Here is a 227,090-nt window from a genome sequence, read left to right as displayed (position 1 = left end):
TGACGCCTTGTATAAGTGTCATGTGCAAATTTCTAGTTGATTACATTGTTGGTGTACATTACTTTGGGATACAGTCTCTTCTGCACCCCTATAGGGGGTGCACTTGGTTGATCAATATTTAATAATAGGGGGGGTAGGGCCAAACTTTTTACGCAGTTAATTTCGAACCGTACAACGGCACGAGAATATTTTTGGCTGACTTAGTCTATATAAAAAAGGCGTTTTTTAAGGGATTTTTTTGATTTTTTTAAGCACCACTGAACTGTAGAAGCAGCAGAGTTGCGCAAACGCGTGTGCCGGTCGGTGTGGCCAACTACTATCTAGAAAGTGAAGCGACTAAATGATCTAAGTATTAATGGAAGGAAAGCATTTTATTAAGTTAAATCAAGTTAATGTTTCATTGATAGTCTGTTTTACCAATGTCCTGCCTTACATGATTGACAAACTAAAAAGATTGTTTTTTAAAAGTCCGAAGCCAAAAACAAACTTAAGATTTTTTTTTTCAAAGTCCAAAACACAAGTCGGAAAGGATTCTGTTGCCCGTTAAAATGTTTGATGAATCTGTATCAAGTGTACCATCGGACGTCTCCCCCTGTTCGGGCAAACACGTCGCTAAGTTCTTGGAGTAAAGTTTCAAGTTTGAATTTTGGTTGAAGTGTAAAAGGACGCTCCCACTCCGTCACCGATTGAGTCCTGTACCATCAGAATAACAAAGACTTCAACCCAGATGATGATGCGCTGATCAGAGAAACAAGATTCCAACATGGCGGCTGAACTTGAACAATTTTGTGAATTTTTGTGACAAGCACAAAAAACAGAACTAAAATACGCATGTTCTTTTCAAAATTAACAGCATACTCAGGAATGTATTGGTTTCACTTGCATTAGAAGTACTACAATTTGTTTTGGATTTGTTAAAACATCGCAACATTTTAACAGTGTGTGTGATTACACGTTCAAATGAAGTCAAATTTCAAAGTCAAAAATGAGGTTATACGCAAACATCAGATTTGCATCTTCATTGCATCGAGTATCATTACAGGAGATATTGTAGATGACATTGGGTTTATGGAGGATAACTAAACTCTTAAAAAAAACTAACCTATCTCTAAACAAATTCTAAACTCCTAAGTACAACAAAGTTTCAAATCCTAATTGCTAATGAAGTCCCAATAAAGTATTGAACATCTAAGATCAACAACTACTCCTACTGATTAACTTCATGTAAGCCTGCAAACCAACAACTGCACGCTAATGGTTTTTGCATAAAAATGAGGTCGATGTCGGAAAATTAAGGTTTTATCAGTGACGATAAGATCCTAAGTACAACAAAGTTTCAAATCCTATGGAACTACAAATTGCTGATGAGGTCCCAATAAAGTATTGAACATCTAGGATCAACAACTACTCCTACTGATTAACTTCATGTCAATCTGCAAACCAACCACTGCGTACTAATGATTTCGTAACAATTATAAACTACAATGTTTTTGCATAAAAATGAGTGTGACGTCGATGTCGGAAAATTAAGGTTTTGTCAGTGACGATAAGATTGCTGATAACTTGGTGTATTTTCCATCGAGAAAGACACCTGTGATTCTGCAAACAGTGCATGACTAAAGTAACAAAGTGATGTCTTATTTAGATTACCTATTCCTGCTGTGTCTTTTTGGCATAATATTCATAACAAAATCAATCTAACCAGCAAATTGAGAAATAACTAATTTAGTTATTTGTTTAATAATTCTACACTAATACTGGACTAGTGTTTATGCTTCCTATAACTACCTAGCCATGTGACAAATTACTATGTTTGTTCTGAGTAACTGAATAAGTCTACACTAATACGCTGTTGTACATGTTGAGACATGTTGATGGACATCGCACAAAATTTGTCTCGTTTCAAAGAGATCTTAAAAAATAAAAAAAATACAGTTGTTGTACTGACAAAAAACTAGTAGGTTGCATTTGTTCCCAACAGTTCTACGGGTAACATGTCTTAAACTTGCCAACTCTTTTTAGAACCTGTCAAAATATCAATGACCAAGTGTCTGATCAGAGAAACAAGACTCCAACATTGCGGCTGAACAAATTTTGTGAGTTTTTGTAAACCGCCTGAGTGTCGTCACCATGTTCAGCTGGAAAAAGGTTAACCAGTTGTAAAAACTGTTCACGATTATCAATAATTAATACCCTGAAGGATTGAAAACACCTACTGCAGCTAAATGTACATACAACCTACTGTGGCTGAGAATTGAACCAGTTACAATTACCTAATGCACAACGGCATCTATCTAAGCGACGATGTTTCTTCTATAAAGGACCCTGTTAACTTCCTACACAATCCCAATGTCATCTTTGATATCTCCTTTTGATACAGTCAAAACTTCTTAACACAAGTGAAACCAATGTAAAAGCCTGAGTACCTGATTGAAATGTGAATAGCCATGTTCAGAATCTCGTTTCTCCGACCCTCGCACCAACATCTGGGTAGAAGTCTCCGTCATCCGTCAAGTTCAGAGGCTCCCTCAGATCAGAAGAGGATGTCCAGTGTAGAGAAGTTGCTCAAAAAGTAGACCCGTTTACACAGGAACAGTATAGAGAGACGGGTACCAACTTAGGATAACAAAATGATCAGGTAAAAAATGTGCAAAAAAGTGCAATGGTCCTCAGTCCTTGACACTTTTGATACAGGCCCCCAGAGACTTCAACAGGCAACCAAATCCTTTCTTTCTTAGGTTTCGTTTTTTTTGTCGGAGATCGAGAAAGTTGAAATAGTTTGTCAATCGTGTAAGGTAGGACACCGGTAAGACAGACTACCAGCGCCACATTAACAAGATTTCACTTAATAAAATGCTTACCCAACCATTAACTCTTGGATCATTAGGTCGTCACACTTTCCAGATAGTAGTTGGCCACACCGACCGGCACACACGTTTGCACAACTCTGCTACTTCTACAGTTCAGTGGTGCTTTCTACAGCATTTAATGAATTGTAACCAATTAATTTACAACATAATTTTTCAAATTATAAAAACAGCCAAGTACAACATTTACAATCCTTGAGTTGAAATAAAGTTATCTCTGAAATTAGATTTTTTTTTTGTATCAGCTGATGCAAAAAAAAACTCAATAAAATTTAGAACTGTTAATTTTTACTGCCGCAGCAATGCAAAGAAGGAAAAAACAACATTTTCAAATGAAGTTTGTGACTGTTTCGTAAAACATTTTGTACTTTTTAATCAATTTTATTTTGAATTTGGACAGGTGTGCACCACACTCATCCAAACATGTCATGCCTAAAATGAATAAATTTGGTTAAATTGATGACGTACTCGTATTTCATTTTGAGTTTGGACAGGTGTGCATGACACTTATCCAAACATGTCGTGCCAAAAAGGAATAAATTTAGTTAAAATGATGACGGACTTGTATGTCATGAAGATTGGTCCCAAGAATACAACTTTAGGATGTGTTCCGCTTGCATTAATCGTATTGAGTGCAAGTTGTACTTGGCTTCACAATCATCAAAGTATCAATATAGAACCAGAGACACTTCCCACAATTTGAGTCACAAGCAAATTTTACAGAAAGTTTTGTTTTCTTAAACAGGAAAACAAAAATTTCTGTAAAATTTGCTTAGATATTCCAACTCTGGAAAAAATCTAGAAAAGAAGAGTTTTTAAAGTGAGCAAAGTTTTAAAAGTAGTAGGGGAAAAAAAATTGCCAAGAGAGTAAAAAAAAAGAAGAAAGAATTTGAAATTCTGTATTTTGGGAAGTAAAGACGAACGTTCTACATGAAAAATGTACGCATTTTGTATATAAAGTAATGTGAACTCATTTCGTGGGAATGTCTCCATAAAGTATTTAGTTAATTTATGTAAAATACACAAATATTTTGCAGTTGTGACCCAAATTACCAAAAAGGACAAATCTTTTTGCATTGTCGTATTTCCTGTTCCAACAATTTATTTTGCATGTGTGGCCAACACAAAGAATGATAAGCGAAATGTTTCACGTAATGATATGTCTTCTTCTTTTTGTCAAGTTGGATCACAGATGCAGTCAAATGCACAATCATGAATAAATCCAGGCCTGATACTTCACGGAGGCAACGAAGGCGATAGCCTCGATGCCCCTGGTCATTGCCTTGGTGCCCTTGAAATGATCCAGTACAGATTTATAATTTCCTCATAGGGTGCGTTTTACCAAGGAGAAAATGCTCTGGTGCCCTTGCAAAAACAGAAGGATACAGGCCTGTTAGTCTATAGAAACAATTCAGAACACTGAATTATCACTGTGTTATTGCAACAAATACCCCAGGTGGAACGGGGGGGGCAGAGGTAAAATGGCAAGTGGCCATTTCTGACATACATCCGCTAAAGGTTTACAGTAACCTTACCCCACAGAAGAAGGGTCAGAGGTCACACGGCAGGTGGATTAATATAAAGTACCAGTCATTTCCCCCAGGTAGGAAGGGGAAAAGATCATGTATGTACATATCAACCTCAACATTTAGTTTGCTGCGACACAATCCCTAGCAGAAAGGGATGAAAGTCACGTGTGATGGTAGTGGTACAACAGTAAGCCACTAATGTAAAATGTTACTAAGTTTGCTGCGACACAATCCCTAGCAGAAAGGGATGAAAGTCATGTGTGATGGTAGTGGTGCAACAGTAAGCCACTAATGTAAAACGTTACTAAGTTTGCTGCGACACAATCCCTAGCAGAAAGGGATGAAAGTCATGTGTGATGGTAGTGGTACAACAGTAAGCCACTAATGTAAAACGTTACTAAGTTTGCTGTGACCCAATCCCTAGCAGAAAGGGATGAAAGTCATGTGTAATGGTAGTGGTACAACAGTACGCCACTAAACTAAAACTTTACTAAGTTTGCTGTGACCCAATCCCTAGCAGAAAGGGATGAAAGTCACGTGTGATGGTAGTGGTACAACAGTAAGCCACTAATGTTATTCTTTTTTAAGTTTGCTGTGACCCAATCCCTTGCAGAAAGGGATGAAAGTCATGTGTGATGGTAGTGGTACAATAGTAAGCCACTAAGCCACTAAACTAAAACTTTACTAAGTTTGCTGTGACACAATCCCTAGCAGAAAGGGATGAAAGTCATGTGTGATGGTAGTGGTACAACAGTAAGCCACTAATGTAAAACGTTACTAAGTTTGCTGTGACCCAATCCCTAGCAGAAAGGGATGAAAGTCATGTGTAATGGTAGTGGTACAACAGTAAGCCACTAAACTAAAACTTTACTAAGTTTGCTGTGACCCAATCCCTAGCAGAAAGGGATGAAAGTCATGTGTGATGGTAGTGGTACAACAGTAAGCCACTAATGTAAAACTTTTTTAAGTTTGCTGTGACCCAATCCCTTGCAGAAAGGGATGAAAGTCATGTGTGATGGTAGTGGTACAACAGTAAGCCACTAATGTAAAACTTTTTTAAGTTTGCTGTGACCCAATCCCTTGCAGAAAGGGATGAAAGTCATGCACTATGGTAGTGGTACAACAGTAAGCCACTGCTAGAGAACACGTTCATAGGTTCCTAGTTTGCTATGACGCAAACCCCTAGCAGAAAAGGACAGCTCAGTCATTTAAACAGGGCAAGTGCACCAAGGTGGTTTTTCTTGGTAAAGGGCACCTCTATGGAACAATTGCAAGAACATTTCAAGGGGCACCGAGGCAATGACCAGTGGCAATGTTGCCTCCGTAATGCATCAGGCGTTTCGTAGTAACAGTATCGAGGATGACATTTGTGCAATGACCGACTCTCAGGAAAAAGGGAGTTTTAGTCTTGTCATGACCCATAAGTTACTAAGTATGCCATAATCCTAACCAGAGCTAGAAGGCTTTTATCATAAAAGGTGTGCACTCAAGTTTCTTGTTCGTTATTTCAATCGATCAACCCACCCCAGGGGTTAGGGGAGGATCGACCAACAACAACAACAATTCACAACGGTTAACAATTCAATTTCAGATACTCATTTTTTGAAACAAGCTATAAAGCACGAGTTATCGCAAACTAATGTAAGCAACACTGACAGTTTAAAAACACCTTTATCACAGTTCGGCCATTTTGTCTGGTTCCCGTGTACCGATCAAAACCTGCTCGAAACGCTCAAAGTTTAACAAAAAGGAACCAGACTTAATTTTGTTGTCAAGCCTCATTTTGTTTCTTGAGACAATCTTGATGGCACTGTCAGTGATAAAGGATCCTTATCTTATTTAAGTACCCATACTGGGATGGATCCTTGGCCTCCTCATCAGTAAGACATCTCTCTGGCATCAGGTGGTGGTCGTCGTTGTCGTCGTCGTCGGTGGTGATTTCATCTCCCTGTTCCAGTGAGCTCTTGATCCGAAGATGTTGATCCTCTTCAGGAGTACTCAATATCTTGATGCCTGTAAATAAAAAAATAAAAAAATAAAAAATTACTTTTACATCAAAATTGAACGTTTGACCCTAACCATCTTGGGGCCGATTTCACAAATGGTTAGAAAGATGAAATAAAACAGTGAAAGTTTCAGCAAAATAGGTTAATTGGTTCTATTTGCTGAGAAAAAAGAAAGAAGCAAAACCCTGTCACAGTAGCGATAAATCCATCCGAGGTTAAGATTTTGATACATCAACAAACTATGTTTGCTTTTTTTCCAAAACATTTAAAATTAATTGGCCAGGGATTTCCTTACAGACTGTCACTGATTTTTTCTCCTCAGTTTTCACAGGTAAAATATAAAACCTCTGAAACAAAAGGAACCTATTTGTATATCAAAATATTTGGAGAGGTTTACGCTATTTTTCAAAATTTAAATGTCAACTTTTACATTGAAGTGGCGCAATTTTCAATCAAACACAGTTAAAAAATCGGCCAGGGGTTTCCTTACGGGTGGCGAACCCTTTGTCACTGAATTTTTACTCCTCTGTTTTCAGAGTTATAAATATAAAACCAAATAGTTGGGGGCTTGTTTTTCAAAACTTATAAATCACCTTATGTGAAGTGGCGCATTTTTCAATGAATAAATCAGTCAAAAAATCGGCCTCCACATCAGTAAGACATCTCTGTGGCATCAGGTCGTCATCGTTGTCCTCGTCGCCGGTGGTAATTTCATCTCCTTGTTCCAGTGAGCTCTTGTCTTGAGATCTCTAAATGTAGACTGATGCGAAGATGTTGATTCTCTTCAGGAGTACTCAATCTCTTGATGCCTGTAAGTATAAAAAAATATATAAAAAAACTACTTTTACATAAAAAATGGACCTTTGACCCTAACCATCCTGGGGTCGATTTCACAAATGGTTAGAAAGATGAAAAAAAAGCAGTGAAAGTTTCAGCAAAATAGGTTAATTGGTTCTACTTGCTGAGAAAACAGAATGTAGCAAACCCTGTCACAGTAGCCGAGGTAAAGATTTCAATACAGCAACAAATTATGTTTGCTTTTTTCCCCAAAACATTTTAAAAAAATATTGGCCAAGGGTTTCCATACGGACACGAACCCTTTGTCACTGATTTTTGCTCCTCTGTTTTTACAGGTAAAATATAAAACCTCTGAAATAAAACAAAAGGAACCTATTTGTATATCAAAATATTTGGCGGGGTTTACGTTATTTTTCAAAGTTTAAATGTCAACTTTCAATTTGAAGTGGCGCAATTTTCAATCAAACACAGTTAAAAAATCGGCCAGGGGTTTCCTTACGGGTGGCGAACCCTTTGTCACTGAATTTTTGCTCTTCTGTTTTCAGAGTTCAAAATATAAAACCAAATAGTTGGGGGCTTGTTTTTCAAAACTTATAAATCACCTTATATGAAGTGGCGCATTTTTCAATGAATAAACCAGTCCAAAAATCGGCCTCCTCATCAGTAAGACATCTCTGTGGCATCAGGTCGTCATCGTTGTCGTCGTCGCCGGTGGTGATTTCATCTCCTTGTTCCAGTGAGCTCTTGTCTTGAGATATATAAGTGTAGACTGATCCGAAGATGTTGATTCTCTTCAGGAGTACTCAATCTCTTGATGCCTGTAAATATAAAAAAATATATAAAAAAATTACTTTTACATTAAAATATGAACCTTTCACCCTAACCATCCTAGGGTCTCTTTAACAATTGGTTAGAAAGATGAAATAAAACGGTGAAAGTTTCAGCAAAAAAGGTTTATTGGTTCTACTTGCTTAGAAAACAGAAAGAAGCAAAACCCTGTCACAGAAGCGATGAATCCATCCAAGGTAAAGATTTTGATACATCAACAAACTATGTTTGCTTTTTTCCCAAACATTTTAAAAATAATTTGGGGGTTTCCTTACAGACTGTCACTGATTTTTGCTCTCTGTTTTCACAGGTAAAATATAAAACCTCTGAAATAAAACGAACCTATTTGTATATCAAAATATTTGGCGGGGTTTACGTTATTTTTCAAAGTTTAAATGTCAACTTTCAATTTGAAGTGGCGCAATTTTCAATCAAACACAGTTAAAAAATCGGCCAGGGGTTTCCTTACGGGTGGCGAACCCTTTGTCACTGAATTTTTACTCCTCTGTTTTCAGAGTTCAAAATGTAAAACCAAATAGTGGGGGGCTTGTTTTTCAAAACTTAAAAATCACCTTATATGAAGTGGCGCATTTTTCAATAAATAAACCAGTCAAAAAATCGGCCTCCTCATCAGTAAGACATCTTTGAGGCATCAGGTTGTCATCGTTGTCGTCGTCGCCGGTGGTGATTTCATCTCCTTGTTCCAGTGAGCTCTTGTCTTGAGATCTATAAGTGTAGACTGATCCAAAGATGTTGATCCTCTTCAGGAGTACTCAATCTGTTGATGCCTGTAAATATAAAAAAATATATAAACAAATTACTCTTACATTAAAATATGAACCTTTCACCCTAACCATCCTGGGGTCTCTTTCACAAATGGTTAGAAAGATGAAATAAAACAGTAAAAGTTTCAGTAAAACAGGTTTATTGGTTCTACTTGCTTAGAAAACAGAAAGAAGCAAACCCTGTCACAGTAGCGATGAATCCATCCAAGGTAAAGATTTTGATACATCAACAAACTATGTTTGCTTTTTTTCCCAAACATTATAAAAATAATTGGCCAGGGGTTTCCTTACAGACTGTCACTGATTTTTGCTCTCTGTTTTCACAGGTAAAATATAAAACCTCTGAAATAAAACGAACCTATTTGTATATCAAAACATTTGGAGGGGTTTCCTGTTATTTTTCAAAATTTACCAAATGTCAACTTTCAATTTGAAGTGGTGCAATTTTCAATCAAACACAGTTAAAAAATCGGCCAGCGGTTTCCTTACAGGTGGCGAACCCTTTGTCACTGAATTTTTGCTCTTCTGTTTTCAGAGTTCAAAATATAAAACCAAATAGTAGGGGGCTTGTTTTTCAAAACTTAAAAATCACCTTATATGAAGTGGCGCATTTTTCAATAAATAAACCAGTCAAAAAATCGGCCTCCTCATCAGAAGACATCTTTGAGGCATCAGGTTGTCATCGTTGTCGTTGTCGCCGGTGGTGATTTCATCTCCTTGTTCCAGTGAGCTCTTGTCTTGAGATCTATAAGTGTAGACTGATCCGAAGATGTTGATTCTCTTCAGGAGTACTCAATCTCTTGATGCCTGTAAATATAAAAAAATATATAAAAAAATTACTTTTACATTAAAATATGAACCTTTCACCCTAACCATCCTGGGGTCTCTTTCACAAATGGTTAGAAAGATGAAATAAAACAGTAAAAGTTTCAGTAAAACAGGTTTATTGGTTCTACTTGCTTAGAAAACAGAAAGAAGCAAACCCTGTCACAGTAGCGATGAATCCATCCAAGGTAAAGATTTTGATACATCAACAAACTATGTTTGCTTTTTTTCCCAAACATTATAAAAATAATTGGCCAGGAGTTTCCTTACAGACTGTCACTGATTTTTGCTCTCTGTTTTCACAGGTAAAATATAAAACCTCTGAAATAAAACGAACCGATTTGTGTATCAAAACATTTAGAGGGGTTTCCTGTTATTTTTCAAAATTTACCTAATGTCAACTTTCAATTTGAAGTGGTGCAATTTTCAATCAAACACAGTTAAAAAATCGGCCAGGGGTTTCCTTACGGGTGGCGAACCCTTTGTCACTGAATTTTTGCTCTTCTGTTTTCAGAGTTCAAAATATAAAACCAAATAGTTGGGGGCTTGTTTTTCAAAACTTATAAATCACCTTATATGAAGTGGCGCATTTTTCAATGAATAAACCAGTCCAAAAATCGGCCTCCTCATCAGTAAGACATCTCTGTGGCATCAGGTCGTCATCGTTGTCAACGTCGCCGGTGGTGATTTCATCTCCTTGTTCCAGTGAGCTCTTGTCTTGAGATATATAAGTGTAGACTGATCCGAAGATGTTGATTCTCTTCAGGAGTACTCAATCTCTTGATGCCTGTAAATATAAAAAAATATATAAAAAAATTACTTTTACATTAAAATATGAACCTTTCACCCTAACCATCCTAGGGTCTCTTTAACAATTGGTTAGAAAGATGAAATAAAACGGTGAAAGTTTCAGCAAAAAAGGTTTATTGGTTCTACTTGCTTAGAAAACAGAAAGAAGCAAAACCCTGTCACAGAAGCGATGAATCCATCCAAGGTAAAGATTTTGATACATCAACAAACTATGTTTGCTTTTTTCCCAAACATTTTAAAAATAATTTGGGGGTTTCCTTACAGACTGTCACTGATTTTTGCTCTCTGTTTTCACAGGTAAAATATAAAACCTCTGAAATAAAACGAACCTATTTGTATATCAAAATATTTGGCGGGGTTTACGTTATTTTTCAAAGTTTAAATGTCAACTTTCAATTTGAAGTGGCGCAATTTTCAATCAAACAGAGTTAAAAAATCGGCCAGGGGTTTCCTTACGGGTGGCGAACCCTTTGTCACTGAATTTTTACTCCTCTGTTTTCAGAGTTCAAAATGTAAAACCAAATAGTGGGGGGCTTGTTTTTCAAAACTTAAAAATCACCTTATATGAAGTGGCGCATTTTTCAATAAATAAACCAGTCAAAAAATCGGCCTCCTCATCAGTAAGACATCTTTGAGGCATCAGGTTGTCATCGTTGTCGTCGTCGCCGGTGGTGATTTCATCTCCTTGTTCCAGTGAGCTCTTGTCTTGAGATCTATAAGTGTAGACTGATCCAAAGATGTTGATCCTCTTCAGGAGTACTCAATCTGTTGATGCCTGTAAATATAAAAAAATATATAAACAAATTACTCTTACATTAAAATATGAACCTTTCACCCTAACCATCCTGGGGTCTCTTTCACAAATGGTTAGAAAGATGAAATAAAACAGTAAAAGTTTCAGTAAAACAGGTTTATTGGTTCTACTTGCTTAGAAAACAGAAAGAAGCAAACCCTGTCACAGTAGCGATGAATCCATCCAAGGTAAAGATTTTGATACATCAACAAACTATGTTTGCTTTTTTTCCCAAACATTATAAAAATAATTGGCCAGGGGTTTCCTTACAGACTGTCACTGATTTTTGCTCTCTGTTTTCACAGGTAAAATATAAAACCTCTGAAATAAAACGAACCTATTTGTATATCAAAACATTTGGAGGGGTTTCCTGTTATTTTTCAAAATTTACCAAATGTCAACTTTCAATTTGAAGTGGTGCAATTTTCAATCAAACACAGTTAAAAAATCGGCCAGCGGTTTCCTTACAGGTGGCGAACCCTTTGTCACTGAATTTTTGCTCTTCTGTTTTCAGAGTTCAAAATATAAAACCAAATAGTAGGGGGCTTGTTTTTCAAAACTTAAAAATCACCTTATATGAAGTGGCGCATTTTTCAATAAATAAACCAGTCAAAAAATCGGCCTCCTCATCAGAAGACATCTTTGAGGCATCAGGTTGTCATCGTTGTCGTTGTCGCCGGTGGTGATTTCATCTCCTTGTTCCAGTGAGCTCTTGTCTTGAGATCTATAAGTGTAGACTGATCCGAAGATGTTGATTCTCTTCAGGAGTACTCAATCTCTTGATGCCTGTAAATATAAAAAAATATATAAAAAAATTACTTTTACATTAAAATATGAACCTTTCACCCTAACCATCCTGGGGTCTCTTTCACAAATGGTTAGAAAGATGAAATAAAACAGTAAAAGTTTCAGTAAAACAGGTTTATTGGTTCTACTTGCTTAGAAAACAGAAAGAAGCAAACCCTGTCACAGTAGCGATGAATCCATCCAAGGTAAAGATTTTGATACATCAACAAACTATGTTTGCTTTTTTTCCCAAACATTATAAAAATAATTGGCCAGGAGTTTCCTTACAGACTGTCACTGATTTTTGCTCTCTGTTTTCACAGGTAAAATATAAAACCTCTGAAATAAAACGAACCGATTTGTGTATCAAAACATTTAGAGGGGTTTCCTGTTATTTTTCAAAATTTACCTAATGTCAACTTTCAATTTGAAGTGGTGCAATTTTCAATCAAACACAGTTAAAAAATCGGCCAGGGGTTTCCTTACGGGTGGCGAACCCTTTGTCACTGAATTTTTGCTCTTCTGTTTTCAGAGTTCAAAATATAAAACCAAATAGTTGGGGGCTTGTTTTTCAAAACTTATAAATCACCTTATATGAAGTGGCGCATTTTTCAATGAATAAACCAGTCCAAAAATCGGCCTCCTCATCAGTAAGACATCTCTGTGGCATCAGGTCGTCATCGTTGTCAACGTCGCCGGTGGTGATTTCATCTCCTTGTTCCAGTGAGCTCTTGTCTTGAGATATATAAGTGTAGACTGATCCGAAGATGTTGATTCTCTTCAGGAGTACTCAATCTCTTGATGCCTGTAAATATAAAAAAATATATAAAAAAATTACTTTTACATTAAAATATGAACCTTTCACCCTAACCATCCTAGGGTCTCTTTAACAATTGGTTAGAAAGATGAAATAAAACGGTGAAAGTTTCAGCAAAAAGGTTTATTGGTTCTACTTGCTTAGAAAACAGAAAGAAGCAAAACCCTGTCACAGAAGCGATGAATCCATCCAAGGTAAAGATTTTGATACATCAACAAACTATGTTTGCTTTTTTCCCAAACATTTTAAAAATAATTTGGGGGTTTCCTTACAGACTGTCACTGATTTTTGCTCTCTGTTTTCACAGGTAAAATATAAAACCTCTGAAATAAAACGAACCTATTTGTATATCAAAATATTTGGCGGGGTTTACGTTATTTTTCAAAGTTTAAATGTCAACTTTCAATTTGAAGTGGCGCAATTTTCAATCAAACACAGTTAAAAAATCGGCCAGGGGTTTCCTTACGGGTGGCGAACCCTTTGTCACTGAATTTTTACTCCTCTGTTTTCAGAGTTCAAAATGTAAAACCAAATAGTGGGGGGCTTGTTTTTCAAAACTTAAAAATCACCTTATATGAAGTGGCGCATTTTTCAATAAATAAACCAGTCAAAAAATCGGCCTCCTCATCAGTAAGACATCTTTGAGGCATCAGGTTGTCATCGTTGTCGTCGTCGCCGGTGGTGATTTCATCTCCTTGTTCCAGTGAGCTCTTGTCTTGAGATCTATAAGTGTAGACTGATCCAAAGATGTTGATCCTCTTCAGGAGTACTCAATCTGTTGATGCCTGTAAATATAAAAAATATATAAACAAATTACTCTTACATTAAAATATGAACCTTTCACCCTAACCATCCTGGGGTCTCTTTCACAAATGGTTAGAAAGATGAAATAAAACAGTAAAAGTTTCAGTAAAACAGGTTTATTGGTTCTACTTGCTTAGAAAACAGAAAGAAGCAAACCCTGTCACAGTAGCGATGAATCCATCCAAGGTAAAGATTTTGATACATCAACAAACTATGTTTGCTTTTTTTCCCAAACATTATAAAAATAATTGGCCAGGGGTTTCCTTACAGACTGTCACTGATTTTTGCTCTCTGTTTTCACAGGTAAAATATAAAACCTCTGAAATAAAACGAACCTATTTGTATATCAAAACATTTGGAGGGGTTTCCTGTTATTTTTCAAAATTTACCAAATGTCAACTTTCAATTTGAAGTGGTGCAATTTTCAATCAAACACAGTTAAAAAATCGGCCAGCGGTTTCCTTACAGGTGGCGAACCCTTTGTCACTGAATTTTTGCTCTTCTGTTTTCAGAGTTCAAAATATAAAACCAAATAGTAGGGGGCTTGTTTTTCAAAACTTAAAAATCACCTTATATGAAGTGGCGCATTTTTCAATAAATAAACCAGTCAAAAAATCGGCCTCCTCATCAGTAAGACATCTTTGAGGCATCAGGTTGTCATCGTTGTCGTCGTCGCCGGTGGTGATTTCATCTCCTTGTTCCAGTGAGCTCTTGTCTTGAGATCTATAAGTGTAGACTGATCCGAAGATGTTGATTCTCTTCAGGAGTACTCAATCTCTTGATGCCTGTAAATATAAAAAAATATATAAAAAAATTACTTTTACATTAAAATATGAACCTTTCACCCTAACCATCCTGGGGTCTCTTTCACAAATGGTTAGAAAGATGAAATAAAACAGTAAAAGTTTCAGTAAAACAGGTTTATTGGTTCTACTTGCTTAGAAAACAGAAAGAAGCAAACCCTGTCACAGTAGCGATGAATCCATCCAAGGTAAAGATTTTGATACATCAACAAACTATGTTTGCTTTTTTTCCCAAACATTATAAAAATAATTGGCCAGGAGTTTCCTTACAGACTGTCACTGATTTTTGCTCTCTGTTTTCACAGGTAAAATATAAAACCTCTGAAATAAAACGAACCGATTTGTGTATCAAAACATTTAGAGGGGTTTCCTGTTATTTTTCAAAATTTACCTAATGTCAACTTTCAATTTGAAGTGGTGCAATTTTCAATCAAACACAGTTAAAAAATCGGCCAGGGGTTTCCTTACGGGTGGCGAACCCTTTGTCACTGAATTTTTGCTCTTCTGTTTTCAGATTTCAAAATATAAAACCAAATAGTAGGGGGCTTGTTTTTCAAAACTTAAAAATCACCTTATATGAAGTGGCGCATTTTTCAATAAATAAACCAGTCAAAAAATCGGCCTCCTCATCAGTAAGACATCTTTGAGGCATCAGGTTGTCATCGTTGTCGTCGTCGCCGGTGGTGATTTCATCTCCTTGTTCCAGTGAGCTCTTGTCTTGAGATCTATAAGTGTAGACTGATCCGAAGATGTTGATTCTCTTCAGGAGTACTCAATCTCTTGATGCCTGTAAATATAAAAAAATATATAAAAAAATTACTTTTACATTAAAAAATGAACCTTTCACCCTAACCATCCTGGGGTCTTTCACAAATGGTTAGAAAGATGAAATAAAACAGTTGAAAAATCGGCCAGGGGTTTCCTTACGGGTGGCGAACCCTTTGTCACTGAATTTTTGCTCTTCTGTTTTCAGAGTTCAAAATATAAAAACAAATAGTAGGGGGCTTTTTTTTTCAAAATTTATAAATCACCTTATATGAAGTGGCGCATTTTTCAATGAATAACCCAGTCCAAAAATCGGCCTCCTCATCAGTAAGACATCTCTGTGGCATCAGATCGTCATTGTTGTCCTCGTCGCCGGTGATTTCATCTCCTTGTTCCAGTGAGCTCTTGTTATGAGATCTATAAGTGTAGACTGATCCGAAGATGTTGATTCTCTTCAGGAGTACTCAATCTCTTGATGCCTGTAAATATAAAAAAAAATATAAAAAAATTACTTAACCATCCTGGGGTCGATTTCACAAAGAGTTAGGACTGGTCCTAATTTAAGGCTAGTCGTAAGTTAGACGAGTAACTTGTCCTAACAAGATAAGACTAGTCTTAACTCTTTGTAAAGTTCACCGCAGATCCTTCGCAAGATCCAATTGCATGTTTTGTTGGGGCTGTTTTGCTGATGGATGCACTTGCAGGCCTCAAATTTCCCGGCGGCCACGACGGCCATGGCCGCCGGTGCCCTGCTTACTGGCCGTGGTGCCCCGAGAAAATCGGACATTTTCGCGGCCAAAAAGGCCGTGCCCTTTTTCTCCGATGGCCGCCGTGCCCTTTTTGAGATCAAAATTTATGTTTTGATACACCACCATCCGTCTGTGTGCACATAAAATCAAACACTTACATGTACATTCTATATTAATACACGCACACAGAGCGCGGTCGGTTGAATGCTCATCACACGGAATTTAAACGGACGGCAGCATATCCATGCAGTGCATGTGTGTGTGCACGATGCAGAACGAACGACAGACGTGCATCCATAGACATTGTGTACTCGAAGTTTATACACGGGCCGGATGTACTTGCAACGACCATTTGAGAACAATCGCACTGGTACTCATCTTGCAACACGCGTACCCACGCAAGGGTGTCCATGATGGGTACCAGCTAATCACAATTTCGGTTCCATTCGAGGTTGGGCGTCCGCCTATTCCACTGGTATTGTGCTTGTTCACTGGTAGTCGTACATGTTTGTGCACGTGGGCCATGTTACGTAAATCACGCATCATGTACATGTACATGAAAGGTACATGTACATGTATGGTACATGTACATGTATGTCCGTTGAATAAATCTCCGCTCTGCACACAGTCAAGTGACAGCTCATTGTTTACGTCCGGCCGTCGCAACAAAATCTCCGCTGCACACAGTTAAGTGACAGTTCATTGTTTACGTCTGGCCATCGCAACAAAAAATGGATGCATACTTTTACTTCCCATTAATCAATAAAATTAAATACATTTAAAAATACTTGATGTTTTTTTGTTAAAGGAAAGCAAAAGTAATGAAATGGTTCATTAAAATAGCCTTCATGGACCTGAACAGAAATTGTTTCATGATCTTTATTTTTTATGGCCTTGATGCCCTTTTTGAAATTTTAAGTTGGCCTTGGTGCCCTACCCCATGGCCTTGGTGCCCTTTCAAAATTTGACAAATTCAAGGCCAAAGTGGCCTTGCCCTAAAAATTGGGAAATTTGAGGCCTGGTGAGTTATTTCAAAATAGTACCATTGAAAGCTGACAAAATTCTACATTATGTACTTTGGTTTCTCACATATCTGGAAAGAAAGAGCACCCTCCAGTTTCTTGAAAATATACTTCTTGTGGCGGTCGACAAAATGGACGTTCAGAAATTTAGATGCGTCAATATCTGGTCCCAAAAACGCAAAAGTAAACTTAATTTTTCACAATTTTACTGCAGCTTTTTCCATGGATTTATTTATCTTTATTCTTCTGGAAAACTGAATCCTTGTTTGATTGGACAAGGTTAACGTTATCAATTGGCACGTTATTCACAGCTACTTTGCACACACAAACAGATACGTTTTACAAAACTGCCATTCTGACAGACTCGCTAATCCTATCTATATTATTTAAAACTTTATTTAATATTAAAAAAAGAAAGTCAATATATTTTTTGTTAACTACAAATTATCAGTCACAGGTCATTTACATCATCAGAGTCAAAGTCATTAAGCTGAATTTGCGTTAATGTATTTAATATTCAAAATTTGAGTGCTGCGATCATGCATCAGCCTCCTCCCCCACCGCCTCCTTGGCCACGTCCCGACCCCGCCTAACCCTTTTATAAATAACGCGCAAGTCAAGGGGTCCATCACACACAACTTTACAAACTCCAGTTTCCACAATAAATACATATATTCCAAACTTACTTTTTGCATTTACTTTGTGAGGGCATGTCTTGCACTTCATAACTACCGTTTCTTTTTCAGAAATCGGTAAAATGGAGCCAAATTGCGGGCAAAATTCTCTCGAAAAGGCAAGTGGGTCCTCTCCGTCCATGTTTTTGAGACGTTCTGATACCGCATGCGTTTCTGAATGGGACACACGTGATTTATCAAGCTTGACTTCATCCATACGTTCAGCGTTGAATTTGGTTTGGGGTATCTGACTAGGTATTTAAGTAGGAATCGCGCCCTCAGTTGATGGATTGTAGAGTCTCCCGCGCAAAGTTAATGAGTTGTATTAATTAATTGATGCACTTTCTGGAAGATTTTGATTAATTCTGGCTAAAAATACCAATCGCAACAGGAAAAAAATGACATTAAATAAACATAATCCCTAAATACGAACCACACTGCACCACTATCTAAGAGAGAAATCCATTCCAAATACTCCTAAACCGTTACACAAGTTGTCACTCACAAAAATATGCAAAAAAACACAGAAATAATATTATTATATGATTGTGTATAAACATGATAATGCTGGAAAAAAATTATTGCCCCTTGCTATGTTGATGTTGAAATTGTCTTTTCATGACTGTGTGCCTCAAATGCATTTTTGTTATTTTTAAACACAGGGGTAAGTTAATACCGGGAGGGGCGTACAGAGTTATATTTTAGTTGCTGCTGAGGGATTAGCGATTTGTTTTTGGTTTGAAGTTTCTAATTCTAGATTCGCTTGAATCTTTTGGATATTTTAACTGGCGTTTGGCGAGAGCAGACAAGTGAAGGAGACCGTTGCAAATACGCCTAAAATCAAGCAATAATGTCAAACTTTCATCCCGCCTGCGCCTTTTGAATTTCACAGACTGTGCAAAGCAAATTTTCCCCAAATTTGAAAGGTAGTGGACACTATTGGTAATTACTCAAAATAATTATTGTCATAAAACCTTACTTGGTAACGAGTAATGGGGAGAGGTTGATAGTACAAATCATTGGGAGAAACGGCTCCCTCTGAAATGACGTAGTTTTGGAGAAAGGAAGTAATTTTCCACGAATTTGATTTCGAGAACTCAAGTTCACCGTTAACCGATAAACTAATAAATTCAGTTATTCTCTCATAATAACCTCGAGAAAGTGTACGCGATTAAAAATTAACGCAAATCCGTTGCCATAGTTAATAATCATTACCTGTTTCTCTCGTCACCTTTAAATAATTAAGGCCAGGGCCCACTTTTCTTGTGTTATTTATTTCTTTATAATTATTATTTGTTGTCATGCAAGTCGCCAGACACACTTTGTAGACTACAATCAGCTAGTATTCCAAAGACTGTCGTCACCTACTTCGGGGCTGAAACAGAGTTACCTCTTCAAAGTCCATAAAACGGAAGTGACTTGGGTATAATCCATCAGAAGTCTCGAGTGTTGAGCAGAAAGCACAAAATACGAATAATTAGTGCAAATGAATAAGCAAATGCCTGTAGTGATAACTTACTGGTTTGACAGTTGCGTCGTTATAAGAATGATGCAGCACTCCTTGAAAGTTGTCACAGACATGCTCAGCATTGGCGTTGTTCATCTGACAGACTTGATTGATGTGATCGTAGTTGAAAGAGAAGCATCCATGATGGCTGAGACACCGAACTGAACACCTGACGGCAGAGATGCCCGAGATATTCATGAAGGACTGGCCTAGTAGGGCGTAGTGCTCTACCGGCTGGTACCAAACCCCTCGGTAAAGACCACTCACACTATAAGACGCTGAAACCTCAAGAAACATCTCAAGCAAGAGGAAAATCAAACCACTCAAGACGGCCATTGTCTCACTCTGGCTTATCGTCGTAGAGTTTCACAGTTAACCGATAACGTAAAAAAAATCTATTATTCAAACGCGGCTACCTCCACATTTTAAACATTTATGCGAGTCCGTGGCCTTGATGAATTACCTATTAATTATTGCGAAGCAGAAATGAGCAGGATACCAGTAAATGTTCGAGTGGCGTTTTGTAGGTTGACTGGTAAAAATTGTTGCGATGAGCTACTTATGACAACTGTTTTTTGACAGTATAAGTTTCTGATTTTGACCCATTGTATTACCGTATATTTAAAGGAACACGTTGCCTTGGATCGGACGAGTTGGTCTATAAAAAGCGTTTGAAACCGTTTGTTATGAAAATACATATGGTTAGAAAGATGTTTTGAAAGTAGAATATAAAGATCCACACAAATATGCCTCGAAATTGCGTGGTTTTCCTTTTACTTTGCGAACTAACACGGTCGGCCATTTATGGGAGTCAAAAAATTGACTCCCATAAATGGCCGACCGTGTTTGTCGACGAGGTAAAAGGAAAACCACGCAATTTCGAGAGATACTTGTGTGGATCATTTTATTCTACTTTTAAAATACCTTTCTAATCATATGCATTTTGGTTTTACCCATACACCGATGTGTGTTTGCACTGTATACTCAGTACTTTCCCGAGTCCTGTGAAAAAATATCACATGCATATTACTCGGGTGGAATTCGAACCCACGACCCTTGCAATTCTAGAGCAGTGTCTTACCAACTAGACTACCGAGGTTGCCCGGCAGCTAGAGTGGGTTCGAATCCCACCCGAGTAACATGCCTGTGATATATTTTTTTTCACAGGACTCGGGAAAGTACTGAGTATACAGTGCTAACACACATCGGTGTATGGGTAAAAACCAAAATTAATATTCTTTATCCCCGATGCAAATTTAACATCTATTATCATATGCATTTTATAACAAATGAATACAAACGCTTTTCAAAGACCAACTCGACCGATCCAAGGCAACGTGTTCCTTTAAAGGCAGTGGACACTATTGGTAATTACCAATCTCTCAAAATGTTGCAATTTGAAATTGCTCGTTGTTTGAGATGTTATGCACTAAAACACCAACACTAAAGGCCTGTCCCTATAAATTATAGAAATGGGTTATGAATAAATAGTTTCTATACGCTATAACTTGAACGTCCATTAGGCACTTACCAGTATAAGTGGTTTTGGTAAAGTGCAATATATTACACAAATGTTAGAAGTAGCTCTTTTTCCTGGTAAATTATTGCGCATTTCTCAGTCAAGAAAAGGTTTCTCAAAACAATAACACTCTTTTTAGGTCAAACAATGACAAGAAGGATGTAAATTCTTCAATTTTTAAATTGAGTTTTAAAATAATATATCCCGTGATGTTCTGGTATATCTATTGACGTTTATGGGTTTGTCAAACTCCCAACAATTATCATTGCTACAAATGTATGCCTTATTTCGTACTCTAGCAATGACCACCGGGGCGCAATTGATATAGAGTTGTTTAAAGGAAGATTACAGAATTTGTTTTTGCTAACAAAACAGTTGCTGGCAGTGTAAGCACTTTATGTAATCTACCCTGAACATAAACTGACAACCTGTTTTATACTATCAACAGCTCTCCATTGCTTGTTACCAATTAAGTTTTTTATGCTCACAATTATTTTGAGTAATTACCAATAGTGTCAAGCGGATTTAAGCAGACAACTTTGATATCTGAATATACAAATGCGATTTATTGAAAAACTACATGTATTTGAAAATAAATTATATAAAATCATAGCTAAAGTGCTAATCTTGAGTAAATTTTTCTAAGTAAATTAATGTAATAAATTATTACAACTTAAAGAATTTGGGTACCTTTTCAAAATGTCCATAGATTTACATTAAACTTACAGGGTTTGAAGATAATGATAGTGGAAAGCTTCCCTTCAAATGTTATCTACTGAAGTGCTGTAGTTTTTGAGAAATGAGTAAAACAATGTCATGAAAATACGTTTGTAAATGATTAAAATAATTTTCGTCTCATGAGACGAAAATTATTTTCATAACATTGTTTTACTCGTTTTCCCCAAACTAAAGCATAGTATAAAACATTGTGAGAAACAGCTCCCTCTGAAGTGACGTAGTTTTCAAGTATAAGAAGTAATTTTCCACGAATTTGATTTCGAGACCTAATATTTAGAATTTGAGGTCTCGAAATCAACCATCTAAAAGCACAAAACTTCGTGTGACAAGTGTATTTTTCTTTCATTATTATCTCGCAACTTCAACGACCGATTTAGCTAAAATGTTCACAGGTTTGTTATTTTATGCATATGTTGAGATACACCAACTGTGAAGACTAGTCTTTGACAATTATTAACAATAGTGTCCACTATCTTTAAAAGAGATGGGTTTGCTCTTACTTATACTTATAGACACTTAATATAATACATGCAAATGAAATTATTAAGAACATCAAATCAGTTAAAACACATTCTGTCGTTCGCAAATTGGTTGTAATAATTTGGATTTATTTTAAAACAAAGATAATATGCTGTGGCAGGAGATTCTGTCCCCCGGGGATTCTTTGCCCACCCCCACGGCGAACTGTGTACGCCCTCTTTTGAAACATCGTTCTTCAGCTTACAATAATTTTCAATGTTGAAAACTATTCTGCCCCCCCCCCCCCATATGTATTGGGTACAAAGTCCCCGGCGGACAGAATTCCCTGGTACACGGGTATGAATGCACATTGAAAACTAAACTGTGTGTTGAACACTAGATATCAAGGTTGGTGTCACATTATGGTCAGTTAAACCTAAATTTTGATTAGATTTTTATTAGTTTTTATGTCAAACCAATAAACCAAGTTGAATTAAACATTTAAATGAATTGAAGTTTCCTCCATCGCTTAAAGTATGTCGTCTACTGCATGTTACTTATTTACAGCCAAGCAGCTCAAAACGCAGCGCGATGAACCACACCCACTCAACGGGCACGATGCGAATCTTGACCGCCAAGACGGGCTTGAAGAAGCGCCTCTCCACGATGCTGTTTCTGTCGGTGTTGCCATTGAATATCTAGAAGGAGGACAAATAACATCTTATTATAAGTTGTTTATCAGGGGTTTCCATTCTAAAATGGGTGAAATCAAAGGAGGCTCTTTAGTATATCAACATACCTGAGTTTGACCAAGTTGGTCCTTCACATCAACAAGGCCTGCCGGTGAGGGCGGTTCGAACTGCACCTTGTACTTTGTCACCCACTGGGCAGTTTCCGGGACAGCTCCACCGTTACGCCCTTGTGTGAGTACCCCAGTGACGTAGGTCGGGTTGCCTAAATCCACCTGTATCCACTGGTTGGTGTCCTCTACCATAGGACACCATGCTCCCATGGTAGTACCGTCAGGTGCTATCTTGTTGAGACGGCCACCAGCCGGTGTGCTGACCTCCTTGCTATCCCAGCTGTTTGATGCGGAGAGGCTCTCATCGGGGATCGAACCATCTTCAAGACCGAGTTTCTCTGGATCGGGAATAGAAAGATACAAGATTTATGTACACATAATGCCCACAATGTGGTTTTGAGTTTTATTAAAGGTGGCTTGGATAAAAAAGATCTACTTGAACTGGGTCATGATGTCTAAATCTTCCACAGTTTCTTGCATGTTCTTAAAGCGTTGGACACCTTTTGGTTATGTTCAGTGTCTTTAAACGCTCCAACGGAATTAAAACAAACAATTATCTGATTACTCACCAAAACCCACAGAGACCTTCACAGGAGCGCACTTTGCATTGCCAGAAATAATACTCTGTAAAACAAGGTAGGAACGAACACATTTTGAAATTTATACAAAAATATTGTGCAACTTTTAAAGACCTGCTTGAACGAAAATGTCAAGTTGTGAACTTGGCTGAATTTCATTTTAAATGTTTTCAATGAATAAGGAAATCGAGTCATATGGTTATAAATAGATTTTAATTGTGTAAAAAAAAAACCCATTTCGAATACCCTTATCCAGCGCTTTTCTGAGAGATTTGCGAAAAGCCCTGTTACGTAATCACTCTCAACGTCATAGTTGGGAGCTCCAATTTGTACTGCCGCTTTGTTGCAGCGTGGAGGTATAACAAAGTAAACTTTAACAGACGTCAGCGGCATTGTCTTATGACCCGCGCCGTCAACGGCAGAAGTGTTTTTAGTTTTTCAAAACATTAAGCGGCGGTCCCAACCCGCCGTACGTGCAAGTGCGTGCTGTCTACTTGCAAAAACGTGGGCAAATTTGGGGATCCGTACGTGGTCAGTACCGCCTCAGTACGGATTTGGGAGCACACAGACACGAGGTAGCACTTTTAGTGCATGAGGAACTTTCTCTGCGTCACCCGTACGGATTCACCCCCAGTACGGGCGACGTACGGGTGACGTGACGCGCGTGCCCTCTACAGTCAACGAGCGCACAACGCACTGACTCCGTGAGTTCTTTTAATTTTTTTCCAACGGTCACTTGCTCCACGACCGGCGCACTTAGCACGTGCGTGCTGCGCATGTGATAAGTGCGTGGTCCGTGCTTACTCGGCACTTCCCCAGTTCAACTGTCCAATGAGCACGCAGAACTCACGTGGACCGTACCGAGTAAGCACATGCTCCGCAGTTACAACACACGTTGTGCGCACTGATTTCTGCAGTATAAAAAACCGACGGAAGAGGGCCATCATTTCGTCTCCAAGATGCCGAAGAAGACACAAAAAAGGGGTCGCTGCATCTGCAGCCCAAAAGGCAACATTTTATTATTTGTTTGACACAATAAACTTCTACATGTTTATTGACACATGAAAACATTAAATTAAATCATGAGTTCAGGGAAAGTATCTCCATCCCCAGAGTTCATAAAACTAAATCCTGAGTATCATGAGTTCATGTGCTCAAACCACCCGATATTGCCACTGTAGGCGACCAAGCGGAGAACGGTAATGGTCTGCCAATAGTGTCTAAATACACAATTTTTACATTCTACATGTTATGGTACAAGTATCTTATCATTCATTTTTAAATTTCGAACATGTGAATTGAAGAAAGTAAACTTATTGATGTGTAAAACTTTCAGCTTTCATCATAATACCTTTTCGTCATAATAGTGAGTAAGGACACCGTACGTGACAAGCACGTGTAAGTACGTCCTCCGTACGATAGCGTGGCGATCGCAATATGGTCATACGTTGTAAGCACGTTGTAAGCATGTACAACTCACTTACCACGTGCGAAACGTACGTTGCACGCAACCACTTACGGTCAGGCGTGGCGTGCGGGCCACGTACTTACACCTTGCGCAAACCGTGCGAGTGACGTGCGTTGACGTACTTCCTCCCTGCTCTTGCCACTCCCTCCCCACGTTTTCAGAAAAACGTGGCGGCCGTGGCCTCCCAAAAAAACGTACGGGCAAAAAACACGCACGGTGGGTTGTGACCGAGGCTTTAAGGTAGGGGCCTGATTTTTTATTCGATAATAATATTACGAAAAATTCAGAAGTGTACACATATCAAAATTACATTAAAATGGTGAACAAGTTAAATACATTTCCGTTGAAAACATTCCCCACAGGTAGCTGTTTAAAATAAGAATCATTTGGTTTAATCCTTAAGAAATACACATAAACGAATTTTACAACTACCTTGCAGGTGATTGGTTTTGCGGTTGCGTCGTAATACGAAACATACGGCATTCCTTGAAAGTTGTCACAGACGTGCTCAGCACTGGCGTTGTTCATCTGACAGACTTGATTGATGTGATCGTAGTTGAAAGAAAAACATCCATGATGGCTGAGACACCGAACTGAACATCTGACGGCAGAGATGCCTGAGATATTCATAAAGGACCGGCCTAGCAGGGCGTAGTGCTCTACCGGCTGGTACCAGACCCCTCGGTAAAGACCACTCACACTATAAGACGCTGAAACCTCAAGAAACATCTCAAGCAAGAGGAAAATCAAACCACTCAAGACGGCCATTGTCTCACTCTGGCTTATCGTCGTAGAGTTTCACAGTTTACCGATAATTATCAAACGCGGCGACCTCCAGATTTAAAACATTTATGCGAGTCCGTGGCCTTGATGAATTACTTATTTATTATGAGCAGGATACCATTAAAATGTTCGTGTGGCGTTTTGTAGGTTGACTGGTAACAATTGTTGCGATGAGCTACTTATGACAATTGATGTTTTGACAGTATATGTTTCTGATTTTGACCCATTGTATTACCGTATATTTAAAGGCAGTGGACACTATTGGTAATTACCAATCTCTCAAAATGTTGCGATTTGAAATTGCTCGTTGTTTGAGATGTTATGCACTAAAACACCAACACTAAAGGCCTGTCCCTATAAATTATAGAAATGGGTTATGAATAAATAGTTTCTATACGCTATAACTTGAACGTCCATTAGGCACTTACCAGTATAAGTGGTTTTGGTAAAGTGCAATATATTATACAAATGTTAGAAGTAGCTCTTTTTCCTGGTAAATTATTGCGCATTTCTCAGTCAAGAAAAGGTTTCTCAAAACAATAACACTCTTTTTAGGTCAAACAATGACAAGAAGGATATAAATTCTTAAATTTTTAAATTGAGTTTTAAAATAATATATCCCGTGATGTTCTGGCTTATCTATTGACGTTTATGGGTTTGTCAAACTCTCAACAGTTATCATTGCAATCAATCAATCAATCAATCAATATACATTTATTTCAATGCTGTCCTTGGACATATAATATACAATGATTGTAAGAGGTTAAATTACAACATTACTTGTATACATTAAGTATAGTTTATTATAATTATTTAAGGGACAACATTAAGGTTTGCTACAAATTTATGCCTTATTTCCTACTCTAGCAATGACCACCGGGGCACAGTTGATATAGAGTTGTTTAAAGGAAGATTACAGAATTTGTTTTTGCTAACAAAACAGTTGCTGGCAGTGTAAGCACTTTATGTAATCTACCCTGAACATAAACTGACAAACCTGTCGAAGTTTGAGATCAATCGGACATCTTGGTCACGAGAGAATAGTGAAAACCGATTACAAATTTTGCATTGCATCGATGCCAACACAAAAATGAATAAAACGCTCACTGAGCGATAAACTAGACTGAGCGAAATTAGATAATTTATTTGTCATCAAATATGACATTTCAGACTGAAATATTTCAAGGGGTGTTTTCTACTATCATCATCATTAGACTGTGTAAGTTTTATGTAAATCTGTGATCATCACGATTTTTGTTTCTTACCAATTATGTAACCTTCCTTTAAAGCAGACAACTTTGCTGCACCTTTGGTAATAGTCAAAGACCAGTCTGTTCACTTGGTGTATCTCAACACATATGCATAAAATATTAATCCTGCAAAAAATTGAACTCAATTAGTCGTCGAAGTTGCGAAAGAATATTGGAAGAAAAAACATCCTTGTCGCACAAGGTGTGTGCTTTCAGATGCTTGAATTCGAGACCTCAGTTTAGGTCTCGAATTCAATTCAAATATTTTAATGAAGACTACTTCTTTAACAACGTTCCTTTACTTCAGAGTTTCTCACAATGTTTTATACTATCAACAGCTGTCCATTGCTTGTTACCAATTAAGTTTTTTATGCTCACAATTATTTTGAGTAATTACCAATAGTGTCAAGCGGCTTTAAGCAGACAACTTTGATATCTGAATATACAAATGCGATTTATTGAAAAACTACATATATTTGAAAATAAATTATATAAAATCATAGCTAAAGTGCTCATCTTGAGTAAATTTTTCTAAGTAAATTATATAATATTACAACTTAAAGGATTTGGGTTCCTTTTCAAAATGTCCATAGATTTACATTATACTTACATGGTTTGAAGATAATGATAGTGGAAAACTTCCTTTCAAATGTTATCTACTGAAGTGCTGTAGTTTTTGAGAAATGAGTAAAACAATGTCATGAAAATACGTTTGTAAATGATTAAAATAATTTTCGTCTCATGAGACGAAAATTATTTTCATAACATTGTTTTACTCGTTTTCCCCAAACTAAAGCATAGTATAAAACATTGTGAGAAACAGCTCCCTCTGAAGTGACGTAGTTTTCAAGTAAGAAGTAATTTTCCACGAATTTGATTTCGAGACCTAATATTTAGAATTTGAGGTCTCGAAATCAACCATCTAAAAGCACAAAACTTCGTGTGACAAGGGTATTTTTCTTTCATTATTATCTCGCAACTTCAACGACCGATTTAGCTAAAATGTTCACAGGTTTGTTATTTTATGCATATGTTGAGATACACCAACTGTGAAGACTAGTCTTTGACAATTATTAACAATGTGTCCACTATCTTTAAAAGAGATGGGTTTGCTCTTACTTATACTTATAGACACCTAATATAATACATGCAAATGAAATTATTAAGAACATCAAATCAGTTAAAACACATTCTGTCGTTCGCAAATTGGTTGTAATAATTTGGATTTGTTTTAAAACAAAGATAATAAGCTGTGGCAGGAGATTCTGTCCCCCGGGGATTCTTTGCCCACTCCCACGGCGAACTGTGTACGCCCTCTTTTGAAACATCCTTCTTCAGCTTACAATAATTTTCAATGTTGAAAATTATTCTGTCCCCCCCATATGTATTGGGTACAAAGTCCCCGACGGACAGAATTCCCTGGAACACGGGTATGAATGCACATTGAAAACTAAACTGTGTGTTGAACACTAGATATCAAGGTTGGTGTCACATTATGGTCAGTTACACCTAAATTTTGATTAGATTTTTTTATGTTTTTTGTCAAACCAATAAACCAAGTTGAATTAAACATTTAAATGAATTGAAGTTTCCTCCATCGCTTAAAGTATGTCGTCTACTGCATGTTACTTATTTACAGCCAAGCAGCTCAAAACGCAGGGCGATGAACCACACCCACTCAACGGGCACGATGCGAATCTTGACCGCCAAGACGGGCTTGAAGAAGCGCCTCTCCACGATGCTGTTTCTGTCGGTGTTGCCATTGAATATCTAGAAGGAGGACAAATAACATCTTATTATTAGTTGTCTATCAGGGGTTTTCATTCTAAAAAGGGTGAAATCAAAGGAGGCTCTTTAATATATAAACATACCTGAGTTTGACCAAGTTGGTCCTTCACATCAACAAGACCTGCCGGTGAGGGCGGTTCGAACTGCACCTTGTACTTTGTCACCCACTGGGCAGTTTCCGGGACAGCTCCACCGTTACGCCCTTGTGTGAGTACCCCAGTGACGTAGGTCGGGTTGCCTAAATCCACCTGTATCCACTGGTTGGTGTCCTCTACCATAGGACACCATGCTCCCATGGTAGTACCGTCAGGTGCTATCTTGTTGAGACGGCCACCAGCCGGTGTGCTGACCTCCTTGCTATCCCAGCTGTTTGATGCGGAGAGGCTCTCATCGGGGATCGAACCGTCTTCAACACCGAGTTTCTCTGGATCGGGAATAGAAAGATACAAGATTTATGTTCACATAATGCCCACAATGTGGTTTTGAGTTTTATTAAAGGTGGCTTGGATAAAAAAGATCTACTTGAACTGGGTCATGATGTCTAAATCTTCCACAGTTTCTTGCATGTTCGTAAAGGCACTGGACACCTTTTGGTTATGTTCAGTGTCGTTGAACGCTCAAACGGAATTAAAACAAACAATTATCTGATTACTCACCAAAACCCACAGAGACCTTCACAGGAGCGCACTTTTCATTGCCAGAAATAATACTCTGTAAAACAAGGTAGGAACGAACACATTTTGAAATTTATACAAAAATATTGTGCAACTTTTAAAGACCTGCTTGAACGAAAATGTCAAGTCGTGAACTTTGCTGAATTTCATTTTAAATGTTTTCAATGAATAAGGAAATCGAGTCATATGATAATGAATAGATTTTAATTGTGTAAAAAAAAAAAACAATTCGAATACCCTTATCCAGCGCTTTTCTGAGAGATTTGCGAAAAGCCCTGTTACGTAATCACTCTCAAAACGTCATAGTTGGGAGCTCCAATTTGTACTGCCGCTTTGTTGCAGCGTGGAGGTATAACAAAGTAAACTTTCACAGACGTCAGCGGCATTGTCTTATGACCCGCGCCGTCAACGGCAGAAGTGTTTTTAGTTTTTCAAAACCTTAAGCGGTGGTCTCAACCCGCCGTACGTGCAAGTGCGTGCTGTCTACTTGCAAAAACGTGGGCAAGATTTGGGGATCCGTACGTGGTGAATACCGCCTCAGTACGGATTTGGGAGCACGCAGACACGAGGTAGCACTTTTAGTGCATGAGGAACTTTCTCTGCGTCACCCGTACGGATTCACCCCCAGTACGGGCGACGTGCGGGTGACGCGCGTGCCCTCTACAGTCAACGAGCGCACAACGCACTGACTCCGTGAGTCCTTTTAATTTTTTTCCAACGGTCACTTGCTCCACGAACGGCGCACTTAGCACGTGCGTGCTGCGCATGTGATAAGTGCGTGGTCCGTGCTTACTCGGCACTTCCCCAGTTCAGCTGTCCAATGAGCACGCAGAACTCACGTGGACCGTACCGAGTAAGCACATGCTCCGCACTTACAACACACGTTGTGCGCACTGATTTCTGCAGTATAAACAACCAACGGAAGAGGGCCATCATTTCGTCTCCAAGATGCCGAAGAAGACACAAAAAAGGGGTCGCTGCATCTGCAGCCCAAAAGGCAACATTTTATTATTTGTTTGACACAATAAACTTCTACATGTTTATTGACACATGAAAACATAAAATTAAATCATGAGTTCAGGGAAAGTCTCCCCATCCCCAGAGTTCATAAAACTAAATCCTGAGTATCATGAGTTAATGTGCTCAAACCACCCGATATTGCCACTGTAGGCGACCAAGCGGAGAACGGTATGGTCTGCCAATAGTGTCTAAATACACAATTTGTACATTTTACATGTTATGGTACAAGTATCTTATCATTCATTTTTAAATTTCGAACATGTGAATTGAAGAAAGTAAACTTATTGAAGTGTAAAACTTTCAGCTTTCGTCATAATACCTGCCCCCCCCCCCCAACCCCGACGTCGGGCGAAAAACTCACGTTTATCGCACTTGCACGCACTTACAACATGCGAGTGAGTAAGGACACCGTACGTGACAAGCACGTGTAAGTACGTCCTCCGTACGATAACGTGGCGATCGCAATATGGTCATACGTTGTAAGCACGTTGTAAGCATGTACAACTCACTTACCACGTGCGAAACGTACGTTGCACGCAACCACTTACGGTCAGGCGTGGCGTGCGGGCCACGTACTTACACCTTGCGCAAACCGTGCGAGTGACGTGCGTTGACGTACTTCCTCCCTGCTCTTGCCACTCCCTCCCCACGTTTTCAGAAAAACGTGGCGGCCGTGGCCTCCCCAAAAAACGTACGGGCAAAAAACACGCACGGTGGGTTGTGACCGAGGCTTTAAGGTAGGGGCCTGGTTTTTTATTCGATAATAATATTACGAAAAATTCAGAAGTGTACACATATCAAAATTACATTAAAATGGTGAACAAGTTAAATACATTTCCGTTGAAAACACTCCCCACAGGTAGCTGTTTAAAATAAGAATCATTTAGTTTAATCCTTAAGAAATACACATAAACGAATTTTACAACTACCTTGCAGGTGATTGGTTTTGCGGTTGCGTCGTAATACGAAACATACGGCATTCCTTGAAAGTTGTCACAGACGTGCTCAGCACTGGCGTTGTTCATCTGACAGACTTGATTGATGTGATCGTAGTTGAAAGAAAAACATCCATGATGGCTGAGACACCGAACTGAACATCTGATGGCAGAGATGCCTGAGATATTCATGAAGGACTGGCCTAGTAGGGCGTAGTGCTCTACCGGCTGGCACCAAACCCCTCGGTAAAGACCACTCACACTATAAGACGCTGAAACCTCAAGAAACATCTCAAGCAAGAGGAAAATCAAACCACTCAAGACGGCCATTGTCTCACTCTGGCTTATCGTCGTAGAGTTTCACAGTTTACCGATAATTATCAAACGCGGCGACCTCCAGATTTAAAACATTTATGCGAGTCCGCGGCCTTGATGAATTACTTATTTATTATGAGCAGGATACCATTAAAATGTTCGTGTGGCGTTTTGTAGGTTGACTGGTAACAATTGTTGCGATGAGCTACTTATGACAATTGATGTTTTGACAGTATATGTTTCTGATTTTGACCCATTGTATTACCGTATATTTAAAGGCAGTGGACACTATTGGTAATTACAAATCTCTCAAAATGTTGCGATTTGAAATTGCTCCTTGTTTGAGATGTTATGCACTAAAACACCAACACTAAAGGCCTGTCCCTATAAATTATAGAAATGGGTTATGAATAAATAGTTTCTATACGCTATAACTTGAACGTCCATTAGGCACTTACCAGTATAAGTGGTTTTGGTAAAGTGCAATATATTATACAAATGTTAGAAGTAGCTCTTTTTCCTGGTAAATTATTGCGCATTCCTCAGTCAAGAAAAGGTTTCTCAAAACAATAACACTCTGTTTAGGTCAAACATTGACAAGAAGGATATAAATTCTTCAATTTTTAAATTGAGTTTTAAAATAATATATCCCGTGATGTTCTGGCTTATCTATTGACGTTTACGGGTGTGTCAAACTCCCAACAGTTATCATTGCTACAAATGTATGCCTTATTTCCTACTGTAGCGCTGTCCACCGGGGCACAATTGATATAGAGTTGTTTAAAGGAAGATTACATAATTTGTTTTTGCTAACAAAACAGTTGCTGGCAGTGTAAGCACGTTATGTAATCTACCCTGAACATAAACTGACAAACCTGTCGAAGTTTGAGATCAATCGGACATCTTGGTCACGAGAGAATAGTGAAAACCGATTACAAATTTTGCATTGCATCGATGCCAACACAAAAATGAATAAAACGCTCACTGAGCGATAAACTAGACTGAGCGAAATTAGATAATTTATTTGTCATCAAATATGACATTTCAGACTGAAATATTTCAAGGGGTGTTTTCTACTATCATCATCATTAGACTGTGTAAGTTTTATGTAAATCTGTGATCATCACGATTTTTGTTTCTTACCAATTATGTAACCTTCCTTTAAAGCAGACAACTTTGCTGCACCTTTGGTAATAGTCAAAGACCAGTCTGTTCACTTGGTGTATCTCAACACATATGCATAAAATATTAATCCTGCAAAAAATTGAACTCAATTAGTCGTCGAAGTTGCGAAAGAATATTGGAAGAAAAAACATCCTTGTCGCACAAGGTGTGTGCTTTCAGATGCTTGAATTCGAGACCTCAGTTTAGGTCTCGAATTCAATTCAAATATTTTAATGAAGACTACTTCTTTAACAACGTTCCTTTACTTCAGAGTTTCTCACAATGTTTTATACTATCAACAGCTGTCCATTGCTTGTTACCAATTAAGTTTGTTATGCTCACAATTATTTTGAGTAATTACCAATAGTGTCAAGCGGCTTTAAGCAGACAACTTTGATATCTGAATATACAAATGCGATTTATTGAAAAACTACATATATTTGAAAATAAATTATATAAAATCATAGCTAAAGTGCTCATCTTGAGTAAATTTTTCTAAGTAAATTATATAATATTACAACTTAAAGGATTTGGGTTCCTTTTCAAAATGTCCATAGATTTACATTATACTTACATGGTTTGAAGATAATGATAGTGGAAAACTTCCTTTCAAATGTTATCTACTGAAGTGCTGTAGTTTTTGAGAAATGAGTAAAACAATGTCATGAAAATACGTTTGTAAATGATTAAAATAATTTTCGTCTCATGAGACGAAAATTATTTTCATAACATTGTTTTACTCGTTTTCCCCAAACTAAAGCATAGTATAAAACATTGTGAGAAACAGCTCCCTCTGAAGTGACGTAGTTTTCAAGTAAGAAGTAATTTTCCACGAATTTGATTTCGAGACCTAATATTTAGAATTTGAGGTCTCGAAATCAACCATCTAAAAGCACAAAACTTCGTGTGACAAGGGTATTTTTCTTTCATTATTATCTCGCAACTTCAACGACCGATTTAGCTAAAATGTTCACAGGTTTGTTATTTTATGCATATGTTGAGATACACCAACTGTGAAGACTAGTCTTTGACAATTATTAACAATGTGTCCACTATCTTTAAAAGAGATGGGTTTGCTCTTACTTATACTTATAGACACCTAATATAATACATGCAAATGAAATTATTAAGAACATCAAATCAGTTAAAACACATTCTGTCGTTCGCAAATTGGTTGTAATAATTTGGATTTGTTTTAAAACAAAGATAATAAGCTGTGGCAGGAGATTCTGTCCCCCGGGGATTCTTTGCCCACTCCCACGGCGAACTGTGTACGCCCTCTTTTGAAACATCCTTCTTCAGCTTACAATAATTTTCAATGTTGAAAATTATTCTGTCCCCCCCATATGTATTGGGTACAAAGTCCCCGACGGACAGAATTCCCTGGAACACGGGTATGAATGCACATTGAAAACTAAACTGTGTGTTGAACACTAGATATCAAGGTTGGTGTCACATTATGGTCAGTTACACCTAAATTTTGATTAGATTTTTTTATGTTTTTTGTCAAACCAATAAACCAAGTTGAATTAAACATTTAAATGAATTGAAGTTTCCTCCATCGCTTAAAGTATGTCGTCTACTGCATGTTACTTATTTACAGCCAAGCAGCTCAAAACGCAGGGCGATGAACCACACCCACTCAACGGGCACGATGCGAATCTTGACCGCCAAGACGGGCTTGAAGAAGCGCCTCTCCACGATGCTGTTTCTGTCGGTGTTGCCATTGAATATCTAGAAGGAGGACAAATAACATCTTATTATTAGTTGTCTATCAGGGGTTTTCATTCTAAAAAGGGTGAAATCAAAGGAGGCTCTTTAATATATAAACATACCTGAGTTTGACCAAGTTGGTCCTTCACATCAACAAGACCTGCCGGTGAGGGCGGTTCGAACTGCACCTTGTACTTTGTCACCCACTGGGCAGTTTCCGGGACAGCTCCACCGTTACGCCCTTGTGTGAGTACCCCAGTGACGTAGGTCGGGTTGCCTAAATCCACCTGTATCCACTGGTTGGTGTCCTCTACCATAGGACACCATGCTCCCATGGTAGTACCGTCAGGTGCTATCTTGTTGAGACGGCCACCAGCCGGTGTGCTGAGCTCCTTGCTATCCCAGCTGTTTGATGCGGAGAGGCTCTCATCGGGGATCGAACCGTCTTCAACACCGAGTTTCTCTGGATCGGGAATAGAAAGATACAAGATTTATGTTCACATAATGCCCACAATGTGGTTTTGAGTTTTATTAAAGGTGGCTTGGATAAAAAAGATCTACTTGAACTGGGTCATGATGTCTAAATCTTCCACAGTTTCTTGCATGTTCGTAAAGGCACTGGACACCTTTTGGTTATGTTCAGTGTCGTTGAACGCTCAAACGGAATTAAAACAAACAATTATCTGATTACTCACCAAAACCCACAGAGACCTTCACAGGAGCGCACTTTTCATTGCCAGAAATAATACTCTGTAAAACAAGGTAGGAACGAACACATTTTGAAATTTATACAAAAATATTGTGCAACTTTTAAAGACCTGCTTGAACGAAAATGTCAAGTCGTGAACTTTGCTGAATTTCATTTTAAATGTTTTGAATGAATAAGGAAATCGAGTCATATGATAATGAATAGATTTTAATTGTGTAAAAAAAAAAACCATTTCGAATACCCTTATCCAGCGCTTTTCTGAGAGATTTGCGAAAAGCCCTGTTACGTAATCACTCTCAAAACGTCATAGTTGGGAGCTCCAATTTGTACTGCCGCTTTGTTGCAGCGTGGAGGTATAACAAAGTAAACTTTCACAGACGTCAGCGGCATTGTCTTATGACCCGCGCCGTCAACGGCAGAAGTGTTTTTAGTTTTTCAAAACCTTAAGCGGCGGTCTCAACCCGCCGTACGTGCAAGTGCGTGCTGTCTACTTGCAAAAACGTGGGCAAGATTTGGGGATCCGTACGTGGTGAATACCGCCTCAGTACGGATTTGGGAGCACGCAGACACGAGGTAGCACTTTTAGTGCATGAGGAACTTTCTCTGCGTCACCCGTACGGATTCACCCCCAGTACGGGCGACGTGCGGGTGACGCGCGTGCCCTCTACAGTCAACGAGCGCACAACGCACTGACTCCGTGAGTCCTTTTAATTTTTTTCCAACGGTCACTTGCTCCACGAACGGCGCACTTAGCACGTGCGTGCTGCGCATGTGATAAGTGCGTGGTCCGTGCTTACTCGGCACTTCCCCAGTTCAGCTGTCCAATGAGCACGCAGAACTCACGTGGACCGTACCGAGTAAGCACATGCTCCGCACTTACAACACACGTTGTGCGCACTGATTTCTGCAGTATAAACAACCAACGGAAGAGGGCCATCATTTCGTCTCCAAGATGCCGAAGAAGACACAAAAAAGGGGTCGCTGCATCTGCAGCCCAAAAGGCAACATTTTATTATTTGTTTGACACAATAAACTTCTACATGTTTATTGACACATGAAAACATAAAATTAAATTATGAGTTCAGGGAAAGTCTCCCCATCCCCAGAGTTCATAAAACTAAATCCTGAGTATCATGAGTTCATGTGCTCAAACCACCCGATATTGCCACTGTAGGCGACCAAGCGGAGAACGGTATGGTCTGCCAATAGTGTCTAAATACACAATTTGTACATTTTACATGTTATGGTACAAGTATCTTATCATTCATTTTTAAATTTCGAACATGTGAATTGAAGAAAGTAAACTTATTGAAGTGTAAAACTTTCAGCTTTCGTCATAATACCCGCCCCCCCCCCCCAACCCCGACGTCGGGCGAAAAACTCACGTTTATCGCACTTGCACGCACTTACAACATGCGAGTGAGTAAGGACACCGTACGTGACAAGCACGTGTAAGTACGTCCTCCGTACGATAACGTGGCGATCGCAATATGGTCATACGTTGTAAGCACGTTGTAAGCATGTACAACTCACTTACCACGTGCGAAACGTACGTTGCACGCAACCACTTACGGTCAGGCGTGGCGTGCGGGCCACGTACTTACACCTTGCGCAAACCGTGCGAGTGACGTGCGTTGACGTACTTCCTCCCTGCTCTTGCCACTCCCTCCCCACGTTTTCAGAAAAACGTGGCGGCCGTGGCCTCCCCAAAAAACGTACGGGCAAAAAACACGCACGGTGGGTTGTGACCGAGGCTTTAAGGTAGGGGCCTGGTTTTTTATTCGATAATAATATTACGAAAAATTCAGAAGTGTACACATATCAAAATTACATTAAAATGGTGAACAAGTTAAATACATTTCCGTTGAAAACATTCCCCACAGGTAGCTGTTTAAAATAAGAATCATTTAGTTTAATCCTTAAGAAATACACATAAACGAATTTTACAACTACCTTGCAGGTGATTGGTTTTGCGGTTGCGTCGTAATACGAAACATACGGCATTCCTTGAAAGTTGTCACAGACGTGCTCAGCACTGGCGTTGTTCATCTGACAGACTTGATTGATGTGATCGTAGTTGAAAGAAAAACATCCATGATGGCTGAGACACCGAACTGAACATCTGATGGCAGAGATGCCTGAGATATTCATGAAGGACTGGCCTAGTAGGGCGTAGTGCTCTACCGGCTGGCACCAAACCCCTCGGTAAAGACCACTCACACTATAAGACGCTGAAACCTCAAGAAACATCTCAAGCAAGAGGAAAATCAAACCACTCAAGACGGCCATTGTCTCACTCTGGCTTATCGTCGTAGAGTTTCACAGTTTACCGATAATTATCAAACGCGGCGACCTCCAGATTTAAAACATTTATGCGAGTCCGCGGCCTTGATGAATTACTTATTTATTATGAGCAGGATACCATTAAAATGTTCGTGTGGCGTTTTGTAGGTTGACTGGTAACAATTGTTGCGATGAGCTACTTATGACAATTGATGTTTTGACAGTATAAGTTTCTGATTTTGACCCATTGTTTTACCGTATATTTAAAGGAACACGTTGCCTTGGATCGGACGAGTTGGTCTATAAAAAGCGTTTGAAACCGTTTGTTATGAAAATACATATGGTTAGAAAAATGTTTTGAAAGTAGAATATAAAGATCCACACAAATTAATATGCTTCGAAATTGCGTGGTTTTCCTTTTACTTTGCGAACTAACACGGTCGGCCATTTATGGGAGTCAAAAAATTGACTCCCATAAATGGCCGACCGTGTTTGTCGAATAAATAGTTTGTTGAATAAATAGTTTCTATACGCTATAACTTGAACGTCCATTAGGCACTTACCAGTATAAGTGGTTTTGGTAAAGTGCAATATATTATACAAATGTTAGAAGTAGCTCTTTTTCCTGGTAAATTGTTGCGCATTTCTCAGTCAAGAAAAGGTTTCTCAAAACAATAACACTCTTTTTAGGTCAAACAGTGACAAGAAGGATATAAATTGAGTTTTAAAATAATATATCCCGTGATGTTCTGGCTTATCTATTGACGTTTACGGGTGTGTCAAACTCCCAACAGTTATCATTGCTACAAATGTATGCCTTATTTCCTACTCTAGCAATGACCACCGGGGCGCAATTGATATAGAGTTGTTTAAAGGAAGATTACAGAATTTGTTTTTGCTAACAAAACAGTTGCTGGCAGTGTAAGCACTTTATGTAATCTACCCTGAACATAAACTGACAACCCTGTTTTATACTATCAACAGCTCTCCATTGCTTGTTATCAATTAAGTTTTTTATGCTCACAATTATTTTGAGTAATTACCAATAGTGTCAAGCGGCTTTAAGCAGACAACTTTGATATCTGAATAATTATACAAATGCGATTTATTGAAAAACTACATGTATTTGAAAATAAATTATATAAAATCATAGCTAAAGTGCTCATCTTGAGTAAATTTTTTTAAGTAAATTATATAATATTACAACTTAAAGGATTTGGGTACCTTTTTCAAAATGTCCATAGATTTACATTATACTTACATGGTTTGAAGATAATGATAGTGGAAAGCTTCCTTTCAAATGTTATCTACTGAAGTGCTGTAGTTTTTGAGAAATGAGTAAAACAATGTCATGAAAATACGTTTGTAAATGATTAAAATAATTTTCGTCTCATGAGACGAAAATTATTTTCATAACATTGTTTTACTCGTTTTCCCCAAACTAAAGCATAGTATAAAACATTGTGAGAAACAGCTCCCTCTGAAGTGACGTAGTTTTCAAGTAAGAAGTAATTTTCCACGAATTTGATTTCGAGACCTAATATTTAGAATTTGAGGTCTCGAAATCAACCATCTAAAAGCACAAAACTTCGTGTGACAAGGGTATTTTTCTTTCATTATTATCTCGCAACTTCAACGACCGATTTAGCTAAAATGTTCACAGGTTTGTTATTTTATGCATATGTTGAGATACACCAACTGTGAAGACTAGTCTTTGACAATTATTAACAATAGTGTCCACTATCTTTAAAAGAGATGGGTTTGCTCTTACTTATACTTATAGACACTTAATATAATACATGCAAATGAAATTATTAAGAACATCAAATCAGTTAAAACACATTCTGTCGTTCGCAAATTGGTTGTAATAATTTGGATTTATTTTAAAACAAAGATAATATGCTGTGGCAGGAGATTCTGTCCCCCGGGGATTCTTTGCCCACCCCCACGGCGAACTGTGTACGCCCTCTTTTGAAACATCGTTCTTCAGCTTACAATAATTTTCAATGTTGAAAACTATTCTGCCCCCCCCCCATATGTATTGGGTACAAAGTCCCCGGCGGACAGAATTCCCTGGTACACGGGTATGAATGCACATTGAAAACTAAACTGTGTGTTGAACACTAGATATCAAGGTTGGTGTCACATTATGGTCAGTTAAACCTAAATTTTGATTAGATTTTTATTAGTTTTTATGTCAAACCAATAAACCAAGTTGAATTAAACATTTAAATGAATTGAAGTTTCCTCCATCGCTTAAAGTATGTCGTCTACTGCATGTTACTTATTTACAGCCAAGCAGCTCAAAACGCAGCGCGATGAACCACACCCACTCAACGGGCACGATGCGAATCTTGACCGCCAAGACGGGCTTGAAGAAGCGCCTCTCCACGATGCTGTTTCTGTCGGTGTTGCCATTGAATATCTAGAAGGAGGACACATAACATCTTATTATTAGCTGTTTATCAGGGGTTTTCATTCTAAAAAGGGTGAAATCAAAGGAGGCTCTTTAATATATCAACATACCTGAGTTTGACCAAGTTGGTCCTTCACATCAACAAGACCTGCCGGTGAGGGCGGTTCGAACTGCACCTTGTACTTTGTCACCCACTGGGCAGTTTCCGGGACAGCTCCACCGTTACGCCCTTGTGTGAGTACCCCAGTGACGTAGGTCGGGTTGCCTAAATCCACCTGTATCCACTGGTTGGTGTCCTCTACCATAGGACACCATGCTCCCATGGTAGTACCGTCAGGTGCTATCTTGTTGAGACGGCCACCAGCCGGTGTGCTGACCTCCTTGCTATCCCAGCTGTTTGATGCGGAGAGGCTCTCATCGGGGATCGAACCATCTTCAAGACCGAGTTTCTCTGGATCGGGAATAGAAAGATACAAGATTTATGTACACATAATGCCCACAATGTGGTTTTGAGTTTTATTAAAGGTGGCTTGGATAAAAAAGATCTACTTGAACTGGGTCATGATGTCTAAATCTTCCACAGTTTCTTGCATGTTCGTAAAGGCACTGGACACCTTTTGGTTATGTTCAGTGTCTTTAAACGCTCCAACGGAATTAAAACAAACAATTATCTGATTACTCACCAAAACCCACAGAGACCTTCACAGGAGCGCACTTTGCATTGCCAGAAATAATACTCTGTAAAACAAGGTAGGAACGAACACATTTTGAAATTTATACAAAAATATTGTGCAACTTTTAAAGACCTGCTTGAACGAAAATGTCAAGTTGTGAACTTGGCTGAATTTCATTTTAAATGTTTTCAATGAATAAGGAAATCGAGTCATATGATTATAAATAGATTTTAATTGTGTAAAAAAAAAACATTTCGAATACCCTTATCCAGCGCTTTTCTGAGAGATTTGCGAAAAGCCCTGTTACGTAATCACTCTCAAAACGTCATAGTTGGGAGCTCCAATTTGTACTGCCGCTTTGTTGCAGCGTGGAGGTATAACAAAGTAAACTTTAACAGACGTCAGCGGCATTGTCTTATGACCCGCGCCGTCAACGGCAGAAGTGTTTTTAGTTTTTCAAAACCTTAAGCGGCGGTCCCAACCCGCCGTACGTGCAAGTGCGTGCTGTCTACTTGCAAAAACGTGGGCAAGATTTGGGGATCCGTACGTGGTGAGTACCGCCTCAGTACGGATTTGGGAGCACACAGACACGAGGTAGCACTTTTAGTGCATGAGGAACTTTCTCTGCGTCACCCGTACGGATTCACCCCCAGTACGGGCGACGTACGGGTGACGCGCGTGCCCTCTACAGTCAACGAGCGCACAACGCACTGACTCCGTGAGTTCTTTTAATTTTTTTCCAACGGTCACTTGCTCCACGACCGGCGCACTTAGCACGTGCGTGCTGCGCATGTGATAAGTGCGTGGTCCGTGCTTACTCGGCACTTCCCCAGTTCAACTGTCCAATGAGCACGCAGAACTCACGTGGACCGTACCGAGTAAGCACATGCTCCGCACTTACAACACACGCTGTGCGCACTGATTTCTGCAGTATAAAAAACCGACGGAAGAGGGCCATCATTTCGTCTCCAAGATGCCGAAGAAGACACAAAAAGGGGTCGCTGCATCTGCAGCCCAAAAGGCAACATTTTATTATTTGTTTGACACAATAAACTTCTACATGTTTATTGACACATGAAAACATTAAATTAAATCATGAGTTCAGGGAAAGTCTCCCCATCCCCAGAGTTCATAAAACTAAATCCTGAGTATCATGAGTTCATGTGCTCAAACCACCCGATATTGCCACTGTAGGCGACCAAGCGGAGAACGGTAATGGTCTGCCAATAGTGTCTAAATACACAATTTGTACATTCTACATGTTGTGGTACAAGTATCTTATCATTCATTTTTAAATTTCGAACATGTGAATTGAAGAAAGTAAACTTATTGATGTGTAAAACTTTCAGCTTTCATCATAATACCTTTTCGTCATAATAGTGAGTAAGGACACCGTACGTGACAAGCACGTGTAAGTACGTCCTCCGTACGATAACGTGGCGATCGCAATAATATGGTCATACGTTGTAAGCACGTTGTAAGCATGTACAACTCACTTACCACGTGCGAAACGTACGTTGCACGCAACCACTTACGGTCAGGCGTGGCGTGCGGGCCACGTACTTACACCTTGCGCAAACCGTGCGTTGACGTACTTCCTCCCTGCTCTTGCCACTCCCTCCCCACGTTTTCAGAAAAACGTGGCGGCCGTGGCCTCCCAAAAAAACGTACGGGCAAAAAACACGCACGGTGGGTTGTGACCGAGGCTTTAAGGTAGGGGCCTGATTTTTTATTCGATAATAATATTACGAAAAATTCAGAAGTGTACACATATCAAAATTACATTAAAATGGTGAACAAGTTAAATACATTTCCGTTGAAAACATTCCCCACAGGTAGCTGTTTAAAATAAGAATCATTTGGTTTAATCCTTAAGAAATACACATAAACGAATTTTACAACTACCTTGCAGGTGATTGGTTTTGCGGTTGCGTCGTAATACGAAACATACGGCATTCCTTGAAAGTTGTCACAGACGTGCTCAGCACTGGCGTTGTTCATCTGACAGAGTTGATTGATGTTATCGTAGTTGAAAGAAAAACATTCATGATGGCTGAGACACCGAACTGAACATCTGACGGCAGAGATGCCTGAGATATTCATGAAGGAATGGCCTAGCAGGGCGTAGTGCTCTACCGGCTGGTACCAGACCCCTCGGTAAAGACCACTCACACTATAAGACGCTGAAACCTCAAGAAACATCTCAAGCAAGAGGAAAATCCAACCACTGAAGATGGCCATTGTCTCACTCTGGCTTATCGTCGTAGAGTTTCACAGTTTACCGATAATTATCACGTTAAAAAAATTAATTATTCAAACGCGGCGACCTCCAGATTTAAAACATTTATGCGAGTCCGTGGCCTTGATGAATTACTTATTTATTATGAGCAGGATACCATTAAAATGTTCGTGTGGCGTTTTGTAGGTTGACTGGTAACAATTGTTGCGATGAGCTACTTATGACAATTGATGTTTTGACAGTATAAGTTTCTGATTTTGACCCATTGTATTACCGTATATTTAAAGGCAGGTGACACTATTGGTAATTACCAATCTCTCAAAATGTTGCGATTTGAAATTGCTCGTTGTTTGCGATGTTATGCACTAAAACACCAACACTAAAGGCCTGTCCCTATAAATTATAGAAATGGGTTATGAATAAATAGTTTCTATACGCTATAACTTGAACGTCCATTAGGCACTTACCAGTATAAGTGGTTTTGGTAAAGTACAATATATTATACAAATGTTAGAAGTAGCTCTTTTTCCTGGTAAATTATTGCGCATTTCTCAGTCAAGAAAAGGTTTCTCAAAACAATAACACTCTTTTAAGGTCAAATAGTGACAAGAAGGATATAAATTCTTTAATTTTTAAATTGAGTTTTAAAATAATATATCCCGTGATGTTCTGGCTTATCTATTGACGTTTATGGGTTTGTCAAACTCCCAACAGTTATCATTGCTACAAATGTATGCCTTATTTCCTACTCTAGCAATGACCACCGGGGCACAATTAATATAGAGTTGTTTAAAGGAAGATTACAGAATTTGTTTTTGCTAACAAAACAGTTGCTGGCAGTGTAAGCACTTTATGTAATCTACCCTGAACATAAACTGACAAACCTGTCGAAGTTTGAGATCAATCGGACATCTTGGTCACGAGAGAATAGTGAAAAACCGATTACAAATTTTGCATTGCATCGATGCCAAAACAAAAATGAATAAAACGCTCACTGAGCGATAAACTAGACTGAGCGAAATTAGATAATTTATTTCTCATCAAATATGACATTTCAGACTGAAATATTTCAAGGGGTGTTTTCTACCATCATCATCATTAGACTGTGTAAGTTTTATGCAAATCTATGATCATCACGATTTTTGTTTCTTACCAATTCTGTAACCTTCCTTTAAAGCAGACAACTTTGCTGAACCTTTGGTAATAGTCAAAGACCAGTCTGCTCACTTGGTGTATCTCAACACATATGCATAAAATAATAATCCTGTAAAGATTTGAACTCAATTAGTCGTCGAGGTTGCGAGAGAATATTGGAAGAAAAAATATCCTTGTCGCACAAGTTGTGTGCTTTCAGATGCTTGAATTCGAGACCTCAGTTTAGGTCTCGAATTCAATTCAAATATTTTAATGAAGACTACTTCTTTAACAACGTTCCTTTACTTCAGAGTTTCTCACAATGTTTTATACTATCAACAGCTCTCCATTGCTTGTTACCAATTAAGTTTTTTTGCTCACAATTATTTTGAGTAATATACCAATAGTGTCAAGCGGCTTTAAGCAGACAACTTTGATATCTGAATATACAAATGCGATTTATTGAAAAACTACATGTATTTGAAAATAAATTATATAAAATCATTGCTAAAGTGCTCATCTTGAGTAAATTTTTCTAAGTAAATTAATGTAATATTACAACTTAAAGGATTTGGGTTCCTTTTCAAAATGTCCATAGATTTACATTAAACTTACAGGGTTTGAAGAAAATGATAGTGGAAAGCTTCCCTTCAAATAGTACTTACTGAGGTGCTGTAGTTTTTGAGAAATGAGTAAAACAATGTCATGAAAATACGTTTGTAAATGATTAAAATAATTTTCGTCTCATGAGACGAAAATTATTTTCATAACATTGTTTTACTCGTTTCCCCAAAACTACAGCACCTCAGCACGTAATATTTTCAGGAAAGCTTTCTACTATCATTATCTTCAAACTGTGTAAGTTTAGTGTAAATCTGTGGACATTGTGTGTTTTTTGTCCTACAAAAGTTACATAGACCCTTTAATTCCTATTTATAATGGGTTTCCTGAGTAGACATTAAACTGTGTTAATTCCTCTTAAGTTCCACTCTGACTTCCTTATAACTGAAAAGAAAACGCCCATGAGCAACAATAATAAACAACATTAGTAGACTTGTGGACAAGTCGTTACATGCCTGTCGAGGTGATAGCGAGACGGCTATGTCGCAACTACCTTGAAAGACTGCTGCTAGCTCTGCGCGAGACGGCTGCTCTCACGACTAAGCTCTCATTTTTTAAAGGGATTGACACGTTCGGTAATTACTCAAAACAAATATTATCATAAACACTTACTTGGTAACGAGTAATGGAGAGATGTTGATAGTATAAAACATTGTGAGAAACGGCTCCCTCTGAAGTAGCGTAGATTTTGAGAAAGAGGTAATTTCTCTCTCAAATAATTAAAGACTAGAAGTCTTTTATTCCAATTGAAATGCACGCAAAATCGTTTTCAACAAGGGTGTTTTTTCTTTCATCATTTTCTCGCAACTTCGACGACCGATTGAGCTCAAATTTTCACAGGTTTGTTATGTTATGCGTATGTTGAGATACACCAACTGTAAAGACTAGTCTTACTTACCAATAGTGTTCATTGTCTTTAAATGAGAGCAGTAATCATAGAGCAGCAGTCGGCGTGAGATAATGCGAGAGAGCCGTTTCGCTATCATCACCGCGACAGACATTTAAAGGGTTTATTGTGTTGGACAAACAAAAACACAATGTCCACAGATTTACACTAAACTTACACAGTTTGAAGATAATGAAAGTAGAAAGCTTCCCTGAAAATAAATAACTTGCTGAGGTGCCTGTACCAAAACTTAAAGTTTTCTAATACAGTTTCTTTCTGGTGTTAACATTTTTACAGTCTACCTTGTAACCTAATTTTAGTATGTTTCCACCGGCATGTAGCACTAATTTAATTCATCTGAATTATGATACTCAAAACAATTCTGCTACGAGCCTTTAAAGGGTCTAGGTATTTTTTTAGGACAATAAAACAAAATGTCTATTTACACTAAAACTTACACCGTTTGAAGATAATGATAGTAGAAAGCTTCCTGGAACCATTACTTGCTGGGGTGCTGTGGTTTTTGAGAAATTAGTAAAAGAATGTCATGGAAATAATTTTCGTCTCACTGATCATGAGACGAAATTTATTTTAGCATGTGAAAACGTATTTTCATAACATTGTTTACTCATTTCTCAAAAACTACAGCATCTCAGGAGATAATTATTTTCACAGAAGCTTTCCAGCATCATTATCTTCAAACTGTGTAAGTTTACTGTAAACCTGTGGACAATGTGTTTTGTGTTACAAAATGTACCCAAATCCTTTAACGGCTCCCACAAGTCTCTATATTATTTTGTTATAGAGGCTTACTGTCAGGAATCTTTAAACTACATGGAAAGGAGCTCAGGGGTTGATAGCGTTGGATCTTGTACACGCAAATGAAGAATTAGGAGACAAAGCATGAATTGTTGAGAACATTTGAACAGCCTATCATTGTCATCGAAGGCAACATACAACATCAGTAGACTTTGAAGTACAATAAGTAAACCTGATGTTGTTTTTAGAGAGAGACTGGAAAAGAACGTGTGATAACTGCTTTTCTACCATCTCTTTCTCTGATTTCATTTCACTTTATCATCCTTTTAAGGGCGTGTACCCCCTCCCCCATCCTACTCACAGTCTAATTCTTGTTTCCAATGTCAGCATAAAGCGTCTCCTCCTCTGTATTGATGATTCTTGCTGATCCTCGCGATAGATTCAAGTCAGCGTAGATCAGACCTTCCACATTCCTCTGTCTTGGGTCATCCTTGACGAGACCGTCCTCACCACGGTCTGCCGTCTGCTCTAGCCCGGCCTGGGCTTGGGTCATGGTGCTGGCTCGGTGTTTGGAGAGATGGTACGGAATGACGCGAGGGGGTTTCTGACCGGACGCGACGCGTCCTGGTACCGGCAAAGCCTTCACAGCGACGGTTGGTTTCTGACGCTCAGGCGGACTTTCATGTTTGGAATAACTACTCGCGGTCTGAGCGGTGTCTGTTCCATGATTCAGCTTCTTCGATCCATCCTTCCCACCTCTTGAGTTTTTCTGAGATGCATCCTCAGTGGAAATGGCGCCAAATGTTTTACTTTTGGCGCCACTTTTATCCACCACAGCATACATGGACTCAAGATGAATCTTTTTGTCGATACGTTTCTCCACATCCTTGCCTGGTCCACCAGTTTCAGTGGACAGAGGTTTGTCTACATTGTCTTGATCCTGTTTTGTCTCTGCCTGCTGGTGTAAGTCCGGTGTCACTACTACAGCAACTGTTTCTCTCGGAGACTCAACTGACCTCTCGCCTGCAGAGCTAGTGTGCTCATTTTCTTGATCACACCTCGGAGTGTCTCCGTGAAGTTGGGTTTCTGATATCCCGTCTGCATCACTTTCTCCTCCATCATCTTGAGGTGTAGATGCAGAACGTGTGATGTGTGTCGCTTTGGGTTTTCTTTTGATGACGAGACAGTAGATAAGAAATGAGATGACCAGCATCAAGAAGACAGCAGCGACAACTCCTCCTACTATGATGAATGTAGAATTATCAACCGAGGATGAGTCTTGGAGTTTAGGATCAGGACTCTTGGTAGAAGGATGGATGGATGGTGACTGATGTGCTCCCTCTACGGTCACACTTGGTCTGTTTCTCTCTGTTGGTGTTGTTGAGTGTGAAGGCACCATGTTGTGGGAATTTGTGCTGCCAGAGTTGGGCTGAGACTCGTCAGTCTCAGGTATTTGAGTAGCGGAAGGTTCATCAGTGTCGGGGGGGGGGGGAAACTCAGTAGGGTTGACGGTGAGAGACTCTTCAGTCTCATGTACTTGAGTAGTGGAAGGCTCATCAGTGTCGGGGGGAAACTCAGTAGGGTTGACAGTGAGAGACTCTTCAGTCTCAGGTATTTGAGTAGCAGATGGCTCATCAGTGTCGGGGGGAAACTCAATAGGGTTGACGGTGAGAGACTCTTTAGTCTCAGGTACTTGAGTAGTGGATATTATCGGTTTCTTCCGAGGATGAATGAGTATCAAATATGTATCACTTCTTTTCCCAAATTTAGTTCCAATGAATGCCTTACAATACACGTTAGTGTGATTAACACTTATTTCTAGAAATTTTAAGGTGTATTCATTGTTACAAAATTCATAAAGTGGTGGATCTTGAATTCTCCTGACATTGGTTCCATTCACAAACCATTCCACTTTGAGGGTTGATAGAACTTCACTCTGTGGCTGAACGTTACAGTGAAATTCAGCATTATCTCCCGCTGTTATTTCTCGACGAGGCGGCTCAACAATTATGTCGATTAGTGATGGTATGATGAGGGTCACTAGGGGAGAAAACGCCCAGGGGTCACTTGTTCCTTTTGAGTACATCTTGCATCGATACTGTCTCATATCACTTGACTGGACTCCTTTAATAGTCAAAGACCAGTAAGGACCAGAAGACACTGAATATTTGTCTATCCAAGAAGAACCACACGTTGAAAGTACTTTAAATTCGTTGGTTGTCTTACGCTCCCAATGCATCGTACAACCTTGACAGCTAGTAAAGTCAGTGGTACACGTCAGCGTGGCATTCTCTCCTACCTCGGCTACGGTATCCTCTGGATGTCCCGTGATGACACACGCTCTGCATCCATAAGACAATACAAGAACAACCACAACAACTGATGGATACATCTTTGCACGATGGATGAAAACAGCACACAACGAAATATAGATTTAAATGCCGGACAGATGTTAGAATAAAAGTTACTGTCTTCTACCTCATGACAACGACGTCCGCTTATCAGGAGAGCCAAAGTGTTCTGATGGGAAAAATTCATACAGTTTTGTTTAAGCACAACAACTCGCTAAGCACGGAAATATATTGCTTAACAGAAACAGGTTACCAGCCACAACTACATTAAGTTTACATTGTAGGGACTGGTGCCCCACTCAGTTTTTGTTTAGCAAATGAATCTTTATAAACATGGACCCTCGTTGTAAAGATTGTTATCCCGTAATGGGACGCTGCATTTAATAATATTTATGTCTGATTAATATTTCCAACTTCCTCTTAGATCAAAATAACATGGTCCAGTTTTTGCAAAAGTGATTATATTCAATGAATGTTATTTTCTCTTTACTAACGAAAAACGTACATGAAGTTCAGGTAGACCATGGGCATTGCACAACATACATGTAACATGCATTAGTGTTTGAACACAATCGCTAACGATTGGCAGATTGTTCCTAAAATAATTATATTTAATGGGTTTTATTTTCACTGTGAAATAAAAAACATACAGTCGTGAGCGTTTGGCAAACGGGCAATGCACAAAATGAGGTAGCATGTTGTCTGGCCACTGATGTACGTGCGGTATGTAGTGCTCCATTATAAATAACTCATGTTTAGTTTTGTAACCCTACTCGTTATTTGTGGCAGTTTTTTCTTCTTTTCGTGTAATACTATTATTAAAATGTTATCCTTTTTTCTCGAATCCAAGTATATTATTTTAAATTTAATTCCAAACACTCGGGTAAAATCAGCCACAACTCGGCAATAAATCTTTTGCAGTCTCGGGGCATGTTAAACGATTTCCTTTTTTGTTTTTAACCTCTTTGTTTGGTGGTTTGTCTTTTAAAACCGTTGAAAGGGCGTGGCAACCCTTTGCTGACGCCCTATGCAGTAATGGGGCAAGTTAAACGATTTCCTTTTATTTTATTTTTAACCTCTGTTTGGTGGTTGGTCTTTTAAAACCCTTGAAGGGGCGTGGCTACCCTATGCTGACTCTCAAAGGTTTAAATATTGACATCCAATAGCTCTCTATTGCTCGTTGTTATGCTAACAATTATTTTGAGTAACTACCAATAGTTTATTCTTAATTAGTACACAAAGACACGAACACACAAAATTATCAATTACCAATCTCAACTTTATTTCAAAAGTATAATTATTCTCTTCAACTCTTCAGAAGTGGGCAAGGTCTTACAGTTCCTGTCAGCATAACACTAAACATTGATTGATTTATCTATAGGGTAAAAGGACAAATAATTTTAATAAATTAAATTGATTGTGATTTAGAGTTTTGATAAATAGCACAACAGTACAAAAACAGATAAATTACAGTTTTGCATTGAGGATTTGTGATCGAGTCTGTGTTTTTTAATTTCCATGAATGGTTCGAATTCAAATCAGGATTAAAAAATAATACAACAAAAACCCATATTATTTCACTTGAAGTGCAGACCAATTACTTTTAAATCCTAAGCAGGAGCAATTACTTAAGTTGAGGAAACGGTGTTTTTAGTTTTGAATAAGGAAGTGATATTTGAATATTTTAGCTGAACTAACAAAACTGAGGATTTGCGGAAGAATTTTCTGTGGCCTTTGTCAGGAGACAAAGAATGCACTTTGGAAAATGTTCAAGAGATCTTTTGATATACTAAATTATCTTGATGTTTAAAAGGGAAGCTATAATAGTTTGTTCACACATCGTTGTCTACGATCAGAACTCCATAAATTTAGTTTCCTTCCTCCATGTTTGTTAAAGGCACTGGACACATTCAGTAATTGTCAAAGACCAGTATTCTCACTTAGTGTATCTCAACATGCATACAATAACAAACCTGAGAAAACTTCGACTCAATTGGTTGTCAAAGTTGCGAGAGAATAATGGAAGACAAAAACACCCTTGTCGCACAAGTTGTGTGCTTTTAATTAGATGCTTGAATTTGAGACCTCGAATTCAATTCAAATATCTTAGTGAGAAATTACTTCTTTCTCAAATAAGTTACTTCAGAGGGAGCAGTTTCACAATGTTTTATAATCTCAATAGCTCTACATTGCTCGATACCAAGTAAGTTTTTATGCCAACAATTATGTTGAGTAATTACCAATAGTGTCAAGTGCATTCTCCTTGCTTTAAACAAAGGGAAACAATAGATGTTATTGTTGTTTGTAAGAGCAGTGTCATATATTGATTATTGTCAGAGTCATGCTGATTTTTTTGGCAACTTTGTATCAAGAAAGATAACAAAACATTTTGTGAAAGTTCCTGGATCAATGACTTGCTTTGAGGAAACGAATGCTTAAAGGCACTGGACACATTTGGTAATCAGATTATATATTAGCTAAACAACTTATTTGGTTATGAGCAATGGATAGATGTTGATAGTATGACACTTTGTGAGAAACGACTCCATCTGAAGTAAAGTAGTTTTTGAGAAAGAGGTTATTTCTCACTTATGTATTTGAATCTGAGAAAGACTTCAGGCCTGATGAAGCCTTCCTCAGACATCTGAAAGCAACAATTTCATTTGTGCAACGAGTCTGTTCAACAAAGGTGTTCCTATTACTTTCTTGCTACTTCGATGACCAATTGAGACAAACTTTTCACAATTATTTTATTGTATGCATATGTTGGGATACACCAAGTGAGAATACTGATCTTTGACAATTGCCAAATGTGTCCAGCGCCTTTAATTCCAATGAAAGTTGTTTATTTTAGCTGAGTTGGCATACAATTATCTGGGCCCTTTATCCAACAAAAGGAATTGACCCTTGTTATTGTTATTTTTAAAGGCAGTGGACACTGTTGGTAATTACTCAAAATAATCATTAGCATAAAACCTTACTTGGTAACAAGTAATGGGAGAGGTTGATAGTATAAAACATTGTGAGAAACAGCTCCCACTGAAGTGAAGTAGTTTTCGAGAAAGAAGTATTTTTCCATGAATTTGATTTTGAGTTTAGAATTTGAGGTCTCGAAATAAAGCATCTGAAAGCACACAACTTCGTGTGACAAGGGTGTTTTTTTCTTTTATAGTTATCTCGCAACTTCAACGACCAAACTTGAGCTCAAATTTTCACAGGTTTGTTATTTTATGCATAATGTTGAGTTACACCAAGTGAGAAGAATGGTCTTTGACACTTATCAATAGTGTCCGCTGTCGTTAAACAGGATATGTAACCCGGTTTGAGGAACTTGATTCATCTGATGGTAAGACAAGCACAAATTGTGTCTGGTTTTTATAATTTTGTTATCTGCCCCCAAATCCATACAAATGTTCTCCAACTGTCTCAATAAAAGAGGGCTCTTAGGTTGAGTTGAGTTTGAGTCACATTGTGGACTACTTATTTCTCCCTTCGGAGAAGGCTTTCCTTCTTTGAAGAAACTTTGAAGGCTCTCTTTCCTTTGAGATTTATTCAGATTTTATTCCGTGATTTCATCTAACTATCAAAAGTAAGATCATACCCACTGCCATTTCCAGCAACTTCAACCTCCAACAATTCCTAACTATCAAAATGAAATGGAAAACTGCTTCGTAGAAAAATCACAGACTCCAGAAGAATTTTATGAAAAAAAAAAACACAAACAACTTTTATGGAATGAAACTTAGAAAAGTAAAATGAAAATATGTCAGCACCAAAAGGGAACCAACGGTAAACGTGGAGTGAAACCCGGCATTGAATTGTGTGGAAAAGTACTCAAGTAGAAACGTTATCTCAGTATCTGATAAATGGTTTGCATTTGCCAAGTCAGTGGAAAAACACTTCATCACCAAAAATAGCCTTTTTAAGGACGCATATTTGAAATTGAACCAACCTGCCTAAATATGACCTACAATCCCGACCAAAATGTTGCTCTACCTCCGCGGTCACGTTGGGACAGAAACCCAATCTAGGTAGTGGCCCCGATGGGACTCCAACCAGGGTCCTAGAGGTGGAAGGCGAGGAAAGATACCACTAAGCCAAACCGGACCACTTGAATATTGGATCTCATTGCAGTTTTTGTTTCAACTTGAGATATCAACATCATTTGCAGGCCTGGTACTTCACGGAGGTACCAAAGGTGATGGCCTCCATGCCCCCTGGTCATTGCCTTGGTGCCCTTGAAATGCTCCAGTAGAAATTAACATATTCCTCACGGGGTGCCCTTTAACAAGGAGAAAATGCCTTGGTGCCCTTCAACTGCTTCAGTAGAAATTTACAATTTCCTCAAAGGGCGCCCTCTACCAAGGTGAAAATGCCTTGGTGCCCTTGCCCTTTCAAAAGTGCAGCATACAGGCCTGCAATTGGGTGAGGGCCGGAAGGAGTGAGTGGTGATGCGGAGGGTGACGGTTATTATCAGGAATGCAGATCTATTCTCCCATAATGCTTAATCTCGCTCGTTGAGTCAACCGTCGCACTCTCCCTCGACTCGACACCGTCGTCGCGACATCCTCCTCCGCATCGTCTGAGACCTCCTCGCTGTCGTACGACTGATTCTCGCTCTCCTCGTCCAGGTCCCTATAAATCACAGTCTGCTTTCCCTGATTACGAGTCTTAGGCTTGCGGCTCGAGCTCGTCACCGCGACAGTCTCTGTTTCAAAATCACTGGAGTTAAAGCGTCCTCTCGTTCTCGTGTTTACTCGGTTAGATCGTCGACTTATCGCCTCCGGACTTGACGTACTCCTCCTGCTCTTCCGCTTTGATGTGGACCTCGCTCTTGATCGGTCAGACCGCGTTCGATGGTTACGCGCATCGTCTGACATGTAATTGTCCGTGTCACTATCCCTCGACTTCTCGTCGGAGCTATTGTCTGAGTTTGAGACGTCTTCGGTGGCTGAGGACGAGTCGTTGCTCGAGTCGGAGTTCTTCTCGCTGCCATCTTCGCTGTCCGAACCCTCTTCCTCCTCATTTTCATCTTCTTCGTTGTTGCTTACTACTGGCTGATTTCTTGTGGAGTACCGCTTCATGTGACCGTTGCTCAAGTTAGAACCTGCGGAGTCAAATTCACATTTACAGTTTTCAAATTAATTCAATCAACATTAATACATATTGGTGAAAAAGACGAGGATAATTATTTAAATCGAAGCAGTCAAGAGCTGGACAAGAAAAAGATACAATGAAAATTAAATGAAAAATAATACAATGTAATGGATAAAAAACATAGGTTTAATTTCCCTTTGATAACCATTTACCTGAATTCCTTATTGAAGACTAAGAGAAGAACACTAAACCCTTAATCTTATTAATTTTGTTCACATACACCGATGCATGTTAGCACTGCATACTCAGTACTTTCCCGAGCTCTGTGAAAACAAATCACAGGCATGTTAGTCAATCTTCCAAAAACAAATAATTAACTTTCCTTACCAGAATTTCTTGTAGCAATGCTGCTTCTCATCCCGTTTCGTTTTGGTCTTAATGGTTTAATTTCTTCTTCTTCTTCTTCTTCTTCATTTTCTTCATCATCTTCATCATCTTCATCTTTCTTTTCTTGCTCCACGTCTGTTTCCTCCCCCTCCTCCTCCTCATTTTCTTCTTCCTCCTCCTCCTCCTCCTCTTCTTCACTGTTCTCATCTTGGTCTTCACTTTCTTGTCCCGAATCATCTTTCCTCGTGTTGCTGGATTTCGTTTGCCTCTTTACTCTTTCTGCAACGCTTTTTGAAAATGTCGTTGATTTCCCTGAAATGAATTTAAACGATGGGTTTGTGAATGAGACATTCTTGGCGACAAACAACTCTTAACAGTTCATCAATGAACTGCCGAGTGTTTATTTCTGCTTTTAACAATGCACCCTGGGATTCGCAAAATTTATCCAATTACTTGTTTTATTATACCTGAAGTTGTCACTCAACAATGTCAACATTTGATCATTATTATATTGTATGATTTTTGGGGTTGAACAAAGATTTGACTTGAGTGGGATTAAAACCAACGACCTACGGATTAACATGCCGGCGCTCTACCAACTGAGCTATCTAGCCCTATGTTGGAGGTGTCCCTATTTTGTCAATATCTTTGTTCAGGGGTGCCATTATATTTTATGTTAAAGTTGTTACACAATTAATAATAATAATAATAATAATAATAATAATATTAAGCATTTATGTAGCGCTCTACGGAGAACAGAGCGCTTTACATGAGACTATGACAACAAAACAAAAGAAAAACAAACAAACTAGGATGGGTGGGGAAAAAGAAATGTCTTGAGGAGGCTTTTGAATACAGGCAATGAGATCGCCTCTCTCAGACCCGCGGGGAGCTCATTCCATAGGCGAGGGGCAGCTATGGAGAATGAGCTATCCCCAGCTTTCCGTCTAGTTCTAGGAACAGAAAGCCGGGTCTGATCAGCTGATGAGCGGAGTCGTTGCCTGTATTCATCAGCAGTATTGGAGTTTTGGGAATGAACAAGTTCAACCAGATATGATGGAGATTGGGTGTGGAGGATTTTGTAAACATGAGTGAAAATTTTGAAGTTGATACGTTCTTTAACAGGGAGCCAATGCAGCGATGCAATCAGGCCGGCAGAAGGCTGGTCACGGCCACACGCAAACACTAGCCGAGCGGCCTTGTTTTGTAGACGCTGGAGTCGAGCGAGGTCTTTTTCGCGGGCACCTACCAAAAGAGAGTTGGCATAGACAAGACCAGACTTCTGACGGCATGATGGCAAGCGCTTTGTGTAATAAACCGGCGAATACGCCATAGATTACGTATGTGGAAATTGACAGTTTTACATACAGAGCTAATATGATGAGACATATTCAGAGAACCATCGAGCGAGACTCCTAGGTTCTTAACAGATGTGGAAGCAGGAATTGTAAAGTCGCCCAATATTAGTTCAAGATTAGGGAGAGTGGATAAAACATGACTGTTCGCAAACACAATAAACTCCGTCTTTCCCTGGTTCAGCTGAAGCATGTTTTGAGCCATCCATTTGTTGATGGCAAGCACACATGATGATAAATTGCTGAGTACACGCTGACGATCACCTTTGGGGTTGAACAAAGACAAATCTACAAAAGACAGACTTGGGCCTTTGACCTGAGCCATCTTGGTTTTATTTCTTAAGTAAGTTTTCAACACCGTGAGGTATTATTATTAAATCGAAAAAGACAAGTCATATCTGGGTCTGAGTTTACTGGCCCATCGCTAAATAACACTGGCCTCAGACCTGTGGTTAAGTGTCAATATTAAGCATAGGGATCTTGTACAACTTGTCCCTCCTTAAAGGCACTGGACAGTATTGGTAATTACTCAAAATAACTGTTAGCATAAAACCTTACTTGGTAACGAGTAATGGGGAGAGGTTGATAATATAAAACATTGTGAGAAACAGCTCCCTCTGAAGTGAAGCAGTTTTCGAGAAAGTAATTTTCCACGAATTTGATTTCGAGACCTCAGAATTAGATTTTGAGGTCTCGAAATCAAGCATCTGAAAGCACACAACTTTGTGTGACAAGGGTGTTTTTTTCTTCCGTTATTATCTCGCAACTTCGACGACCAATTGAGCTCAAATTTTCACAGGTTTGTTATTTTATACATATATTGAGATACAGCAAGTGAGAAGACTGGTCTTCCAGTGTCTTTACCTCTCTTATACTGACCTGAGTTTTTACTCTTGGACGGAATGTTCTTGGCACTTAGTCTGGTACTAGTTGGACTTTCTTTGGCATTTAACTGTCTTGAAGTACTAGGTCTGGCGACGCTGGCTGAGTTCTCTCTGGATGGCCCCACCCTAGATGACCCCGCCCTGGATGACCCTGCCCTGGATGGCCCCACCCTGGATGGCCCCACCCTGGATGGCCCCGCCCGAGGAGGGCTCTCTGTCTCCTCGTCTTCTTCGCTGTGAGATGACGAGGCTTCGCTGTTAGAGGACGAGGCTTCGGTGGATGGGCGACGTGATTTCCTGCGCGATTTCAAGCTTTTATTTCTGTAATTTTCAAAAGGAACTCGTTAAAAACTGGATATTTGGTCCTCGGAAAAAAAGTAGGAATATTTATCATAAAGTGCAAGGGCTAACATCCATGCATACATGGTGTTGGCTTTAATTGAATTTTTCAGGCTATCTAATGATAAGTTTTTACAATTTTCCCAAGGGCAAAACAAAATTTGAAATCAGACTACGATAGGAAAAATGTCATGCCTGTCGCTATTTGACCTCCACTCAAACTTTAAAATAAATTCTTATTAGAATTATTCAATAACATTTGGAAATATTAATTTAGGCAAGATATTCATAACTTAAAATAAAAATTGAAAATTGTAGAAACATTTCAAGCCAGCAATGCGCTAGATCAGTGTTAACCTAACTTTCTTGGCAAGTATAACAAAACTAGTTTTATTTAAATTTTGGAATAAGCAAAGGAGAATTTACTAGAGCGGGACTTCAATGTGCGACCTGCGGATTAACGTGCTGGCCCTCTACCAACCAAGCTATCTAGGCCTAATGTTTGCGGTCTACATACATAGGGAGACCGCCAACACAGCTATTTAGACCTAATGTAATTTTTGACTCAAGAAATAACTGAGAACCCTGTTTGCCATGCTTTGGAAATCTTTGTTCAACCCAAAATATAACATTTTTGGACTAGTTTTTTTTACAAAAAGTAATAAAGCAATAAAATCAATTATTGCACAAACTAGAAAACAGCAAGCAATATAAAATAGATGAGTCCTGAATGTGTGCACATACAAACAATCTGAAAGCTTCCAGTACAACAGATGTATAAATGGAAAGGAAATGTACATGTAAACATAGTAGTAAAAAGTCATGGATATTAATTTTTTTTTGAAAACTGAAAAAACAATTAAAAGCATAATCATTGCCAGTATCGAGACACACATAAAAGACTTGTTAAGACACAAAAACAATCAATAGTATACAAACATAGAATCAAGCAATGAAAACACACAAATGAAATGCTAAAATATTTATCAATAAATGATGAAAACAGTGCAAACCCAGAGTGACTGGCATGCCAATGGATAAAACGTCTAATCATTTAAACATAATGCTACTTCTGTTATTATTGTAGAAGATCAAGACAAAACTACAGATACAAAACAAAGGAATACAAGTTTACGATAACAGCAAACAATTGCAGCATGCATCAATTTAAGGACAATGAGAGGACAAGTGCAAACCAATATAACAATCTAGTTCACTTGTCTTCATTGTAGAGAACTTATTAAAACCATCGCTGCTTATGCTGGCTTTTTGTCAGAGAACAACTGTACAGGGAAAACACAATAGCGTGATTGACTAGAAAGCTAGCATGCCCTGCGCTGTGAAGCTGTGGGGGCTCACCCATATTGTGTCCAAACCTAAGTAAAAGCCTTTATGTTTTTTTAGGGTTTACCTCTTGAGTCCTGAAGGGACTTGCCTCTTATACTTCAGAGCTGATTTGTAGTCGCTTACAATAGGTCTGAATTGCTCCTCGAAGAGTGCTGATAAACGTAACGTCATGGAATAGATCTGAAATGGTTAGAAAGAATGAAAAGGTAAGGTCACTTATTAAAGATTTTCTAAACTTATTTAGCGGTAATAATTTTATAAGTAGGATTTGAAACATTTTGCATGGTGAAGATACAATCAAGTAAGGTTTGCGCAAACACCATGTAGGGCTATGGTGGTTCTGAGATAACCAATAATGGTATAACAACTGAGACATTTCTATCAGTATGCTCCATCAACATGCTTGAATCGCCTTCTTCTGAAGATGATCGGAGCATACTGATCAAAAGTTAAGATGTTAAATCATCGGTTCTTCTCAGAACTATCACAGCTCATACGAGAGTGGTAACATTAATATAACATTATTTATTTTGGTTTTTACCCAAATACACCGATGTGTGTAAGCACTGTATATACTCAGTACTTTCTTTAGCTCTGTGAAAAAAAAAACACAGGCATATTACTCGAGTGGGATTCAAACCCACGACAATTGCAATTCTAGAGCAGTGTCATTCTAACTAGACCACCGAGATTGCCCGATAGCTAGAGGCAGTTCCAATCATATGTTTTAGCAGGTACTGCTGCTTATCTACGTGGTGTGTGTGATTGATTGTTAATAAGTACGCCCATTTTGAGCCTTATGCTGCATACTCCTCAGGTTCAACATGTTCAACTTATTAAATAGTATGTCAAAACAGCTTAGGGGAAACATTTACCTTAGATTTTTTGTTTGGGGTGTAACTTTTTGAGTTGGTGAAGACGAGGCGTACGTCTTTACAGAATTCCATAGGGTCTTGGTAGATCATTCCTACAAGTTGCTCTCGGACTGTGTTCAAGTCCATAGGGGTGTCTATGATGGTACGATAATCCTACAGAGAAAAGATAACAAAGAACGATGACTAGAGCAAGCTAGTGGAAAGGTTTGGACCAATTATGAACTCACTCAGCATAGGACTCACTCCGCAATAGTGAAGGTACTACTGAGAAGACTCCCAAAATCTAATAATAATAATAATAACGAAGTCTTATATAGCGCACGTATCTACCAAACAAGGTACTCAAGGCGCTGAGTATATACAAACGTTCAGAAAGATTATTGCAGTGATGAATTTTGAGACCCAATTAGTTAGCACCTTATAATGGTTTACAAGGTGCTACGGCGCACACAGCAGCCACAGCCAGGAACACCGGGGCGAACCCCTTCTCTTTTCGATAAGTGCACTGGGTTCTTTTACATGCGTTACACAACACACGGGACCAACGGCTTTACGTCCCATCCGAAGGACGAAGCAATGGTAAAGTGTCTTGCTTAAGGAGACAAGTGTCACGGCTTGGGATTCAAACCCACACTCTGCTGATCCTGAAGTTTAGTCTCTGTATTTTGTTCAGGGGCGCCAGGCAGAACCCGTTCAACCTGTGCCAAACAAACAGGGATCACACCCCAGTTAAGATACAACCTGGGAAGCGGCAAGATCACCCTGAGGGAATGTGTCTTTTTGATTCAAATATCAATCGAAAAATTAAAACCATGAGGGAAACTGACTTGGTAAATTTGTAGTAACTTAAGGTTAATTAAGAATCCAGTCTTGTTTCTCTTAAAGTGAAGGTACACGTTTGGTAATTACTCAAAACAAATATTAATTTAAAAACTGACTTGGTAACAAGCACTGGAGAGCTGCTGATAGTATAAAACATTGTGGGAAACGACTCCCTCTGAAGTAACGTAGATTTTGAGAAAGAGGTAATTTCTCACTAAAATAGTAAAAGACTTCTAGCTAGAAGTATTTTAGTCTTATCTGAAAGCACACAGTTTCGTCCAATTTTTCTTTCATCATTTTCTTGAAACTTCGATGACCAATTGAGCCCTAATTTTCACAGGCTTGTTATTTTATGGTTATGATGGGATACACCAAGTGAGAAGACTGGTCTTTGACAATTACCAATAGTGTACCGTCCCTTTAATTTGCAAAAAGGAAGAATGAGTCAAAACAGGGGTAAACGAAAATAAAATAAAAATAATAATTACTTACCGGATAAAGCATTTCATCGACTGAGTAACGGAACGGCTCAGAGTCTTGACAATTCCACAGCATTTGAGTAAGTTCTTTACATTGATTGATCCAAGCTTTGGTGTTGTAGCTAGCGAGGCTTCGAATCCGCTTAGCAGGAGGTGATCCAAACTCCTATAGAAAGTAGAATGAAATAGTTAAGATAGTATAAAATGCTGTAAGCAAGAACTGTAAGGTATTGCTTTAAACATATTTTTCATAACCTGATATTAATACACCCAGGGATGCGTGGAAGGCGACCATCAGTGTTTCTCGAGAAGGCGTCGGCCGAAGACAACCTCTTGGTCAAGTGACTGACTGACTGACACCCAGGGAAGAGAGTCATTATTGACAACAAAGCCTGAAACTTAAATCCAGGGCGGATTGCAATCAAACGGTCTAAGTCAGCAGTCTAAGACCAGTCAGTTATAGCAGGCTATCTGCCTTAGACGGTCTTAGCTTAGTCAGTCATTAAGCCTGTTGCAATAAGCCGGTCTTAGATAAGTCGGTGAAAAGTAATGAAATACGAACACATGTCCCATAATACTTAGCACTCTGCAGGCACTGGCAGTACGACATTGTTCTTATTGCTTTGGTTTAAATCATCGGATATCAAATCTGTGAGTTGTATCATTTTTACTTTTGGGAACATACATTTACGATACAGTCACCTTGATCATCATCATAATGCCTCCCATGGGTGTAATCTATTTCTAAAATCAAATCTCATCCTAGAGCCCTTTGTATCAAAAATCTACAACTAAAAAATGCAGTGCCATCTTTAAAAACAAAAACAAAGACCGATTATAGCCATCTCAGAGCAGGCTTAAGATTTTAAGACTGGCTATAATTATAGACCGCGCTATTGCAATCGGTCTATAATTAAAGGCTGTCTAAGCGCGTCTCAAGTTAGCCGGCTATAGCGCACAGACTGGTTTAAGACCGCTTGGTGCAATCCGCCCCAGATCTTAGGAGCTACATTTGAATGATAGAAACTCAACCTGTGTTAACCCCTGGAGTTATAGATTCTAAGGAGCTTTTTGGAACAGTATCCTCAATACTAGAAAATTAGATCGATGGGCCCGACTTAATTTAATTTGGAGAAAAATACCAGGTAGCCTTACCAGGTAGACTTTAAAAAGTCTAAATTCAGATAAAAGTCTGAACTATTTTCATCCCTGACACCAGTCATAAATCCTTGTCATTTGATTGGTGGAACCTGTGTCACGTGTCATAATTTTTGGTGCCATGTACTTACTGCTATGATGTGCGACACTCAAGATTTAATATAGGAGTCCTATATGGATTAATATAGGATACATGATTTTGTTTCACTCCAACCGAAACTTACCGCTGTCCGCTTTCTACTCGTTGACGGTCGGTCTTCATCCTCACTTGAGGAGGTATCTTCAATCTTGACCAGTTCGTCTGCGTCCATCGCCCCCGTCTGCTTTTTGTAGACGACCATTGCATCCGTGCACTTTGGATTCCTGGCAAAGAAAAAAAAATATCAAAGTTTAATTCCTAAGAGCACTGTATCCCATTAAAGAAAGATGGCGAATAACACAGTTTTCACAATGTTAAAATAAAACAGAATCTTGCAAAACTTTTGTCTTCATCCAAGACCTAAAAAGACAAAATTGCAAATCAAACTTAAAAAAATGACAAAATCCAGGTACATGAAACACTCTTTTCTTTGAGACAATTTTCACCTTGTAAACCACTACACGGTTCTATGTAAGGGAATTGAAGGTGCTATGTAAGAGATGAGGTCACATACTTCAAAACGTAGCTCCACATACCTTGCAGGAACAAAATACTGAGCCCTTTGATGCGTCCCTAAGAACGTGATAAAGAGCTACATAAGAACCTATTATTATTATTATTATTATAAGAGTTACTTCAACATAGATCTGTTCAAAGTTCACTTAAATCATATCTTATTAGCAAGTGACTTTCAAATACTTCTCCTGCCAGATTTTTCAAAGACCAGTCTTCTCACTAGGTGTATCCTAACATAAGCATAAAATAACAAGCCTCTGAAAATTTGGGCGCTCAATTGATCATCGAAGTTGCGAGAAAATGATGAAAGGAAAAACACCCTTGTTGAACGAATTTGTGTGCTTTCTGGCTAGAAGTCTTTTATTATTTGAGTGAGAAATCACCTCTTTCTCAAAATCTACGCTACTTCAGAGGGAGCCGTTTCTCACAATGTTAATCGTTACCAAGTAAGTTTTAATGATAGTATTTGTTTTGAGTAATTACCAAACGTGTACCTTCCCTTCAAGAATTGTTCGTATTCATTAAGTAAGTTTCATGCCTGTACAGTACATTTAGGTCTTTTCATACTGGACTGGCTTTACAAGACTGATTGATTATTATACACATAATGAATGTTTATGAGTGCAATGGTGCGAATATGTTCATGAGTTGAAAGATGGAATGTTCTATTCAACGAGGCGGAGCCGAGTTGAATGGAACATTCCAGCTTTCAACGAATGAACATATTCGCACCATTGCACGAATGAAAAACATTCATTATTTGTTTTATATAACATCCAAGTAGAACTTTGTAATTTTGATTGAAAGATACAACTTTCAAAACAAACAATTTCAACTGTAGAAGCCGAATGCTAGTAATTTTACTATGCCTTCTTGCAGAACACCTGCTGCGTTACCAAAGACACGCGCACGCAGTGATGTTTTTACTCAGCTTTTTCGTTCCATCCGAAAAGTACCATTGCACGCTGGCAGCGTGCCAGCGTGCAATGGTACTTTTCGGATGGAACGAAAAAGCACGGTGAGTGACTCAGCGTGCAATGGTACTTTTATTTGCTATCACGTGACGGACAATCCTCCAATCAAATGGCAAGGATCTGCTTGGGTGTTATATAATATTACTTATATGGTCCCTGAACCCTCACCTAATAATCTCCAGAAGTATCTTAGTGATGGTCTCCGCCAACTTGACAATCTTACTGTCCTTCTCGTTGAAGAGTACCGCGTTCTGCTCGATGAGTCTTATCTCCCACATCAAAGCCGACAGCCGGCGGTAGAATCTAAACTCCAGTCTGGTCTTGATCTTATTCAGATCGGTCGGGTACGCAACGATCTGCGCGTACATCGGAAAGACGCCGAGATCCACGGTGGCGTTGAAATGCTTGGCGATGCTGAGCGCCATCAGCTGATCAATACAGGTGATGATGCGTTCACATTCCACGACGTGATCCCTGTCGCCCCATTCGGCGTCTTCCGGGGTGTAGAGGGAACGCATGCGTTCGTCTTGACTGACTGGTACACTGCCGCCTGTCTCGTCTGGTAATTCTAGAATGAGTCAAAGAAAGGAAAATGAGAATCTATTCTTGAAGACGATCAATAGCAGACTTACCAGATAAATCTGTATGTGCAATTGTTCTCAGCAATGTGGGCATAATAATAATAATAACTAGAGGTTAAGTATTCGTAAAAACGAACACAGACGGGTTTCGGCTGGTGGAACAAAATAGAATATAAACCCACTGATGGGCTACCTAATGTTAGATTTGTAAGATGTGCGATTAGACAGTTGGGAAGCCATTGGATACAATTTGAGGGTGTCACAAACAGGTAGGCGCTATACATGATAAAAGGTGACGATGCCTCTATCTATCATGAAGAGTTTTTTTGTTTAAAATTTGTTTTTATAAAACGCCAAATGTGTTATGCCTTGTGGCACAAAGAATATGACTTGATGACACGTGGATCAGGAAATATACGAGATATACGGGGTATAAACGAGACTGGGAAAGAACCACTATAGCGCGTAGCGCGGCATCCCGCTAGTGTACACACCGGGATGCTGGAATGGATAACTCGCCATGTAACCGAAAGTCAGACGACCAGAAAACCTTAAATATCGTCAACACAAGGGGGAAAACATGAAACAAACACTATTTATTGGGAAATGGTGAAGCTATAGACTGATTTCCGTGTTTGGGTTTTCATTAATCAGTCGATTTGTTCGGAATTTACGTGAATTCCGTGCCACGTCACAGGCTATTTAACGTGTACTTAAGGCATAGTATGGCAAAGTCGGCACCGGAAAATGAAGAGTTTAACATTTTAGTGCTTACTCGTAATTTTTAAGAAATAAAATTCTTTTTTTAACAATTAATATTAAAAACTGACCTCTATCATGGAGAGTTTTTGTTTAAATTTGTTTTTATAAAATTCAACTTCCTGTTTGAACTGGAAGGAAATGTCACAGTGTGTTTATACTTTTGAATAAAATGCCAAATGTGTTATAAGCCTTGTGGCACGAAGAATATGACTTCATGACACGTGGATTAGGAGATAATTTTATATTGTTGGATTTTGTTTTTCGAGCTTCCTGTTTGAACCAGAAGTAAAGGTCAAAATTGGATCACATTTTCAAAATAAAATAGATTGTGGGGTGAGAAAACGGTGAAAATGTTCATGGTAAACTTTTATAGCGCCCTCTTGTGTTTAAATATTTTCCTCAGGCCGAAAATCGACACGGAATGTGGGAATGGATAACTCGACCTGTAACCGAGAGACGACCAGAAAAACTTAAATATCGTCAACACAAGGGGGAAAAACATAAAACAAACACTATTTATTGGTAAATGGTGCAGCTACAGACTGATTTCCGTTTTTGGGTTTTCATTAATCTGTTGATTTGTTCGGAATTTACGTGAATTCCGTGCCGCGTCACAGGCTATTTAACGTGTACTTAAGGAATAGTATGGCAACTCAGCACTGAAAACGATGAGTCGTCCGCTCGCAACAAATTTTAAAACATCTATAAAACAGGTAAGAATGACGCAATGGTGACGTCAAGTATTGGAATAACTAAGTTAAGTTATAAGCTACAATTTGGAGTGTAATGTGGAACAATGGGACATTGTTTACTACAAGATTATTTCATAACCAAATTTGTGTACAAACCGTATGGGAATAGGGCCGTAAAGAAAAATAATAATAAGAATAAGAATAATAATAATAAAAAATAAAAAAATCTCTACGATTACAATAGGCGTTTCGGCTGTTAGGCCGAAACCCCTAATAATAAGAATAATAATACAAAGCGTTTATATAGCGCTCTACTGAGAACAGAGCGCTTTACAGGACACGAGGAAAAAAATAAAAATAAATGAACTACAATGGGTTGGGGAACAGAAATATATTCAGGAGGCTTTTGAAAACAGGCAACGAGGTTGCCTCTCGCAGACTGGCGAGAAGCTCATTCCATAGACGCGAGGCAGCCATGGTGAATGAGCTATCCCCAGCTTTCCGTCTAGCTCTAGCAACAGAAAGCCGGGTCTGATCAGCTGATGAGCGCGGTCGTTGCCTGTATGCATCAGCAGTATTAGAGCTGTGGGAATGCATGATCAGAACTATATTTAAAACAGGCAAGTCTGTTGCCATCAGGCCACGTACTTTGAAAGTCGTAGGTTAATGTTATGTTTTTTAGTGTTCATGTAAAATTAGTTTTGTTTTGTAGTAACGACAGCAGAAATTATCCAGAACTTACGGTCTTCATCGACTGGCTCTAAATCCCAAGGACTCATTTTCTCTGCCTCACTGTTGTCCCATCTGAAGAGGGTAAACAAAAATCACAATTCAATTATAATTTCTGGCATTGTTTATATATCATTCAAAAGCACAGTGGATACTATTCCATGGTAACAGTAGGACATTAGGAGGGTTGACTTTGAACTGTACTACTGTGCAGATGCATTCTGCTCTACCAGGCAGTTTTTTTTTTTTTTCCTTGTCCTTTTTTACGCAAGTCGCCAGACACACAAGGCCTGAAAGCCAACTGCTTCAAGATAAGTAGATATAATACATATGTTTAACTGGTATCGATTTCAAAAAATGTTTCAATTGATCGCGGGGTCAACCGGGGTCAAGACGGGCGGGGTCTTTTTGACCTTTTTCTGGCTGGAACCTACTTTGGGCCCATGGTACTTCTGAATGAATGCATTGGTGAGCTTATAATTGCTTATGGGTAAAGACATGCACCCATAGATAATAACTAGGGAATATAGGTTTCATTTGACCCCAATTATCACAAAAAAAAATTTTCGGCTGATTAAAGTGCCTACTTTGAGTGACCATAACTAGAAAATTAAAGGAGATACATTTAAATTGAGTGCAAATTCACAAAATTTGGCAAAAAGTTAGATGGTACACAAAGATTGAGCTCTCTACCTGGTACAATAACTAAATTATGAGCTTTCAAAGTCGGAAATTATCACCAAAATCACTTTTCACGTCTCGCGCGAGCACAAATCGGCCACCTTGACCAAATTTCAATGGGTCATATCTCGAAAACTACATGGAGTATGACTTAGCTTTTTTGTATGTGTTCATTTGAGCCACGTTCAATCATTCTGATGAAGTTTCATCAAAATCTGAGGGAGTCACCTGATGGGGATCACTGGTTGATTTGACATGGAATGACCCAACTATTCTCCCAATTGGGTGATACAAAAAAAAAACACTATAGAACTGGAAAAACTTACGCAACGTTGTAACACTGAAAGAAGCTATCTGGACACTCCACTTGGAATGGCTCTTGGTTCATGATGGTACCCAGCCACCATGCATCGTCTATCATGGCTCGAAACCGGTCCCCTGCCTTCCAGTTCTGAGCGATTGAGTTGTCGTAATGTTGGCGCAACACCAAGAAATCTATAACATCTGACATGTCGTGGTACCTAGCATGATAATAATAAGACCCGAATGGATTATATCGTTGCGGTACCCGCTGCCAGAACATAGGATTCGAACTGCCTCTAGCTGGCGGGCAACCTCGGTAGTCTAGTTGGTAAGACACTGCTTTTGCTTTTGTAAATTGTTTTTTTTTTTCAGAGCCAACTCTCACTCAAAAGAAAACTACTACATGGTTGCAAGGGTCGTGGGTTCGAATCCCACCCGAATAACACGTCTGTGATATTTTTTCACAGGACTCAGGAAAGTACTGAGTATACAGTGCTAACACACATCGGTGTATGGGTAAAAACCAAAATTAATATTAACAAAAGTAAATAAATAATTAATTAATTAAAGATGTACGTTTCTAGCATAGATTTGAAAATGTTTATAATTATATGGAGCAGTTTTGATAAGGTTTGACAAATTCTTCCACAGTGACGGTGAAGAATGCGAGATTGAGTGATGGCCATTATGATTTAGTCAGATTGATGTATGGGACAAGTCGAGACGTACAGCTTGAATTATGATTTAGTCAGAGTGATGTATGGACAAGTCGAGACGTAGAGCTTGAATTATGATTTAGTCAGATTGATGTATGGGACAAGTCGAGACGTACAGCTTGAATTATGATTTAGTCAGAGTGATGTATGGACAAGTCGAGACGTACAGCTTGAATTATGATTTAGTCAGATTGATGTATGGGACAAGTCGATACGTAGAGCTTGAATTATGATTTAGTCAGATTGATGTATGGGACAAGTCGAGACGTACAGCTTGAATTATGATTTAGTCAGAGTGATGTATGGACAAGTCGAGACGTACAGCTTGAATTATGATTTAGTCAGATTGATGTATGGGACAAGTCGAGACGTACAGCTTGAATTATGATTTAGTCACAGTGATGTATGGACAAGTCGAGACGTACAGCTTGAATTATGATTTAGTCAGATTGATGTATGGGACAAGTCGAGACGTACAGCTTGAATTATGATTTAGTCAGAGTGATGTATGGGACAAGTCGAGACGTACAGCTTGAATTATGATTTAGTCAGATTGATGTATGGACAAGTCGAGACGTACAGCTTGAATTATGATTTAGTCAGATTGATGTATGGGACAAGTCGAGACGTACAGCTTGAATTATGATTTAGTCAGATTGATGTATGGACAAGTCGAGACGTACAGCTTGAACAGAGGGTATGACAAGGTTGGTACGGATGAAGGAGCTCTTGGAGGTGAATTTGTGGTGCATTTTGGACAAAATTTGCACATGTATCAGCACGCAAATCTCGCGTATTGGACCAATAAGCTAGCTTGTGTAGACATACTAATTAGGTCGCGCAACAACCAATCTTATGTTTTCCTCATGACAAAATTTGCATCCAAGCAAAGCAAACTGAAGACTTACTTGATAGAGAAACTTGATCCAGTCTGCTTGCGAGTTTCTGGATCTATGAAGGCAAGTTTCAGTCCGCAAAGCGTCGGAGGTCCAATCTGGTACTTAATACCAACAACTTTTACCAGCTCTTGGTCCTAGAAAAAAAAGAAAAAAAGACCCAAACAATTTCAATCCCAATTATTGTTAAATATTTTTAATGCAATTAATACTTCAGGGGGTGTCAGGGATGAGATTTGACGAATGTAGAAGATTTCTCGAAAACGGCTTTCATGCCTCAGTTTTCTCAATTCTCAGCCCACTGGCGAGATGCCAGTTCAAATGATTTAAAATCTAGAGCCGTGGTTTAACAATCAAAAATGTACCCCCTCATATTTATTGTTTCATGTCGCGAACAAGAACAAAAAGTACACTTTTATTTATTCTCATGAGTTCTATTGAAAATGGAAGAAAAGTCAGGATATTTGACCTTTGATCTCTTACTCACCCTTAATTTCCTCTTGTGCCACGGTTGTTTCTTCAAGTCAATTTTATAGAGTTTCATCCTCTTGACAGCCTCGAAATAACACTCATGCCCCTGGCGTAGGTAGACCACCTCGTCACCCATCTGGGGGATGTACGGGCAGCGACGCGGCGTGGAGTCCGTCACCCAGCGAGGGGGTTTCATTTCCTCTGGAAGTTCTTTTATCAATTCTTGGTCCTCGATGACGGTCGCTGGGGGCTGAGGAAACAAAAACAAAAACACAAGGGATCATAGAGTGGAGCAACAACTGTTAACGGGTAGGGTCATACTTCAGTTTTTAAAATCAGCATAATGCTTATTTAAAGGGGTTTGATACCTTTTGTAGATCAAGCTTTTGGCAATGACATAAATGCCTACTGACTGTGAACGAAGATGTCCGTAATATAATTAAATTAAAGCATGTTAAATACATTGGTACAACAATAATAACTATCCCTATACAACTATAAAACACACAAAAAGATGCATTAAGACTCAGTTAAATTAGAGAACTTATTGTCAGCTTCAATAATTGTTAATAATAAGTTTTTGAGGAAAAAAAAGTAAAAATTGTGGAGTAATGCTTTCGGGAGAGTCCTGTAAGTTTGCTGTAAAGCTTAAATAGTTTTCATCCCACAGAGGCCAAATTAATTGTACGAATTTGTTTTAAAGGCAGTGGACACTATTGGTAATTACTCAAAATAATTATTATCATAAAACCTTTCTTTATTACGAGTATTGTGGAGAGGTTGCTAGTATAAAACATTGTGAGAAACGGCTCCCTCTGAAGACACGTAGTTTTTGAGAAAGAAGTAATTTTCCACGAATTTGATTTCGAGACCTCAGATTTAGAATTTGAGGTCTCGAAATCGCGCATCTGAAAGCACACAACTTCGTGTGAACATGGTGCGACAAGGGTATTTTTTCTTTCATTAATATCTCGCAGCTTCGACCACCGATTGAGCTCAAATTTTCACAGGTTTGTTATTTTATGCACATGTTGAGAAGACTGGTCTTTGACCATTACCAATAGTGTCCAGTGTCTTTAATTATATCTAAAAAACTACAACACCTCAGCAAGTAATATTTCAAGGGGAGCTTTTGAACAATCATTTGCCTTGAACTGTTTAAGTTCAATGCCAATCTGAGAACATTTGTGTTTTGTGTCGTACAAAGAGTACCTAAACCGTTTAAACGTTTGAAGCTATTTTGATTATCGTCTTACTTTTTTCTTCCTTGGTTTGGACTCCTTTCTGCTCGTCTTCCTTGGGCTTGACGATTCCTCCTCGTCCTCGGAGCCACCGCTGTTAAACCTCCTCCTAGTGACCTGCCTCTGACTCCTCTTGGGTGGTTCAAGATTGATGCCAACATCGGCCGTCCAATCAGAGTACTCGCTTGTTTCACTGAAATAAATTAATTTACTAGGGAATAAAATAACTATAATAAAAAGATTTGTATAGCGCTGGTATCTAGAAAACTATCCATTGCGCTGAAACCTCTGGAGAGTTTATGGTATGCCTGATTAAAAAGGTATGTTTTAAGATGTGATCAAAAACAAGGGATGTCAGTTTGTGTTCTAAGAGCCATTGGCAAATTGCTTCATACGAACGGAGACATCCCATTCTTACAAAAAAAGTTTCCAAAATCATAGAATATTGTAACAATGAATACTCTTGCTCTGTTTTAATAATAATAATAATAACAATAATAAGAACAGGTTGTTATATAGCACATTTCACAATAACATCTCACTGCGCTACACTAGTGCCCTGGTCATTGGGCCAATATTTATAGTAAAGCATCTTGTTCAAGGACATAAGTATCAGTACTAGGATTCGAACCACACTCCGTTACCTTAACCACCAGAACTTAAAAACTTTAACTCTAAACCACTTGGCCATGACACCCTAGTAACATCCTGTCGTAACAACTCACCTTCCGCTATCACTACTGCTGTTCCATTCCACTTCATCCTCCGTGGTGTCTCCCCCACTCATCACTAACGTCTCCTCACCCTGGATACAGACAGAAGAAGAAACTGGGTTCAGCCAAATAACTAATCATTCAAGTTTACAATATGAAAAGGAGGTAATTGAAAAGTTATAATTGGGACACTGACATTGTCAACAAGGGTGCGTTTTGGCGGCGGTAACCTAAAACTGTTACGGTTGTTGGTCGTTGGTTCTGCTGTTCAGACTGAACGATAACCAAGTTGTGAGCTCAGTTATCGTTTTGGTTATGACGTCAGAAACAGTTATTGGTTACAGCTGCCAAAAACACATCCCTTGTCTCAAAGGTTTAGTGTAAACTATATGTACAAATGAAGAAACATGCAAACGAGAATTCAAGTAAATTGGGTGAGTTTAAAGCAAAAAGCAGAATGAAAATATATGCTTGAGAACCTAATCTTCGATCCATAGTAAACAAATTGCAAAAAAAAATAAAAAATATGATCAAACACGAAAAAGGGATAAAAGAAAAAAGAGTGTAAAAGTAAGGATAAAAAAGAGGAAGTAGTTCAAAAGAATTGGTAAAATTTGACATAAACATTTTTTGTTTACACTTTGTACGTTTTTTTCCTGTTTTTTTTCTGAGAGTGAACAAATAAGAATCATAATGTTGTGCCGGTCCTGAATCAGGAAGTACATGTAGGCATGGTGGGTCAAAGGTCAATCAATTAAATGATCTTTATTTCCTTAAAACGTACGGTAAAAGAACCTTTGCTTTCAGCGCACCCACACTTTGGAACTCTCTTCCTGCTACTCTCCGTTCCCAGATAAACCCGGACCTCTTCAAATCCCATCTCAAAACTCACTTATTCACTAAATCTTTTTTGTAATATTGTATTGTTTAGTTAAATTGTTGCTTTCTCTTGTATAAATTTGTTTATTTGTTTTGTAAAGCGCATTGAGAGTACTTGCAGTACTGAATTGCGCTATATAAGCATTTCTTATTATTATTATTAATGTAGGTAAATTTATGTATAAATACAACCATAATGCATTACCCTCTTGTTTCAACTCTTTCTTTACCTTAACTTCAAATATTCATTCGTATGATACGCGAAGTACTCGTAAGACAAATCTTTATGTCCGTTTCAACAGAACATCTTTATTTAGAAATAGTCTTGTCCAACGTGGTACTACATATTGGAATAGTCTCAGTGATTCATTAAAATCTGCACCGACTTTGTCAACATTTGCAAAAAAAAAATTAAAAGCAGTCCTTAATTCTTAGTTAAGAATGAAAAGTTATGATATTATTTTCCAGATGATGTTTTGTCTTTGTGCCCATACATGTACATAGTTTTTATGTAAGTCAGTGTTGTGATAGTCTGTTGGTGTGTTTGTTTGTTTTGTTCGTTTTTTGTCTGTCCGTACATGTAGGTACGGGAACAAAAGCCTTGCTTCACCCTAGGCCTAGTTGTTGTCCTGTCTGTCATTATTTACTCAACTTCCGTGTAAATTGTTATTGTCTTTACTACATCTGTGGTTTGCCATTATTTATTAATTTTTTTTTTTTTATTTTTTTTTTATCCCCGATGCAAATTTAACATCTATTCAAACATAATTTATTCATTATCATGTATATTAACTTTAATGATGTACACAAATGTAACTTTATGGCAACATTGAAATAAATGGATTGGAATCATACTCTTATACCTCGTCTTCGGTGTTGATCTCATCCCGGTCTTGCTCCCGCTGTTCTCTTTCTCGTTGCACCCTTCTTTGCTTCCTGAGGGTCTCTCTACTGGAGCGGGTACCATACCCATGGTTGGCCCTCTTCCTTTTCCTGAGTCGTTCCTGAGAGTCACCAGAGTCCTCCTGTACATTGTACATGACAAAAAGATCGGGTTATCATGGCACCAGACTATACCAGCAGCAGTGGGCTGATTAGGAATGCACTGCCCAAATTGGATTCATCACACAAATTTTTTATTTTGAAACAGTTTTCAACACCTAAAAAGTTAAAAAGGGCACCAGAATATACCAAAAGTAGTTGGCCGATTAGGAATGCACTGCCCAAATTGGATTCATCACACAAATTGTATATTTCAAAACCGTTTTCAACACCTACCAAAAAGTTCTGAGGGCACCAGAATATACCAGAAGTAGTTGGCCAAATATGAATGCACTGCCCAAATTCTATATTTTGGAAAAAAATTCAAGATGTATTAAAATGACCTTATGTCACTAAAGGCTTTAAAAAAAAAAAAAACAGAAGGGTGGAGTCCAACCCACAAGAGTGGAGTAGTTCTTAAGACGTACCCTTTGAAGGAATGCCACCGATGGTTTCCTCCTTTTCTCCATCTTGAAGTGACACTGTTCCTCTTCTAGGAGCAAATGCCTTCTTTTCTCCAAACTCCTGCAAGGTAAAGAGTTCAAAATTAAATTGATAGTCAGATTTAACTGTAAATGCATAAATGTTTATCTCTAAATTTACATCACTTATCACTTTTTGTAAACTCAACTGAATACAAGAGATGTTAAATTTGCATCAGGGATAAAGAATATTAATTTATTTATTTTTTATTTATCCCCGATGCAAATTTAACATCTATTATATCGTTGCGGTACCCGCTGCCAAAACATAGGATTTGACCTGCCTCTAGCTGCCGGGCAACCTCGGTAGTCTAGTTGGTAAGACACTGCTCTAGAATTGCAAGGGTAGTGGGTTTGAATCCCACCCGAGTAACATGCCTGTGATATTTTCTTCACAGGACTCGGGAAAGTACTGAGTAAACAATGCTTACACACATCGGTGTATGGGTGAAAACCCCCAAAAATTAATATTCAACTGAACACGTTTCAGGCCTGTGAGCGGGTCATGACAAAAAAAAAACGGAAAATTGTTGTCCCGATTTTGGGCCACAATTACGAACATAATAAAAGGCTTTAATTAAAAACTGAAGCGTAGACAACACATTCACAGAAACAGTAGGCCACAATTCTTACATGTAACAATGTGTTGTGCATCCTCATTTTCAATATATTTTTGTAGCATTCCTTTAGAAATAAATCCACAAGCGCGATGAGTCGCTGTCGTCGACTGCCATATTGTGCATTACTTGTTGGGAAAAAAAAAAAAATGTACACACAACGTACAATTAACAACAACGGCTCCAATGAAAGACCAAGACGGAGCATTTTACTGGGTCTAGCCCCCGACTCATTATATCAAAATCAAATCAAATCGCAATTAAAGTGCTTCCCGATTCCAGATACGTGCTGCTTGACGATCTATTTTGGATGTAAAATAAGAAGATAAAAACGGAACGGGAAAAAGCGGAGCTCACAAGAAAAACAAGGAACGGAAAAAAAGCGGAACCCACAAAAAATGCGGACTGGGAAAATTAAAAAGAGCGGAAAATTTCACAGGGCTTACGTTTAGTCTTTAGTTGTTTGGTATTATTAATAAAACCGAAATGAATAAATGAAAGAATGAAACTCTGACTTAGAGTCATGTTTCTGCTACATGGACTCCACCTCACCTTAGCAACGAGGCAGGAAGTTCAGGGACCACCACCCTCTCACTCCAGGCCAAGAGGTCAGCCTGGGATGCCTGCTGACTGATTGGAACATTCCCCGTAGCTTGCCGTACTCCCTCGATCTCACCGCTACGTCTTACACCTCTAGGAGACACAGCCGAGGGGCTAAGGGGACCATTGAGACTACCTGAAAAGAACAACGAGAGATCGCGTTATAGAGACCACTGCAGTGTGTGGTCTGGGCCTAATTTCTAAGAGAACCTTTGGCACAAAAAGTAGCTGAGCACAAACAGTTTCACTTAACAGAACAAGCCAACATACTATTTTATTTACACACTTAACAAAGTCAAATTAAGACTTTCTGTAACTTTCTCAGATTGTGTATTCCTATTATTAATTGTTCGTCCTGCGTGGACATATTTGCTCCGGATTGTTGGCAATATCTCAAAAACACGACCACCTTTTGAAATGAAATGTTAGTTTTAATGAACACTTCTACATTTATATTATTATTTAAAACATTCAAACGGTTGCTTTTAAGAAGTACAGAGCAAATGACTTACCCCTGCTTGGAGTGGCCGGCCTTGGGCCCGGGATACCAACAGGCGGTGGCATAGCTGCTGCAGCAGCAACATCAGCAGCGCTCGGACCATCCTCATGCCCGTCTTGCTCCCTCTGCATCTGCTCGATCATCTCATCTAAGATACTAGACGCTTGGTGAGACTCGTTTAGGTCCATCTCTTCTTGGGGTAGCATCGGCTCTTCTTGAGAGGGCTCTGGGGGTACCGGTCGAGGTGGACCTCCTTGGGCCGGTCTCGCCGGCCTGACTGGCTCGCTGATGACTTCATGTTCACCTTGAGAAATAAGCAAAATTTGACATAATCAAGACACATTGAAAAAGGGACTTACCAGAAATTATTAATCATGAGACTTTTTTTTATAATAACGGTGGCTTCTTATATAGCGCTCATCCGTCACTCAGTGACGCTCAAGGTGCTTTAACGTTCAGTATTTTCTTATAAGGTAGCAACATTTACATACTGTAGCATGTAAGGGATTACAAGGTGCTGTGGCGCATTATGCAGCCAATCAAAAACAACCACAAGAAAATAGAATTAGCTGTCGCAAACTGCTTAACAACCAATATGGTATAAATGCACAAAAATGTTGATCGCCTGACATTTCGACCCTGAGTCTTTCTCAAAAGGTACAATGCTGGAGAAAGACTCTGCATCAAATTTAAAAATGAAAATTGTATCCCATTTCTGACACCGAATTTAGAAAGCATGAAAATACACACCATTAGGAGCTACACCAATCTGAGGCACCAAGGCGCTTGAGGTACAGTTCTCTCTGCCCGGGACGAGTTTCTGGTACTGGATGGGGTGAGGGTTACCGTCCATGTCCACTAAAAATGGCGGAGGCATGAGGTGAGGGGCCTGCTGCGTCTGCTCGTCTAAAACAAAATTGTTTGCATCACGCATCAGTGGCCGGTAGTCGGTATGGAAGAACTGCTCAAAAGGCACCTGTGGAAAGATGTCATTGTGATGATAATGAAACTATGGCAGCACAATATTCATGGATGTAATAATGACAATTATGCGTTTTTACTCAAAGGTGCCGCGACGCTTTATAAAAAATACTGTATCAATTCATCAATAAGAAGTCCCAATATAACAGAAGAAGAAAACAATAAACAAAGCACAAAAACAAGTCTGGAAAATAGAATGAATGATTTCATAAATAAGCTTATAGAGTATTCCAAAGGTCTGAAGGTTTTGAACAGCTGCAAGAAAACTTTTACAGAACAAAGAAAACCTGCTTTAGGGATTGCATTTTTGTTTATGCAGTTTAAGGAATGCATCAAGCAGAATGTCAAGATTACAACATTTTAAAGACATTAAAATGTCAGTCAAATTTTTTGACTCCCATAAATGGCCGACCGTGTTGGTTCGCAAAGTAAAAGGAAAACCAAGCAATTTCGAGGTAAATGTGTGTGGATCATTGTCTTCTATTTTAACAACATCTTTCTAACCATATGCATTTTATAACAAACGGTTTCAAACGCTTTCCAAAGACCAACTCGACCGATCCAAGGCAACATGTTCCTTTAAAGTATAACAATCAAAGTACAATAATATATCACAAGCACTACAAATATCATACGCTAAAAGACAGAAAATTATTGCAAAAGTATAGAATAATACCTTGAATTTATAGAAATGGCAGTGCTACAAACATACGGTATACAGTTTTTTATAAAAAGTATATTTATGCCAATGTAATAAGTACAAGCAAATGCAAAATATTAAACGAAAGTTATTCCATATAAAACAAGGAAAATATATATATTCCAAAATACCTTTGAATATCTCTCGCTTGACCCCCATCCAAATATGGCAAGATGACCGTGAGAGTCTGTAGCTGCAATGTACTGACCATCAGGCGAGAACTTACAGTCAAACATAGCACCATGACCTTGACCCTCAATCTAAAGATAAAAAAGATTTTCAGAGATGATTTTCAGCTCAGGTTATTTACCAATAGACCTATCCAGTAGGCTCCGCCCACGACGCATTAGTGAGCAAGAACACGTGGGGGCTCTCCAATGCCTTTCTACACAGCTCTGCCGCGCGCGCCAAGATACGCGCACGCATGTCGGACCTTATTTGTCGGACCTTCATTGCGTTGTGATTGGTCAATACGCAATGGGGCGGAGCTTAATTGATTGGTCTATTTGTCCTTTGGTGAGAATAAACCTCACAATGAGTCGGATTTAGAAAAATAATAATAATAATACTGGATTCTTGTAACGCGCTTTATCACAACCCTATGCATGTCATGGCCGAGCGGTTAAGAGCACCGGATTCAAGCTCTGGTGTTTGATCAGCAGAGTGTGGGTTTGAATCCCGGTCGTGACACTTGCTACATAAAATTGGGGAGGTAGTGCTTTCTGCTCTACCGGCCAGGCTTCGGACTGATGATACCCAAGCCTACATCCGAATGGACTGTAAATGGGGTAACCCCGTTTCAGCCCTAGGAGTAGGTGGCAACGGCCTCTGGACAAAAACAATTGTAGCCCACACCTTGAAGTGGCCTTCAGGCCTTGTGTGTCTGGCGACTTGCATAAAAAAAAATATAAAAAAATAAAAGCGCTCAATATTATTTCCTGAAAGGTATTAAGGAGCAAAATTTGAAGTATGAGACTTGTTTCTTTATAGCAGCATAGCCTTTTTTACCAAGGCGTAATATGCTGCAAATCAGACCCCCTCTCTTTTTGAAAAGTAGATTAGATTAATCCTAACTCGAGTTAGGCAGAGCAACCCGTCCTAACTTAGGATGGGTTCAATTCGTCCTAATGTACGTACTTGGAAACGGAACTGAACCCGTCCTAAGTCCTAAGATGATTCCTAAGTTAGGAAGAGTTTGGTGAAATTGACGGCTGTGTTCTTTTTGCATGCGTTACACAACAAACATGACAGACGGTTTTACGTCACATATGAAGGATGCGGCATTTTTGGTCGAGTGTCTCGCTAAAGGACACAAGTGTCAGGACCAAGACTCAAACCCACACTCCGCTGATCAGAAACACCAGAGCTTGAGTCCGGTGTTCTTATCTGCTCGGCCATGCTGCTGCATCCCAATTAAGCAGTGTTTGAAAGGGCAAAGGGCACCAAGGCATTTTCTTCTTGGTAAAGGGCACCCTATGATGGACTGGAGCATTTCAAGGGCACCAAGGCAATGACCAGGGGACACGGAGGCAATCGCCTTCGTTGCCCCCGTGAAGTATCAGGACTGAGTGTTGACAAAATACTGTTTAAAATTTATAGAGGAAAGGTGTGAATTACATCAACTAATGGGAGGGCAATTCAAAATTCACTTGGCCCAACCAGTCTCAAAGAAGACCACTAGGGTCGGCTAATGAGCTAAGACAAACAGCTCTCCACACAAATGCTAAAAATAGAAGCCTAGTTAGTACCCACATCTTAGACAAACCTGTCAAAGTTCACTAATACAAAGCATGTGTACATGTCCAAGTTTCATGTTTATTTGAATCAATATAGTGAATACTAGTGGAGTTTTTCGCAATTCAAATACTTCATCCCCTACCTAGGTGCATAAGGTGTGGATTTGTTTCTGTTCTTGGACCATGTTCAAAGTAGCACCTAAAATTACAGCTAAAGATTTCCGGATCATGATCATGCATTAAAGGCAGTGGACACTATTGGTAATTACTCAAAATAATCATTAGCACAAAACCTTACTTGGTAACGATTAATGGGTAGAGTTTGCTGGTATAAAACATTGTGAGAAACGGCTCCCTCTGAAGTAATGTAGTTTTCAGAAAAAGAAGTAATTATCATCGAGTTTGATTTCAAGACCTCAGATTTAGAATTTGAGGTCTCGAAATCAAGCATCTGAAAGCGCACAACTCTGTGTGACAAGGGTGTTTTTCTTTCATTATTATCTCCCAACTTTGATGACCGATTGAGCCCAAATTTTCACAGGTTTGTCATTTTATGCATATTTTGAGGTACAGCAAGTGTGAAGACTATTGACATTTACCAATAGTGTCCATGTTATTTAACTGAAAGTTCTAGTTTGTTCTATAAGACTGAATTGAAAGATCAAAAAGAACTAACAAATAGTTCTAGAAGACCTTAACTTAAAGGCAGTGGACACTATTGGTAATTACTCAAAATAATTATTATCATAAAAACCTTTCTTGATTACAAGTAATGGGGAGAGGATGATGGTATAAAATACTGTGAGAAACGGCTCCCACTGAAGAGAAGTAGTTTTCGAGAAAGAAGTATTTTTTCCACGAATTTGATTTTGAGTTTAGAATATACACGACCTTAGCAACACCCTAAGCAGTAGTCATAGCCATGGCTGTAGCCGTCTATTCAGATACGGTTTTCACTTACATTGTTGTAGTAGCTGAAGATTTTGTTGCCAGTATCGAGATCCCAGAGGATGATTAAACCATCGTGTCCTGCACTCAGGAATATCCTGGTATCTATCGGATGACCCTCAAGCACAAACACCTCATCCGTGTGTGACTGGAAACGGAAAAATCAAATAAATGGCATTATAATAATAATAATAACAACAACAAAAAAGTATCTGGAGGACCATTTAAAGGCGCCGGTCAATCATTGTGGCTTAAAGCCATTGGACCCTTTCGGTAAACAGAATTGTCCAAGGCCCACACTTCGTGTATCACAACTTCTATATAAAATAACAAACCTGTGAAAATTTAGGCTCAATCCGACGTCGGAGTCGGGAGAAAATAACGGGAAAACCCACCCTTGTATCTGCACGTTTCGCCGTGTCATGACATGTGTTTAAAATAAATCCGTAATTCTCGATATCGAGAATTTATATTGTTTTACTGTTTTCTCAAAAAGTAAAGTATTTCATGGAATAATATTTCAAGAGAAGTCTTTCACCACTACCTATTTGTAAATCAATGAACTGTGTACCAAAAGGGTCCAATGGCTTTAATAAAAAAAAAATTGAAAAAAAAAATACGTTTATAAGACGGCGTTTGAATAATGACAGATCAGCTTTATAAAATTAGGCCCTGCAGCCGATTTCACAAAGCGCTAGGATTAATCCTAACTCCTGTTAGGACAAGTAACCCGTACTAAGTTAGGATGGGTTCAATGCTTCCTACGTATTTAGATATGGAACTGAACCTGTCATAAGTACTAAGATTAATCCTAAGTTAGGAAGAGTTTGGTGAAATCGACAGCTGGTCTCATCTAACTTGTCCAAAGGCCCAAAATGTTAATGAGGAAAACTTACATAAAGTTCTTGTAGTAGTTTCCCGCTACGAGAATCCCACACTCTGAGTGAATGATCGTTGACAGCCGTAACTACTCGCTGATCGTGAAGATCCCAGCCAACCATCGTTACTCTGTGTTTCATTATCTTATTGGAGTCATCGATACCTGGCGTCTTCGCTCTATATCAAAACAAAGTATGGATTTATCATCAGAACACCCGATCGGCGATCGGAGTGGCATAACTCATAGTTGCTTGTTGTGGCCTAGCGGTTTAGAGCACTTAACCATGATGCTTCGCCATTCGGATGGGACGTTAGCAAGACACTTTACCATGATGCTTCGTCCTTTGAATTGGACGTAAAGCCGTTGGTTCTGTGTGTTGTGTAACGCACATAAAAGAACCCAGTGCACTTATTGTAAAGAGAAGGGGTTCGCCCCGGTATTCCTGGTCTGATCGGCAGCATTGCACCACAGCATTTTGTAAACCATTACATGGTGCTTTAAAGGAATAGGTCTCACACTTTGTAGCTCCACATACCTTGCAGGAAAAAATACTAAGCGCTTTGATACACCCCTAAGGGGAGTGATAAAGCTATATAGGAACCTAAAACTATAGGTTTTCTCGGTCGAATTCGGTAAATGAGCGGTTAATTTCATTTTCATGCATTTGAATTAAAGCTGTATTGCCTATACAGTTGTTACTGCGTTTCAAATTCAGAATTTGGCCATTCAATTTCGTTTTGAGTCGAGTCAAATTCCTTAGCACTCTGTTCAATTTAGCGTATCGTCATTCTTTTTCGTGACACACATGTCTCAGAAGCATCTGCGAACTTGAATGCTGCTTTGATGAAATGTTCAATAGAATGATTATTTCGTGAAATCGAATGACGCAACATTACCTTTGACTAATCAAAACGAAATCGAATGACCCTTTTCAGTAGCATTCGATTTCGCACGAAATAGAATAGCTTTGTGGTTAAATTGGCTGCTCATTTTCCGAAATTGACCGCGAAAACCTATATTATTATTATTATAGTGGGTGCCATTGTAAATAAAGCAAGCAAGGGACGTCTAGTATGCGTGGACAAGCATAGTTGTTGCAGAGTGTGTCTGCCGTAGGTACGGAATAACCCTATGCTTAACCACGCACTGTGAGCTACAATGATTTAAATTTTGAGGTGTCCTTGGTTTCTCTACCAGAAATATATAATATTAAAACACACCTCTTACTTGTTCTGTATTCGCGCGCGTGTGTTTTTGCGGGAAGTAGTGCCTCGAGCACTAGTCTTTGAAAATAGTGCCCGGTTACAGCGCCCTCTCTTGACTTGAACCATGAACTGTAACTAAAAAACCTCCCTTTCTTTTCCAGATTTCTGTTCTTATTTGACATTTAAGACCGAGCTGTGTTATAAAACACATAATGACTGACATAATTCTGTAACTAGTGTACGTCTATTCCCCCTCGTGCCTGTGAGTGACCAGAAGAGGGGCCTATTTCCCTCGGCCTTCGGCCAGTCAATATGTGTATAACAATTATATTTTCCACAACTCCATTTGACTTACCCTGGAATGCGTACATCCATGTTGAGGAGAACACTTCTCCATTCCTGACGTTCGTATCTCCAGATTCTCGCCGTTCCGTCTTTACTCCCACTAACAAAATGAACGCTCGAGTGACAAAAGTCAATACTGTCCACGCGATCCTTTCAAATAAACAAAACAAATCAAATATTACAATCAATTCTACCCAGTCAGTTATAGGATTGTTTCGTTGACGACAACGATTTGTTTAAGCATGAAGACAATATTGGTAGTTGTGAAAGACCTGTATCCAGTATCTTCGTGAACTTATCTCCACCAAAACAAGCAGTCGTGCTACGAGGTCTGCAGGGTCTCAATTTTTCGTACAACTAAGATCAAACTTATCAAACATGGGATGCGAGCAAAATCAAACGGTCCTCATCAAGATTTAAGCCCAAGACCCCTGACACTCAGTGTAGATGCTCTACCGACTGAGCTATATGTATGAAGCACAGTGGTATACTCCTTCAAGAAATACCCAAGCATGGGTCGAGAGAAAAATCAAATGGTCATCATTGGGATTTGAACCCAAGACCCCTGACACTCCGGGCAGAAACATGCTCTACCAACTGAGCTATGAGGCACAGCGGTTTACTCCCTCAGGTTTTCCTTAAGACGGACATTTTTCTCACACTGTGTAGCATGGATCCACAAACTGGGCAAGTATTTGGTATGGTGCGTAGTCACCCTTATCATCCCATGTTTGATTACTCTCACCATTTAAAGTTTCAAATCCTTTTATGTTCTACCTTTGGTGGCATGGTTGGCTTGTGCGTAAAGCGCTCGCCTCTCACCAAGGTGAGCCCGGTTCGACTCCTGGCCTGGGCTATATGTGAGTTTAGTTGTGCGTTGTTTCTCTGCTGTGTCACGAGGGTTTTCCAGACCATCCAGTTTTACTCCCTCGGGATAAAAAAAACCAAACACTTTCGATCTTTGGCTGTGCGCCGTGGTCATAATGGGTTGATGTGGCTGGCAGCAAAAGGCGCCCTTGTAGTCTGCGAATAAGGATGATTAGCCCCCCAAAATTATTGATATGTTTGTATTTCTACTTACAGTGTGGGCTTCCAGTTCACACATCTTCTCTGGACCACTGCTGGTGAACAGGTAAACTCGGATGGTAGCATCGGAGCTACCAGCGACTAAAAACGTACCTCCTACACAGAAAAAAAAACGTGAAAACAAATGGTAAAGAAGGGTACGAATATTTTATAACATCCAGTGGCGTAACTCAAGTGGTAAGAAATCTGCTTTAGCAAAGCAAAGGTCATGGGTTTGAAACCCACCCGAGTGATTTGCCCGTGAGTTTTTCAAGGAACTCGCAAAAGCACCGCGTATAAAACTTCTAATACAGATCATTGTGTAGTGGTAACAATAAACCATATATTCGTTATTCCCGTTAAAAAACTAACATCTATGAAACAAATTATTTACAAATGCCTATGTTGTTGTTAAATGTGCCAAATAAATTGACCACTTCAAATGCAAGTACACTTAAGTGTGCGTACCGCAAAAATCAAATTGATATGTAATATTGTATGCAGGGATGGATTTCACAAAGAATTAAGACTAGTCTTATCTTGAGTTAGGACAAGTTACTCGTTTTAACTTAGGACTAGCCATAAAAGGCAGTGGACACTATTGGTAGTTACTCAAAATAATTATCAGCATAAAACCCCACTTGGTAACGAGTATTGGGGAGAGGTTGATAGTATAAAACATTGTGAGAAACGGCTCCCTCTGAAGTGACGTAGTTTTCCAGAAAGAAGTAATTTTCCAAGAATTTGATTTCTTGAAATCAAGCATCTGAAAGCACACAACTTCATGTGACCATGGTGCGACAAGAGTGTTTTTTTCTTTCATTAATATCTCGCAACTTCGACAACTGATTGAGCTCAAATTTTCACAGGTTTTTTTTTTTATGCGTATGTTGAGATACACCAACTGTGAAGACTAGTCTTTGACAATTACCAATAGTGTCCACTGTCTTTAAGTTTTTAATATCTCCTGAAGGGTCCTAGGACTAATCCTAACTTAGGACTATCTTTGTGAGATAGACCCTGGGGCTCAGATGAAAGACTTCTAACAGTTAGGACATACCCTGGATATAGAAGTGTAATATTCAATAAAGAAACAAGAAAATGAAAGTATACGAACCTGGACTGAATGAAAGACATAACATCTGGCTACCAGCTCTTGATCTTTCCGTGAATCTGATTGGTCGGGTACTACAGGCCAAAGGTCAATGGTCAAAAATAAGAAACTGTTAGGATTTATCAGTCTTAGAGGGTTTGGGTATTTTTGGTACGACACAAAACACAAACATACACTAAACTTACACAGCTTGAAGATAATAAGGGAAGGAAGCTTTGCTTAAAATATTTCCTGCTGAGGTGCTGTAGTTTATGAGAAATCAGTAAAACAATTTCACAAAAATGATTTTAGCCTCGCTGCAGTAGCATGTACACCGGATTAACGCAACTCTTATGAAAACATTGCTCTTTTTGGGGTTGAACAAAGAATTGACAAGAGTGGGATTCGAACCAACGACCTCCGGATTAACGTGCCAGCGCTCTACCAACTGAGCTACACTAGCCCTATATTGGCGGTGTCCCTGTTTTGTCAATATCTTTGTTCGGGGGTGCCAGTCGAAGCCATACAACCGTTAACTGCCGTGTAGCCAGGGATCACACCCAAGTTACGATACAACCTGGGAAGCGGCAGCAAGGGGATCACCTTAAGGGGATGCGTCTTTTTGTTTCAGATATCAAACATTGCTCAGCGATTTTCACTTTATTCGATGAAGGTCAAAGAAAGTATTGGTGACAGATTGACAAATTTAGAACTGCTTTAATCATATATATACAAGGTTTAATGCAGAACTTACTTGAATAAAAGATTATTTGCGTTCCAGGTCCATATACACAGTGTACCATCAGAACCAGTCGTTGCCATGTAGCGATTGTTACCACGGTTATATGGAGAAAACTGAAGAAAAAAAATGGAAACGTCGCCAATTAAAGGGAAGGTACACGTTTGGTAATTGTCAAAGATCAGTCTTCTCACTTGGTGTATCCAAACATAAGCATAAAACAACAAGCCTGTGAATATTTGAGCTCAATTGGTCATCGAAGTTGCGAGAAAATGATGAGAGAAAAAACACCCTTGTCGGACGAATTTGTGTGCTTTCAGATAGGAATAAAAGACTTCTAGCTTGAAGTCTTTTAATATTTTAGTGAGAAATTAACTCTTTCTCAAAAACTATGTTACTTCAGAGGGAGTCGTTTCCCACAATGTTTTATACTATCAACAGCTCTCCAATGCTCGTTACCCAGTAAGTTTTTAAGTTAATATTTGTTTTGAGTAATTACCAAACGCGTACCTTCCCTTTAAGGCACAATTAACAAAGTAGTTAAAAAATGGTGGTCTCGATTCGACTAAGTAATCAATAGTCGCAACTACAACACAAGTTGCACTGGTTGCCACGGCTTAACTTATTATTATTATTATTAAAAACTAAACTAACCTCTAATGATGTAATCATTGCAGTGTGACCATTCAACACCACGACCGGTGCCAGCGTCTGCGTATTCCAGACCCGAACCACCTTGTCAATACTCGCTGCAGCAATCAGAGTGTTCTCATAGTTGAGGTGCATATCAACGATCTCGGAGGCGTGGCCGCGGAGGGTGCCGAGAAGGCGGCCATCGAGGGTACTCCAGATCTTGACGAGGTGGTCATCCGCACCCTGTTAGAGTAAAAAAAAAAAATATTAAAACCTCATTTTTGGGAATGGTGTTCCCTCTGTTCAATTGTACTGCTATAGTCGACTTGTAAATAAAACAAGACCAGACCCGTATAATTATTTCCAGTCTTATCTATATTCATTAAAGACTACACTACATGCCGCTCTCTTTTGCTCATATCCATTAACCAGAGTACAATCATCATCATTTAAATCGAAACGTTTTGCATTTATACCATAGGTCATTTTGGTTAGTAAGCAGTTTGCAAAAGATAATTCCATTTTCTCATTCATAAAAAAATTCATATCTTGAGTAGTTTTCTTGGACCCCATACTTACAGTGAATATCCGAATCCCTCTGCGGTCGAACGCAGCACAGTAGACTGAGGAGAGGTGACCAAGTGTGCGTAGGTGAGTGGCTATCTTACCGTATTGCGAGGTAGGTAACAGGTGGTTGTGGCGTGCCACGCCCGTTCTGACACGCCCTTGGAGAACATGATCTGTTGGGAAAAAGTATTTTGTATGAAACTCAACCTGCATATCACGGACTCCTTTCGTTTGCTCCTTCCCCTCCTGGAAGAGGCCAAGAGACCGACCTCGCAGCACCTGGGTGGGCCAACTGGAAGCGGACTCCGAGTCCTTGGCCGAGCAGCTGTGGCAATCAGCAGCAGAGCGCATTGGTTGTGGGGCCACTGATTTTCCGCGATCGCGGAAAACGGACGGAATTCGCGGAATCCGCCCTTTGAAACGGAAAACGGGATTTCAGAAAATTCAATTTTTTTTTTTCTTGACGCCAAAACTATTGAAATTGCATTCTTTATTAAGATTCTTTTTGTTAAACTAAAAAAGCATCAGAAATCAGACCATTAAAAAGTACGGGATCGTAACCGTGGATCATTCTATTCTACTTCACACCATCATCCATGTTTACACACACCATGTACACACATTGTTAACATGGTTCAGCGAAAGGCATTATTCGCGGCACGTTTTTAACATTTTTTGTTCACCCAAATTGCATTTTTTCCCTCTCTTTTACCAACAATAATACACAAACTAGCTTACCTATGATCTATAAGTACACATACAATGTTTTTTCATCTCGGAAAGGTCTAAAATAAAACCGTAAACTGTCAACATTCTGTCGCCAAAGCGAAAACAAAATGGCTGACATTTTGTTTGTGGATGGAGAACGGTCACGTCCATAGACTTGTTCCCAAGTCTTTGATCATGCTGAAACAGCGCCCTCTTGTGGATACACTCCTGTCATTAGCCTACGATGTGGCTGATGCAGAGAATCAACTGCAGTTTTAGACTTGGAATCAAGTCTATCACATCATGTGCATTGATACTGCAGTCACAGTGCAACCTTTTTACCCTGACTGCATGTTTTTGTTTCATCGAACAGCAGTATACAAAATAATCCACAATTAAAAAAAAAAAAAATTTAAGTATTTTTTTGAAATTTGTCAGTTCAAATGAACATTTTACGAAGTCAGCAGTGTAACTTATCTCAAATTGATTTGTATAAGTGTGTCCCTGGGTATTAAATAACCTTTTATCTAATTAAAAAAAAATGAAACAGAATTTTTTGTGCCTGAAACAGAATTCATGTTTTTGCCAAACGGAATTTGCACTTTTCTGAAACGGAAAATCAGTGGCCCTATGGTTGGGCGGCTCTATATACGTCCCCCATGATGAATCAAGAGCCGATGATGATGACCATTTTGTTTGCACACTACATGCGTCCTAACGGAGACATCCATTTCTCCCCCGTATTTTCATAGGTTTTCACAGGAAATCCCACCACGCCCCACTGACAATCTGCTTACTCTTCTAAACATTTTTATACGCCATCTATGTACTCGCACCTTCTCGGTGTATAATATTTGTGTTACCAAAGGCGACATCAAAAAGGCAAATTCCTGGCAAATTTCTTCAGCAAACTCTGAGATGGCCAGCTACTGTCACATAGCGAGCACACAATATTTTGCATTTGTTACAGAGGCCTCCAGGCCTACGTCAGCAATAACACACTGTTAACACATGCTGTACAGGGTGACATCCTTGACAGTGGCCTCGCGTTAAATGTAGCCGTGTTCTGCTGGCCATCAGGCCCATAGCTTAGAGGGGAGAGTTTTTGTCTCCAAGGATAATAGTAATTGACTTACACTTGTTTGGGTATTTTGCTCGTTTCACTGGTGGCATGAGGGGACGGTGATGTATGGTGGCTGAAAACACCGATGGGGAAAAGTCAACTGCTTTGCCGACATCTGAAAAAAAACAAATTCACAAAACAACCTGAAAACCATTTTCTGAATAATGCAAATTGTGTTAAATTAGTTCTAACAGGGTGTAATTTTCGTAATTACTCTAAAAGTAATTGTCCATAATAATTAATTGGCAAAATTAAGAGCACTGGCGAGCTGTTACAAAACATTGTTAGAAACAACTCACTTTGAAGTAATTTAGTTTTAAAAAAGGATGTAATTTTCACATAAAATTTTGCATCTGAGAACTGGAGAATGGCTTCAGCCATATCGAAAGCACACAACTCAGATGCAACAATTTGTCACTTTTTCTCTCATTACTTTCTCGCAACTCCGATGATCGATTGAGCACAAATAGTTCACAGGTTTGTTATTTCATGCATGTGTTGGGAAACACCAAGTGAGGATACTGGTCGTTTAAAGGAACACGTTGCTTTGGATCGGTCGAGTTGGTCTTTGAAAAGCGTTTGTAACCGTTTTTTATAAAATGCATATGGTTAGAAAGATATTGTAAAAGTAGAATACAATGATCTACACAAATTTGCCTCGAAATTGCGTGGTTTTCGTTTTACTTTGCGAACTAACACGGTCGGCCATTTATGGGAGTCATAAATGGCGACCGTGTTTGTCAACGAGGTAAAATGAAAACCACGCATATTCGAGGCATATTTGTGTGGATCATTGTATTCTACTTTTAAAACCTCTTTCTAACCAATGCATTTCATAACAAATGGTTTCAAACGCTTTTTATAGACCAACTCGTCCGATCCAAGGCAACATGTTCCTTTAAATTAATCAAAGTATACCCTGCCTTTGAAATAGGAGACCTCTTAGCTCTGAAAAGAACTGTCAGGACTGCTTTTGACTTACTTCCTGGGCAGAAAGTAGAAGATCGGCAGGGACTACTACTTTGGCTTTCAAGTGGATCGAGTGAACTTCTTGTTATTAACTATCAGATCTTGGAGCCGTTATTAGCCACTACGGGCAATTTGTTACAAGCCTTTTTCCAGCCGGATGGTCTCTAAAGGGTTAAAACGCACTTACCTTGTGCGGATCTTAAGTGCGACTGCGACCCGGCCCCGAGCAAGGACTGAACTCCGGCCACGCTAGGTTTGATCTCTTTGTCCAGGAGAGGTCCAATCCGCTCACAAATACGCAGTAGGTGATCATTTCGGATGTGTTGGTTTGCTTGGTCCTATTGGTTGGGAAATGAATGAGATGCCATATGAATAATGGTGGCTTCTTATAGCGCGAGTATCCGTCATTAACCGTTTTGGAAATTAAAGGTCTTTATGTTTTCTTCATGTAGTACAAGTATCAGGTGTAACAATAACATACATCGGCTCTTACTACAAACAAAAATTGTTAAAGCCATTGTACACTTTCGGAAAATCAAACAAATTAAAAGTTCACAGATTTACAAATAACTTACAGGGTTTACAGAAGGTAATGGTGAAAGACTTCTCTTGAAATATTATTCCATGAAATGCTTTACTTTTTGAGAAAGCATTAAAACAATATCAATTCTCGATATCGAGAATTACGGATTTGTTTTAAACACATGTCATGGCACAGCGAAACGTGCGGAAACAAGGGTGTGTTTTCCATTTATTTTCTCCCAACTCCGATGACTGATTGAGCCTAAATTTTCACAGGTTTGTTATTTTATACATAAGTTGTGATACACCAAGTGTGGGCCTTGGACAAGTTTACCGAAAGTGTCCAATTGCTTTAAGGAGGGGTCCAGTCCTATCTCACAGATACGCCAGGTGATCATTTTGGTTGTTCGCTTGATCCAATATGATTTGGAAATTAAGTTAAGGGATATCCCACATAACAAAATAATTAATTGCAATTTGCATAAAACAGCAGCTGACAAATCCTCAATTGAAAATAAATTAAAAATATTAAAAATAATAATTAAAATAAATGCACAACTTATAGCCTAATTAGCGCAGAATATTTTCGCCTCATAGAATTACCTTGCTCTTCACTGGCTTACGGTTTTACCGTATTAATATTATTATTAAGGCTGCATGGTGAGTGTCTCCGCAAACATATTATTAATCACAATAAAAATTTGAGATATCTATAACAAGTTTACATTTAATAAAACATGTGTGCGAGAATACTCCAGGGGAGGTTTCTGCAGTTGCACAGTATAGGAAGATGATGATGTTGTTTTTTTCCAATTATTAATACTCAAAGTCAATACTACTAGTGTAAAGTCTTACTAGACATACGGATTAAACCAATACTATAGACGAATTCAATCTTATGTGCATCAACATGTGTCTTTACTCTGTTCCTCGGTTTTCCACCTTTCTCCGTGTACTCTTACACGAGGCCAACTCATTTGCATAAATGTATAACATTACATGTATTACAGTGTGATTACGTGAACCATGGAGGTAGAATTAGAAATTCTACCTCCATGCGTGAACATAACTAGTACTAGTAGTATTAGTAATTAATAAGAATGATTGAACAATCTGAACATGTTGAAATTGAATGATGGAGGAATACTAGTTTATTTTTCCATGATGAAAGAACATATTAATTGAATCATGGAGCTATAAAACTATAGCAATGATAAGATTGAATTGAACACTACCTTGTAAAATAAACAACGTTAAAAGTGCATCAAAACAATAACAATGTGCACATGTACAGCCAGCCATAACAGAACACACATGGGAGTACATGATGAACGTGTGCATGTACATGTCATTACATGTGTACAAAATGCATTGTACACAAAAAACTAGCAGAGCTTGTCATCTACTACTACATATTCATGAAGTTTGAGGTCAAAACAAACCAATCATTTGTATCTCTATAAATAGACTTGACCCCAACACCCGTATGTGTGCTATCACAAGCGTGCTGTTTTTTCATTGGTCAGTGCGCCAGGCTGGGTGCATGACGTCACCGGATGACAATCCATTTACCATTATGCAAATTAGTAGGACTGTAAGCAAGCCAAGGCAGCTGAGCATTGAAAATGTGAACATATTTTATGTTTTTTGCTAATTTATGGTTAAAATAAATGTAATTTTTTTGGAAAAATTAGATGATGTAAATTGTACAAGCAAGGGCACCATTTAGAATTGAGAAGTTTGATGTTTTTATTTTTTTTACTTTTTTTGCTTTTTTGTTTATCTGGCGAAAGTTTTAAAAGTTTCAAAGTGTTACTCACCAAGTTTTCATAGCTCTTTCGATGTTCATTTCCGAGCCAATCCAATCTACTTGGAAATAGCTGAAAATAAGAAATTTTCATTTCAAACAAAGAAATTTTTGTTAGAAACAATTAAAACACATTGTAATCTAACGATTTTCATATTCAAAATTAAAATTTGAAGTTAGTTTGGGGAAAATTCGATGAAAAACGGCAACAAAGTCGTGCGAAAAGCGCACATTTTCAAAGATGTCAACAAGCAAAGCACTGCACTTACCTCATTTTGTTCAATCTCTCGCTTCAGAACCTGCACAAAAAACACGCAAAATTATTAGTGACTTGAATCAATTTAGACCACAAAAACAAAACAACATGAACTATAATTACCTCTGCTGTTGCCCTGCATGGACCACCGGCAAGAAATTTGATGATCAAAAAGTATAATTCTGCAAAGAAAGTGAACGAAATTTTTGATAAATATTTTAGAGTGCGACGAACGAGGAAAACAAAACAGCAGTGCTGTGAAACGCGGTAAAAAACTGCCGAAACAGTGGAGAGAAACTTGCCTGATTCCTGTGGAGATGGCTTGCTTGAGCCACCCCCTCCTTTAGACATGACTGCAAATGTTTGGCTAGTTCGGAAAAAGCGTATTTCCTCTCAATTTGGCTCGCAAGAATGTCCTAATTTCCACGTTAATTTCAAGTAAAAATGCGACATGAACATTCTGTCCGATCCGCTACGTTGGTCATGGACTATGTGTGATGCGGTTCGTCCGCGTGAAATAGTGCAGCTTGGTAAAGAACAAATAAATTGTAAAAATGGGGGAAAACAATAATGTGCTACCACCTGGATTTAATTCTAAGTACAAATTATCACATTTATGTGTAAATTTCTGTCAGTGTTACATTTTTATCATAATAACATTCCGGCCTTGGACAGCATTGTCTCATGTGCGTATCCATCCGCATCATAATATTTCGCGAAAATGACGACCTTTGACACCGTCAACCATTTCTTTTAACGGTTTCATGTGCGAGTATAGTCAATCATAAAACAGTCGTAGTTAGAACGTGAGCGCTTGCATCATCGAGTATGTACATGTGTGTACGTGTACACATGTACATGGGCACTTGCATACGATTGCACGAGACCTCGATTGCATATACGACAATACACTTGTAGTGTACATGTATTCATCTGTCTTCCTTGCGGATGTACACACATACGGACGGATCCCCGATATCCACCACGGACGGACGTTTCATCATGTTTCTTGTTTTAAAAGTTGTTGTATGATCGGTGATGATCGGATGCACGGAATCGTACGGTAAGCTTACTATTTCAAGATCTAACCATCAAATACTCTATTCTTCGGTAGTAAATTATTATTAAAATTGAACAACGGCCAAGAACCCTGGCCGCAACCCTCCACCCACCGAGCATCACCGTCTCGTGACCGTGCAACGGTCGATTTGTCTGCCGTGATTTGAGCGCGTTTGCCCCGCCACCTCCTGTACACATCACGGTCAGTCATGAGAGGGTTTCGTATTGGGTTTACAGATTAAGTGTTTGAATTTCTGAATGACTTTTATTATCTGCTTATTGGTAAGAGTGTTGACTGTAACTTGTTATAATACTCTCATTCATTAAACATTGTGATGGAACAATATTGAAAATAAAGTAATTTTTGGGCAAAAACACTTTTTTTAGAAAGATGTTTTAATAAAAACATCAATTTTAGTCTTTCTTATTATTCTTATTCTTTCTTCTGAACACAAAACAAGTTAAAACAAATGTGCTATGCTATAGTTTTGAGTGGAGTTTGAAAGCACCTACTTTGTACAGTTTTGTGTAAATAAACCATGAAAAAGTTGTAAAAACAAAACTTCCTAAAAAACATTTTTTAATTGACTTCTCTTTTATTAAACTTAGTCATCAATCATTAAGATTATTGCCAGTCAATATGTGTATATGGTATAATAACCTATAATAATAATTTCACAATTGTTCATTTTGTATTTTGTGGTTTGTTTTTTTAGAGAAAGAAACCATGACAACAACGGTGGAGTCAGAATGGTTTCCTGAGGAGAAATACAAGGTACAGAAAACATGGCTGCAAAGTTTCTGTACACGGGTGCTGAAGACAGGACCTGTCCCCAAACACGTGGCGTTCATCATGGACGGCAACAGACGATTCGCTAAGAAAAAATCTGTTGAGAAAGCAGAGGGACATCTCATGGGATTTCATAAGTTGTCAGAGGTCAGTAAAAACTGTAAATGTCAGCTTCACTGTTGTTGAAGCCTCCATTTCACAGTGTGAGAGACTTTTGGTACTGACTCTAGGTGGCAGCAGACTTACCAGGTAAAGCCAATGTTCTTGGAAATGTGAGCAAGCTTATAATGACATAAACAATGGAAATTATCTGAAAGTTTGCTGCCATCAAGTGTTAAAAAGTCTTCCATTGGCTAAGGGCATCAGCGATACTGTTCATGATTTGTGCTGTGATATCAATTCATGCTTAGCATTTTAATTAATCCATGACTTAGAAAATAGACTCCACTAGCAATGTAGCATTCGGACAATATCATAGCAGGCCTGGCACTTCCCAGAGACAATTGGCCTTGGTGCCCTTAGAAATGATCCCTTATAAATATAGTAAAATTGTCCTCATAGGGTTGCCCTTTAAAAGCTGCCTTGCCCTTACGTCCCGTATATCTGGCCTGCCACAGATCATGTCCACAGAACTTTTACATGAACTCACGCAACCTTCTCTTCGAGCATCGGACAAGTCCTAAAAGCAGGAGACTGAGCCTTTGCTCCAATGTGGACCCGGCCCTGTGAAATTAACTTCCTGACAGCTGCAGAAAAGCAAACGCACTTGAATCACTCAATAAATTCCTGTAGACTCACTGGTTTCGTTGACAGTGATTTTTTATTTTGGGCCATCTTCAATTTTGATGTTTGATCTATTGTGGCACATCCTAGCGCTTTGCATCCTCTTGAAAAGGCCCTCAATAAATGCTAGACTATTTTTTATCGCCATTATTATTAATTTTCATGCAGTAATGTTTAGTTGTCTTGTCCATTTTCCTTCCTATAGACACTGCAGTGGTGTTTGGATTTTGACATCAAGGAAGTTACTGTGTATGCCTTCAGTACAGAAAACTTCAAACGCTCTAAGGAAGAGGTAGATGGCCTGATGGAGCTGGCCAGGCAGAAATTTGTGAAGTTACTCCAAGAAAAGTAGGGAAAGTTGATAGCTTTACTACTCAAAATATATCATGTATATCAGCATAAAACCGACTTGGTAATGGGCATTGGAGAGCTGTTGATAGTATAAAACATTGTGAGAAACGGCTCCCTCTGAAGTTAATGTAGTTTTTGAGAAAGAGGTAATTTCTCACTAAGATATTTGAATCTGAGAAAGACTTCAGGCCTGTCGGGAAGCACACATTTGTTCAACCAGGGTATTTTAAGACCAATTGAAACCAAATTATGCACAGATTTGTTATTTTATGCATATGTTAGGATACACCAAGTGAGAATACTGGTCTTTGACTATTACCAAAAGTGCATGTCCAGTGCCTTTACAAACTAAAAGTCACATTTTGTATAATATGGATAACCTGTCTTTTCTCATCCCTGATCTGAGTAACTGTTATCCAGCCATTGCTGAAAATAAAAGCACTGTTTGAGTCATTTCCTTTTTTTTTTTTTTTTTACTCTAGGGAACAAATAATGAAGCATGGCGTCTGTGTACGAGTACTCGGTGAGCTACATCTACTACCTCGAGACGTACAAGAAGTCGTAGCTGAAGCGATGTACATGTCAAGAAATAATACAAAGTGAGTAACATGCATCAGGTTGGCGAAGTGGTGTCTTGCCTCACCTTCCACCTCTGAGACCCTGGTTCGAATCCCACTGTGGGCACTATGTGGTTTGGGTTTTCAGTCTCTACCTGACCAAAGACACACTGGAGCAAATGGTGAATGCAGTCAGGTTATGAGATCAATATAAGGTTAGCATAGTGGTATCTTGAATTGCCTTCCACCTCCGGGACCCCGGTTCGAATCCCACCTGGGGCACTATTTGGATTGGGTTTTCAGTCTCTACCTGACCAAAGACACACTGGAGCAAATGGTGAATGCAGTCAGGTTATGAGATCAATATAAGGTTAGCATAGTGGTATCTTGAATTGCCTTCCACCTCCGGGACCCCGGTTCGAATCCCACCTGGGGCACCATGTGGATTGGGTTTTCAGTCCCTACTTGACTGCATGGGTTCTCCCTGGAATAATGCTCTTGGGTTTCCCTCCCACATCTAAAATCTAAAACTGAAATGTCTTCATTGTCTTTTCACCGTTGTCCAGATGCCGAACAGGCTTTGACAAGTATTATCAGAGTTGTAGAAGTAGGCCTATAGAAAGTTTATTGTGGAAGTCTAGCTAGTTTGAAAGACAATAATGTGTCATGGCCGAGAAGTTAAGAGCATAGAATTCAAGTTCTGGTGGTTCAAGGCAGCAGAGTGTGGGTTCGAATCCCGGTCGTGACACTTGTGTCCTTGAGCAAAATGCTTCACTATAATTGATTCTCCTCACCCAGGGGTATAAATGGGTACCTGCGAGGGTAGAGGCTGATATTATGCTGAAAAAGCCTTTGGAGTGACCCAGCAGCTCAGGGCTGTATACTCCACAGGGAGCTGAGACAGATCACAGGAATGTTATTGGCCCAATGACGAGGGCACTGGGCATAGTGCGTATATCACTCAAAACCACAGTGTATAGACCTTTTATCACGGTGTGGCCATCTTGATTTTACTCCATTCCAACTCATTGTAACCAAACTGAGGCTGGACGAAATAATAGTCTGGTGCCATGTGCAACGAATGTTAGCACTCATTACTGTTATAGGAAACGGGGAACCAAGATGGTGACATCGTGATAAAAGTCTATGGTAGTGATAGGGTCAGACAGTTAGAGGATTAACTGTGTACTGTGTAGTCTTGGTTCAAGACTCTCCTGGATTTGTCACAAAAGGGCGCGCTATCACCCCCAACGCGCTATCAACCACGAACCGCTATCACCAGAGAACCGCTATCACAGGAGAGTCTTGGCACATTCGTTAAATCTCCCCCCAAATGAAGGGGCGGGCTCTGCGGGAAACGTACGCACGCGCATTTTGTTTCCCCTATAACTATTATCTTATTTGCTATTACATGTATTGTTATTGTTCTTTGAGAAATGGCCGAATAAATAATAATAGTAATAATAATAATATTGCAGACATGCATAGTTTCATTTTATCCATCAAAACCAGTGTGGATAATTTTAAATGATCAGATAGTACGTAGGAGGGTTAATGATTGTGTCTTCACCTGTTTGATTCTTTTCACAGTGCTATATTAAATGTATGTTTAGCGTACACGTCTAGAAACGAGATCACCAATGCAATGAAGGAGATGGCTCAAGGAGTCGAAGATGGATGTCTTAGACCAAGGTGGGGAAAACTAGTCCATGTAACCGCTTCAGGGAGCGATTTCAATTGTTATAAACAAGTGATTTTTTTTTCGTAAAGGCAGTGGACACTATTGGTAATTACTCAAAACAATTAATAGCATAAAACCTTTCTTCGTAACGAGTAATGGGGAGAGGTTGATAGCATAAAACATTGTGAGAAACGGCTCCCTCTGAAGTGAGGTAGCTTTCGAGAAAGAAGTAATTTTCCACCAATTTGATTTTCGAGACCTCAGATTTATAACTTGAGGTCTCGGATCAAGCATCTGAAAGCACACAACTACCTGTGACAAGGGTGTTATTTCTTTCATAGTTATCTCGCAAATTTGACGACCAATTGAGCTCAAATTTTCATTTGTTTGTTTGTTATTTTATGTATATGTTGAGATACATTGTACACCAAGTGACAAGACTGGTTTTTGACAATTACCAATAGTGTCCATTGTCTCTAAGTCAAGTCTGAATTCATCTTCGCTCAAGTCAAGACACAAGTCACTTTTGCTCAAGACACAAGTCAAGTTTTTACAAATCAAGTCAAGACACAAGTCACTTTCTGAAATAAGCCAACTTCCAAGATGTTGTGAGACAGCTAAATACAAAAACAAACAAAAACTGTTAAAAGACTAGTTAGTAAATTAAATCAATGAATCATGCATACTCGTTTTATTAGCAAAGAGATTTGCAAAGCTTTCTGAAATTGGGTCCTGATGGCGTTGTTTACGTTCACTGTTTTTTTTTTTTTTTTTTTTTTCTTCATTATTTGTAGTGACATTTCCGAGGGACTTCTTGAGAAGTGTCTGTACACAAGTCAGTCTCCAGACCCTGACCTGTTAGTAAGGACGTCAGGCGAAGTCAGACTCAGTGATTTCTTACTATGGCAGGTAAGTTTAAGATGGGGGGGGGGCATAGGGCCCTATACTGAAACCATGAATGTGACTTGAGATTAGGCTCCATCCACCAGTTTAGCCCTTTTCGCACTACTTTTTTCACCGGGGAGTAATGGTCGGCCATTTCACTCTTGGATCACTTTACCCCTGATCTACCCTGGGGAATAGCCACCACTACTCTGGAGTAGGGGCAGGTAGTAAAACCTTGTATCCTTGAAACGTGCAACCAGAACCCCCTGGAATACAGAGACACAGTGTGAAAGTGCACCGGGGTAACCGTGGGGTAACAAGAACTCCCGGGGTAAATTGGCCAGACAGTTAAAATGGCAGCTCACACAGGTTACCTCAAAGCGAATACTACACACGGAGCATTATTCCATCTAGAACTATGGATAGAGGACAGTACTTGGAAAGCCATGTAGTTTCTCATTGAGCTGTTGCAGTATTTAATGTTTGTGTTCTTTCTTACCTCCCCCTTGTTCTCTGTTACATTTGTCTTGTTAAACTGACACGAGTGTACTTGTTTATGTGTGTTGTGATTTCATTTAGCTTTTGAAAAATACTTTTAATTAAAAAAATTACTTTTATTTAAAAATATATATTGGTGTGAGGGTAGACATCAAGATATTATAAGTTAACTGTCTTTTTTTCCCAGAGCAATTACTCTGTGTTGTCCTTCGTCGAGGTGCTGTGGCCAGAGTTTACAATATGGCATCTCTACTCGGCAATTCTTCACTATCAACAGAACTACGCTGCCGTTATGGTGAGAACCCCTAAATAATTATGATATTATAAAGAAAGATCTTGTTACTGCAGCCTAGCTACCAAGAGCAGCATGCCATATCGATACCTCTCCATCACTAACCCCTCGTTCTTTCACTGTTTTTCTTGTGACTCTGATGACCAATTGAGTTAAAACTTTCACAGGTTTGTTATTTCATGTATGTATAAAATGGGTCCCATGAAGTATCAAGCAGGTGCTAGTCTTTTACCAAGGGAACATTCCCTCCTTCTCCTCGGGCTGAAACAGGGTTACCCTCTTCACAGGATAGAGGCATAGGCACCATCCACTAGGAGCCTGGCTGGTAGAGCAGAATCGAGAGTTATACATGTATATAAGAACTAGAGGGCGCACTGGTGATGCTCTATGAGCAGAATGCACTACCTTCCAAACATTTTACGAAGCAATTATAGTTGTGCCTTGCCCAAGGGCACAAGTGTCATGACCGGGATTCAAACCCACACTCTGCTGCTGACAACACCAGAGCTTGGGTCTGTTGAACTAGACTGCTTAGCCACGACACTCCAGTATGTGCAAGCATAGCTTGGGCTCAAGTTCTTAGCTCTGCTTACTGTAAGCAAAAAAGTAACGCTTACAGAAGCAGGGAATTCCGTGCTTACATCAAGCAAATTTCACAGATTAGCGGGGAATTTTCAGAAGGCAATATAACAAGAAATTATTGCACCCCCACCATGGTCTAAAAAGTCTTTCATTAGTCTTTCAATTTGATTTCGCCACCAGGCCGTCAGAGAGGCAAACAGGCAAGAGCAAGAAGAGAGGCAGGCACGGTCCGACTTGAAATGTGCCCTCCAAGAAGCGGACAACAGTCTTCACCACGACCGACAAAGTCCCACAAACGTCCAGAAGTGTGTACGACACTACACACAAGAAAGGGAGGCTCGAGTAACTAATTTCTTAAAACGCCTACAGCAGAGGAGAGACCAGTATATATGTAGTCTATTACCTAAGGAAAGTGAAAAAGCCACACCCAATGCCAAGTTAACAACGCCCTCCTGAAAACAGAAATTGAAAAATATTGATTTTGCAGGTTTTGGATTTGCAGGCGTGGTAATCTTTCTACTTAAAGACACTGGAAACTATTGGTAATTGTCAAAGACCAGTCTTCTCACTGAGTGTATCTCAACATATGCATAAAATAACAAGCCTGTAAAAATTTGAGCTCAATTGGTCGTCGAAGTTACGAGATAATAATGAAAGAAAAAAAACATTTCGAGACCTCACAATCTAATTCTGAGGTCTCAAAATCAAATTTGTGGAAAAATTACTTCTTTCTCGAAAACTATGTCACTTCAGAGGGAGCCGTTTCGCACAACGTTTTATACTATCATCAACCTCTCCCCATTACTCATTACAGAGTATGGTTTTATGCTAACAATTATTTGAGTAATCACCAATAGTGTCCACTGCCTTTAAGTCAGTTATTTTTGCCCTTGAAAAAAATCTTGAAACCTTTATCAATGAGGTCTGAAAAGTCTGTTATTAGAGCCTACAACGTGTGGACATGTACATAAAAATCAGCATAAAAATAACCAGTTTTTATATAGCGCTTTTCAAACATGAGGGTTTCTCAAAGCGCTTCCGACATTATTACCCCTGGGCGCTGGGCCTTAAATCATTCCTTAAACCTTCTCAACTCCCTGGGGAGTATACAGCCTGTGCGCAATATATGCGCTACTCGGCTAAACCAATCACAAGAACTACCTCTGCCCTCACAGGTACCAATTTACCCCTGGGTGAAGATCAGGGACACAAAGGTCACGACCAGGATTCGAACCCACACTCTTTTGAACAGAAGCATCAGAGCTTGAGCTCTTATCCACTCGGCCACACACCCCACAGCATAGACTGTTTACCTGTGTACCATGAAAATGGACCTGGCAATGCCTCGAATTAAATTCAAAACACAATTCCTGAGAGATTGGCCAGTGAAACTTATGTGATTGAACTTAATGCAAGAATTCAAAGTATCCAAAAGTTTCAATAATATGAAAATCTTGTGAAAAAGTTTAAGAATTACTGGACAGATCATGTAGTACTATATTGCCATCGAAAATAATTGTATGAAAGACAGGCATTTAAAATATTAAGAAATCAACTATAGCTCTATAAATCATTCCAGATTTCTCTTTTAAAAACAAAACTACTGTTTTTAGCAGACTGTTTATTGATTTGTTTTGTGTGTTGTTTAGGTGACTTCAGAGTGGTTTAAACAAAATTCTGATAAAACAAATCTACTTTTTCTTTATAACAATATAATTTGTTTGCTTATTTTGTACTGCAAACTTATCAGATTTTAAATGAATAAAAAATATGTTACACTAATAAAAGTGTTATTTAAAGAATGGAATTTGATTGTCATCTTATTTTGTTTCGAAATTAACTTGCCATCTGTTTTCAAAAAGAAAGATCATCTCCGTTTACCTCATCCTTCAAGATCATAGTCAACGTAACCATTATTAAAGCCAGTGGACACTTTTGGTAATTGTCAAAGACTAGTCTTCTCACTTGGTGTATCTTAACATATGCATAAAATAACAAACCTGTGAAAATTTCAGCGCGATCGGTCGTCGGAGTTGCGAGATAACTATGAAAGAAAAAACACCCTGGTCACACGAAGTTGTGTGCTTTTAGATGCTTGATTTCGAGACCTCAAGTTCTAAACTTGAGGTCTCGACTCAAATTCGTGGAAAATTACTTCTTTCTCCAAAACTACGTCACTTCAGATGGAGCCGTTTCTCACAATGTTTTATACTACCAACCTCTCCCCATTACTCTTTACCAAGTAAGGTTTAATGCTAATAATTATGTTGAGTAATTACCAATAGTGTCCACTGCCTTTAAATGGCGACAACACAGCACAACCCATGAGCCTAAAAGAGGTAGTCTGGAAGAAAAGTCCACAGTACACGTTTGGTAATTGTCAAAGACCAGTCTTCTCACTCGGTGTATCCCAACATAAGCAATAAAATAACAAGCCTGTGAAAATTTGAGCTCAATTGGTCATCGGAGTTGCGAGAAAATAACGACAGAAAAACACCCTTGTCACACGAAGTTGTGTGCTTTCAGATATGAAATAAAAGACTTCTGGCTAGAAGTCTTTTGTTATTTTAGTGAGAAATTACCTCTTTCTCAAAATCTATGCTACTTCAGAGGGAGCCGTTTCTCACAATGTTTTATACTATCAACAGCTCTCAAATGCACTTTACCAAGTCAGTGTTTAAGTCAATATTTGGTTTGAGTCTTTACCAAACATGTACTTTCCCTTTAATAGATGATTATAAGCTAAACAAAACATTGAGAGTTAAAACTACTAGGGTCAAAACGTAAGGCCATCAGCTATTTTTGTGCCTTTATACCATAGGTCCTTTTGGTTGGTAAGCAGTTTTGCAACAGCTATCATTTCAAAATCCAGCTTGCCAGCGCGCTCCTTTTAATAATTCATGATTCACCTATTCCATTGTTACTGTATTGATCCAATTATAGCTGTTACTCGACGGAGCGAGCAATGCAAATGATGCTACCGCGGTACTTGCAAGGAAGGGAATTGGTTGTCATTTTGCAGTAGCGAGCATCTCCATTAACCGCACACAATGCTTTCGAAAGCACTCAACAGTTGACGTTTATTTGAGACGTTGGTTTTCTTTATGGTTAAAACCAGATAAGTTGCCCGTTATACACGGTGCTCATAATTTAAGCCCTTTTCACGGGGACTCAGCTGGCCGTGTGTTTGCTTTGCCGGTAGTTATAAACGATGGAGACTGGTGAATATGTCGTCTGCAGACGCTACATGTTGTTCGTCCTTAATTTTCTAGTATGGGTAAGTACCTTTTCCTTCATCCATGCTTGTATTTGGTGTGGAAGATGGGTACGAGTTGAGCCCATCCCCAAAATATTAAAGAAGGTCTTTGCGTCCACACGGATAACCAAAAGAGGTATCTGTTTTGATGTTTACCTCCATAGCAAAACATAACGGTTGAGGGTACAATACATCCTCATAACCTCACAGTTATTTTCTAGGGATAACTTTCCGTATGGCGCCACCACTTTTTCACTCATTTTTACAAAAAGGGATATATCAATCAGGTAAATAAGTTCCTATATTATTTTATATCGAATGAAAAAGTGGTGGCGCCATACGGAAACTTTTACATTTTCTAGACTGGAGTTAGAAATAAGTATTTCCATACCTCCATGGTTTGTATACCGTCAAACGCATCAATCCTACTGCTCTTTCCTGAATGGAGCATGTTTAGATGATCTTCCCATCAAGGGAACTTGGCAAACTCCCGGGGATAATAAACACCCAGCTGGCAACAACCAATCTCGCATACAAACATGTGTGTATTATAACGTCTATGATTATGAATTGCACAAAATCAAGAAATTGTGATTCAGTATTTAGCTGGGGGATTCGAACCCACAACCTCGTGACTGCAAGTCATGCAGTCTGACCACTTGACCGTTATCGCAACTATCGCGTAGTCCTCTATAAGTGACTGGGGGAGGGGTGGGGGCTCCTGAACCATGACTGATCAACAAAGAATTTTGTTATGACAGCACAGAGAAAGTCACATGAATTTGAAACCCCCTAAAACCGGGATCAGACTTCGTTCTACAGCGAGGTCTGTCTTGGACAGTGTTATGCTTCTTACAAACACATTTTATTTTATTTGAGAAAACATATTTAGAGTTAGCTGTTGCAAACTGCTTTCCAACCAAAATGACAACGCAACACATAGTTAATGGTCTGACGTTTCAACCCTAGCAGCAGGAGTCTTTCTAAGGGAAAGGCTTTATTTTTTATTTATAAGATTATATTTTTGTTGTTGTCAATAATTAAACTACACACAGCTGATCGCATCAACCCTAACGACTGTTGGTCTGTGGGCCAAGTTCTCTAAAGATGGTTTTGAAGACCTGTCTACACTGCACATCGACCCCACAACGTACATCATCATCATTGGTGCGGTCATCTTTATCGTCTCTGGGTTTGGGTTTGTCGGCTCTCTCAGACAAAACATCTGTTTACTTTATAGTGTGAGTATTAACTTGTTTAACATGCCCGATACTTCACGGAGGCAACGAAAGCAATTGCCTCAATGCCCCCCCCCCCCCCCTGTGGTCACTGCCTTGGTGTCCTAGACTTGATGACAAGTCGTTAGGCGCTGCCTATTTGTCTACCTTTCATGCAACAGTCACAGTGCGATGTTACACATGCAACAGTCGTAGGTAGCGCGAGGCAGCTTGCGACTGACTCACACACACATACTGGGATCGAGGGTGTGTGCATCGTCCCCGTAGCTACGCCGCGCTGTAACTACACACCGCGCTTAACACGCCGCGCTGTAACTACACACCGCGCTTAACAATTACCGTCTTGACTTCAAGACTATGGTGTCCTTGAAATGCTCCATACAATTTCCTCATAGGACGGTGCATGCCATAAATACCAAAGAGAAAATGCCTTGGCGCCCTTGCCCTTTCAAAAACGAAGCATACAGGCCTAAACTTACTTTAATAATTATGAGAACTTTTAGGTAATGAAAACGAGGGACCCTCAAAAGTGACTAGCAGTATATTGTCCATAGGCCGGAAGATATACCTGTACGTATGTAGAGTGTTTTGATGTTTAATTTTATGCTGAGAGCTACACCCTTCGTATAAAGTGCAATAAAATAATCACTAAATAAAGTTTTGTTTTTACTGCCTGCTGGTGAGTCACGTGCCCGCCATTAATACAAAATATCTTTTCCGTTTTGCTCATCTCTTTCTGTTTCCGTGTTTTCTATTCCATCTTCTTGGCTATTTCATGTCGCTTGAAACGTAATGTCCCTGCTGTCCTTTACAGTATTGTGTTATTCTAGCTGTTTTAATCATAGTGCAATTCGTCGGAGGCATCCTGGTCATGTTACTACAGGAAACAGTCGTTGAGTCGTCCCTTCGTTTCTTTGAGAAAGCAATCGTCCGTTACCGTGACGACGCAGATTTGCAAGATATCATCGATTTTATTCAAGAAGAGGTATATGTGTACGACTGTACGTCCAAACTGTTTTTCCTAAAAAGTTAGGACGGCAGTGCATTCTGCTCTTGGCAGGCTCCTTGAGGGTGATACCATCTTACAGACTGATATTTGAAGACGAAAGTTTGGGCGCGAAAAGAGAGTACATTATAGGGTGCGTTCGTTTAGCTTTCCTGGGTCGACCCCGGTCTTCCCTGGTGCGTTCGCCTAGCTTTGACGTCATTCCAGGGGCTCACCCGTCAGCCCCTTAGTGCCCTGCTTGTGGAGTGGGTCACTTGGGGGCTGGCCCCAGTGTCACTACGAGAGCGGCGAGTCGGCGAGTCGTTCGGTAGAGTCGGCGAGTCGTTCGGCGAGTCGTTCGGCGAGTCGTTCGGTAGACACAGGGGGAAGCTAAACGAACGCACCCGTGAGCAACGTGGGTTTACTGGAATGGCCGAGTTGTATGATGATGATGATGACGATTCGCAGTATTTTTATGGCGCCATAATATCTATTTCAAAAATAAGGCGCGAGCTTCTCAAATAAAGTTAGCATTTAAATGTCTGAAGGAAGATACTAGTCTGACTTTCTTGTTTGGTGGATACGTGCGCTATATAAGACTTCGATATGATATTTCTGACACATACAGCCACCCTCTGCGGCCTGCATGCAAACCAAGTTACCCAAGTTGGTGTGATGTTTCCGTTAGGATGTTTTGCCGACTATAATTCAGACTCAAATTCAGTCAAAAATCTACTATTTGGAAGTATCATGGGTTCAATTTATACATGAATAAGTAGCCTACATAGGCATACAACTGGGCCCAATTTCATAGAGCTGCTAAGCACAACATTTTGCTTAGCATTAAATTTCTTCCTTGATAAAAACAGGATTACCAACCAAATTTCCATTTGCTGCATATTGCTTGTTACTGGTATTGAGCTGTTGTTTGCTTATCCTGAAAATCACAAGGAAATTTGATTGGTAATCCTGATTTTATCAAGGAAGAAATTTCATGCTAAGCAAATTGTTGTGCTTAGCAGCTCTATGATGTATACAGGAGTAAGTAGCCTATACCTATATAATTGTTAAATGTAACAAGTGTGTTGATATAGTTTCGATGCTGTGGCGCATCAAGTTATGCCGACTGGCAGATGAACGCTTACTTCGACTGTTCGTCCCCGGGCCGTGAAGCGTGTGGTGTCCCGTACTCATGCTGCATCGATTGGGCCATGAACTACCAGTGTGGATTGGACATCAGAACGCAAACGGTATTATACATTTTTTTTGCTAAATAAATAGGACGCAGCTTTTTATTTTGTTTTCATTATCTTTTAAGGAAAGGAGTGTAGAAAAAAAATTAAAATATTTACCAGTCACAGGAAAACATGTCTATGGATTTCTTTGCTTTCTTCCTTTTTTTGCAAAGTGAAGAAGTATTTGTTTATTCATTTATTTATAGTTGCTGTCTTTCTTCAATTCATGTATTTGTATTAATCAAAAAAGTTACCAGACACCATGTGGAGTTTTATAAAAAAAAATCTTTTCATGTCGTCACCGTTTATTCATTTTGGCCGAAACTTCGTTACGAGCTCCGAACGTTATGTTTTTAAACATGCGGAAGACAAAATATGAAAACATTTGGAATTTTCTACGTTAAGCATTAAAAAGATCACAGAATAATGGTATTTTAGTTGCATTGCAAAGCAAGCAATAATGATTGGCAGCATTATACACGAACAGTTTGCTGACGAGCGGACCGCGCAAAAAAAAAAAAAAATATGTGACGTCTCAAAAAGATTTTGATTGACGGAAGTAATTGCACTTGAAAGGGTATCAAACACAATGTCATTTTAAAGGTCCGGTTAGAGTACACTTGTTAGAGGCTCTCTCCTGAAGACGAGCAGAGTATACTGTTCGAAACGTCGATACCAAACCGGCTCTTTTCAGAGCTTTTTCAAGTTTGCTGTTATTTATAACTTTTTTTCTTAGAAACTTGTTAACTTTTTTCTGATTTTCACAAGGACTCTTTTGAGAACGAGTGGATCTTTGAATGGGAGACTTTCTGGGACGATAGAGGGCAGCAGACTTACCGGGCAAATCCATTGTTCTCAGAATTATGCGCATGTTCAGAACTACGTAAACAATGGAAATTTACCCGGTATGTCTGCTGCCACCTAGCGTTGGAAAGTCTCCTATTGAATTTGACCATAGAGACTGACTCTCTCATGGTGTACCTTTTGTAACACAAAACACAATGTCACCAAATTAACATTACTAATTTCTAAAAAACTACATCACCTCAGCAAGTAATGTTTTTTAGGTAATCTTTATACTATCATTATTGTGCAAGTTTAATAGAAATCTGTGGACATTGTGCTTTGTGTCCTACAAAAAGTACCCAGACCCTTTAAGATTTGTACATCACTCATGACACTTAATATTGATATCTTTTCTAGCGCTATATGATCTACTCCACCATCTTCATCCATGGCTGTATAGACTCCTTCGTCTTATGGATGCAGCAGAATATTCTCCTCCTTGGCCTGTTGGTATTTGCATCACTGTTCTTACAGGTGAGCATTTCAGTTTAAAACAAAGTAAAAGTGTGCAAGAAAAAAACATCTACTTCGCGAACAATTACTTTACGAACTAAAACGGTCGGCCATTTATGGCAGTCAAAACCGTGTTAGTCGACGAGGTAAAAGGAAAATCACGCAATTTCGAGGCGTATTTGTGTGGATCATTGTATTCTACTTTTAAAACATCTTTCCAACCATATGCATTTTATAACAGACGGTTACAAATGCTTTTCAAAGACCAACTCGACCGGTCCAAGGCAACGTGTTCCTTTAATGTCCTCGTCCTCAAAATGTTATAAGTTTTTCAACAAGCAAATTGGAATTGATTTCATATTTGGCACTATGTAAATGTTTTCTGATTAATTGATTGATTGATTGATTGATTGATTGATTGATTGATTGATTGATTGATTGATTGATTGAGAGTTGACTGAATCAAATCCGTCTATATTCTCCTCATTCCTTGCAGATGTTCTCCTTACTACTTTCTCATTGGATGATCAGAGACATCAGAACAATACAGAAATACATTGAGACAAACACTAAGCAGCAGTTTCCAGCAAGATGATGACACCATTTGATAGAAGCTTTGGTTTCATTCCTACAAAACTAAAATTTTGCGCTTAAAGGAGTAAACTCGACTATGGTGTATCTACGTGTGTGCTATGTGTGTACATGTACATTGCAGAAATACACAGTGACAAACACCAGGCAACAAGATGATGACTCCATTGGATAGATTGCTTTGCTTTCATTCCTTCAAAACTAAAATATCGCGCTTAAAGGAGTAAACTCGACTATGGTGTATCTGTGTGTGTGTGCTATGTGTGTACATGTACAATGCAGAAATACACTGAGACAAACACCAGGCAGCAGTTTCCAGCAAGATGAGCAACGGACAGTTTTGTTTTCATTCCGTCAAAACTGAAATATGGCGCTTAAAGGAGAAAACTAGACTGTTGTTCTGTGGTAGAAAATCTATGGGTGTGCTGTGCGTGTGCATTACCGTAAAGAGTAAACAGAGACAAACACCAAGCAGTCGTTTCCAGCAAGATTATGAACGGACATTTTTGCTTTCTTTCCTTTAAAACTGAAATATCGCTCTTAAAGGAGTAAACTAGACTGTTGTTCTGTATTTGATTATATACATGTGTGCTGTGCGTGTACCGCTGCTGCATATTACTCAGGAGTTGAGATGGTTTCAGGAATGTGTTTTGCTTTCATTCTTTCAAAACTGAAAAATCACGCTTAAAGAAACAAACTAGACTTTTGTTCTGTGATTGAATACATACGTGTGTGCTGTGCGTTTGCCGATGCTGCATATTACTCAGGAGCTGAGATGGTTTAAGTAAATGTGTTTTGCCTTTAAAGAATGTAACAATTATAGGTGGCCTTATATATTTTTATAAAAACACTAACAAGATAGATGACTCATTTTTTTTTTTAGAAACAGTTTTATTGTTTGGCAATGAATGTTAAATTCTGACGAACACATATTTAAAGGCAGTGGACACTATTGGTAATTACTCAAAATAATTATTAGCATAATACCTTTCTTGGTGACGAGTAATGGGGAGAGGTTGATGGTATAAAACATTGTGAGAAACGGCTCCCACTGAAGTGCCAGTTTTCGAGAAAGAAGTAATTTTTTTCTTAGGTATCAAATGGCCATTGGGAGGGGGGGGGGGCAAGCGGGGGAAAGAATTTTGTTTTCTTGTTTCATGTTACCATGGTATTCGACTCTCTGGTAAGTTGTTCAAAGTAACTTATTTCTAAACTTATAATATAGTAATTAAAATTCACCATTCCAATTTTATTCTCTGAATGTTCATGATTTAATTCTTTGGTTTTATTTTGTGATAGATAAAATAGCTTTGTCTGTGTTCATACAGATAATTTCCCCCAACAATGTATATATAAAAGTCACATCTGTGGCAGTCGAAAAAAACATGGTGAACCCTGTTCTTAAAGAAATTTGTCAAACAGAATTTGTTCAGATACTGGGTAATACCCTTAGCATCTGTTACATACCAGGGGTGCATTCCACTTGCAACGTTGACATTGTTTGCCAACCATTTAAGAATGGAACGAGTTGCTGGCGAATGTTAGCAACCATAGGTGAAAATACCTCTGAGGTGTTGGTTGGTGGTTTTGAATTGGCGGACAACAAGATAAACGAATGGTAAGTGGACATTATTATTTTCTTGATGTGAAGATAATTTGTGTTTCATGGTTGGTAAACGCAGTCACATGGAGTTGAAATAACAAACTAATAAGATGATGTCATGATGTCAAAAGAGGGCTTCAAAATAAAACATCTTCAATACAGCAAGAAACAACGTTACAAAAGAATACGTACGGTGTCGCCACCTTCATTACAGAACGCCGCCCTGCTGACCTCACAAATTGGGCAACCAGTTGTTCCAACGATAACAACCTATTGTGCGTAAAGGTAGCTATCTGTTTGCGCAGGTGGATAGTACCCCAGGCCGTTATTTCGACATCTACAGCATTCTCCATCACATAGCCATGTCCAGTGTGATAGGGCAGTGGTCACTACCAGGTACCCAAGTTCTTAAATCTGAGTCGCATAGCTTCGGTAGGAGACGCTTTGAGATCACAAAGTAGTCCAGACGCCTGAAATCAAATAAAGACACAAGGCTGTCAGTAAAAGTGTCTGGAACTCTTCTAGGAGGTTGAAAAATAAGGGAATCAATGTGTGGTGAAGAGGTTTTCAACGTGGTTTTAATCCAAACGAGGCCTGGTTCTTGATAATTTTACCGAGACGAAGTCGAGGTAAATTATCAAGAACCAGGCCTTGGCGGGTTTAAACCACTAGTTGAAAACCGATTCAACACACTTTGATTCCCATTCAAAAATACCTTTTTCAGTCAAAAACATCAACACTTTTTGGTCAAAAAGTAAAATAAATGCAAAAATTATAAATGTTCAATGATTTCTTTCAACACAACACCCCTCCAGCTATGAAATAGTAAAGCCCTCCGCCGCCCTCGAGTAAACAACTCCTTATAAGGGAATGCTGTGCGCGTATCGCGTGATGTGGCACAACTGTTTCAGCCGTTGCTCTCAACAAATAGGAATGAAGAAACTGTCTTATAAGAACAGGTGCAAGCTTGCGTGTCACGCCCATGTTTCAACACTTTTTACTGGTCATAAACAAAGGTTTATACACACCCACGTGACGCGCTGTCCACCAATAGGAAAAGCGAAACTGTCTGAGGTATTTATGAATAATGGATTAAACCAGGGGTGAGAGTCAGCATGGCAGGACTGACAATAAAGTCTAAAACTGGGATTCAGATCTTAGGAGGCACATTGAAATGATGGCATTTCTACTTTTTGGTTAACACCTTGCGTTATAAATTCCAAGGAGGTTTTGAGAACAGTATCCTCAACTCTAGAGAAGTAGATCAAAGAGCCTGACTTTTAATTTGGAAAAAAATACCACAGTCTGAACTCAGATAAAAGTCTGAAATTTCTCATCCCTGTTAATCGTCTTACCATCCAACATTCTTGACTCGGCAGTTTCCCATGTAGGTCCAGAAGGAGTAGGCAAATTCCCTGTCGGGATATAGATGCCTGAGGCAGTCCACGAAGCCTTCATCAAGAAGTTTTGTGAAACCTTCTCGCTCGTCATCGGTGAAGCCTGGCGTCTTGTTGCGGTTTGGTTTAGGATTCTTTAAATCTTTGAAGGTAAGGTAGACAATTGGTTATCACTCTCAAAGGCAGTGGACACTATTGATAATTACTCAAAATAATTAACCAAAAAGGCATTAATGAATGGGAATAAAAGAGTAGTGACTCATTCTTAAACGGCCATTTAAAACCTTGCAGGGTCGTTGCCATCCACACGGCAACAACCCTACCTGTTTGAAACGACCGTTAAAGAACTCGTCCCTACCCTTTTATTCCCTTATTTGTAAAGCGACTTAACAATGTCAAAAAAAAAAAAAACTTCTGATGCATACTGGGAGGTTGTTCCATATCCGCAAAGCAACAAAGGAGAAAGTCCAGTTGTGAGCAGATGAGAGTGTGCTGATGGTTGAGTGTTCGGTTAGGCGTGTGTTGTTAGAAGCTGATCGCAAGCTTGAGCGTGGCGGTTGGTAGAGAGCAAGGCAAGATGATAAGTAGCCCGGTGCTATTCCTAGGAGCCATTTAAACATAGTTACTCATTATAGTTACTCATTACTCACTTACCGATCTCCTGGTGGGCAACATTGAGGTCTCCACAAAAAATTAATGGCTTCTTCTTATCAAGATTCACCAGGTACTCGTGGAAAGCTACATCCCACTCTTTCCTGTATGGTAACCTAATGCAGTGTGGAGAGAAGGTGTGAAGCCAGACTACGGTCAGAAACATTTCCTTGGAAGCGGTTATAACAAGTACATTTTTTTTTTAAAGCATTTTTACAATTTTAAGAATTTAAAATTATAATCACAAATCTCAAAACAGAGACATGTTCCTACGAGTCACACAACAAAATTCAAATTGATTTGACAAATTTGTCGCGTTGCAAATTCTTGAATTATAGAATAACTTTTCTTACTTTCCCTCCTCTGATTTCCTGTCGGTCGTATATTTTCTTGGAAAATTTTTTTTTCACAGTGAAACTTTCAGTGAAAAATGTATCACAAAAACTGTTGAATTCACGAATTAAAAGAGTTAAAAGCAAAGAAAGGTAAGAGATCCTGATGGTCTTACCTCACTAGTCCCCGACTGGAGTTGGGCACATCTGCAAACCAAAACCAAATTAACTTTTAATCAAACGGTGATTATTGTTAATTGAATACACCGATCCATTAGGCTCCGCCCACAGGGCACGTGTGAGCAAGAACACGTGAGCCTCTCCAATGCCACTCTGCACAACTCTACCTCGCGCGCCAAGCATACGCGCACGCATGTCGGACTTTATAGTGTCGGACTTTTGGTTGTGCAATGGGTTGTGAATGGTCAATACGCAATGGGGCGGAGCTTAATGGATTGGTCTATTGGAATGAAAGGAAACATTTTGCAAACTCTGCAAACTCCCGCAAGGGGATATAACACCAGGCTGGCAACAACCAATCTCTCTCATTGGGTTAACGCCTATGGCTTTTGACTATGAATTGCACAAAATAAAGAAATTGTGATTCGGTAACTAGACGACAATACTTATTCTAGCCATTGGGAAATCGACGGTTTGCTTGGTAGGATTCAAACCCACAACCTTGTGATAGGAAGTTCTTCATTTTGACCACGTAAGAGGGTTAATGTTGAAACAAATATTTAAAAAGAAAAAACTTTGCAATGAGAATGGAATGGAAAGTCACTCACAGCAGCCGACAAAATAGAAGTCCTCAAACTCGGCAGTGATGACCCTACCTTCACCGTCGTGTTCTTCAATACCTGGGGGGTCAACAGATAAATCTCAAAATCCATCTAACAAATACAACTAGGTAAAACTACATTACAAGGTCCAAGTTTTTATCATAAACCAGTTTTTGTTATAAACCAAAGGGAAACTTTTTGTAACACAAAACACAATGTCCACAAATTTACATTAAACTTACACCGTTTGAAGATATTGATAGTAAAAAGCGTACCTTAAATTATTAGTTGCTGAGGTTTTGAACAAAAAAATTGTTCATGCTAAAATAATTTGCGTCTCATGATCACTGAAACGAAATTTGTTTTCATGACATTGTTTTACTAATTTCTCAAAAAACTACAGCACCTCACCAGGTAATAATATTTGCAGTAATTGGTAATTACTCAAAATAATGTTTAGCATAAAAAACTTACTTGGTAACAAGCAATAGAGAGCTGGGGATAGTATAAAACATTGTGAGAAACTGCTCCCTCTGAGGTAACGTAAGTTTTTGAGAAAGAGGATATTTCTAACTAAAACATTTGAACTGAATTTGAGACCTCAGCTGAGGTCTTTGACAATTATAAAAGGTGTCCAGTGCCTTTAAGGACATGAAGTGTCAGACTCACGATTGGGACTTGAACACACACTCTGCAGTACAGAGACACCAGAGCTTGAATACGGAGCTTTTATCCACTTGGCCATGACACGCCACATGTTCAATTGCTTTATTGATCGATTGATCGGTTGGTTGACAGTCTCTTACACTCACCTATTCCGTATTTGACGCTTATTGGTTCTTTCTTTGTAAACATTCCAGTTCCTGAGTAGCCTTTCTTAACGGCAGCACCATGCCAGTATGTATGGTACCCTTCTACTTTAGTCACCTCAGGGATGGCATCGTCGGCACATTTCGTTTCCATCACAAAAAAGATATCGGGATCTTCCTTAGCGATGTAGGAGATTCCATCTTTCTGAATAAGTAAACAAAAACAAATTGTATGTAAAACGCAAAATAAAATCAGTGACATTATTGTAGCTAGACTAACTTAAGTGGTGGGCTCTAAATCCACCAAGGGCTAGCAGATCAACACAATTTTTTTATGATATATTTTAGTTTTACCCTTATACCATTGTGTGTTATACTAAATACCCTCTTGAATCAGAGGCTTCGAACTGCCTCTAGCTACCGGGCATTCTTAGTCTGGGTGGTCTAGTTGGTAAGAGACTGCTCTAGAATTGCAAGGGTCATGGGTTCAAATCCCACCCGAGTAATATGCCTGTGATTTCTTTTACAGGACCGGGGAAAGTACTGAGTATACCACATTGGTGTAAGGGTTAAACCAAAATTATCATTCTTTATCCCCGATGCAAGTTAAACATCTATTAAAATTATTAAGGTTTAATAATGGGGGCCAACATTGATGAAATGCATTCTGGGGGAAATCTGTACTGGGCGGCACAGTGTAATTTGCTCAGAGTGCTGGGCGAAATATTTAGCTCTGGGCATGTCCATCCGGCACCACCCACCGTACTAGCTACAAGACTGATCATTGATATTAAAGATTTCAAAAGTGAACTGAACCACTGTTGCACGCAACCTGAGGAAACCTGTAAACTAGGGTGCTTGCTATGTGAACCAGAAACACTGGGGTTAACCCCTACTCTTTCACTGTAGCTTGCAAGCCTGAGGAAACTTGTAAACTAGGGTGCTTGCTATGTGAACCAGAAACCACCAGGGGTAAACCCTACTCTTTCACTGTAGCTTGCAAGCCTGAGGAAACCTGTAAACAAGGGTGCTTGCTATGTGAACCAGAAACACCAGGGGTAAACCCTACTCTTTCGCTGTAGCTTGCAAGCCTGAGGAAACCTGTAAACAAGGGTGCTTGCTATGTGAACCAGAAACACCAGGGTTAAACCCTACTCTTTCACTGTAGCTTGCAAGCCTGAGGAAACCTGTAAACATAGGTGCTTGCTATGTGAACCAGAAACCACCAGGGGTAAACCCTACTCTTACACTGTAGCTTGCAAGCCTGAGGAAACCTGTAAACTAGGGTGCTTGCTATGTGAACCAGCAACACCAGGGTTAAACCCTACTCTTTCACTGTAGCTTGCAAGCCTGAGGAAACCTGTAAACATAGGTGCTTGCTATGTGAACCAGAAACACCAGGGGTAAACCCTACTCTTTCACTGTAGCTTGCAAGCCTGAGGAAACCTGTAAACATAGGTGCTTGCTATGTGAACCAGAAACACCAGGGGTAAACCCTACTCTTTCGCTGTAGCTTGCAAGCCTGAGGAAACCTGTAAACAAGGGTGCTTGCTATGTGAACCAGAAACACCAGGGGTAAACCCTACTCTTTCACTGTAGCTTGCAAGCCTGAGGAAACCTGTAAACATAGGTGCTTGCTATGTGAACCAGAAACACCAGGGGTAAACCCTACTCTTTCACTGTAGCTTGCAAGCCTGAGGAAACCTGTAAACATAGGTGCTTGCTATGTGAACCAGAAACACCAGGGGTAACCCTACTCTTACACTGTAGCTTGCCAGCCTGAGGAAACTTGTAAACTAGGGTGCTTGCTATGTGAACCAGAAACACCAGGGGTAAACCCTACCCTTACACTGTAGCTTGCAAGCCTGAGGAAACCTGTAAACATAGGTGCTTGATATGTGAACCAGAAACACTGGGGTTAACCCCTACTCTTACACTGTAGCTTGCCAGCCTGAGGAAACTTGTAAACTAGGGTGCTTGTTATGTGAACCAGAAATACACTTTTGAACTTGTTCGTATTGATGGGATAAAAGTGAACTAATCCCTACCTTTATCCAAGCTCTTAATCCAGCCACATTCCATGAAGCAATTTTCAGGTTGGACTCACTGAAAGATATAAAAATAAAGCCACAAATTTGGTATTGATTAAACGCAACTGCTTTGCTCTTTACAAAAAACAACACCCAAACATAATGTATTTCCTGGTATTGTTTTAAGGGTCTGTTATACAATTTTTTTTTTTGTATCTTTCAGATGATTCAATCCTGTACAATAAAATTAACCCATGAAAAATTGGTCGCAATTGTTATCGGTAACGCTTCTTTAAAAAAACAATTGGGGGATGAAAAGTGAAACATTTTTCCATAACTGCCGTACTTCAAAATGAAACGTTTCACAAAATGTGTTATACTGTCCAAAGCCGCTGTACTTCGTAACACATATATTTTTTATTTACATTAATTTCTAAGAGTTATTTCCAAAAGTATACAAACCCTTTCAAGAGAGTTAAAGCTTCAATCCAGTTCAGTTTCATTGTTAACAAAAACATTTATTTCTTTCTTTGTTATGAAATACTGGGAATAGGGAGTATTACTATTTGCCATTCTCTGTGCCCCAAATGTCTTCGCTAGTTGTGTAGTTGACAAAATAAGTTCAAAGTGCTATCGCACCCAAGAAATTATATAAATCTTTCTTACTTTCCCTCCTCCGATTTCCTGTCGGTCGTGTATTTTTCTGGAACATTAAGAGCTGCAATTGCATCAGCGTTAGGGTCCTTCTTCTCTGCCTAATACACACAAAATATATGTTTTACTATTTTACACGTGTAGAAGGTTGGTCAACTGAAGTTGTATCAAATGTTAAGAAGCTTGGGTATGAGTGAGTGAAGTCAACTAAATATTAGCTTAAATGTTCAGGAAAGGGCTTTAAAACCAAATACAGTTGACAAAAAATATCACAAACAAGAAGATACATACCTTTGGTTTCTTTGTTGTTCCATTCTAAAAGAAATAAAAAAAAGAGAATGTTACATACCAAAATTAATAAATATTACACACTTTTTTTTTAATCTAGGGATAGGAAAATCTGCAAAAATAGTCTTCTAATTATGTATCATTTAATTGACACACATTTTGGAAAAAATAGGATACACGTTTGGAATAAAACTTGCAATAAACAGAATGTAGTAAATATATATAATTTATAGTTCAGGGCTCGAATTTGGGGAGAAAGTCCACACAACTTGTGGCCTTTGGCTAAAAATGTTAACTGAACAAAAACCGTTTTGACAAGACCAGTCACAAGAAAAGATTTGAACTCGTTTAATTTGAACAAGCACAGACAGAGAAATGGTGCGCTCATGTGATGAGACAGGGAGGCCTACCCGGCGCAGCTATAGATGGTCTGCCTACAGGCACAATTCGAGGCAGAGGCCGCCCTAAGCTGCGCTGGATAGAAAACGTCACAAGTGGAGTGGAAGAAGCGTCAAAGAATTGAGACGAGAAGCGATTGAAAGACACCAGGTGATGGCGGCAACTCCAGGAGTGCGCCACCATTACAACCTGAGGACGAGGCGGCCACGGACGCAAGTCTATGCCGAATGATGATGATGAGACAGAGAAGTGATTGATCTAATTTTTATTCTTAGCAAGTCCTCAAGACTCGGAATGTTTTTATCAGACTGAAAGTCAGCATTTTAAAAAAAAAACATAAGACAGTCGGACTTGTTGATTTCTTGAGCTTACTGGCCCGGTGTTGAAATCACTTGCCTCGGGGCCCTGTGGTACAGTCTTAAAGGCAGTGGATACTATTGGTATTTACTCAAAATAATTATTAGCATTAAACCTTACTTGGTAACGAGTAATGGGGAGAGGTTGGTAGTATAAAACATTGTGAGAAACGGCTCCCTCTGAAGTGGAGTAGTTTCGAGGAAGAAGTAATTGTCCACGAATGTGATTGCGAGCCCTCAGATTAAGAATTTGAAGTCTCTAAATCAAGCATCTGACTGCACACATCTTCATGCGACAAGGGTGTTTTTTTCTTTCATTATTATCTCGCAACTTCGACGACCAATTAAGCTCAAACTCTCACAGGTTTGTTATTTTATACATATGTTGAGATACGGCAAGTGAGAAGACTGGTCTTTGACAATTACCAATAGTGTCCAGAGTCTTTAAGCCCTGAATTTATAAAAACAAAGCATGTACAAATCTACAGAATAGTACGAAAAATTAAAAGCTCTTGAGCCTCTTAAAAAGGTTTTGTTATCAGCAAAAATGCTCTATAATTATTTCCCCACCTCGGCAGCATCGGGACCTACATCAGATTGAGCTTCAGGCCCACCATCACTCTAAATAAAAGGACATTCAAAAGAAGAAAAAAACAACAATGAATATTAAAAACAATCACAGATTAGTGAAACAAAAAGTGGTTACATTTTGTAATATTACAATCTTTTCCTCAACTTCTAGAAGTAGAATATAAATAAAAACAAAATATGTTAATGTAGGACTTTAAACAACAATTATCAAATTATTTCATCCCAAATGATGACAAGTAAAACCTTTTAAAGTGTTGTTCTTTACTGTCCTAGTTCCTTCGTTCGAACTGCCAAAGGAAAATGTTGCTGTATCTTGCCACCAATTTTTCCTTTGTTATGAAATAAAAATATTATTTTTAATACTTTGGTAGTATTCCATTATATACTCATATAAGAGTGACGGATATCGGAGGATTTTATCCCATATCAATAAAGTAATAATGGGCTAGCAATAGCAATGTTTTGACTTCAAATCAAACAACGAACAAGTTCAAAATATTTTTAAAATAATAATTCAGACTTCGACTCCGATTTGGAATTGACGAGTTGGACTCGGAGTCAGAATGGAGACTTGTTTGAGCTGAAGTTTAAACCATGATTATGAAGGACCCAGTAACTGGGGCGATGTACTCGTTTTTTGTTTAACATCGCAGCTGTCAAAACAACATTTTATACAAAAGAGTGCACAGTGCCACTTTCCTGTCCTGGCCTTTGCTTTGAACAAAATGACAACAACTCCAGCTCTCTCTCTTTGTCACGTAGCTCCATTGTTACCTTTCTTTTCGGCATTTTCCTTGAGGTTTTCTTCGGACCCAAACTGTAAAATCTGGAAGCTAAACACTGCCCAGCTTCTTGTCCTTTTCGAACGTATTGTACCCCACTTTGTGTTGACTTTCTCGGTGCCAAAAGATAAAGCTCAGAGTCAGAACACAAGCCGTCGAACAACAAAGTAAAGCACGAATGTTTTTGTCTTACACGTGAGTAACAGCGACCTCTACCGTCGACAACTCTCCAGTTTAATGGCGAAAATTTTGTCAACAGGAGGAAGTTGAACTGTCCTCTTCTGCCAACGATTTTTAACCAAATCATTGCATTTAAGTCAGTCTTTTTGCACGGTATCACTGTTACTGATATGCTGTGGTTAATTTCAAATGTTGCCCACTCACAAATAAATTAGCCTACATACACCTGTGTTTGTCTGACTTACATTGGCTTTTAACCCCATGAGATGAGGTCACTAGATGAAAAAAACACCGAATTACAAATAAAGCGAGCGCCCTCTGCCGACGAATTTTCCTCCCCGGGCAGTGTTTTATAAAAAAATTGTTGTGATGAATTGGTTTTTTTTCCCCTTTTGAAACAGGAGGGAAAACAAAATTCTCCCGACTTCTATAATTTCTAGAGCCCTCTTTGAATCCGAAGGAGTGCCGCTGCATTACTATTTGATTTGAGTACTTGACTTCGATTTCAATTTTAGCTCACAAGGGGGGGGGGGGTACATTTCTAATTGTCTTTACTTAGTTTCTTTATAATAACTGTTGTACTCATTGCTCAGGCTTATTTATAAAGCAAATGGTTTATTTTCAGATAGCATGCATTGTTTTGAAAAGTGATTACAATAGAATCTAACAAGTCAAACCCCAGTGCTTAGGTAGGTCATTGAACCAGGCTCATCATGCTTCAAATACTTCTGTTATACATGTAGAAGTGTAAGAAGTAATACAAAAAACCTGGAATGACACAACGGCGATAGAGGCCATGGTCTCTGTTGCCACCGGTATTGGCCTTGGTGCCCCTTCAGAAATTTCTCTAAAACACCCAAGATTTTTCCAATAAACGGCCTATTCCAAAATAGCACTGGCCTTGGCCTCTCGAAGATAGATTTTCAGACCTGGTGTAAAAATTCACTCACAATGGGCCAACCCTTTAGTGTAACAGGCCTGGAGTTAAGGCCGAGTCGCATCGCAGCGATGACGAAAACGATCACGGAGCAAAGAGAACATATTCTATAGGTTGAATGAGCGTGTGCGTATTCAGCGTGGAGCAATTCAACCAATAGAATGCATTCTCTTTGCATCATGATCGTTATCGTTTTCGGCCTTTACATAAGTGTCACACAGGCATGGTGTGTCGTGGCCGAGGGGTCTAGTTCATCAGACCCAAGCTCTGGTTTTGTCAGCAGCAGAGTGTGGGTTCGAATCCCGGTCATGACACTTGTGCCCTTGAGTAAGACACTTAACCATAGTTGCTTCGTCAACAGTTTGGAAGGTAGTGCATTCTGCTCTACCAGCCAGGCTCCTAGTGGATGATACCCATGCCTACATCCTTATGGCGTGTGAAGGGGTAACCCAGTTTCAGCCAAAGGAGTAGGTGGCTCCTAGTGGATGGTACCCATGCCTACATCCTTACGGACTGTGAAGGGGGTAACCCTGTTTCCGCCCCAGGAGTAGGTGGCTCCTAGTGGATGATAGCCATGCCTATATCCTTAGGGACTGTGAAGGGGGTAACCCTGTTTCAGCACCAGGAATAGGTGGCTCTTAGTGGATGATACCCATGCTTACATCCTTAGGGACTGTGAAGGGGGTAACCCTGTTTCAGCACCAGGAATAGGTGGCTCCTAGTGGATGATACCCATGCTTACCCCCTTACGGACTGTGAAGGGGGTACCCCTGTTTTGGCCCCAGGAGTAGGTGGCAACATGCGCCTTGAGACAGTCGAGTGGCTAACCCAAATCAGTTCAGCGTTGCCCCAATAGTGAAGTGGCCTTCAGGCCTTGTGAACTTGTGATGTTAAGCAATCTCTCACAAAAGATAAAATCTCTGTTGCACAACTATTGTTCAACAAATCGTGTTCATCGTCAGGGTTCATTAGTCTGGCAGCATCCCATCGAACAAAAAGTTATAATCGTCTATTTTGACAACTCTTTAATTTTCTCTTCAACGTCTCTCCTGATTCTTCCTGGATTTTTTATATGTCGAGTGGAAGGTCTGTAAAGGCTGTTGTGCGCACCTCGGCACGGGGGAGGTGTTTGTCGCTCCGTTTCTCTGCGCAGAATGGTCGGTCGTATGACATCGATGTCTCTGTGAAGATACTCTGTCATTGATATGACGGCATCGGGCGGAGAGTCAAACTCAACGACAAAATAACTGCAAAGTAAAACAATATCAGGTAATAGCAGCAGCAAAATTTTAATGAAAAAAAAAAGAAAAAAAAAAGCAGGGCCCAATTTCATGGAACTGCTTAAAGGCACTGGTAACCTTTGGTAATCCTCAACGACCAGCATTCTCACTTGGTGTATCCCAACATATGCATTAAAAAAAAAAAAATCTGTGACAATTTTTCAAAAAAACTAAGTTACTTCAGAGGGAGCTGTTTTTTCAAATGTTTTTTAATACTTTCAACAGCTCTCCATTGCTGACTTTTGATCCCTGTAGGGGTGTCTAACCGATCGGATAAGAGGCAAGACCAAGAGCACTGGCTCTGGTGTTTCTGTTCAGTGTTGGTTCGAGTCCCGGTCGTGAAACTTGTGTCCCTACTGAGCAAGACACTAAATTATAATTGCTTCTCTTTTCTCCACCCAGGAGTAAATGGGTACATGTACCTGTTTTTAGGGAAGATTGATAGTAATCTTGTGATTGTTTTAGCTTAGTAGCACAGGCAGTATACTCACCAGGGAGCTGAGATGGTTTGAGAAAATGCCCAGTGAACAGGGGTAGTAATGTTAGAAGCACTTTTATTAAGTTTTAAGACGCCCTTCGGGTGTGCAAAGCGCTAGATAAAAATCAATTATTATTTATATTTTTACAAATGAAAAACTTACTGTCCTCGACTGAAACTTTCTGTGTGTGCCAACATTCTGTACGGTAGTCTTTTTTCACCGAGATTTTCAAGTTTCTTGACGATTCCTCCTCTTTCAATTATTGAGGTTATCGATCTTTTTACTCCTTCGATTACACCCGGCTGTAATTCACAAAAAAACAAAAACAAAAAAAAAACAGAAACGATAACCAATGAATGAGGATGAGCCACTGGGAAGTTAGATTTGAAAAATGTCTGGTACTTTACCATTACTTCCAATATTCATAACTCAAAAAAAAGGTCTACTGACTGCTTTATTAAGGGTTGCGATAACGTAACCCTCTTCCCGACTTCACCGTCGGAAGGAGGGTTACGATCGCAACTAACGTTATCGCATTCGCAACAACTAGTGCTACGGGTAGAACCCCCCAGTTGTTGGATCTCTTTTTAAAATTAATTTAACAAAACATCATTACCAAATACATGGGATGGTCTAATGACAATTTAGATAGCGAATTCACTGATTATTTAACTCATAATTACCCTCGTCATAACTCTCATAATCAGCGCCAGCTCGTACCCAGGCATGGTGAAATAGTATTACAAATAAAAACGACAAAACACAGTGGATTTCTATACAACTAACGATGCAACACATGGATCGACGCGTCCATTCAGTCGTGTCTGTCAATGTCGGTTGTTGCGTAAGGTGTACGCACGGCTTTTGGTGCTCTTGTTCTCGAGGGAGTTTGGGCCGCATTTTGATTCGAATTTAAATTGTTCGTCAAAGACCGTCACTTACATTCGGTATGACCATGGAGGTAGACCTCCATTATGGTATGACAATCTACTATAAAGGGCCCTAATCAAATAATCTTTTTAAATACGTTTATTTATGGAGGTAGAGATAGCTTTATTCAATCAGAAATCACAGTAATTCAAAATGAATAATACAAAATGCTATTATATAGTGAAGATGATAGTAGGCCTATATATATCTTCATTTTATAAAAATGCTACAAAAGTGAACTTTGGGAGTTATGGTTGTGCTTCTGGACGGTTTTATCAGGGCAAGGGTTTTAGTATGGCGTGTATAACCTAGTGAACGAGGTTGGGGTTCATTTGACCATTGTTTTAGGAGGTTTCATTACGGTATTTTTTTATTTATTTAGTGGCACCCTGAAAACCGTTGTTGTTCTTCTTATAGCCATAAAGGATTATTTCAGCACCGATATGGATCATATCGCTGGGCTCTATGGATTATTCTAGCATGCACTGACGTTGCTGTGACGTTGTTTTTTCCATCGTTGGGCAAACGCTGGCCCAACTGTGCCACGACGTCAGACTCTGTTTGGCCAACTTCTCATGTTCAGTTGACGTATAATTAGTACGTTGGGACAACATAGTACTATTATTTTTCTCATATTACATGTATTATTGACCCAATGCCGGCATCGATGATCTCTCAACGACTCAACTCAAAACATTCATCCTATATAGGCCGTTATCATGCTGCCCCCATCTTGGTCATGTTCCTCGTATCGAATATAGATAATGAATGCTAACAATCATTTTGCAATTAGGAACCAGACTATTTTGTTTTTTTTAGCCTCGGCTCATAGTAACATTGATTATCATCAATGGGAGAAATTCAAGATGGCTGCACCGTGATAAAGGTCTATACGTTGGCAGGGTACTGACGCAATGTCGGTACAACGTTGGGCCAATGTGTAATCTATACAGCAATGGACATTTTGTGTGTAAACATACGTCGTTTGTTATTGTCAATTAATCACATTATTCATACATCATAATTAAATATACTATTAAAGACACACACACAATACCTTTCAATCAGTCTATAATGCTGAAGTACATTGACGCTGAAGCCTGTCACGCCGCTGTTAGGGCACTTGTACTCTCCAGATTGGACTACTGCAACTCTTTGTTAAGTGGTCTCAAGCAATCTGATTTAGGCAAGTTACAAAAGATACAAAACAGAGCATCCCGTATAATCTTCTCCTACCCAAACCATGTCCCCACTTCACCACTGATCAAACAGCTGAACTGGCTCCCAGTAGAAAAACGAATAATGTTCAAATTGGCCTTAAACATGTTTAAGTGTATGTCTGGTGGTACTTTTCCCACATACATTTCCAACTCATTAGAAACCAGGGCTACAAAGAGCAACTTACGTTCACAGGGCAACTTGTATATTCCTCGACCCACCAGAAAATCAGGAGACGGAGCATTTTCAGTTGCAGGCCCTAGGATGTGGAATTCCCTTCCAAACTCAACCAAAAGTTCTAGCTCTGTTACCATGTTCAAAAGGTCTCTGAAAACATTCATTTTCAATCAGTAAATCTCGCTTTGCTTGGCCTGCAGTTCTAGTCAAAAAGAGACAGGCTTTGCGCGGGTCTTTCTTGGCTAAATGCTGCTAGCTTTGCCTAGTCGTGGTTTTCCTCTTGGTTTTTGTTTGCATTCCTTTTTTGTTTTTTCCTGTTACATTTATACGGTATAACAATTCAAGACGTTTGTACAATCTAAGGATGAGGATGTTACGTTACCGGTCTGTAAATCGTTTTTTTTTTCACTGCACAACACTTTTCCCGACGTTTAGCACATAGGTTGTGCACAACCTATGTGGGGCCTATTAGTCGACGTTAGGTTGCCCATACCACCATAACTACGTCAGACAATGCTGTAATTCTAACTGTTGTATATTACCACGTTCGTACGTTTAAACACTGACATTTAACGTCTGTTTTTTGATGCCGACTTTGCCGACGTCCACCGACGTTGGCTCAACGTATGTTAGCTGGGCACCTCCCATCAGAGGCTGGATGGACGGCGTCTTCGCAGCCAGACTACAGCGAAAAGAGCCACCGCAGTGAAACAGTGGACGCCTCCCATCAGAGTCTGGATGGAAGTCGTTTTTGCAGCCAGACTACAGCGAAAAGAGCCACCACAGTGAAACAGTGGACGCCTCCCATCAGAAACTGACTGGACGGCGTCTTCGCAGCCAGACTAGAGCGAGTAGATCCACCACCGTGAGACAGTGGACATCTCCATCAGAGGCTGGATGGACGGCGTCTTCGCAGCCAGACTAGAGCGAGTAGATCCATCACCGTGAGACAGTGGACACCTCCCATCAGAGTCTGGATGGACGACGTCTTCGTGGCCAGACTTGAGCGAGTAGAGCCACCACAGTGAGACAGTGGACATCTCCATCAAAGGCTGACTGGACGGCGTCTTCGCAGCCAGACTAGAGCAAGGTGAGAAGTTGCACGCCTCCCATCATAATGAAGGTTATGGTATAACTACCATAAAGGTCGTAGATTAGCCCTGCAATTAATAAGATAATTATGATGGGCCAGGTTAAAGTCTCGGTAAAAAAAGTACTCTGTATTCTTATTGGCGAGAAAAAAATGAACAGACAATACTTTATAGTTGTGTGCGTTATTGCTTGGGCTTTAATGGGGGGGGGGGGGGGGCAGGGGACGTGTGCCCCCTAAACTTGTCAAGGGTGGGGGATCAAATGTTCACGAATGTTTTTTATCTGACGCCGTAAATGCTATGACTATAATAAACGATGTCCCCGGCCATCTTTCAAGACAGATTGACGCCCATGGTATGCTTTAAAAACAACTTTTGAACAAAACGACGCCCTCAGTGTTGACTGACTCCGAACCCCCAATGATCACTTGACATGTTCCCATTGTACAAAGGTAAGCATTTAGTTTTGATCAGACTCTAATACTCACCTGGGAAATACAATGTGAAGAGCCCGGTCACTCCAGTGAAAAGTCCATTCCAACCCCAAAATAACCCCATTCGATCAGCACCAAATGACTCTATAACGACGAGGTCAAATTGTATGTGTACCAACACTTTGAAATACCCATAGATGAAAGCTGCCACAAGTACCGGCCAAAAAGACATCAGCCAGGGATCTATGAGATAATACACAGATGACAAAAATAGTCCAAGTCCTAACCACGCAGAGTTGCTTAGACTTAGTACTTTGAAGTTTTTGACCAACGGACCAACAGTTATACTGCTAAGTATTCTCCCAATTCCATAACTGACGACAAAGTTGGATGCGTCTCCAAGTGAAAACCCCTTGGATACGGTTGTGTATGCTACAAAATTATATGACCCAAGCTGTGTTCATCACCTTCCATATGTTGCACATAATTATTATAAGCCAAAATTATGGTAAGGAGAATAAACCAAGTTTGAAAGTCTGGCTGATGAATGAGTGAACGCTGTTAAAACGAGAGCAACAACGGCTGTTTGATGTTGCTTCTCCATCACCGGTGTCTTCATTTAAAGCAACTGTTTGATATTCGTCATTGGGCCTAATTCTTGTTACAGCGGGTTCTTTCATCAAAGCTCCACAAACAGCATGATGAGACAAAATCGCACCAAATAGCAGCAGGGTTCCCCTCCAACCGTAGATATCCAAGAAGAATTGCGTTAAGGGTACGCAGGTGACGAAGGCAAGGGAACCACCAAGTATTCCCACGCCAAAAGCTGTTGTGCTTGCTTCATTAAAGCAGCGTCCAACCAACTCTTTACTAACAACAAGTGAGCAACCAACCGCAGGACCTGTTGGGAGGGGAAAATATCATCCGTTAGTGTTGTCAACTAAGCTCAGGTTTACACCCTGACGTCATGTCAGGTGAATACAAGGCTTTGTTTTATGTCTTGTGAGGCACTGGACACTATTGGTAATGATAATTGTTAGCATAAAAACTTACTTGTTGTTAGCAATCAATGGAGAGATGTTGATAGTATAAAACATTGTGAGAAAACGGCTCCCTCTGAAGTACTGTCGTTTTCGATAAAGAAGTTATTTCTCACTAAAATACTTGAAAATGATTTCGAAACCACAGAATTTGATTTTGAGGTCTCGAAATCAAGCATAATGAAAGCACAAAACTTCGTGTGACAAGGGTATTTTTTTCTTCCCTTATTCTCGTAACTTTGACGAACAGTTGAGTTCAAATTTTCAAAGGGTTGTTATTTTGTGCATTATATGAGATACACTAAGTGAGAAGACTGGTCTATGACAATGACCAAATGTGTCCAGTGTCTTTAATTGATTCCATGTCTTACTTACCGGCAGCTAGAGTGAGAAGAACCGTTATCTGAGACAAACTGGTAGCAAAAGCCGAAGCTATCAGCGAACCACCGACGAGTAACCCACTCACCATGACAACAACTCGCACTCCTAGTTTCTCTCGTAGTGGAGAGGCAAATAAAGCTGTGTAATTAAAGAAAACAAGACAAAAGATGTAGCTTGATTATCAAAATGTTTATAATAATTATTTAAATGTAATGGTTGTATGTCACAGTTAGTAGGTATCTTCTTGTTCTGCATGCTTCAAACTGTTTCTGATTTTCTCTTCTTTCCGTCATTCGCTTGCCTTTTTTCGTACCTGCCGCAGTGTATCAACCTTTTCCTATACATGTAACATTATTAATTGCTATCTATGTGAGGACTATCTTTTGTCCCTCTATAAACTTTTGTTACTATGCTCCAATAAAATGTGAACACATTAAATTACAAAGGAGTCCAGTGTGAGGACAGCATTGTTCCTTTTGTGTTCCTTTGTTCTACTGTCCCCTCTCTTCTGATAATACAATGACAGGGTCCATGTTCATGGCTCTGCTTATCGTAAGCACAGGATCGGCGCTTACGGAAGCGGCGGGAGAAATCTGTGCTTACGCCAAGCGTATTTCCGGGTCAGCGCAGAATAGTGATCGTAAGCGCATAATCGGCGGTGAGCAATGCCAATAAATAGGGCCCTGATCATGACCGTTCCTGACAAAATGTCCTGCATTCCAAGTCGTTATAATTCTCTGCTGTTCTATCCCAATGTAACATGGTACACTGTGGTTCAATCCACTGTTTCTAACTCTTGCTTTCTAATCAATGCACGTCTAATTCTTTTACAAGATTTTCCTTTGTAACCCAACACCAATCTTCCTCACTGCACCAATATGGGGTATGGCTTTTTGCCAGGAGGCTGCATGACCTTGGCCCAATTTCAAAAGCTGTTTTAGCAAAAAGAAATGCCCTTTTACCCCCACTTCCCAATATTGTTTTTGTTCCCCGGCGCATACCGTCCCTTCGGTATGCTTTTGATCACCGTTCAGGCAACCTCTGCCTGCTACAACCGTAAACGCGCCAACGTAACGCAGGCAAATAAAGTTCCACTCTCGTTGTACATGTACTATTGTGAAGGACTTGGGGAGCCGGGGCGCCCTCTACTCCAAACAGATAACCAATGTGTAGTGTACCACAAAACGGTAAAACTGAAAGTTTAATGCAGAAAGTACAACAACTATAAGTACAGAGCAATATATTTAAGTACAAACTGAATAAAGATTAATAGCACAATAACAACATCCGGAATAACAAATAACTAAAAAAGATCACCAAAAAAACACTTAATTAAAGAAATAACAATTTCCCAAGCATGAAATTACTCTTACAGAATTGTTCTCTCTTCGGGCTCAAGATGTCCTCAACAATATAAACCTCTGCTCAAAACACTACTCTTCTCGTCATCTTCAACCTAAAAATAAACAACAATGCATAAATTATTTAATGTACTCAATACACACAGCGAGTGAAAGCCCTCCAGTCATAAGCAGGCAAGGCCCAAATAAGGAAACAAGCTCATGAATATTCATAGCGTCCAAAATAAAAATGGCGAGTGGAAGTGTTTAGGCAAGCCCTGCTATAAACAAAAACTAAGTCTTAAACTCACACAATTAGCGTAGTTATACAACCATAAAAAGGCCCTAGAACTTCATGAAGAGTAAACATCCCTAAGCAAGGGAGCCTGGACAAGCTAGTTCACTAAACTACCCAACAGCTTAACAATGGCCTTGACACAAAAATGATAAATCAAGGGAACAAAAGGAACGAAAACTACGTAAATGAGAGAAAAACTAGAAGGCGGAAAATGATACGGCGGGAAAACATGACTGAAAAATACATGCTAATTAGACAACATTTTACTGAAAATTAATCTACAATACCATTACAATAAAATCCAAGCTTACCACTAGATAGACTTCAAGGTAACTACAGGTCATAAACGGCCTTCAAGGTGAAAAAGAGGCACTTTCTACTGAGTGGTTTGACGAAAACCAAATTCTACAGAAAACTTATTGGCGAAGAGCACTAGCGCAACACGAGAGGGCGCTATACCAAAAGACGTAACTTTGGGGGCAGAGATGAACATAACAACTATGATATAGCCTTACAGCTGTAAATAAAGTGTATTCTTTAGCCATAAGAGTGGTGTCTGGGTTGTATTCAATTCAATTCAATTCAATTCAATCCAATTAGTCTTTATTAGATCCCAAAAGGGTAATTCAAATGCTCACATACAGTAAAAACATTGACACATTAAAAACATTAAAAACGGACAAGGTCTATACAATTCGTATGCCTTTTTATGTGATACCTCTATTATTAAAGTGTAGGGCCTCACAATTATTTTGAGTAAATATATACGTAGTGTCCAGTGCCTTTAAAGTGTTACAACTTTACCTGAAATCTGCATACTGGCGTCTATAATAGCAATCATCCAGCCAACTAACCAAGTCGAAGCGTTGAATTGTTCTTGTAGAGTTGGTAACATCACAGCAAGACCCTTAATCAATTCTATCCACGCTATCCATGATAGCAACAGCAGTCAGTGCAACAGCAGTGCGATTATACGTTCATGCAACGGTCGTACGTAGCGCGTGGCGCCACCACTGACTCCAACACAAACTGGGATCGAGGATGTGCGTACCGTCCACATACATAAAGGTTCTTTGTGTCTGTGGTACCGTCACCCTAACTACAACGAGCTTAACAATTACCGACTTGATTTCAAGACTATCTATTGGCAAGCAAACTTAATACTTACCTGGGAAATACAATGTGAAGAGCCCGGTCACTCCAGTGAAAAGTCCATTCCAACCCAAAAATAACCCCATTCGATCAGCACCAAATGACTCTATAACGACGAGGTCAAATTGTATGTGTATCATCACTTTGAAAAACCCATAGATGAAAGCTGCCACAAGTACCGGCCAAAAAGACATCAGCCAGGGATCTATGAGATAATACAAAGATGACAAAAATAGTCCAAGTCCTAACCACGCAGAGTTGCTTAGACTTAGTACTTTGAAGTTTTTGACCAATGGCCCAACAGTTATACTGCTAAGTATTCTCCCAATTCCATAACTGACGACACAGTTGGATGCGTCTCCAAGTGAAAACCCCTTGGATTCGGTTGTGTATACAACAAAATATATGACCCAAGCTGTGTTCATCATCATCCAAATGTTGTACATGAAGATTATTAGCCAAAATGATGGTAAGGAGAATAAACCAAGCTTGAAAGTCTGGCTGATGAATGAGTGAACACTGTTAAAACAAGAGCAACAACGGCTGTTTGATGTTGCTTCTCCATCACCGGTGTCTTCATTTAAAGCAACTGTTTGATATTCGTCATTGGGCCTAATTCTTGTTACAGCGGGTTCTTTCATCAAAGCTCCACAGACAGCAAGATGAGACAAAATCCCACCAAGTAGCAGCATGGTTCCCCTCCAACCGTAGATATCCAAGAAGAATTGCGTTAAGGGCACGCAGGTGACGAAGGCAATGGAACCACCAAGTATTCCCACGCCGAAAGCCGTTGTGCTTGCTTCGCTAAAGCAGCGTCCAACCAACTCTTTACTTACAACAAGTGAACAACCAACTGCAGGACCTGTTTGGAGTGGAAAATCATCAGTTAGTGTTACAAACTTTTTTCAAATCAAGTGTTTCAATATCTTTAACGTATGTAATGGCATTTGGCTATTGATGGAAATACTACAAGCATTAAAAGCTATAAACCAAACTTCAAAGCACTACTTCACCACCTTACTATAGGCATTACTTCCATGTCTTACCGGCAGCTAGAGTGAGAAGAACCGTTATCTGAGACAAACTGGTAGCAAAAGCCGAAGCTATCAGCGAACCACCGACGAGTAACCCACTCACCATGACCACAACTCGCACTCCTAGTTTCTCTCGTAGTGGAGAGGCAAATAAAGCTGTAAAATTAAAGACGATAAGAAAATTACAGCTTGATGGTCGAATTGTTTCAGAATAAATATTTCAATGTAATGTATGCGTAGCAACTAATTTTTAATTGCTTTTTTTTCTGCTTCAAAAACTTGAAAAAGCTGATTTGCTTTTGATATTTACAAAATGTGTCTGATATTTTACAATTACTTTCAACTGTGGTCTAAACTGAACCGACGTCGCAAGCTAGAGTTTGTAGCCATAAGAGTGGTGTCTAGGTTGTATTCAATTCAATTCAATTCAATCCAATTAGTCTTTATTAGATCCCAAAAGGGTAATTCAAATGCTCACATACAGTAAAAACATTTACACATTAAAAACATTAAAAACGGACAAGGTCTATACAATTCGTATGCCTTTTTATGTGATACCTCTATTATTAAAGTGTAGGGCCTCACAATTATTTTGAGTAAATATATACGTAGTGTCCAGTGCCTTTAAAGTGTTACAACTTTACCTGAAATCTGCATACTGGCGTCTATAATAGCAATCATCCAGCCAACTAACCAAGTCGAAGCGTTGAATTGTTCTTGTAGAGTTGGTAACATCACAGCAAGACCCTTAATCAATCCTATCCACGCTATCCATGATGAAAATAAACCCAGAACAGCAAACCATCCAAGAAGACCGCCATCTTTGAAGGTTTTAACAAACCAACTTGATACACTTTGGAGAAAAACGCAATGTGCTAACGGCTAGACCATAGTGGTCTTTCATTACTTAAAAAACAGACTTGAAGCTATCGTGAAAGAAGACTTTGAGTGACAAGTGTGTTTTATTCTATTATTATTTACTCACAACTTCGACGACCAAATTAGCTAAAATGATGTTATTTTATGCATGTTGAGAAACACCAAGTGAGAAGACTGGTCTTTGACAATTACCAATAGTGTCCAGTGCCTTTAATGGTTTTGATGACAAACACAAGCTAAACAGATGTTGTGTTTTTATTTGTTTATACTTGTACATGCACACAAATGCTGCAATGATTTTGACCTCGTCTCTTCTCTTATTCCCTTATTCAAAATATAAAACCAACTAAGATACAGAGTCCATAAAAATTATTTAACAATGAGGTCACACGGTTTTTCTGTTTGTTGTCGGGAATTGTGTACCTGCCATATATTTTGTTTTGATCTCATCTGGTTGGATGGCAATACTGTACAATCACTGAACATTGCGTGTACAGGGTCACTGTTGTGTGTCGATGAATACCCCATGCAGTCTATTATAGGCCTTCAGAACTTATACAAATCTATACTCACTGTTAAAACACGCACTGGGTGGCTTTCTAAACACCTACAGTATGTCATGCATGTACCGAGCTACAATGTGCTTTGTTTTAACAATGTTAAACAACAGTTTTAACAATGTGCTTTTTGGATACGATGATCCCTAGGTCAATAGCTTCAAGCCTGTTTTTTAAGTAATGAAAGACCACTATGGTCTAGCCGTTAGCACATTGCGTTTTGCTAATCCCAGACTTGAAATCGAGTCTACAAAAGGACCTTGATCAAAGTGCATCTACGTCCAGCACATGCGACAATCACCCTACGGAACCTGCTGATGAATCGGACTTCTGAGTAAATTCCTATTGGAAAAGCGCCAAAATGACAACCAAACTACATCAAGAAAAGAGAACGACAATGGGGTGCATTTTTCTACAAAGTGTATCAAGTTGGTTTGTTAAAACCTTCAAAGATGGCGGTCTTCTTGGATGGGCTGTTCTGGGTTTATTTTCATCATGGATAGCGTGGATAGGATTGATTAAGGGTCTTGCTGTGATGTTACCAACTCTACAAGAACAATTCGATGCTTCGACTTGGTTAGTTGGCTGGATGATTGCTATTATAGACGCCAGTTCGTCGATATCAGGTAAAGTTATTGTCAACACTTCAGTAGAGGTGTTAGATAAAAGCTGACCGATAACGCTGCCCTATGTCTTTTACAAAAACAAACAAAAAACAAACAAACAAACAAACAAACCAACGAACAGACAAACAGACAGACAGACAGACAGACAGACAGACAGACAGACAGACAGACAGACAGACAGACAGACAGACAGACAGACAGACACACATTGCTGCATTTTACAACCTTGCTAAAATTAAGCAGAGACCACAGTTAAATTGTTATCGTGTGAGTAGCATTATAGAGGGACAAAGGAAAGTCCCCGCACGGAGAGCAATAAATATTGATACAATTATGATAGGCAAAATTGCAGCTTAAAGAGAACACCAAGAACAGTTGGAGCAGAAAATAGAAGAGACATTGAAATAATAAACAATGCAATGACCAAACTTTACATTTGTCTTCATGTCTTCAACTCCACAGCTCTGTTTGCCTCTCCTCTACGAGAGAAACTAGGAGTGCGAGTTGTGGTCATGGTGAGTGGGTTACTCGTCAGTGGTTCACTGATAGCTTCGGCTTTTGCAACCAGTTTGTCTCAGATAACGGTTCTTCTCACTCTAGCTGCCGGTAAGACATGGAAGCAATATTGACACACTAAGAAGAAGAAAAATGGCGAACGGAAGTGTTTTGAAGTTCAGTTGAAAGGTTTTGGGGTCTACGTTTTTGTAGGTTTTACCAATAGCCAATCTACAAACCCGGTCACTATCTCGTTTGGGCACCCGCACCACGGCCCCGTGCCCCCTTTTAATTTTGGCCTTCGTTGCATCTTCTGCGAAATCTAACGTGGTCTTTCAAATTATTGTGACAACGTCGGAAAATATGGTAAATGGGTACAAAACATTGTGCCTAACGTCTACCGTTGGATATGAAGACGTCGGCAAAAAAAGCCGACGCCAGAACGGGGTTGAGCCAACGTTGGATCAACGTCGTCGACGTTGGCCCGATGGAACACTCACCATCACAGCAACGTCACTTACCAACGGTTGCCCAACCAAAAATGTGTACGTTGGGCCGACGATGTAAGTTGGGCAGGGTGTAAACCTAAGTTTAGTTGATAATACTAACGGTTGATTATGTTCCACTCCAAACAGGTCCTGCGGTTGGTTGTTCACTCGTTGTAAGTAAAGAGATGATTGGACGTTGCTTTACTGAATCGAGCGCAACAGCTTTCGGCGTGGGAATACTTGGCGGTTCCATTGCCTTCGTCACCTGCGTACCCTTAACGCAATTCTTCTTGGATATCTACGGTTGGAGGGGAACCATGCTGCTACTTGGTGGGATTTTGTCTCATCTTGCTGTCTGTGGAGCTTTAATGAAAGAACCCGCTGTGAAACGAAATAACGATGAATATCAAACAGTTGCTTTAAATGAAGACATCGGTGATGATGAAGAAGCAACATCAAACAGCCGTTGTTGCTCTTGGTTTAACAGCGTTCACTCATTCATCAGCCAGACTTTCAAGCTTGGTTTATTCTCCTTACCAGCATTTTGGCTTATAATCTTCATGTACAACATTTGGATGATGATGAACATAGCTTGGGTCATATATTTTGTAGCATACACAACCGTATCCAAGGGGTTTTCACTTGGAGACGCTTCCAACTGTGTCGTCAGTTATGGAATTGGGAGAATACTTAGCAGTATAACTGTTGGTCCGTTGGTCAAAAACTTCAAAGTACTAAGTCTAAGCAACTCTGCGTGGTTGGGACTTGGACTATTTTTGTCGTCTTTGTATTATCTCATAGATCCCTGGCTGATGTCTTTTTGGCCGGTACTTGTGGCAGCTTTCATCTATGGGTATTTCACAGTGATGGTACACATACAATTTGACCTCGTCGTTATAGAGTCATTTGGTGCTGATCGAATGGGATTCTTTCTTGGTTGGAATGGATTTTTCACTGGAGTAACTGGGCTCTTCACATTGTATTTCCCAGGTAAGTATTAAGTTTGCTTGCCAATTGATAGTCTTGAAATCAAGTCGTTAACTGTTAAGCGCTAGGGTGACGGTACCACAGACACAAATAACCTTTATGTAGGCCTATGTGGACGGTACACACATCCTCGAACAGCTAGGCAGCGCCTAAAACGACTTGTCATCAAGTCTAGCCAATAGATGGATTGCACATGGGGTCATCCACCACCATATTTGATGATGCACAAAGGACAAGTCCACGCGTGCGCGCACTGCATAACTCTCAGCCAATGATAAATATCCTTTCCTGTGCACGTTCATCAAAGACGGTGGTCAATGACGTCATGTGCAACCATTTTCATGAAACTGTAATGCTTTTTGTGTTAACATTGTGAACATGTCAAGTGATCGTTGGGGTTCGGAGTCAGTCAACACTGAGGGCGTCGTTTTTCGTTTTTTTTTTTCGAAAGTTTTTTTTAACACGAATGAGTATTTGTCTTTACATTTTGTTATCACTAATAATAATGTACTTCTATTTACGAGACTACACCCGATATACTTTAACGTGGCCCATCATATCTTGTTTAATTCCAGGTCTAATCTACGACCACTTTGGTAGTTATACCTTAGCCCTAATTCTGATGGGAGGCGTCCAACTGCTTACCGTGGTGGCTCTACTTGTTCTAGTTTGGCTGCAAAGACGTCGTCCGGCCAGCCTCTGAGGGGACGTCCGAAAATGTATCCGTACTGCCAATCCCGATGCTCACTGTCGCGGTGTTCACTGTCTCACCATGGTGGCGCTGTTCTGTTACATTCCGCATTGTTTAAATGTATTTGACATTATTTGAACAAGTACTTAAACGATAGCTCTCGATCCTCGCTTGTACTTAGTTATTTCATAGATATGTGTGTCACATGCACGGTACAAAGGAGACAGCGGAGACTTTAAATGAGCTTTCCCATTTATTTGCACTCGGTGTTTAATACACAGGTGAAAGGGAGATGGCTACGGAAAATTACATGTCTGAGAAGAACTAAAATAACCTCGAACAGAACACAACGGAATCAGGAACAGAAATGAGCCTATGCGGTGTTCGCTGCAAGAATACATTAAGCAGCCAACGCCCACATTCGTTGGTACTCGGGCATACTGGACATTCCAAAGCAATACAAAGTAAATACCAGCAATGCAGTGGTTGAAATAAATGATGGGGAAGGCGGGCGGGACAATAATAGAAATACCACAGGATAATACATTGAAGGAATAATGATAATGCAATACAACAAACACACTTATCGACGGAGATAACAATGTGTGTATTATTTGCTTTAACAATATTTAAATTTGGTATACTTAAACAGCTACCTGAGCGGAATGTTTTCAACAGAAATGGTATTTTTACTTGGTTATAATGCACTTGTTCACCATTTTAATGTAATTTTGATATGTGTACACTTCTGAACTTTTCGTAATTACACTTCTGCCGTTGAGAGCGGGCGTCAAAGGACAATGCCGCTGACGACATTTGTGGGAGTTTGCTTTGTTATACATCCACGCTGCAACAAAGCGGCTTTATCTAATCATATGACTCGATTTCCTTATTCATCGAAAACATTTTAAGTGGAATTCAGCAAAGTTCACGACTTGACATTTCCGTTCAAGCAGGTCGTTAAGCCCTTGGCGCTTTTGATTTTGTAACCCAGGTACTGATCAATTCTCATTGTATTGAACTATTTTCCCAACAAGAGTATGATGGAACAAACGTTACAATGAATGGGCCCTATTTTGATTCTGCACCCAACGAGTATGGTCCCATTTGGGTATGCCCAGATAGCCCAGATACTTTTGTTTTAACCTTGACAGCCCCTGTACAACTTGTATTGTGCATGTCTAAAGATTTAAAATAAATAAATAAAAATAGCCCATGGGATACATCTGGGGTCTATGGAAAAACAACCTCGCTGCACAGCGCTGGAAAAGACGTCGGACCGGACCATGCTGCAAACTGACCCCATATTTGGTTGTTTTACTTCATCCAGCAGCAATGACACCTGGTCGACATTGCCGGATAAAATGCAAGAAACACATTTGTTTCGAAACGTACAAACTCACGACTAGGCCAAAATTGTATAAAAGTACAGGCCTAGGCAATATAAAATTCAACAGGTTTGTGGTACAATTTGAAGACACATTTCATGGCATTACACTAAGCAAGGTTCATCAATAGGAGAATTCCAGAACGCTTGGTGGCAGCAGACTTACCAGGTAAAATACATTGTTCTCGGTATTAAAGGAACACGTTGCCTTGGATCGGTCGAGTTGGTCTTTGAAATGCGTTTGTAACCGTTTGTTGTAAAAGTCATATATGGTTAAAAAGATGTTGTAAAAGTGGAATACAATGATCTACACAAATAAACCTCAAAAATGCGTGGTTTTCCTATTACCTCGTCGACTTACACGGTCGGCCATTTATGGGAGTCGACCGTGTTAGTTCGCAAAGTTACAGGAAAACCTCGCAGTTTCGAGGCAAACTTGTGTGGATCACTGTATTCTACTTTTACAATATCTTTCTAACCATATGCATTTTATAACAAACGGTTACAAACGCTTTTTATAGACCAACTCGTCCGATCCAAGGCAACGTGTTCCTTTAATGTGCGCGTGCTCAGAACTACGTAAAGGACATTTACCTGGTCCCTGCCACCTAGCGTTCCAAAGTCTCCTACTTAACAAACTGCGCGTGCTTTTGGTACATGCTCAGGGCTTCAGGACGTGAGAACGGAGGCCGAATCCAAAGGTGAAGCAGTGGTTTTGAATAGGGCCATGGACTTTAAAGTGCGAGAGCTGTAGTCTCGTTGGTCCAGCAGTCTCGCAAGAATACCGCCAGTGTCGCGAGAATCGCGGAGAGAGTCGGTTGTCCACATACCCAGCTCTCATAATAGTAATTTTAATATTAAATACTCATAACAAACTATACATAAAATCGTTAAAGGCAGTGGATACTATTAGTATAAAACATTGTGAGAAACGGCTCCCTCTGAAGTGACGTAGTTTTCGTGAAAGAAGTATTTTTCCGCGAATTTGATTTTGAGACCTCAGATTTAGAATTTGAGGTCTCGAAATTAAGCATCTGAAAGCACACGACTTTGAGTGACAAGTGTGTTTTATTATTTCATTATTATCTCACAACTTCGACGACCAAATTAGCTAAAATGAGGTATGTTATTTTATGCATATGTTGAGAAACACCAAGTGAGAAGACTGGTCTTTGACAATTACCAATAGTGTCCAGTGCCTTTAGTGGTTTGTATGACAAACACAAACAGATGTTCTGTTTTTATTTGTTTATACTTGTACATGCACACAAATGCTGCAATGATTTTGACCTCGTCTCTTCTCTTATTCCCTTATTCAAAATATAAAACCAACTAAGATACAGAGTCCATAAAAATTATTTAACAATGAGGTCACACGGTTTTTCTGTTTGTTGTCGGGAATTGTGTACCACCTGCCATATTTTGTTTTGATCTCATCTGGTTGGATGGCAATACTGTACAATCACTGAACATTGCGTGTACAGGGTCACTGTTGTGTGTCGATGACTACCCCATGCAGTCTATTATAGGCCTTCAGAACTTCTACAAATCTATACTCACTGTTAAAACACGCACTGGGTGGCTTTCTAAACACCTACAGTATGTCATGCATGTACCGAGCTAAGTTTTAACAATGTGCTTTTTGGATACGATGATCCCTAGGTCAATAGCTTCAAGTCTGTTTTTTAAGTAATGAAAGACCACTATGGTCTAGCCGTTAGCACATTGCGTTTTGCTAATCCCAGACTTGAAATCAAGTCTACAAAAGGACCTTGATCAAAGTGCATCTACGTCCAGCACATGCGACAATCACCCTACGGAACCTGCTGATGAATCGGACTTCCGAATAAATTCCTACTGGAAAAGCGCCAAAGTGACAACCAAACTACAACAAGAAAAGAGAACGACAATGGGGTGCAGTTTTCTCCAAAGTGTATCAAGTTGGTTTGTTAAAACCTTCAAAGATGGCGGTCTTCTTGGATGGTTTGCTGTTCTGGGTTTATTTTCATCATGGATAGCCTGGATAGGATTGATTAAGGGTCTTGCTGTGATGTTACCAACTCTACAAGAACAATTCAACGCTTCGACTTGGTTAGTTGGCTGGATGATTGCTATTATAGACGCCAGTATGCAGATTTCAGGTAAAGTTGTAACACTTTAAAGGCACTGGACACTACGTATATATTTACTCAAAATAATTGTGAGGCCCTAGACTTTAATAATAGAGGTATCACATAAAAAGGCATACGAATTGTAAAGACCTTGTCCGTTTTTAATGTTTTTAATGTGTCAATGTTTTTACTGTATGTGAGCATTTGAATTACCCTTTTGGGATCTAATAAAGACTAATTGGATTGAATTGAATTGAATTGAATACAACCTAGACACCACTCTTATGGCTACAAACTCTAGCTTGCGACGTCGGTTCAGTTTAGAACACAATTGAAAGTAATTGTAAAATATCAGACACATTTTGTAAATATCAAAAGCAAATCAGCTTTTTTCAAGTTTTTAAAGCAGAAAAAAAGCAATTAAAAATTAGTTGCTACGCATACATTACATTGAAATATTTATTCTGAAACAATTCGACCATCAAGCTGTAATTTTCTTATCGTGTTTAATTTTACAGCTTTATTTGCCTCTCCACTACGAGAGAAACTAGGAGTGCGAGTTGTGGTCATGGTGAGTGGGTTACTCGTCGGTGGTTCGATGATAGCTTCGGCTTTTGCAACCAGTTTGTCTCAGATAACGGTTCTTCTCACTCTAGCTGCCGGTAAGACATGGAAGTAATGCCTATAGTAAGGTGGTGAAGTAGTGCTTTGAAGTTTGGTTTATAGCTTTTAATGCTTGTAGTATTTCCATCAATAGCCAAATGCCATTACATACGTTAAAGATATTGAAACACTTGATTTGAAAAAAGTTTGTAACACTAACTGATGATTTTCCACTCCAAACAGGTCCTGCAGTTGGTTGTTCACTTGTTGTAAGTAAAGAGTTGGTTGGACGCTGCTTTAGCGAAGCAAGCACAACGGCTTTCGGCGTGGGAATACTTGGTGGTTCCATTGCCTTCGTCACCTGCGTGCCCTTAACGCAATTCTTCTTGGATATCTACGGTTGGAGGGGAACCATGCTGCTACTTGGTGGGATTTTGTCTCATCTTGCTGTCTGTGGAGCTTTGATGAAAGAACCCGCTGTAACAAGAATTAGGCCCAATGACGAATATCAAACAGTTGCTTTAAATGAAGACACCGGTGATGGAGAAGCAACATCAAACAGCCGTTGTTGCTCTTGTTTTAACAGTGTTCACTCATTCATCAGCCAGACTTTCAAGCTTGGTTTATTCTCCTTACCATCATTTTGGCTAATAATCTTCATGTGCAACATTTGGATGATGATGAACACAGCTTGGGTCATATATTTTGTTGTATACACAACCGAATCCAAGGGGTTTTCACTTGGAGACGCTTCCAACTGTGTCGTCAGTTATGGAATTGGGAGAATACTTAGCAGTATAACTGTTGGGCCATTGGTCAAAAACTTCAAAGTACGTCTAAGCAACTCTGCGTGGTTAGGACTTGGACTATTTTTGTCATCTTTGTATTATCTCATAGATCCCTGGCTGATGTCTTTTTGGCCGGTGCTTGTGGCAGCTTTCATCTATGGGTTTTTCAAAGTGATGATACACATACAATTTGACCTCGTCGTTATAGAGTCATTTGGTGCTGATCGAATGGGGTTATTTTTGGGTTGGAATGGACTTTTCACTGGAGTGACCGGGCTCTTCACATTGTATTTCCCAGGTAAGTATTAAGTTTGCTTGCCAATAGATAGTCTTGAAATCAAGTCGGTAATTGTTAAGCTCGTTGTAGTTAGGGTGACGGTACCACAGACACAAAGAACCTTTATGTATGTGGACGGTACACACATCCTCGATCCCAGTTTGTGTTGGAGTCAGTGGTGGCGCCACGCTGCGTACGACCGTTGCATGAACGTATAATCGCACTGCTGTTGCTTGAACGGCAGAATGTGTATTTGTAACAGCTTGGCAGCGCCTAAAACGACTTGTCATCAAGTCTAGCCAATAGATGGATTGCACATAGGGTGATCCCCAATGCACAATGGACAAGTTCACGCGCTGCATAACTCTCAGCCATGATGGCTATCCTTTCACGCGTGCACGTTCATCATCAAAGATGGCGCGGAATGACGTCATGTGCAACCATATAAAACTGTAATGCTTTTTGTGTTTACATTGTGAACATGTCAAGTGATCCTGGGGGTTCGGAGTCAGTCAACACTGAGGGCGTCGGTTTTTTTTCGAAAGTTTTCTGTTTAACACGAATGAATATTGTCTTTATATTTCTGTACCACTAATAAAATTATGTACGCCTATTTACGAGACTACACCGATACTTTAACGTGGCCCGTCATATATTGTTTAATTCCAGGTCTAATCTACGACCACTTTGGTAGTTATACCTTAGCCCTAATTCTGATGGGAGGCGTCCAACTGCTAACCGTGGTGGCTCTATTTGTTCTAGTTTGGCTGCGAAGACGTAGTCCAGCCAGCCTCTGAGGGGACGTCCGAAAATGTATCCGTGCCAATCCCGGAGCTCACTGTCGCGGTGTTCACTGTCTCACCATGGTCGCGCTGTTCAAACATTATTTAAACAAGTACTTAAACGATAGCTATTGATCCTCGCTTGTATATTTAGTTATTTCCTAGTGTGACCCTCTCTAACACTTAAAAGAGTCGTATAAGGATAGAGGCTAACGGCAAGTTGTTTTCTTTACACTCGGTGCACCTTTTTATTTCCTGAAACAGACAAAGACAAAATACATGTTGTCAGGTCTTCGCTGGAATCATTATCTTAATTAACTTATCAAACAAATAATCACAGAACAGTATTTATGTACAAACAGTATTAAATGAAATCGTAAACGGCTTTAAGTAAACAGGTATGTCTCAAGATCATGACATGTGATTTTCACATCACATGCGCCATCTTGATTATTGATGGAAAACAACAACTTAAATGCAAATAAAACTTGGCCGATGCTCAAATAAACTACAAGGGTATAGTTCAACAAATAAATAATAAACTTGTATTCATTTGACGACACCACAATTACTTATATTGGTATAACATAATATCCTTTTAGACTCATGAAATGTATTCAGAGTTCAGAGTTGTGGTTAACACAATTGTATTAAAGAAAAATGTATTATGACATTATTACCATAATTTATTAAATTATATACGTTTTTTGTTGTTATAAAGTTTATATAAATGTTTTTGTTTTTCTTTTAGATTTGCATCATACAAAGCAGTTAGAAAAAATCCAGAACAAAATTTCACTAAATTTATGAAAATAAAACTGTACTTCACTGCTCTTGTCACATGGAATTCTGCCCCCCCCCCCCCCCACCCAACGGTCCGGGGATAGAATCTCCTAGGGTATTCAGTCCCCCTAGCTAAGGATTTTTGAGGAATTTCCCCCCTCTCTTTTTATTCTGAAAAAATGTACATGTAGTTATACTTGTATCTTCATTTGTTTGCCTCTGTGCGACACTTTTTACAATAAAATTTAGCTTCTTCTCAATAAGGCTGCAACGTTAAATTATAAACCCACTTTGATACAATAGTAGCAGTCAACCTGCAGGTCACTAAATTTCGTTGGCCAGTTTCTATTATAAGGGGATTGTTATTTTGTTATTTTCCATGATTAATGTTCTAAGTGTTGACTCGCTTTTTACACGATGTGTGTATAGCTTCCACTATAACCATAATGTTTGTTTAAAGGAACATTACAGAATTGGTTTTGCTTGCAAAAATGTTGCTGGCAGTGTAAGCACTTTATGTAATCCACCATTATATAAACTGACAAACCTGTAGAAGTTTGAGATCGATCGGCCATCTGGGTCACGAGAGAATAGTGAAAACCGATTACAAATGTTGCATTGCATCTATGCCAAAACAAAAATTAATAAAACGCTCCCTGAGCGATAAACTCCAAACGCGAAATCAGACTATTTGTTTCTCATCAAATATGAAGTTTCAGACAAAAATATTTCAAGGGATGTTTTCTACTATCATCATCACTAAACCGTGTAAGTTTTATGTAAATCTGTGACCTTCGCGATTTTTGTTTCTTACCAATTCTGTAACGTTCCTTTAAACGATCTGATGTACGATTTTGTGACTGTTGTAAATAAACCATTATCCCCCGGGATACAAACAAAGTCGTTTTCTTTTATCTGCAAATTATTCATCGTTTTTCGTGCGTGACCTCCGTGTGAATGTTTAATTAAAGGCAGTTTACACTATTGGTAATTACTCAAAATAATTATTATCATAAAACCTTTCTTGATTACGAGTAATGGGGAGAGGTTCATAGTATAACACATTTTAGAGTAACAGCCTCTCTGAAGTGACGTAGTTTTCGAGAAAGAAGTAATTTTCCACGAATTTGATTTCAAGACCTCAGATTTAGGATTTGAGGTCTCGAAATCAAGCATCTGAAAGCACAAAACTTCGTATGACCATGGTGCGACAAGGGTGTTTTTTCTTTCATTCATATCTCGTAACTTTGACGACCGATTGAGCTAAAACTTTCACAGGTTTGTTATTTTATGCATGTTGACATACACCCACTCTGAAGGCTAGTCTTTGGCAATTATCAATAGTGTCCAGTGTCTTTAAGCAAGCAGGCAATCAAGGGTGAATTTTGCACTGTAACATCCCCAAGTTAGGACTAGTTACTCGTCCAAACTCGAGACAGGATTAATCCTTGCGTTTCGTGAAATCGGCAGCTGGTAAAATAAAGGTACTGGCCTAGGCCATATTCGAAAGGATGTGCTACAATTTGTAGACCCGTTTCATGTTTCATGGAACAACAACAAGCAAAGTTCATCAACTCAACAAATTGCGCGCGCTTTTTGTACGTGTTCAGGGCTTCAGGACGAGAGAACGGAGCCCAAAGCCAAATCCAAAGCCAAAGCAGCGGATTCGAAAAAGGGCCATGGACTGCAAAGCGCGCGAGCAGTAGTCTCGTGGGGTCCAGCAGTCTCGCGAGAATATCGCCAGCCCGTCGCGGGAATCGCGGAGAGAGTCGGAACTGATGCTATCACCGCGACAGACATTCAACGACTTGTACACAATTCTCCCCAACTCTCATTTTAGTGATTTTAATATTACTCATAATAAACCAGATGTAAGGTTTTTTTATGGTTTGGACAAAACAGTCAGTTGGACAAACACAAGCTATTGTTCTGTTCTTATTTGTGAATGTACTTGTACAGATTAGTATAAATGCGCAAAGACTACTGCTGTAATGGAGTCCATGAAAATGATTCAACAAATTTTATTCAAACCTCGAGGTCACACGGTTTTTCCTCGTTGTTGTCGGGTATTGTGTATTTTTGTTAGATCTCATCTATAGGTAGGAATGGCATAATTTGCATACCACTTGTACAGTGTGGTACATGTACAGTACACGCACTGAACGTTGCGTGAGTCACTGTTGCGTTACAATGGATAAGCGCAGGCATGATGAGATAGTTGAGTCTGAGAGACCTTATTTTTAGGGTGATAGGACATTGATATAAGTGCACTACGTCCAACACATGCAACAATCGACCTACGGATGCCATAAACGGACCTCTTAATAAATTCCAATTGGAAAAGCACCAAAGTGACAACCAAACTATGCAGAGACAGTGATCCCAGACTTGAAATCGAGTCTACAAAAGGACCATGGTCAAAGTGCACTACGTCCTGAACTATGCGACAATCGCCATTACGGTGTATATAGCTGTCAAAAACTTTCAAGTAGGCTTAAGTAACTGATCTGCGTATATCACCAGCAACCAAACTACAAGAAAAGAGAACAACAATGGGGTGCAATTTTCTCCAAAGTGTATCAAGTTGGTTTGTTAAAACCTTCAAAGATGGCGGTCTTCTTGGATGGTTTGCTGTTCTGGGTTTATTTTCATCATGGATAGCGTGGGTAGGATTGATTAAGGGTCTTGCTGTGATGTTACCAACTCTACAAGAACAATTCAACGCTTCGACTTGGTTAGTTGGCTGGATGATTGCTATTATAGACGCCAGTATGCAGATTTCAGGTAAGCTAATTTGATTGTAAACACTAAAAATAGAGGTGTGGATCGGGTCACTTGGTGCTGGCCCCAGGTGCATGCACTGACGTCACCACGAGAAGGGTAAGTGGTCGTTCGATTAGCTCATGGCAGGGGCTCACCAGGATGCGTAATTTTTTTTCCAGGAAGAACGTGGTTTATTATCTGTACACGCTCGTCCTGAAAAAAAAAATACGCCACCCGGATGAGCACACCGGGGTCGACCCGGGGAAGCTATCGAACGCACCAATATTGTACCAGATTTGAAGAATCTATATTATTCGGTATGTATAAATAGGCCCTTGGCGACTCATGCCAAAACCATGACTATTTTTGCCCGATTACACTTTTCGGTTGAACAGCAGAGAAAAACTGAAACTGATGAAAAGAAGAAAAAATCTAAACAGTGTGACGAGAACAATTTAGAAAGGGTCGTTTGCTAAGTTGAAGCATGCGGTTGTAACATTTTACAAAATGTGTGTGAAAGGATAATTTTTTTTCTACTGTCCAAATTCTCTTGCAAAATCTTGTCACACATTGCTACAGTTTACAAACTTGCTAAAATTAAGCAAGGGACCCCAGTTAAATTGCTGGCGTGTGAATAGCACTATAGGGGAACAAGGGAAAGTCCTCATATAGATAGCAATAAATATTGATACAATAATATGATAGGCAAAAGATAAAGGTTGATACACTGCAGCACATGAAAATGTCCGAAGAGAGGCAAACGAATGAAGGAAACAACCGGCAACAGTTTGAACTAGAAAAAAGAAGAGACATTGGAAAAATAAGCAATGCAAAGACCAAGCTACACATTTTATTATTCTTGTCTTTAATTTCACAGCTTTATTTGCCTCTCCACTACGAGAGAAACTAGGAGTGCGAGTTGTGGTCATGGTGAGTGGGTTACTCGTCGGTGGTTCGCTGATAGCTTCGGCTTATGCCACCAGTTTGTCTCAGATAACGGTTCTACTCACTCTAGCTGCCGGTAAGTAAGACATGGAAGCAAAAACTGCGTTATGACTTTAAAGACAGTGGACGCTATTGGTAATTGTCAAAGACAAGTCTTCTCTCTTGGTATATCTCAACATATGCATATAATAACAAACCTGTGAAACTTTGAGCTCAATCGGTCGTCGAAGAAGAGAATAATGAAAAAAAAAAACACAATTGTCACACAAAGTTGTGTGTGTTCAGATGATTGATTTCGAGACCTCAAATTCTAAATCTGAGGTCTCGAAATCAAATTCGTGGAAAATTACTTCTTTCTCGAAAACTACTCCAATTCAGAGGGAGCCGTTTCTCACAATGTTTTTTACCACCAACCTCTCCCCATTACTCGTCACCAAGTAAGGTTTTATACTAATAAATACTTTTAATTTACCAATAGTGTACACTGCTTAAAAAAAAAAAAATCAAGAAGAAATAAAATGGCGAACGAAGTGTTTTGAAGTCCAACGTCAGAGTGGGGTCGGGTCAACGTTGGATCAACGTCCTCGACGTTGGCCCGATGGAAAAATCATCATCATAGCAACGTCACTTGCCAACGGTTGCCCAACCAAAAATGTGTACGTTGGGCCGACGATACATGTAAGCTGGGCAGGATGTAAACCTGAGTTTCTTTTGACAACACTATAACTATTGATATTTTCCACTCCAAACAGGGCCTGCGGTTGGTTTTTCACTCATTGTTAGTAAAGAATTGGTTGGACGCTGCTTTAATGAAGCAAGCACAACAGCTTTCGGCGTGGGAATACTTGGCGGTTCCCTTGCCTTCGTCACCTGCGTACCCTTAACGCAATTCTTCTTGGATGTTTACGGCTGGAGGGGAACCATGCTGCTACTTGGGGCGATATTTTCCCATCTTGCTGTCTGTGGAGCTTTAATGAAAGAACCCGCTGTAAAAAGAAGTAACGATGAATATCAAAGAGTTGCTTTAAATGACGACACCGGTGATGGAGAACCAACATCAAACAGCCGTTGTTGCTCTTGTTTTAACAGTGTTCACTCATTCATCAGCCAGACTTTCAAGCTTGGTTTATTCTCCTTACCAGCATTTTGGCTTATAATCTTCATGTGCAACATTTGGATGATGATGAACGTAGCTTGGGTCATATATTTTGTGGTATACACAACCGTATCCAAGGGGTTTTCGCTTGGAGACGCTTCCAACTTTGTCGTCAGTTATGGAATTGGGAGAATAATTAGCAGTTTAACAGTTGGGCCGTTGGTCAAAAACTTTCAGGTACTAAGTCTAAGCAACTCTGCGTGGTTAGGACTTGGACTATTCATATCGTCGTTGTATTATCTCATTGATCCCTGGCTGATGTCCTATTGGCCAATCATTGTGGCAGCTTTCATCTGCGGATATTTCACAGTGATGGTACACATACAAGTTGACCTCGTCATTATAGAGTCATTTGGTGCTGATCAAATGGGATTCTTTATGGGTTGGAATGGACTTTTCACTGGAGTGACCGGGCTCTTCACATTGTATTTACCAGGTAAGGATTATTATATTAGAGGGTAGAGTCCAGTAAAAATAAATGCATACATTTTGTTCAATGGGAACATGTCAAGGGATCATTGGGGTTCGGAGTCAGTCAAACACTAGACTTGACTCAAGTCGCAATCCCGTGCCATCGCCAGAAAACTATTGCTTTGTAAAGCTCTGCATTCCCCCCAACATGTTCCGCACGCATTCTCGGGACCACATTTTGACGGCGAGGGCGCACTGCTATATACGGCTTGTCTGCTAGTTGGCGCGATATGCCCAGGGACCTCTCACGCGAGAACGGGACGTGAATCAAGTCCAGTCAAACACTGATGAGGGAGTCATTTTGGTAAAAAAGTTGTTCAACACTATATAACGCAAACAGCTGTAAAGCATTTGTCTTAACATTTCTTTTATTTCTATTTCACTTATAAGAATGCACGTCTTTTTACGAGACTATTCACTAAGGATAACTATCTATTCTGACCCCTCATTTATCTTATTTCATTTTAGGGGTACTCTACGACCTTTATGGTAGTTATACCATTAGCTTCATTCTGATGGGAGGCGTGCAACTTCTCACTGTGGTGGCTCTACTCGCTTTAGTCTGGCTGCGAAGACGCCGTCCAGTCAGCCTCTGAAGGGAGGTGTCCACTGTCTCATTGTGGTGGCTCTTACTCGCTTGAGTCTGGCTGCGAACGTCCCAGCCAGCCTCTGATGGGAGGTGCCCAGCTAACATGCATGCGTTGAGCCAACGTCGGTGAACGTCGGCTTCAAAACACATGTTAAACATACGATAGGAAGGTCCAACATAATGCCGACATTGGGCCGGTGTCCCAGGGAATTCTGCTGTCCGCCGGAGGGGGTCCCCGTACGAGAAATTAGCGAGCTTTCTCAAGACGACGGGAGGGAGCAAGGCGACGGTAAACAACATTCTCAGCATATTTGTTTTCACAGGGAAGATGAGGCCACTGGCACCAAGTGGTGGTGTGAGCAAAGACGGAAGATGGAACAAGGAGCTGGCGTGTACACATGTACACATGTAGAGTACTTGTATGCAATATACGAGTAGAGAGTACTCTTGACACGCTTGGTTGGTTGCGCCTAATATGTGAGAAAGAAGGTTCAACCATGGAGGAATAAATTAATTGATTCCTCCATGGTTCAACACGCCCATTAATGCTAAGTGGCCTCATCGTCTGGGGAAAAAAAATACGCCGTAAGGGATTACTGATTACAATAGAGATCGCTATAAGGAAAATCGATCAACGCATGCGCCAAACATAAGTAGTCTCCGTGTTGCGTGATTGGGAACGCTATTTTTGGTGAAACAACGTCCGGTCTGTATGCCAACGGAGTGATGTCGTTTGTTGTACACGTTGTATGGTGAGGGAGCCTTGTGATAGACTTGATTCAAGCCCCGTTCTCGTGCGACAAGTCCCTAATCATATCCGACGTCAAACATGTAGCTGTTGTGGTCCCGGGAATGGCCAAGCAAAGGTTGGGGATGCATTAAGCCTCGCAAAAGTTGTCTGATGTTAAGGCGATGGGACTGGACATAAAAGGACCCTCACGGGTGCGGGGGGGGGGGGGGTTGCGGGGGGGGGGGGGGGGGCAGATGATCTCCTGCCACACCGGCATTGGATAGCTGAGACCATAGAGTAAGGACATGGACTGGAGGGAGCTATAGCTCCATGGATGGACCGACTGATCATTTTATGCAAATTTTAAGGCGTCAAAGCTGTTCTATATGAAATCTTACAAAAGGCCCTATGTAAGTTATTTGGGATTTCTTTTGCCATTATCGAAGGTACGGGCAATGTTTCTGTATCTTGATTATCGAATAATATTTAAAATCGATAGTAGCAAACACGGTAATTTTCACTTGTTTAGTACCCCATCATGTGCATACAAATATACCAAACCTGTGATAATTGAACTCTTATTCATCAAAGTTGATAGAGAAAAATGGACGAAAACCACCCTTGTCGCACAAGTTGTGTGCTTTCGATGCTTGAATTCGAGACAAACGGGCAACTATTCTGCCAACTCCACCCCCCCCCCAACATTGGACGGGCGGAGCAACTTGCTTTGCCAGTCTACACTAGTGTGTGACGGTCGTTCACGTTGTTTGACTCAAACTTCAAATTGGGTCCACTTTTTTTGAGACCACACGTTTGTACCTCGTTCGAAAATGATTTACTAAGTTTATCAATTTGTATTTAATACAATATAATTAATAAACTAATTGAATTTAAAATAATTATTTACTAAAGTTTGTATTATTTTGATGCTATAAAAAAAAAATATATATATTAAAAACAATAAAATAATATATACAATCATAAGAACGGCTGACTAGCAGTGCTGCGAAACAAGGTCACCGAAGAGGGCGCACTCTACAACCGGCGAAAAAATGGCTGCCTGCAAGTTTTCACTTTTGGTAAAAAAATCTCGATTTATTTTCATAAAATTGTCACTAAAATATTCACTGCTTAACCTCTAAATTCAGATACAGAAGTTAATGGTTATTGATACTTTAGCAGTGTCGAGTAAACGTTTTTTTATATTGTTTATAAAGACATTTTCGCCTGGCTTTAAACTTACTTAGCCTGGTGTTAGTTTCTTTTTAATTTCAACATGTTCAAAACTTTCGGCTGCAACACCAGTTTATTCTATCCAATCGGTCAAATCCACTTCGTATCCCTGAACTTGGCCCCAGCACGTCTGGTATCTAAATCGGAATCTTTCGCATTTTTTGAAAAACCTTCTGCAACGATTTGCATCATAAAACTTACCACTGCCCACTCATGCTTCTGAAGTTGTAATTTAGACTTCTAGACTTCTAAATTCTAGTTGGCCCTAGCCTGGTCTTAGCTAGAGATTCTGAATTGGTTCGTTCCACTATTCTATTTCTATCATCATGAAAGAATATGATCATCATAATTCTTATCGCCTCCATGAGCGAGGGCATTGAACCTTATATACATGTAGTTCTAGAACTAGCCCTACACCTGGAATTGTTCAATTTCAAACACTACAAGTTTTGGGTAAAAAACAAATGAATTTTGAGTGTGAACTTTCTCAACGATCTTTAGTTGCGATAACGTAACCCTCCTGTCGGGCAGGAGGGTTACAACTTACGTTATCGCAACTAAACAATCTTGACAACTGGCTCTTTTTCGAAGCACGTTCGAAACAGAAACTGATAAATGTACAATGAGTCACTCTGCAAAATGTGACTTCTTTAGAGGTCACGGTAATAATAATATTATAATAATATCAATGATCTTTTCTTTTCTTCTACATAGGTTCGCCAGTTCAGCACCTCTGGTGTTACACACCAGCTGGTGAAGGTAAATAACAACAAGCTTGTTTCTCTTCCAAAGTCGACCCCAAACTGCCCTCCCCAACCCTTTCCAATCCCAATCATTTAAGCACAAGTACGACTTTTCTCAATGGATGGACAACCCACAACCTTTGTATCGCTAGAGTAGGTGTATTACCACTATACCACTGAGCTAGCCAGATTCCTAGAGGCAATTCAAATCCTTAGTAATAATAATAATAATAACCAGTTTTTATATAGCGCTTCTCAAAGCGCTTCCGACATTAATACCCCTGGTCACTGGGCTTTAAATCATTCCTTAAACCTTCTCAACTCCCTGGGGAGTATACAGCCTGTGGGACAATTATATGCTCTACTCGGCTGAACCAAACACAAGAACCACCTCTGCCCTCGCAGGTACCCATTTACACCTGGGTGGAGAGAAGCAATTATGTTTAAGTGTCTTGCTGAGGGACAAAAGTGTCGCGACCGGGATTCAAACCCACACTCTGCAGAAGCACCAGAGCTTATCCACTCGGCCAATACAAAAATGATGATCATTCAACGATTTAATAGATGTCAATTTATGTTGACGTTTATTCTGTTTTTATTCTGCAGCCTCCTATCCAGGTCTTCGGGATGGGTGGACGCTATGCCACTGCTTTGTATTCTGCAGCCATGAAGGAGAAGAAGCTAGAGGTCATTGAGAAGGAGCTCAAGTCAGTAGAGGTGAGAGGTCAATGCCAGAGAGGTCAAAGTTGAAGGGTCATTAGTATTAGGTCATGACTCAGATTGGACTACGTACTTCAACTACAAATCTGAATGAGTGTTCAAATTTACACTGGCCCGCAGGCCAGAGACCAGTGATTTAAGCATTTAATTTCCTCATTTCATCATCATGGCTCAATTTCCTAATGCGTTTAAAAATTGTCATGTGATCTCCTCTCGACCAATCAGAATGGATACTGTCTCGGGTGTTTATGAATGTATTATAAAAAGTACAATTTTGTTTTGATTTATTTTAATTGCAGGAAACTATGAAGAAGAATGCTATATTGTCGAACTTCGTCGCCAATCCAGTCATCAGAAAACAAGACAAAATCAGTAAGTTTAATAGATGGATTGCACATAGCGTCATCAACCGCCTTATTTGATCTGTACAATGAAAAGGGGCACTCGTGTATGCCATGTGCACAACTCTCAGCCAATGATAGCCTTTTATGTGTGCACGTTTCATCAAAGAGGGTGATCAATGATGTCATGTGCAATCCATCTTTAAGTAAAACAATCACAACTTTACGGAAGTGTCGCGGCCGAGCGGTTAAGAGCACCGAATTCAAACTCTTGTGTTTCTGATCAGCAGAGTGTGGTTCGAAACCCCAGCTGTGACACTTGTGTCCTTAAGCGAGACACTTAACCATTGCTTCGTCCTTCGGATGGGACGTTAACCCGTTGGTCCCATGTGTTGTAAACGCATGTAAAAGAACCCAGTGCACTTATTTAAATAGAGAAGGGGTTTGCCCCGGTGTTCCTGGCTGGATTGGCAGCATATTGCGCCACAGCACCTTGTAAACCATTACATGGTGCTTAGGATTAGGTCTTATATCTCAAAAGATTCGCCCCACTCCTTGCAGTAATAACACCTGGCGCTTTGTATCCTTTGGCAAAAGGCGCGTTATAAATACGGTTATTATTATTATTATATGACACACAAAAGAGATATGACACACAAAAGAGATATGACACACAAAAAAGATATTTTAAAGATATGGAGAAGGCAAGACTAAGGAGGAAAATGCACATTTTTCTACAACCTATAGGTTCAGTCTGCCTATAAAAATATTTCTTAAAGATTTCATACCTTCCGCTCTTCGTTTCCTGCTGTTTAAATTACTGAAGTACAAAGTTTTGTGTTCCAAGCAGTCTCCCTTTTGATTTTGCATTTTAAAAGTTGTCTTAATTTTGTGAGAGAAAATGGCAAAATTAGGTTTTTTTCTTCTGCTTTTTCCTCCAAGTTGTTCTGACAGATTTTATGAAAGGCCAGAGATTTAAAGCTGTCTAAATTTCTAGAGAGAAAATGTCAAAATGAGGGTTTTTCTGCTGTTTTTTTCTCTCCAAGGTATTCTCACAGAGTTCATGAAAGGCCAGAAGATGTCACCAATCACCATCAACTTCTTCGGTGTCATGGCGGACAACAACAGACTAGGAAAGTTGAAGGAAGTCCTTAATGCGTGGGGTCAGATCATGAGCGCGCACCGAGGAGAGGTCGTCTGTAAGGTCACCACTGCCAAGGTATGCGCATTAAGACCCTTTGCGAAGTGGCACTTGTTTAGTTAACTACACGACTATGCAAATTCTTTAATGACTTCACTCATAATGGTGTCATGGCCGCATGGTTAAGAGCACCAAATCAAGTTCTGATCCCAATTTCATAGAACTGCTTAGCACAAAATTTTGCTTATCATGAAATTTCTTCCTTGATAAAAACAAGCTCACCAACCAAATTTCCATTTGTTGCATATTGCTTGTTACTGGTATTCAGCGTGTATATTTGGTTGGTGATCCTGTTGTTATCAAGGCAAAAATTTCATGCTAAGCAAATTTTTGTGCTTAGCAGCTCTATGAAATTGGACCCTGGTTATTAAATCATCAAAGTGTGGGTTTAAATCCCGGTCGTGACATGTGTGTCCTTGAGCAAGATACTTTACTATAATTGCTCCTCTTGATGTTTGTCGTAACACAGAGTATGGACGCAAGCCAACAGAAGGAGGTTATGACTGCTCTTCAGGGATTCCTTGACAAGAAGGAAGTCATCAAACTAAACATGGCGGTAAATAAGTTTTCCTTTCCTATACAAAATAGATCGTTCATAACCAGGGCTGTATGCTTCGTTTTTGAAAGGACAAGGGCACCAAGGCATTTTCTCCTTGGCAAAGGGCACCCTATGAGGAAATTGTAAATTTCTACTGGAGCATTTCAAGGGCACCAAGGCAATGACAAGGGGGCATGGAGGAAATCGCCTCCGTGAAGTATCAGGCCTGGCACTGATCATTGTGACCTGCCAACTTAAACTGGACACTGAAACTTGTGCGCTCCGCACAATCATTTGACAGCACCCTCTTTTGACTCAATATTTAAACACTCCTCACTTTGTTTATATCACTGGTTTCCTTTGTCATTTGAACCCCTCTCTCTCAAATCATAACTTTTGAAGGGGATTGTTTTTCAAAATGTTATAAATTATCAACAGCTGTATTGCTTTATATCAAGTATTTTTTTTGTGGTCATTAATTTTTTGAGTAATTACCAAAGGTATACCCTTTCTTTAAACACTTCTATGTGTTGATCTTTTCCCTTTCAGGTGGACTCCACCATTCTCGGCGGAATGGTTGTAGAAATCGGCGACAAATACATTGACATGTCAACAGCCACTCAAGTTAAGAACATGACCAACTTGATAAAACAGAGCATTTAATTTAGCTTTGCTGACATCTGCGGCATGTTTGGATATCACCAGAGGGCGCTGTTGCATAGTAATGATACAGATTCTGTTTTAGTTTGTGCGGACAAGATGTTTTAGTCTAGTACCCAGTGTTCTCATGCATTAAGTTTGGGCCGAGTTTGAAGGATATCTGACCATGTTGCATTTGTCGATATTATTGTAGGAAGAGAGTTTTTTTAAATAGAGTTTAAAGAATTCACCGAGTCGGATCTTATGAGAAGTATGAATAAAGTTGATTGGGATAATAACTAAGGGATTACTCCATAAATAGTGTCATCAGAAAAACTTGTTAATGGACAAATGTCAGATTTTTCAGGTGGGGCTTTGACAGTTTTAAAAAATCTATACTTTGGTTGTTTTCCCTGGACACAAAGAAGATTGAAGTGTCGCCTAACATCAACCTGGGCCTAGTTTCATAGAGCTGCTTAAGCACAAAGAGTAAGCTAAACAGAACAAAATGTTGCTTACCAGAATATGGTTATCAGCTATAAAACACTGTCAAATATACCATTTGTGACTGATATCCTACTCATTTCTGCTAAGCAGGAAGTTGTTAATAACAAGTTCTGTGAAATTGGGCCCGACTGACATCTGGGCATTGAATTTATCAGCCTGTTGGTGATGACATATCTTGAAAACAAATTCTTTAAAAGGTGCATGATTGAGTTTGGAGTGTGTATTTAATTTCATGGATTTCAGAATTTATCAGACAGTTATAAGTAACCTTCAATTGAGAAGACAGTTTTACTTGGCAGCAGGGCCATAACGCTTGGTAGCACACACATTTCTGCTTAGCAAAGAAATTTGTCAAGCAGTATCTGTGAAATTGTATCAAGTTCAACTGTGTCAACTCTTAACCAGGCTTTGTAATGTCTTCACGGTATTGTTTCTTCCTTGACACAAAATACCCATAACAGTTTCAGATGCAGACAGACTCACTGTTCAACAGATTGTTCTACTATTACAATAAATCCAAATAAATATGATTGTTTTTGTGATTTGAATTTATCCAGTTCACATTGTGTCATTTTCATTTGTCTGAAATTTTTAATATCTTTAAAAATACATAAAATGATATAATGAATAGGGTAGGTGGCCTTGGCTTTCGATCCAAACCGGACCTTCTTCAGAGGCATAAAACAAGATACATAAAGATTTGTCTATGAGCGAATGTACACACTAGACACAAATGTATTCGATACTGCGACATTTGAAACCACAAGTTTGTGGGTTCGAATCATAACTACAGATTTCAGTTTAGGATCGAGGATTGAAGAAGTCAGAAGGTGTAAGGCTTTGTCTTGTAGACTCACTCCTAGGGGTAGTCTTGCTCAAGACGCACCAGCTAGCATGGTTGGACCATGGCGGAAGGAAGAGAAGGGGCTCGAACGAAGGGACTTCAAAACTCGTGGTACCGCGGTGTTTTACGACGCCTCGTAATCACCCACATTAGTTATACAGACAATGGGCGACCTGGCGTATGTGACTTTGCGCGTGCACACTTGGTTCTTCACTCAACTATGGTGTCGTATGTCGTATGGATATAACACAGAAAGAACAATTGAATACCAACCACCCTCGTGTGCTAATACCCAAATTTTGAACCACCGCTAGTGACCGGAAAGTCACAAAAAATGTTAAAATATGCCATGATGTTTCAGTGAAACACCACAAACGGTACATGAAAACGTGTATATTCACAATTTTTGTCTCCACGGGTTCTGTGCAAAGAGATCTAATCCTGCTCGTTAAACGGCCGTCCAGCTGGAGGTCTCCTTTTTTTTCCCACTGGTCAGACAGGGGCATTGTCAGGGTTTTCTTTTGTTACAAAGCACCATGTGATGGTAATAACAAGGTGCTGTGGCGCAATATGCAGCCAATCAAACCAGGAACACCGGGGGGAACGCCTTCTTTTTACATTTATTCCCAACACACAGGACCAACGGCTTTAGGTCCCATCCAAAGGATGCAGCCATAAAGTGTTTTGCTTTAGGACACAAGCGTCATGACTGAGACTTGAACCCACCCTCTTGAAACCAGGAACACCGGGGGGAAAGCCTTCTTTTTACGATAAGTGCACTGGGTTCTTTTACATACATTCCTAACACACAGGACCAACGGCATTAGGTCCCATCCAAAGGATGCAGCCATAAAGTGTTTTGCTTTAGGACACAAGCGTCATGACTGGGACTTGAACCCACTCTTTTGAAACCAGGAACACCGGGGGAAAGCCTTCTTTTTACGATTAGTGCACTGGGTTCTTTTACATACATTCCCAACACACAGGACCAATGGCTTTAGGTCCCATCCAAAGGATGCAGCAATAAAGTATCTTGCTTTAGGACACAAGTGTCATGACTGGGACTTGAACCCACCCTCTTGAAACCAGGAACACCGGGGGGGACGCCTTCTTTTTACGATAAGTGCACTGGGTTCTTTTACATACATTCCTAACACACAGGACCAACGGCTTTAGGTCCCATCCAAAGGATGCAGCAATAAAGTGTCTTGCTTTAGGACACAAGTGTCATGACTGGGACTCGAACCCACACTCTGCTGATCAGAAACATCAGAGCTTGAGCTCAGTGTTCTTATCCGCTCGACAAGGTGGAAATGTCATCATTTCAACAAACCGAAAAATGATGATCCAAATTTAAGACATTGTCCATGACAAAGACTCTCACCCTATTCTAGTCTTCATTGCAATACAATATTTAATTTCATTATTAATTTACATTATGGTTACACCATGTACAGTTTTTGTTTACCTAACAACTTGACCTTTGACACTTAATAATACTAGCTTATTAAAATATATGCAAAATGAAGTACGTAGCATTATAATAATGATTAAATCTTATAGACAGAAATTGAGCACACTAACTACATACACTTTTCAACAAAAACAAACAAAATACTGTAGCAAAATTTTTTGCGTTTAGTAGTTTACGCATGAGGTACAGCCTTAAAAATGTTTAAATGTTCTAAAGATTCTGCTTACAGTTTTTTACACTAAACAAATGGGAGGAGGTACGAGACACCAGCAGCGAATAGCAACATATTCAGAATACACTCTTAAAGGAACGCTACAGAATTGGTAAGAAACAACAATCGCGAAGATCACAGATTAACAAAAACTTACACAGTCTAATGACATGAATGATGCAGATGATCGTAGAAAACATCCCTTGAAATATTTCTGTCTGAAATTTTATATTTGATGAGAAATGAATAATCTAATTTCGCGTTTTGAGTTTATCGCTCAGTGAGCGATTAATTCATCTTTGTTTTGGCATCGATGCAATGCAAAAATTTTAATCGGTTTTTCACTATTCTCTCGTGACCCAGATGGCCGATCGATCTCAAACTTCTACAGGTTTGTCAGTTTATGTATATTGTGGATTACATAGAGTGCTTACACTGCCAGCAACTTTTTTGCTAGCAAAACCAATTCTGTAACGTTCCTTTAAGTGTGACGCATCATTACTTTGAGCCATCACTCACAAGTAAAGTGTTAGAGGACCACAGAGAATGTACTGTAGTACGTGTAGTTCTTGTTGAAGAAACAAGAACAAGTTTTTTTTTAAATGTCTTTAAAAAAGTGTTTGTACAAATGTTTTGCATGAGTAGCCACAACTTTGTACCCACACTTACTGGATTCGCATGTGATAACTTGCCACCAACCATCCAACAATGCTATCTTCACAAGCAACTTGGGTTTTAGCTTTGACAGCAAAAGTTTCTCACACTCAAAGTTTGGGGGATAAAAACTGATATGTTTTTCCACATAACCACATTATGCTTCTAAGTAAAATGATTTTCAAATTGCTTCATACTACCAAAAGCTGCTTTACTTTTAACCAAGTAAGTATATTGCCATTAATTTTAAGAGTGACTACCAAATGTATTCTTTTCTGTAATATGGAAAATCTTTAAAGCCATTGGACCCTTTTGGTACAGAAAAGAAAAAAAAAGTTCACAGATTTACAAATAACTTACAGGGTTTACAGAAGGCAATGGTGAAAGACTTCTCTTGAAATATTATTCCATGAAATGCTTTACTTTTTGAGAAAACAGCAAAACAATATAAATTCTCGTTAACGAGAATTACGGATTTATTTTAAACACATGACACGGCGAAATGCGCGGATACAAGGGTGGGTTTTCTCCCAACTCCGATGACCGATTAAGCCCAAATTTTCACAGGTTTGTTATTTGATATAGAAGTTGTGATACACGAAGTGTGGGCCTTGGACAATACTGTTTACTGAAAGGGTCCAATGGCTTTAACATCACATACTCGAAAATAGCCCAAGAGACTTAACTTCCTGCAGGCACGATTTGTACACAGCTCTATGAAAGACAACAATCAGTATTTAGATTGTTGTCAATTTCTGACAAGAAGAAATCGCAGGGGTACATCTCAAAACGTGTCCAGTTGTTACTTTAATATCTCTTTATTTCAGTGGAAATGAAGACATAAAATGTATCTTGCCTACCAAAAAGGCCCTGGATTGTACAAGGTCATCCTTTTTGTGAACAAATGTTACATGGTACTTAAGCTCGGAATTTCCTTCCTCCCAAAAGCCAACAAGCTTTACCCCAAAACAAAGTTAACACTTTATTTTATGCACAAACTATAAACTATAAGCACATAGTTTTGGTCCAATAAAATACTCATGATTAATATAAATTAATTTGTCATTTTCAAATTGGCTAGAAAAAATTAGTTTTCTGACACTATTTTTTGGTGTACAGGGATCGTTAATTGTTAGTATTTTAGTAGGTGTCTTTGTCACCCGGGGTCTCCCAACTGGGGGCAATTGATATCCTCATCTGGGTAGAAGTATACCCAAATTGGGATAAGTGGGTAACAATTAGTATATCCTTTAAATATTTATAATGAGTAGGGTAGATGGCCTTAGCTTTCGATCCAAACCGGACCTTCTTCAGAGGCATAAACACGTACAAACAAATACACCCGTTTATAGAAAAAAGGGGGAAAGATATTAAGGTAAGGATCCACGTTTAATTAAATACCTGAACTGGGGCATTTACCACCCACCATCCAAGCTACAACATCTTTCCCTTAAACTTTAGTCCTGAATTTGCAAAAAGTTGTTTTGGGCACTCTACTAAAAAAAATAGTAACTTAAGCCACCCATACATGAATGTGTAGTATGAGTAAACATTGGCAAGAATGCAATTATAAAAACCCATCAGTAAAGAAATGTGTTTAGCTATAAATTGTAAGAGTTAGCAGATCCCAATCAGGCAATTCAATAGCAATTAAATTCTCAGATTCGATCAGCTGTGGTTTAAAACTGCACTTAACGTGGGTCTTAAACTAACCATTAATATCATCACCTTTTAATACTTTATGGTCTCAGCTTTGGGTAGTTTTGATAAATATTTTCAAACAGTTTCTCAAATTGTTTGCAGTACCTGAAACTACCAAGACAAGTTCCAAGTGAACAAAAATGTACTGAAAATAATTTAATGCTTATATTTTGTTTTATTACAAACCGAAAAAAGCAATCTCCACTCACAAAAAGATCATAAGTTATATCACATTTAATGTTTTTTGTTTTTGTGGAAGGGGAATAAAAAACGGAATGGTCTGTTAAAGTTATTCATTATTATATATAGTTTCAAGTTCATAAACCTTTCAAATATCTTTTTACAATGTTTTTGCTCTCTCATTTTTCACAATTTCATCTTTTTGATACAAAGTTAAATTTATATTATGCTTTAAAATTATTCTGTTGAAATATAAAGGCAGGGGGGGAACACAGAATAAAATAGAAGATTTCATTTTAATTGTGAAATTAGAAGTTTTTTCTTTGTTCATTTTGGTGTCCACAAGGGAATTATTCTTGAGAAAAGCGAATAACAAAACAAACGCAAGTCCCCACAAATGCGTATTCAAAAGACTGCACGTAAGTTTTTCACATGTTTCATAAGAATGGTTAGCAAATTTAACCTAGTTGCACAACACTAGCTTTGGTACGTCATGAGCACCGCATGTTGAAAGTGATTAAGCTGAACAATCAGGTTCTATCTCTACTTGGCCCAAATTTTATAGAGCTGCTTAATCAGGAAATATTGCTTAATAACTTTCTGCTAAGCAAAAATAAGCAGGATACCATTTGGAGATTGCACATGTGGCAAAGACATTTTGGCTGGTGACCTTCATAAGCATGATTTTGTTGTGCTTGTAGCTACTGTTTGTGCTTAAGCAGCTCTATGAAATTGGACACTAGTCAACAAAGATGGGGGTCTAGTTTGATGTGACACTTAACCTGACAGCTCTACCTGCTAAGCAAAAATTGCCAGGATACCAGTCGGAGATTGCACATGTGATAAAAGATATTTTGGCTGGTGACCTTAATCTGGTAAGCATGATTTTGCTGTGCTCATAGCTACTGTTTGTGCTTAAGTAGCTCTAAGAATTCTCCAAGCGTTAAGATTTCTCAAAGAGATGGAGGTCTAGTTTGACATGAACCTCGCCGGTAGAAACCTCGTGAAGTAAAAGCTGTTTAGTAAGAGGGCCACGTCCTTTAGCCTCCTTGATGACATCTGCCACACGGACTTCAGTCCGACCAAGAAAATCTGCAGAATAAATGATAAAATTATGAGTTTAGGATTTTTTTTTCAGCTTGTCTGTTTCTTCCTGATTGTCTTGTGGCTTTGTTTCTGCTTCTTTTGGTTTAGTTCACATGGTTTTGTTTGTTTGTATTTATTAATTGAGATGTTTGTTTGATAATTTGTTTTTTCTTCGTTCAGTTGTTTGTTTTGTTAAATGTTGTGTAACTGTTTGTGGCCTTAAGAACTTTGTCTTATGCGGGTAGGAATGACACACCTCTTGGTGACAGTGCAGGGACTTTTGTCAGTCCTGACCAACCTGGATTGTCGATGTCTTTTCTGTTGTAAGAACTTTATTATTAACAGTTTCTACTGCTTGCCCCTTTTTACAATCTAGTTATGGAAAGTTTGTCCGCCATACAGTTATTATGAGCAAAAGTGACACCATGAGTACGTTCATTTGTTCTTTTAAGCATTAAATCCAGTAAGACTGGCTGTTTTTATTTATTTGTGCTCCTTTTTGTCAAAGTCTTGCCCTTGTTGGTATCTCATCTTTGAAAGATGAGAGTAAAAAGAGTAGAAATTGATACAATAACTCATTGATTTCCAAAAGAAAAATTGTTCTTTTTTTTAAATAAAAATGCTTTGTACCATTTGGAGAGAAGAGGTCTCGGTCGTACACTGTAATACACAAAACATCTTGTTCCAGATCTTTCACAGTGAACTGCATAGAGGCGTCCCAGACTGGACTTAACGTGTCTGGAACCACTTTTGTCTTATGCTCCTGGGATCCCATACGGACCTCGCAGTAAGGGTCGGCACGACCTAAAGAGAGATTGTTTATGATAAAACAACATTTAGTTTACTAGTGAACATGAGTGCATTTATATTTTTGTTATTATTTATTCAGCATATAAACCACACATTAAATACATTCATAAACTAAACAAAATCCAGGGACATTTAATCCCGGAATTTAAGAAATTTACCAAAAAACTTTAGCCTTCAATTCCGATATCTCTGGCCACACCAACAAAAATATACACCTGTCCAGACAAGCGCACCAGAGCTGCGCCAAACCAAATAGATTAAGAGCAACTCTAGGTCGACCCAAATAAATTTTGGTTTCAGACAGGCAAACTTAACGTAACATTTCCAGTGGCTGATGGGGCTCATGATAAGATCAACGTCTGAAACCAAAATGCTCCTGAGTCATTCAAAACGACTGCAACAGTCGATCTTTCGACTTCTAGCGCCTATCCAGTCGCTCCTAACTGTTTCAGACATAAAACTTTTCATGTACTTTTTTTTCAGAATATAGTTCAGCGTGACTCTGGAGAGCCCATCTGGAACTGGTGGAAAGGCCGAGTCACACTGCAGCGATAATGAAAACGATAACGATAATGACGCCAGGAGAACGCAATCTATTGGTTGAATTACTCCACGCAGAATTCGCCCATGCTTATTCAACCAATCGAGGGCATGCATTTTTAACATTTTGGGTTCAAGGCCTGTGTGTGACCGGGCCTTAAAGACAGTGGACACTATTGGTAATTGTCAAAGACCAGTCTTCTCACTTGTTGTATCTCAACATATGCATTAAATAACAAACCTGTGAAAATTTGAGCTCAATCGGTCATCAAACTTCCGAGATAATAATGAAAGAAAAAATACCCTTGTCACACGAAGTTGTGTGCGTTTAGATAGTTGATTTCGAGATCTCAAGTTCTAAACTTGAGGTCTCGAAATCAAATTCATGGAAAATTACTTCTCTCTCAAAAACTATGGCACTTCAGAGGAAGCCATTTCTCACAATGTTTTATACCATCAACCTCTCCACATTACTGGTCACCAAGAAAGGTTTTATGCTAATAATTATTTTGAGTGATTACCAATGTCCACTGTCTTTAAGAGACAGATGAGAAAACAAGTGGCAAAGGCAATAACAACAAAATACAACAGTGTGGTCAAAAATATAAAAGCACAAAAATTGGTACAGCAGGGCAAGAAATACCCCATTATTACCCAGATAAAATAAAGAAATTAGATACATGTCTCACAGAACACAAATGCTTAGTTCAACTTACCAGTGACATTATTTGATGGTTTAAGGTCATGACCTTCCATAATGACCACTAACAATCGGCCATAACCTCTGCTTCTCATTGAACGAGCTGCAACAAAAACAACAAGAACAAAACATTTTCAGAAAAACAAATCAAATTGCTTTAAAGAGGTCAAAGCTAAAATCATGTTCGGCAGCATCTTGGTATAAGCTACTTGATGAAGCTATGGTCTTTGATTTAAAGGGTTTAAGTGGACACTATTGTTAATTACTCAAAATATTTATTGGCATACTGCTTGGTGACAAGTAATGGGGAGAGGTTGATGGTATAAAACATTGTGAGAAACGGCTCCATCTGAAGTGCCATAGTTTTACATGTTTTAGATAAAGACGTAATATTCCACAAATTTGGTTTCGAGACCTCAGATTTAGAACTTGAGCATGTTGAGGTCTCGAAATCAACCATCTAAATGCACACAACTTCATTACTATGTCGCAAGTTCGATGACAGATTGAGCTCAAATTTTCACAGGTTTGTTATTTTATGCTTATGTTGAGATACACCAACTGTGAAGGCTAGTCTTTGACACAACTACCAATAGTGTCCACTGCCTTTAAATGCCATTTTATTATAACCATTATGACAATTAAAATCAATAATAAAATTGGCAAACATGAGCTTGCACACCCAACTCCTGAAGCCAGCCGGTTTCAAACAGCTCTTTATCAGCCGTTTAGTTAAAATTAAAACCCCTACGTGATATGCTCTCCACCGATAGGAAAAGCGGAACTGTCTGGGGTTTATATGAATCTGTATTATTATTATTAATTAAAGCCATTATACACTTTCGGTAAACAGTATTGTCCAAGTCCCACACTTCGTGTATCACAACTTATACATAAAATAACAATCCTGTGGAAATTTGGGCTCAATCGGACATCGGAGTCGGGAGAAAATAACGGGAAAACCCACTTCTGTTTTCGCGCGTTTCGCCGTGTCATGACATGTGTTTATAAAACAAATCCGTAATTCTCGCTAACGAGAATTTATATTGTTTTACCGTTTTCTCAAAAAGTAAAGCATTTCATGGACTAATATTTCAAGAGAAGTCTTTCACCACTACCTTCTGTAAACCCTGTAAATAATTTGTAAATCTGTGATTTTTTGATTTGTTTTCTGTACCGAAAGGGTCCAATGGCTTTAAGAAGATTTTGTCAAGAACCAACCTCTCTGTATTTTTTCTCGTTTCTTCTTCTCTGTCTCGATATAATTCTTGGAGGCGGCTTGAATCTTATCGATCCAGCGGTTCTTGTCGTTATTACTCTCTCCTCTGAGGGCGTACACCTTATCGATGTGGTTGATGTTGAAGAGGAAATCGTTAGAGCCCGGTTCGCTCGCCGACTTCACGTCAACCTCGTTGAGAAATAATGGCTGAAGAAATCAAGAGAGGGTTATTTACTTATTAACTTATCTTGGTTAAAAAACACAAAACATGGTCTGTAGTGTCAAAAAGTTAAAACTAAAAATGTCATGCCTACAAAATCAACATTAAGTAATATAAAGACAATCAAAAACGTACGCTAGCTAGCTAGATATAAGAAGTTATCCCCCCAAAATATGGTAAAAATACAATTACTTATCTCTATTAACACAAAACATGGTCGGTAGTGTCACAAAGTTAAAACTAAAAATGGCATGCTTACAAAGTAAAGCATTAAGTAATATAAAGACAATCAAAAACCAAAAACCTAGGCTAGCTAGATATAAGAAGTTACCCCCAAAGTTATGATAAAAATACAATTACTTATCTCTGTTTAGAAACACAAAACATGGTCAGTAGTGTCACAAAGTTAAAACTAAAAATGGCATGCTTACAAAATCAAACATTAAGTAATACAAATACAATCAAAAACAAAAACCTAGGCTAGCTAGATATATAAGAAGTTACCCCCAAAACTATGAAAAAAAGTACAATTACTTATCTCTGTTTAGAAACACAAAACATGGTCTGTAGTGTCACAAAAAAAATAATAATAATAAATGCCTACAAAATAAAACATTAAGTAATATAAAGATAACCACAAACAAAAACCTAGGCCTAGCCATTAGATAAAAGAAGTAACCCCCAAAACTATTTCACCCCTTACTCCAGAAGACGATCAGAGCATACTGATCGAAACGTCGAGTTAAACCATTGTTTCTTTTCAGAACCACCCCAACTCATTTAGAGATAGTCATTACATGGTGTTACCGCAAACTCTTCTATACCCCAAAACTATGATAAAAATACAATTAGCAATGTAAAAGAAATCACAGAGACGTAGAAAAATAAGATTAGATTAAAATTGAAAACTATCGCAAAAGACAAGGAGATACATTATCTATTATAAAATATTTACAAGAAGATACATGTACAGTACAAGCATTGTAGCAAAACAGCCTCACAGCGCTGTGAACAAAAACAAATTAAGCAAAACATAAAGGCAAAAGCCAACAGTAGAACAATTGTTAACAAACTACAACATCATATATTACAGAAGAATAGACAATAATGAATATCGCACTCTCTTAAGCAATAAAAAGGGGTGAATAACAGAAAAGAGATAAAGGCAAAAGTCAATAGTAGATTGTTGAAATGTTACAAAACTTCATATTACAGGATAATGGACAATAATGAATATCGCACACTCTTAAAGCAATAAAACGGGTAAAATACTGGAAAACAGATAAAGGCAAAGTCAACAGCAGTAAAATTGTTTGAAAGCTACATTTCATTATTACAGGAGAATAATCAATAATAAATAATGCACAAGTAATAAAATGGGGTAAAATACTGGAAAACAGATAAAGGCAAAGTCAACAGCAGTAAAATTGTTTGAAAGCTACATTTCATTATTACAGGAGAATAATCAATAATAAATAATGCACAAGTAATAAAATGGGGTAAAATACTGGAAAACAGATAAAGGCAAAGTCAACAGCAGTAAAATTGTTTGAAAGCTACATTTCATTATTACAGGAGAATAATCAATAATAAATAATGCACAAGTAATAAAATGGGGTAAAATACTGGAAAACAGATAAAGGCAAAGTCAACAGCAGTAAAATTGTTTGAAAGCTACATTTCATTATTACAGGAGAATAATCAATGATAAATAATGCACAAGTAATAAAATGGGGTCAAATACTGGAAAGCAGATAAAGGCAAAAGACAAAAGCTGAACAATTGTTACAAACTTACGTATTAATACAAGAGAATAGAAAACAACAAATATTGCACACTCTTAAGCAGTAAAAGGGGTGAAATAATGGAAAACAGATGAAGGTAAAATACAACAGCAGCAAAACTGTTTAAAAGGCACTGGACACCTTTGGTAATAACCAAAGACCCCTAGTCTCACTTCATGCACTTGGTGCATCCCAACATATAAATTTGTTGAAGTTGCACGAGAATAATGAAAGAAAAATACACCCTTGTTGCACTTATCTGTGTGCTTTTCAGATGCCTAAAAAGGGTGTCAGGCCTGAATTTTTTAAATATTTGAGTGTGAAATCACTTCTTTCTCAAAAAACTACATCACTTCAGAGGGAGCCGTTTCTCACAATGTTTTATACTATCAACCTCTCCCCATTACTCGTTACCAAGTAAGGTTTTATGCTAATAATTATTTTGAGTAATAGAGTCCACTGCCTTGAAAAGTTAGACAGTTTTACCTAGAGACGAAATGCTAGCCTTTACCTGTCTGTACATGCGATACTCCACTGTACTTCTACTGGTCGATGAAATAAATGGAAGGAGACCAGGCTTTACTGGTGTAGTGAACAATAAGAAGTCGTTGAACAGAAAGGCATACAACTCCTTACTGCTCTTCGTCTGTAACGAGAAAAGAAAAAAGAAAAAAAAAGTAAACAATACAAGTGAATGATAAATTTTCCAAATAGACGAACAAAAATAAAAGATCAGCAAAAGTTGAAAGTACATGTAGTCCCATTCAGAATGCAAACATTAAAGCCATTATACACTTTCGGTACAGAAACGAAATTAAAAGTTCACAGATTTACAAATTACTTACAGGGTTTACAGAAGGTAACGGTGAAAGACTTCTCTTGAAATATTAATTCCATGAAATGCTTTACTTTTTGAGAAAACATTAAAACAATATCAATTCTCGATATCGAGAATTACCGATTTATTACGGATTTACGGATCTAACACATGTCATGACACGGCGAACTGTGCGGAAACAAGAGTGGGTTTTCCCGTTATTTTCTCCCGACTCCGATGACCGATTGAGCCTAAATTTTCACAGGTTTGTTATATTATATAGAAGTTGTGATACACGAAGTGTGGGCCTTGGACAATACTGTTTACCGAAAGTGTCCAATGGCTTTAAGAGACAATGCTAGAAATGTTTCTAACTTTGATGAAAGTTTCTGTATTTACTCTTATAATCTGTCAAAGAACAATAGATTGTTCCCAATAGACAGAACAAACAGATCAGAAAAATTTGAAGTTACGCTTGTTTAGAATGTACACACAAAAAATTCCGTGATACTCTTGCAATCTGTCATAGAGATTTTTGTTACAATCGTTCAAATTTGTTTCTTTTGGATCAAAATTTCATCATTTTTAACCAGCTCATCAAGGTGAACCCAAACTTTTTGAGGTCAACCTAGACCCACTCCCTAATCTTTTTGGTTCGACGTAACTATGTACAAGATATAACGCCCATCTGAAACCGATGTAAGTAACCGGGTTTAAAGGCAGTAAACACTATTGGTAATCACTCAAAATAATTATTAGCATAAAACCTTTCTTGGGGACGAGTAATGGGGAGAGGTTGATGGTATAAAACATTGTGAGAAACGGCTCCCTCTGAAGTGCCATAGTTTTCCAGAAAGAAGTAATTTTCCACGAATTTGATTTCGAGACCTCAGGTTTAGAACTTGAGGTCTCGAAATCAACCATCTAAATGCACACAACTTCGTTTGACAAGGGTGTTTTTTCTTTCATTATTATCTCTCAAATTCGACGACCAATTGAGCTTAAATTTTCACCAGTTGGTTATTTTATGCATATGTTGAGATACACAAAGTGAGAAGACTTGTCTTTGACAATTACCAATAGTGTCCACTGCCTTTAAGCTACACGTAATACAAGCTCCATCGGAAGAAAAGAATCAACAAACGTTTTTACCTTTTGTAGTTTTCCAGAGTGGAGATATTTTCTCGGGCCGAGGCAGTTGGTCAAGGAGTTGAAAATCAGCTCCTAACAAATCAGAACAAAATTGCACAAGTAAATTCAAATTTCTGATTGCACAACTGAAAAACTAGCAGGCCCGATACTTCACGGAGGCAACAAAGGCGATTGCCTCCATGCCCCCTAGAAATTGACAATTTCCTCAAATGGTGCCCTATACCAAGTAGAAAGCGCCTTGGTGCCCTTGCCCATTCAAAAACAAAGCATACAGGCCTGAACTAGTCATATCAATGAGTTCCCTTCGCAGAAAGAACAATATAGACATTGTCCAGCCGAAGCTATACGCTCTACCCAGACCAAACCCCGATTTTAGAAGACGATCAGAGCATACTGATCGAAACGTCAAGTTGAAACCAGCGGTTGTTTTTCAGAACCACCCCAACTCATTAGAGATAGTCATTACATGGTGTTACCGCAAACCTTTCTATATCGTATTTCCACCATGCAAAGTTTCAAATCCTACCGATTTCAATTTTTTTTTTTTTTAATAATAATAATTTGGGAGGCTAATCATCCTTACTGGCAACTAAGAGCTAAATTGCGAAGGACGCGGCTACAACGTGTTCGAGAAGCAGGCATGCAAGGGCCCCTTTGGCTGCCAGCCACATCAACCCATTATGACCACGGATCACAGCCAAGATCGAAAGTGTTTGATTTTTCCCGAGGGAGGAAAATCGAATAGTCTGGAAAACCCTCGTGGCACAGTAGAGAAACAACACACAACTCAACTCACATATAGCCCCGGACGGGAATCGAACCAGGGTCACCTTGGTGAGAGGCGAGCGCTTGTATCAGGTTCTCCATGGCACGGCACCACTATACATCCAGAACCTGTTACATCTTCATGCACTACCCAGGCAGCTCAGATCATCCGACACCAAACTTCTAAACATTCCACGCACACGCCAATCATGGGGAGCCCGATCCTTCGCACACTCTGGCCCATCACTATGGAACGAACACCCCCCTAAACTCCGACAACTCACTACATATTCCAGCTTCAAAACCCATTTGAAAACTTATTTTTGTGCTTAACTATGAAACTCTTTGCAATCTTGCTTGACTGCATCTCTCCTGCGCCAGCCGTCGATTTCACAAAATTCTTCCTAACTTTAGACTAATCTTAGGACTTAGGACGAGTCCCAACCCTGCACTGTAGCATGCAGACCTTAAGATTAATCCCAAGGTAAGGACGAGTTACTAGTCCTAACTCGAGATAAGACGAGTCCTAACTCTTTGTGAAATCGACCCCTGGAGTGTCTTTTAGACAGACATGGCGCATTATAAATTGCCACTATTATTATTATTTACGCACAAGCCAACCTTGCCATCCTAGGAAGGGTTCGGATGTTTTAAAAAACTAGCTTGGTGTGACTGAAGCTTAAACAAATTCTCCGACCCTCTATCTTACTCACCTCAGCTAAGCCCACGCAGTCCACATTTTCCTGCAGCCATTCCAGTTTATCTGAGTTCTCCTTCTCCCGTACTCCTTCATTGACTTGATTGCATAACTCCTCAGCTTTCTCTAGGGCCGTCTTGATGGTAGCGTGGTCTGGGTGAGACTCGGCTGTGTATTTCAGTATCTAGACAATAGAAAAACAACAACAACTCAGTATGAAACAATCAAAATCAAGAAGTAAACCATGGGGAAACTGACCGCGTAAATTTAAAAAAAAATTTGGGCTTGAAATAAAAAGTTGCATCCCATGTACATGTAGTATGTCGTGGCCGAGTGGTTAAGAGCATCAAATTCAAGTTCTGGTGGTTAAGTCATCGGAGGTTGGGTTCGAATCCCAGTACGGACAGTTTTGTCTTTGTGCAAGATACTTTACTATAATTGCTTCTCTTCACCCAGGGGTATAAATGGGTACCTGCGAGGGTAGAGGTTGATATTGTGAATGAAAAAAAAGCCTTTGGAGCGCTACGGTTGCCCGGGTTGTATACTCCCCAGGGAGATGAGAAAGATTAAAAAAGAATGTTATTGGCCCAATGACCAGGGCACTAATAAACTGATGTTAAGTGCATTGTGAAATGCACTGCTTAAAGGCAGTGGACACTATTGGTAATTACTCAAAATAATTATAAGCATTAAAACCTCACTTGGTAAAGAGTAAGGGGGAGAGGTTGGCAGTACAAAACATTGTGAGAAACGGCTCCCTCTGAAGTGGAGTAGTTTTCGAGATAGAGGGAATTTTCCACGAATTTGATTTCGAGACCTCAAGTTTAGAACTTGAGGTCTCGGAATCAACCATCTTAACGCACACAACTTCGTGTGACAAGGGTGTTTTTTTCTTTCATTATTATCTCGCAACTTCGATGACCAATTGAGCTCAAATTTTCACAGGTTAGTTATTTTGCATATGTTGAGACACATCAAGTGAGAAGACTGGTCTTTGACAATTACCAATAGTGTCCACTGTCTTTAAGCTAATGCACTATAGAAGAACTTGTCATTGTTTTTAAATCATAATTATTTTATTACTTAAGGCTGATAATATTTTAAGAAGCAAAGATAAAATGAACTGACCTTTTTAATAAGAAGTGGGTATCTTGTGATCCTCTGCATTGGTTTAATCAAGTAGCTGCTAACTGGCATTCCTTTAACACGAGGATCCTGGGCTAATTTCTAAAATATAATAAAAACAATATAAAAATTATATAAAATGCTGTGGGCCTAAGACATCATATTTAAATGTGGCGTCTTGTGGCCGAGTGGCTAAGAGCATCAAACTGAAGCTCTCGCAGTGGTAACGCTCATCAAAATTTTGCTTACCAAAATAAGGTTACTAGCCAATTTACCATGTTTCATGCACCATCTTTGATTGTTATACCTCGGTAACAAACTGTGAAGTTTGATTAGTCGAGAACCAATCACGTGACGTGCAACAAAACGCGTGTTACAAGGCTCAGGGGTCGGGTAACATGAAAACCTTGATCGTTCCCTGTTTTGGTCGATTTCCAGTGCTGTGTTCGAAACACCTGCGGGTTCGAGTGAACAGTCAGGAATTGTTTCTTGTTCGTCTGCTTATTAAACAATGAGTACTCCATCGTAATAATGTTTGAAGATAACAACAGAACTTTGAGAAGAGGAATAGTAATGTTACCAAGGTATAACAAAACAATTGTTGCACGCTGTGATGGGGGTCCATTAGTTTAGTACACCCTCGGGGGAAAATGGCACCCTCAGCTTCGCCTCTGGTTCCGATTTTCCTCCTCGGGTGTACAAAACGCCATGGACCCCAATCACAGCGTGCAATAATTGTATACTGGTATCCTGCTAGCTTTTTTATTAAGCACAAAATGTTCAGCAAAATTTCAAAAGTTGTCTGCCTCAGCACCCACTGCCAACTTTTATTCACTTAAAGACATGGACACTTTTGGTAATAGTCAAAGACCAATCGTCTCAATGTCAATTGGTGTATCTCAACATATGCATAAGATAACAAACCTGTGAAAATTTGAGCTCAATTGGTCGTCGAAGTTGCGAGATAACTATAAAAGAAAAAAACACCCTTGTCACACAAAGTTGTGTGCTTTCAGATGCTTGATTTCGAGACCTCAAATTCTAAACCGGAGGTCTCAAAATCCTATTCCTGGAAAATTACTTCTTTCTCGAAAACTACGTTACTTCAGAGGGAGCTGTTTCTCACAACGTTTTATACCATCATTACTCGTTACCAAGTAAGGTTTTATGCTAATAATTATTTTGAGTAATTACCAATAGTGTCCACTGCCTTTAATTAATAAATTCTTCATTCCAAAAGCTCAACAAAACAAAACTGACGCACACTTTGAACAAAAACTCAGAGAATTCATCCTTACCTTAATGTACTCTTTAAATTCCGCATCATTGTCTAGCCTTTGTTGTAGCAAACTCGATGCGTTCAATTGACAACTACAAAATCGGATGTAAGCCGTCATGCGAGGGAGCTGTTAAAAAATGACAACACAATTCATGGAAGTTAAATAACCTATAAAACTTGGCTTACTATCAATCAGAAGTTTTGAATAGAACCATCAGTGTTTCTGGCGCAGTTCAGCGCTTTTTAATTTCCTTGAAAATGTTTAGCTCTGTAAATTGGCTACAGACTGCACCACAGCACCTTGAAAACGTCTTCAAGATGCTAGATATAAGTGTGTCTCACATTATCTAAAGCAGCTCTGTGCACTTGTGACAAAGCACTTTGAGGTATCTGCAGATAAAGTGCTCGAAATTGTCTGTCAAAGGGGAAAAGCATAAATGCACTGTGCTTTGGTTTTTTCCTACTTGCTGACTGTGAATATATAATGCTGCACAAATATTTAAAAATGGTTACTTGAAATGTCCACAGATTTGACTTTGTATGCTTTTATTATGTTCTACGCTGCCCTATACTAAGGGTAACTGTTAAGATCAGGGAGTGAAGGATGAGGCTTGCTGGCCACTGTGTACGCCATCCAGAGCTAGCCGTGAGCCCCCTCGTTCGCTGGGAACCCATTGACGGAATCAGGAATAAGGGCAGGAGAAGAACTTCATTCGTAGACCGGCTGAAGAAGGACGCTACACAACAGGAAAACATCCGAGCTTATGACGCTGATGCTGGACCGGGATGCGTGGAAGACGACCATCAGAGTTTCCCCGAGAAGGCGTCGGCTGAAAACATCCTCTCGCTCAACTGACTGACTGACTGACTGATGTGACATTCATTGATCACTTGATATAAACATGTAATAGTAAATAACCTGTACATATCATTGGGTTGTAAACGCCATGAAGAAATAAACGATTAATGGATTTTAATTACAATTCTTGTTGATTGTTTTACCTGTTCACACAGAATATCCCCGATCATATGGATTAGCTTTCCCTCACCAGACATCTTCTTCCGAACTCGTAAAGACCTAAAATAAAAGAAAGACAACGAAACAAACTCAGAAAAGTCTGTAGTTTAATTTAGTGTTTTAACGCAACTCCTCATTACAGTAGCACTCAATGGTAAACACACAAGCTCAATATCAAGGAATTCTGAGCAAAAGTGCCATCATCATAAGGGTGCTAATAGACCGATCCATCAAGCTCCGCCCAATTGCGTATTGACCAATCACAACCCATTGTGCAACCAAAGGTCCGACAAAATAAGGTCCGACATGCGTGCGCGTATGCTTGGCGCGTGCGGAAGAGTTGTGCAGAAAGGCATTGAAGAGGCTCACGTGTTCTTGTTCACACGTGCACCGTGGGCGGAGCCTAATGGATCGGTGTATTACCATGGAGGTAGCAGTTAACTAAATGTTTACCTTCATGTACATGTACATGTAATATATGTATTTACTGACAAATGTACATGTACACATTCAAAAATTCACAATGAACCAAAATGTGACTTACTTAAGTAGTTTTGTATTGCACTGAATAATTTCTCTCCAATTCACGAAGATTCTTGAGATTTCTTGCACATCCAACTGTCCGGATTCACCGAGGGGCTTCTGAAAGACCTACACAAAAATGAAAGAAAATTAGGCCGTCGTTTCGGACACGGCCTTAGATAAGGATGAACTATTAATAATAGACTTGTGGTCACAACCATGCATAAAATATCTTTTATATTACCGATCGAATGCTATAGAATTTAGATAGCCCTCCTTCTGGAATTTTCTAAAAAACATCACACATTTTGGGGAAAATCAAAAGATTTTGAGAGTGAACTTTTCAAGATATCTAAACACACAGGTTTTGTCAGGCTTCCTGAGCAACTTCACAGCGGTACGATCACTTGCTACGACTGGTTGGTACCAGACTTCCAGGCTCCGTTGTCTCGTCTGAAGCCCTGAGCACGTACACAAAGCACACGCAATTGTCAAAACAACCGCCGGTCAACCTCAGCCGAATCTATCTGAAGCCGAAGCCATGGATTCGAAAAGGGCCTATATTGGGCACAACATTATGGTTGCAGTTGCGCCGGGACCAAGGATACAGAGTGGATTGGACCCAGTAAGATGATTTGGTGAGAGACTAATGGAATAGTTCTGACCTCTATAGCCAGTGCGAGGTCGTCCACGTACGCCTGTTCTGTATTAATCACTTCATGAATGCTTTCCTGACGATGTCTCTCCATTGGTGAGGTCGTCTCTAATAAATGCAGATCCTTTGTCCCTGAAAATAAGACGAAAAGTTACCTCGTCATTTTTATTTCATTTTATTTATTGATTCTGGTTGTGAAGTCAAGGACTCCCAGAAAAGTGAACTTAATCACTGTATTTGCCCAGACCCCCTCGGAGAGAAGACACTGAAGAAGTTTCCGTTTTAGATGTGGGAGGAAAACCCAAGAGAATTATTCTAGAAGAAAAAAAACACGCAGTCAGGTAGGGACTGAAAAAACAAATCCACAAAGTGCCCCCTCCTATACTTCATCCTGTGCCCCACCCCAAGCAACATTGTTGTCCAACAAACCCACCACAAACAAATAAATAAATAGAATTTAACAAATAAATATTAATCAACACAATATATATTATATCAAAACAAAAATAATTTTAGACAACAAAAATTTACAACAAAAACGATAATAAAATGTACTCTTTCACTCCAATGGTTAAGTCAGGTTTGTACTAAGATATTTATTGGAGTTGTTACATTAATATTTGATGCATTCAATAATAATTATACACATTGTCTAAAATAACGCCAGTAGCATGCACCCGAATATAGTAAAGAAATAATATTAAAAGACAGGATACATTGCAGAAATTTGTCAAAAGAAGATTGTGATTTTTAACACTGAAATTTCACAAGTATTCATTCTAATAATAAGTGCTTGCCATTTCAATGCTTTCCTTTTGAAGAGAAATGAGTTTTTTTTTTTTCTTGTCTGCAAAAAAAAAAAAACAGGAGAAATAACATTTGACTTGTACAAAAACCTACAAAATTCTAACCAATAGGGCGACTGTTCATCATTGAAAATCACAGTGAATGATGATATTTAATGGTCAGAGAGTGAGAGGGTTAAGGTTGCAGAACAACCACTTGAAAAATAAATTACATAATTTTTTCATAAAACAGTTTAAATTTGATTAATTATGAGATGATTGCTAAGTATTTATCTTCATCATAACACTTCCATGATTGAACAAAAATCAAAATCACAAGGTTTTCAGATTGACTTCATTAAAGGAACATTACAGAATTGGTTTTGCTAGCAAATAAGTTGCTGGCAGTGTAAGCACTTAATGTAATACACTACATACATAAACTGACACACCTGTAGAAATTCGAGATCGATTGGCCATCTGGGTCACGAGTGAATAGTGAACAAAACGATGACAAATTTGGCATTGCATCGATGCCAAAACAACAATTAATAAAACGCTCACTGAGCGATGAACTCTGAACGCGAAATTAGATTATTTATTTCTCATCAAATATGACATTTCAGACAGAAATATTTCAAGGGATCATCATTAGACCGTGTAAGTTTTATGTAAATCTGTGGTCTTCACGATTTTTATTTCTACCAATTCTGTAATGTTCCTTTAAGTTTCGCAAGTAGCGTCCCTTTAAGACCTTTACAATGCTGTCATTATCTTTTTCACTTTCCCTGTGTGCAATAGTAATAAAACAATAGAAGTTCGCAATATATTTAGAAAGGTCCAGACTATCAGTACAGTCCAATGTAGGCCCTTCCATACATGTATAAGTACTCCTTGCAATTTGTACAAACCAAAACTCAGACCAAAGAGCCAAGATATCACTTTCTTACCTTTTGAAATGTACATCTTTAAAACACTAAACATTAAACCAACTCAATATCATCATCAATGAGTTTGCATTGATACTGTCACTGACTTATACATGTAGCACCAAAATAAATAAAAACAAATCGGTTTCTACGCAAAAGTAACACAACCATTTAAAGACTATAGCGGCCATAATCAGCTTGTACCAAAAAGCCCATAGCGATCAAAAGTGGCTTGGACCAAAGAGCCCATAGCGGCCAAAAGTGGCTACTAAAAAGCCCATAATGGCCATAAGTGGCTTGGACCAAAAAGAGCATAGCGGCCAAAAGTGGCTACTAAAACGCCCATAGCGACCAAAAGTGGCTTGGACTAAAAAGCCCATAGTGGCAAAAAGTGGCTTGGACCAAAGATCCCATAGCGGCCAAAGTTGGCTTGTACCAAAAAGCATGTAGCAGCCACAAGCGGTGTGGACCAAACCGCCCATAGTGGCCACAATCGGTGTGTATCAAACCGCCCATAGTGGCCACAATCGGCTTGTACCAAAAAGCCCATGGTGACCACTGGCCACAAGCGGCCTGTACCAAAAAACCAATAGTGGCCACACAAGCGGCTTGAAATCCTACTGGCCACAAGCGGCTTGTACCAAAAAGCCCATTGGTGACCACTGGCACAAACGGCCTGTAGCAAAAAGCCAATAGTGGCCACACAAGCGGCTTGAAACCCTAGTGGCCACAAGCGGCCTGTACCAAAAAGGTCAAAGTACGAAGGTTATGTTCTCAACTGACAAATTAATTCCCGTCCAATGTTGACAAACTAACTTTCATATCAAATACAAAACAAAATCCCTGTGTGGTAAACATTTTCCACTGGAAAAGAACGCTTTAAAAAAATGTCAAATAAAAATCGACATGTCTGGAGACGGTTACAGAAATAAATATTTTCTTAAAGAATTCAATACTGTACTATTGACTCTAAAGATGACCCCTTTTCACCTCAGAAAAGTTTGCTGCCATCTTGAGTTTCAAAACGTCTCTCGTTGCGGGATTTATCTTTTCACTTAGCGGTGGAAAAAAACACACCCCACAATTGTCAGTTCACCTTCTATCAACTAACAATCCCACCACCCTTTCGTCCATTGAAAAATTGCTCCTCTAACTTTTCTTAACCCTTTCCAATTCACAAGAGCCTCTTTGAAATAAATGGCAGTACTTTCGAAAGATTTCGGCAGATTACAAAGAATTTTTCTGGAAGTCACAATAATACGTTAAGAGCCCAGATGGACTTATAGAAAACAAGAGTTGCATAAGAAGTAATTATCTGACACTTACAGTTAATTTGTACATGATTTCATTTCATTTTTTAAACAGTCTTAGTCTTAGCAAACCCTACCATGCCTATCAAAGAGAAATACTGGCCTGATTAAAGGAACACGTTGCCTTGGATCGGTCGAACTGGTCTTTGAAAAACGTTTGTAACCCTTTGTTATAAAATGCATATGGGTAGGAAGAAGTTTTAAAAGTAGAATACAAATATCCACAAAAACATGCCTCTAAATTGCACGGTTTTCCTTTTACCTCGTCGACTAACACGGTCGGCCATTTATGAGAGTCAAATTTTTGACTCCCATAAATGGCCGACCGTGTTAATTCGCAAAGTAAAAGGAAAACCACGCAATTTTGAGGCAAATTTGTGTGGATCATTGTATTCTATGTACTTTTAAAACTTCTTCCTACCCATATTCATTTTATAACAAACGGTTACAAACACTTTACAAAGACCAACTTGGCCGATCCAAGGCAACGTGTTCCTTTAAATATTAACAGTTTACGGCTATAGTCTTGTAGTGGGTCTAAACACTGCTCATCATGCGAAGAAAAAACAATTGCTTGCACTTTTGACGTCTTCATTTTCAAGTTTCAGAAAAAAAATAAAGATGAGATTGAAAACAGGGGTGCGTTTTGGCGGATGTAACCAACATAAGTTTTGGTCACTGATTAGTGTCTAACCAAGCCAACGGAAACAGTTATTGGTTACGACCGCCAAGACGCACCCCAGCTGCGATACGGCCACAGTTTGATGAAAGAAACTTGTTTTAATCACACCTGCAGAACTCCGCTGTGAAAGACCCACTACCCGACTTTACAAATGCCAGGATCAAAAACACTTGCATGCTTTGGACACAAACATAAAGACAGAGAGACGCTCAGGAAAGTTTTTGTTTTTTTGGGAGTTGTCGACCCGACAGGTGTCGCCGTTGCAGTTTTTATTTGACCTTGTGTTGCCGTGGCAACACAACAGAGGGAGGATGAGAGATTCCTTTTTGGGGAGGGGGTTTAAATCTGGCTTCTTGTCGGGTGTGGGTCTTTCGAGCCGCAAACTGAGTACGGAGTTCTACAAGCCAAAAGATAAAGAGAGCAGAGATGAGGTAAGTAGAAGATAATGAAAAGGCCAGGAGACAGACTGAAGAATTGTTGCTGTAAGGTCTAAAGGGCCTAGCTTGGGCCCCAATTTCACGGCTCTGCTAAGCGCCGAATTCTGCACTAACAATCACCATTCTCCGCTTGCACGGCAAGCACCAATTTTCTGTGCTAGCCTTGTAACGTGGAGTACACATGCTCGCAAGCCGAAAATCCCAGTTTACCCATGAAGTAAAAGCTTGACGTAAGCACAGATTCCCTGCTTCCATAACTGCCAATTCTTTGCTTACGGTATTAGCAGAACCATGAAATTGGGCCCTTTTCACACAGGAACAATTTTTTCAGGCATCTTGAAGGCAACTAACTGCGATGCATGCACAAGGAACAAATTGGCAATCTTCTAGCTGTAACTACATCCCCCCCACCAAAAAAAAAAAAAAAAAAACCTGAGAAAACTGAAACGAGAATGATCTTTCTTCTTGCAGATTGCCTGGAACTGGTTGCCTGTAAATTGCCCCCAAGACGTGGCATGAAGATCGTCATTGTTTTTGTCAGCACAGGAGGTTTAAAGGCAGTGGACACTATTGGTAATTACTCAAAATAATTATTAGCATGAAACCTTACTTGGTAACGAGTAATGGGGAGAGGTTGATAGCATAAAACATTGTGAGAATCGGCTCCATCTGAAGTAATGTAGTTTCGAGAAAGAAGTAATTTTCCATGAATTTGATTTCAAGACCTCAGATTTAGAATTTGAGGTCTCGAAATCAAGCATCTAAAAGCACACAACTATGTGTGACAATGGTGTTTTTTCTTTCATTATTATCTCGCAACTTCAACGACCGATTGAGCTCAAATTTTCACAGGTTTGTCATTTTATGCTTATGTTGAGATACACCAAGTGAGAAGACTGGTCTTTGACAATTACCATTAGTGTCCACTGTCTTTAAGGCATTGTACAGAATTAGTAGAGCCGACAAAACAGTCGCAGACAGTGTTCATGTTTGTGTGATCAACCATGACGCTCTGATAGGGATCTCTACTTCTTTCCTCTACTCAAACAAATTTAAACAAATAAAAAAGCTAGCCAAGTAGTTACACGTATGAATGTAAACAATGAAAAAACAAAGTCTACTTACAATTTACGTCATTCCCTTTTCCTGCCTCGCTAAGTTCCTGGACGTAGTTTGCGGGAAAGACCCCCGTGCTGCCGTTGAGTTCCCCCTTCCACCAATCTTTGTCTTCTTTACTGGTGACGTTGAGAACAATTCCCTTCCCGAAGGACAGCTCGTCATCGTTCTGCTTCACGTACGGGTATAAAGTGATCACCTGACAAACTGGGGTGGAAAAGGAGAGCCTTGGGTTAAAACTGGGGTATGGGTATAAAAAAGGGTGTGGGTCGTTTCCAATTTCCTTCTGGGAGAACAGCTCATCTTACTTCAAATACATGTATACATATGTGAGTACAAAGTGACTACCCGATATAAAAAGGGTAAAAAAGAGCCTTGGGTCAAACAGGGTGTATGGGTATAAAACGGGTATGGGTAGAGCAAAGAGGGTAAACCCATTCCCTTCTGGAAGGATAGCTCATCCTCGTTCTTTTTTTAAGTTCGGGTATAAAGTGATGTCCTGACATCTGGGGGTAAAAGGAGAGCCTTGGGTTAAAACTGGGTATGGGTATAAAACGGGTACGGGTATAATAATGGCATGGGTTGAGCAAAGGGGTACACCTGTTACTTTCCCGATAATAATGGCATGGGTTGAGCAAAGGGGTTCACCTGTTACTTTCCCGATAATAATGGCATGGGTTGAGCAAAGGGGTACACCTGTTACTTTCCCGATAATAATGGCATGGGTTGAGCAAGGGGGTACACCTGTTACTTTCCCGAAGGATAGCTCATCCTCGTTCTGCTTTACATATGGGTATAAAGTGATCACCTGATATACTGGGGGTAAAAGGAGAGCCTTGGGTTAAAACTGGGTATGGGTATAAAATGGGTATGGGTATAAAACAGGTATTAATTGAGCAAAGTGGGTATACCCACTCCCTTCCAAAAGGATAGCTCATCCTCGTTCTGCTTCACGTACGGATATTAAGTGATCACATGACAAACTGGGGGTTAAGGAGAGCCTTGGGTTAAAACTGGGTATTTGTATAAAATGGGTATGGGTATAAAACAGGTATTAATTGAGCAAAGTGGGTATACCCACTCCTTCCAAAAGGATAGCTCATCCTCGTTCTGCTTCACGTACGGATATTAAGTGATCACATGACAAACTGAGGGTTAAGGAGAGCCTTGGGTTAAAACTGGGTATAAAACGGGTATGGGTGGAGCAAAGGATAATCATTTCCCTTCTGGAAGGATAGCTAATCCTCAATCTGCTTCAAATTTGGGTATAAAGTGATCACTTGATATACTGGGACTGAAAAGAGAGCCTGGGTTTAAAACTGGGGTATGGGTATAAAACGGGTATGGATTTAAAATGGGTGTGGGTATAAAACGGGTATGGGTTGACTGGAAAACTTACCTGAATCAGCAGAGGGAGTGGCTACTCTATCCCCGACCTGAAACAGAAAAAGACACACAAACTTAAAAACCAAGTACATGTAACTTGTTTGTTTGACCATTCTTTTTTAACCCTCTAAAGACCATTTGTGGCCATAGGCAGTTTGTACCAAAGTGCCCACAACAACCGTAAGATCTACCTCCTTTTCGCTAGTCAAAATGGTTGAAGTCAAAAGTCATTCCTACTGGAAATATCTTGTCAAAACAAGTATTAAGATATGTTCATGTAGAAAGCAGGTATACAGAACTTTTTAAAGTTTTTCAATCTTCTGTATTCCTGTGAAGCAAGTTGACAAAATGTTGTAATGTGACTTTGTGATTTTTTTTTTACAGAAATTCATTTTTTTTGTTTAACCCTTTGGTGCACAGAGTGATTTTTTAAAATGCAAAAAAAAAAGAACATGTTCAACCGTGTTTTTCTCAAAATGTTTCAATAACACCCCCTGTTGAGCATCACACCAAATGAAACCTCAACACTCGCTCTAAAACAATCGAATGAGGGGGATATATATGGGGGTAGTAGTTTTTACGTTACAACTGTTTATAAAAGTCCAATTTGGCATGTTTTTGGTGGTCGCTAGCGACCGCCTTGTGCACCAGGTTTATTAAACATTTGTTTATTATGAAAGAAATTCTTTTTCAGCAACATGCGTGTAATAAAGTGAAATAATAAATAAATAAATCACAAACCGGTTTTGGAGAAATTGCGGTTGTAGGTGATCCTAGCTCTGATGGTGTGCTGGTACCTGGCGTTCCAGTTCCACCCATTATTTGTACGTAATTGGCAGGGAACCAGCCAATCTGCTTCTTCTTCCCACGAGCCTGTAAGGAAACGGACAAAAAAAAAACAAATATCAAATAATTTGTACAAATGGGCAACAAGTCTTGATTTTTTGTTGAAAGCAAATTCTTTGCTTAATGAGTCCAGTTTTAACTTCGAGCCCTGACTTCTACCCTTGCTTATTGGATCGAGGGGATTGCTCGCTAATAATTTTCTCTGCCGCGGAGAGAGTTCTTAATAAGTGGATATAGATAGGATTTGAGGCTTTGCATGGTGAGGTATCAATTTATATTTAGTTTGCGGTAACACCATGGGTGTGTCTACTTGCTGGGTAGATTATGTTCATTTAAAAACTTGCCTTGCTTTATACTCTACTGTCACATAGTAGATATACTACTGCAGATTAGATTTTCGGATTTCAGGAGACTTCTCAGTTCTAAAAAGAACCGTCTTGTTTTTTAACTTCTACCTGGGCAGAAGGTAGGAAATCTTACATTTCATCAAGCCGCCTCAACCTTCAGGAGTCTTGGGGTGGATTTCACAAAGAGTTAAAGACACTGAATACTAGTGGTAGTTGCTCAAAATAATTGCATAAAAACTTACTTGTTAGTAATCAATGGAGAGATGTTGATAGTATAACACATTGTGGACAAACGGCTCCCTCTGAAGTAACGTCGTTTCTCGAGAAAGAAGTAATTTTCCACTAAAATAATTTGATTTTGAGACCTCAGAATTAAATTTTGAGGTCACGAAATCAAGCATCTGAAAGCACACAACTTTGTGTGACAAGGGTGTTTTTTCTTCCATTATTATTCACAGGTTTGTTATTTTGTGCATATGTTGAGATACACCAAGTGAGAAGACTGGTCTTTGACAATTACCAATAGTGTCCGGTGTCTATAAGACTAGTCTTACCTTGAGGATTAGCCTACGGTTTTTATCTATACTAATATATTAGCTCTTTGTGAAACACAAAGTTGCAGTCTTACCTGTAGCTCTCCTTCCCACCAGCCACTAGGGTTCTTCTTCCGGACGGCAATGAGCTGACCCAACGATAGACTCAGCTGCTCAGCACTAGTAGCGGTGTAGGGTGCGATAACTCGAGCTATCTCTGTAGATTATACATCAAACATACAGGTGATGTTGTTATCCTTCATGCTTTCTATGAAACAATAATGGTTAAGTGGCTTGCTCAAGGTCACAGGTGTCATGACTGGGATTCAAACCCACACTCTGCTGCTGACAACACAGGGGCCCAATTTCATAGAGCTGCTTAAGCACAAAATTTTGCTTAAGCAAAAAAAATCCTTGCTTAGTAAAATCAGATTACCGGCCAAGACTCCACTCAATTAATATGCTAAGTAAACAACAGCTAAATACCAGTCACAACCAATGTATATGGCATGAAATTTTGGCCAGTAACATGTGTAAAATAAGCGAGCTATTTTCGTGCGAAAGCAAATTTTTTGCTTAAGCAGCTCTATGAAATTGGCCCCAGAGCTTGGGGTCCAGTGACCTAACTAGACATGACATAGTGTTAGCCAGAGAGGGGTGCATGTGTGTATATCCGTCACCCAGTGTCGCTCAGGGCGCTTCAATGTTTAGTGTTTTCCAATAGGGTATTGTGGAGAGCTTCCTTTTTTGAGTTATGAGACATAAAAGCACCGTACATCATGTAATGGTTTACAAGGTTATGTGGCACAACATGCAGCCAATCAAACCAGAAACAGCGGCGAACCCCATCTCTTTTCGATAAGTGCCCTGGGTCATTTTATGTGCATTACACAACAAAAGGGACAAACAGCTTTCAACCCATCCGAAGGACACACCAATAAAGTTCAAGTGTCACGAACGGGACTCGAACCCAGACTCTGCTGAACAGAAGAGTCCGGTGCTCCGGTCGTCTCAGCCACGACATGCCCCTTTTTAATGATTCTTCCAGAATTTTTTTCTATTCATACCTTTCCGTGTAAGTGATCCAGTCTTAGCGGCATTCTCGGCCGACAGCGCAGCAACCACAGGCGGACTCTCAACTATCTGCGGTACCTCTCCTCCCTTCGGGACGACGTAATTGGATGGAAATATGCCTTCCCTGTCCCCTATCCGACCCGTCCACCAATCACCATCCTTCTTGCTGACCGTTACAGTCTGGCCGGCCTCGAAGTTCAAATCTCCAGGTTGATCGGACGAGTAAGGGAATCTAGTCGTAAAGTCTTCCCCCTGGTCGCCGGATTGATTCACCCACGGAGTGTTGTCAGCGGGTATAGAGTTCACTGGTGCTGCGTCTGTCGACGCCGCAACGCTGCTCTTAGGCTGCACGTAATTGGCTGGGAAGACTCCCTTCCTATCGCCTATTGTTCCGATCCACCAATCACCTTCTCTCTTTGTGACCATGATGGTTTCGCTGGCTGAGAAATGCAAGTCACTGGCTTCGTCCGATGTGTAGGGATACAGTGTTACATATTCTGCAATGAAATGTTTCAAATCAGTAAAAATTACATACTGTTTTAAAGTTTTTATTTCCATTCAGCACTTTTCCAAATGAAGACAATTTGAAGTTTCAACTAGAAATTGAGAGTTTGTGAACAAACTCTAGGTGTTCGGTTTCCGGGAGTAAAAAGCCTGGTGTAAAAAACAAATATTGCAACTTGCTTCGTCTCAAGATTTGTAACAAAAAAAAAATGTCGAAACAACACGATGACGTCATCATGACGTATTTTCGAGTTCAAGAAGTTAATGTCCTTGACTAACAATACACTAAGTTACACCTCAGTCGGTTTGGCATACACACAGCTTTGAAAAGTGCACCTTTAAAGCAATGATGACGTCATCAAGCTAAGACTCCACATATAAGTTGCTATTATGAGGGAGATTATGTATAACAATTTTGAAACAATTATCAAAAACTCTACCACAGACATAGTAGAAGTATATTTTGAGATGTTTTTAATCTGCCGATAGAGGGCGCTCTTACTATTGGTGACATATTCGGTATTATTTTTTAGAACCAGACCTTTGCCAGAGTTGTATTCTGTAATGGTAAAGCATCAAAATGTGTATGTATCAACCCAAAGCCATTACATGACGCCTTTTCAAAGTATATTACAGGTACTGCCGGTTTAGACAGGTCAAAAGGTCACGAGAAGGTCACCTACTTATCCGTTTTTGTAAAGTACGTAAAGCCCTTCAATATGATGTATAGATTGTCAAAATAGCTTCTGTGGTTGAGGAAATATAAACTTATGAAATATTGACGACTTTACAGAACAAACTAAGTAATCGTAAGGGAACTGTATGTTGAAAACGCCTTGAACGAAGACTATTATACGCGAAGCATTGCGCTCTATGGATGAGCACTGAAGCGTGACTCAACACGTGTTGTACGTGTAAAATCTTTACTCACGACCAATGGTGGAATATTTCAACCTCAATTTTGAACCGGAAGACAGGGTCAAAATGGGGTCATGTCTATGAGGCATTTACGGAGTTTTTAATGACCTTTCCGATGATGTATTGATTGTAAGAATCCATTATGTAGATCAAGAAGTATGATTTTTTGAAATAATAAACTTTGAATTTTCATAACTCATGAACGGATGACGTCATCATGAAGTAACTTTAACGGTTTCTTGTCCTAATAAATATCTAACTATGTGTGAAGTTTCAAGTTCATACGATATTTGGAAAGATGTTTCTGTTAGCAGACAAGGGCAAACAGAAGAAGAAGAAGAAGAAGTATCAATAAAAATAAAAAAAATGAACAAAAATAAGAGGTGTTCCGGGCTGTTGGCCCGAACACCTTATGAATTTATGTTGACGGTCTTTTCCACGGTCTTTTCCATGCGTCTGGGACTCTCTACCAATTAACCTTAAATCTTGTCTTTGTATCAAAAAAATTATAAAAATTAAAATCTTATTGTGTCACAGGTATTCAAGGACTGATTTTGTTGTGTCTTTTTTCTTTCTTTTCTTTTTAGTTTAACTGCGCCTTACAGGCAGCTCAGGGCTGTTTACTCCCAAGGGAGCTGAGAAACATTGAAAAGGGATGCTATCAGCCCTATGACCAGGGCACTAATGTAAAGCGCATGTGAAATGCGCTATATAAGAATAATTATTATTATTATTAACACTCAGCAGGGTGGATATGTGCAAATTACAAGTCTTTGTTAATTGTATATTTCTATTTTTTTATTTTTTTTTATGCAAGTCGCCTGACACACAAGGCCTGCACTTAAAGGTGTGGGCTACAATTATTTTTTCCAGAGGCTGTTGCCACCTACTCCTAGTGCTGAAACAGGGTTACCCCTTTTACAGTCCATACGAATGTAGGCTTGGGTATCGTCAATTCGAAGCCTGGCTGGCAGAGCAGAAAGCACTACCTCCCCAATTTTATGTACAAAGTGTCACGACCGGGATTCGAACGCACACTCTGCTGATCAAACACAAGTGCTTGAATCCGGTGCTCTTAACCGCTCGGCCACAACTATTAAGAACTTCATACCTTCTCCTAAGTGCATCTGGTCTGCTAAAGGCGTCGGTGAAACTGCAGGCTTCGCCGACATGGAAGTAAAATCACCCAGGTGTGGTTGGGCAGTGGGCATTGTTACGGACACCCCCGCCTTTGCGGCCAGCGTGGGTTCAGATGTAGCTGGCGTTGCGACCTCTGCAGGTTTAGCTGTCACTGCAGCAGGTTGAGCTATTGCTGCAGCAGGTGTTGCTGTCGGTGTTGGTTGAGACGTGGGTGGTGCTGCTACGCGTGCTGCAGCAGGTTTTGCTGTTGCTGCCGCAGGTTTTGCTATTGCTGCAGGAGGTTTAGCTGCTGCTGCAGCTGGCTTGAATGTTGCTGCTTCACCAAACAGCGAGGATGTAATTGCTGCTACTGATACACCTGCTGCAGGCGTGGCTGCTGCAGGCTTATCAGACTCTATTTGAAGCTGCTTGACCTGTGTCTTAGGGAACCATCCCTGTTTCCCATTCAGCTCTCCCATCCACCACATATCTTGCTCTTCCTTGAGTAGGAGGATGTCTCCAGCCTTGAACGATAGATGGTTATCCTTCTTAGCTTGCCAGTTGTATAACGCTTCAGCTTTGACGCCATCTGCAAGCTTCTTGCCCTGCAGAATTACAAACATGACTTATTAAAATGAAAAAATACATCAATAATAATAATAATAAGGATAATAAAGACTTGCAATGCGCTCATATCCAGCCTGCTGTGTGTTCAAGGCACAGTAAAACCAAAAACAAATCGACAGAAAACAGACACAACAAAATTAGTCCTTGAAAACCTGTGACGTAAGATAAGTTTTGGGAAAAGATCTGAATTTGACAAGATCTAAGATTAAGTGGTAGAGAGTTCCACTGGAACTTGGAGGGGAATTATATGAGACTGTTTGCAGCTCAAAATGGTTACAGGATCAGATCTTGTACAACTGACCCCTCCCTTTCCCCTATTAGATAAGTGGAATGGTCCAGTCTAGGGTATCATGGTTGCTGAGCTCACTATCATGACTGTGGGTTTTGCAGCTTGAAAAACAGTGAAATACAAAACTTGTTTGTGCCTAATAAGAATCTCGTCATTTTCTTTACTATTTTTTTTTTTTTTGGGGGGGGGATGTTTTTGGCTTTTTTGAAAGAAAACTCAATCAAAGTTGGTGACTTGTTAAAACAATGTTAAAGATGCTATTTTAGATTTTTGGCCCCAAACACTAAAAAATAGATTTTTTTGAGTGAATGGTATTTCAAAGAGTATCACCCGCTCTAACGCAAGCAAGTTTATTTTTTACTTTTAGTGGTCAGGAACCGTGACAAAAATTTAAAATGTTTCTTATAAAACACGCAAGAATTGGTCACGTGACTATTGTCGGGATCCCGACAAAAACTAAATTTGAGCACTTTATTTCACTGCTACTAATAATTGGCGGACTTTATCGTGCAATGGCTCAAAGGAAAGCATTGTAACTTTCTCGACCCCATCAAAATACCTATTGAATTTTAAATCAAAATGTTGGGGTCAAATCGGCAAAAGATCTGACAAAGCATCTTTAACGCATACCCAGAAAATCTTTGTTTTTCCTTTTACTGTTTTTAGGGGGGGATTGTTAATGCCATTTTGGGTTTTTTTTTTAAGAGAAAATTCTTGCTACCTGTCCAGGTGTGGGTGACGGTGCTGGATGCGTCGACGTTTGAGTCACATGAGTAAACTGGGACGACTTTACCGAATGACTGAACGCAGAGGAAGAAGTGGACATCGTTTCAGAAGACAATGTTTCAGCTTTCGCTCTGAAAGAAGCGAGACGAGAAAACAATTGAAATTTAAACTAAGACGATACGGAATTATGCGTAGTTATTAAATAATTTTGGGTTCAACAAAGTTAAATTTAGCCGATTAGCGCATATTAATGTTGCACAGGCAGATTACTCCCCAGGGAGCCAAGAAGGTTTTTGGAATGATTTAAGGCCCAGTGACCAGGGGTAATAATGTGAAGCGCTTTGGGACTCCCTTCAGTTAGTCGCTCCATAGTCGCATCGAACCAAATTCATAAATTCTGAAAAAAGTACATGAAAAGTTCCATGTCTGAAACAGTTAGAAGCGACAGGACGCGCTAGAAAACGAAAAATCAACTGTTGCAGTCGTATAAAAGACTGAGGAGCTCTTAGATTTATACGTCGATCTTGTCATGAATCGAAACAAAATGCTATGTTAAGTTCACCCGTCTAAAACCAACATTTATTTGGGTTGACCTAGAGTTGCTCCTAATCTATTTGGTTCGGCGAAACTCTGGCACGCCTGTCTGAAACGGGTTCAACTCCAGAGAGATTTGACTTACTGACTCCCAGCAGCATCTCCGAAGCTAGCCCAGCCAGCATCCTTGCCACTGGTCCCCTCCTCATCGTCAGATCCCATCCTCTCAACGTAATTCTCAGGGAACCAGCCTGTCTTACCGTTCAGCTCACCACCAAGCCAGCCCGGCTCTGCGTTCTCGCTTCTACCGACCTGAAGAAACAAAATTAATGGCGTTAAAGGCAGTGGACACTATTGGTAATTACTCAAAATAATTATGAGCATAAAACCTTTCTTGGCGACGAGTAATGGGGAGAGGTTGATGGTATAAAACATTGTGAGAAACAGCTCCCTCTGATGAAGTGCCATAGTTTTCGAGAAAGAAGTAATTTTCCACAAATTTGATTTCGAGACCTCAGATTTAGAACTTGAGGTCTCGAAATCAACCATCGTAACGCAAACAACTTCGTGTGACAAGGGTGTTTTTTCTTTCATTATTATCTCGCAAGTTCGATGACCGATTGAGCTTAAATTTTCACAGGTTTGTTATTTTATGCTTATGTTGAGATACACCAACTGTGAAGGCTAGTCTTTGACAATTACCAATAGTGTCCACTGCCTTTAAAATCAATTTCTCATCATCAGAAAATGGTTGCCACAGGATTGTTAAATTTAAAAGACCCTAGGGAATGACGTCTCAATCTCAAATAACGCCCTCACCGAAACCAAAAAGCCCCCTCACTGATGCTGTTCTTTGTGCAGAAAAAAAACGTGCACGTAACCTCAATGCCCTGTTTTGTTTTGTACATATTATGCAAGGGGTCTATCTAATTACCAACATTCTGGTTTGCTCAGTGGTTTTTGTCCCTGCTTTTCACCTCTTAGGACCCCGGTTTGAATCCTGGACTGGAGCCTTGCATGTTAATGTGGACAAAATTGATATGCATATGTTTAGTCAGCCAGCCATGCAACTTTCTAGTAGCAATAAAGAGGAAATGGAAATGGTGTTTTTCAGCTTTCTATGGTACTGTTTTGAAAAGAAAAAGAGTAAATCAGCTGATCAGCTAAAAAATTGCATGCCTGTTAGTACAGCTCAAACTATGTAAAATGCTCTACTTCAATGAGAAAATAAATATAACCAAAGTTGTTACCATGACGATATCTCCGGGATTGATTGACAGCTCCTCGGGCGTTTCCGCTTCAAACGCAAACAGCGCCCTGAACTTCTTGAACACCACACTGTCCGGCCTGGTTTTGGATGATTTCAACGATACCCCACTGTCGTTAGTAGCACTAGTTTTGGCAGTCGGCACTTTGGTCGATGTGACTGCGGGCAATGAGGGCGCTGTTGCTTTTGAAGCTGGAGTCAACTTTGTTGCCGTGCTGGGCTTTGCTGAAGTGGTTGAGGCAAAGTCAAATTTGGCGTTTGAGAAATCTGTGAAAAAATAAAGAAGTGAAACATAATTGAGTTGCGTTTTTACAAGTAACCTTCAAAACAGACACAATACAGAATTGGTGACTAGGCTTGAACAAAAATAGTTTTGTTTCCCGTAACCCAAACTACCATTCAAAATCCTGCTTACTGTAAAAAGGGTTATTAAACTTTACCGACCAGGCTCCTAGTGGATGATACCCATGCCTAGATCCTTAGGGACTGTGAAGGGGGTAACCCTGTTTCAACCCAAGGAGTAGATGGCTCCTAATGGATGATACCCATGCCTACATCCTTAGGGACTGTGAAGGGGGTAACCCAGTTTCAGCCCTAGCAGTAGGCGGCAATATGCCCCTGGTGGCAGTTGACCTAGGTCCATAGCCAAAATCAGTGACAGTGTTCCTCATCTAGTGGTCCTTCGGCCTCATGAAAGGCGATATCTCATCAAAAAATGGTCCAGAGTGCAGAGAAATCAATATCTGTTTAATAATTTAAAAAAAATTTGATTCATACCTGCAAAAGCTGAAAAGGGATCATCTTTCTGAGCAGCTGGTGGAGTGGGGGTTACAGAACCTTTATTGGAAAAAAAATAAGAATAATATAATAATCGTCACTTTTTAAAGGGAAAATTTGATAGAACACAGCATTTTGAGAATCGTTTCATTTTGAAGTAATGTGGTTATGCATGGGAAGTTGGGGGGAGTACACATGCAACACAAAAATGGCTTCCAAGACTTTACCTGAGAAAGCAGCAAAGGGATCCGCTGGATCAACTGTCTTGGGCGCCGAGTTGGCTGCAAGAAAAAAAGAAAAAAAAACATCACAATAAAGAACCCCAAAATAGTTGTTTGCCTTTAGGGAACAGAAAAAAGTTCACAGATTTACAAATAACTTACAGGGTTTACAGAAGGTAATGGTGAAAGACTCCTCTTGAAATATTATTCCATGAAATGCTTTACTTTTTGAGAAAACATTAAAACAATTATCAATTCTCGACATCGAGAATTACGGATTTATTTTAAACACATGTCATGACACGGCGAAACGTGCGGAAACAAGGGTGGGTTTTCCCGTTATTTTCTCCCGACTCCGATGACCGATTGAGCATAAATTTTCGCAGGTTTGTTATTTTATATATAAGTTGTGATACACGAAGTGTGGGCCTTTGGCATTACTGTTTACCGAAAGTGTCCAATGGCTTTAAGCAATTTGCACTTACACCATAGTTCCTTTTGGTTGGTATGCAACAACTAATACTATTTGTTCAATAAAGAACCAATTCACTGATATGCACCAGTAACAAATACTAATTTGGGGTTGAACATGATACAAATAAAATTTATGAAATCTTGACAGAAATAAACAAACTCACCAAAGCCAGATGAGGCAAACGGATCATCAACTGCATTTCCTGCCAGTAGAAAAAGATAAAAGTTTGGATTGAAGTCCAGTCTGCAGGTACATTTTGTTTTTGTCAAACTATGTTTTGTGTATGTATGTCTGCAGTAGCACCATGAGTAAATCTACTAGCTGGGTAGATTGTGTTCTTTTGAGAACTTGTCTTGCTTTACATTCTACTTTAATGGAGTAAATTTATGGGATTTGGGAGACTTTTTAAGTTCTGAAAAGAACTGTCCTGCTTATCAACTACTACCTGCTGGGGTGGAAGGTAGAAAATCGGCCGACACTACCACTTTGGCCAGGGTTCTGCCAAGAATGTCTTTAGTGGTGAAAAAATGTTTCCCTGGAAACCACTGCAAGATGGATCAGTTACATGGCAGATCATATAAAATAGACTCAAATCAAAGACATGAAAGAAGTGCTCATAATTAATGACAATGTGTAGTAGTCAGAAACAGAGGAAATTCTTCCAGTGGTCAGGAATCCTGAGTGCCGTGCGGGTTTTTCCAGCACCGACCACTGTGGGCAGAACCCCGTTTGGCGTAATGGATCAAGAGTCTGTTCATTAATACCTTCACAACCGCTGATTGTGTTCACCCCAAGAACAAAATGCTTACCAAAGTTAGCAAAGGGATCGGCGACTGGAGCTTTCGTTTTCTCTTCTTGCTTCTTCTTTTCGGCCGCCTCTCGTTGCTCTTGCTCAGCTCTCTGTTGAGCCAATCGGATCTGATCTTGCTTTCTTCTCGTCTCTTCTTCCTCAGCCTGTTTGCGCTGATTCTCATCCCTGAAACCACAGAGAGATGGAAGTCTGAAAACTTGCCTAATATTTTATTTTGGGAGTGTCGTGGCCGAGCGGTTAAGAGCACCGAATTCAAACTCTGGTGTTTCTGATCAGCAGAGTGTGGGTTCGTATCCCCAGCCATGACATTTGTGTCCTTAAGCAAGACACATAACCATTGCTTCGTCCTTCAGATGGGACGTAAAGTCGTTGGTCCCATGTGTTGTGTAAATGCATGTAAAAGAACCCAGTGCACTTATCGAAAAGAGAAGGGGTTCGCACCGGTGTTCCTGGCTGGATTGGCAGCAAATTGCGCCACAGCACCTTGTAAACCATTACGTACATGGTGCTTAAGGATTAGGTCTTATATCTCAAAATTCGCCCCACTCCTTGCAGTAATAATACCCGGCGCTTTGTATCCTTTGGAAAAAGGCGCGTTATAAATACGGTTATTATTATTATTATTATTATTAATGGTATATTTTGTTGGCTAGATGCTGTAAGGCCGTTAATTGCTATTTCATATTTGGTTTGCAGTTAACTAGGTGTAAGTCTGTTGACAACCTTTTATAAGCTTATTCCCTAGGCAATCTTGAACTCCATGCTGACCCGTCTTTCGTTCAGCAAAATGATACTTAGAAAAAACCTTTGAGAAACTTCTTAACGACTTAACAGCCCTTGTCAAAAGGCGACCTTCGGTAACTCTTGTAGCAAACAATATACGATATGATTTATTTGGTAAGAATTTCATTAACACGATATTTCAATATTTTAGACCAACATTGATATTGACGATATTGTCCTCAATATCGTATCGTATCTAGCACTAGCTAGGGTTTTAGGGTTTGTTAAAAAGAAGAAAAAAATATTGAAAGTTGAAATTGACATACAGCAAACTTGGAGAATTTATTGAGCCAGGTCTGTCAATGTACACAAAATAGATTTGTTTATAAGCAACCACAAGGGACACTTCCCAGATTGCATCATAAACATATGTGTGATCCCTGGCTTTTTAACAAAATAGGGGGACCTCCATCAAAGCGCTAGATAGCGCAGTTGGTAGAGCAGGGGCCAATTTCATAGAGCTGCTTAAGCAAAACATTGGTCAAGCACGAAAATAGCTCGCTTATATTACACATGTTACTGGCCAAAATGTCATACAATACATTGCTTGTGACTGGTATTTAGCTGTTGTTTACTTAGAATACTAATTGAGTGGAGTCTTAGCCGATAATCTGATTTTACCAAGCAAGGAAATTTTTGCTTTAGCAAACTTTTGTGCTTAAAGGCAGTGGACACTATTGGTAAGTACTCAAAATAATTATAAGCATAAAACCTTACTTAGTAACAAGTAATGGGGAGAGGTTGATGGTATAAAACATTGTGAGAAACGGCTCCCTCTGAAGTGACTTAGTTTTCGAGAAAGAAGAAATTTTCCACGAATTTGATTTCGAGACCTCAGGTTTAGAACTTGAGGTCTCGAAATCAACCATCTAAACGCACACAACTTTGTGTGACAAGGGTGTTTTTTTCTTTCATTATTATCTCGCAAGTTCGATGACCGATTGAGCTCAAATTTTCACAGGTTTGTTATTTTATGCATATGTTGAGATACACCAACTGTGAAGGCTAGTCTTTGACAATTACCAATAGTGTCCACTGTCTTTGAGCAGCTCTATGAATTTGGGTCCAGATCAGGAGGTTTTTGTTTTGAATCTCGCTCTAGTCAATTGTTCTTTGTTCAACCCCCAAATCACAAAATCAAAAATTATATACAATGGATGTAAGAATCGATATCTTACCTTATCCGTTGTAGATCAGCGGCTATTTTCTGCTTTATATCCATCTCTGAGGCTAGTTGACTTTTGCGTTTGATGTCGGTGCTGGCCTGCTGTTGCTCTAATTGCTTCTGTTGATGGAGAGCGGATAGTCTCTCCAACTCAGCTTGCTCCTTGGGAATCTGTTCTTTCAGTTCCTGAAAACCAAAACCAGTCAAGTTATCAAAACATTTTTGAACTTTTGCTTTTGTAAATTGATTTTTTTTTTTCAGAGCCAACACTCACTCAAAAGAAAACTACCACATGGTTGCAAGGGTCGTGGGTTCGAATCCCACCCGAGTAACATGCCTGTGATATTTTTTCACAGGACTCGGGAAAGTACTGAGTATACAGTGCCAACACACATCGGTGTATGGGTAAAACCAAAATTAACATTCTTTATCCCGATGCAAATTTAACATCTATTATATCATCGGTATATATCGGTGCCCGCTGCCAAAACATAGGATTCGAACTGCCTCTAGCTACCAGGCAACCTCGACAGTCTAGTTGGTACACTGCTCTAGAATTGCAAGGGTCCTGAGTTCGAATCCCACCCGAGTAACATGCCTGTGATATTTTTTTCAAAGTACTGAGTATACAGTGCTAACACACATCGGTGTATGGGTAAAAAAAAAAAAAATAATAAAATAAAAATTAATACTACATGACTGTACCTGCAAGTTAACTTTAATTTATCGTTTACTCTGACTGAAATACATGTTGTGTCTCAAGTTGTATCCTAAACCGCAACTTCGGCTAAAGCTACGGCTAGATCGCACATGTATGGCTATTCTTTAACACTAGCAGACGCACTCATCAAGCCGTATGCTGTATATTTTACAGAACTGGCTGTGCACTCCCCAGGAAGCTGAGATGGTTTAGGGAACGACTTAAAGCCCAGTGATAATAATGTGGAAACACTCTGAGACACCTTTTGGGTTTATAAAGCGCTATATAAATACTAACTATTATTATTATTATTATTATTTATAAACAATGACTCACAGCTATCTGGGTGTTTCTAGCATCTATTTCCAGCAGTGTTGTCTCCATCGTATTCTCATGATGTTTCAGCTGCTCCCTCAGTCGCTCTAGCGTCCTCTTCTTATTGGTGAAGCTGTTCATGATGCTACGATAATTCTCACCTGAAACGGACAAATGGTAAAAACCAATGTTTGAAAATCGTTAGACTGGTCCCTGCAACTCAGATCCATTGATTCCATTGGATACAATGATATCATTTGATAGACGTGCAGTGACATGAGCTTTCCATAGATGCCCAAACAGTACACTGCTGTCACATCCCCAAAAGAATTTGACTGCGTATCTCTGTGTGAAATGAATGTAGGTCAAAGGTGAAAACACACGCCGGTCTGGAGGCAGGTCTCTGGCGTTATTCACTTGAAGCTTCCAGGTGTGACGGAATGTTCAGGCTAGAAAAACGGCAGCGTAGCAACTTAAGAAACATTAAACATTTTTGGCACTTTGTGTTTTGGTTTTGATTGTGGAACCGAATGCACTTGAGCATAGACTAGTAGACCAAATGCCAACGTTTTTAAGTTTAAATAAATAATTTCCTCCATGAAAAAAAAAAAACGCCAATGCAATATTTGGCTAGTCACCAGCAATTTTTTAAAATGGTGGACCTACATACACATGTACATGTACTGTAGTATAGGCTTTTATAGACATTCATTACAGGCAATATAATAATAATACTAGTAATAATAATAGAAGTGTCTTGCTCAATGACACAAGCATCATGACCGAGATTGGAACCCACACAGAACTTGAAGTCGATGCTCTAATCAGATAAACCGCTCGGCCACGACACCCGAAAATGAAAACCATCTGAAGGAAATCAGCATCAAATCAACTTTAGAAAACGAATATTAGGGTTCGACAGTTTTGACTTTGATATGGAAAGCACGTGAGCATAGACTAGCTAAGCAAATAAGGAAATACTTATTCTGTAACCATAGCATTTGAACATAGACTAGCCAAATACCACTCTATAACAACAGCACTTAAAGTCACCTGGAAGTGGTATTTTTTCAAAATAAAGCTTTTGTCAACAATCAAAATATGTGTTTTGATGAGTGGAATGTGAATAAACAGTTAACTAAGGTTATTTACAAATTTAAGAGTAGACCCCGACCCGAGAGGGCGCTGTTCGTGACGTCAATCGAGGCAGACTTTGCCTGTAATGCGTAGTGTAAACACAATTGCAAAGTACATGTACGGACCAAGTCGTGAGTTTGTACGTTTAAAAAAAAAAAATTGTTTTTTTCCGGCAATGCCGACCAGGTGTATTGCTGCTGAATGCAGAAAAACACTTTTTGAAATGTACCAACTCACGACTTGGATGTACATGTACTTTGCACGTGTGTTTACTATAGGCATTGCAGGCAAAGTCTGCCTCGATTGACGTCACAAAAGGGGTAGGCGGAGTCAAACAACTTTATATATTTTCTAAATCGTGACAAACAATTACTAAAAAAAATGTTTTATTGTTTGTAAGCATATACTCTTATGTTTGAAAGAAAAAAAATTCTATTTCCAGGTGACTTTAAACATAGACTAGCCCAGTCAGTCCAGACCCTTCCCTGATGATGCTTACCAACATGGCCGTCAATGCCAAGTTTCTTAGCAGCTGCAGATATATCATCTTTCTGCATTACTATCCCTTGCTTCACTTGTCTTTGTTCCTAAAAACAAATATCAAATTCGTCACCATTAATTGTGGCCAGCCGCATTCATTTGTATTGCTAGTAAGTTACCGACTGGAAATCACATCCAATATGGAAAGTGTGCCACAAAAGGGACACATTAAAGGGACACGTTGCCTTGGATTGGGCCAGTTGGTCTATGCAAAGTGTTTGTAACCGTTTGTTACAGAATGCATATGGTTAGAAGGATATTTTAAAAAGTAAAATACAATCTTCCGCTCAATATGCCTCGAAATTGCATGGTTTTCCTTTACTTTGCGAACTAACACGGTCGCCCATTTTGTGGAGTCGAAAATATGACTCCACAAAATGGCATGCCCAGTGTCGAGGTATTGCCTGCTTTACTTTAGCATCTTTTGTTTGCATGATTGGTGAGACTGGTGGCTTCAACAACCAGTGCAGGCTTTTTACTGTGTGACTACTGGAAACCAAACCAAGATGGCTACCCTAGTAACACATACCTGTATTTCTTTATGTAGTTGATCTACATGTATCTCAGCTACTTTGGTATCTCTGGACTGGCTCATTAAGATGATCGAAGTGTGATGCTCAGTAATGATGTTCTTTGTATCGCAAATGCATACCTTCCCTTTTAAACTGAACTTGTGATAATTTAGACCTTTATCATAATGAGGCCATCTTGTTTTTTTCTCCCATTCAAATCAATGTAACCAAACTGAGGCTGGAAGGGAAAATTAGTCTGGTTCCTTTTTGTACAATGAATATTAGCATCCCAATACTGTTGTTGGATACAGGGAACATGACCAAGATGGTCGCAGCGTGATAACATTCTATAGGTAACCAATGCAGGCTATTTACCATTGTCACTACTGGAAACCAGACCAACAACACATACCTGTATTTCTTTCTGTAGTTGATCTATCTCAGCCACTTTGGTATCCCTGGACTGGCCCATTAATATGATCGTAGTGTGATGGTCAGTAATAATGTTCTTTGCATCACTCAGCTGTCTGTTTAGACTGTTCTTCTTGTCTTCCTGAAGTACACAACAAAAAAGTATAAAAAAAAACAGTTATGATGTGGGCCCAATTTCACATCGAGGCTTAAGCAGAAAATATTGCTTAACAAATATTGCTTAACAAATGTCTGCTAAGCAGAAAAGAAACGAGCAGGATACCACTCACAAATTGTACACAAGACATGGTAGTTTGGCTGGTCATGCTATTCTGGTGAGCACAATTTTGTTGCCCTTAGCTACTTTTTCTGCTTAAGCAGCTCTAGGTTATTGGGCCCTGATCTGAACAAAAAATATTTAGTCTGAATTTCAAAAAACAGTCAGTCTGAATTTCAGGGGGAAAAAAGTTTGGCTATAAACGTCAGGCCATTAACTATTTTGTGTATTTAAACTGTTCGCAACAGCTTATTCTATTTCAACGGTTAGCCAATATCCCAACCCTAATTATTGAAGTTGAACTCTCATGAACACAAATACACAGCCCAAATCGTTCTTGCCTTTCTTACCAGCGTCTCTCATTGACACGTTAACGTCTTGCTCTTCAACTTGAGGTTGCAGACGTAAAATGGTTGAAAGGTTATATGGTTATGCCGGTAAACAGTTAATCGATATCCAAAAACCTACTTATTGCAGTTAAACTCCCATTAACACAACCTGGAACCCATACCCAGCCAAATCACACTTTTCTTACCAGCGTCTCAAGTTCACACGTTAACGTCTTGCTCTTAGACTTGAGGTGGCAGACGTCTTCCTGCTGTTTGATTCTCTGGGCCTCCAGTTCCTGTCGTCGTTGACGTTGGATCTCAAGCTGACGCTGTCTCTCTAGCTCACGTCTTGCGGTCTGTAGAGAGAAACGATAAGACAGATCAGTTTAATCCAATCAAAAGAGAGAAGGGATTTAAAACCTTTGGACTGAGTTCTTAAAGGCAGTGGACACTATTGGTAATTACTCAAAATCGTTATTATCATAAAACCTTTCTTGATTCTAGTAATGGGGAGAGGTTGATAGTATAAAACATTATGAGAAACGGCTCCCTCTGAAGTGACGTAGTTTTCGAGAAAGAAGTAATTTTCCATGAATTTGATTTTGAGACCTCAGATTTAGAATTTGAGGTCTCGAAATCAAGCATCTGAAAGCACACAACTTCATGTGACCATGGTGCGATAAGGGTGTCTTTTTCTTTCATTAATATCTCCCAACTTTGACGACCGATTGAGCTCAAATTTTCACAGGTTTGTTACTGTATGCATATGTCGAGATCCAACAAGTGAGAAGACTCGTCTTTGACAATTACCAACAGTGTCCAGTGTCTTTAAGATGAATCTTAGTGCTTTGTGAAATCGAGTCAAGAACTTCTACTAAGACTCTCACCTCTCTTTGTTCAACCATCTTGCGTCTTTGTTCTTCTTGCTCGGCCTCCATCTCCCGCTGTCTCGCCATCATTCTCTCTAACTCCATCTGACGACGTCTCTCCTGCTCCATCCTACAAGAAAGATATCAAGACCAAAGTTTAAAGTCAGAGTTGAAGGACACAAGTGTCACAACCGGAACTCGAACCAACACTCTGCTGATCAGAAACACCAGAGCTCGAGTCCGGTGTTCATATCCGCTCGGCCCCCGACAAGTCATCAAGTACATCAAAACTGAACTCAACAATCAATCAAAGCAAATTGTTTCAAACAAAATCAAACTTAACAAACAAAACTAGTAGACAATTCATATTTTAAATATAATTCTGAATTAAACTAACCTAATCCTGTCCTTCTTTTCCTGTTCTTGCTTCTCAATTTGAAGTTGCCGATCCTGCAAACGATAACAAGAAATTTTTATTTCACTCTTAAAAATCAACGAAACAAAAATCTTTTTTTTTTAATTAAAATTTTTGAATTCACACTTTAATATCAATAGTTTCATAAAGTGTACAGACAATGCAGCTTTACAAGTATTTAAACCCTTTAAGAAACATAAAGACTCATCTTTAATAGATACATACTGTAATACCCTAATTTCCTTCATACAAGACGAAGCTTATCCGACTTTCAGAGGTCCAAAAGCTAAACTGAGTCTTTATAAATCTATTTGTGCAAAAAGGATCATGCAGCTATGTTTTAATTGTTAAATTTTCCAGAAAACAAAAGCGTACGGTTGGCATTAACCGCTACCCATAATAAAGGGCTTGTACTCTTGTGAAAGTGTTGATAATTGTGAATGGACCAAAAACTACTTTAGTGAAACAAGCCTTCTAGCCAATGGTTTTGAAATTTACGCTGTAGCAAAATACAAGGCAAAATAGACAATAATAATAATATTTAAGAATGACATGTGACGCGTGTCCCACCAATCAAATCAAAGGATCTGTGAGTTTTGTAATCCTTACCTTTTCTCGTTGCTGTTCTTCCCTCAGCATTGCTCGTCTTCTCTCCAGCTCCATCTGACCCTTCTCAAAATTCTTTCTCTTCTTGTCCTCAAATGAAACTGTAAACAAGTAAACAAACAAACAAACACATATATAAAGGTCAAAGAGCATCCCAAGAGGACTCACAACTTAAAAATGTGTCCTAAGGTGCTGAAAAACCAGGTTCAATTTTTGTTTTATACAAAGAAAGGGATACGTCCAAATTAATTTTGAATTGTACTCATTTTCCAAGAGAATTATGTGTGTATCATTCATAAAGCCGTAGTGAACGATATTAAATGGTCAGACAGTAGGAGGGTTGACTGTGCACTGTGTAGATCATGCATTCACCACACGATACCCTATTGCAGGCTGGCATTGTTTGATAGTGTATTATTTTACCAGTCAAAATCATGTGGATAATATCGACTGATCAGGGCTAAATTTCATAAAGCTGCTTTTAGGAGAGAATTCTGCTTAAAACATGAACACCTTTCTGCTAAGCAAAAATAAGCAAGATACCAGTCACAAGTTGTACATGTTTCGGCTGGTAAGCATATTTTGTTGTGCTTAGCTCCTTTTTGTGCTTAAGCAGCACCATGAAATTTGACTCCGACATTATAGTACAACTTTTAAATTTATTGATAATTTCTTGCAAACAAATGAATTAATTCTGATGCTGGTTTGAGGACGATAAAAAAAAAAAAAAATAGTACCTGGCTCGATTATTTTGTCTTCAAGAGGCAGATCGTCAAAGTTCTGTTGCTGAGGGAGGCCGGGCGACATGGGCGGTGTCATGGTCATCATTCCACCCATCTGGGCGATGGGTTGACTGGGTGGCATACCGCCCATCGAAGCTGGCATGCCGCCCATCGAAGCTGGCATGCCACCCATAGAAGCGGGTACTGCACCTATATTGGGCGGCATTGCACCCGTTGAGGTGGGCACCTGAGCCGCAATCTGGAATTGGTTACTCCCCGAGCGCCCCCGTCTGAAGGATGGGGGTACTAGGTGATTGGGGAGGGATGCTGGTAGGATCTGGCCCGCCTTGGCCATGTCTGCAAGATGCATGGACACGCAGAACTCGTCTTGGGTGAGTCTGCCGTCGTTATCGATATCGGATAAACTCCTAGAGAGTAAAAATAATTTTTTAAATGTTGTGTCATTAATAGTTGTTGCCAGAAATACGCAGAACTCGTCTTGGGTGAGTCTGCCGTCGTTATCGATATCGGATAAACTCCTAGAGAGTAAACATAATTTTTTAAATGTTGTGTCATTAATAGTTGTTGCCAGAAATACGCAGAACTCGTCTTGGGTGAGTCTGCCGTCGTTATCGATATCGGATAAACTCCTAGAGAGTAAAAATAATTTTTTAAATGTTGTGTCATTAATAGTTGTTGCCAGAAATACGCAGAACTCGTCTTGGGTGAGTCTGCCGTCGTTATCGATATCGGATAAACCCCTAGAGAGTAAAAATAATATTTTAAATGTCGTGTCATTAATAGTTATTGCCAGAAATCGGATTTGATTAAGAGTAAAGAAAATACAAATAAATTAAGTGAACTGGTCCTAAAGGGGCTTGGATAATTTTTGTCTGATAGAAAACACAAACGTCAGCAGTCTTACATTAAAATTACACATCATAAAGATAATGATGGTAGAAAGCTTCCCTTAAAATATCACTTTTTGAGAAACGAGTAAGACAATTTCACGAAAATAACTCTCTTGAAACATTACTCTTTGATTTTCATTTTTGTTTTCACAAAAACTAATCAAGCTAAAACTTCTACAGGTAAACTGTATTTTCAGGTAAACTATATTACACATCATTCACCATTAGTAGGGATTCTCGTCATGGCAAAAACTTTATCTAAAAAAAGTATCAAAACCCTTTAAAGGCAAACTCTGGGGGTTAGGTTTCGAGGTTGGCTTTTGGGTGGGAGGGGGTCTGTGGTTCTTGGGGGGGGGGGGATGTGACTCACCATATCTGTGCAAGAATGCCCTGTTGCAACCCGGTCTGTAGCAGTATCTGCCGGGCCTGGGGACCGGTCAAAAACCCACTCCTCGTCTTGTCGTGTGTATTAAAGGTCTGCTTGTAACGTAGTTTGGGACCGTGGGGGATCGACCACTCTGGACCTGTGGATATCGTTGCTGACCTATCAAGAAAAATTTTGAAGAGATATTTAAACTTGTATATAATAAATATAATATTAACCAGTTCTTATATAGCGCAATTCAAAATAATATCTCAATGCGCTTAAAACATTAGTGCCCTAATCATTGGGCTATTTTTATTCCTTTATTCGTTCCTTCTTTTTCATTCACAATATCAACCTCTACCCTCGCAGGTACCCATTTATACCCCTGGGTAAAGAGAAACAATTGTAGTGGAGCACCTTGCTCAAGAACACAAGTGTCATGACTGGGATTTGAATCCACACTCTGATGACTTAAGGTATCGTTACAGGCCTGTATGCTTCGTTTTTGAAAGGGCAAGGGCACCAAGGCATTTCAAGGGCACCAAGGCAATGACCAGGGGACACGGAGACAACCGCCTTCGTTGCCTCCGTGAAGTATCAGGCCTGTCGTTATACAAACTATAAGTAACTATTTGATCATCAAATAAATAATACTTCAAAGACTAAAAAAATAAAAATATAAAATACATCAAGTGAAAACTTTGGAAATGAACAATCTGTTTTTTAATTTCCTGTAAATCTGGACCCAATTTCCAGATTGTACCAAACGCTGTGGTTTAGTTTAGGTGAAAACATTTTTTTAGCATTTCATTTCACCTTTAAGTGCAATCAATAGCATAACTACACTGTATATATACATTTATTGATTGATTTTTACACCACATGCAATGATAGCAAGCTGTACACATCCCAATGCCTCCAAGGCTACTAGTTTAATTGATTTTAATGTGAGTGGCAAAAAGAAACCTCTAGAAAAATCGCAACCAAGTTGATATGAGATCATTTTAGCATGTTTGGTACGTAGGGTTAAAAAATCTCTGCTAGACCAATCCTTGTAGGCACTTTCGCAGGACCAGAAACAATATTTAAATGATCTACATACTTGAGGTAATAAGACACAAGAAAAACCGACAGTAGATTTTTGCAAAAATTGCGAGTTGAACAATTTTTTTCACTACAGCTTAACTTGGACCCACAAACACTGGATTAATATATATATATCTCAAAAACGCATGTTAGTTTTACTGTATACATTATATCAATAATGATATTGGATACAAACAATCAAACGGTTAAAAAAAAACTAAGGTCTACCTCCCCTTTAAAATGCCCTTTACTAAAGAGAATACACATTAGTGCCCTTGCACTTTAAAAACTGAAGCATCAAACCCGGATTTATATCAATTTTTTTCATCTTTTTAAAAGATTCTGCAGAAAATTCAGTTGGAAAAAAAACCTGTTCTACTCTGCAACATGAATATATTCCAGCAAAGGCGCCCCAGAGGGCATACATTCAATGCGCATATCCTTACCTCTCAGGGGAAGCGTGCACGGCTTGCGAAGGAGGAGGCAGTGTAGCAGACCGTGAAATGCCTTGAAAGCCCCCGGGACCAGACTGTGCGATCATTTGACCAGAAGTGCCTGTGAATAAATACATCAATCAGAAGAATGTGACAACAATCCTGCATTAATCTCCGTCTTTTTTTTAACATAATTTATCTTTCAGACTTTCTTGATTACCAGTAATGGGGAGAGGTAGATAGGAGAAAACATAGTGAGAAACAGCTCCCTCTGATTTTTGAGAAAGAAGTAATTTCCCACAAATTTGATTTCGAGACCTCAAGTTTAGAACTTGAGGTCTCGAAGTCAAGCATCAGAAAGCACACAACTTCGTGTGACAAAGGTGTTTTTTTCTTTCATTATTCATGTTATTATCTCGCAACTTCTACAACTGATCTCGCAACTCCGACGACCAATTGAGCTAATATTTTCACAGGTTTGTTATTTTATGCATATGTTGAGATACACCAAGTGAGAAGACTGGTCTTTGACAATTACCAATAGTGTCCGCTGTCTTTAATCTTCAAACTTCCTTTATCCTTTTAAAATCAGAACATCTTTTCTTGTCTACATTTGACTCGAGTGAACCAGCTATAATGAATGTTTTTTTCAAGAACAAAATTCCGATGATCAAACAATATTTAGAATGACCTTTTTTGGTTGTGGTCAGATGATATATTATTTAGGGTGCATAATTTTAAGAGTTTTTTTTTTTATCTCTATTTTAGTCATGGTTTTATTTTGACAAACGATATTCTCAAAAACGAATATTTTGCTCTGGGCGTTCAACATTCAAATTTTATCCTGTTTGAAAATGGTAAAATACACAGTTAAATATCACAGTCAAATTCAACCCCCCAAAACAGCGCTACATGTTTGTAAAGTAAAAAGAACCAAGTCCATGCAAGAGCGAGTAATACCGAACACAGCACAACATTTCCCATTTCCAGATAATAATTTACCCTATGAGTCACCGTAGAAACTGGAAACAAGAGTATTAAAGGTGCAATGCACACACCACAAGATAAAAAATAGCAGTAGAGAAAGAAGAAGTTAAGAATTTTTTATATTTTTAATCTTATCGTGGAGAATCTTTGAGAAACACAGGATTACAAAAAAATGAAATTCTTGCACTTTAAAGGATTTGTGTACTTTTTCAAAATGTCCATAGATTTACATTAAACTTACAGGGTTTGAAGATAATGATAGTGGAAATCTTCCCTTCAAATATTACTTACCGAGGTGCTGTAGTTTTTGAGAAATTAGTGAAAAAAAATGTCATGAAAATACGTTTGTAAATGATTAAAATAATTTTCGTCTCATGAGCAGAAAATTATTTTCATGACATTGTTTTACTTATTTCCCAAAAACTACAGCACCTCAGCACGTAATATTTTCAGGGAAGCTTTCTACTATCATTATCTTCAAACTGTGTAAGTTTAGTGTAAATCTGTGGACATTGTGTTTTTTGTCCTACAAAAGTTAGATAAACCCTTTAAAGGGACACCTACTGTGCATTGTAAACATAGGCTTGGATTGGGCAATTTGGGCTAAAGCGCTTTTGAATCCACAAAATGGCTGATCGTATTAGTTTACAAAGTAAAAGGAAAACCACAATTCTGAGGCATTCTTGTGTGCATCATTATACATTACATTTAAAACCATATTGATTTAATGACCATAACTGTTTGTAGCCCAAATCGCCAAAACCAACACAACATGTCCCTTTAACATCCTCCATTTGCAACATGCGTATTGATTTATTTTTATCATGCAGCTTCCATTTGTTTTAAAGGAACACGCTGCCTTGGATCAGACGAGTTGGTCTATAAAAAGCGTTTGTAACCGTTTTTTGTAAAATGCATATGGTTGGAAAGATGTTTTAAAAGTAGAATACAATGATCCACACGAATTTGCCTCGAAATTGCGAGGTTTTCCTTTTACTGTGTGAACTAACACGATCGGCCATTTATGGGAGTCAAAATTTTGACTCCCATAATGGCCGACCATGTTAGTCGAAGAAGTAAAAGGAAAACCGTGCAATTTCGAGGCATGTTTGTGTGGATCATTGTATTCTACTTTTACAGCATCTTTCTACCCATATGCATTTTATAACAACAGTTACACAGGCTTTTCAAAGACCAACTCGTCCGATCCAAGGCAACGTGTTCTTTTAAGTGCACATGCAATTTGATGGCAGACTGCCTAAATGCAGGCAAAACAAGGTCAACGATGGAATGACACATTAAAGACACTGGACACCTTTGGTAATTGTCAGAGAACCAGCATTCTCACTTGGTGTATCCCAACATGTGTGCATAAAAACAACAAACCTGTAAAAATTTGGTCATCGAAGTTGCTGAAGAATAATGAAAGAAAAGAACACCCTTGTTGCACAAATTGGTGTGCTTTCAGATGCCTGAAAAAGACCTCAGGCGTGAATTCTTTAAGTATTTGAGTGAGAAATTTAACAACCTCTTTCTCAAAAACTACATTACTTCAGAGGGAGCAGTTTCTCACAAAGTTGTATACTATCATCCTCTCCCCATTACTTGTTACCAAGTAAGTTTTTATGCTAACAATTATTTTGAGTAATTTACCAATAGTGTCCAGTGACTTTAAAGGGGCAAACTGATAACACTGTAATTAACCATGTCCACATACCCATAGTGAGTCCAGACATTGACATTTGTGCGTTCCGTCCAGGCTGGGCATTAAACCCACCTTGCCCCGTTGCCATAGACCCTGCCATGGGTTGCATGGTACCCATGCCCCCCATGGTTCCCACAGGCTGGGCGGGTGCTACAGCGCCCATACCACCCATCCCTGTAGGAGGTGCGAGATGTGGGAAAGAAAGTTGCAGTGGTTACGAAGAAAGAGTTAATCAGCAAAAGGATTAGAAAAGATACCTCAGTTAAAAGCAGTTAATCCGTAGATACCTCAGGTAAGATAGTTAATCCGTTAATTAGAAAAAGAATAGTTATCCAGAACCATCTATTGAGCATCTAATGAAGGTCTAATTAAAGCAAGACCCCCCCGAACATTATTCGCGTGAAATGGAACCTGCAGTGAGAGCTTAAAGGAACACGTTGCCTTGGATCAGTCGAGTTGGTCTATAAAAAGCGTTTGAAACCTTTTGTTATGAAATGCATATGGGTAGAAAGATGTTTTAAAAGTTAAATACAATGATCCACACAAATTTGCCTCAAAATTTTGTGGTTTCCCTTTGACTTTGCGAATTAACACGGTCGGACATTTATGGGAGTCAAAAATTCGACTCCCATAAATGGCCGACCATGTAAAAGGAAAACCGTGCAATTTCGAGGCATGTTTGTGTGGATCATTGTGTTCTACTTTTACAACATCTTTCTACCCATTCGATTTTATATAAAACGGTTACAAACGGTTTTCAAAGACCAACTCGACTGATCCAAGGCAACCTGTTCCTTTAAGTTTCATGGCGGAAAAATTAAATAGCATTATTGTCTCTTCTTTCTCTGCCTTTGACTCTTTTCAACTAGTGTGATGTTAATTGGTTACTGTTAGAAAAGTACATAGATGCCAGACAAATGTGGCCAAACAGGGCTAGGTTAAAGGCAGTAGACACTATTGGTAATTACTCAAAATGATCATTAGCATAAAAACTAACAAGTAATGGAGAGCTGTTAATAGTATAAAACATTGTGAGAAACGGCTCCTTCTGAAGTGACGTAGTTTTCGAGAAAGAAGTAATTTTCCTCGAATTTGATTTCGAGACATCAGATTTAGAATTTGAGGTCTCGAAATCAAGCATCAGAAAGCACACAACTTCGTGTGACAAGGGCATATTTTTCTTTCATAGTTATCTCGCAACTTCGACGATCGCTTGAGCTCAAATTTCCACAGGTTTGTTATTTTATGCATTTATGTTGAGATACACCAAGTGAGAAGACTGGTCTTTGATAATTACCAATAGTGTCCAGTGTCTTTAAATGGTAGTGTCTACATTTTTTCCTCAGTTTCGTTCTGGTCAAACAAAAAAGGGGGGCCACATGTACTTCAGTCTTGTGTATTTTTTTTAAGAGCACTGAACAAAGCAGCACACCTTTCTTTGAGTTCAACTACTACACACCAACCAACACTGACTTACAAAACAAACAGATAGACAGACAAACAAGCTACTCCTTGTTTTATCTTACCCATCGTGAACGATCCACCGAATCCACCCATGGCCTGTCCAGGTTGTTGTTTGAGAGACGGAGGAAGCGACGTCGGCAGCTCCATCCCTTGCAGTTTTTTCTTGATGAGGAACATTGCGATGGAGAATTCTTGTTTGTCCATCTTCCCATCTCCATTCATATCGGCCAGGCCCCTGCCACAGACAAAAACAACACTTTTGAAAATGTTCTCTTTTTAACGATTCAAATTTTGATTTTCTTAGGAAAGATGGAGACTAATACTGGGGTGGAAAAAACCCCGCTTAAAACGTTGGTTTACCAAGCAGGATGAACTCACTTCGCCTGGGTGACTAGTGCAACTAGTGTTGTAGTCGCTGGAGTGATTGCTTAATTGAGTCGCGCCTCCTGTTTTTCAACTACTCGGTTCAACATAGCACTACAAAAAATAGTAGGGACGACCTGCTTGGTGAACCGATTGTGTCGTTCACGACTCTTCACGACAACATAATTTACTTACGAAACACAATTAGACATCAGTGACACGATCCTTCACTCCTTCCAGGGTGACTTTTACTATATTGTGCCTGCCACAAACATATGCCGGAATGCATTTTAGAATTTAAAAATTAACGACTAGTGTCAAAGTCCGACTATTTGAAGTGCGACTATCGAGTAGTAAACTTCACAAGACACCCAGGCCAAGAACTCACCATATGTGACCGAGGACAAGTTTTGGAAGCCCCGACTGCATGAAGAACCCCCTGGCCTGCTCCCCGGTGACAAAACCATTGACCGGCTTGAGTTGGTAGAACTGGGCATCATGCTTCGTCCGATCTTCGGCAGTCACCCTCCAGTCTGTCAGAAAATTCACAAAAACAATTTTCTTACATTTATAGTATATGTTTATTATTTATTTATTAAATTTTATTTTGGTATACTCTCAACAACACTATTTTTTATTTATTTAGTTCTTCTTTGTTTTCCTTTTTGGGGGGAGGGGGTCAAAGTGCAATCTAGCATGATTAGTAACATTGTTTTAGAGCAGGATTTTTCAAAACTTTATGGCTATATGGACCCAAGTTTTAGAGATTTGGCCAGAATCAACTTGAAACGAGGTTCTCAGAATGTATTTTACTAAGGGAATCAATGTGTGGTGAAGAGGTGTTAACTAGTGGTTAAGTCCCAACGAGGCCTGGTAATTTTACCGAGACAAGGTAAGTTATCAAGAACTAGGCATCGATGAGTTTAATCCACTAGTTGAAAACCGATTCCACACACTTTGATTCCCATTCATAAATACCTTTTCGGTCAAAAACGTCAACACTTTTTGGTCAAGGAGTAAAATAAAATAATGCACAAATTATAATATTGTTCAATGATTTCTTTCAACACAACACCCCTCCAGCTATGAAATGGTAAAGCCCCCCCTGCCGCCCTTGGGTAAACAACTCCTTATAAGGGAATGCTGTGCGCATCGCGTGATGTGGCACAACTTTTTCAGCCACTGCTCTCGACCAACAGGAATGAAGAAACTGTCTTATAAGAACAGGTGCAAGCTCGCATGTCACGCCCATGTTTCAACACTTTTTACTGGTCATAAACAAAGGTTCATACGCACCCATGTGACGCGCTCTCCACCAATAGGAATAGCGAAACTGTATGAGGTACTTATGAATTAAAGTTTTTCATTTGTCTAAAGCCCTACTGTTCAATCTGTGGCGTTCTACACGTTGTTATCTTTATATTTTTGTGAATTTGATCTTAAAGATGCTATGTCAGATTTTTGGCCCCAAACGTTTAAAAAATATATTTATTTGAGTGAATGGTATTTCAAAGAGTATCACCCGCTCTAACGAAAAAAAAAGTTTAACTTTCACTTTTAATGATCAGGAACCATGACCAAAATTTAAAACGTTTCTTATGACTTAAAGGAACTGGCGGACTTTTTCGAAGCAATGGCTCAAATGAAAGCTTGTAACTTTCTCGACAAAATACCTATTGAATTTCAAATCAAAATGTTTGGGTCAAATCAGCCAAAAATCTGACAAAGCATCTTTAATCAAAACCTTTCAGATAACTTACCCTGCACCTGCATCATCTTGTACAGCCTCCAGGTCCCTAGAGAAACAGCAAAAATAACATATTTTTGTCAAAAAAATTAAAACAAAGGAAACAAATAACAATCGAATCAAGATTTACAAAGAAATTCCAACCCGGCCTTACTGACTGACTAAAACATCCTAACCTGAGCTACCGAGATTTCGACTCACAAATAGTCCAATTACAGTCCAACTAAAAGTAAAAACCACAATTCTGAGAGCCCGAACAACTCCCAAGTGCACTTAAGTGACAAGAAACTGTCATCCTACTCCATGGAGCGCAACCACAACTTCACCCTGCGAGAGTGAATCGATAATTCCATTACAGCAAAAGTGAAACCATGGGTTATAGTCACTGATAGTTGATACATTCACATGATGACAACCATTATAGGAACACGTTGCCTTGGATCGGTCGAGTTGGTCTTCGTTTTTTATAAAAATGCAGTTGGTTGGAAAGATGTTGTAAAAGTAGAATACAATGATCCGCACAAGTTTGCCTCGAAATTGCGTGGTTTTCCTTTTACAAACTAACACGGTCGGACATTTATGGGAGTCAAAAATTTGACTCCCATAAATGGCCGGCTGTGTTAGTCGACAAGGTAAAGGGAAAACCGTGCAATTTCGAGGCATGTTTGTGTGGATCATTCTGTTCTACTTTAACAACATCTTTCTACCTATATGCATTTTATAACAAACGGTTACAAACGCTTTTCAAAGACCAACTCTACCGATTCAAGGCAACGAGTTCCTTTAACCTCTGGTCAATCCCCCTCAGACAAGCAGCATCCAGCATCAGACATGTCAGAGTCCAGCATTCTCCTAGAGACGATCAGACCACACCGATCAGAACTTTGAGTCTTTACCAACGGTTCTGTTCAGAGCCGACACTACTCAAAAGAGATATTCACATGGTGTTACTAGATTAGGCAGACGCGCGTGATCTAGCCATACTTGTTTGTCTAGCCGATATCCTCGTTTCAAACACGCCTAAGTGACACTTCCACCAAGCAAAGTTTCAAATCCAAACCATGAAACAAAATCTCCTATAGAAAGTGTCGCTTGTGTTGTAATGCCGCAAGCGAGACCATTTTAACTCAATAATTTGTCTCAACAGTTTGTTAACAGATTGTATTAACAACTATTACCAAGTATACACATGACTATCAGTTTTCTGCTGGGTCATACATGTACAGCCGTCACAATTATCGTGTACTGTGTACACAAGCACGATAAGGACACTGTTCAAATGAATAAGCGCATCCAATACGCACAAAGACCACACCGAAATACACAAAGATCCTTGATACAATTTACAAGTTCACCGAAACCCCCAGAAACCTGTTTAATTTCAAACAAATCGTCCGTAAGAAACAGATCACCTGATTGGTCAACTCACAACCCATTCTCAATCACGTTGCCCACCACTCCAGCCAATAGACACAATCGTTTCATCTACCTACGCTACGGTTTGATAACATCAGACCGTTTAAAAATAGAACAAGGCAGGAAGGGGCGCATTACAACTGGGGAAGGGGATATTAAGCAGTGGGTCCATCTCGAAAATTCACAACAACATCTGACATCTTTGATCGACTTAGAGGAAATTTAAGGAGGATAAAAATTGAAGCAAAACATTTTGTTTAAGTACACACAGCTGTTACAATGTAGTTATGCGGGGCAAATCTGGTCAGGGTTAAATTGAGTTTGTTATTGTTTTTGTTTGTCTCCACCTGTAAAAATAATGAGCAGTAGGGATTAATTAGGTATCCAGAACATGTTGATTATTGTCATGATTGAGACAGACTGTGTCACATTTGTTAAGTAACTCAAACGATTTCCCTTCCCAGGAATAACACAGAGGGTGCCGATCATGTTGTGCAATGTGTAGGCTGTTGGTCAATTAATTATACTTCACTACTCCTATCTGTTAGATTAGTTTGGGTTGTAATGTCCTTTTTCATAAAGTATAATATGACAAATTTTTGCGATAATCCTAATTCTCGATCCTCATATGAGCCAGACGATTGTTCCGGCGGAAGGTTTCAATACAACACATGGCATGTACAATGTAAAAAGTACACGTCTCAAGAATAAAAAGTTAAAGCCTGTTTCACACTTCCTGCGAATGCGATAGAAATGTTGACATCGCACATCACAGGGCTGTTTTCTCTGCGAATGTTTTGCAGAAGTTGAGCACCTGTACTGTTCCAAAATATTCATTGAGAATTTGAACGTAAAAAATCGTATCCCGTTTGCGATCGCAGAAAGTATGAACCGGGCTTAACCCTCTCGCTGATGCTGCTACTGCTAAGATAAAGACCATCGCAGAGCCCAGACATGCCAGAGGCCGAGTTGACTTGAGGCAACGTCTCGACGAGACGTGACGTAAAGAACGATCACCCACCAACCCATTCCCACGAATCCGAGGCAATTTTTTTTATTTATAAAAAGATTGACTGACCGTCACTTTACTTACTAGCTTACCCAAAACAAATAAAAACTGTGGGTTTAATTAATCAAGGTCAAGGACATGAAGAATGTATGAATTTCTAGTATTTAGGGCGCCCTCTTACATTATGATTTTGTTTTGTTTTAACTTTTTTCAGAGAACAGCTTGAAACAGCATCTACCTCTTCAACTGATTGCGATAATTAACAACACAAATCCAGTTCTAAAAACTATAATTTACATACCAGATTGTTTCTTAATACGTCACTGATGCAGCTGATTAAGTTTCAAGGAAATTTAAAGACAGGATCGGGCACAAAAATCATTTAGAAATTCCCGAAGTGATGTTTCTCCTTTTCGCCATTCATCTTGATTTAGCGGTGAAAACACAAGGGGGCTCGCCCACTATACGGTGCCACCATTTCATTGGTTGATATATTTTTCACGAAAGGGCACACTTTATCCAAATTAACAGTTTTTAACCAAATTTGTGTATACACTACTACTATTTTGAGTAATTTGTTAGTGTAAATGTATTATATATAAGCATATATAAGAAGAAATATACAATTTCAGTGCGCATTTTTCAACAAAAGTATAAAACTAGTTAGTTACATTAACCAATCAAAACTATCGTTTGTTAGAGCTAGGGAATGTATCGAACCCCGAAGTAAAATAATCTGGTGCCGTTATTCGGCCATGTGTTTCAGTAGAGATCAGTGGTTTCAGAGCATTGATTTACGAGGCGAGGATCAGACGGGTTGTATGTACATTTCTTATGACAGAATGATTCAAATGCACTGATTCTTTTGAATGCACATGACATGTGTGTTTACATCCGGGTTGCATGGGATGTTTTGACCGCCCCCTTTTCAATCGTAGAACGTTTTCTATCAATTATCTATAAAAAATGAGGTCTGTTTGCCTGGATCGTGGACCAAATGGCAAGAGTCTTAATGCTGTATTGAATACTGATGTAAGTTTTTAAGTTCTCAACTAGTTTTTCAGTGCTGCACTGCGACGATCAGTTTGTCTAGCCACTCCGGAAATTCGTTGTGCGCTTCACAAATTCTTAGCGGGCCCAAAGTGGCCTGCGGCCCCACCACTTCGTGCCGAGTGGTTTGGCATCAGTGTGGCTGGGTTTATAAACGAGGAAAGAGGATGGTGAGGCCGACCTATCACTAAACATCAGGAGATATCAGATAGGTCGTTCAGTCACTGATGATCAATCTTGTCACAAAATGGTTGTAAATATAAATAATTTAAATTATTGTGTTTAAACTTTTGTTTACTTCAGTCTTCACTTGTTTTAATTATTATTTAATTTTGGTTTATGAACTTTAAAATACATGTATGATGTAATTGTAGTGTCAATAATTATTTGGGCTTCCATTACATTATTACTTTATTTGTCTAAAAATCTACTAAAGAAAAACTTGTTTTACCAACTTCCGGGGTTGTTTAAATTATGTTATTAGTATTTTCTTGATCAAAATTAGGATAGGGCCTACAGTTTTAAAATAGATAAATAAATCTTTGCGTAGAGTGAAATAAAACATTTGGATTTTGATTTCGCAAAAATGCTGTTCTCGCAAGAAAATATTCATTGTGCAATAATATCAAATTTCGTAGTTGCGATATCGTAACCCTCTATCCTCCGGCCGTCAGGAGGAGGGTTTCGATATTGCAACTACCTTCATGATTGAATTTAAAGATGAACGCACCCAACCAGAGACACGCAGCACAGGGCCTCAGCTAACCTCTTATCTTATTAGCTACTGGGATGGGGTCTTTTAAGTGCGTTGATAGTTTTGATAGCAACACCTGGAACTACAATCCCCTCATAAACCTTTTATGTCCCAAGGACGAAACCATCTGTGTCAAGAACGGGCCTACTGTTTATTCATGTAGAACCCACATTCTGCTGATCAGAAACACCAGAGCTTGAGTCCGGTGCTCTTTTTAACCGATCAGCCACGACACGACTTAATTAAATACCTGTTTTTGTAATATTTGTTTTGATAATTTTCCCCATTTCCTTCAGGAACCAGTTCCAGAACCTGAAGAGGATCAGGTATTAATCCACGTTGAGGCATGCGGGTTATCATCAATAAGATTAGATGTCATCAAAGAGCTCTCGTTAGACAGGCAACATCTACCGATAGGGAGGGAGGTTGCTGGTGTGGTCACAAAGAGTAAGTAATTTGATTTGTGGGTCTGTATATTTGTTCTTCTTATTAACTGCTTCGTTAAAAAAGTTAGAAAGGTAGTGCATTCTGCTCTACCAGCTAGGCTCTTGGTATATTTTCAATTTTAATTTCAATTTGTTGTACCAAAGGTGTACCAAAGGTGTAAGTATTTTGTTTAATTTTATTTGAAAAAGAATTATGGTTGTGAAGCCAGAAAAGCAAACTCAATCACTTTACAAATCAAGAAGTACCAATGAAGGTAAAAATGGGAGAGGAAAACACAGGGGAATTTCAATTTGTTGTATAAAAGGCCGAAATGAATTTCCCATTGTGGATAATTAAAGTGAATTGAAATTGAAATTAAAAATGAAACTGAAATTGAATTATTTCAGGGAAAAAAACACACTATCTAACATTTATTTACTCTTTTCTTGCAACTCCAATGACTGATTCAACTTGTCCACACTTTGATATTAAATGTGGGGTCAGATTGTGCAGTTTTGACAATTATTAAGAATTTTGGGGCAAAACATTTTTTAATTTTTTTTATTGTTGCCATATTGCAGTTGGAGGAAGTGTATCTAGGTGTAAAGTCGGGGACGAGGTCGCAGCTTTTCTTCCAGTGGATTCAGTGTGCTCAGGGTGTGCCGAGTACTGCGTCGCCAACGAGTATGACTTGGGTGAGCTATTGAAAACACTGTTGTGTTCAGCTGCCAGTTTCTTATTTGATTATGTATGGATGTTGGACTTTATTTCCCTTTTTTGATATTCCTCTTGAGGATATGGTAGCTAAAACACTAAATTTTGACCTTTAAAGGGTAAACTCGAATGCATATATATCAAGCGAGAGGGCAAGTCATTTCTGTTTTTTTGAAGGGCACGTCTACAAGAAAACATCATGGTAAGACATGTAAGAGGGGCACCGAGGCCAAGACCAGGGCAACAGAGGCCTGTTCCCCTGTGTCTGTTTTAAATGCTGCTTCTCGAGTGTTTGCATTCTTCTTATTTAAAGCCAGTGGACACTATTGGTAATTGTCAAAGACTAGCCTTCACAGTTGGTGTATCTCAACATATGCATAAAATAACAAACCTGTGAAAATTTCAGCTCAATCGGTCATCAAAGTTGCGAGATAATAATGAAAGAAGAAAACACCCTTGTCACGCGAAGTTGTGTGCGTTTAGATGGTTGATTTCGAGACCTCAAGTTCTAAACTTGAGGTCTCGAAATCAAATTCGTGGAAAATTACTTCTTTCTCCAAAACTATGGCACTTCATCAGAGGGAGCCGTTTCTAACAATGTTTTATACCACCAACCTCTCCCCATTACTCGTCACCGAGAAAGGTTTTATGCTAATAAATATTTTGAGTAATTACCAACAGTGTCCACTGCCTTTAATGCTCTACATACGTACATATACTTTTTAAAATTATTTTAAGTAGGATTTGACACTTTAGATGGTGGAGATACCATCAATTGAAGTATCAATCAGCATGCTCTGATCGTCTTAAAAGGAGAATGAAATTCTAGTAGCAGTCTGCTCTTCGATCAACTTCTGTAGTGCACAGTGCTGAGGAAACTGTTTTCAAAAGCTCCCTTTTATCAAAAGGTGGACATGCCATAAATTTAATATACATGTAGGTCTGGATCCCAGTTTAAGTGACTCTCACCTCTGAGTACAGGTCTTTCTAAAGTGCCATTATTTGTAATCTTGTTTTCAGTCATCAAGCCAATGAGAGTGAGCTTCCATGATGCAGCGGCGTGTATAAGCGATGCAGTTAAGGCCTACACAGCACTGCATTATATGGCAAGAGTATGCGCTGGGGATACTGTACTGGTCATCAATGGGGCATCGGTAAGTTTCATTGTAACTTAAAAGTGGACCTGTGGGGTGCTCCAAGGGGGGAGGGGACGGACAATAGGTAAAAGTATCAGTTACTAAATAAAAAACCTACACTTAATCAGGAACACTCCTATATAGCATGCCATTTAATAATAATAATAATAATAATATCGAAGTCTTATATAGCGCAAGTATCTACCAAATAAGGTACTCAAGGCGCTGAGTATAAACAAACTTTCAGAAAGATAGGTTATTGAAGTGATGAATTCTGAGACCCAATTATGTAGCACCTTATAAGGGTTACAAGGTGCTATGGCGCATACAGCAGCCACAACCAGGAAACACCGGGGCGAACCCCTTCTCTTTTCGAAAAGTGCACTGGGTTCTTTTACATGCGTTACACAACACATGGGACCAACGGCTTTACGTCCCATCCGAAGGACGAAGCAACGGTTAAGTGTCTTGCTTAAGGACACAAGTGTCACGGCTTGGGATTCGAACCCACACTCTGCTGATCAGAAACACCAGAGTTTGAATTCGGTGCTCTTAACCGCTCGGCCAAGCAGTTAAGAGTACCGGACTCAAGCTCTTTTGTTTCTGATCAGGAGTTAGTGTGGGTTAGAGTCCCTGTCATGAGACCACTGTGTATCCTTGAGCAAAATGCTTTACCATAACTGCTCTGTCTTTTGTTTAGGAAATTAAGACTAGGACTAGTAGTGCAAATAATTAAAAAAAAAGAACACTTATCATAGTGAGATAAACCCCGTGTTCCTGTTGCGTGTAGAAAGCACCCTTGTTCACAGGTTTCCTCAGGCTTGTGTGCTACAGTGATGAAGTTCACTTATGAGACATCCTTGGTTTTATTACCGAAAAATATAATAATAATAATAGTAATAGAAAAAAATAGTATTACCTGTTGCAAACTGCTTACCAACCAAAAGGACCTATTGTGTAGGTGCAAACAAATTGATAATGGCCTGGACCCAAGTTCATAGAGCTGCTAAGCACAAAAATTTGCTTAGCATGACTTCTCTTCCTTGATAAAAACAGGAATACCAACCAAATTTCAATTTTTTGCATATTGTTTGTTACTGGTATTCAGCTGTTGTTTGCTTATCCTGAGAATCATGTGGAAATTTGGTTGGTAGTCCTGTTTTTATCAAGGGAGAAATTTCATGCCAAGCAAATGTTTGTGCTTAGCATCTCTATGTAATTGGGCCCTGACCCTAGCAGAGTCTTTCTGTTTAGCCTTCAAGAAAGACTCTGCTGGGGTCGTAGCGTCAGGCCACTTGCTATTTTTTGCAATAATAATAATTGTGGCAAGTTCTTCCCTTTATTTGTTTTATAGTCAAGTGGGACGATAGCGATCCAGTTGGCCCAACATTGGGGAGCTAAAGTACTCGCCACAGCGTCATCACAGGAAGAATCCATCTACCTAGAAAGTTTCAAACCAGAGCTTGGTGAGACCCCCCCCCCCCCCTACCACCCACTGCCCCACACCCCTGGATCTTTTATCAAAAAAGCCATTTACTAAGATGCAGGGGCTGCATACTCCTAAGGGGTTGAGAAAGAAATTCCGAAAGACTTTGACCTGATGATATGAGGTAGTGTGTAATAAGTGATTTAGAGTTCCGTAATAAAGCGAATTACCTAATGAAGTACACACTTTGAAAAAGTCCTTCCTTTATGTGACCATTTACTTCTAAAAAATCATCACAAAATACCCAGACCAGACAACGCTAATATTGTTCATTTCTTTAATAATCAAAGTTTATCAGCAAAACTTTCCACCAAAATAACATGAAACAGAAATTTGTGTTTAGAAATTTGGATACTGTGTTTTAAAACAAACATTGGAAAGTTTCATATCTGGACATGAGCTCATTATGTGAGTCGAAGTAGATCAAACTTTGCAGTCGTTTGTGACCGCCATGGGCAATTTGGAACAAGCCACTTGTGGCCACTATGGTCTCTAAAGGATTCAAACTTAAATAATGAATGATTGTTTTTCTACAGCCCAAGTAATTGAGACAGATCAGAGTAAGAAGTATGCCTTAACCCAACAGTGTATTGAGGAAACTGGAGGACTTGGTGTGGACTGCATCTTAGATGATGGGGGTAAGTATTTCATCTTAAACAGCTCCATGCAAACTTTTAGGTCGATGACCCAGATGAAAATTTCAGGCACTCGGCCGCAATCCCACCTTAAGTTCTAAGACCAGGCATCGGTATCCTGGGCTTGAAATTTAACTGGACTGCAGGCCTTACGCCATCTTCAAAGTTGAGCAGAGTATACTGTTTGAAACGTCGAGACCACACCGGCTCTTTTCAGAGCCAACACTCCCATAAGCCTTTTTGAGGTATGGCGGGCACACAATGCTACAAAACTGTAAAGTTGTGGTAAATTTGTGCGTATTGACCACTAGAAATAGAACGTGTGTTATTCTGTAAAGTGCGCATTTTAGGCGACGCGGCGTTTACACGTAAACCTAATGACCACAAACATGGTGAGCGTGGCATCAGTCGCAGCATGTGACGCGCGTGTATCGCGTCCGCCATACCTCAAAAAGGCTTTTAAAAGAGATTTAATACGTACCAGCAAGTTTCCTGTTTTTAACTTTCCCTTTTTATCTTTTAAAATGACCCTTATTAAAGCAGTATGTAGGGAACTGGTCCATATTACATGGAGGCCAGACGGATAAGAGCACGGGACTCGAGCTGTGGTGATTCTGATCAGCAGAGTGTGGGTTCGGGCAAGACACTTGTGTCCTTAACAGGCAGTTGACCATGATGCGTCTTCCTTCGGATGGGACGTAAAGCTGTTGGTCCCGTGTGTTGTGTAAGGCACATAAAAGAACCCAGTGCTCTTATCAAGAATAGAAGGGGTACGCCCAGGTGTTCCTGGTTTGATTGGCTGCATGTTGCGCCACAGCACCTTGTAAACCATTGCATGGTGCTACACAAAAGGAGTAGGTCTCATACTTCAAATGTAGCCCCACATACCTTGCAGGCAAACACTGAATGTTGAAGCGCGCTCACTGATTGACGGATATGAACGCTATATACATGTAAGAAGCCACTATCAATATTATTTTTCTTGTCCCAGTGAGCATGTTCCCGAAGGAGGAGGTAGACCCGATGCTCAGTCCGAGGAAACAAAAGAAACTTCAGACGCTTCCAACAAAACATGAGGTCATCTCAGCGCTAGGGGTCGGAGGTCGATGGGTCACGACACAAATGGATCTTCAGGTAACAAGATTTGTAGACAACAGGTGGAGACAGACATATACATGTATTGCATGGCCTTCCACCATGTCCACTTTCCATCAGAGCCACAACCGGACAAAAGAAATTTCAAAACAACCTTGAAAACACACTTTTTTTAAGGAACATTTTTTCTAATTCCATTTGGGATTACTTGCAAAAGATGACAATAGGAGACTTTCCAACGCTAGGTGGCAGCAGACATACCGGGTAAATTTCCATTGTTTACGTAGTTCTGAACATGCGCATAATTCTGAGAACAATGGATTTACCCGGTAAGTCTGCTGCCCTCTATCGTCCCAGAAAGTCTCCCATTGGGCTCAGCATTCTCTGTTTTCTGTTTTATTGCATGCACAAATGATTTCTACGAACACTACGAGCTCTATCTATCTATACATGCTTTAACTGACCATTGCGCAAAAGCTCTGCTTCTAAAATGGATCCCTCTGCAGTGTCATTGTTTTTTTTGGCATCTACTTCTTGATTTTTTTACTGCTCATCAGATGTACATGTATTGATTGGTCTTGTCATTTTTTATTGTGATGCTATGCAATATAAATGGACCTGACTTCCTTGATGACTCTGGGGGGTTGCCACTTTGGCAGTTTTTTATTTGGCAGCGACACAGATAATCCTCATCATTTTGATTTTAATGGACTCAAATTAACATCTCTTCCTTTTCTCATAGCTTGATCCGCCTGATTCTCGTCTTCTTCACATGAGAGGTGCTAGTATCTCGTTCCTTAATGAGACAGTCTGGAACTTGTCTTGCGGACAACTGGGAAGATTCCTCCGTATCCTTGACAAATATTTCTAATTAAAGGGATGCTGCAGTGAATTAAAATAAAACAGTTATTTTTCTGTCATTTATTTCTGACATATGTATTGAACATCAATAAAATGTGTTTTGTTATTCCCGACATATCTGACTTGCGTAATGAGTGAATACGTCATGCCCCCCCCCCTTTTGTGGATTGTTACCGCCCCTACCATCGACGTCACGTCGGGAATTCAAAAAAGAGTCTGGTCCCTAACTACACGTGCCTAGGTACCAGGCCACACAGTGCTTAGTTTCTATATGCACACAGCCAGGGGGCCCGACAACTTGGGTTACCGACATGACGTCACGTTTATGCAAACGTTTAATCTCTTGAAAACCATTTTTAAAAATACTTGCGCATTTAATAAAAAATATTAAAAAATATTTCAGGTCTAAAAAGTCATGTTTAATCGTTTAAATGAATAAAAAAAAACACTGCAGCCACCCTTTAAACTCCAGAATCATGTGCAGTTCATATACTTGTTGTTTGTTGTTTTTGTTTGTTTAGATGATCTTTCCATCAGGGAACTCGGGGAAACTCCCGCAAGGGGATACAAAAGCCAAGCTGTCAACAGACAACTCTCATACAAACATTGGTTTAAAGGAACACGTTGCCTTGGATTGGTTGAGTTGGTCTTTGAAAAGCATTTGTAATTGTTTTTAATAAAATGCATATGGGTAGAAAGATGTTGTAAAAGTAGAATACAATGATTTACACAGACATGCCTCGAAATTGCATGGTTTTCCTTTTACCTCGTCGACTAACATGGTCGACCATTTACGGGAGTCAAATTTTTGACTCCCATAAATGGCCGACCATGGTAGATCGCAAAGTAAAAGGAAAACCACGCAATTTTGAGGCAAATTTGTGTGGATCATTGTATTCTACTTTTAAATATCTTTCTAACGGTATGCATTTTATAACAATTGGTTATAAATGCTTTTTGTAGACCAACTCGTCCACTCCAAGGCAACGTGTTCCTTTAACATATATGATTATGAGTTGCACAAATCAAGAAATTCTGATCAGCAACTAGGAGACAGTACATGTACTTGTTCTAGTCCTTGTGAAATCAGCAGTTAGCTTTGGGGATTTCGAGCCCACAACCTTGTGGTTGCAAGTCGTGCAGTCTAACCACCAGGGCCCAATTTCATGGCTCTGCTTACCGTAAGCACAGAATCGGCGCTTACGGAAGCATGGAGTGCTGCATCTAAGTAGCACAACAAGTGGAGATTTTATTTTCCTTAATAATGGCATCTCAGATATTTTTCAGTCTGTAATCAACGAGATGGGCAATGGAGTTCTGAGGTACGATTTTAAATTTTGATGAATCAGTTTTAGGAGAAAACTTCTCGAAAAACAAAAAGTACAAGTTCTTGTTTGTTTGATAGCTTCCAAATAAAAACAAATCTGATGTTCGAGGGACACCTCAAGGTTATACATGTTATATTCTGTGAAAATTCACTCATAGTTAGGAGAAACAAATAACACTGGACCGCAGGAAGGTATGAACCACCATTTTGTTTTTGTTGAATTCAAATAATTACTTATTGATAATTCTTGTCTTTACAGACCAAACATTTCCCGATGTGTCAGCCTAGAGGAGGCGTGTGAAGCTTATAACAGTCTTCCAGCTCAGCGAATCGGAAAGACTATCGTCAAGATGTAGGATAGCACCGTCAGAACATTACGAGAAAACTCAAGTCAAGATTTTCCAAATCTGGCCACAAAAACTCGGCAACATTTTGAGGCTCGTGAATAACGGCAGCCTTGAAGCATCCGACAGGATCCTGCCAGATGTACCCTTTGACCTCGCATCCCATTCACATGTACACAAGTGAAATATAAACAACAACTAGCCCGATACTTCACGGAGGCAATAAAGGTGATTGCCTCCATGCCCCCTGGTCGTTGCCTTGGTGCCCTGGAAATGCTCAATTAGAAATTCACAATTTCCTCATAGGGTTCCCTTTACCAAGGAGAAAATGCGTTGGTGCCCTTGCCCTTTCAAAAACGAAGCATACAGGCCTGAAACATTAAGCACACTGTAGCAGCAGAAGATCAAATTGTTCAGTTAACTGCTGGTCTATGTAGTAAGTGACAAACTACGTCAGACAATCATATCGCAGAAACTGAAAGCTTAATAATGTACGTCTCTGCAAGACACAAATGTTTTCATTGGGGTTAAAGACGGCGATAACATCATCTGTATGGAGTTATCCCAGCTACAGAGGGCGCTGTGTATATAAACCTTTATTATCTAGCCTCTGGGGTTTCTTCACCATCTTTTTTGATTCAAAGTCTACTACTTTAGAAGTTCTGTTTTTAATTGAGAGGAATTATGTGCACTCTTATGATAGGTTAATTTTGAAGCTTGAACTGGTAGTTTAAAGCCGTTATACACTTTCGGTATCACAACTTATATATGAAATAACAAACCTGTGAAAATTTAGGCTCAATCGGTCATCGGAGTCGGGAGAATATAATGGGAAAACCAACTCCTGTTTTCGCGCGTTTCCTGGTGTCATGACATGTGTTTATAATAAATCCGTAATTCTTGCTATCGAGAATTGATATTGTTTTAATGTTTTCTCAAAAAGTAAAGCATTTCATGGATCAATATTTCAAGAGAAGTCTTTCACCATTACCAAATTATTTGTAAATCTGTGAACTTTTTTTTTTTTTCTGTACCGAAAGTGTTTAATGTAAGTATTTAAGTTCATACTTTGGTGAGACCCAGATAAGAAATTGTGTAATTTTTATGCAAAAGCCTACTTGTTATAAAGTTGGTTAAGTAAGCATCGTGCTAAATTATTCTTGTCTGACATGCAACGTTGATTAGAAATCAATAAAAGTGTCAAAAAATGTGATCAAATGGAGACTTTTGGAAAATGTTTGTGTTGTGTGTGTTTGAATTTACAGCCCTCAATATATATATATGGCCAGATATGCGGTTGGTACTTGCTGTCGTGGATAGATTAGAGCTGGCTGATAAGAATACCATGACTAGTTTTTGTAGATCGCTGTATGAACATTAGCACCTTTAGGTTGCACCTTTACTAGTAACATGGAGCAATAAACTCCATGCTAGTAATGATCCTTAAAGGAACACGCTGCCTTGGATCGGTCGAGTTGGTCTTTGAAAAGCGTTTGTAACCGTTTGTTATGAAATGCATACGGTTGGAAAGATGTTGTAAAAGTAGAATACAATGATTCACACAACATGCCTCGAAATTGCACGGTTTTCCTTTTACCTCGTCGACTAACACGGTCGGCCATTTATGGACAGATGGAGGTCAAATTTTTGACTCCAATAAATGGCCGACCTTGTTAGTTCGCAAAGTAAAAGGAAAACCACGCAATTTCGAGGCAAATTTGTGTGGATCATTGTATTCTACTTTTAAAACATCTTTCCAATCATATGCATTTTATAACAAACGGTTGCAAACGCTTTTTATGGACCAACTCGACCGATCCAAGGCAACGTGTTCCTTTAAAGACACTGGACACCTTTGGTAATGTCAAAGACCAGTCTTCTCACTTGGTGTATTGCAACATATGCATAAAATAACAATTCAAAAAAATGAATTAAATAGGTCGCACAAGTTGGGAGAGAATAATGGAGAAAAAAAACACCCTTGTCGCACAAAGTTGCGTGCTTTCAGATGCTTGAATCAATACCTCCAGGTCTCAAATTCAACTCAAATACTTTAGTGAGAAATTACTTCTGTCTCAAAATCTACATTACTTCAAAGGGAGCCATTTCTTTTTAAAGCTCTCGATTACTTGTTAGCAAGTATTTTGCATAATTACCAATAGTGTGCATAATTACAATGCACATTATGCATAAAACACTACGTGCATATGCATAAAACAATACGTGCAGCACATGCAAGTTTTGTTAATTTCCTTGTCCATGAACTACTTAGGGAAAACTGGAGCGCTTGATGACGTGGCCAAATGCCAAAACCCCAAAGTCACCATAAAGAGGGTGTATATATCGGGAAGTTTCAATAGTGCGTCACATGGTATTTTAGTCTTAGCTTGGTGATGTTGGAGTGTGTCGACTGTTTATGAGGAACTTTGTGTCGTCCAGTGTCAAGTTACCGGAGCTCATGAACAAGGATCTTGTACCACCATTTCCACTTCCACGAATTCTTGTATATTTAGAATTGAAAGTCGGATGTTAGCGTTACTGATGAGTTGGTACATGACTTGGAACAGGAAGATATCCAACATGGTGGAATTTCATCTTTGAACATGTTTAAATGGCAAGGCCATTTATATTTAACAAAGGGCAATTCCACTTGGAACAGGAGGATATCCCAACAGAGATCTTTGAACATGTTCAAAGGGCAAGGCCATTTATATTTTACAAAGGGCAATTCCACTTGGAACACAAAGATTCCCAACAGAGATCTCTACATGTTTAAAGGGCAAGGCCATTTTCATTTTGCAAAGGGCAATTCCCTTGTAAACAGGAAGATATCCAACAGGGTGGAATTTCACATTTGAACAAGTTTAAAGGGCAAGGCCATTTATATTTTACAAAAGGCAATTCCACTTGGAACAGGAAGATTCCCAACAGAGATCTTTGAACATGTATAAAGGGCAAGGCCATTTTCATTTTGCAAAGGGCAATTCCATTGGGCACAGGAAGATAGCTAACAGAGTGGAATTTCATCTTTGAACAAGTTTAAAGGGCATGGCCATTTATTTTTTACAAAGGGCAAAGGGCAAGGCCATTTATATTTTTCAAAGGGCAAAGCGCAAGGCGATTTATAATTTGCAAAGGGGAATTCCATTGGGCGCAGGAAGATATCCAACAGAGTGGAATTTCATATTTGAACATGTTTAAAGGGCAAGGCCATTTATTTTTTACAAAGGGCAAAGGGTAGGGCCATTTATATTTTACAAAGGGCAAAGCGCAAGGCGATTTATATTTTCGCAGGGCAATTCCATTGGGCACAGGAAGATATCCAACCGAGTGGAATTTTCATCTTCGAACATGTTGAAAGGCCATTTTCATCTTGGGCAGAGCAGTTCCACTGGAAAATCTTTAAGTCAATGGAAAACTTTTGAAGGGCACCAATGCCAGGGGCAACCAAAGCCAGGGGCAACCGAGGCCAGGGGAAACCGAGGCCAGGGGCAACCGAGGCCAGGGGCAACCGAGGCCAGGGGCAACCGAGGCCAGGGGCAACCAAAGCCAGGGGCAACCGAGGCCAGGGGCAACCGAAGCCAGGGGCAACCAAAGCCAGGGGCAACCGAGGCCAGGGGCAACCGAGGCCAGGGGCAACCAAAGCCAGGGGCAACCGAGGCCAGAGGCAACTGAGACCATGGTTTCTGTGGCCTGTTTGTAATTACAGGCCTGATCCAATCGTGATCCAACTGATTCCCAAGTACATTAACAAATTTAATGACTCGATGTGTCGACCCAGAGCAGATTCTTTCTCGAGGGCCTTTCTTCTTTCTTTCGTCGAAACGTCATGCCATTAACTATTTTTGTGCATTTACGTGTATACCGTAGGTCCTTCTGGTTGGTAAGAAAGTTCTATTTTCTGATTCTCAAATAGTTAGATGGGGTCTTTATCTTTCAGATAGCATGCCTTGGGGAGGGTGCCCGAAGTTTCAACGTTTTCTTTGTCAGAGTACGACAGGTGGGGGTAGGGGTGGGGTGTTGTCAGAGGTTTTGTACAAACTAAACGGTGGAGAATGTGGATTGTTTCAACAGTAGAAGCAAAGGAGGAAATCAAGAAGTAAATTATGCAACACACACATTGGAATAGGTAAAAAAAAAAATGTCTTCTTTGTTTTCCTTTCTCTTTTTTAGGGGGGGGGGGGGGGTAGAAGCTTTACGTTCCATCCGGAGGCAGAGCAATATGTAGTTACACGACTGGGACTCGAACCAACACTCTGCTAAACAGAATTACCAGAGTTTAAATTCGGTGCTCGGCCACGACACTCCCAAATTTATAGATTTGAGTAATGAAATTGACGCATCAAAAATAGAGGGGAAGAGAAAAACACCACGTCCCGTGAGTAATCTGTTTCATTTCCTTGTTTAATATTACAATGAAAACAACAAATCAGGCAGTACTCCATGCGTATTACACTTCTCCTTTCATACAATCAAACTCAAATTACATGATTTTCCTTTTTCCTTTAGGGTGACTAAATTAATTCATAATATATATAAAGAAATACATATGGTACAGCCATTATTAATTTGGTTCCAACATAAAAACTTCAATCTTATGGCACACAATATCTTCCATAGGAAAATATGTTAAGAATGTTATTTATTATAAAACAAGGCAATAATTAAACCATGTTTCAAGTGAAGCGATTGAACAAACTCTGAGCTTTTTTTATGATCCAAGAACTTTGAAATAACGTTGAAATAACAGTCCTGTATGCTTCGTTGTTGATAGGGCAGGGCCACCAAGGCATCTTTGGTAACGGGCGCCCTCCGAGGAAATTGCAAAATTTTAAGGGAACATTTTAAGGGCTTCAAGGCAATGACCATAAGCCTTTTTGAGGTATGGCGGACACAGTGCTACAACACTGTAAAGTTGTGGTAAATTTGTGCATATAGACCATAGAAATAGAACGTATGTTATTCAGTGAAGTGCGCTTTTTAGGCGACGCGGCGTTTACACGTAAACCTAATGACCACCAACATGGTGGGCGTGGCATCAGTCGCGGCATGTGATGCGCGTATCACGTCCGCCATACCTCAAAAAGGCTTAAGAGCTTAGAGTCAATCGCCTTCATTGCCTCCATGAAGTATCAGGCCTGAAATAATATTCATGAAAAAGAACTTTCTGGTCTCATATATAATCTGTGAAGATTTACACACAAATTTATATCAAATTATCATCAAGTGATCTTCAGTTCTCAGATATGAAAACAATTCTGATTATTAAAAAAACAGTCTAATTTCCAAAAGTTAAGATGATTTCTTTCTTGATTTGTTTTTATTGAGACTGCTTTTACCTTAATGAAAATTCTCTTGCAGGCAATGCAAGTATTTTGCCAATTTCTTTCTAAATTTGTTCTTTGTTTATGATACAGTGAGAATTTATTCAAAGGAAAAACATCTCAGAGTGACTTTTTATATACATGTATTTTAAATTTTAAATTAAATTTCTTTGAATACTTATATCTAAGAATCTTCACCCATGATTCGCATCTTTCCAACTTTGCAACGACTTTTTCAGGGGGATTTTTTCCCAAATGCGTCCTTCAATTTCATCTCCTAGGCACTGGACACTATTGATTACTCAAAATCCATGTAATTGATAGATAGAAACTTAATTGGCTCACTCTGAAATATACATTCTTTGAGACAGAGATAATTTCTCACTAAAACATTAAAAGACATCGGGCCCGAAGCCCTTTTTTAGGCATTTGAAAGCACACAAACTTGTGCGACAAGGGTGTTTTTTCTTTCATAATTCTCTTGCAACTTCGATAAACAATTGAGCCCAAATTTGTACAGGTTTGTAAATTGATGCATATGTTGGGATACATCAAGTGAGAATACTGGTCTTTGGCAATTACAAAACATGCCCAGTGCCTTAAAAATTATACAATAAAAATAATAATGCAATGACGGTTACAGCTCCTCTTTAAAAACATAATTTGTTTCATTTCGATGAATTACATATTTGTACATTAACAAAACACCTTAATACAAACTCGACATGTATAAATTATGCCCCATGT

At 39.3% G+C, this 227,090-nt stretch overlaps 14 protein-coding genes and 1 long non-coding RNA gene across 16 annotated transcripts; 7 read left to right on the top strand and 8 right to left on the bottom strand.

Moving 5' to 3' along the window:
* Nucleotides 1-22,795: 22,795 nt before the first annotated feature.
* LOC117296602 lies at nt 22,796-25,500 on the bottom strand. The gene is made up of 4 exons (XM_033779621.1): nt 25,165-25,500; nt 23,256-23,310; nt 22,886-23,024; nt 22,796-22,802 (listed from the first exon to the last, which is right to left on the bottom strand). Exons 1-4 carry the CDS (start codon nt 25,498-25,500, stop codon nt 22,796-22,798), a joined length of 537 nt encoding a protein of 178 aa, XP_033635512.1.
* A 3,205-nt stretch (nt 25,501-28,705) lies between these two features.
* LOC117296601 lies at nt 28,706-42,697 on the bottom strand (the record flags this gene model as incomplete). The annotated part of the gene is made up of 11 exons (XM_033779620.1): nt 42,362-42,697; nt 40,466-40,520; nt 39,893-40,233; nt 39,659-39,791; nt 37,037-37,314; nt 35,070-35,124; nt 34,497-34,837; nt 34,263-34,395; nt 31,177-31,454; nt 29,210-29,264; nt 28,706-28,977 (listed from the first exon to the last, which is right to left on the bottom strand). Coding segments are annotated over exons 1-11 (2,277 nt in total), but the record flags the coding sequence as incomplete, so codon positions are not given.
* A 10,111-nt stretch (nt 42,698-52,808) lies between these two features.
* LOC117296495 (bromodomain and WD repeat-containing protein 3-like) lies at nt 52,809-91,466 on the bottom strand. The gene is made up of 34 exons (XM_033779454.1): nt 91,301-91,466; nt 91,122-91,180; nt 91,012-91,041; nt 90,756-90,815; nt 88,601-88,751; nt 87,458-87,559; nt 85,626-85,786; nt 85,068-85,289; nt 84,429-84,529; nt 83,699-83,769; nt 82,598-82,698; nt 81,527-81,666; nt 79,983-80,142; nt 79,100-79,234; nt 76,534-76,662; nt 75,472-75,697; nt 74,735-75,025; nt 74,175-74,358; nt 72,952-73,048; nt 72,346-72,507; nt 70,616-70,695; nt 69,906-70,083; nt 68,666-68,899; nt 68,191-68,315; nt 66,590-66,784; nt 65,596-65,657; nt 62,987-63,386; nt 61,414-61,552; nt 60,045-60,197; nt 58,731-58,883; nt 57,920-58,035; nt 56,165-56,490; nt 53,931-54,242; nt 52,809-53,553 (listed from the first exon to the last, which is right to left on the bottom strand). The coding sequence occupies exons 1-34, from the start codon at nt 91,347-91,349 to the stop codon at nt 52,934-52,936; spliced, it is 5,724 nt and encodes a 1,907-aa protein (XP_033635345.1). The 5' UTR covers nt 91,350-91,466; the 3' UTR covers nt 52,809-52,933.
* A 452-nt stretch (nt 91,467-91,918) lies between these two features.
* On the top strand, nt 91,919-99,067 carry LOC117296639 (dehydrodolichyl diphosphate synthase complex subunit DHDDS-like). The gene is made up of 8 exons (XM_033779662.1): nt 91,919-92,061; nt 92,774-92,994; nt 93,836-93,978; nt 94,464-94,580; nt 96,129-96,230; nt 97,014-97,128; nt 97,790-97,897; nt 98,657-99,067. Exons 1-8 carry the CDS (start codon nt 92,037-92,039, stop codon nt 98,930-98,932), a joined length of 1,107 nt encoding a protein of 368 aa, XP_033635553.1. The 5' UTR covers nt 91,919-92,036; the 3' UTR covers nt 98,933-99,067.
* A 2,416-nt stretch (nt 99,068-101,483) lies between these two features.
* Nucleotides 101,484-108,084, top strand: LOC117296914 (tetraspanin-33-like). Its single transcript, XM_033780021.1, has 6 exons — nt 101,484-101,753; nt 102,788-102,973; nt 103,785-103,955; nt 105,050-105,205; nt 106,394-106,510; nt 106,986-108,084. The coding sequence occupies exons 1-6, from the start codon at nt 101,688-101,690 to the stop codon at nt 107,082-107,084; spliced, it is 795 nt and encodes a 264-aa protein (XP_033635912.1). The 5' UTR covers nt 101,484-101,687; the 3' UTR covers nt 107,085-108,084.
* Nucleotides 108,085-108,173: 89 nt separating this feature from the next.
* On the bottom strand, nt 108,174-118,206 carry LOC117297097 (DNA-(apurinic or apyrimidinic site) lyase-like). Its single transcript, XM_033780229.1, has 11 exons — nt 117,747-118,206; nt 116,952-117,002; nt 115,630-115,653; nt 115,351-115,439; nt 114,703-114,760; nt 112,658-112,859; nt 111,852-111,923; nt 111,240-111,270; nt 110,735-110,847; nt 110,039-110,222; nt 108,174-109,153 (listed from the first exon to the last, which is right to left on the bottom strand). Exons 1-11 carry the CDS (start codon nt 118,059-118,061, stop codon nt 109,036-109,038), a joined length of 1,257 nt encoding a protein of 418 aa, XP_033636120.1. The 5' UTR covers nt 118,062-118,206; the 3' UTR covers nt 108,174-109,035.
* A 1,394-nt stretch (nt 118,207-119,600) lies between these two features.
* On the bottom strand, nt 119,601-121,437 carry LOC117296926 (28S ribosomal protein S6, mitochondrial-like). Its single transcript, XM_033780033.1, has 3 exons — nt 121,314-121,437; nt 120,793-120,932; nt 119,601-120,118 (listed from the first exon to the last, which is right to left on the bottom strand). The coding sequence occupies exons 1-3, from the start codon at nt 121,356-121,358 to the stop codon at nt 119,881-119,883; spliced, it is 423 nt and encodes a 140-aa protein (XP_033635924.1). The 5' UTR covers nt 121,359-121,437; the 3' UTR covers nt 119,601-119,880.
* Nucleotides 121,438-123,510: 2,073 nt separating this feature from the next.
* On the bottom strand, nt 123,511-130,582 carry LOC117296600 (monocarboxylate transporter 13-like). Its single transcript, XM_033779619.1, has 8 exons — nt 130,370-130,582; nt 129,738-129,881; nt 129,002-129,553; nt 128,344-128,466; nt 125,896-126,039; nt 125,146-125,381; nt 123,820-124,061; nt 123,511-123,637 (listed from the first exon to the last, which is right to left on the bottom strand). The coding sequence occupies exons 1-8, from the start codon at nt 130,458-130,460 to the stop codon at nt 123,511-123,513; spliced, it is 1,659 nt and encodes a 552-aa protein (XP_033635510.1). The 5' UTR covers nt 130,461-130,582.
* Nucleotides 127,012-127,933, bottom strand: LOC117297036. The gene is made up of 3 exons (XR_004519846.1): nt 127,851-127,933; nt 127,275-127,357; nt 127,012-127,094 (listed from the first exon to the last, which is right to left on the bottom strand). It is a non-coding gene; the product is annotated as an uncharacterized LOC117297036 (long non-coding RNA).
* A 545-nt stretch (nt 130,583-131,127) lies between the features above and the next one.
* Nucleotides 131,128-135,124, top strand: LOC117297110 (monocarboxylate transporter 12-like). The gene is made up of 4 exons (XM_033780245.1): nt 131,128-131,787; nt 132,250-132,393; nt 132,918-133,760; nt 134,333-135,124. The coding sequence occupies exons 1-4, from the start codon at nt 131,523-131,525 to the stop codon at nt 134,458-134,460; spliced, it is 1,380 nt and encodes a 459-aa protein (XP_033636136.1). The 5' UTR covers nt 131,128-131,522; the 3' UTR covers nt 134,461-135,124.
* A 2,468-nt stretch (nt 135,125-137,592) lies between these two features.
* Nucleotides 137,593-141,256, top strand: LOC117297109 (monocarboxylate transporter 12-like). The gene is made up of 4 exons (XM_033780244.1): nt 137,593-137,976; nt 138,465-138,608; nt 138,793-139,635; nt 140,284-141,256. The coding sequence occupies exons 1-4, from the start codon at nt 137,745-137,747 to the stop codon at nt 140,409-140,411; spliced, it is 1,347 nt and encodes a 448-aa protein (XP_033636135.1). The 5' UTR covers nt 137,593-137,744; the 3' UTR covers nt 140,412-141,256.
* A 2,110-nt stretch (nt 141,257-143,366) lies between these two features.
* LOC117296493 (monocarboxylate transporter 12-like) lies at nt 143,367-148,031 on the top strand. Its single transcript, XM_033779453.1, has 4 exons — nt 143,367-143,963; nt 144,820-144,963; nt 145,640-146,479; nt 146,983-148,031. The coding sequence occupies exons 1-4, from the start codon at nt 143,732-143,734 to the stop codon at nt 147,108-147,110; spliced, it is 1,344 nt and encodes a 447-aa protein (XP_033635344.1). The 5' UTR covers nt 143,367-143,731; the 3' UTR covers nt 147,111-148,031.
* An 806-nt stretch (nt 148,032-148,837) lies between these two features.
* Nucleotides 148,838-154,307, top strand: LOC117296492 (ATP synthase subunit O, mitochondrial-like). Its single transcript, XM_033779452.1, has 7 exons — nt 148,838-148,912; nt 149,781-149,825; nt 150,416-150,526; nt 150,829-150,901; nt 151,917-152,089; nt 152,541-152,627; nt 153,159-154,307. The coding sequence occupies exons 1-7, from the start codon at nt 148,886-148,888 to the stop codon at nt 153,270-153,272; spliced, it is 630 nt and encodes a 209-aa protein (XP_033635343.1). The 5' UTR covers nt 148,838-148,885; the 3' UTR covers nt 153,273-154,307.
* Nucleotides 154,308-157,583: 3,276 nt separating this feature from the next.
* LOC117296491 (intersectin-1-like) lies at nt 157,584-211,579 on the bottom strand. The gene is made up of 41 exons (XM_033779451.1): nt 211,493-211,579; nt 208,780-208,815; nt 207,408-207,552; nt 206,719-206,891; nt 205,205-205,366; nt 202,513-202,621; nt 200,984-201,157; nt 199,718-200,130; nt 198,984-199,081; nt 198,357-198,409; nt 197,978-198,089; nt 197,297-197,446; nt 196,486-196,626; nt 195,521-195,608; nt 193,906-194,045; nt 192,883-193,055; nt 190,920-191,086; nt 190,274-190,312; nt 189,642-189,695; nt 189,415-189,474; nt 188,621-188,904; nt 187,516-187,682; nt 186,832-186,967; nt 185,187-185,799; nt 182,647-183,150; nt 181,675-181,796; nt 180,595-180,726; nt 179,867-179,903; nt 178,477-178,674; nt 173,219-173,340; nt 172,576-172,682; nt 172,016-172,091; nt 171,033-171,140; nt 169,738-169,836; nt 168,626-168,793; nt 167,148-167,219; nt 165,690-165,824; nt 163,177-163,381; nt 161,972-162,058; nt 160,536-160,709; nt 157,584-159,911 (listed from the first exon to the last, which is right to left on the bottom strand). Exons 2-41 carry the CDS (start codon nt 208,793-208,795, stop codon nt 159,763-159,765), a joined length of 6,162 nt encoding a protein of 2,053 aa, XP_033635342.1. The 5' UTR covers nt 208,796-208,815; nt 211,493-211,579; the 3' UTR covers nt 157,584-159,762.
* On the top strand, nt 211,568-221,293 carry LOC117296490 (quinone oxidoreductase-like protein 1). Of its 2 annotated transcripts, none has more exons than XM_033779450.1 (10): nt 211,568-211,627; nt 213,292-213,442; nt 214,003-214,116; nt 215,156-215,289; nt 216,626-216,737; nt 217,294-217,395; nt 218,384-218,526; nt 219,230-219,335; nt 220,625-220,670; nt 220,935-221,293. In XM_033779450.1, exons 1-10 carry the CDS (start codon nt 211,592-211,594, stop codon nt 221,029-221,031), a joined length of 1,041 nt encoding a protein of 346 aa, XP_033635341.1. In that variant the 5' UTR covers nt 211,568-211,591; the 3' UTR covers nt 221,032-221,293. The 2 variants fall into 2 exon arrangements, with proteins under 2 accessions (XP_033635341.1, XP_033635340.1); XM_033779449.1 differs by lacking the exon at nt 211,568-211,627 and adding an exon at nt 212,061-212,223.
* The last annotated feature ends 5,797 nt before the right edge of the window (nt 221,294-227,090 follow it).

The sequence above is a fragment of the Asterias rubens genome, chromosome 11 (genome assembly GCF_902459465.1).
Source record: "Asterias rubens chromosome 11, eAstRub1.3, whole genome shotgun sequence".
NCBI lineage: Eukaryota > Metazoa > Echinodermata > Asteroidea > Forcipulatida > Asteriidae > Asterias > Asterias rubens.
This window is presented reverse-complemented; position numbering and strand designations above follow the sequence as displayed.

Coding starts and splice junctions, on each gene's coding strand:
- LOC117296639 (XM_033779662.1), top strand. CDS start 92,037: ATGATCGGATGCACGGAATCGTACG. Junction 96,231..97,013: donor GATGGATGTCTTAGACCAAG/GTGGGGAAAACT, acceptor CATTATTTGTAG/TGACATTTCCGAGGGACTTC. Junction 97,129..97,789: donor GTGATTTCTTACTATGGCAG/GTAAGTTTAAGA, acceptor TTTTTTTCCCAG/AGCAATTACTCTGTGTTGTC.
- LOC117296493 (XM_033779453.1), top strand. CDS start 143,732: ATGGGGTGCAATTTTCTCCAAAGTGTATCAAGTTGGTTTGTTAAAACC. Junction 144,964..145,639: donor TCTACTCACTCTAGCTGCCG/GTAAGTAAGACA, acceptor CACTCCAAACAG/GGCCTGCGGTTGGTTTTTCA. Junction 146,480..146,982: donor CTTCACATTGTATTTACCAG/GTAAGGATTATT, acceptor ATTTCATTTTAG/GGGTACTCTACGACCTTTAT.
- LOC117297110 (XM_033780245.1), top strand. CDS start 131,523: ATGACAACCAAACTACATCAAGAAAAGAGAACGACAATGGGGTGCATT. Junction 131,788..132,249: donor CGCCAGTTCGTCGATATCAG/GTAAAGTTATTG, acceptor TCAACTCCACAG/CTCTGTTTGCCTCTCCTCTA. Junction 133,761..134,332: donor CTTCACATTGTATTTCCCAG/GTAAGTATTAAG, acceptor GTTTAATTCCAG/GTCTAATCTACGACCACTTT.
- LOC117296926 (XM_033780033.1), bottom strand. CDS start 121,358: ATGCCTGGGTACGAGCTGGCGCTGATTATGAGAGTTATGACGAGG. Junction 120,933..121,313: donor TTATGAGAGTTATGACGAGG/GTAATTATGAGT, acceptor TGTGAATTACAG/CCGGGTGTAATCGAAGGAGT. Junction 120,119..120,792: donor GAAAGTTTCAGTCGAGGACA/GTAAGTTTTTCA, acceptor TTTACTTTGCAG/TTATTTTGTCGTTGAGTTTG.
- LOC117297109 (XM_033780244.1), top strand. CDS start 137,745: ATGGGGTGCAGTTTTCTCCAAAGTGTATCAAGTTGGTTTGTTAAAACC. Junction 137,977..138,464: donor CGCCAGTATGCAGATTTCAG/GTAAAGTTGTAA, acceptor TTAATTTTACAG/CTTTATTTGCCTCTCCACTA. Junction 138,609..138,792: donor TCTTCTCACTCTAGCTGCCG/GTAAGACATGGA, acceptor CACTCCAAACAG/GTCCTGCAGTTGGTTGTTCA.
- LOC117296914 (XM_033780021.1), top strand. CDS start 101,688: ATGGAGACTGGTGAATATGTCGTCTGCAGACGCTACATGTTGTTCGTC. Junction 101,754..102,787: donor TCCTTAATTTTCTAGTATGG/GTAAGTACCTTT, acceptor AACTACACACAG/CTGATCGCATCAACCCTAAC. Junction 103,956..105,049: donor TCGATTTTATTCAAGAAGAG/GTATATGTGTAC, acceptor GTGTTGATATAG/TTTCGATGCTGTGGCGCATC.
- LOC117296600 (XM_033779619.1), bottom strand. CDS start 130,460: ATGTTACCAACTCTACAAGAACAATTCAACGCTTCGACTTGGTTAGTT. Junction 128,467..129,001: donor AATTGGGAGAATACTTAGCA/GTATAACTGTTG, acceptor TATCATGGATAG/CGTGGATAGAATTGATTAAG. Junction 125,382..125,895: donor TCTTCTCACTCTAGCTGCCG/GTAAGTAAGACA, acceptor CCCTCCCAACAG/GTCCTGCGGTTGGTTGCTCA.
- LOC117296490 (XM_033779449.1), top strand. CDS start 212,158: ATGAGGTCTGTTTGCCTGGATCGTGGACCAAATGGCAAGAGTCTTAAT. Junction 215,290..216,625: donor TGGTCATCAATGGGGCATCG/GTAAGTTTCATT, acceptor TTTGTTTTATAG/TCAAGTGGGACGATAGCGAT. Junction 220,671..220,934: donor ATGGGCAATGGAGTTCTGAG/GTACGATTTTAA, acceptor TTGTCTTTACAG/ACCAAACATTTCCCGATGTG.
- LOC117296602 (XM_033779621.1), bottom strand. CDS start 25,500: ATGGCCGTCTTGAGTGGTTTGATTTTCCTCTTGCTTGAGATGTTTCTT. Junction 23,311..25,164: donor CAAAACCAATCACCTGCAAG/GTAGTTGTAAAA, acceptor CTTGTTTTACAG/AGTATTATTTCTGGCAATGC. Junction 23,025..23,255: donor GAAGGTCTCTGTGGGTTTTG/GTGAGTAATCAG, acceptor TTCCCGATCCAG/AGAAACTCGGTCTTGAAGAT.
- LOC117296492 (XM_033779452.1), top strand. CDS start 148,886: ATGGCTGCCTGCAAGTTTTCACTTTTG. Junction 148,913..149,780: donor CCTGCAAGTTTTCACTTTTG/GTAAAAAAATCT, acceptor TCTTCTACATAG/GTTCGCCAGTTCAGCACCTC. Junction 150,527..150,828: donor AGGAGCTCAAGTCAGTAGAG/GTGAGAGGTCAA, acceptor TTTTAATTGCAG/GAAACTATGAAGAAGAATGC.
- LOC117297097 (XM_033780229.1), bottom strand. CDS start 118,061: ATGATTTGGTTAAAAATCGTTGGCAGAAGAGGACAGTTCAACTTCCTC. Junction 110,223..110,734: donor TGTTGCCCACCAGGAGATCG/GTAAGTGAGTAA, acceptor TTACCTTCAAAG/ATTTAAAGAATCCTAAACCA. Junction 109,154..110,038: donor CGAGTCAAGAATGTTGGATG/GTAAGACGATTA, acceptor ATTTGATTTCAG/GCGTCTGGACTACTTTGTGA.
- LOC117296495 (XM_033779454.1), bottom strand. CDS start 91,349: ATGTCTAAAGGAGGGGGTGGCTCAAGCAAGCCATCTCCACAGGAATCA. Junction 63,387..65,595: donor AGAGCCAGTCGATGAAGACC/GTAAGTTCTGGA, acceptor GACTCATTCTAG/AATTACCAGACGAGACAGGC. Junction 54,243..56,164: donor GTCCAAGAGTAAAAACTCAG/GTCAGTATAAGA, acceptor AATTCATTTCAG/GGAAATCAACGACATTTTCA.
- LOC117296491 (XM_033779451.1), bottom strand. Junction 202,622..205,204: donor AATGTCTGGACTCACTATGG/GTATGTGGACAT, acceptor ATTTATTCACAG/GCACTTCTGGTCAAATGATC. Junction 168,794..169,737: donor ACCCACTTCTTATTAAAAAG/GTCAGTTCATTT, acceptor TCTATTGTCTAG/ATACTGAAATACACAGCCGA.